At 38.6% G+C, this 288,358-nt stretch overlaps 4 protein-coding genes across 6 annotated transcripts; 2 read left to right on the top strand and 2 right to left on the bottom strand.

Annotated features, from left to right (window-relative positions):
* Positions 1 to 3,116: 3,116 nt before the first annotated feature.
* msna (moesin a) lies at positions 3,117 to 60,384 on the bottom strand. Its single transcript, XM_028815485.2, has 13 exons — positions 60,093 to 60,384; positions 49,691 to 49,774; positions 40,175 to 40,270; positions 39,383 to 39,657; positions 26,461 to 26,544; positions 24,077 to 24,223; positions 23,630 to 23,726; positions 13,420 to 13,583; positions 13,121 to 13,251; positions 12,460 to 12,620; positions 11,879 to 11,971; positions 4,917 to 5,147; positions 3,117 to 4,633 (listed from the first exon to the last, which is right to left on the bottom strand). The coding sequence occupies exons 1-13, from the start codon at positions 60,102 to 60,104 to the stop codon at positions 4,469 to 4,471; spliced, it is 1,740 nt and encodes a 579-aa protein (XP_028671318.1). The 5' UTR covers positions 60,105 to 60,384; the 3' UTR covers positions 3,117 to 4,468.
* A 25,961-nt stretch (positions 60,385 to 86,345) lies between these two features.
* On the top strand, positions 86,346 to 159,715 carry las1l (LAS1 like ribosome biogenesis factor). The gene is made up of 13 exons (XM_051934505.1): positions 86,346 to 86,608; positions 89,091 to 89,216; positions 97,906 to 97,975; positions 106,707 to 106,788; positions 106,894 to 107,055; positions 112,257 to 112,303; positions 126,844 to 126,947; positions 136,079 to 136,164; positions 136,250 to 136,459; positions 137,765 to 137,912; positions 145,171 to 145,505; positions 146,951 to 147,101; positions 159,304 to 159,715. The coding sequence occupies exons 1-13, from the start codon at positions 86,361 to 86,363 to the stop codon at positions 159,392 to 159,394; spliced, it is 1,860 nt and encodes a 619-aa protein (XP_051790465.1). The 5' UTR covers positions 86,346 to 86,360; the 3' UTR covers positions 159,395 to 159,715.
* Positions 159,716 to 166,750: 7,035 nt separating this feature from the next.
* On the bottom strand, positions 166,751 to 239,564 carry zc3h12b (zinc finger CCCH-type containing 12B). Of its 3 annotated transcripts, none has more exons than XM_028815479.2 (6): positions 239,109 to 239,564; positions 186,943 to 187,685; positions 177,574 to 177,713; positions 176,747 to 176,981; positions 172,314 to 172,420; positions 166,751 to 169,774 (listed from the first exon to the last, which is right to left on the bottom strand). In XM_028815479.2, the coding sequence occupies exons 1-6, from the start codon at positions 239,280 to 239,282 to the stop codon at positions 168,336 to 168,338; spliced, it is 2,838 nt and encodes a 945-aa protein (XP_028671312.2). In that variant the 5' UTR covers positions 239,283 to 239,564; the 3' UTR covers positions 166,751 to 168,335. The 3 variants fall into 3 exon arrangements, with proteins under 3 accessions (XP_028671312.2, XP_051790458.1, XP_051790457.1); XM_051934498.1 differs by lacking the exon at positions 239,109 to 239,564 and adding an exon at positions 189,093 to 189,141; XM_051934497.1 differs by lacking the exon at positions 239,109 to 239,564 and adding an exon at positions 188,172 to 188,465.
* A 6,835-nt stretch (positions 239,565 to 246,399) lies between these two features.
* zc4h2 (zinc finger, C4H2 domain containing) lies at positions 246,400 to 262,837 on the top strand. Its single transcript, XM_028815478.2, has 5 exons — positions 246,400 to 246,547; positions 254,051 to 254,222; positions 257,984 to 258,156; positions 259,632 to 259,794; positions 260,482 to 262,837. The coding sequence occupies exons 1-5, from the start codon at positions 246,495 to 246,497 to the stop codon at positions 260,593 to 260,595; spliced, it is 675 nt and encodes a 224-aa protein (XP_028671311.1). The 5' UTR covers positions 246,400 to 246,494; the 3' UTR covers positions 260,596 to 262,837.
* Positions 262,838 to 288,358: the final 25,521 nt, after the last annotated feature.

The following is a 288,358-nucleotide window of genomic DNA, read 5'->3' as shown; positions in this document are numbered from 1 at the left end:
AAAAGGCCCATCTCCAAAGTGAGTTGGAATTGTCTAAAATGCCTTTGTATGTTTTGTAGCATTAACAATACCCTTCACTGTTTTCAAGGGGCCTAACCCAAACCCTGAAAAACAGCTCCAGAACATTGCACCAAAATTTACAGTAGACACTATGGAGTCTGGAAGGTTGTGTTCTCAAGGCATCCACCAATTCCAAATTTTTCCATCAGACTGCCAAATAATGTAGCGTGAGTCATCTTTCCAGACAGCACATTTCCACTGCTGCAGAGTCCAATGGTGCCGTGTTTTACACACTCCAGCCAGCACTCGTTGTTACTCATAGTTATCTTAGACTTGTGTGCAGCTGCTCGACCATAGACACATTTTCCACGAAGCTCCCTACACACAGTTCTTGTGCTGATGCTGCTTCCAGAGGCAGTTTGGAACTCTGGGGTGAGTGATGCCACAGAGGGTTCTGCGCTATGTGCTTCAGCACTCGACAGCCCCGCTCTGAGTTTGCATGGTCTACCACTTCATGATTGAGCTGTTGTTGCTCCTTTTACACTTCCACTTTGCAATAACAGCACTTACATTTGACCTAGGCAGGTCTACCACAGCAGAAATGTACTGAATTGTGGCGAAAGTGGCATCCTATGACAGTGCCACGTTTAAAGTAACTTAGCTCTTCAGTATGACCCATTCTACAGTACTGCCAGCATTTGTCAATGGAGACTGTATGGCCGCATGTTGAATTTATGCACCTGTGAACAATGGGTGAGACCGAAACTTCTGAACTCAAGTCATTTGGAGGGCTGTCCACATATGTCTGGCCATATAGTGCAGTTATCTGAAAAGTAGTGTAGATGACAGTTGGAAAGCTTGCATTTCAGCCAACAATGACAAAACATTTAAAATACACATATTTGCTTGTTTACGTTTAACCCATTATACAAATATACCTAGACCATAGCATGTTCTTCAGCTAGTACAAAACAACATACTCTTACCATCATTTGTTTCAGTTTTCTCCCCTTGCACTCCACAGTTTATGCCTCCAGCTGCATTATTCATAGGTAATACCACTGGCAATCATCTTGGCCACAGTGACTTCATCCTTTAGCCCCCTGCCAGAAGCATGTTTCAGATGAACTCGGCTCTTAATGTGATGATTATTGGCTTCATTGAAATGTGAACTGATGTAACTCAATCTTGACATGGCTTTAAGTTATCTCCATGTGAGTTACACATTAGCTATAACTGACTGATATTTTTAAAGAATTATTTTATTAATGGCATTACAGCATACATGGAGAATGGAATTTGGTGATGTAGATAATCTGTCTAAACATAAATTTGATTCTCCGCAATTTTCATAATAAAAAATTCATTTGAGATGGACTTTCACAACTTTTAACCAGAAACTTGGATAGATAACAGAATTAGTGCACTCTGAACTTCAGTGTGTGGCTACTCATGATGGTCAACACGTGCAACATAAAAACATATTTTATTTACCTTAGCCAAATGAATTGCTCAATATTGGATAATTCAACTTTTGGACACTGAACCTGTTTAATAATTAAGAAGGTGTGTTGAAACTGTTAGGGAGTCAAATGTTTTGTCAAGACCAGGACATGAACTGCTTGAATGCGTTAATTCATCATAATTTTGACAGTGAAAGAGTATGAATTAGACAAGGCCCTACTTTTTTTAGTTACATTCACATTCCATTACATTAAGTTACATTCACATTCCATTTCCAACAAGCAATTGAATCGTGGCCATTGTTGGAAACTTAATCCAAGAAATCTGTCAGTTCAGCCCCCATCTGTGACTCACTGAGTGAGCCTGAGCAAGCTACTTATATATATATATATATATATATATATATATATATATATATATATATATATATATATATATATATATGGTAGCTATTGTGGCTGCGTCAAGGCCTCAAGGAGCCAAGTTCAATTCATGGCCAAGCCACAGTTGTGCATTAGCACATTTTTCCATGCCTATGTGCTCTGATATCCTTCCAAATGCCAAGCGACATGCAAGTTAATTGACTGCCCATTATAAGTGAATGTGGACGAGTGCAGCTTTGAATGTGCACCGAGGCTGATTGGCATGCTGTCCGAGTTTGCTTTATGCTTTGCAATATGCTGACAGGATACATTTAGGTTTCCTGCCAGTACCTGTTCTTTCTTGGTCAGGGTGGTAGGGAACCTAAGGCTGTTACAGCAGTAACCAGCACAAGACAGCAACCAGATGTGGATGAGACTCAAGTTTATCACAGAGAACACACATACGCACTTCAAAACTGGGCTAGTTAAACTCAATATTAAACTTATAAAGATGTTCTCAAGACTGTATGAGAAACACTATCAAGACATGGAAAGAAGGCCACACATCTGGATAGTGAACAGAAGTCCAGGTGCTGCGCAGCCACATCACAATTTCTCTTCCGATAAGCTCAGGTCAGTGGGCAGACCGGTTTGTGCATCTATTTCACTTGCATTTACATAATTTGCCCTAGCTGGATGACAGATTGAGTCAATAAAGGGACTAACAAAGAAAATAACTGTGAAGCAACAGGTCAGCTCTTGCGAGTGTTGAATTTCAAATTCATGGTCAGATTTAATAAGCATTACATTTTACTTTCTTGTTGAAAAGGTTTAAATCAAACAATGATAATTTCTCACAAGTATCACAGATAAGCCTGAAACTGTCAAGATTATTAATCTGACCGAGGGTCCCTGAACAACGTCTAGCAAGTAGTGGCTTCAACTCGAAACCTCTGTTTCCTCTGTGACATGGTTGAGCAATTTTGACTGTAAAGCATATACTGTATTACTAGACAAACATTTGGTTGAATTGCAGTTTAATATACGATTCCCACTATAACAGTCCAGCATTACTCATGATGTAGTTAAAAACTGAGAAATTAATTCTTTTAATAGCAAATGATATCTGACAAGTTGGGATGGGAAAAATTAGTTGTATTTATCGCAGAATTTCCTGCAAAATGGGGTAAAATGATTTAGAACCAATACTGATGCTTGGGCTGGAAGGGAAGATTCATTTCAACAGCACAAAAGGACCCCTAGAGGGCAGTAGTACACTTCACAGCCAGCTTTACATGTTCAATCTTTATTAACAGTTTGATAATAACAGCTTTGCAAGCAGCAGGTGTTTCAAAACCAAGGTGCCTTTGGCTTCTGCCATTTCAGAGCAGTAATGATATGAACAATCTTCAAATACCAGGCACATAATTTAACAAACAATTTTAGAAAATAAACTAACAGGAAATTGGCATAACATTAGTTACAAAATACTCTTTTACAAAAAAACAAAACAAAACAAAAAAAAAACAAAACCAAAAAAAAAACAAAACCAAAAAAAAAAAAAAAAAAATCAAAAGTTGATTTGTTATTTACTTTAATGAAAAATCAAAACTCTACAGTGTTTTACATTCAAGCTGCATACATTAAATCTTTTGCAAAAATGGTGCTTTTAATATACAATAGTTTGCAAAATGTTATAAAAACTAATATTTACTACTATTCCTAACCTGTAAATGTAATTATATTAGATACACTGGTAATATTCAATGATTATTTGTATCAATGCAAAACTATTATCTGGATTGTTTGATTCTTTGAAAATATTTCTAACACTGAACATTTTTAAATAATACTGCCAAGTATCTGCTTTCCAATACAGTTACACAGCAAAAATGTGCCGTTTAAAGAATAATGGAACCTTACAAAAGTTACTCTTATAAGCCTAAATTATAAAAAAGAAAAACAAAACATAAAAATAAAACAGTCTCGGCAATATTCTCCATAACAGAAATTTCTAATGACCAAGAAGAGGCGGCACTCCAGAGCCATCCTACGGTCACTACAAAGCTGCTTTTTTCAAGGTGCTATAGTAAGTGCATACAGCACCCTCCCAATAAATTTAACATATGCTGAATAGCACACTGTTCCCATAAAAAGATCACTAATTGGTTCCTTATAATAAGATGTTAATCTATATAACGCATATAACACTCAATAAGCCTCCCTCGGTACAGAGTGCTGCACAGAACTGGCCTTTAGTCCATATGCCAAGAGCTTCAAATGTTTAACACAACAGTGTATATACTGCAAGAAGTAAGTGAGATAATGAGATACAGCTGTAGGCTTTTTCAGGGTGTCTCCACATTGTCTCTTCATAACTGGGCAATAAGCAGACAGCCACAGGGTACATAATCAATCAGCAAGTAAACCCACAGGCTCTAGGCTTTGGCACTAAGTTTGCGATATGTAAGGCCAAAAAGGTAAGGCAGGTGAGAGGGTGGAGGGCAGAGAGCTGGGATATTAGAATCAAATTGCTATGTATCATTTGTCTTTGCAGACATATTTTCAAAGTCACTTAAAGGCAGATTTGTAGTAAACAGAAGGTGCTGAAGGGCAGCTCCTCCACAGCTGTAGGTGTCAGATCACATGGACTCAAACTCATCAATGCGCTGTTTTGTGTTCCCTTGCCGGATTTGACGCAGAGTCTTGTATTTGTCACGCCCTGCTCGCACATTCTCTGCATGGATCATATCGTTCTGTGTTTTCTTAGTCTCATCTCTGGCATTGGCAAGCTCTGAGCTCAAAAGCTATGAAATGGGGGAAAGAAAAGCAGCAGGTGATGAGTGAGCAAACCAACCTAAAAACTGACAGTGAGAAATCAAAGTTAAAGAAACCTAAATGCATAAAAAGTTAATGAAAGGCACAGTTGGGGACACTACATAACCAGGAAAACCCAAAACAGATTAGAGTATGTAGGAGAACTGAGAAAATCTTAGGAAACGAGAAAATGACACCTGAATGACATAATCAGAATGATAAATAAAGAAAGAAAATATTAAACAAATGAGATTTAGGCAGAGATTATTTTACCTTCAGATGTTTCTGTACACGTTCATTCTTTTCTGCCTCAGTCATGCGTTCCTCCTCACTGCGGTCCTTAATTGTGCCCTCTGAAGTCAGCTCAGCACTGGCTTCAGCACTGTTTTCATCATTCTCATCATGCTCATTTTCCGCATGCAAAGGTTCTTGAACATGGGTCACTATCATCTTCTTCTGAAGCTCCTCTTTGGTTTTTTCTAAGTCTTCCTGGACATGCACTGCCTATGGAAATAAAACAGAGTCTAGGGTTAATTTATAGGTACAAGACAATCATAGTCAGATCTATTATATAAAAAAAGGAGGAATAGAGCCTCTCGCCTGGTCTTGGTAAGTCCCAAGGTTCTTCTGTGGACCCTTTCTTAATTTGTGTATATAACAACTGCAAACCTTGTATGAACTGATCTGACATCCTTATTAAAAATATTTATAACAAAGAGAAGGCAAGTCCAGGGTTGGCTTCTCCCACATGCAAAATTTCTATAAAAAAAAACACCATGAAATGGCTGAAAAATGGATAGATGGTTGGAAATTCATAGCATTAATAAAAACTTGACAAAAAATAGAATATTCACTTAATCATCAATGATTTTAAAAATCAAGGCTGAATGGTTAGCTTTCATATTTTATATTTCAGGATTTCTCCAATTCCTCTGACAACTGATTCAATATGATGGCTACAAACACCCTTTTGTATGAAAGGCGAGTTTTTCTCAGCGTTACAGTTAGGGATGGTAATTTTCAGGCTAAATTCTTCAGACAATAATATACAGAATAGTTTCAACCAAAAATGTCACATGTTCAGGATAAATTAGTTTGAGCAAGATTTTAAATAGTTTCCATTGATAGCCAGCCACTTTGCCTTATTTCCTAGAAAATGCTACAGTGAAGTTCTACACATGCATGTGCATTTTGCTATGATATACGGTTTAACACAAAGAAAAAAATCACTTTTCTGCAATTAACCTTACGTCTATACATATAAGTACATATAATGGGCATTCAACTCTTTCCTTAAAATTCATACGCTGGCAAGCTCAAAAGTAGATGCAAACAGCACTATATTAGCCGGCATATTACTCCAAAGGTAAGCGAAGCTGGATGGGAGATTGAAAACAGAATGTCATACAGGTATGCTGAGCTTTGCATTCCTTAGACCCCTAGGGTATTCATGTTACTCTTTACAAGCCCAGGAAGGCTCAAGAAGACAGACAGAGACTCCTAGGATATTAGATCAGAAGAGCCTTGAAAATGAAACGGTGGGATCACAGAGAGGGACACGGCACACAACTCTGGGAGACAACTGGGAAACTGGAAGAGTGAATGTGACTTATAGTTGTGATTATTCCAAAACAGTTACTTCAACAGGCACTTCCTGTGACCATAACATCGGGAAGGTGATCCTTCTGAAAGTAAGGCTGTGGATCATTCATTGTTAAATAAACATGCCTGTTATGGGGCTTAACTCGTATTTGGCGAGTCTGTCTTGGTCTTGCTATCTCAGTGCCTATTACTATACTATTCTTGATATTGTTACGATCAAGTGGCAACAATTACATTCACCTTAGTGCAGTATCCTACCCTTATTATGCTTTCCTTCTTCTTCTCCTACTACTACTTTGAATAGTGTTATTATCATCATCATCTTTTTGGTGAAGCCTTGGCATTAGTACCAGAAAAATGCAAAACATCATCAATATGCAATATGTGGGAAAGGGTGCCATAAAATCACGACAACATTCTTTTTCAGATGTGGCCTCCTACCCCTCACTGGGAGTAGGTGTAGGAAGCTTTATAAATACTTCTCATGTCCTGCTGTGAGGTAGGACAATTTCTTATCATGGGTCATATTTTTAGAGCAATTCCTAAGAGTAATTCTGAGATAAATTCAGGCTCAGATCACCAGTCTTAAATTTTTAGTGCAACTGTAAAGAAAAAAAGTATTACTCTGTTTAATTTACATATCATCTAGAAGCAGAAGACATTGCAATTATATAGCATTTTTAAGACACTCAAAGGGCTTTACATAGGGATTGGGGGAGCCACTTTAACACCAATATGCAGCATTCATCTGGATCATGCAATGGCAGTCATTTTGCACCAGTACGCTCACCACACATTAGCTACGAAGGTGGTGAAGGGATGAGACAGACAGCCAGTTAGGGACAGGGAACGATTAGGAGGCCGGAATGATTAGGCTGTGATGGGAAATTTAGCCAGGACATCAGGAAGCATCCTATTCTTCACGAAAGATGCCTAGGGATCTTTCATGACAACAGAGAGTCAAGATCTTGATTTTACATCTCATTTGAAGGACAGCACCATTTGTACAGCACAACATCCCCATCACTGCATTGGGATCCACACTCAAGACCACAGGGTAAGCGCCTCCTGTTGGCCTCAACAATAACTCTTCCAGCAGCAACCCAAGCCTATCTTTAAATATGCCATAAATATTTTTTCATTATTAAGTAGTTAATTATACTTTGGAAAACAATACATACGATTTTTGACCTTACACAAATCAAATGCCAGGTTCAGAGCTTTCATGAACAAAGTGACTCAGAAATACTCATGTTAAGATCTACTACAATTTCACAGAATTTACTGAGTTGAGTTATATGTGAATAAAGGCTGAAAATTGCTGGGAAAAAAATAAATGTCATGGCATCCTCAAATACCTATGCTGACTTTTATTTGAGCAAACCTATCGCAACAGACTTGAGTAAACAGCTTAATCACTTTAACTTACAGCTGCTTATTTTTAAGAACAGCTTTTTCAAAGTGTCTGGCTATGGAAACTGAACAGACTTCGAAATAATGAAGTGTCTCTCCATTCAACCAAACAAAGAAATTACTTATGCTATTTACTGCCAGATGTGGCCATCTTCATAAGGGTAATTTTCAAACAGTAATATGAGTTGTCCACTTGTGCAACTGTGTAGTAGGGAGGTATATGGAGCTCATATGGTAGAAAATGAAGTTCACAGAACTTGCCAAAATTGGAGAATGAAGCATCATGCATGTTTGAATCCTTGCTACTTCATATTTGGGTGATGTTTTGCAGTTTCCTATTCAGTGTGTTAGTTGTATCTTTAAATCTTCTTTGAGATTTGAATACATTGTACAAAATAACAGTTACATTAAATAGCAAGTTAAAGTCAACAAATACAGAAACTGAACCATCACTGCTTACCAGTATATTCTCCTTAGACATAGCCCCTTTCGGAATCCCCACCCACACTGCCTGTGAATTTTGCATGTGCACTTTATCAACTCTGAAAACTGCTCAACTGTTAACTGGAAAATTTCTGGAGAAAATTAACCTGAGAACAATCTATTAAGAACGCTGAGTAGTGAACTTGGGAGTTATATTGATAACATACCTTATGACAGCTACAGTCACATAACAGTTTTATTTCAGTTAGTGAGACATCCATAACTATATCAGTATGCATATATCTCATTAGAAGCAGATTATAATAAAGAAATTAATGTTGCACAAGGTGTGATAAATTATTTTAAAACATTTTTAGAAGCAGGAGACCAAAATGGTCACATTGTAGAGTTCTAATATGAACAAGCAGTTCTTTCTAGATATTTAAGTGTAAAGTATAAAGGTTGATAATTCAAACTCCTCAAAACACAAAAACAAAAAATTAACTTTTTATTGCTCACACTGTAGAAAAAATACTGAAATTTACTGACTTTTAAGTTACATTGATATATGTTTTCAGTGATAAATACAGTATATGCTTTCTCCTGAGGCATAAGATACGGTATATTGTTGTCACTGTTTCTTCCACATATATTTTAGATACTTTGAATTTAAATCCAGAGCTTATTTTAGCTGTCTAATAGCACAAAAGGTCTCATGCACATTAATCAAGTGATAAGACAGAGAGTCATGTGTTTTTTTTTTTGTTTGGTATTACATCCATCCATTTTCCAACCCTCTGAATCCGAACACAGGGTCACGGGGGTCTGCCGGAGCCAATCCCAGCCAACACAGGGCACAAGGCAGGAACCAATCCTGGGCAGGGTGCCAACCCATCGCAGGACACACACAAACACACCCACACTAGGGCCAATTTAGAATCGCCAATCCACCTAACCTGCATGTCTTTGGACTGTGGGAGGAAACCGGAGTGCCCGGAGGAAACCAACGCAGACATGGGGAGAACATGCAAACTCCATGCAGGGAGGACCCAGGAAGCGAACCCAGGTCTCCCAACTGCGAGGCAGCAGCGCTACCCACTGCGCCACCGTGCCGCCCTTGGTATTACATTCTATGTGAAAATACTGTAGACTTCATAATTTTGGAATACTGAATTATATTAAAAAAAAGAATCCACCCACAACCAGATTTTAAACGCCATATTTCAAAGTGAAATTCAACTTTGTAACCCAGTAAGGCACAGCCATGTCCAGAGTAAAGCCATGTATACAGAAGAAGGTGTGGCTAGTTCAGAAAGCATTTTAAGAAATTTCACTAGACATTGTAGTAACATGTGATATATTCAAAGACTAAAACACCTTACAAGGGCTTCCACTGACTAAAGGCAGTCACTCTGCCCGCCTGTTTATTTTAGTAACACAATAACAGGACATTTGGGAATTGCCAATTATAATTATGTTTTTGAAAAACCCGAAAGTATGGAAAATATCACAATGGGGCATCAAACATCCTTTCAAGCAAACAGGATTTTCCTGCCGTAGAGAAAATAAGCCCACCCAGCACAGACGTCCTCCTCCCACCTTTGCACAGGTTAAAGGTCACCTGCAGTTAAAATACTAGCTGTATTATAAAGTATCAAAAAAAGACTACAGCATCCAACCTCTTGTGCTAAGACTGTCTGTATATATTCACTACTCTTACATCTGTGTAAACTTCCACATTGTTGCAAAGAGAAAAAAAAAGGACAAGAAAAGTGCATAAAAGTATGCAAGCGACTAACTGAAAATTTGCTTAAGGGATGGATGTAATGTTTAGATATCTTTACCAAGTATTTTTTATTTTATAATAAATCCCATCAAAATTCACGAGTCTCAGTTTTCTTGTATTTTCTAGTAACTACATTATCATTAATGTTTGCTGAAATTCAGGTCTGCTAACACAACAAGCACAATAATATACAGGTTGAGTATCCCTAATTCAAAAATGTCTGGGACTGGAAGTATTTCAGATATTTTTGGAATTTGGCAATATTTGCATATATACTTAATGAAATATCATGGGGACATCTAGTGCACAAAGGCAGCCAAACCAGCTAAATATGACTCAAGCGTATAATTATTCATATAATTTTTATTGTAGTGATTTCTTAATGGGTAAAGGAAAGGAAGGCATGTGAAAGAATGTGGTTAAAAAAAAGTGTTTATTAGGTTGGGAGATTCAAAACAAGGGAGGCTAAGTGTGAGGGACAAAACTGGTTCAGTAGAAATAGCAAACTGAACTATGTACATTCTTCAACACCCAGCTATGCTACTACGCTTGTTGCTTTCAGTTTGTCACACTATTCCTTCTCTCTCTCTCTCTCTCTCTCTATCATCTCTCTCTGGGTGCGTCTGGTAACTCTGTACTCATATACTTGGAGTCTGACATTAGTCTGAGCCACCCTGCCCATCGCTCCAGCTTGTGCCATCACACTCTTTTACCTTGTCACAGCATTGAGCTGCAGCATGTGTGGTAGTTCTAGCAGAGTCACTACATTATAATATACGTTGACATGGCAAGCATATTAAAACTGAAAAGTGATGAATACAAGATATAGACTATATTTTAGTTCCCTTTTAAGAGGGTCAATGTTGTGTATTTGCACTGACTGACCAATAGGTCAGGAATATTTCAGCCCACTTTCACTCTACCATGCCGACTGTTCTGGAAGCCATTAACCACCTGACCAAGGTGCAGCATTTAGTTTTTGCATGATATGGGGTTACATGCATAAAACAGAACATGCTTCTCCCAAAATAAAAAGGCAATTGGCAGCAGTGTCTGGTTTTACTGATGAAATTGGTGCAATTTATTGAACGCCTATTGCAATAATGGCACCTACCAAGAATAAAGCTGCTGTTGTTAACTGTAAAAAGTGACATTATAATAATTCCCAAAATGTAGAGGAGAGGCACTACAATTTATATTCCCTTGAGTTATGCAGCTACGTACGGGTGAATCAATTTTAATGGTGCCACACATCACTTTTGAACTGCCATACAACTTTTATTGAGTCACTACACAGGGGACAAAGCTTTAATTGCTTAGTGGTGCCTGATTATTCTCAGTGATCTCCAATACTGCCACAAACAGCCCTGTCGTTAATCTTGTGTTATTTTTTGCAGCACTCAATTTTTTACAAGATACCCCAAACGGTCAATAGTGTGTCTTAGCGTCACAGGGGACACATTATTAAGATTACTGTGATTTATAAAGGTAAATTGTGTAGAAATGTGTGCATGCCTGGTTTTGTATATGTGCTTTTATTTGGAATACACATTTTCATGGTTTTTGCTCTATACATTTTCACACTTGATTCCAAGCAAAGCTTTACAAAAGCTACTTTTAAATTTTCCACAGCAATCAAAAAGCTTCAGATTTTGTAGAATTTCAAATTCTGGAATTTTCAAATTGAGGATACTTAACCTGTACTTAAAGTACAAGAGAAAAGGAAAAAATACTTGGAAATAAAAAAAAGTGTAATCAAGATGGGATTAGATCTTGAACCTACTTGCACAGCAAGTAGCTAGACAAGATGTTGAATCTGGCCTACGAGCATAGCACAGATAACTTGTCAGGGCAAATGAATAATGCCTTGTTGTGTAAAAAGGATAACATTGTCAAAGCTCAAACATACTTTACAAACTGTCAAGATTATTCAAAATTTAGCAAAGCTAGAAGGAAGGACTGTGTGTCTTAAAGGCAGGACTGCTGTTAGAACAGGTATAAAGTGTCTCACCTTCTCTTGCCACTCTCTAGCCTCATCCTCCTTCTTTTTCTTTGCATCTTCTAATAGTGAAATTTGTGAAGTCAGTTCTGCAAGTTCTGTGGCCTGAAAGGGGAGATTGTTAAAGACAATAATTACAGATAGCCGGAGTAACAGCAAAGCAGTAAAGCCTCAAAGTCCACAAAAGCAACCTACTGGAGCACATAATGGTGAGCTAATAAGTGTATAGTCTAACAGGTAACTGAATGCATATTCTTCATCATCCTCTCATTACACTGAGCTAATACGCTGAAAAGCATTGGAAGAAAGACCAGTTGTTGCTCTTTTCCTAAACTTCATATAACTTTTAAGTTATACTGTGTGCAATCACCCAGTCCAAAATTTGTGTTGTCAGCCAGAACTTTAATAAAAAATGATTTTTCCTTTTCCATGGCTTAAATATACATGTGAGAGAACAGTTTTTCAAGATTTTTATTTTTAACAAACCATTCCTACTTAATGACAAGTGATACTTTAATTTTAACAGTTCTCCAGTTAGTGATAACATCATCACTGAATCAGTGCCATAACAAACGCATAGTGTGTTTACTTACCAAGTGCTCTTGGTTTTTCATCTGGCTCTCAGCTTGCTGCAGAAGTGCAGTCTTCGCCTCTTCAGCAAGCCTGCGTTCTTTATCCAATCTCTCAGCATCCTCTTGGGCTCTTTTTCTCTCCAATTCTAAATCCAGTGCTCGTTGTGTCTGCTGCTCCAATTCTGAGGAAAAAAAAAAAGATTACCTCCTTCAAAGAAGAGCGAATACAAATGCACCTAGGAGTGGACTCACTAAAATAGGATACTTTCTTTTGGGACTGATAAGTTTTTATATGGAAGTAATTTTTTGCATTTTAACAGCATGATAGAAATTATCTTCAGTTATTTAGGCTGGCATCCTCCAAACTATAATCAAATCCACTTAAAAAAACAATTCAGGGTGACACTAAATCAAAGCCTCATCTGGATGGAGTGGGCGCAATGCAGAAATTTATGATAGAAGAAATGCCATTGCATCTCACAATTCCCTAAAACCAGACGGTTACATGTTGACATTTCTTTCAAGTGCTATATATAAAATTCATCATAAAACACTTACCAATTGATATATCAAGAGTCAAATGCACTTGAACTACACTGCCAATTCTCAGGAATCAGCTCAATTGTTAACTTAGAACAGCCGAAGCTATGAAATAGCACCAAAAATTAGCAATATAAACCACCTTGCTGGGCTTTCCTCGTCTGCTCTTCAATCTGCTTTAGCCTCTCCATCAGCTCCTCCTTCTCACGTTCTATTTTTTCTTTCTCCTTCTCAGCAAGTTCTCTCTTCTTCTTTTCATTTTCAAGTAAAGCTCTGTAAATGAAACAAACTTTATTCAGACTGGGCAATCCATAGTAAAGCTTTACAATCATAGCATTCTGTTAATGTAGTTGAAACAACCAGTACTAGCAGAATGTTGATCAGCACAATGCAGTGAAAAATTGATGGCTTCTTCTCCCTGGAGTTTGTGATTGCACTTACCTTTCCATCTGTTTCTGATGCTTCTCCTCACGAGCTTGGGCTTTCATCTGCTGCACCTCAATGGTATCAGGCTTGCGACGGCGCATATACAGCTCATGATTTCCCATGCACAATGCAAGAATGCGCTTATTGATCCGTAGGCGAGGTGCATAAAACACAAAGTCCTAATGTACAGGTGAAGACAAGATGTCAGTTCCCTCCCTCTTGCATTAATGGAAGGCTATTTGGCCAACACACGTTTAAAAAAATTCTTCACAGATATGCCAAAACCTGAAGACTAAACAGTCCTAACTGTTATGTACTCCTTCTTATTCTTCTTCTTACATACTACTTTCTTTGAAAATGTGGACAGAATTTTCATTTTCCTCTTGAATAAAAATTCTTTAGAGAAGAAGGTACTGGTATTTATATACCAACATTATAAACAATGTACAAAAGCTTGTGGATAGTAATAACAGTCACAGCATTGCAACTGTACAACTACAGTATTAATAGTTTATAGTGAGTTCCAATCATGTAAATTAACCAGGAAAGCCAGTAATTGCAAATTTAAAAAAATGAACAAACTGATTAAAATTACAGAATTCCTACAAGTAAAAAAATTAATTATTATGTTGGTTATTGCCACTCTACTCTTTAGTGTAATCAAGCATAATCATAAATTGTTATGATTTAGCCAAGGTTCTATCTCTGGCTTTGATTTTGTTAATTATTATTATTCACTTTAAATTGGATTTTGTCACAATTTAAACGAGAACCAGTTTGGTTGAATTCTTGCACATTTTTTTCCTCACTTTTAAAAGTCAAGTTTTCTTGTTAAAAGTTGTTGAAATTATTTTTTGCTGTCAAAGGTTCTCCTCCAGTTTAGCAGATATTTAGCACTTGTCTATCAGTTTATTTTCTCTGACTTTTTTTTTTTAGTTTAGTTTCTCAGGTTAAGTTAATTTATTCTGAATTGTAATAAGCACACTGAGTTTAATTCTTTTCCAGGGCTGCTTGGTTTGCTAACTTCTCATTTTTGTGGCTAATTTAATTACTCTCAGCGGTCTGTCATTAGTAATTATTAGTTATTAATGACATCTCTTTATATCATTACATGTATACTAGTGGATAAGCCAAGAATTTGAAGATCCAAAACACACATAAAATATTTGGGTCGCCATGTAATCTCTGTATAGAAAAAAAAAGACAATGAGAGGTACACATCAGATTAATATCTGAAGCATAATTCTCTTACTCTTTTAACAATTAACATAGATTATATACAAGGGTTGCTATTTCATTATGCATCCATCCATCCATCCATTTTCCAACCCGCTGAATCCGAACACAGGGTCACGGGGGTCTGCTGGAGCCAATCCCAGCCAACACAGGGCACAAGGCAGGGACCAATCCCGGGCAGGGTGCCAACCCACCGCAGGACACACACAAACACACCCACACACCAAGCACACACTAGGGCCAATGTAGAATCGCCAATCCACCTAACCTGCATGTCTTTGGACTGTGGGAGGAAACCGGAGCGCCCGGAGGAAACCCACGCAGACACGGGGAGAACATGCAAACTCCACGCAGGGAGGACCCGGGAATCGAACCCAGGTCCCCAGGTCTCCCAACTGCGAGGCAGCAGCGCTACCCACTGCGCCACCGTGCCGCCCCATTATGCATCCAGCTTTCCCTAATAAATGACTAAATCCAGCAGTCAACAAAGTGTATGAAACACCAAGTTGAAGTCTAGACAATATTGGTAAAGAATAGTAGGGCAACTTTTACAGTTGAGAACAAGCTCAATATCGCGAGAGACTTCATATCAGATCTGGGGGACATCCACAAAGATAACTCCAGGCACTTCGAAAAAATGCAACTTGGAGCATTTTCATTGCACACTTCTGAACCAGCAGCCGGGCTATTTCTTCATTAAGGACATTGAATCTGCACCTTTTAACTGAGGAGCAAGATTTTACATGAGGCAGCACACATTAGACAAAAAGGAAGAAAGCTAGTATACTGTACATGTTTTATTGGCAGTAAATGATTGCGTGTCTGCATTTTCCGCTCCGATTTCCAAGCTGTCTGATCTAATTTAAGTATATCATAGTGACTGAAACTCTGAAGCAGAACCCCACACCCCAAACTCAACTCGCCCCGCTATATTAAGAAATCATGTAACATTTGCCAAGTATCAGAATTAGAACCAAGAAGATGACAAACAATACTGCCACTTATTTGTTTCCACTTCAGGCACTGCTGAAGATTAATGGTTAAATGCATGCTGATCCATATTTTTCAATTTCTTAAATTCTGTAAAACAAGTATGTCCAAACATGTCCATCTCAAAAAATTAGAATATTTTCGAATAGTTAATTTTTTTCAGTAATTCAATTCAAAAAGTTAAACTCATATAGATTAATTACAACACAGAATGATATATTTCAAGCATTTATTTATTTTCATTTTGCTGATTATGGCTTACAGGTAATGAAACTGAGATGCACCTATACATTGAGATGCACCTGTACATTGCTGGTCTTTTCTACGGCATTGAGTTAAATAAATTTTATTCAGTATCATGCTATATTTCAGTCCGAATACAAACGTAAACACTGTTTCCTCTAATTTTTAAAAGCACAAAAGTACTTTTTCATGTTGGTAACAATCTATCTGATGTGTGCATAATTGATTTGTAATATTAATCTCCATACTATGTTTGTTAAACCTTCTCACAAGGTGGTCTAAGTTAGTATGCAACATTGTTCCCCTTCTCACACAAATACAAACTAAGGCCAGATTAGCATGGGCTAATAGTGCAATGCAACTGACCCAAACTGTTTTTTCTTGTTCTGCATGAAAACTACATGGACTAAGTAACTCCAAGTTCACATAAATCAGAACAGTTTATAAACAATGCAAAAATACTAGAGACTCAATTTATAAATGATGCTAACCAGACAACTGTGGAGCTAACAGGAAGGACCATCAGCCATAAGAATATTTTTACATAAAGGCGAAACTGGCAAAATATATGCTTGTTTCATTCGAGTAATGGTTCTGTGACCATACTCAAAAGTAAGAGAAAGTATTAAAGCCTGTGATATCTCAACAGTGACTATATTACAGTAATCCCTCCTCCATCGCGGGGGTTGCGTTCCAGAGCCACCCACGAAATAAGAAAATCCGCGAAGTAGAAACCATATGTTTATATGGTTATTTTTATATTGTCATGCTTGGGTCACAGATTTGCGCAGAAACACAGGAGGTTGTAGAGAGACAGGAACGTTATTCAAACACTGCAAACAAACATTTGTCTCTTTTTCAAAAGTTTAAACTGTGCTCCATGACAAGACAGAGATGACAGTTCCGTCTCACAATTAAAAGAATGCAAACATATCTTCCTTTTCAAAGGAGTGCGTGTCAGGAGCACAGAATGTCACATAGATAGAGAAAACAATCTCTGGCAAACAAATCAATAGGGCTGTTTGGCTTAAGTATGCGAAGCACCGCGGCACAAAGCTGTTGAAGGCGGCAGCTCACACCCCCTCCGTCACAAGCAGACAAAGAGAGAGAGAGAGAGACACAGAGTTTGTTTTTCAAGCAAAAATCAATACGTGCCCTTCGAGCTTTTAAGTATGCGAAGCACCGGGCAGCTGCACAAAAGATAGCAACGTGAAGATAATCTTTCAGCATTTTTAGACTAGCGTCCGTATCGTCTAGGTCAGGGGTAGGCAACGTCGGTCCTGGTGAGCCGCAGTGGCTACAGGTTTTCATTCCAACCCAATTGCTTAATTAGAAACCAATCATTGCCAATCTCAGACCTTATTTAATTTTATGGCTTGTTAGTCTGTGCAATGTAAGGCTCTTATATCGTAGATTTTTTTTCCTTTCCAAAGATATCATCCAAATGATATGAAGCCTAAAACAGATCATTTTCAGTCTGTCACATTTTTCTATTAAGTGTTTTATTAAATCAAACAGTGCATGATGAACACACACAGATGTAATTGGAAAAAAGCTAGCTGGAGAACTGCTGGCTGCTTTGTCTTTTACATCTTATTGCTAATAAGGAGCAATTAAAACACTGAATGCAGCAGTTTAAGATTGAAATAAGCAATTAAGGTTGGAGAACCTTAACAAGCGAGACCACTAAAATGAAGCATCAAAATGTCACTTAAGCAATATGTGCTTCATCAGCAATAATTGAGTTCTCGTTAAGGAACTGGGTTGGAACAAAAACCTGCACATACTGCGGCTCACCAGGACCGACGTTGCCTACCCCTGGTCTAGGTGTGCGAACAGCCCCCCTGCTCAATCCCCCTACGTCAGGATCACAGAAAGTCAGCGCAAGAGAAAGAGAAAAGTAAGCTGGGTAGCTTCTCAGCCATCTGCCAATAGCGTCCCTTGTATGAAATCAACTGGGCAAACCAACTGAGGAAGCATGTACCAGAAATTAAAAGACCCATTGTCCGCAGAAACCCGCGAAGCAGCGAAAAATCCGCGATATATATTTAAATATGCTTACATATAAAATCCGCGATGGAGTGAAGCCGCAAAAGGCGAAGCGCGATATAGCGAGGGATTACTGTATATTATATTATATTATATATAGTGATGGACGGCCGGCGTTTCAGTCCGGCCGGGACGTCTCTCAAATGAAGAAACCAGCCTGTTCAGGGCACTACACCCCAATGGGACGCTAGATGGCAGCTTCCTTGGACGGAAATGGTTTCCCGAATTCCCGCAGGGCAGCATGGGACATGGAGTCCACTTCTTCAGCCATGCTGGGTACCGTGGGTGCCGCCAGGGGGAGCTCAACAAGAACCCGGGGAATATTACTGTGACACTAACCCGGAAGTACTTCAGAGTCACGAGGACAGAAACCCGCAGTACTTCCGGGATATTTGAAGAAGGTGTTTGACCCGGAGAAGGAATACTTCCAGGTCATGGACTTTAAAATGATTGTGGGAAACCCCAGGAGGAGAGCCGGAGTTGAGTGGTAGAGGAACGGAGCTGCTGGGAGTGGAGGATTGTTTATTGATTTAAAGAATCTTCTTGGTGCTTTTAAAGTGTGTCTTGGATGTCTGTCTGGTGGGTTCAACGGGGCAACAGTGCCTCTAGCATCCACATATATATAGAGATAGAGATAGATATAGAGATAGATATAGAGATAGATATAGAGATAGATAGAGAGAGAGAGAGAGAGAGAGAGAGAGAGAGAGAGAGAGAGAGAGAGAGAGAGAGAGAGAGAGAGAGAGAGAGAGAGAGAGAGAGAGAGAGAGAGAGAGAGAGAGAGAGAGAGAGAGAGAGATAGATAGATAGATAGATAGATAGATAGATAGATAGATAGATAGATAGATAGATAGATAGATAGATAGATAGATAGATAGATAGATAGATAGATAGATAGATAGATAGATAGATAGATAGTTTCTGCTACTGGATTGCATGCAGCACACTTTTTTTGCTTGGTTAAGTGACTGTGCCCAAAGGAATGGCATACCACATTTGCTTCTTGCCTTACACTAACTATTGTTGCAATAATCACTGGCTCCCTGTTACTCTAAATCAGGCAGATTAAAATTTACCCCTCAGCGCATGCAGGATTAATTGTATACCAATAACTTTGATGCAATTCTTTTCACTTGTCTGTGTGCTACACATGTAGTTAACTTCTTTCTCACTAGCTCTCACCAAACGGCATGTGCACAATGCTACACAGACAGCAGCAGTCAACGTCATAATAAGGTAATACTTGTGCAAAATTCTGCAGCAATTATTTTTCTTTTAAGTGATAGGAATAAGCTTCCATAGTAATGCAGTAACACATTTTTTAAGGTATTTATACTTCAGTAAAAATTATTGTGCTAGGTTACCCATTACTATAAAAAATAATGTTACATTTTTCATAACCAACTTCATTCTGAATTATCACATACAGCTTATCTGTGGGTGACCTGTTTTATATTGTATTTTGGTTACAAATTCAAGGGCTGGTGCATCCACAGATTAGCTTATCCAAAAGTATCTACAGTAATTTTTAATGTTGGGTATGTTCTTTCACTGCTTCAGTTAGACTCGCATCATAAAAGCAATACAACAGGAGCATGAATATCTCTGAAGAGAATCCACAGACCATTCTATGGACCATATTACCACCCACGCACTACATTATGAAAATCAGTCGCAACTTGACAAGAGTCTAAACATCTTGAACTGTTCTTTCTAGTAATCTGTCACTGGAATATGGAAAAAGATTAAAAAACAAAGTTACTACTGGGTGTAGCAGGATTACGCATAACAGGTCTCACCTATCCATAATTTTATACACTCTTGAGTATCAGGTTGATATCCTTTTCTGTTGGCTAGTCAGATTATAATGTCTTACTCTTCATGTCCAAATAGACTCGGTTATTACTTGCATAAAGGGTAAGGCATTAATATGGAGAACACATAAAAAAAGCCTGTTTTGATACAACGTATGGAAATATGGTTAAACATGCACACTATGACCTTAATGAGCTTACTAACACTGATATTTTTCCTTTTTTTTGTAATGGGATGTGCAACTCCTAATTTGTCTGTGTATATAAAAACAAGTAGCTCTGGTTCAATAGGTAAATACAATTATGTGGAAAAAGGAAAACGGGGCTTTCAAACAACAGAATTGGGCTATTGTGAAAGAAAATATAGGTTTCAGCACAGTAATGAAGAATGAAACTGAAAATAGGATTAAATTAGTGAATAAAAAAAACACCCAGTGACAGCTTAAATGTCTGGGAAGGCCTTCAGTTGATAATGTACTAGGAAGTGGAAAATACTGGGCTGGCTAACAATACTCTCAGACTAAATGAATTCTACTGCAGGAATGATGCACAAAATAACTTGAAGTAGACTGCACTGGAGCAAGCAGAGAGATTTCCCCATTTGATCCTTACCATTCAGAGTATGATGTATTGTAACTCTTTGGAACCATTTATGCCTGGCCTTGTTTCAAATAGGAAAATACCATTTGCTAAACAGCCTGCTCAGTTTTTATCAAGTATTTTTAGCCTCTCACCTTAAGCAGGCTAAATATCCACACAGCTTTAAGATGTTTCAGAGACTACAAATCTCTTGCCATATTATCTATATTAATAAAGGTATCCGAGAAGGTCAAAGTTAACCTTCTGTCCTTGCACACTGACACATACTAGAATGTCTATGGAGCAAACAGACTAGAAGTAGATGCAGTGTTGCTGGAGTTTCATGAAACAGAAATCTAACCTGGCTGGCCTAAACACGTATCTTTGTCACTGATTTGCATTTGGAGCGATGCAATACACTTTTAATATGTTCAGTTTGCCCTTTATCTTCATGATAAAATTCACTTTTAATTGTTTATCTGAAGAGCCAAGTAAGAAGTCAACAGTGAACTTGTATTTCTCCTAAAAATTTAAATAGAAACCTGTGTGAATGAACTGAATGAAGTCGGAGAGTGAAACGTCACAGTTGGAGGTGCAAAAATTCTGATAGCACATGAACACAGCATAAACTCTTACCAGAACCAACAGTGAAAAAATGTTAGGCCCAAGGGATTTTTTTTTTTTAATTGCAGGAACTGATTTGGAAAAAATTGATAATATCACAGGTTCTATTTCAGGTAGAAGTCTTTTCAAAAAAGCCTTTTTACCTATTTGCCAAGACTTGGGAACCTGGAGCCTCATGTATAACGCCGTGCATAGAATTCACACTATAACATGGCATATGGACAAAAGCGGAAATGTGCTTACGCACAAAAAAAAAAAAATTCAGATGCATAAATCTGTGCGTACGCCAACTTCCATGTTCTTCCGCTACATAAATCCCTGTCAGCGTGAAAAGTAACACACGTGCATGCACCTGCTGTCCCGCCCCAACTCCTCCTAGCACTACGCCTCTTTGAATATGCAAATCAATATAAATAGCCCTTAAGCAGCCTTCTGTGAAAAAAGACAATGGCAAAAGCATGAGGGAAAATAGAAGAATTTCAGCGAATACCAAGTGGAGGCAAGGAAAAACTTAATATTTGTTAGTTTAAACAGTGATATAATCAACAAAAGGAAACTGATCGCGTGACATAGCGTGTCGAAGAAACTCAAAAGCTCACAAAGTTCACAAAGTCGCACAGTGCCTGAAATAAAAAGTTCTCACATATCAAAGTCACCGTGAAAAGACGAGTCGTATCCCACCGTCTGAGTGTCATATGAAAGCTTATTAGGGTACAGAGAAAAAAAAAGGCACACGGTAAGAAAAAAGCATGAAATGTCAACTTTAATCTCAAAACTTCCACTTTAATCACGTAGTTTATTTTGTCAATAAAGTAGATCATAAATTTCATCTTAAAATCATTTATAATTTACTAGTTTCTCAAATCCCATCGTAACTAAAGTAGCACATTAAATGCTTTGTTTTGTATTTGATCTTCTATGTGCTCTGTGTGTGTGAATCACTACGTGCTTCTGGGCTTTCTCTTCCTCTGACAGGACACAGAATCTATTACATTCGTAATATTACAGCTCTCCGAACAATTAAAATACTGAGATGTATACGTGATATCATTTTCATGATGATAGGAATTAAAGCATGTTATTAAACATGGGAACACAGTGGCGCAATGATTGTTCATGTCTCATGCAAGATGCTTGCTGCGCCGTGCACGACCTTCGATGATATACTTTATTGTAGCAGTTCTCTTTCAAAAGTAATAACCCCTAATTCCTGTCCTTACTTTTCTTTCTCCAAATACCCAATCGCCACACAATCAGCTCTGTAATAGACGTTAAGCCATCTGTAAGCTTAGAACGCCGATTCTTCAAAACTTTTAAGGAACAGCGCGAGGCAGGAAAAATCCGTGAACGGAGCGCCAGATCCTTGCTAGCGCATCGACACTGTGTCCTCACATGTTTAATTATTAACAATATAGATTATTTAAATGAAGTTAAAGTTTTATCTGTATAATAACATATTTTGCTACATTTCATCTTAAAAATTATATCATCATCATCATACGTAATTACGCGCTTTATAAAGTGTCTCAGGTTGTGCAATATTATAACTGTATCGCAAGTTTACAGTCAGATAATTGTACTTATAAGTACAAACAGTTCTACAAGGAGCACTTAATGGACTGATTGAGTGCGTTTATAGTTCTTGGGATTAAACTGTTTTTGAACCGCGAGGTCCGTACAGGAAAGGCTTTGAAGTGTTTGCCATGTGAGAGAAGTTCAATAGGCAGCATGGCTGAGGCAGCGTGTGCTTGATGCTGTATACCGATAATTCTCTGCTGTAGAGCTGTGACTCCCCACTCAGATATAGTGATATAAATACTACGAGTGGTGCAGTGAGAGTAATATGGAAAAAGATGATCTGCTGCTGGGAACCCCTAACGGGAGCAGCTGAAAGAAGAAAAAGAAGGTGCAGTGAGAGTAACAATGCTAAAGCAGCTATGGTATTTGGAATACTTTGGCTATTCCCTGGACCATTATATTGTTACAGGTTAATTACAATCAAATGCATTAAACTAATAAACAATATGCAGTTAGTTTCAGTGTATATGATAAAGCCGCGTCAGGGATGTGGATCTAAAAAAGAAAGGGTAACCACACAGGAACAGTAGCACTGTTTTGACACCAGTCTGCAAAACCAAGCGGAGAACTTGCGTATGCCAGGGTATGAGCTACCGTGGAAATATGCGCAGCTTTACGCCAAGTTTAGGTTTTATACATCACGATTTCAGCGTGGAAACGTTCGTACGTAACATTTTTATGCGTACGTACTGTTTATACATGAGGCCCCTGGAAACTAAACCAAATTTTAAGTCACAGAGCATTTTTATGGATTTCATTTTCTCTACTAGCTTTTTTTTTTTTTTTAACCCAAAATTTTAATACAATTTCACCTTCCTCTAAAAAAACATTAGACAAGGTTGTCATGTGGCATTTGTGCATATAAAAAAAATATCCACCTTGACAGCATACACAAACACTCATGTGAGTGGTGGGCTTGGCTAGCATTAGATTACTGCTGGTATAGAAACACATCAACAACATTTGAAAACCTTAGAAATAAAAATGTTTACTTTGCAGTAAGTGTTAAGAAAAATAATGCATAAAAAGAATTAAATAAAATGACACAAAATCAATGTATGTACAATATTTATAATACAGGCATGCCTAATTTAGTTTTCAAAACAACTCACTGGAGCCTTCTTGTCAATTGGCTTGATTACAAACTTCTTGTCATTAAAGGAAATATTTCTGATTTCACTCCATGGGAACCCGATTTTAGGTGTCATCCTACAGAAGCAATAAAAAAAAGTTAAAATGCAAAAGTTAAAATTAAAGCAGTTGATGCTGTTTCAGTAAATTCTGAAAAGATGAAGAAAGGCTTTAAAATATGCAAAAGTCCAGGCACAATGCCTATTCTAAAAGATTTTTAAGAATAATGCCTATATATTGGAAGGATTAAAGAAAACCATTCAAACCATTCCTGCACATATTATTGGAAAGAAATATGAAAAATACCATACCTCATCCATTGATCTATTTTGTGAAAGCTGAATAATAAAACTAAGCTTGATGATTGCATACTACATTTGGTTAAGACAGACATTCTAGAAGCACAAGTGTAACAGAGGAGAGCTTACTTGTCATTATGTTCATAGATATTAAGTCCAAGGGCATCAACACCTAGCCATAGTTCTGATCCCTTCTTGTTCTTGATGCTGAAGTAATTAACACCATACATTTCCAGATCCTGAGCAATCTTGAGATACTCCATCATGGAGTCCTCCCTGTCCAAACAAACAACAAGTAAACATTCATTATTATAAGAGAGTTTTACAGTTTCCTGCATATGTTCTTATGATCAACAGTGCCTAATTTGGAGATAAAATAATAAATGTAAATCTCCAACTTCCTGACATTTCCCTATTTGATCATGTTTCTGGCAGGAATCAATGCAGGTAAAGCTCCTTTTGTATGGAAAATGCTGTAAGGGAGCCCTACCTATCACATATTTCTTGTTTGCAACTGGGAATGCTAAACAGCACCAATAATTTCACTGCAAGACAAGATTTTTGTACTAAGCATTGTAATTTCTGTTTTGATATTAAATCCATTCCATATGACAAATTTCATATTTCCACATGTTCACTAGTTTAATGTGGACAGGAATTTACACACTTAACACAAAAGTGAATGTATGAACAAAATATAAAGAAATATGTAAAGCATGATCAAAAAGTTCTGTCTTAGACAAAGTAATTCATAAATTACATTTTGATTTTTACTCAGTCACAATTGTACCAATTTGACAACAGGGTGTTTCTCACTTTAGCGCAATTTCTGGTAAGCATCTTTACTGAGATTGAATAAATTGTCTATGCTTATGAAATCCCTGAGTATTCAATTAAACAACTCCCTTTGAAGTATTCTGTCACTAGGTACTATACAGAAAAAATGTAGTTTTCTGTTGTTTTGTGAAACAATCTTCACCTGAAAGATTAAAGTGTATGTAGAATGCAAGTGAGTTAACAACTGGAAAGAGGCTGCTAGTTTCCAGGGAAAAGGCATGTTAACATAAGACAATGAGGATTTTCAGGCACAATAAAACTACAACGGCAGATGAAAGGTCCTACATACTGTATACTAGTGTAGAAACACAGGGGCCACTATGCTGTGAATACATGTTGAGTGCCCTAGAATGGTATCAGTATTAGCATGAGAGAAAGAGAGAGAGAGAATGAGAATATATGCAATTTATATAATATATGGACGATTAAAAAACACATAATATACCAGCCAGAAGTCTCTGACCAGGAAAATACAGTGTAGCAAATTTATAGCTCATTTAACACTATAATCTCAGCTTTAACCTGGTGACTAAAAAACAAGTCATTAGTAAGTCAATATACTGTCTTGGATCTAATTCATAACAAAATTAATACCACAATTGAGAACTCTTGCTGAATTGAAATGTGGTTTTATTAGCAACCTTCATGACTGAAAATGAAGTTTTGTGTCTTCAGGCCAAATTACCACGTTAAATAAATGAAAGCATAAGTTAATACACTCAACTTCACGTTAAAGGAAAAATTGTCATCCCTTTTCCACTATTTATGTGCAGAACCACCTCTATCCAATATTATCAAATTATGTATAATATGGGCATCATATTTATAATCATCTTTATCATCACTTATTTTTGAAGATGTCATGAAAGACAGTGGTCAATAATTAACTGTTTTTATATGATAACTTTAGTAAGAAAGTCAACACATATGGTAATTGTAAGATGTTAATGAGTGGAAAAAAGATAAGCATATTACTATTACATGCAGACTTATGTAGTGTATAGTGATATTTAGATTCTATTATTTATTCTTTTTTACAATTACTTACAATGCAAATTTTTTCCAAACATATTATCATTTTATATAAGTGCAATGGTAGCAAGTCATACAATGTTAATACAGAAAAAATAGTTTGTTTGATTTTTGAATTTACAATATACAGTATGTTAATCCATCAATTCCAACTTAAAGTTGGAGTACCCTTGTATTAACCTGTACATGAGAAGGAAGAATACTAGGATATAAAAAGCATAAGCAAAAGTAAAATGTAGGTTAAATATTTGATAAGCCATTTAACTTACTAAAAATACAACTAAACCTTTTAAGTATGGTCTAATAAAGCAAATTAATTTTTATTAATCCTTTTAGACAAAGGGAGTCTTTCTGTTATATGTGTTAGTTTTATTTAATCCATAAATAGACAAACATACAGCATAGGCAGTTGTGTGAATATTTAAACACAAAAGTAAAAAAAAAAGGGAATTCCAAACTGAGGTGCCTACAATATACTAAAACATATTTAGTGCCTTTTGCTATGGCAAGAATCTGTTTACAATGAAACCACCTCTCCAGAACAAAGATCCACAGGCATGTACAAACAATATTTATCAAAAAAAACCTGTCAGGCGTATTGACTGTTACAGAGGTCAACATAGCCTAGCTAGAACATAGCATACCGTAGCATCCCTCGGTGCTCCTCGTGCCAAACTTGAATGCGCTCCTCCCACTGCTCCTTGTTTAATTTATGCTGTTCTAGCACCCTGTAAAACAGAAAAAAAAGGTTTGTATCTAAAACACTAACCCTGCTTACTGGGTACTGCTGAGTAGCAGAGATTCTTTTCTGAATCATCCTGCTAAAATACAGTGAGGTAATGTATATGGTATACTGTATATCCAAGATAGTAACAGCGTAGATGAACGACTTATCTACTGAAATATAAATCAATGACTTATTTTCTGGAAGTAGAAAAGCTAGGTAAGAGATGTACAATTAAAAATTCCCACATTACAAGGACATGACAGAAAAGTTTTGGTTTATCAGCAGCTGAAACACTTAAAAATAAGTAACCCCTGAAAATGTTGAAATGGCTACTTTCTTTGGTTAAGACAATTGTACAGTAAGTAAATGACTTCTCAGCTCATGGGCAGTTGTTTTCCAATCTTTGTAGTGGAATTCATGGTCACGGTTCAATTGTGGATAGGCCCTTACTTGAACATCATTGCAGATTTATTAAATGCAAAGCCTCAGAACCTGCACCCATACAACAAACCGCAGCTTTCTGTACTAGAAATAAAAGTAAAAAACTACAGGAGCAACATAGTTCAACATTTTCACAACACTGGAAATTAAACTGAATTTTGTTTTTCATTTATACATTTGGGCGGCATGGTGACGTAGTGGGTAGCGCTGCTGCCTCGAAGTTGGGAGGCCTGGGTTCACTTCCCGGGTCCTCTCTGCGTGGAGTTTGCATGTTCTCCCCGTGTCTGCGTGGGTTTCCTCCGGGCGCTCCGTTTTCCTCCCACAGTCCAAAGACATGCAGGTTAGGTGGATTGGCGATTCTAAATTGGCCCTAGCGTGTGCTTGGTGTGTGGGTGTGTTTGTGTGTGTCCTGCGGTGGGTTGGCACCCTGCCCGGGATTGGTTCCTGCCTTGTGCCCTGTGTTGGCTTGGATTGGCTCCAGCAGACCCCCGTGACCCTGTGTTCGGATTCAGCGGGTTGGATAATGGATGGATGGATTTGTTCTTCATATGTTAGTAATACCACATTATCACATATGCCTATAAAAAAGCCAAACACACGACAAATCTCTCAGATAAACAACAGCAGTTATGTCAGAGAGAAATATAGCTGTAGCTATTAGCAAATCTCTTGACAAAGAAGTCTTGACGGTGAATTACTGTCCCTCTATAAATCCTCATTAAACTGGATTGTTGGTAGTTCTGAACTTGAACTAACTGTGTTGATTCGAGTTCCACTTTTAAAATTATCTTTTATATCTGTATTATTTTCAACTGTCATTGTAGTTTAGGTCTAGTTTATGAATTTTTGACATTTTCTATTTTAGTTTTTTTATTTTTGGTAACTTATCTCAATTAGTTCTTATTTTCAGAAAATCAACAGCAGTTATGTCAGAGAAAAATATAGCTGTAGCTATTAGCAAATCTCTTGACAAAGAAGTCTTGACGGTGAATTACTGTCCCTCTGTAAATCCTCATTAAACTGGATTGTTGGTAGTTCTGAACTTGAACTAACTGTGTTGATTCGAGTTCCACTTTTAAAATTATCTTTTATATCTGTATTATTTTCAACTGTCATTGTAGTTTAGGTCTAGTTTATGAATTTTTGACATTTTCTATTTTTAGTTTTTTTATTTTTGGTAACTTATCTCAATTAGTTCTTATTTTCAGAAAATCATTGATGTGTATTTTTCATTTAACTTAAAAATTGCTATTCAATAAAGATTAAGAAATGTAGTTTCATACAAAGCAAAGGAACTAATATAAAATGTAGATTTGACCATAAAATAAACAGGATCCCAATTTTTTGATCCACCTATCTTACACAGAAAGGTATCTTCTAAATGTTTCATAATGTGTTGTCTATCTGTTCATGGAACAGGCTGGTTACTTTGGCAATGTTGAGCATTCTACAGTTCAATTCAAGCACTTCGCAGTAGGTTATGAAGGCAGGTCATTTATACAATGTTCTAGATGTTCAATATGTAGCTGTATTAGTGCATTTTCTGTCTTTTTGTGTTAGATCAACTGAGAAGATCAAATAACAGCTTTCTACACAGGCAAGTTGGTGTTTTGATAAAAGAAGCATTTCATTTTCATTTTTTTTTATATGCGTGTGGTTTTTGTCAGCATGTCCCAGTCCTCAGCCTCTTAATTAACTTCTTTATGAAAGCAGTCTTAAGAGTTTTTTAAATTCATTGGCTGCTTTCCTTTTAATTGAGTTCTACTAATCTAACCTGGGTCATTAATTATGCACTCTCTCGTTATTAACAGTGCCATACTCAAAGTACTTCCAGAGAGAAACTTCTCATTTGCAAAAAATTCTTTGCTGTATCCCTTGTTCAAAAACATGCTCTGTCTAGGAGCCATTTATCTTTCGCAGCCTCAAGCATTTGCAGTTTTATTAGTAATCTTCATTTTTACTTTTCGCATTGGTAACCACACACTTTTGCCAGCTTTTTAGTTATAAGCAGTAGAGGAAAAAAATGATTGGTGCGATGTGCGGAATCTGGGTGAGCAGCTAATATTCTACTAGGTGCTTCAGTGGTCTAGATCACCCTATTGCTGCAGAGTAAATAGCTCCCTATGCATTTGTTGGATATTTCTATTGTTTTTCCTAAAAAAATCAAGTTTTATGTTGCCATTTTGCCCCCAAAGTGTGCAAGGTGTTAGATAAACTTCATTCCAGAATGTTGGCAGCTGCTGACACCCAGTTTGGTATTAACAAATTTACAATTCCTTACAACCACAAAATGGAGTAAAGTAAAGGCTAGCTAGAGACATCAACCCATCATCAATCGCAGCCTCAAGGTTAAATATTAATTCACCTCAGTCTAGTTACATGTGTGCACCTCATGTGGAAAACTGATCAACAGTAGGCTATTAAAAATGCTTTCTTTAAAAGTAAAAGAAACAATAGATTACCATTTCCACCATTTTTTATTTAAGTACTAGAGGGCTTTGCCCCCTGCTCACTTCGCTTGCCAACCCCTGGGCCTGCACTACACGCTAGCGTCTTTGCGGTTCTGCCGCTCATGTATGGGGATGCGGATGTACAATTTATTGTTACTGTTATTTTCATGGGAATTGATACATATGCATCAACACAACGTATAACTGCCCATGATTGAATTTTGTTTGTTTCTCTCTATTAAATTTGTTAACTGTCTTTGCAAAAGCTTTTCTAACGGGAAACTTTTAACGTTTTAATATGAATGGCATATCAACATCTCCTTTGTTGTCTAATGTTATTCGCAAAAGATGTACTACATTACCTTTCTCGGATAAATCCTTTTTTATTCAGTAATAGGTGCGGTGGAAGACCAGACGGTGTTAACAGTTGTAGATATTCTTCAGGATATCGTAAGTTGTTGTTTTCATCTTCCGCACTATCACCACCAACTGTTTCAACAGTCTATTGATACGCATTTAACCAATTTGCCATGTAACCGATAAACATTTTTGGCATTAATTTGTTTGACTTTCTCGTTTCTCGGTGCTAGGATTGCCCGTGTACTCATTTTTTCTGTTGATAACCCTTCGTGATGAAATTCTTCAATAAAATCTGGACATAATATGTCTTCTTTAATTGGGAACTTAAAAATGAGGAAAACAGCTGAGAGTGCAGGAGGTGTGTCTGACAAAAGCATTGACACGAATGAGGGGTGAGAGTACCGTGTGCAGGTTGTGACTTTAAAAAATCTCAAGGCAAAAGTCTAGTCTAGCGGGACTTGAAAAAATCTCTTCCAAAAAGTCTCATCTCAAAGGATTTTTTAAAATAATAGATACAATTTTAATTTATTTTCATTTCATTTCACTTTAGCTTTAATTTTTCACTAAGCTTTTAGTTTTGTTTTAATTTTGTTTAATTAAATTCTTTTTTAGTCATTTTAGTTACAGTTTTCGATCACAATCTATGCTGCTATATAATTCTATGATACAGGTTAACTGACAGTTCCATACCCTTTAAAGTACTGTGCTTGCTCATACAGGTAAACTACTGTATACTCTATCTAGAAAGCATGTAAAATAAATAAAGTAACCATAAATGGGCTGCATTCACATTTCAGGGTGATCTCATAAAAATACTTGATGAAACTGTATTTTCATACTGGACCAGAGAGTACTTCCTGTGCAACAGTACTGCCTTCAGGAAGCACTTCCAGGTCAGACCGAACTTCCACAGAACAGGGGAGTCTCCTGATCACAACCCCCAGCAGCTCCCAGTACCAGCCCTATAGGAGTCCATATAGGAGATCAGTGAAATAGATGCTGCAACCCAGTGAACTACGGAAACATATGGCCAAGGGAGGGAGTCTCCTACTTCTCTTCTTTTATTTAAGCCTCTCAATAGCACCTCATGGTGCTGTTAAAGTCTTCCATTTATCTCATTTTCTTAATACACAAACTATAGGTACTTCTTAGTAGACAGTAGAACCTGTGACCTGGTTTAAAAAAAAAATAGATAATAAAATTGCCATTAATGACAATATTTCTTTAACTCTCTGCAAGTAAGATGGCCATATAAACATATAATGCAGTAATATATTGATAAATACCATCTTCCTTTTGTACACAGGAAAAAAAAAACAAACCTGCAGGACTGCTGATGGGCCTAATGAAACAATTTTTGAGATTTTTAAAATAGTATTGTATATATTCAGGGAAAGGTGCCCATGATAAAATGTCTATGACACAATCATAATCCTTATGAGAGATTATCTTTATATATAATATGCTACCGTGGCTGTTTGTTTGTCCAGGATTTTAAACCACCTGTAGCTCGAAAACCGTTTGAACTATTGACCTGACGTTTGGTATATATATGTATATATATACTAAGTGACGTCTACTATCCGCTTTCGGGGTGATGATTGACGTCCAAGGTTATTCCTCTTTTTATTTTTATTTTATTGTAGAATCAACTCTCGGCAGCTGTCAGCAGCGTGGCCGTGCGGCATATGCTTATGGGCGCCGTTCTCATCCCTATCACTTTCACTTCTCCTACCTCTTCAGATCTTAAATATTCTTGAGGCAGATTGAAGACTTAAGTGCCAGCTTAAGTGAAAAATCAAAGAGAACATACTAAGTAATTGTAACACAAACACTGACTTAATTTTAACGCAAAAAGATGCAGATGAAAGAAGAGAAGAAGCGGGCTGCTAGGGTGGAGAAAAGAAGAGATGCTCAGGAAGTAGCAAGGCACATCAACCTCTGAGCAAACGAATGCTAAACGTACACAGAAAAGAGTATGAAAACTAGGAATGCTCAAGTCAAGTGTATTCACTGCACGTAATCGTGCAGTGCACCGTTACTGGTATACATATATTTGATGTACTGCATTTAACAGATATTTAAAAAAATGTTTTAAACAATTAGCTACCCAAAATTCAATCTCATTATTAAAAAATGTTAATTTGTGGGTTGTGTAACCAACAGGAATACCAAAAGGTACTGGAAGACACAAAGCCTGAACAATTGAGACCAAAAAAAAAGATTTTATTGTAAATGCAGATTCACAAACTGGAGATCGATAAGGGGAGTAAAAAATGTCAAAAACCTATTGCCTATGGAGATACCATTTATTGAAAGTACTTGAGGCCTGAAGCTCAAAAGAACTTAATTAATAGTGAGAGAACATAGTATATAATTAAGCCGATAAAGTTCTCTGCAGTACTGGAGTAAATAAAAGCAAAGGAGATTTACAGGCAAATCTAAAATTCTTCTATTTTTGTACATATCAGAACATAATGGTTACAGGAAACACTAAACAATTTTCAGCTAGGGTTTGAATGCAACTGTCCATTCCACCAACTGTAACATAGGGTGGGTGCTCTATTTTTCCAGTAATTTTGGACAGGAAAAAACTATGTGACGTGAAACCTTGCTTAAAAGGAATATGTCTTTGAGGTCCTTTTATGTGAATAGTTATTTTTCATAATTGCATAATGTAAAGAGTGTCTTTGGAATCAGTGGGGACACTTGAGGAGTGGAACTTATAGATTTGTGTGCCAGTCTCCTGGCAACCTGGTGCCTAATGATAAAAGATGACATTTATTATCCGCCACATGTATTGTCAGTATTTACGATGGTGGCACGGTGGTTAGCTAAAATTCAAGTTCTTCAAAAATTTGTTTAAAAAACAAAAATGGACTCTTCTGTTCCACATCTACAGCAACGGTTATAAAAGTCACAGTGTAGTAATTAATAGATTGTTTTCCTTATACTTCAGCAGCCTTTTAATGGCTACACCTCTCCTGAACAGGCTGACCAAGAACAGCTTTGATTAAAAAAAAAAAAAAAAGCTAAATGAACAACATAGAGGCTTAACATCTAACAAGGAGACTATAAAAGCAACTTGAGAAAGATCTGTAGGATATGCCTGGGGTTACTGGACAAATACCAGACATGACTGCTTTAAAAATATTCTCCATTTCTTTAAATTTCAAAATAAAGTAACAGTGGGACAGTTTAATGGCTTCCTATCCACACTACCAGTCTGAGGAATGTTGTTAGACAAAGCATCCATCACCTGTTGAAGGGCACAAATTTAAAAAATGATCTGCTGGACACAGGCCATTATATCATTACATTGATTTTTGCAGAGCTCTTATAAATTTATGAATTAGCTTTATTGAAGCAAAAACAATCTTCATCTTAGGCCAGAGTTATACTTCACGTGACGCGACGCATGCTGCAGCGGACGCTCCTGCTACGCAAGTGTTGTAGTGTTTATACTTGCGCGCGTACTTTACGTAAATCTGGAGGAATCCGCCAGGTGGCAGTGCGAGATATTATCACGGTGAGAACATGTTCGGCTTCTCTGTGTTGTGAATTGCCTAGAACACCCATTAAATTCCGATGACACCTTACCGCAATATCTCTGAAAAGGATGTTAATTGATTAAATCCAGGGATGTGTCCATTCCAGCAAGCATTGGGCACGAGTGAGAAACAATCCCTGGACGATGCCTCGGCTCATCGCAAGGTGAATACAAGCACACACATACACTAGCGTCATTTTAGCAGCACCAAATCACCAAATCTGCATATCTTTGGAAGGAAACTGGAGCACACTGAGGAGACCCAGCTGGAAAACGTGTAAACTCCAGGCAGGGAATATCAGCGACGTGACTCCCTGCAAGACAGCAGCGCTAACGCTCCGCCACTGTGTCACCCCATGTGTGTAATTAACAGTATTCATTATTTAAATTAAATTACCGATTTATCTGTAAAATGTAATATTCATACTTTAATGCATTTCATCATGAAAGTGATATCAAGTATAAATCTAAGGATTCTAAATGTGCAGAGAGTTGGAATATCATACATTTAATGTGGTCAGTGTGGCGATCTATTGCTGGCAATTCACTGCTGTCAGGAACAGAGGAAGCCCTACAAAAAAAGATGGCACAGTATGTGAGAATTTTAAAACATATCTTGTCATTACGATCGGGAATATGCGACACTTGAATATAAAAGCACCATGAATACATCTGTATGTCGGCATTTTGCTTCACCACATCGAACCATTTATCAAATATCGAAGCGCGCACACCGATCTCGTAGGATCCGCAAAGTGGCTTTCTGTCACATGTAGATAGTAAACAGAGACTCTGACGTCACATTCCAACTTTTAGCACACTGCGCCCCCCGACTTTTTGCTGGTACTGCAACTCATTTCTGAGGACCTGCTCAGAGGACGCATCAAATGAACGCTCAGAACGCGTGGTGGCCATGATGCGGGCGCATACACGTTCTGAGCGTGAAGTATAAATGAGCCCTTAGGGTCACTCATTTTAATCAGGACCAAATTTATGTTTTGCCAGTACAGGTAGAGCAATTAAAGGACAGGACCAAGAGATCCATCCATCCATTTTCCAACCCGCTGAATCCGAACACAGGGTCACAGGGTTCTGCTGGAGCCAATCCCAGCCAACACAGGGCACAAGGCAGGAAGCAATCCCGGGCAGGGTGCCAACAGGACCAAGAGATGAGAGGAAAAAAATAGTAACTTTAAATGGAAGAGGTCAAAGCCAAAAGACTCTTAAGACTGACAAATTGCCAAATTATAATACTGTATAATACTGTACATTAAAAAAAAATCTAAGTCAAAGAAGCCATGCAAAAGTTAAAATATCCTGAATCAAAAGAATACCTACCTAATCACGTGTGAATCTTTAAAAAAAATTATACAGAAATTTGCATGCTGGGAAGAGGGCCCCACCATATTTCATACATTTAACACAATGGTGTTACAAGTCCCATTTCTGGAAACCAAATGATAGCAAGCAGGTCAGTTGCCAACAAGAAAATAAACAAAATGGTGGTATGGCAATCAAAAACCAACATACCAGCAAAAAAAGTACACAAAACCCAAAAATACAGCACAGTCAGACCGAGTGTGTGGATATGGACTTTAAAAAATTTCAAAGATGCACCATTAATCTGACTGGACCCGAGGAGGAATGTTTCCTTTAAAATGTTTAATGGGTTTAAACCCACTTTGCTCCCCAAAGATACAGTGTCGGCTTCTATTCCAAGCTTAACTGATTAAAGACAAGTTAACACTGGTTCAGGAGAATCTATTGATAGCAGAAACCTCTGATTAACTTTATTTCAATATAAAGAGAGAGGTTGCCTCAGAGTTTAAAGCTGTACAGAAGTTGTGGCTCATTTTGCAAGACATCCAATTGAGGGCTTTGTCCCAAAAATTGGCTCCACATTATATTAAGCTGTACACTTTTGTAAAGAAAGTTGGACCAGTATCCTATATACTACTACCATTATGAGTTAGCTCTACTTAAAGATTTCAGGCTTCGTCCAACACAACATGATTCAGATTTAGTTGAACGGTTTCACCTCCACCACCAGTTCATGTTGATGGGTGTCATGAAACAAGTATAGGGTGTTAATGATTTTAATTGTAAATACTTTTTAGTAGCATCACATCACATTTTTAGCTGTGTTGATACAGGAAGCACACATGCCGGTACAAGAGTGCAGCAATCAATTGGCACCAGATGAGCGCTATTTTAGAATAAAAGGGAGCGGGGTTACTGCAATAGGGAGAAAACAGTATGAAAAAGGAAGAAGAAACTGGGAAAGAAAGTAAACACTGTTTGTGGGAGAGTTAAACGGAGAAGGACAAGCTGAATAGCATCCTGATTGCTGAGAAGTTTATGGAAAGTAGAACAGAGGGTTGGGTTAGCTCCGAGAGATAGTTGTACTCTTGACAGCTGACAGGCTGAAATAAGAAGCTAGCTACAGGGAGAAAGAGGTCACAGAAGCAGATGGAATGATGGGGCACTGACATAGAGGCATCTGGGAAAGTAGACGGTGGGAGTTGTGGTGATAGACAGAACTGATGGCTCGGAGTCCCAAGGTACGGGCTGGGGTGGCTGATCAATTGGATGTTGTGTTCGTGGGATACCAATGGGTCCCGACGAGGACAGAGGAAGAGTTTGAGGGAATGTTAAGGATTTTACCTCTTCAACTTGGATTTTAACTTTTATGAAATCATACATTTTAAAACGCCCTGAAACACTTTTTTGATTTTATGGCACAGTGTTATGGATTATTTTTGAAACTATTTATTTATTGCCCTGTTTTGCAGATCACTTTATAATTTCTTAATTTTGAACTAACAGTTATTCTTTTCACTAGTAAGTCTTGCGTTTGTTTACTCCATCGCCCTTGTCCACCTTCGGTCATGATTATCAATGCCCTGGGAAGTGGGAAATGTCAAGGCTGCAGGCACACAAGGCATCACAATGGGCATCAGAAATATGAAATACAAAAAATAGATTTAGGAGAAAATATTTTAATGTACTGTATCTGGTGCACTCTAAAAAGGTACAGACATGAATATCACTCATGGGCACCTGATAAAGACATTAAAAGTCTTTTACAACAGTTTCACTTGTGACACCATAGTACGCCAGATTGTCACGTTCAGAGCCAGCGACTTGGGAGCGGGGATCTTTTACATATATTAAATTTGTTCACTCAATATCTCAAATTTTTTTCATTTTGGTTATGTATTTCTTGAACTATTATTTTTTATTGTTTTATTAGTGATAGCATAGCAGTGCTACTTTTTTGGGGTTGCTTTTAGCTGCTACCATTTTGTATTTTAATTTCATGACCATAACCATATTCTATATAGCAACAATATTTATCATCAGTCACATGTATTGTTAGTATTTGATAGTGGCATGGTATTACTGATGTCTTTGATTTAGTAATTTAGTTTTTAAGAGAAAGGTTATTTAGGTAACTAGGGATCTTTACTAGGGATGCTCTGATCAGGATTTTTGAGGCCGATACAGATCAACGATTTCATGTTACCTGATCAGCTGACTGCAATACCAATTCCAATTGTTTTTTCCTTTATCCCTTAAAACATTTTTCACACTAATCTCCTAGATAACCAGACAAATAAAAGCCTTATGTCCTGTATTAAAGTCAGTCAGTCATATATCCTAACACAGGGTCATGGGGGTCTGCTGGAGCCAATCCCAGCCAGCACAGGGTGCAAGGCAGGAACAAATCCCAAGCAGGGCACCAGCCTTCTGCAGGGCACACACACACACACACACACACACACACACACACACACACCCCAAGCACACACTAGGGACAATTTAGGATCGCCAATGCACATAACCTGCATATCTTTGGATTGTGGGAGGAAACCCACGCAGACACGGGGAGAACGTGCAAGCAAACTCCACGCAGGAAGGACCTGGGAAGCGAACCCAGGTCTCCTTACTGCGAGTCAGTATAAAATATGTACAGGAATATTTATCTATAATAAATATGACATAAAAGAAAAAAAAATACTTCTCACAATTATAAGCTGTCATATTGTTTAATCCAGCATCTGTCTGTCCGCTTTTCTCGAGAAAACTACTTAACTAATTTACATCAGGTTTTTTCTATAATTTGCTTTAACATTCCAGTTGATTTTGCGCATTCACTCATCGGACTAAGTATCATAATTTCGCTTGCAGGGGCGATATGTTCACGCTAATCCAAGACAGAGGCTGTGGACCGAGGGGAGGGGGAAGCGTGACGTCAGGAGTGGCGAGCCAGGCAGGGCCCTCCTCACTCAAGTGCCAGCCTCCATTCAAATCAGTTTACCTCTGGCCACGTCTTGGACTGTACCTTGCCTCCGCTTAGCTAGCGATACCTGTTTTTTTATTGATTTTTGAAGTTTGTCCTGACACACACACACAGACACACATTGTATCTTCCTGAATTCCTTATAGTAGCTTTTCTTTCCATTTGTCTAACTGCACAACGACTTCTCTGATTCCTTTTTCAGTTTATTACTCCACTTTCTTTAATGTAAAGGCTAATATCCAAATCGCCTCTTGCTCAAGCATCCACTTGTTGCTCTCTGTTTACACTGCAGGAAGTTTGCTGCAAAAGAAAAAAAGATGGGCTTTGGCTCAACTACTGTAATACTTTGCATAAAGGAGCACTGCAACTAAATTATGGTAAAGCTTAGAAAAGCAGGGGCTTTTAACTGACCTTTTTAGTCAAAATCTGCCTATTTAGACCAGCAGCCAATCGATCAGAGAATCCTTAAATTCTTTACTTTATTGTTTGACCTGCTGAACAGCATTCTTGACTTTCTTGTATTCAACCTTCGTAAACTACCTTATTTTCACAATCAACAGTTATTATCTCTCATGTTTGGATGAAGTTTCCATTTAAATAGTACATTTACATTTATTTATTTGGCAGACACTTTTACCAAACGCAACTTGCAACATTTGAAATAAAAATGGTTACATTTCTTTTGTTTTTTTCTCTAATTGGAGCACAGTCAGAAGAAGTGACTTGCTCAGAGTCAGTGGTGGGATTCAAACACACAACCTCATGGTTTGAAGTCCAAAGCCTTAACCACTGCCTGTAACATTGTGCACTACCATGAAGCATAACCTTTCCGTTAATCTCCTTTCTATTCCACTTTTTGGTCCTTGTAAATCCACAAATCCCTGCATTTTACTTCTACCATGGAGGTTTAATATAACTAGCTGCACTGCAGGAATCCAGTCAAATCCAAGCTCCCAATGCAAATGGCTGCAAGTTAAACAGCACAAACTGATTCCACCATCTGAGACGGCAGAATTATGCCTCCACAAAGCTACCCGCTCTTATGATACAGAGGCAAAATATAAAAACTTTTAAGCATTTAAATTATATTCTTCTTGTTGTACAGCATGCACAATCTGGAAAATTAAAAAGACAAAAAAATTGTGTTTCTGCATACAGGACTGTACGTCAGGATACACCATTACAGCTACTTATGGCAAAAAGAAAAACTTGGTATTGTAACTGACAGCCATTTTTCAGTAAATTGTGTACATTTCTTAAGGAGGCATTTGGTTAACTTTTAAATATCTTTATATGAATAGAAGTATACAAAATATTCATCCACCAATGAAACTACCTAACCCAGTATTGGTTTGGGGGCTGAAGCTTCTCTCAATAATAGTGTTAATGGCAGGATCCAACATTGGATGGCAGCACTAGTACATCATGTATTTGCATCTACACAATCAAGGTTTTCATCTGGTTCAAAATAATAAAAGATACAGCAAATATGAATATAATAAGCAAAGCAAGCTGGTCAGAAGAGAAGAAAAAAAGAAAAAAGTGTACAAAAAGAGTCCAAAGGAAATACTCAACTGTTATTAAGATAAAGAAAGTCAAAATGATGTCACACTAAATATCTAGATGCTTCTTGAACATCCTTTACACAATTTGCTGAAAAGTGTCTTTTTTGATGATATCCCCATCACACATCTAACATTAGTGTTTCAGATATAAACTCTGATTCATTGCTTACCTTTGTGGAAGCAGCTTGTCATTGGAAAGGTAGCCAGCCTTGTGAACATCTTTGTTGAAGTCACCGTATTTTGCCTGAACGGCATAGGATGCAAGCAGAACAGCTGTCTCAGGGGGGCAATAGATATCATCATTAAGAATACCCTCCTTGACTTGAAGAAAAAACAGGCGTTGGGTGATATCCTGAATGAGCTCTTCAGAAACATCTTCAGGGTAGAACTTAGCCCTGAATTTGAACAGAAGAGGACTTTCCTTACGAACGTCTTGAGCTGTTACCTGATATTAAACAGATAAAAAAATAGATACTAGTAAGTTTCCTGATAATGAAGCAGCATAGGAATTTACTTTGGTATTGGAGATATGTCCTCAAATGTTTTCTAACACTTCTGTTAAGACTAAGATTCATAAAGTAATTTAACACCTCATCTAGCAGGTTTCACGTTACTTAACATAAGCTATCCTCTTGCAATTTCCATGTGGTATTATTTACTCTAATTTAATTTATGTACAATAGTAAAATTTTGTACCAGTGTTTTCAAAAAAGTATGTCAGCCTTCTCTTTATAAACTGCTTTCAGCAGTAAAGCTGGACAGGATGTTGCTTCAGTAACAACAAGTGAAATGCATCTGTTATTTTCTATGATATATATCCAATCTAATAATAAATAAAGACCACCACATTATGTAATGAATCCAAAATTGTTTCCCTGATGAGAAGACGACCATATTAGAATTAATGTTTTTTTACTCTCTGCTAAAATTATCTAAACACATCACAAAAAAGCATACCTTACCTTTTTATTCAGTTTTAGCCATGTAGATAAATTCTTGGTGTCTTGATACTGAAGCCCAAAAAACCAGACTTCTCGTAACCCAATAGTTTTGACAACCTGAAAACAATACACAGGGGATATAGCGTCAGCACAACTCAGTGCTAATAGAATTAACATTCTAAAGATGCTTAAACCCTCAGATCTACAGAAATTGAACACAACAGCACTGCACTATTTTTATTGTACATGTGCAGGTCCAAAATCATTCAAGACAAAGAAAGAATAAAATACACATTTGTGGAAAAAAAAAAAAAAAGATCAGAAAAAATGTTTTGAGAATATTCATGGTTTCTACATGAATAACTCCTAAAATGTTATTATGAAACATTTATGAAGAGTTGTTCCAAGTTTATAAAATTGAAATAGGCTACAAAAAAGTTCTAAAGACATGGGACTCCATCACTCCACAGTTAGGTCTAAGAACTGCCACTGCTCGTCTCCATAGAAATATTCATCCTGCAAAGAGCACTACAAAGGCACACCATACAGTGATCAAGGAGTTGACAGAGAAGACCAGAGTAGCAGTAGAGGGTCTGCAGTTGCATTTGACAAGATCTGTGTCCATAAGCTACCAATAAAAAAAAAAAGACACTGTGTGGAAGGGCAGGTCCACGGCTTAAGAAGCAGGGGCCCATGTTTTTGAACAGATAAATAAAGGACATGCGAACACTGGGGAGTGGAACAGGTGCGAGCAATCTGCAGAGATGGCAGCTTGTCTCAGAGTTGTTGCAAGGTGGTTGGCTGACTGTGCATTGCCTGGCTAACACATATGGGCAGTCAGATTGTCTAATTATCATCCTGGGGTGGCCACTGGGCAATTGCACCTGCAACTCACCCCAGCATATAAAAAGGAAGAAGAAATATAGTGAAGGGAGCAACAGAGCAGAGGTTAAGGAGGAGGAAAAAGAAGCAGGCAGGAAGATAGGAAAGAGAGGTGGTGCAGGTGTAAGCAAGAGAGAGAGAGAGAGAGAGAGAGAAAAAACAAGGAGGTAGGCAGCTGGGAGGAGAGTGTGTCAAGGGAGGGGCTGTGGAGGTGGATCACTCCATGTGAGAGATTCAGAGAACTGGAGTGACCAAGAGGCATGCTGCTCACCGCAGAAGTCCAGGAAAGCAGTGGGGGTTGGCGAGGCTCGGACTTGGGAGTCCCATTACGAGCGCCATGGCCTTTGGGGACCCGAACCTTCGGTCTGGATTGGGGTGCCATGTTGTAGCCACGGAGCGGCAGGGACCCGAACCCGTAGAAGGATGGTAGTGCCTATAGGATAGATGTGTCCTAAGGAAAGCATCCTGCACTTTTAATGGATTTATTTATTGGAACTTTTAACCTTTACCAGCACCTTTTTATCCATCCATCCATTATCCAACCCGCTATATCCTAACTACAGGGTCACGGGGGTCTGCTGGAGCCAATCTCAGCCAACACAGGGAGCAAGGCAGGAAACAAACCCCAGGCAGGGCGCCAGCCCACCACAGGGCGCGCACACACACACCCACACAGCAAGCACACACTAGGGACAATTTAGAATCACCAATGCACCTAACCTACATGTCTTTGGACTGTGGGAGGAAGCCAGAGTACCCGGAGGAAACCCACTCAGACATGGGGAGAACATGCAAACTCCACGAAGGGAGGACCCAGGAAGCGAACCCGGGTGTCCTAACTGCGAGGCAGCAGCGCTACCCACTGCACCTTTTTATTTTATGGATTATTTATTTGATGAAGAGCATTTTGTACTACACTGTTTTGAATTGCTGTTTACAAATGCACTGGAGCACTTATACATCTTCCCTTTGAATTGTGTGTTGTGTCCTCATCCGCTGACTCATCCCTCGGGTACGTTATCAGCAGTGGCAGAAAGGCTCCTTGAGGGAACATGTATGTAATGTATATAACATTATGAGGACAACATTCTGTGGAAAGATCAAAATGTTGAATAATTTGGTGAATGTGTTTAGCGCTAATCAGAAATCCAAGATGTTAAAGAAAACACAAGAGACTACCTGTGCATCTGTTAGACCTCAATCCTATAGAAATACAAGATATTCCAAAAAATAAATTAAGTGTCACAGATCTGGAAAAAAGGATAGTCCAAAATACCTTGTCACATTCTGGGCTCATCAGAGGTAAGCACTACCACCCCAGGACACGACGGGGCACTGTTGCTGATGGTATTGTCTCCTTTTCCACCCACAGCTCCATGATGATGCCCAGTGAGGGCAACTACTTTATTCCTTTCACTCTGAGGCCTACAAGACTGAGGTGCTCCTAGAAGGTGATGTCTCATTTGGGAAACAACACACTTCAGGACAGAGCTCCTGTCTGGACCTTGACCGCTCTTCAGAGCTACCAAAGCTTTTGTTTGGAGGTCATACAGCCCAATATATTTTTTGCTCTTGTTTGTTTCATACTGTATATATGCTTCATGGGACTGATCATCAGTCAGAGGAATTGGGAACATTTAACACTCTGCCCTTTCCTGACGATACCACTATTAAGTCACCATGATTTTGGTGATGTATTTGATCCAGGTCAACCCTAAACCGCCCTTGGACCCCTTCCTCCGATATTGATATTAAATAATATCAACAAAATGACAAAGAGCAACAAAGATACAAATGTATTAAATCAATTATATAAAAAAAAACACAAACATAAATGGCAACAATTGAACCTGTAAACAACCCAACCAACAAACACACATCTACAGTACACAAATAACATGAAAGGAAAAACTCTTTGACCACGCAATTCTGTCACTTCTTAAATTAAATGGAGTCCTTTAACCTCTTTCTCTTTTTTGCAGAGTCTCCAAAATGTTCTATCCCAGAAAAATAAAGATTGCTTTCAGTTCAACCAACCTAAGCCCTCAACCGTCCCGTTCACTTCTATTCTAGTGTGCATCGGCTGATGAAGTCTTCATGATGGCCACCTCCAAATTGTAAAGGGCTTAGACCCCTCCTGTCTGGCCACGGACAGACTACATTTGTATTCTCCACCACAAACACTGCTCAGTCTTGTGTCCCCTTCTCCTGCCTTTTTGCGCATCTTTTCAACTATAAATTGTGTGGCGTCCATTTACTATAGCAAACCCCCTGTAAATTACTGCAACACACCATACCACACAAAAATCCTCCTTATGGCCGTCTGTCCAATGTGTCTGTTTTTTTCCCCTCTACTTTACTACTGGTGCTTGGGCGGCGACAGTGTTCACATTGAGGATGACACAGAGAGACAAAAGACAAACCAAAGAATACATTACATGGTCATGCTACAAATGTAGTGGAACCTGCTGTTAAGGAATATTCCACTATTTCCTAATTCTATGCATTCACATACTATTTCCATTCTAAGCCTTTAATAAATATACAGTAAGTTATATTTGTATAACACACAGTATATCAAATGACAATGTGTAAATCTCTGGGTGCTACTTTTTCAATCACTGTCATTATGCATTATTATGACTTACATGAACATCAGATCACATGTTAGCTTTCATTCATGCAGGAATCAAAAATATTCCAAATGGTTCTCTAATGTTTTTTTTCTTTAATATTAAGTATGACCCTCATCTGGGGCGGCACGGTGGCGCAGTGGGTAGCGCTGCTGCCTCGCAGTTAGGAGACCCAGGTTTGCTTCCTGGGTCCTCCCTGCGTGGAGTTTGCATGTTCTCCCTGTGTCTGCGTGGGTTTCCTCCGGGTGCTCCGGTTTCCTCCCACAGTCCAAAGACATGCAGGTTAGGTGGATTGGCGATTTTAAATTGTCCCTAGTGTGTGCCCTGCGGTGGGCTGGCGCCCTGCCTGGGGTTTGTTTCCTGCCTTGCACCCTGTGTTGGCTGGGATTGGTTCCAGCAGAGCCCCGTGACCCTGTAGTTAGGATATAGCGGGTTGGAGGATGGAACCTCATCTGGATGTACTAGGAAAACCTTTACATTTTCTTTCTAAGACAACACAAACAAAATAAAAGCAAAGGAAACCACACAACAAACATTATCTCTTTATTATTTTTACATAAAATGAATGTGCATTTGTGAAAAGTAGCTTGGATACATCATGATAAGGAGATGGATATTCTGATTACAGATAACATGGTTTCAAATATCTACATTTGACTGAAAGCAGGAATGGGAAACTTTGGAAATCTCCTCATAAGGAAACTATTTATACTAATAGCAATATAGCAGTCATCAATATAAACTGGTCTAGACCACAAACTGTTATCATCAAAATGCCAACTTTCTTCTTGCAAACAGCTCAAACACTAATTGACAATGTTTTATTTAGAGAAGAACGATTGTTCACAGTGGGGCAGTGGTATCCTGAGGAAGCAGATTAATCCTTTCCCATACACCTTCCAATACAAACAATTCTTGCACTGGACATTCATAAACCCCACATGCAGATGCATCTAGTCCACCCTTCTTGGTGAAGAGCAATTCATTAGTTTTCAAGACAGGACTTCAGATATGGAGGCACTGATCTCCATCATAACCACATCTTGCTTGGCTAAAACTACTCCAATGAATGCCGACAGTTAGAGGGGGATAATTCAAAGTACACTTACAATGAACAGATATGCACACCTCAATACTCCCTACAAATCCCGGCTGTGTCTTGATATTCTGTTCATAAAAATTACTAAAGTCCTAACACCTGCTGTTACCAAATTCAACTCTAGGTATGCAAACACATCTCTACCCATACATTTTGTACAATCACTAATTTTATACATTTGCTTAATTCTAAATATAAAATTTATGTTCTAACTCTAAAAGGTTCCTGGTAGGACTGTAAGAATATTTACTGTCACAAAATTTTGTGATTCAAAAATATGACGATATGGTTCGTGGACGTGGAATCTGTTTCTCTAACCGCAAATAAAAAGTTACGCATGCGTACTTAAAAAAAAAAAAAAAAGCATTTAACAGCAGATGGTGCCAGTCAGTGTCATACATACATTAACAAAGCCCCTTCCTTAGTTTGAGTGTGTATGGTTAAGCACAGAGTATCCTAAATAATAACAGAGTCAGGCAAAGTAGAAATTGAGGATGCCCCGTTGTCTTTTAAGTCTGCTGACTAGCATTTTGTATTTACGGTTAAAAGAGAAAATGGCAAAAAAAACATAATAAGACAATGACCATTTGCAAGCAATGCAATAGAGTTTTGGAATGTGTTACAGCAAACACTACCAACATCCTGAATCATGCACGTCATCACATCCAAGGGCCAAAGAAATAACAAGATGGATTGGTGTTTTAATTGTGAAGGACATGGGGCTATTTTCAGCCTTTGAGAACGAGGTGTTTCAGCTACTCATGAACACACTACAGCTGAAGTACAGAATTCCCTCACACCTACACTTTAGCTACACTGTATTGCCAGCCCGTTGGCCCTCTACAACGAGGCGAAGATGACCGTGAAGGAATACTCAAAGAATACAGACAGCATCACAATAACTACAGACAGCTGGTCCTCCAGGGCTAAACAAAGTTATATCAAAATCACAGCCAATGTTATCACCAGCAACTGGGAAATGGCGAGTTTTGCGCTTCAAACTCTGCCCCTTTTTGAAATCCATTCTGGATGTAACAATATTTATTTAAAAAGTGTTCTTTTTGACCCGCTATACCACACCCAACAGTCCTGCACGGCTATTCTGACCCAAATGAAAAGCAACTGTGCAGGATGGCTGAAGTTTTTAATAATGATGTTTGTCTATTAAGGCAGTAAGTGCTGTATATGATCTGAACAGAATACATCTATGGGCTAGTACTGTATTCTGTGCTGCCTTCAACATCCTAAAAATGACCACCCTCTGAACAGCATCTCTTAAGAAGTAGATGTGATTACAGTCTGCCTTTTGTTGGCTTTACTGACGCTAATGGTGAGACTGATTTTCTAGCACCACTTTGTCAACAGGTTAAATGTTCTCTGTAAGGTGTCATAAATAGTAATAATAATGATCACCAACATTTTTATTTATAATTATGCATTTTATATTAATTATAATGCAGCAAATCCTGAAAAACTATGGTAATTTCCAGTCACTCTCATGACCAATTACAATGAAAAAAATAGCTGCAAGCCCTATGGTATGCAGTTTCTTTCCCAATCTAAGAAGAAAAACAATCTACATAATTAACATTTTTTTAACCACACCAGAATTCAACTGATTCATATTTAGCTGCAACTCTGAAAGTGAACCTCATGGGATTTTACTTATCATACAGTCAGCCACTACAGACTGCAACACCTTTGAATATGCAAGTCTGAATTACATTAAGTACAAACACTTTATAACCCTAAAAAAAGAATGCCTACTTGAAGTTAGCAATGGGTTAACAAGCAGCTTGTTTGAAATGCAAAGAAAAGTCAGCCAACTGGCATTCTCTGTCTGATGAAGTCATGAGATGCAGCCCTGTTTCATGGACTGTGCAAACAGAACCCTCTTTATTGGTGCTGCCTGTGATCTCACACTTAAGGGAGTATACTCTCCTCCATGTGCCAAGCTCTGCCTTGTTACATTTTGAATTTTGCCTATGACAGAGAAAATAAAAAAAAAAAAGTTTCTAAAGTCAAACCTCTGCAACTGCCACCTTAGGAGGAAATGGAGGAGGAAAAAAAAAAAAAAAAAAAACACACAACAACAACACAGGTCTGTATTAATAGAGGGCCATGTCCAATTGTACATTACTCCAGCCTCATAAAATCATTGTTTCCACATAAACGAGAAAAAAAAAGTTCAATTAAGTTTCAGTGGAACATGTTCTTATAGGGGCAGCACGGTGGCACAGGTAGTGCTGCTGCCTCGCAGTTAGGAGACCCGGGTTCGCTTCCTGGGTCCTCCCTGCGTGGGTGTGTTTGTCCTGCGATGGGTTGGCACCCTGCCTGGTGTGTTGGCTGGGATTGGCTCCAGCAGACTTCGGCTTGGAAAATGGATGGATGTTCTTATAGCTTCTTGTGTATATGCATAAGCACCCTCATGGCACCATCACAAAAAAAATGCTCTTCTGAAAACATCTCGGGGCGGCACGGTGGCGCAGGAGACCCAGGAGACCAGGGTTCGCTTCCCGGGTCCTCCCTGCGCGGAGTTTGCATGTTCTCCCCGTGTCTGTGTGGGTTTCCTCCGGGTGCTCCGGTTTCCTCCCACAGTCCAAAGACATGCAGCTTAGGTGGATTGGCGATTCTAAATTGTCCCTCGTGTGTGCTTGGTGTGTGGTTGTGTATGTGTGTGCGCCCTGCCCGGGGTTTGTTTCCTGCCTTGCGCCCTGTGTTGGCTGGGATTGGCTCCAGCAGACCCCCGTGACCCTGTAGTTAGGATATAACGGGTTGGATAATGGATGGATGAAAACATCTCTATGAAGGTCTCTAAACTTGTAGAGACTTACTAGAGTCAAAATCTCTATAGACATCCAAGTAGAAAGTCAACTCCAGGTTAAAGAGTGGCCTCAATGAAAACTAACATATTTTATATTATTAACTTCGAGTGTATATGACACCCTAAATCCTTTACACTGAAATTCAACTTAAAATAATGAAGTTGTAAATAATTAGATATTCTGTACTTTCACTTTGTGACTCTAAACAAATTAGAACCATTGAGTGAGTTTAAACCTGAGCCACATCTGGGTTTGAACTTGCAATCTTGCAATACACTGTTCAGTTCCTTATCTTAAAATTACTAACTTGGTGAAACAGAGTATGTGTAGGAACAGACGAGTATCTACAGATATACAGTAAATATGAGTGGGCTTATCAGCATTAACTTGTAGAAAACAAGTACATCCAACAACAGTCAAATGTACACACTATAAGAGACGGCTTTTTAAATTCGGAGTTTTTTTGGACAAATGCCTCATTTATTGGTGTTTAAAACACAAAAGAAAAAGTGCTTCCTTTTTTTATAAAAGGAAACAGCTAAATAACAGGAGACAAAAATAAACTGACAGTAAAAAGGAACAAGTTGAAAGAACAGGACAGGGTGAGATTTGTATTCTTCAAGTGAATACAACAGTCCTATTGTGGGTGCACAGGAAGCATGTCTAGATTAGAACAGGCGTCAGCCGATATGCTCCATCTGCTTCTACACAAACAGCGGAAAGTCATCCCTGCATGCACTGATCTTCAGCAAACCTTGATGGGTGTGGATGGAGGACTGCAGTGTCAAACTAAAGAAGACCAATAAGAGCACAATAAGTGTCTAAGGGAGGAGCAAAAGTGTAACTGATAACAGCACAGTGGAGCCCAATAAATGTGACCTCTCTCTTCATTTATCAATGGTCAGTTTTTTTTAACGAGACCATACAGTTAAAGACTTGTGCATTAAAATTAATTCATCAATACTATTGCTTCAGCAACATCACATTACAAATTAAAGAAACTGAACAGTACAACAGGTAGATACTGATTTGAACCTGTCATTGTATGGTTTTCTAACCCATTTAATCCAGACAAGGGTTGCGGGGAGTGCTGGAGCCTATCCCAGCTAGCACAGAGCACAAAGCAGGAACAAACCCTGAACGAGTTTGCCAGTCCAATGCAGGGAAGACCACACACAAACACACGCACACACTACGGCAAATTTAGCATCGCCAATTCACCTAACCTGCATGTGGAATGGGAGCACTCGCACAGACACAGTGAGAACATGCAAACTCCATGCAGGGAGAACATGAAATGCCAACCCTGGTCTCACTGCTTTGTGGCGGCAGCAGCACTACCACTACGTCCCTGAGCTAACTGTCCCACTGCTAAAATGAATATACTATAAATCACTAATATTAAAAGAAAACACCCTGCTCTTGACATGGTGAGGTAAAAAATTAATCTCACTTTAGGCCAAGTCATATTAAGCGACTTTTCCAGTGATTTTGAGTCATAGCCTTCATTCTTAGAGAGTCTAAAGCAATCTGTACACACTCACGAATGCCAGTCACATAATGATATACCAAGCAACTCACTCCAACTAGTCTGTGACTTTCTACAACAAAAATCAAACACATTTGATTTTGTCTTTAATTTGGGGGATTTGGGGCTCTGTAGCATGACAGCTGACAAACAATGAATACTCACCCAGAAATACATACAATATTATGCATAAGTGAAGAATAAGGAACACAGGTGTTTTAGAACTTAGAAGATATCAGATAGAAAAATCTCTGTTCTATTTGTGTTTTTTACGCATCACAATAGAATGGGAAAAAGAAAAAAGGACCAAGCTTACAGCTAAACTTTTCGTACCTGTTACCACTTCATTCAATGCTGACTCCATTGGGCAGCACGTTATTTGCTGACATACCCAGCAATTTTCAGCTGTGTAAACTGACATGGTCAGCAACTGCAGACTGCATGTCGGACATACCCAATAACTAGAAGTTGCGGAATGGGACATCGGCTTTGCTGAAAAGTAATTAAACCAATTATGTTGATGAATGAATAAGGGCATTGTGGGCAGAAAATGTTAAGGCTGTGGCCTACCTGATCAAAGAGTTGCTTGCCGGTTGTGTTAGGCTGGATGGCAAACTCCAGCTCTGCATCCATTGTGGTCACTCGCACACTGATCTGCAAATTAAGCAAACATGAGAAAATTAAAACATTTCACAAAAAGATCAATAACTAACAAACTTTCAAAACCAACTTACATATGTCTAGTGCAAAAGCACTAAAGTAATGTTGATTTAAAAGAATAAAAGTAGTTCAAATTGTTTAGTGAGTGTGAAATTAAAATGACTGACTTACAGACTCTGGCATTGTTGTATCTTAGCATCCAGTGCTTTTATCTAACCCAGCCATCTCTATAATCAACACCAAAGTATTAAAATCAAAAAACTTCACGAAAGTTATGGCACTGTTGAAATTATTCACTATTATAAAAATGATTAATAAACTTATAGGGCAAGCTGATACAAGTTATTCATTGGCATCACTGTTTAGCCAAATATGACCATATCAACCTACCATCCTGTTCTCTTTACTTCTCTCAATGATGTATGATTGTGGTTGGGAAAAGTGTGTTTTCTACGGTTTATGAAAATGACCCAAAAGATGTGCTCACAAATCATAATATCATAAAAGCACAGATGCAAAATATAATCAACACTTGAGTGAAAATTCATGAAGGCAATTTTATAGTGAATACTATATAAAAACAATTAGTATCACTCACCAAGGAAAAGTAAATGTGTGCAAACTATCCCAATACACTTAATGATATAATAGTCCAACTACAGTAATGGTCAACCTTTACATTAGTGAAAAGGAGGTCTGGTCTTAAAACAGAGGTAAAAATAGGAAATTCAGTATTAAAAAACATTCAAATGTCTGCTCAGATCCCAGCAATTCCATACCACAAAGAAATTTAAATTCCCTCCCAACTCCTCGAAAATTAAAATGACAAAATCATTAATACAGAAAAAATCTTTGAAAATACCTCTGATCAACTTTGCCATCACAGTTTATGATATTTATAACTACAGTTTACTTGGCTCTTCTCCACCATACCCACTTGTAATTACCATTATATTAGTTACTCCATGTTGCAGTTTTTACAACTACTACCACTTTAATAACCTCTAAGATTCAGTCTAATGAAGCATAATGGCTGCTGCCTCAACTATAAAAATTTATATGTTCTAACTTAATGTCAACTACTCAAACAAGATCATATACAGAACTCACAGACATTGCGCTACAGGTGTGACTGTCTCCGTTCAATTCTCGACTTTCTCCCACAGTCATATGAAAGTGCTTTCAGTTTTACACGGATTACACTTAATTAAACAGTCCCTTTCTTCTTTTCATTACTCTAATCCAATCAGAGCCTGGGGTCCCCACATTAAAAATGTGACAAGCTACACTGCTGTAATTAACTCTTTCAAACTTTCAGTAGTTAGATTCAAATAAAGGAAGATTGTCCTTCATTTGTGAAATACATTGCTAAAAGTGAGTTTAGATTGTACCACTAGAATGCTAAAAGACATTCAGGATTAGCAATAGAACTTGTAAGGTACTTGCAGCCCTACAGTTACATGTGTGCCAACTATGGCAGACTAAGGAACTCTTTCACTTGAGTCCTCAACAGTAAGGTCTCTGTCATGGCCTAATACAGACTTCCCAATCCCCAAGATACCTTAACAAAATTGAATCTATCAGAATTCTTTTAATCTGACACAGAAATTAACTTTTGAGAACATCTTTGGAATCTAATGGAAAAGCTTTTAAGAACTAAAACTGCAATCAACACAGAGCAAGTGGGGGTATGAAAAAAAACTAATAGTCATCTTGATGAAATGGATACCATAGACAGTCTTGAGTCAGGAAACTACTGGATAAACTAACTAATGTGATGGAATGATTGTTGATTTACTTGTACATTTTCCACGGTTCTCTCTCAAGCTATGTCAATCAACATGTATTCTAACAAAACCAATTACTGTAAAAACAGACTTCCCAAAATATGCTTAAGTTTGGGGACAGTTCTTTGTGCCACCCTAAAACAGATAAAAAAAATGCCAAATTAGACAGCACAAAATCCCCGCTGACCCACTCAAACTGCCTTTACTGGTTTTAGCATACTTTGTTATGTGGGTGGCTTCCCTACTTATCTACCTAATTTGCCATGGTTAATGGCTCTCTCTTTTTTTCTCAGGTTTGGGGGGTTGTGTTTTTTAAGTTTGACTTGATTTTATGGAATTTTATTTGGTTCAAATAAAACCAATAAAAATATAAAAATAATAATAATTTGACTCTATAAACAAAAGCACTGCCTCTTACCTTCCATTCCTTCAATATATCTGTCTATTTTTCTCCCCGAATGTGGGTGTGGCATTTGAACCCACTCCATGGTCAACTTTTGGTCTACCACCAAAATTACTTCTGGATTCATCCAACAGATCTGTGTATTTACTAAAGGACTACACCCCTGACCACTAACCTGTTCTTAAAGGACCTGTAAAAACAGCCGTTAAACTGTCTACTATTTAAATGGGCAGATGAGCTACACCTTTCAAAAGTGTCAATATGGTTAACTTGATAGAAAAGACAAGCTGCAACAGAAGTTTCTTAATAAAATCCACAGCAACGTCCTGTATTGTAACAGTGTAACAGAGGAAAGGACTCACACGTTTCATCCTTCAGTTTCCAGTAAGCAAACAAGTTGTAATTCAGAAGTGTATAATGCTCCAAATGCAAAAATTATACTAGTCTGGTAGGCCTACTTGAAGGCCAATGCATTACACTGACCTGTTAAAAATAAGTGTAAGTGCAAGTGTAGGAACCTTAAAGGATTTACGTAGACTAATCTGAGACTTGGCAATTTTTAAATGACAAGCCGTGATGTACAATACCAAATGTAATTTTTTAACACAATGACTGGAGTTAAGGTATTCCAGAAAGGCACACTTTTAATTTGATGTCCTATATACAGTCATTCAACAAAATGTTAACATTAAATATGTTATTGTACATCTGAACAAGATGACCATTTCAAAGCCTTAATGTTCTCATTCATAAAACTTCAAAAAGTAACCCAGAAGAAGAGTAGAGGAGTGGTTTCACTACACAAGACAGTTTAACTTAGTGTACATCACAAATAAACAATGTAGTCAGAATTACAGGAAACCATTCATTTCAAATATGAATAATTCTGTTATATGCTGTAAAGCAAATATGTATCAAAATCTGGAAATCATGATGTACATCACATGCAGTAATATATTATTTCTAATACCAGAAACAATTAGACAAATAAGGCTAGACCCCTGATACTTTGACAAATTTTTATTAATCTCGAAAGTGTACGAGACAGCAGATCTTTTCCTGACAGAAAAAAAAACAAAAAAAACTCAGGCCAAACACAATAGTCACCATAAAAATAAATTCCGTGCCTCAAGCTACTAGAAGCGGATTACGCCAAAGGTGCAATGCTGCAAATGTCAATACAGTTTAGAAGATGCCATGTTAAATTTAATTTATAATGCATGAAAACCTTTTAGCTTACCATACAGCAAACAAGAGAAGTCCAATAAACTTCTATCACATATTTTATTGCAACAGGACAGTAGGTTACAGGACCTTATATTTGTCAGCATTATGAAATATCCTTCTTCTACTGGTACCTGTTTCCTTGTTTGCAAGTACCAATATTTGAAGGCAGCATTTCCCAAGAGCTTTTCCCTTCATCCAGGAGTACTCAAAAGGAGAAAGTAATATGGTAATAAAAAGAAGCAGAATGTCAAAAAAGAGGAGGGATGTGTAGCAGAAAATCCTGTCCTGAAAGAAGATAAGCAATGAACTCTTATAAAGGCTATAGATCACAGTGATCACAAATGATAAAACACTGCAATTAAATATGGTGTATCTTTTAAGATACAATTATAGGAAGCTGGATTAATGACTCTAACATACTGAGGAGAAAATAAAAATGTAGAAAATTTTGAAAAGATTAAAAAATGTTAATTAAAGAAAGACAACTAATATGAGACCTAGTGAACAATCAAATAAACTGTGCAATTCAGAATAGTTGAGATATGCACAGATAGATGTCATAAAAAGGGCTAGTTAAGGCGCACTCAGATAATTTGATGTATCAGCCTTAAAAGGCCTGAACTTACTTGTCCCTATTGGTTAAAAATAGCTCCTCAGTAAAGAAGATGGTAATTAAAAATAAGAGTTTATGCCACAGGAAGGGTGGTTCCCTCTCCAAGGAGAGTTCTGTACAAGTATATGCAGAGGTGCCTGTGATGGCAGCTTCCTTCAACATGCTACGATCAGGTCACAAACTTAGCCTGTCAAACAAAATTAGCCTGTCAAACAAAATTCTGAATGGAACTACAGCACTTATGCTTCCACTTCGTGCAGTGAACTTCCCTAGGATAGGTCATATTTCAGTTTTTTTCAGTCTGTTACTGTCCATGGTAACCAAGGTTAAATATGAGCATACCTCAAATTCAGATGCTTCCATAGTATTAAGGCTCTAAACACCAAACTTCACCAGAAACGAACTGAATGAAACCACATCACAAACATTCTCCCTTACATTAACTGTATGTACTACTGTGAATTGAAAACGAATAAGGCAAAATCATATACATGAGTAGAGATAGGGTTCCCCAGTGAAACAAAAATAAGAGCCACAGAATGTATCCTCAGGGCACAGAAGTATAAGGTCTTGAATCAGTACTAATGCATAATGTAACCATAATGGTAACCATTCCCCATAATGAACATGTAGAACAGAAAACACATTCCAAAATTCTAGAAATTCCAAAAGTCATTCCTAAACGGTCATATAGATGTTCTAACAAAGCAGGTACATCAAAAAGGTCGGATAGTGTTTGTTTTTACTATATTGACATTACACAAAACATAGTGCCTCCAGGATAGAAAGAAGTTTAACCTAGAAGACTTGGTGGGACACAAACATGACCAGGAAACTACTTACTTGTCCCGGGCTAATGACTTGAGAGAGAAATTGGAAGCATGCACCGATTATCATGTTATTCACTGTATATTTTATGCATTGCCAATGTTTTACATAATCTTTCTACTTCTGGCAGTATAGGTGTGCAGATATTGAAAATATACTGTATTAGCATTAATTTCGGAAGTATTAAAAGACAGTTTAACTCTTAGTAATTCTAAAATAGTGCACATCATATCACATACTGCATAATATTACCAGTATTTGTTTTTTATTTAATTAATCAGAAGTTAATTTTGCTACAGTCACAGTAGAATAGGGAGATTACAGAAAACTGTAGATAATGGAAAACTAAATATATAAATACATTTTCTGAAATTCAATGGTGTAATACAGCAGCATAAGGACACTTGCTGTTCTTAGCCACGAAATGAATTTTAACTTGTATAGTTAAACCTTAAGCTGCATTTTCAGTAAACAAAAGTTTAAGAATACTTCAGCCAGATTCTTCCAGAACATTTATGTAGTACACTTCAGAAGTGCCCTGTTTTGACATGCACTTATAAATGTTATCCTGCCTTCCTGGTAATACTGTGACTCATAGCAACCTTACTAGCTTGATTTTCTTTTTACAAACTTTTCTATTCTCAGTTCAGCTCTGCCAAGTCTTTATTTTACTTATTTGCCTCTGCTAATGCAGAAATAACTACACTGGAGAAATGTGTCTCATTGTGTAACTATGTGAATCTAGAAGCTCTTTCTTCACATGAAATGTTTCATCCTACACAAAAGTCCACTGCTAAAATGAAACTCCCCAAACACTGTGTGCAGTGCTGGAAAACTAACCCAACTAAAAGTGCCACTACATCACAGCCATCCTCTCTCTCTCTCTCTCTCTCTCTCTATGAGCTATAATTAGACATCAACTCTTGAAATGAAACGCTGGAATTTCCCACCATGACATCATGGCTACTTAAACTTTCAAACTAAGCTCAAATGTGCGATAAAGCAATAGATGGCAAAAATAAACAGGTCATCAGCTTAACTGCCACAGCTATGATTAAACAGTGATAACAATGTGGCACTGTATGGTTCTGGTGGGAAGGCCTGCCTTTACAAACTTCCAAATAAGGCCCTTTCCAGCAATATCAAGTAACTTGGATTCAGGAAGAGACGATGAGGCTGATGCAGGCAAGGATGTCCTGACTCATAGTTTCTTGGGAAGCCCTCTGGGCTGAAGAACTTTTGTTATAAAGGGTACTGGTCTGGAAAAATCTGCCTGACACATATTTAAACCACTGATTACTGAATCAAAACAAGAACCCATGTCGTTCAGCAGCAAGAGATAAGAATGCAGGAAAGGAATGAATAAAGATTACCTTCAAAATCACTTCATGCTGTCTGGTCCAGCAAACAAAACAGTAAAATCTGACTGCCATACATTATGCAGCAGGATATGCCTAACCAAATGACAAAAGCTGGATTATGTCCCTTTATAAATTAACACAAGTTAACAAACGTTGAGCAGCAGTTCATAAGAGGATAACCAAAAGGGAACCTCTATAATTGAAGGACTGTTACAAATAAGTGATGGCCAGGAAACAATTCTACCTTTCCTATACTGTCCTTTGCAGCAAAAAGGCAAATGTAAGGTAAGGAGAGCCTACCAAAATATGCCATACAACCATAAAAAATGCACCAGCTCTAAAATACTAAGAAATACCAGAGATTGCTAGCCTGCTCCCAGTGAAACAAAGCATTAAGACATACAAAATCACCACTCCCTAACCTAAAAATTGAGGATCAAAATGCAAGATTTAACACTAAACCTCCATCATTCTCAACATGTTTTGGTGTAGGTTAAACAATAAGATATACATCCATCCATCTTGTTATACAGGGCATGGTCACAAGGCAGCAGTATCCCATCACAACAATCATTGGGCACAAGGCAGGAACAACACTCGGTCAGGGCACAAGCCCATCAGTGAATGAGGACACACGCACACGCACGCGCACACACACGCGCACGCGCACACACACACACTTTGCCAATTTAGCAACCCCAATCCACCTGACCTGTGTGTCTTTGGACTTTGGGAATGACCCAGAGCAACCTGAGGAAACCCATGAAGTCACAGGGAGAAAATATATATTCTAACAAAGCTGCACTATAAAAGGTGATCATGTCTTAGCCAGGACCAACAGTAAACTCTTCAACAGTAAAAAATCCCTCCCTCTAAATTATAAAAAGCAAGCTGGTACTCATAAAATCACTATACTGTTAACCACTACACCAGACATGCAGGACACTAAATGTTGTTCAGAATATGTAAACATGAATTTCACTGTACTCTGTATATGTGACAAGAAAGACCCAATAAACTTATTTATATCTGTGCCATCTACAATGATTTGAGAAGACCAGAAAATCCATGTAATGGGAGCATGGGTTAACCTAGGATGAAGACATACTAGTCCCTCTGCAAAATTGAACATTTTGTGACAAATCTTTAGAGATAAGTATCAGAATGCAAGAAAGAAGTAAACAAGCAAAGCACATTAAATGCTGAATAAAAAAATCACTGCAAAACGTCTCCAAATGTTGTTTTGAAACAACCCACTTCTACCTATAATGTACACATCTAATTTCTAGTTGATACTGTTTGTGCAGATACTGAAAACTCTGAAGAGAATGGCCTGTAGCGAATCACTTTGGCAATTCTCATTAGAAAAAGGGAGACATCTTTGGTAAAAGAGGTTCACATCTGACGGGTGATGGGTAAAAATAAATTATTGTAAATTTAGTAAAATGCGAAAAAAGTGGATGAAGGATAACAACTACAAAGTCTAAACACTGGGAACAGGAAATATCTGATCAGAGGTTATTCTTGTGTCACTTCTGACAATTAAAAATATTTTTATAGCTGGGATGTGTTATCCCTTAAGAGAGACACTCTATGGAAAAGCATTCATGAAATTACAACATAAAAAATATTTAACTAGCATTATTATTGGTTTTGCCATACTGTAGTATATTACTACAGAACTTCCTTTTTTAATCTGTACTTCTTCTCTAACAAATAGTGTCACTGGGACTTCACACACTCCTGCAAATAAGTATCTAAGAAGTCGTCCAGTTGACTTATAATTAACATAGCAAGGGTAAATATCACAGTCTACTGGGATGTTCCAAACAAAGTATCTTCATGATTCCGTAAGATCCTAAATTAATTTCCATAGCCTCTGCAATATCTCTCCAACTCAAATGCATATATAGACAAATTACCTTCGGAGTATTATAAATACTGCTAAAAGCAAAGAAAGGACTAGAAATCATGCAATTCCTGATTTAGGCCGTGTACTGCTCAAGGACTTTCTGCACGACCTTGAAAAATTCTCTATTCAGACTAATGCTTAATCCTGAATACTCTATGTGGTTTAGCATGTGAAGGCTTTAACACCAGGAGACTCCTCACTCAGTACCTGATTTCTTATTCGAAATGGAAAAACTGCCTTGCCCATTTTGTTTAGGCATTTGACTAAAAATGATTTGAAAAAGAACACTTCCAGTTTAACCCAACCTAAATCACTTAATTTCTGTCCTACTAGAGGTAGGCCAGAATACTGAGGAAATATGGTAGTTCGTTTTGCTGCCTCATAGCTCTAAGGAAGTGGGTTTTACTCTCATTTCAGTCACTGTACCTGTATATTCTTTAGGAAATTCTGATTACTACTAAGGTTCAAAACACAGACAGTTATGTTAAATGGAAAATTAAAAATCTGCCAACAGAGTGACACCATGGGTGCATGCACAAGTTTGACTAAATAGATCAGCATAACACCCACATTTGTTCTTTACCTTGCATGCAAAGCTGCAAGAATAGCCTTTTAATTTAAGTCATTAATTAATAGAAAAAGCAGATTTAGTAATGGGTGCATAGAGACAATTATCTTGATATCAGTACACCATCCAAAAGAGGTGTAGATAATCTTTTAAAACTACTTTGATGTCCCACCTGAAATAAGCAGCATAGTCAATATTTAACAAAAGGGAGTGCTGACCAGTTAATACTTTATGAGAACAAAATATTACATTAAAGCAAACAAGCTTTATTGACAGGACAAATATACAAAAGTGTTATCAAACTACTTTAAAAAGTTTAATAAATGAACAACTCTCTGTTTACAATATTAGAAAATGAACTAACTCCAAGAACAATGTATTAAGGTTTCAGCGTGTTTACAACCTTTGAGTACAAACAGATACATTAGTATTACTAGAGTCCAATTGCAAGCATCCATCAAGACAACTTACTTAATTCCAACAATAACAATACTTCTGAGAACTCAACATCAGCCATGTTGTGAATATAAATGATTTTTCAATTGAATTTCAAATTGCTTTGAGTCATCAGAAAAATATTCAGAAGGTAAGGACAAATGTATTGTAATGTAATCAATATAATTCACAGATCAAGATAAATTGTGCAGAATGAATTACCAGAGTTAAAAATATTTGTATTGAAATACAAACAGTACAAGAATGCCATCTTGAATAAAGTTATTAAAAGTATGTCATGTTAACGTAAGTGTACAGACTTTGCTGTGGGAATCAAATTAGAAAATGGTTGACTTACATGGGCAAGGTAGATATACAAAAGGAAATTATTCATCATTTTTACTGTAATTTAAATAATTATGCCTCTTGTGTATGTACAGCTTGGATGTGCAGCTATGATCTCTTACTACAAGGCTATCCAAACCAGTATAATGGAAAATGTAAACTTTGGCCCAACCACCAGAAGGTAAAATGGGTGGGGTGGTGAGGGAGTGGGCATGGGAACAGAAAACAGGCCTCAAGGTTTTAGGCCCCGCTGAAGTCATAGTTGATTGGCATGATACCAGACCAATCGGTGTCTCCACACATGCGGGCCCGACCAATTAAAGCCCACCCTTCTGAATAACTGTCTTTTTAGCAAATGTGCGCTCCCCGTAGATAAATGCGGCAAGTACCAAGACGTGGTGTCTCCAGCGAGTCTTCTTGCCAACAACTTCCCATAGCAGCGTCTGACTTAACTATCAGCCTCCCGTACTCCTATATCTCCTCATTGTGAATTTAAAATAGAAATTACAATAGTGGAGGAAAGCGTCTCGAACTCCGTTATTTCCGCTGACTACGATCTATGCCCGCTGAACGGAAACGCGTGCGGGGCGGCGGCCTCTCGAAAGCCGTTATGTGACTAAAGCCGTGTCCCTTAGCAGAGCCTCTAGCATCACCCCTAGCGTTTCCAGCTAGTATCGTGCCAGGTACACAGCGGGAGGGAGTTTGTCTGTCTCCCTTTAGTTTAACCGTATAACAATAACATGGGTTCATTTCAACAAACTTTACGCAAACAAAACTGTTCGACGTCAAGAGACAAAATAAAAGTAGCGCGCAAAGCGGAGTCACCAACTTACCGTTTTCGGCATCTTTTCACTCAGATTCCCCCTTCCTTAAAAACTTTTTTTTTCTTTCACAAAATATATGACGTACTAAAAAGTCCTTAGCAGAGAAAACTGATGTCCATGCGGGATGCTGGCAAATTCGAAAACTTCTCTTCAGGTCCCGTTATCTGCTGCACACAGCTCGCCGCTTCTCTTCACTTGCGTTTCCTGCTAACGGAACTCTAATGTCTCAAACCACACCCAGGAAAATGAAGAAATGAGGGCCGTAAGAGACCCCGCCCGCCTACCGCCGGCTTCTGAGGAATCAGAGCAGTCCGTCCGGCCTGCCGAAAAAAAGTGAGAGAGAAAGAGTGAGGGTGGGTGGGACGAATAACAGCAGGCAACGCGTAAATGAGGACCCTCGCGTTGGAACAGACGGGAGCAGCTGGTTTTGTACGTGCACACGCGGGGCAAGTGTCTCCCGCGCTTACATGAAGTCTTGTCGAGCACAAACAAATATTATCCAGTCGATCGCCGATTTACTGTTTGTGCGCACAAGAACACTAATACGACGAGCTGAATGGACTCTGGTTACTCGACGTGGACTCTTAACTACTCTTGACAGCTTAGACAAACAGAAAGTTGCTTGACAAACGCACACCTATGGTCGTGTCTGCTTAAGTACACGCTAACATTAACGTAAGTTGGTCGAATCCAAGTATGTAGGGTAGACTTAATACCCACTTGTGGCTACTTGCGTCTGTTGAGCGCTCACAAACACGAATGTGATTTGAACGATCCCCGCGATAACAGCGTGGAGATCACACATTCTATGCGTTCATGCATATTCTGCCACTCATGTAAACACATAGCGCAATGGCTGCATATCCGTACACGCTGTTGCTTGTGTCTGCCTGGCGCACGTAGATACCAGCAAGACGCCAGTAGCCACGAAACGGCCGCTCGGGCATTTACAAAGAAGGCAACTTTAACACGCACTACTATCACTCGTACTGGAGAAAGTTTTTCTCTTGACATATTCACATTCCGCGGCGTGGAAACTCACTCACTGGAGACATCTTAAATATCAGCAATAAAGATGGCTACTGATCCTCCCTATAGACACTATTAACATAGTAACTAAAGTGCTTAAACAGGAAGAGTTGCAATCCTAATATTAATAGGTAAAAAATAGTTGGGTGTAAAAATAGAAATATATCGAATTTGTATTTGTACCAGTCAATAAACGGGCATATAACACTGAATGATGGTAACAGTTAATGTATGTCTGAGCAACTTTAGTGGGCTGGTCCAGGTGCTGTTCCTGCCTTATGTCCGACAAGTGCTACAATAGGCTCCACTTGCCCCGGGACCCTGTCCTAGATAAGTAGGTTAGGAAAAAATATTGACATGTTGTCATATGCACTGTCTTTGCTAGCACACATTGGCCCCTTCTCAAATAGCCACAGGCTGATTTTTAGCATTTTTAAGGTCAAGTGTGGCACTGTCTCCCATCTCTTAATAACAGTAGTGTTGGACAACAGTTTTACATTTAAGAAATAATTGTTGACTTAGCGATTTAATGCAATGTTAAAATGCTCACAGCAAACTGAAATTTGTTGAAAAAAGTTGAAATTATCAAAGTTTTCCCATTTTCTTATCTAGAAAAGTATTTCATTTTGAAGTATGTGAAATTTTCTTTGTGCCTGGTTCTGTTAATGTGTTTCCAGGTTGCTTGGGCCAGACCCTTGGACCCTGCAGTGTTCTAAGAATACCTTTTCTCATATGAGTGCATGTGCAGCCTGATTATTTCAGTTCTGTCTTGGGGCTTGAAGATTAGAACCCTTTTAAGTAACCCATTTAAAGTGTGAGTGAAATTGTATATCTTGCTGTGTTGGAATAGCTGTCATCTTATCCTGAATCGCAGCAAGAATGTATGTAGAATATGATTTAGCACTTTACCCATTCAACAGAAATTGGAAATTTATACATATTCTTTTGTGTTTCTACTCTTGGTATTGAGTATTTGATGTTGACATATTTTAATTTTTATTGTATGATAAAATAATGTGTTGGTAGATCTTCATCTCTCTTTTGCTCCCACATATTACTAATCTTTGAAGCTCATTTTTTTGCATCTCAGATAATCTTTACATCTACCGTGGTCTCTGCTTTTACATTCCTGTTGCAGACTCTGTCTCATACCACTCACTTGGGGCCAGAAGCAGCGGACTCACTTTCCCCAACATCGTAAGCTGAGCTGTTCCAAGCCAGATCCTTCCCAACATAGATCCCCCAAACTATGCGACTGTTCAATTCCACCCCTTGGGGGGGATGCTAAACGTTAACATTATACAAAGTTATTGTCTGTTTTTACCTGCATTGTTATCAATCTTTAATTTAATATTGTTTTTTGTATCAGTATGCTGCTGCTGGAGTATGTGAATTTCCCCTTGGGATTAATAAAGTATCTATCTATCTATCTATCTATCTATCTATCTATCTATCTATCTATCTATCTATCTATCTATCTATCTATCTATCTATCTATCTATCTATCAGTGGCCATGCACCCAGGCCAGTGGATTTAAGAAGAGAAGCAGGTCTTGTAAGTACTGCTCTTTAAGTGCTTAATCCTCTCCCTCTGTCTGGTTCACTCTGTCACTCAAACACACACACACACATCCCTTATTGCAGCTTCTCAGGGTGACTGTACCGTTTCTGACAGTGCGACCCTCCCCTCTCTCTCAGGTCCACTTGGCCTTTCTGGAAGTTTCATTCCAAAAACACCAATGCTTGCATAAGTTACTTTCATAGACTTCTTTCAATAGCATGATTATATAAATGTCATGCACTTAGTGCAAATGACTAAACATTTGTGCGTATTTTGTTTAAAAAGAAATCATCTGTTACTTGCATGAAAATAAGTTTTCATATTTTCAAAACTTATGGTCTTCAGCTGTAGCTAGTTTTATCCAGTAGTCCTTTATTTATCCATTGTCAGCCCAGATCCTGTCACAGCAGTATTAGGCACAAGTAAGGATTCAGCTACAGCAATGCAAACACCACTTATTTTGGGCCAGTTTTGAGTTACTGATTAACTAAACACACAGTTCTTTGGGATGTGAGAGTAAAACTGGATTACTGAGAGGAAATCCTACATAGAAAGTGACCAAGGCAGGATTTGAACACAGCCTTTTGGAGCTACTGTATGAGACATCCAGGAATGCTGTTTAACAGGAATTTTTGGTTTCCTCTCCTCTGTTGTTAATTGGCCAAAGCTTTTGTTAAGTGGAAATTCTTTTAGCTTGACTTTGTGTGCATTTAAACTAAAGACGTGAGTATTAGTCATTTAGCTAGACATAAAGTATGTCCTTTGTATAGTCACGTGCTTCAATATTGACTCCTTTTTGTAAACCTGTTAACTCTGTACTTAGTATATAGGTACTGTATATATCATATTGAATTGAAGTAGTTACACTTTTGCATGCAGTTATGTTTGTCAGTACTGTGATGCTGCCTCACAGATCTTAAGTATTAATCCCACTTCTTGTTACAGTCTATGTTGAGTATGCACATTTCACCCCATGCTTTCGTAGGGTTTTTCTCCCCATTCCCAACAAAGTACATGTTGGACTAATTGACAGTTATAAATTTGCTCCTGTAAAGAGTGGGCTTGCACTCTGCCTTTAGCCACTCCTTTTGCCTGCAGATTGCTCCTAGCCCCATGTGTTAGTGTCTATGTTTAACACTAATTAGACAGCAGTTATATCATGGGAGGGGTAAGAGAAATAAAAGTGGGAGCTGAGATATTTCCTCAAGTATCGTGCCTCTGAGAAAGTGTTTAATGTATTGTAATATTTCAGAGTTTGACTTTTTTTTTCTGATTGTGACTTTTTTCTAACATTTTGGATACAGTTAACAGTGCTTCCCTGCTTTGTTTTCTGACTTCCTGCCTGTTTTGTGGTTTCTTAATTTTTATTAATATATAATAATTAAAATATAATTAATAGTTATCAATAAAAGATCTATTTACCCTGCGGTGGGTTGGCACCCTGCCCAGGATTGGTTCCTGCCTTGTGCCCTGTGTTGGCTGGGATTGGCTCCAGCAGACCCCCATGACCCTGTGTTCGGATTCAGCGGGTTGGAAAATGGATGGATGGATGGATCTATTTACCCAATTAGCCCTGTAACCTGGAGTCAGAAAAAGGTTGCAGTGTCTCTTGCCTGTCATAAAAGGCAACTAAATAAGGGTGGCATCAGGAAGGCCATAACATCTTAAACACTCTTATAAAAAGAATGGGTCTCACCCCAAGGGATGCCCAGGACCGTGGAGAGTGGAAGAAAAAGATTTGCCAACAACCAGCTAACCTTAATAAACCATGAAAATGGCTGTTAAACTAGTGATGATTTTGATGATGACAATTTCTCACCTACTTGTCATTACTCTTAAGCTTTTAATTTAATCAAGTCTGCACTTCAACAAAGGTTTGTGTTACCTGTCATGTTTTGCTGGGTGACAAACCATAGTACTCTCCTGTGGCTTGGCTTTCCTTCATTGTTTGTGATAAGCCCTTTGTGAGTGATGCCCACAATGGAATTGCACCACACAAAGGAGTGGTTCCGGCTGTGTGCCCTATGTTATTTCCCAACTTCATTTCTCTGAATGTCATTTGACAGGTATGAGAATGTTACGTATTATAATTACTTCAGTTCTTTAATGTTCATTTAAAGCTGCAGTTTAGAATATATACATTTTGGTAGCAACTGATTATATATTTTACTTTTTATCTTTATTAGCAAACTGTTTTTGAATAGTTGGTATTTCTACAACTCTGGGGATGTACAGGTGCTGGTCATAAAATTAGAATATCATGACAAAGTTGATTTATTTCAGTAATTCCATTCAAAAAGTGAAACTTGTATATTAGATTCATTCATTACACACAGACTGATGTATTTCAAATATTTATTTCTTTTAATGTTGATGATTATAACTGACAACTAATGAAAGTCCCAAATTCAGTATCTCGGAAAATTAGAATATCAATTAAGACCAATGCAAAAAAAGGATTTTTAGAAATGTTGGCCAACTGAAAGGTATGAACATGAAAAGTATGAGCATGTACAGCACTCAATATTTAGTTGGGGGTCCTTTGGCCTGGATTACTGCAGCAATGCGACGTGGCATGGAGTCGATCAGTCTGTGGCACTGCTCAGGTGTTATGAGAGCCCATGTTGCTCTGATAGTGGCCTTCAGCTCTTCTGAATTGTTGGGTCTGGCGTATTGCATCTTCCTCTTCACAATACCCCATAGATTTTCTATGGGGTTAAGGTCAGGCGAGTTTGCTGGCCAATCAAGAACAGGGATACCATGGTCCTTAAACCAGGTACTGGTAGCTTTGGCACTGTGTGCAGGTGCCAGGTCCTGTTGGAAAATGAAATCTGCATCTCCATAAAGTTCATCAGAAGCAGGAAGCATGAAGTGCTCTAAAACTTCCTGGTAGATGGCTGCATTGACCTTGGACCTCAGAAAACGCAATGGACCAACACCAGCAGATGACATGGCACCCCAAACCATCACTGACTGTGGAAACTTTACACTGGACCTCATGCAACGTGGATTCTGTGCCTCTCCTCTCTTCCTCCAGACTCTGGGACCTTGATTTCCAAAGGAAATGCAAAATTTACTTTAATCAGAGAACATAACTTTGGAACACTCAGCAGCAGTCCAAAGGCGAGACGCTTCTGACGCTGTCTCTTGTTCAAGAGTGGCTTGACACAAGGAATGCGACAGCTGAAACCCATATCTTGCATACGTCTGTGCGTGGTGGTTCTTGAAGCACTGACTCCAGCTGCAGTCCACTCTTTGTGAATCTCCCCCACATTTTTGAATAGGTTTTGTTTCACAATCCTCTCCAGGGTGCAGTTATCCCTATTGCTTGTACACTTTTTTCTACCACATCTTGTCCTTCCCTTCGCCTCTCTATTAATGTGCTTGGACGCAGAGCTCTGTGAACAGCCAGGTCTTTAGCAATGACCTTTTGTGTCTTGACCCCCTTGTGCAAGGTGTCAATGGTCGTCTTTTGGACAACTGTCAAGTCAGCAATCTTCCCCATGATTGTGTAGCCTACAGAACTAGACTGAGAGACCATTTAAAGGCTTTTGCAGGTGTTTTGAGTTAATTAGTTGATTAGAGTGTGGCACCAGGTGTCTTCAATATTGAACCTTTTCACAATATTCTAATTTTCCGAGATACTGAATTTGGGACTTTCATTAGTTGTCAGTTATAATCATCAACATTAAAACAAATAAATATTTGAAATACATCAGTCTGTGTGTAATGAATGAATCTAATATACAAGTTTCACTTTTTGAATGGAATTACTGAAATAAATCAACTTTGTCATGATATTCTAATTTTATGACCAGCACCTGTACTTTCTGATCTCTGCCACATTCTTTATATACAGTATGCACCATATTCAAGAAGTATAGCTTAGTGGTTAGGCCTTTAGAGATTACACAAGGGAGCCAGCCACAGTCACACTTTATGACCCTGAGCATGTTGTCAATCCTTGCATTGTAAAAATAAATAAGCAACTGTGGTTAAATATATAAAAAACGTTTAGATCATATCACTCAAAATAAACTTTGCTTTTGTTGTCTTGGAGGTGCAATGTTTAGGTCTGCTACTCCATGGTCCAGGTCTCCTGGATATAAATCTCATGCTTAATCTTTGCTTGTATGGAGTCTGTACGTTCTTCATATGTTTTCATGTTTTTTCTTCAGGTTGTCCAGTTTTTCTCCCATTTTCCCAAGGTTTGAGTTAGGGTTAATTGGTGATTCCAAAATAGCCATATGTGAGTCTAGCTGTGTGAGCCCTGTGAAGGACTGGCACCATGTCCAAGGTTGTTTCTTGCCCTGTGCCTCTATGTTGACAGGAAAGGCTCCTTCTCCCTGCAACCATAAAATTGATTAAATGGGTTTGAGAATTTTGTGTTGTTTGCCTTCATGAAGAACATAGTTTCTTATCAGAGGCACTAAAATATAGCCAATCTACCTACAGATGCATACAAATCTGCTTTAGTAACTTAAGTAAATTTTAATGGCATAACATTAAGTATTGCTGAAGTATTAAAATATCTACTGTGATGTATCCATCTCTTTTATGAATTTGTCATTTCTGTACTGTGAGTTGAAGCACAATTGTAATTCATTACACACAAGTCAGAATTCATGCCAAAATTCATCACCTAACGCAATGCTTACACGTGTGTCTATAACTAACACAGCCCTTATACTTGCCCACTTGCATTTACATTAACACTGGCTTATTTACTAAGAGTCACACATTTCTATCAAAATGAAACTTCTAAATTGTAGACTGCAGATGATTGTATTATATTTCAGTGTTATTTCTTTAATAGGCCTAGTCAGGTTGCCCTGTCTTTCTACATTTATTCTTATTACTTCATTTCTGCCTGCATAGACAGACTTTTTTATTAAATCCTGCACCTTTTTCCTCCACAGGGGTCCAGCTACATTGCTTTTCATTTGTTTTAATATGCTGGCTTTGTTCAGTAATGTTTTCCTTAATAGCAAGGCTTGCATTTTGGAAATTGTTCCTGTTCTGTATTCTTGCTCTCCCCCGCAGAGATTTTCCTCCTTTTAGTAATTAAGAGAGTTTCAAAATTCTTCCTGAGATGGCAGAGACTGCAATAATGAAAACTGTTTAAGCAGGCATAAGTGATTCAGAGGACTCCTACTGTGACCTGGTAGCCCTGGCACATCTTGTATTTGCCTCACACCTATTTCAACATTGCAATAGGTGAGGCCTTGACCAAATGATAATCGTTTTCATGTTTTGATTTTCTTATCTTGCTTGACATGGCCTGTGAGGCTGAATTTGTAATTATTTTTTTTTTTTACCTGTTTTGCCAACTACCTGTTCTTATCCTCTGCAATGGTTACGAAGACATTGATTTGCCTAATAGACTGTGAAGTTGTACATTTTTAAAGGCATCAAGAGTTTGTAACATCTGCTTAAGTTCTATCTAGTAGAAGAAATTACTTCTAAAATGACAAATATTGGAATCAGCTACTGAAATTAAAATGAACTAAATCAAACTATTCAAAATACAGTAAATGTAAGTATTCCATGTGACCTGTTACTCATATCACAACTATGAGACACTCCTGTCTTACCATATTGGGAATAGCATTTCATGTGCACTTGAAAAAACTAGGTTACTCATTATATACTGTACTCTATAGGTTCACCTCTTTCCTTCTGTTTGGAAAGCTAGGAGATTCACTGGGCAAGCAACCAATGCTGTATCATTTTGGATTAGTATAGTTGGACTTTGCAGATCTGACATGAGAGCTACGTTATCAGCAGAAGGCAAAGTCAAGTCGGAAGCTTTTCTATCTCAATTCCTGCTGATGAAGGTGAACAGGGTGGGGGTGGGTAAAGAAGGGAAGGAAGCTGCTGCTTAGCTGCTTTCTCAGTTCAGGAAGTCACTGACCTTCTCAGTTCATACAGAGTGAAAGAAAACATTTTACCTGCATTCCAAACAGCTGAATTTTGTCTTTCTGTCAGGCTGCTTTGCCTATCTAATTTGGATTGTTTAGAACATCTTTTTCCTTGGAATGCATGGTGGAGGCGTCAAAAAGTATGGGCCAAAATTGTAAAAAGATTAACTAGATTTAGCAGAACATAATCAGTTCTTAAGACTAAATTTTAATTTCAAAACTGCAACTGAAACTAAACATAAGAGATTAAAGCATCTAATGGAATTACTGAAAAAATATCAAGATTATTAAAGCACAGTAGTACACATGAGGTAGCACACCAAACTGAATCTTTTTCTATGAGAGAAGATGACATAAATAAGAAAAACTTATCTAGCCTTTGCAAGCAATCACCATGATCAAGCACAATGTTTATATTATAAAGACGTCTTCCATGGAGAACACTATTTCAAAGAATTTTAAGCACAGTATACTTTTAAAAAGCTACATAGGCAAGTTCTTAAAAGAATACATCATACATTAACAGCAAGGATTGAAACAACTTTACTAGACCAGTTTCTCAGCTGGGTCATTACCTTTTAAAACATTACAATATGGGAGTAGCTGGTATTGCATACTAGGATTGCAAATTTGACTAAAATGTGTGTATGTTAGTTCTGTTACACAACAGTGTCTGAAAACTCAATTAAAATGAGCTGGATTTTACAGCAGTTTGTTCTTAGGATGTTTTGTTTACTTGTAGGGAGTAACTTTTCACCCTGAACACTGCCCTCCTTTCTAATGCTGCAAGGCATTCATGCAGCTAATGATAAAATGTTAATAGATAGTGGATAAGGAAGACTGAGCATTCAGAAATGTGGAACATTTCCTGAGTTCTCACAGACTGATTAGCCACTCTTGTTATGAGTGGAGATCACTAAGTGATATAAAGTTTACGTCATGAAATGCTCACTGGTAAAGGTTACATGGTAATTGTTAGAAGGATATATGGTACATGCTGATATGGACACACGCTTATTATCAAAGGTATTAACTAAATTATGAACTGGATATTTATATTCACAACTACCATCAAATTGGCAAATCAGGAATTGGCATTCAATCATTGACAGTGGTTCTGGTTTTATTATTACAGTACAAATAACCAGTTATACAGTATATGATTAGCACTTATTATTCGAATCAGAAATTTTTTGATTAAGTTTCAATACACAAGCATTATAGTAATTTTTCCACTGATTTTTTTATATGCTGTTGTTATTAAATGGCAATATTCTTGAATAAAGACAATCTAACATTCTCAAACCTGCTTAACTCAGATAAAGATCATGGAGGCCAGAGCCTTTCTTTGCAGCACTTAGCATAAGGCAGGAACCCATTCTGAATGGGATGCAGTATATTGCATGGCCATGTCTTGTGCACACCCACTTGGTGCCAGTTTAGAATCACTAATTATTATGCATATCTTTGGGTTATGGGAGAAAACTAACAGAGTACACAGAGACAAATACCCACATACACATTGCTAGAACATGTAAACTCCACACAGACAAGCTATTTGAGGCCACAATTAATTATTTTAGATGACGATTCTGCCCCCAGTTACTGTATTTGAAGAGCACATTGAGTGATTTATAATCTGCACTTCTTGTTAGATGAGCATGTAGTCCAGTCAGTTATAAAATGGGAACATTCATTGAAAAGTAGTTTGCACTTATTATTCAGTAAGGGTAACTACATAACCACTCCTTTATTAGTGGGTACATTCTCAGATGAGGTGGCACAGTCGTAGTACTACTGCCTCGCAGTAAGGAGATTAGGGTTCACATCCTTGGTCCTCCTTGCATGGAGTGTGCTTGTTCTAGAATCTTAACTAGGAAAAGAAAATCCATGCACATCTCTCCAGTTTTGATGTCACTATATTGGTTACCTGTGTCATTTAGAATTGACTTTAAAATCCTGCTTATAGTTTACAAAGCCTTAAATAATCTCGCTCCATCTTATATTTCAGTATGTCTTACACTTTACACTCCAAATCGTAACCTTAGATCTTCAAATGAGTGTCTGCTTAGAATTCCAAGAGCTAAACTTAAAAGAAGTGGTGAGGCGGCCTTCTGCTGTTATGCACCTAAAATCTGGAATAGCTTGCCAATAGGAATTCGCCAGGCTATTACAGTGGAGCACTTTAAAAAAAACTGCTGAAAACACATTACTTTAACATTGGTTTCTCATAGCTTCATCTTAGTTTAATCCTGATGCTCTGTATATTCAATTAATTATCATTATTATTCATGGTATTCATATTCAAAATCCGTACTAACCCCTACTTTCTCTTCTGTTCTTTTTCCAGTTTTCTGGGGTGGCGACCTGCGCCACCACTACCTGATCAAAGCACCATGATGTCCCTGCACTGATGGATTACAAGGCCCAAAGTCCACATGACCGTCATCATCAAGTTGAATACAATGAGGACTGATCATTTATGTTAGGTAGAATGCCTAAAGGGGGCTGGGCAGTCTCATGGCCTGGAACCCCTGCAGAATTTTTGTTTTCTCCAGCCGTCTGGAGTTTTTTTGTTTTTTCTGTCCTCCCTGGCCATCAGACCTTACTTTTATTCTATGTTAATTAGTGTACCCTTATTTTAATTCTTATTTATTTTGTCTTTTTTCTCATTCTTCATCATGTAAAGGCACTTTGATCTGCATTATTTGTATGAAAATGTGCTATATAAATAAATGTTGTTGTTGTTCTACCTGTGTCTGCATGGGTTTCCTCCCTCAGTCCAAGACATAGGTGAATTGGCAATACTAAATTGGCCCTAGTGTGTGGTTGGGGTGTATATATGTGCGTTTGCCATGTGATGGACTGACGTTGTGTCCACTGTTCGTTTCTGATGATATTTGCCCAAATAAGCAGGATTTTATTAAAATAGCAAGGAACAGGCCAAAATACATTTTAAGGGTTGTTTAGAATTGGTAGGTGTTTAAATGTGCAGGTATTCTTTAAAAGAAAGATCAAAATAAATCAACAACTAAGTCAAAATTCAGAGTCAAAGAGAAGAAGATCAAGAGATTCTGACTGTAACTAAATTGTGTTCCTCTAACTAATATCATTGTGTGAGTCTTTGTTGTTTCACAATTCAAAAGCTTGGATACCACATGTGTGGTGCCATCTCCTATATGTGTGCAATGGCATCACATGTTAGTTGGCATCCAAGCACTTGACTGGCAAAGGAACATTGTTACTATCATCAAAATGATTGTGATAATCAAAATACAGCCTAAAATGGTGTCACAATTATATAAATCAAGCAATAAATAATAAATAATGAAATAATCACACCCTAATATACTGTATACTAAATTAAGGAAAATTATTCCCAACCACTATAGAACATTTATGACACATTCACTAAATGAATATCACTTTTAGATGGGGATATCCATTAATCAAAGCTGTACATCCAACTATTAAATATGGACTTCAAACAATTTATTACATACATTGCCTATAAGATGGATATGTTCGCCATTTTTCTGTGCCCATTTGTTAAAGAAACAACTGAGATCAAGCAAATAAATTGGTTTCTCAGACCTCAAGGAATGCAGATTTGCTATCTAGAATGGCTACTGTCTGTGAAAAGTTTTCACATTCTATCCAGCTCTGCATGTATTTTTCTCAAGGCTTTGTAGTTTTTCTTCCACATTCAACAGGTATGCACATTAGAGTAATTGGTGATGCAGTTCCCAACAACTGTGTAACTGAATTGACCAAGTTCCGTTTTTCACAACTCTAGCTGAATGACAACCAGTTTACATCCATATAGTACTATATTTCATCCTGCTGCTGGCTATGCATGTTTTTATACACTACTTGCTGATGATAAAATTTCATTAGCATAACTCTCCCATACACTCAGCAGTACTCAAAGTCCTTCTGTTCACCAACTCTCCCAGTTACTATTGATTGCACCGTGACACTCTAGTATTGTCTTGTACTGTTTATTATAACACAGGTCTGCTTACTTGCTGTAGTGCCAATGAGGATCAGAATGAAAGGAAGCTGATAAAAGCCGGGAAGTTAAAAATCTCTCTGACAGATTCTGCCAGAGTAAAGACTGCAAGATTTCCTGTTATTGAAGCCTAAAATGTACCATGACATCACCTGCTCCTTACTCTTAAGACTAAGAACTCTAAAGACAGGCAAGCTGTTCCTGTTTTCCCTTGCACCCTGAGCCAGACTGTTATCTGTGTTCCTCAATGGTGACCATGTGCCTGTGTTGAATGCACTAGACAAGGGAGTTTGGGTTATCTCATATAGTGGCTATTAGAGATGGATCCTCAAATGGCTCTGCCTGTCTTCTTGTACTGCCCTGCTTTAATTTCTACTGCTGGCACTTCATAGCAGGAGGAGTCCACACACACATACACAGGTTGACACACAGGGTGACAGTTAAATGCTGTAAAGTTCAATTATTTCTGTACTGGCTAGGAAAAAATGTAATTTGCTGGATACCCTATCTAGAGAGCCTGATTGGTAACCAGAGAAGAAGTTCTCATTCCTATAGAAGAAAGTCTAAGGAGAAAAAAGCGATACAGAGGGAACTCGGGTCAATGAAAAATGAGCTTCCCTAGTTCCATGACTAGGGTTCTGAATTTAAATGCAATTGTTTAAATAAGACCTTGGAATAGGCCCTGGGTGAGAGGTCATCCAACAGCAAAAGAACAAAGAACAGGAAGTAGAAGCAGGAAGAACAGTGGCCAGAAAACTATAACTGCATGTGAAAGGGAGTGGTTACATTTCAGGGTTGGGAAACCATCTGACTTTAGGGCCAAAAGGAAAGCGAGAGACTAAGCTAATTAAACTCAAGCACAGTAGTTGAATTTTATAGATTTATTGTGAATTTCTACATTTCTGTGCCTTTTTTGTTTCTGCTTGCATTTGTAGTATGCACCAGTGTGTTAGGACTAGGAGTGGCACCAAGCGGCAATTGAAATTGTTAGTTATCTCAGCTATGAAACACAGTGGTATAGCAGTGGTCTCCAGTTTGATTTGTACATGGGGTGTCTTTCATTAAGTCTTGACATGTAAACCAGCTCTCTGGTGATAATAGGGTTTAATAAGAAATTCATTTTCTGTGTAAGAAAGGACAGAACCGGTTATACTTCCTTAGAAGGCTGGCATCCTTCAACATCTGCAATAAGATGCTGCAGATGTTCTACCAGACGGTTGTGGCGAGCGCCCTCTTCTACGCGGTGGTGTGCTGGAGAGGCAGCATTAAGAAGGACGCCTCACGCCTGGACAAACTGGTGAGGAAGGCAGGCTCTATTGTTGGCATGGAGCTGGACAGCTTGAAATCTGTGGCAGAGCTCAGCAGGCTCCTATCAATTATGGAGAATCCACTGCATCCACTAAACAGTATCATCTCCAGACAGAAGAGCAGCTTCAGCAACAGACTGCTGTCACTGTCCTGCTCCACTGACAGACTGAGAAGATCGTTCCTCCCCCAAACTATGCGACTCTTCAATTCCACCTGGGGGGGTAAACGTTAACATTATACAAAGTTATTGTCTGTTTTTACCTGCATTGTTATCAATCTTTAATTTAATATTGTTTTTTTTGTATCAGTATGCTGCTGCTGGAGTATGTGAATTTCCCCTTGGGATTAATAAAGTATCTATCTATCTATCTGTCTAAAGTAGGAACACATACCAGATGTTTAATACAGGACCTGGCCTAATATCATGGTATGTAGTGGATTTGGCTCATGATGAGGGTTCTGGCTGTTCTAGGCCAGTTCTAAGGGAGATAACCCCACCTTAACATTTTTGTGGATTTCCTCTGGTGATTTCTGTTTCCTTTTATGGTCTAAAGACATCATATTAATTGGTGACTTTAAATTGGCCAAGGATATAATTTTTTGCATTTATATAGCACCTTTCTCACTACTCAAAGCGCTCAGCAATTACAGTTTAAGGGCCTTGCTCAAGGGCCCAACAGAGCAGAGTCCCTTTTGGCATCTTACGGGATTCGAACTGGCAACCTTCTGATTGCCAGTGCAGATCCCTAGCCTCAGAGCCACCACTATTGGATTTTGTTGTAATCAGTGATGTACTACCCCTGCCTGCTTCCTACTATATAATACATTTCCTCACAACATTGGCCTTGCAAAAAAAGAAAAAAAAGACTTTGTGAAAATACATCAACTGAAAGACTTTTTGCAGCTTCTAACATAGCCCCTATTTCTCAATGACTGAGTTTAGTTATGGGAGAAACAAGCCAAAATAAAACCTGTAGCTCATTATACTGAGGAATTGTAACTAAGTAGATAATAACCCCAAAACTACAGAGAGACCTGGAAATTATTAAGGCTTACCTGGTCATTATGCAAGACACCCCTGCCCTCTAGGCATGAATCTTTTACGCTCCCCTTCCTGCCTAAAACATAAGGGGCACAGGTGGGGTACATTTCACCAGAAAAAGCTTTTAGCACTTCTTGCCAGAGCATTAACTATTTCAGAAGGTCACTAGAGGTCACTTCCTCCTGAATACCAGGCTTGGCCAAGACAAAATGTGCGTGAGTAATTTCCAGATTGGTGGCTTCATTTCTTAGTAAGCAAGTGAGGAAAAGGCACTAATCTGGGCGGTTGCTGTATTCATAACTCATACTTCACCCAGGCTGCTTGCTTCATGCTTTGTGAACGATACTGGGTGGTGCATCACTGCAGCTGCTAAATTTAGTCTACCGGGTCTGGGCAGCCACCACTGTTCCTTTAAATAAAATTCTAATACCAGCATTGAAACAACTAACTAAGCTGGGAGGGAAAAGTATAAATCACAGTGCTTTACTGTTTTGTAGAAGGGCTGTACCTGGACTGAAAAGCACTTTAGAAAAATAAATCACCATAACATGTTTCCCGTTTTTGTGTCTTAAACAAGCTAAGAAGTACTGAGTTAAAAAGAAGAAATGCCTTATATGGTGCTGATGCTTCCAAATGACAAACTATTCTGCTTTCACCCTTAGATTTGTTACTTTCTTGTCAGTCCTTTTCTTACCAAAGAACTGCCTTTCTCTGAGCTGGTTTGCATTTGGTGGGTTTTTATTACTCCATCATGCTAATATGACCTGAAATCATGTATATCTAAAAATAACCTCCACCTTCTCTCTATCCCTGACTGTATATTATCATTTTCCAAGAAACACTTTTTCCATTTCTTTATTTTTATTTTTAACCTTGCCTACTTCAGTAAATCCGGGCTTCTCATATTTATCATCTGCTGACTTTATCATTAATTAAAAAAAATCCCATCATGCATAGAACTGGAGCTGAATTTATTCCTGAATACATTGATTCCTGATTAATCAGTTTATTAATCCTGTAAACATGCAAGCAAACAATCAATATTGCTTACTTTATATAACACCTTTAACAGCATGCTCTATCAAAAGCAATTTCACAAGGCAGGAAAAGATATCCATTCATTTATTATTGAAACTACTTAGTTAAATACAGCTTTGCAGGGACAGCACAAGATACCATGGTGAAAAGTTTTCCAAATACACAGTAAATCCTAGGGTCATTGGGAGATACCTGAAAGAGCATCCAAATGTGCACATGACCAGTGACATTATTCTAGTCTTGATATATAAGATGTACGTTTGCATCAAATAGTGTTTGGCTTTTAATTTATTAAAGATACATCTAGTGAAAAACATTCTCTAGCAGGTAAACAATTATAAGAAGGAATTTGGTTTCATCTAATTTTCATTTTAATAGGAGTTTGGTCTAGCCTTATGAACTTTGATTTTTAAATTGCTTATACTTAGACTAGGGTTTTGACATTAATTTGTAAAATTCCTAAAAAAAGACATAATTTGATGTCTACTACTCACATAAAAACAATATTCATCTGATAGGATTCAAAATTTATCTTATTTGAACATTATAGCCTGTAGCTTTTACTTCAATAAACCCAAAGTTCTGGGGTAAAATCAATCAATAGAAGTACAGCACCACCAGGCCATATAATAATTGAATAAGCACAAATACCTTTACAACGTGTTACTCTGTCTGTCCAATGGGACAATGGCATTGCCCACCTCTCGAGTCCCACATTTAGCACCCCTTTTTGCCTTCTGTCACTCTTTTTCTTATGCTCAAAATCTTGGCCAAACTACAGCTGAGATTTTATCCAGGCGTCCCTCCCAAATTTAGACTCAAATGTTTCTGTCCTGAAGTGGCTGTAAATCTCCAGTTGGTAATATTTCTACTAGCACCTCCTTTTTTGATAACAGGGACACCAAGCTAAAAGACACTCTACTCAATTTTGGTGTCTATGCAGTCCTGAACTCTAGAGCAGTACCTCCTCAGGTACCCATTCTTTTACAGGGGCAATACTGACAGGACTGAGCTGACAAAATATACAGTATATATAATGTGTTGCTTAGCTTATGTTATGTTACAGCTGGGATTGCTTTCCACTTTATTGTTATTTTTGAATGATTTTTTTTTGTGTAATTTGTGTTAAAACTGTTAGGTTGGTTTATAATTTAACCAGTAACGGCACACTACATGATAATATGCAATGAATACACTTGAATTGAGCATTCATAGTTTTCATATACTCTTTCTATGTACATTTAGCATTAGTTTGCTCAGAGGTTGATGCGCTTTCTGCTTCCTGAGCAGCTCTTCTTTTCTCCACCCTAGCGGCCCTCTTCTTCTCTTCTTTCATCGGCATCTTTTCGCGTTAAAACTGATTAAGTTAGTGTTTGTGTTGCAATTACTTAGTACGTTTTCTTTAATTTTTCATTTAAGCTGGCACTTAAGTCTTCAATTTGCCTCAAGAATGATTCAAGATATGAAGAAGTAGGGGAATTGACGGCAAAGGTGGTAGAGATGAGAACGGCGCTCGTACACATGTGCAGCACAGCCTCCCTGCTGGCCACTGCCAACAGTTGATTCTACAATAAAATAAAAAGAGGAATAACCTTGGAGGTCAATCATCACCCCAAAAGTGGATAGTAGACGTCACGTAGTATATGTGTACCAAATTTCAGGTCAATAGGTCAAACGGTTTGCAAGCTACATGTGATTTAAAATCCTGGACAGACAAATGAACAGCCATAGTAACGTATTATACTGTATATAAAGATACATAGGTATTTTGTATTTAAGTTGTTTGATTATGTTCCTTGTACTTTGTGTTTGAAACCCATACATGCCACCATGACATCACTTCTTAAGGACCACTGTCTCCCCTTATATTCAGATGAGATGGATTACTTCAGATTGTTATTGGAGTTTGTGGATTGCATTTTTCATGAGTATTATTCTTATTTTATGGTTTTGTGAAGATTTTAATTGGTTTTCTCTTGCCTTAATGGATGTTTTTTTAAGTATTTGAGACATTTAAAGGTGTTATTTGAACTTTATAAGCCATTCCCACCATTTTGGGCCTATGCCTATGTGTAGTTTGGAGGCTGGCTTCCTCGATGAATCCATCTATAGGCAGGTTAAAGCACTCAAAGCAGCACATGACACACCTTCACCAGGATCTGGAGAACATCACAAAGGTGGCATTTTTATTAACCCTTATATAAAAATCAAGAAAGCAGTTTTCACGCCTTCTATGAGAAAATGGCCACTGTGAATTTACATGCCAGTATATTTACTTGTGTCCAGTGCTTCCATGAGAAACAGCCATTTCATAGGCATTACAACAATGAAGACATACTTTAAACCTGGAGGATGGCAAGAAATCATAGACATTATCACATTCAACATGTGTAGAACATTACTAACAAACATGGTTCCAATCCTTGCAATTACAAGCTATGTTCAAGGTTTTTTAAACAGTTGTTTTTATACAGAAAATTAGCCTTCTCAGTGATCTAAATAGACAAGAATAAAAGCACATAGAGATAACAGAGACATTTATATAATTTAAAAGTATGCTTTTGGTAACTATTTCTAATAATTTGACAGTAGTCACTTACCTGTACTTTCACCACACATAAGAACGCACACAGCTAACATTTCTTTATTTCTGATATTTTTTGTTAAAAAGCAATATGACAATGAAAGAAAAAAATTCTTGAGCATGGAACTTTATAGTGATTATCATTCCTGATTTGCTACAGGTATGTGGCACATGTAATGGTTGTGTAACCCTCAGTGGTGGTGCAGGAGAATACTTGCTTTTTCCTTGTTTTTTGGAGGAATCTACAGTATATACGTGAGCTTTCCCACATACTTTTTGCTACTATTATCTGGAAGGGGCCTCTATAGTCCATGTTGTTTTGCAACACCCACCTTTACCCCACTGAAGAGTTGATTACAATCAGATGGTAAATGGGATTGCCTCCTCATTGTTCTGGCATTAGTACAGCCCATCTCCTCTAATCACCATCCTTAAGGTGATCCTCCTACCAAAATCACATTATTAATAAGAGTTGTGCCACTTTGCAGCTTTCACCCCTCAGGTATCAGTCACTCACTGGGATTTTGTCTACTAGGTCAAGGATACCACCTTTTCCTTCATTTTATGTAGTTAGTTATTTATGGAAAAAAGACATGGATTGGCCATATTTAAAAGGGAGCAACACAAATGAGAGGAGAATATCTCCAGAAATTAACATGCATCACAAGAAGAGACAGAATTTTCTTAAAGAATTGGTATGCATTGTCATTTATAAGATCCTTTACAAAACTGTTTACTGACAAAATGCTATATTTGATACAAACTAAAATCAGCAGTCCCTCCCAAACTACATATTCCTTCCACAATCAAACACACCTTACAGCTAATAAAACTGACAAACACTGAAACATTACTATTAGATATTAGTTTGAGTTTTATTGCTGGTTTAACTTCTTGAAACACACAGCTGTCAAGGCATTGGAAAGCAGCACATGTTCAGAATAAAAGTCTGTAGCCCAGGATGGTAAGTCACTCTCCTCTCAGTCTGCTCCTTTCCAGACATTCCAAGCTCTTTCCAGGTGTCTTGGCTCAAGAGGAAAGGTCCAAAGCTTGAATGGCATTATTAACAAACTTTGACACCAGTTGTATATTAACCCATAGCTGTGAAAGACAAGTATGGTAGCTACTCTTTTTATTATTTAATTCAAATACCATTTGCAAAATGAGTCCAAACAAATGTACTTACAGTATAGCCTGCTTCTGTGTCTCTTACATGGAACATTCTAGATTTTTTTTAACTGTGATATAAAAGAAACTCGTACCACACTTTCAGCTTTGTTTGTTTTCCCTCAAAAATGAAACTGTATGCATATAATAAGTCCTGATAATACACAAATTTCCTTTCTTAGGTAGAATCCATAGTAAGCACATTGATACATGCATAACATAACATTATCATACCCACTTAATCTGTTTCAAAGTGACAGGGACCAATGCAAGCTGCAAAGGACACAAAGGACGGACATGCAGATGTATGATGTATTTAGGGCGGAGTGGTGGATCTGAGGCTAAGGATCTGAGCTGGTATCCAGAAGGTTGCCGGTTTGAATCCCCATCACTGCCAAAAGAGATCCTACTCTGCTGGGCCCTTGAGAAAGACCCTTAACCTGTAATTGCTCAATTGTACAACGGCTGACTCTGCACTGTGACCCCAAGGGGTATGCGAAAACTAACAAATTCCTAATAAGGCGAAATAAAGAACAAAAACAAAAAAAAGAACATGCAAGCTCCACATGAACAATAACCCTTGACACTAGATCTATGAGGAAGCAGATCTTAGGCCACTACACTACCATTTCTCCCATGTGAATATAGAGAAAAGCCAAGCAAAATGACACCTTTTATTGGCTAACTAGAAAGATTACAATATGCAAGCTTTCGAGGCAACTCAGGCCCCTTCTTCAGGCAAGATGAATATAAATGTATACTAAATGTGGACACTTTACTGGATTCTTTGAGGCATGGATTCTACATTGAGATCTGGTGGCTGTGTAGGCCATTGCAATAAACTGCAGTCACTGCCTACCATCTTTGTAGAGCCAGCATGAGACAACAGTGTGGTGTGACTTTCTTGGGCCATGTAAATGAGGTTTATAACTGTAACGCTAATGACTGATAACTTCGTGGTGGGCAATAGATAGTGAAAATAACTCATAGCACACATCGGGAAACCAAAGGCCTGACATAAATAGGCTAGAGTTACTAAACTAGGCCAATGTAGTAGAAACCACCACTGCATTTTACAAAACACTACTAGACTATAAGAGTTGTCAGTTCAACAAGTACTGCTGAGGGGAAATGGTGAAATGGGGTGGGCTCTATCTGGGAATAAAGGGATCAAGTGTGTATTATTATACCAGAGCAAATGGACACTTACATTTCAACCCATCATAGATGAGTAGCACAGCTAGTACACTGTTTACATTTTTCATGCCATTTACTTGAGGTGTAGCAATGAGGTGTGATTAACCTATGGTGACATATACAGCTCTACAAACAGGACAGGGGGATGCATGCTTCAGAAGGTGGTGGTCACTTAAAAAAAATCACAGTTGATCTTTGATCTGACTGATCCTAGCACAATTTAACAGAGAATAGCTACTAATGGTCAATCCAGACATAACTTGTAAGTCTATGTGATATGCCAAAGAAATTAAAGTTTGCTGGTGTTAAAGATTTCAGTGAGACTGAAACTGATCGACTTAAGAAAAACATGCATAGGCCAAAATCTGATCAACTGACAAGCCTCACCTCCTTTTAATTAGTACTGTGAAGGGTCAGAATAACAAACACCAAATATATTTTTTCCACAGAGTAGTAGCAGATGATTAACTTAAAAAAGTGACAAATGAAAGATGATTACTCAGTTCATGGAGTCCATGTAGCTGGCTAATATTTACAATGTGTTTGTATCTTACCCAGCCAAATTCTAAAGGCTGTCAAGGCACCCAGTCCAACTACATAATTCAGCAGTGTGTTTGTGTAGCTTCCCTTTTGAATGCAATTTTTCTTAATTTTCAAAGATGTCCATGAGAAAATGTTTTACCATTTGATTGGAGGAAGTCAGTTAGATCAACATTATTGGTGCCTTTAATGCCGCCCCCCACCCCCACCCCATTGCTTCCATATTCAAGACTTATGTGTCTTAATTCACTTTGCCTGTCAAAGGCCTTTAGTTCAATGAGGTGCTTGGTAATTGGAGTATTATGGTTATGTTTATAACATTTGTTATATGACAGAAAATGTGATGAGCTGTTATATAGTGCTTCCTTCTGCTTATTGTCTTCAGAATGATATTATATCAGTCCAGAGTTGATTCATTTCTTGTATTTGGTAATGCTGTAATATGCAGTGAACTTCCACCATCCTGCAATAACTTTGAGAATGCTATAGCATAAAATACAATATAACAAAATGCGCCCTTATCTTTAGTTGTTTTTAATGGGGCTATTAAAGCTTCTAATTATTATAGTAATATTGAACAAGAATATGCAATAAAAAAGTTAAGCCAGCTGGCAACCGAGAAGAAAGCAACATTCCCGTTTATTGAGACTACAAACAAAATAAAGACGGGGGAATCATGGTCATTAGGAACATGCAAGTCAAGTTTATTTGATGTTGGTCAAATAGCTAGTCCACCTTTCTCTGGGCCACATACAATGTACTGTATTATACAAACACTAATGTTCAAAGCTGTGGCAGGATACTGTGAAGATTTCTGGGTGATGCAAATGACCTTCCCTCATTTTGTATTTTTTAATAGGTTAAGTCTTAATCCTTTTTTCTGCTTGCAGCATTTTACACTTTTCTGGGTTAAATGTACTGTAATTCTGCAGCAGTCTACCTAGTTTTAAATATAAATGCAGATTATAAATTGGAAAAGCACTGTTAAGTCAGTCAGTCATTATCCAGTTTGGTTTCCGCACTGGTCATAGTACAGAAACAGCACTAAAGCGGGTTGTAAACGACATTCTGATATCCTCTGATGAAGGAAACTCCACTGTAATTATGTTGTTAGACTTAAGTGCAGCATTTGACACCACTGACCATTCTATTTTACTGCACAGGCTAGAAAATGATGTTGGGGTTACAGGCACTGTGCTCGCTTGGTTTAGTTCTTATTTATCAAATCGATTCCAATATTTACAGAAATGTGCTGACAGTACTCCATCATTATACACAGAACTGAGATATGGCGTCCCGCAGGGCTCAGTACTGGGACCTTTACTATTCTCAGTTTACATGCTTCCACTGGGATCTATTATTAGGAAACATAATGTTAATTTTCACCCGTATGCAGAAGACACCCAGTTATACCTTTCATTTAGATCAAATGAAGTTTCTCCGATGTTGTCTTTAATTAGTTGTGTTAGTGAATTAAAGGAGTGGATGGGTGAGAACTACTTGTCTTTAAACACAGATAAAACAGAGATGTTAATTGTTGGAGGGAATGACGCTGATCACAACAATATTCTGTCATCATTTAACTCAGCTGGAATCACAATTAATTTTACTGAATCAGTCCACAATCTAGGGGTTATCTTTGACTCTAGCATGTCATTTAAAGCGCATATTACAAAGTTGTCCAAATCATGTTTCTTTCATCTTAAAAATGTTGGGAAATCAAGGTGCTTTCTAAATAAACAGGATTCTGAGAAATTAATTCATACATTTATTTCTAGTAGGATTGACTACTGCAATGCGGTGTTCACTGGATGTTCAAACTGTTCTTTATACAGCCTCCATTTAATCCAGAATGCTGCTGCAAGAATTATTACAAGAACAAGAAAATACGAACACATACTGTAACTCCAGTTCTTAAATCCTTACACTGGCTCCCGGTTATGTTTAGGGCAGATTTCAAAATCCTCCTTTTAACATATAAAGCATTAAATGGCCAAGGTCCGGCTTACTTGCCCGAACTTATCATGACTTACAAACCTGAGCACACATTAAGATCTCAAGATGCCGGTCTGCTTATGATTCCAAGAATTAATAAAATAATGGTGGGAGGTCGAGCTTTTAGTTACAGGGCCCTTAAACTGTGGAATGGCCTGCTACTATAAGAGATGCCCCTTCGGTCTCAGCTTTTAAATCCCGGCCGAAGACTCACTACTTCAGTTTAGCATATCCTGACTAGAGCTGCTGATTAACTGTACAGACTGCATCTCTGTTGTTAGTCATTAGCACTAAAACATAAGTAACATGATAGTTATAATTTGATACTAACCCTCACCTATTCTGTTTCTGTTCTTGGTACTCAAATGTGGCACTTGGTGCCATGGCCCACCTGCCAAGTTGTTTTGCCTGCCTAAGGTAAAGTCATCCCTGATGGAGGATCGCAGGAATCATGGGAAAGAGGGGTCCTTTCATCGGATTAGTGCTATTTCAGCTAAGAAATGGCCAAATGGGGGAGACAGCTTGATGAATGAGGTCTCCAGGACTCTAAACAAATCCAAATCATATTATGTGATATCATCTACTGTACTCCGTACTTCTAAAAGTTTTATTTTTATACTGTATTGAGGATTTGTTCTGTTCTGTGTATTGTACTGTATTGTATTGTATTGACCCCCTTCTTTATGACACCCACTGCACGCCCAACCTACCTGGAAAGGGGTCTCTCTTTGAACTGCCTTTCCCAAGGTTTCTTCCATTTTTTTCCCTACAAGGGTTGTTTTGGGAGTTTTTTCTTGTCTTCTTAGAGATTCAAGGCAGGGGGGCTGTCAAGAGGCAGGGCCTGTTAAAGCCCATTGCGGCACTTCTTGTGTGATTTTGGGCTATACAAAAAACAAATTGTATTGTATTGTATCCAACCCGCTATATCCTAACACAGGGTCACGGGGTCTGCTGGAGTCAATCCCTGCCAGCACAGGGCACAAGGCAGGAACAACCCCCGGGCAGGGCACCAGCTCACCGCAGGCACTGTTAAGTTCCCCTTTCAAATACAAGACACTTTTCTGGCTGAATGAAGAAAGCACTTCAGCAGATGATACAGTTATGTGAAATGGTAAGTACACCCCATGGAAATTGTTGACTTTTTCAACATATTCGAATAAAAAAAATGAGATCTTCACCCATACTGTGCCTATAGATAAAGGTGATATACAAATTAACACAAATTCACCTGGTGTATTAATTCCAATAATTTGACCAAAGTGCATATTTATCACATGGAAAAAATAAATACACCTCTACATGAATCACCATTTCAAATCCATAAAATTGTAATCAGTTGTTTCAGATTAGGTGTCGATGATTAAAAACTCATTGGGGAGAATGCAGGTTTGTTGGATTTAAACTGCTGATATCAAGGGTCTGGTGTTCTCTTTGCTGTTGACGTTTGTAGTGTCATCATGCCAAGATCAAAAGAGCTCTCTAAGGCCCTCAGAACGAAGACTGTGGATACATGTGGCATAAAATAAAATTATTTTAAATAATTTATTCCAATGGAAAGAAAATTATTAAGAAGTGGCATGGATTTCAAACGACTGTTAATTTGTCCATGACTGGCCAGCCCAGCAAATTCAGCCCAAAGGCTGACCATTTGACACTAAACAAAAACTCTAAGAACCCCAAAATTTCTTAGTGGAATCTGCAGGTACCACTTGCAAAAGTTGGTGTCAAATGTACACATTTACAATCAGAAAGATATTGGAAACATTTGACGTGCATGCGAGTTGTGCAAGGATAAACCAATGGTATCCATAAAGAACATTAGAGCAAGACTCCAGTTTGCCACATATATTCAAAAACCAGGTTTTCTGAAATAATTTGCTCTGGACACATAACTCAAAAATATCAGTTTTTTAATCACAGAGTTGAAACTGTACCGGAAATGGAAATGGTGCTTTTAGCACTATAATGATCTGAAGCACACTAGAAAATCAATTGAGAAATTCCTTAAAAAGAAGAAATGGGTGCTTATGGACTGGCCTAGTCAAAGCCCTGATTTGAAACCTATTGAAATGTTGTGGGGGATTTGAAATGGGCAGTACATGCAAGAAAACCCACAAGTATCTTGCAACTGAAGGAGTTTTGCATGGAGGACAGGTCAAAAATTCACAGAGTTGATATCAGAGATTGGCAAGCAGTTATGCAAAACATGTACAAGTAATTTTTGCTAAAGAGGCCAATACCAGCTTCTGGGTGCACTTACTTCCCCAGTAGACTATTACATTTGCCGATATTTTTGTTGAATAAATGATTGAAAATGCAAAATTCCTTGTGCTTTAATTCAAGTAAATGACCTTTATCTGTAGGCACTGTTTCCCATAAACATATAGTTTGCCTGTTGAAATATGTGGAAAAATCAGCAATTCTGATGGGCCGTACGTACTTTTTCACATGACAGCGTCTTATGGTCTTCGGCCAGATCACTAGGAGGTAAAATGACATAATCAAAGGATGGAACTAAGGATACTGTAGAGGAGTTACTGCAAATTCATTCCATCTTTGAAATCTAGACGCGGTGTCTACTAAGGATGTTAAAAACTATAACAAGTTCGGCCTTATGCTGTAAAATAGTAAAGTATATTATATCTAATGATTAAAAAAATATCAAATCTGGCAAAATTAAAATAAAAAATACTTTCCATGTATAATAAAAAATATAATTTACATCACAACGTAAATTTTAAGCGTCTGTCAAATTTCCACTATCGTTGCTTCTTTGCTTTCTCTACAACGGAACTACAATCCTGCGAATAATACGGCGAACCATAATTTGTAACCCTCAGTCGACGTGCCTCTAGTCTGTCGAAAACGTCATTAGTAAACTACATGCTCATTCGTCAACTGCGCTGGAGGCGGGACTTGGCGGTTGGCGTACCTGTGTACCCTGGTAATTTGTCCGTGTTGCTTTTGATGAATCGAGTGAAAATGTTGCGCAAGTTATCGTCTCCAGCGGCATTTCATGTTGTAGCGTGGATCAACAAGGGGGAATGGGACCAGGTGCTAGAGTATTTATATTGCCAAGACTGCAATCTGCAGAAGTACGCATTGGAGAGGATTTCCGCTTGGAAGGGCAGGTAAGATTGGCCCCGTTGTAACTCCCGCGTTTTGTGAGACATGCTGAAGTAAGTTCTGCACGCCGCAGTATGCATTGTCCATTCTTGTTATATTCTTCATTCCTGTTTAAGGCAGCTGTGTTCTTTTCTTTGCTATTATCAAGTGTCTGTTCAAGTATCGTCGGGAAGTAATTTCTTGTGTCATTGTTAACATTGTTTAAACTAATTTGTGGATTGAATAGAATTATCATTGGTTTTCAGCGTTTTACAAAACGTTATCCGACAGCCACTTGTCACCAGTAGCTCGTTTTATTTATATAGTAATATCAAGAGCTGAGACCTTATGACTTACTGAGGTAACCACTAGTTCTGTTAGGATTCTAATGTAGCTATGCTGTTAAATTAATGTGCAAGTCTGAAAAGAAAGGTCGTACGACTTCACTCATTAGGAACAGCTGTACACCTGCTTATCTATGCAATTCCCTAATCACAGCAAAGCATAACATGAGGCAGAGACAGGTCAGGAGTTTCAATTATGTCAGCAGCGTCCTCATCAGGCACTGAAATATGGAGAAGAATGTCACCTCCGTGATTTCGACCAAGGCATAGACAGGGTGATTTGAGTATTTATGTGCCGATCTCCTGGGATTTTTACGCACAACAGTCACTCGAGTTTACTCAGAATATTGTGAAGAACAAAAAAAAAATCTAGCCGCTGTTCTGGGGAGGGAAACTCTTTGTTGATTAGAGGGTTTAGAGGAGAATAGTCGGACTGGTTCAAGCTGACAGAAAGACAACAGTAACTCAAATAATCGCTCTGTACAACTTTGGTGAGCAGAAAGCATCTCGGAACAAACCTCTGTTTAAGCAGGCTGGCGCGGTCACCCTCAGCCGCAAAGAAGGCACTCGAGTCTCAGGACAGGCAGCAGAATCAAGATTTATTGTACGGCGCACGTTACAGACTCACTTAAAATGGAAAAAGCGAGCAGCCATGGGCGGCTGTACATTTATTACAGTTTTTACCGCACAAGTCATTATTCATCCTCATCTGACTCCTAACATTCCCCTGCTCTATTTCTGTCCCTAATTAATTCCACCATTATTTCTCAGCTGAGGGGTTGTCAAACCCCTCTCTGTCCATCATGTCTGTCTGACAAGGCCTATCCATGCTCCCTACTAGCTCAGTGCTTGCTACCATTACTTACAGCCAAAGAGTGCACATTCCTTCTCTATGCGAGGGGCCCATCGTTTTCCAGCTCTCCTGTACAGGTATGTCTAACCTTTGGGTTATGAACTATTTGAGGTTTCTAACTCGCACAGAATAATAAAAAATATGCAGGCACACGTCTTTTTAATCCTAACTCTTGAATCTTAATGCTTAGTGAAATATAGTATTTACTTTTCTCATATGCTTATAATACATTTGTAATATGTAGAGATTACCAATTTCAAGAATACATTTTTCTATACAACACATCGAATGTTGAGGTGGATTGGCCACAACAGCTGAAGACCATATAGGGTTCAAGTCCTGTCAACCAGGAACAAAAAGCTGTGGCTGCACAGGTGTATCAAACCTAGGCAGATGAAAACTGGAAAACATAGCCTGATTTGGTGGATCTCAATTTCTGCTGAGGCACAAGACTAGGGTTAGAATTAGACACCAGCAGCATGAATCCATGCACCCAACCTTTCTTGTGTCAACAGTCCAGGCTGGTGGTGTAATAATGGTGTGTGGAATATTTTTTGGCACATTTTGGGCCAGTTTATACCAATAAATCATCGCTTGAACTCCACAGCCTATTTGAGTATTGTCACTGACCATGTGCATCCCTTCATGGCCACAATTTAACCATCTTTTAATAGCTATTTCCAGCATCATAATGCACCATGTCACAATGCAAATGTCCTCCCAAACTGGTTCATGAACATGACTATGAGTTTAGTGCTCTTCAGTGGCCTTCCCAGTCACTGGACCTGAATCCAACAGAACATGTTTGAGGTGTTGTAGAATGGGAGATTCACAGCATGAAAGTGCATCTGAAAAGTCTGTATAAACTGCATGATCCGATCATGTCAGTATGAACCAGAATCTCAAGCAAATTTTTCCAACATCTTGTGGAATCTATGCCACAAACAACTGAGGGAATTTTGAGAGCAAAAGGAGCCCCTACTCAGTGTTAATGTAGTATTTCTGATCATTTTTTCAGTGAGTGTAAATGGTGGTCAAATGTAAATCTAGAAATTAAATGATTAACTGGCCTGTCTCCTCTTAAGTTCTAATTGCATTTTCTTGTTCAAATATTCAACTTCTTTGAATAGGATACTTCTTACTCAGGCATATTTATCACTTCTGTTTGAGTATGTGTAGGTTAATTGCTAAAAAAAAATGGCGAGGAATACATCTTGCAGATTTGGTTTGTTTTATATGCACATTTTAGCTGATTTAATTGTCATCTTATGGTGTCACTAATAACAATTTGAATTCTCTGGTTTTCAACAGGTATGGGAGCAGCACCCCAATAGCTGTGGAGAGTACAGCAGATCTAGTTCGCTGTCAGGTCATTGACTCCTGTGGACAGGTTGCACCTGAGGAGTTGGTACTTCTGTATGGTATGGCATTAGTTAGGTAAGATGTTTGATGATTTGAAGCGTAATATAATACTATTTCACAGAGCAATCTCGGTTGAACTGTATTATAAGTCATGCCAAACACAATAAATGGAAGAATAGAAGGCTAGGTTTAACTTAACAAGAGATGCAGTTGAAACATTAAGGACTACTAGTTTTTAAAAGTAATGATGTATTTGAGTATCACATGTAATAAAAAGGCTTCATTGTCTGGTAGAAGGGCTTCATTGTGAGCTTTGAGTTTTTTTAAAGGTCTAGGCTGAAGTGGTACCCAACTAAGTACAGTATAGCATATGAAGTACCAGTAGAGCCATTTGGATTTTAAAAACACTTCTGCCTGATAGATCCAGCATCCTGCATTCAAACCTAGTTCCCCATCAGTGCCTACTTGGGAGTTTTCGTGTATGTGAGTGGTTGCTTCCACATCCCAAAGACTTGCTAGTTTGTCTAATTGTTAACTGGTGTTACTATATATGACCTGTGATGGACAGGTGCCCTGTCCAGGGTTAGTTCAAACCAACATCCCCCACCCCCCTTTGTGCCCACTGTTGCTGGGATAGGTTATGGTCCATATTATCAACCAAGTGTTTATGTGTAAGAATATAAACAGTCATGTGAAAAGTAAGTACACCATCATTTTTTTTTTCAGCAGGCAGTGGGCATATCATAATTTTATCTTCATCTAAGCAATGTCTTTAAGTAAAGATGAAATAATTGGGCAGGGGTCAATGAAAAGTTGACTTTGTAATAATTTATTCATCAAAAATTGAACAGGTATGCCATTTTTGGGTGTAGAATAAGTACACCCTTGGCTTTAATAGCTGGTATTGCCCATTTTGGCAAAACAACCTTCGTTACTTTAGATGTTTTGTATAACTGTATACTAGTTTCTAACAGAGTGGGAGAAATCCCAGAAAACAAAACACAATCTCCTCAGAAAAAAGGGTCATTGATATATTGTAAGGTCTACATTCGGCTGAGCATCAGACAACTGACAGATGGTATCACATTATCCTCAAGAACTCTTTGATATAATGGAGAATTCATAGTGGATACTATGATGGTGAGCTGCCCAGACCTAGATGCAGGAAAGCAGCCCCAGACATTTCCACCACAATGCTTTACTGTTGGTATCAAGTTCTTATGGTCAAATGTTCTCGGTTGTTTTCAACAAACATACTTTCTGGTAGTGTGGCCAAGCCTTATCTTTGCTTTGTCTGTCCAGAACACACTGTTCTGGAAGACCTGGTCTTGCCTAGGTGTTCATGGGCAGACTGTAGTCTTGCCCTGGTGTTCTTTCTGAACAGTAAAGATTTCCTCCTGAAACACCTACCATGTTGATCTAATTTGTGTGACCTCTTTCTAATGGTAGATTCATGCACTTCAACTTCAGAGAGCTCATTTGATCAAGGCATGGTAATAACACACACTTCAACAATAAAGAACAAACCAAACTAAATGTCTGAGGTTTAATAAGACAAGTTTCCTCCAAGATCCTCTCTAATGATAGTCTGATCATTTGTACTTGATTCTAATTTTTAGGTATTTGAGCTACTGACAAATATAGGAGTGTGCTCAACTTTCTTAATGCTAAACTTACATAAAATACAAAGTGCAAATGTTGCTTGTTTATTATATCATCTTTATGTATAGATTCTGTTTAAATGAAGATCAAATCTTGATATATTTACATTTGTTCTTTCTTTTGGGTGTGGGTTGAATTTTAGTTTTAAGTTTGATTTGTTTGTATGGATTGTTATTTGCTTTTAATTTAAATTAATCAAAATAAAAAAATTTTTTTGGAGGATACTTACATTTTCACATGACTGCATATACACGTACTGTATCTGTATATAAATCTGCATGTCCCTGATTTGACTTGATAACTGACTGACTGACAAAAATTCTCAGTTCTTTGCTCACAATTTATACATTTCAGTAATGGATCAATCTTATGACCCTGAGGCCCTGAAAAATCTAAATTTGCCAAAATGTTATATCAACCATGACAAAATCAGAGAAAAGGTGATGTTTTTTTTCACATTTGATAATTGAGATAATCTTCATGAGTTTACATGTCCGACTTCCTACACAATTATTTAGCTGGGAGTTTAAAATTATAACTCCAGTTATAAGTAAGTACAGTTAGGTCCATAAATATTTGGACAGAGACAACTTTTTTCTAATTTTGGTTCTGTACATTACCACAATGAATTTTAAATGAAACAACTCAGATGCAGTTGAAGTGCAGACTTTCAGCTTTAATTCAGTGGGGTGAACAAAACGATTGCATAAAAATGTGAGGCAACTAAAGCATTTTTTTAACACAATCCCTTCATTTCAGGGGCTCAAAAGTAATTGGACAAATTAAATAACTGGAAATAAAATGTTCATTTCTAATACTTGGTTAAAAACCCTTTGCTGGCAATGACAGCCTGAAGTCTTGAACTCATGGACATCACCAGATGCTGGGTTTCCTCCTTTTTAATGCTCTGCCAGGCCTTTACTGCAGCGGCTTTCAGTTGCTGTTTGTTTGTGGGCCTTTCTGTCTGAAGTTTAGTCTTCAACAAATGAAATGCATGCACAATTGGGTTAAGATCAGGTGACTGACTTGGCCATTCAAGAATTTTCCACTTCTTTGCTTTAATAAACTCCTGAGTTGCTTTGGCTGTATGTTTTGGGTCATTGTCCATCTGTATCATGAAACACCGCCCAATCAATTTGACTGCATTTAGCTGGATTTGAGCAGACAGTATGTCTCTGAACACCTCAGAATTCATTCGGCTGCTTGTGTCCTGTGTCACATCATCAATAAACACTAGTGTCCCAGTGCCACAGGCAGCCATGCATGCCTAAGCCATCACACTGCCTCCACCGTGTTTTACAGATGATGTGGTATGCTTTGGATAATGAGCTGTTCCACGCCTTCTCCATACATTTTTCTTGCCATCATTCTTGATAGAGGTTGATCTTTGTTTCATTTGTCCAAAGAATGTTTTTCCAGAACTGTGCTGGCTTTTTTAGATGTTCTTTAACAAAGTCCAATCTAGCCTTTCTATTCTTGAGGCTTATGAGTGGCTTGCACCTTGCAGTGCACCCTCTGTATTTACTTTCATGCAGTCTTCTCTTTATGGTAGACTTGGATATCGATGCGCCTACCCCTTGGAGAGTGTTGTTCACTTGGTTGGCTGTTGTGAAGGGGTTTCTTTTCACCATGAAAATGATTCTGCGATCATCCACCACTGTTGTCTTCCATGAATGTCCAAGTCTTTTTGCGTTGCTGAGTTCACCAGTGCTTGCTTTCTTTCTTAGGATGTACCAAACTGTAGATTTGCCACTCGTAATATTGTAGCAATTTCTAGGATGAGTTTTTTCTGTTTTCGCAGCTTAAGGATGGCTTCTCTTACCTGCATGGAGAGCTCCTTTGACCGCATGTTGTCTGTTCACAGCAAAATCTTCCACATGCAAGCATCACACCTCAAATCAACTCCAGGCCTTTTATCTGCTTAATTGATAATGACATAACAACGGACTTGCCCACACCTGCCCATGAAATAGCCTTTGAGTCAATTGTCCCATTACTTTTGAGCCCCTGAAATGAAGGGATTGTGTTACAAAAATGCTTTAGTTGCCTCACATTTTTTATGCAATCGTTTTGTTCGCCCTACTGAATTAAAGCTGAAAGTCTGCACTTCAACTGCATCTGAGTTGTTTCATTTAAAATTCATTGTGGTAATGTACAGAACCAAAATTAGAAAAAAAGTTGTCTCTGTCCAAATATTTATGGACCTTACTGTACATCATTAGTATTATATAAATGTTTGTGTTCTTACTTGTGTATATATAAAGATAACTGTCATCCATTTTGTCCTTAATTGCTATCTTTATATATATATGTGTGTGTGTGTGTGTGTGTGTGTGTGTGTGTGTGTGTGTGTGTGTGTGTGTGTGTGTGTGTGTGTGTGTAATATAAAACTCTGCAAAGGTTTTGGGCACTTGTGAAGAAATACTGTAATGCCATGAATAGATACATACAGTGTGTGTATGTATATAATACAAGTTAGAGGTATATACATTATATTAGTGCAAAGTGGACTCACACACTCATCAACAAAAACACCATTTAGTAAAAAAAAAACAAAAAAAAACTGAAATTTCTCAAGATGATTCATCAAGGGCACTGTGTTTTTCCTTTTAAAGGACATTTTGATATATCAGTATTTCTGGATAATAAACTCACAATAAAAAAACTAAATAACAAAAAATCTCAAAAATGCCTTTATGGATTTAATTGAAATTTGGATTTAAAAAAAATTAGCAAGCTGACAACTTTTTTTATTTGTTGATATTTGTCATTAATAATGCGCTAGCAAGTGGGACATTCTAATGCACTGTGTCCCCACAGCACTGACTGCAATCGCATGGGGAAATAGGGTATGCCGCCTTATACAAATGAAGGCTGTCAAGAAGCGAAGAGAGAATAGGAAAGTTTGGTGAAGCTTAAGAAGAGATTCATTTACTAAGTGTGCTATGTGATTTTTGGCAGGCACTGTGGCTGTGAGCATAGTTAGTTTTGGGCATCTGATGCAGTTAAAAAAAAAAAAAGGAGTTAATGTGAAAACTTATCTGCAACCTTGTGGATTGTGAGCTTCATGTCCCAATTTGCCACATCAGGCAGTGCAGTGTTCCAGACAATGTCATTAGCACTCAAACTTTAAATACAAGCAGTGGCAAATGTTTTAGGAACTGCTGTTTTTTTTTTTTTTTTAATATAAACGATGCCAATGTTATTGTTTCATTGGATTACAGTGTTTTATGTTAGAGTCCATCTTTTCGTCTCCTCTTGCATTGCGTTTAGTCATGTTGTATTCACTTTTCCCCATTTATTTCAATCTGCTCCCTTTTCTATGAAGTATTTTGGTATTTCATGTGTATGTGTTCTAATGAAAACTCGGCTGTTTTGCTTATCAGTACTTATTGTGATGTTATATTTGACATAGTGTACGAAACAAGATTGTGGCACCTGGACAGTTGCAGCATGGTGCACTTGGCCAAGTGTGCATTTCATTTATTGTGTATGCCATGTGTGACAATAATTTTGAGATAAACTGAACATTGAAAAAGCGAACACTGCTGTCCACCTGCATATCAACCTTAATTTTACAATGCCAATCAACAATCAGCATCAAGCACTTTTTGAAGTTAAAAAATAATAAAATTGTGATAAAGGAAAAAAAAACCAATAACCAGCAGTGCCAGGCCAAGATGGAACAGAATTAAACAAAAATTGTTTTGTAACTGCCGATTTAGACTGTGTTTTTCAGAATGCAATAGAAGGAGGTTGGTGCTTTTGAGTGAGTAAAAGTAATTTGTAACTTTTGGTTTGGATGTTACACATTTTTGGAGATTACTTTGAAATTTATTAGGAGAGGTTCTTTGTACACAAGTGAGGCTAGGTGACTTTTTTAAAATAAAATTTTATGACTTCTTTTTCTTCATACTAATGTTAATAACGGAAGTAGTGTAAAGTTTTCAAAATGTGATCTGCTTTCTAATGTGCAAAAAGTATCTTTAGGATCAGTAAGCCTCTTAATTTCTTGCTGGTATTAAATGAGCTGGCTAATTTGAAGGAGACTGTTTAGGAATTTTCACAAAAATAACACGAACAGCAGACAGTAGCATAATTTGATAGCTTGTATAATATACAATCGGTGTTTGACTCCTCAATGTGACAGCCAAGTAAACTGCACAAATTTGTTTTCAGATGGGCCGCAGCTACCTGGAAACTAATCTGTTTGCTTTATAATGCCACACCAAGTTATTCAAGATCAGCTGCCTGTACTGCTACATTTAAAAGCCATATTCTATCTACTAAAGCTATCCATCTCCAACTTGTACACTGATGATCAAGACATGGTACACTTTCATTTTATACTGATTCTCATTTCTTTTCCACTTATTTATTTTTTTGACTTCAGAAAGTAAGCGTTTTCAAACCACATTGTAACAATAAGGTAATGTTTCTATACAGTAATCCCTCGCTATATCGCGCTTCGCCTTTCGCGGCTTCACTCCAGCGCGGATTTTATATGTAAGCATATTTAAATATATATCGCGGATTTTTTGCTGGTTCGCGGATTTCTGCGGACAATGGGTCTTTTAATTTCTGGTACATGCTTCCTCAGTTGGTTTGCCCAGTTGATTTCATACAAGGGACGCTATTGGCAGATGGCTGAGAAGCTACCCAACTTACTTTCTCTCTCTCTCTCTCTCTCTCGCGCTGACTTTCTCTGATCCTGACGTAGGGGGATTGAGCAGGGGGGCTGTTCGCACACCTAGACGATACGGACGCTCGTCTAAAAATGCTGAAAGATTATCTTCACGTTGCTATCTTTTGTGCAGCTGCTTCCTGAAACGACATGCTGCACGGTGCTTCGCATACTTAAAAGCTCGAAGGGCACGTATTGATTTTTGATTGAAAAACAAACTCTGTCTCTCTCTCCCTATTCCTGACGGAGGGGGTGTGAGCTGCCGCCTTCAACAGCTTTGTGCCGGCGGTGCTTCGCATACTTAAAAGCCAAACAGCCCTATTGATTTGTTTGCTTTTCTCTATCTCTGTGACATTCGGTGCTCCTGATGCGCACTCCTTTGAAGAGGAAGATATGTTTGCATTCTTTTAATTGTGAGACGGAACTGTCATCTCTGACTTGTCATGGAGCACAGTTTAAACTTTTGAAAAAGAGACAAATGTTTGTTTGCAGTGTTTGAATAACGTTCCTGTCTCTCTACAACCTCCTGTGTTTCTGCGCAAATCTGTGACCCAAGCATGACAATATAAAAATAACCATATAAACATATGGATTCTACTTCGCAGATTTTCTTATTTTGCGGGTGGCTCTGGAACGCAACCCCCACGATGGAGGAGGGATTACGGTATACAGTATTGTATATAACTTGCAAGGTAACAATTGCAAAGGTGATAAAATTAATAAAATCCAGTTTTCAAGTGAAAAATGTGTTTGCTTAAAGCAACATTGAGATGAAAATAATTTGAATTGCACAGAGACAAGATTTCATTACTGCATCTTTTTCTTTTAGTATGTCTTAAACTAAACCTGCTTGAGCTCTGCATCAGCATTTTTCTTGACCTTGGCGTACAGTTTTTTGATGGCATTTCTTTTGTCTGATGTGTGTGCATCCTTGAAGCATTCTTTGCATTTTTTTAATTGAAGACTAAACCTTAGGTGAAGTGGTAGTATTATTTTTCTATGATATGCTTTCCTATATGTTTAATTGACTGCATGACACACAAGATAATGTAACCTGTTTTTTTTTTTTTTTTTTTTAAGTGATTGTGGTGAGATTTGCGCTATCACATGGTTGATACTTGATACATTAATGTGGGGCTGTATTGGAGGTGTCATTGACAGGCCTAACAGCATGAGGAACATAATTGTTTATTTTATTTGGTCAAGTAATCCTGCTGGTCTATATACACTTCTGTGAAAATCACGTGTGACTAACTTTGTACACAGTATATATTTTGCAATATGGAAGGTGGTAACATTTATAATTTATTTCCTTGTGCCTACCTCATTTTTTGTTGTAAGGTTTTACACACACAAATACATCATAAATTTATAATTATTAAAGATGGCACTGGCCTGGGGTATATTTTTTTTCCAAATGTCCTTATTCTCAAAGCATTGTTCATGCTAACAGTATTCAGTGGTGCTGTTGTAAATGCTGGAAAAATGTATTATGTTGCTGTAAGGACGCATTACTCCTATTTTATGGATATTTTATGTTTTAATGTTTAAATTGTCATATCACCAACCATGGTTTTCTTTACCATCAAATCTTTCTTTACAGTGCCTTTCTGCTTTTCCTGAAAACCTTTTCTTATTCATAAAAAATGTACTTTCTACCTTTCTAAATAAAGCTTCTCCAGTCATGATGGGCATAGTATGGGGTTTCAAATATTTTCTCAGAATACAGCAGATATGTTAGTATGTAAGTAAAATAAAGTCAAAATTAAAGAATTTGAAAATGAAATTGTATACCTGATGATAATGAAATTTCAATTTCTGATGCATTTAAAGCACCCTGCAATATTATTTCATGACTAAACTTTGCACAGTATTTGAAAAGAGAGACCAAATTTTTCTTTTCTGGAAAAAAAAAGTTATTTTTTTTTTCTATTAATCAGAGGCTTTATCTTCTTGAAAATTAGATATGCTTATTTTGCATATTATATAAAGTATGCAGTGTCTCTGAAATGAATGCTGAAAATCACATAACGACATACCTTTTTAACAACATGGCAAATCTGTTGTACATTTTTAAAACTGTAGAGAATGTCACTGTATTTGTACGTAAGCACTGAATAAAGTGACCCCTTTCTGTCTCTGAATGTGTTAGAAAAACCATAGCCTGTCTCTTGTGGCTCTGTGCCCAGTTACCTCTTCTTGTGCTTGGTGCACTTCTGAGGCCTATTAAGGTGTGACATTTAGTGTTTATTTCATTTTTGTGAAAGGATATGAATTTACGTCTGTTTTTGAAGATCTAAAACAAATACTCTAACTTTTGTAATAACCCTGTGTTTGTGTGTTAGGATTCGTGTATTATGTTTACTTTATTTTTTTTTTTTTTTTTTTACATTGAGTAACTTAAATATTTTTCTGCAGGTTTGTTAATTTAATTACAGAACCAAAACAGAAGATGGTGACTATCCCACTGCGACGGTTGGCACGTGAGGTTAGTATAGATCCCAATTTCTGCCAGGCAGTTTTGTTTGAAAATGTTATTTCTAAGCAAAATTTCAGAACACTTAGTTATCCTGATGATGGGTCTGTTTTTACTAGTGCTATCTGTATGTTATTACAAATGTGTGCATTTTGTGTTAAATGGAGCATAATTTCATCTAACTTTATGCCACTCTCTTATTTCTGTCACTTTTAATTACATCTGCCTTTGGCTGTACAACATACAGTAGTTACTCAGTTTAGAACAGTATGCTTCAGTTCTGTTTCTGGCAATCCACTGTTTTTTATTTTGCAATTTGACTGTTGCACATTAATCACTTGCCTAATGGGAAGGTGCAGCTGGGAGTGTTAAGTGTGACCTTATTGGGTGAAGTTGGGCAGGAAGGAAATTAGGCTATAAGGTCAACGGAAGGCCTTACTCTAGCACATGCAGTATTTGCAACATGAATGAAGCCACACTGCCCTGAACCAAATAATGGCTGCAAGTCAAAACTGATATTGGTGTAAGTGTTGGTGGTAAAACTGCTTGCACTTATTGTGTGGTTTCTGAGCACTGCAAGAAATATTTTTAAGGGGTAATTGTAGCCCTCACTGACTCAAATCTGAGGGCATTTTATAAACAAATTTGAGCATTTTGCACAGAATAACATTACTTATTTAAAGTGACTTGACTATTTTTTTCAGTAGTAAAAAATACACTCTAGCAGTGTATAGGTTCAGTTTCCTTTATTTTATATTAAAAATTGTGAAGTAATATGAAATCTGAAATATGTTGATCCGTTTAAAAGAAATAACATTTCATATAATCTGTGTTTTAAGCAGTGGACCAACTTTCTAAATTCAAAGGTGTGGCTAGATTTAAAATGCTGCATATTTATGTTATTTGTATGAAAAATTAAAAAAAAAAAAAATCAAATCAGCATTGCCGGATTTGCATTTCAAAGCCCAATGTTTCAGCCAGTGATCCATAATAACCCCTGAACCATGAAAATAGCATAACAGCGGGCAGCCTGACAGCATTGAAACAGCAGAAGCAGCACACACCACCTGTCCACATAGAGTTAAAACATTGGTCTGTGCAGAGATGACCTCTGCAAGCGGACACAACTGTGAGTTTGAAAGGAGAACAGTGCAGACATCAACACCATTAAGACTGTTTTTGAAGGTATGTTGAGAAAGAGTGACATTGAAGTAGACATTGTTGCTATCCATAAGGAAGTGAGAATTGTGTGCCCCATGTTGGCTCTTTTAGAAAAGTCCTAGACCCATTCCTCATGGACCGAAGTTCATTTAGTGGCACCAGTGTCTGTCCCAACCTGATGGTTACAAACTAAATACAGTATATAGTTATGTATAAAATGGGCCGATGTAGCCGAGTACTTTAATAACTTTGGTATGATATGATGACTGTGACCTTCCAGACCAGATGGCTAAACTTATGGACCACAGGTGGTCACTTTGAGAATGATTGATACAAGTTTCCAGCATGGTTTGCTAATGTAAACATTTAACTAACATTAACTAGCCTGTTAGTTACCTGAAATAACCCACCCTACATGAATAACTATCCTTCATGAAATCAGCTATAGCATTGGTGCTACCGTGAGGGGAGACTGCAGTAAGCCTTGTAGTACATTATTGTAGTACATTCAAGATGTTTTATGAACACACATTTTTCTTGTGAGCCGATCTGGTTTTCACATTGCATTGGTTGTGTGTCATGTTTTAATAGTGTTATGCCTTTAATGGGGTTGTTATCCTTTGTGTATTATATAGTAGAGCAACCCAGTCTATGAACAATAACATTTACAGGGTCAGCTTATCAAGACAATGAGAGGGAGAAGCCATAAAAAAAAAATAAGTAAAGTGATGACTTTGTCAATCATAGAAATTGTAATATTGATATGTACAAGTTTAATTTTATTTGATGTACTTTATTAGTCTTTTTTCACATGGCCTTTAGAGATTAGAGTGCAGGGTCTACCATTGTACAGCACCCCTGAACAATTTTTTTCAGGTTTAAAGGCCTTACTCAATAACCCAACGGAGTAGGATCCCTTCTGGCAGTAACAGGTTTTGAAGAGACCAGCACTGATCCTTATCCTCAGAGCCGCCACTTTGCCTATTTCGCATGCTATTTATGCTTTTTATTTATTTATTTTATTTTTTCTTACTGTGTTTTGGTCAACTGTTCTGAGGAGACTTGAAAGTAAAAATTTTGTTGTACTATGTACACAAAATAATAATAAGAAAGTCGGACTGTCAAAGTCTGCATTAAATTTGCCAACTTGAGCATGGGAACGGTGCTATATAAATAATGTTTTTATTATTATTAATATTATGAATAATAATTTGGACATTTACCACATAATCCTTATATGTTGAGGAGCAAAATTGTTTAATTTGGGAGTATTTTGCCCTTTGTCCCTGATTATTTCTGATACTGTTTCCATTACAAGATGTTATTGCATCATATCACTATGAAATAATTTTTTTCAGTTTGTTAAAAAAAGTCAAATCTACACTTGCATTTCTTATTTAAACACTAAACTAAAACTAAAAATAGGTAAAGCAAAGTGGAAATATGGGCATTCTCATTGTGTTAACTGTAAAATCAGTCATTGGTGAAAAGGAATATTGATGAAATTCCCCTACTGATGACTCAGTATCCACTCCCATCTTGACATTGTTTAGCTGTTCATAAATTGTGAGTGGAGGAAGTTTTGAAATTGATCATTCAGCAATAAGTGGAGGTTTTGACCTTCTTGCCTTCTGTGATAATTAAATGACAAATTTACCCTTTCGTTCATTTTTATCACGCTGCTCTAATTTTCCCTGTTTGCATACAGTTAATTTTGTCCTCTTTTGAATTAAAGTGCTTTGTTTCCTCTCGGAAGTTTTTAGTTGGTGATTTTTAGGGGACCCCTCATAGGGAGGTGGCATTGATAAATAATTAAATGAAGGGAATAAATAATATTAAAAAATAAATAAACAGGTACCATAGACCAGGGATGCCCAGATGTTTTAAGCCAAGACTCCCCACTAATATATAGTGGGTATAGAAAGTAATCACCCCCTTCAAAATATTCACATTTTGTTGCTTTATTGCTGCCTTAAATGAAGACACTCACACACACACACGCAATATATTTCTCCAGCTGTATTTACTCAATGCAACTTAATAACTGTCAAGTGAAAGATATAATAGCAGCAGTTCGTAAAAAAACAGAAACGCTGAGATTGTTAAAGGATTTCCCCACCTCTGCCCCACACCTCAAATGTCAGTTCCCCCCCCCCCCCCCCCCCTCCCCATTCTCCCTGTATGTATACTTTGTCAAACCACCTTTTGCTTTGATTATAGCCATGAGTGTGTTGGGATACTTCTCTACCAACTTTGCATATCTTTTTCTTCTACTTTCGGCTGCTTCCATTGGGGATCGCCTGAGCGGATCATCTATTTCCATATTTTCTTGTCCTCTGCATCTTGGTCTGTTACACCCACCACCTTCATGTCCTCTCTCAGAACATCTGTAAACCTCCTCTTTTCCTCTTACCTGGCAGCTCCATCCTTAGCATCCTTTTCCCAATATACCCAACGTCTGTCCTCGGCACATTTCCAAATCAATGCAATCTCACCTCTCTGACTTTGTCTCCAAACCGTTCAACCTGAGCAGACACTAATGTACTCCTTTCAAATCCTGTCCATCCTTTTCACACCAAATGCAACCCTAAACATCTTTAAATCTGCCACCTTCAGCTTTGTCTCTTGTTTTTTGGTCAGTGCCACCATCTGAAACCCATATAGCATAGCTGGTCTCACTACCGTCTTCTAGACCTTTCCTTTCACCCTTGCTGGTACCCATCTGTTACAAATCACTCCTGCCACTCTTCTCCACTGTCTCCACCCTGCCTGTATTCTCTTTTTCACCTCTTCCACACTCCTTGTTACTCTGTACTGATGATCCCAAGTATTTAAACTTCTCCACCTTCACCAACTCTACTCCTAGCATCCTCACTATTCCTCTGACCTCCCTCTCATTCACACACACACACTCTGTCTTGTTCCTACTGATCTTCATTCCTCTCCTCTCTAAAACATAGCTTTACCTTTCCAGGGTCTCCTCGACTTGCCCCGTACTCTCAGATCACAATGTTATCAGCAAACATCATAGTCCACAGGGACTCCTGTCTAATCTTGCCTATCAATCTGTCCATGACCACTGCAAATAAGAAAGGGCTCAGAGCTGATCTCTGATGTAATCCCACCACTACCTTGAATGCATCTGTCACTCCTACCACAAACCTAACCACTGTCTCACTTCCCTTGTACATATCCTGTACCACTGTTACATATTGCTCTGCCACTCCTAATTCCCTCTTACAATATCGTAACTCCTCTCTAGACACTCTGTCATATGCTTTCCCTGAGTCCATAAAGACACAATGCAACTGCTTCTGCCCTTCTCTATACTTCTCCATCAACACCCTCAGAGTAAACATTGCATCTGTAGTGCTTTTTCCCAGCATAAAACCATACTGGTGCTTGCTAATCATCACCTTCCTTCTTAACCTAGCTCCCACTACTCTTTCCCATAACTTCATGCTATGGCTCATCTGTTTTATGCCTCTGTAGTTAACTACAGCTCTACATATCCCTTTCATTGTTAAAAATCATTACTAGTACATTTCTTCTCTACTCCTTAGGCATCCTCTCATTTTCCAAGGGTGCACTAAAAATCTGATTAAAAACTCCAGTACCTTCTCTATTAAACACCTCCTGCTTCCACAGGTATGTCATCTGGACTAACCGCCTTCCCATTCTTCATAGATGTCCTTACTTCCTCCTTGCTAATCCACTGCACTTCCTGATTCACTATCCCCCCATTATTTAACCTTCTCTCTCTCTCTCTCTGCATTCATCAGCCATTCAAAGTACTGTTTCCATCTACTCAATACACTTTCCTCGCTTGTGTGTACATTTCCATCTTTATCCTTTATAAAACTTAGCTGCTGAACATCTTTCCCAGCTCGGTCCTTTTCTTTAGAGAACCAGTACAGGTCCTTTTCTCCCTCCTTAGTGTCTAGCCTCTCATACAACTCATCATACACCTTTTCTTTATACTTTGCCACCTCTCTCTTCACTTTACGTCTTATCCCCTTGTACTCCTGTCTACTTTCTGCATTTCTTTGACTATCCCACTTCTTTTTCGCCAACCTCTTCCTCTTTATACTCTGCTGTACTTCCCCATTCCACAGCCAGGTTTCTTTGTCCTCCTTCCTCTGTCCAGATGTCACACTAAGCACCCTTGTAGCTGTCTCACTTTCCACTTCTGTTGTAGTTGCCCAGTTATTTGGTAACTGTTCACTACCACTCATTGCCTGTCTTACCTTCTCCCTGAACTCCACCTCACAGTCTTCCTTTATCAACTTCCATCATTTGATCCTTGGCTCTGTCCTCACTCTCCACCTCTTCTTGATCTCCAACGTCATCCTATGCTACCTAACAATGTTTTCCCCTGCTACCACTTACCAGTCTACAATCTCCTTCAGACTGACCCTTCTGCATAGGATATAATCTACCTGTGTACATCTTCCTTCATTCTAGTAAGTCACCCTGTGTTCCTCCCTCTTCTTAAAATACATATTCACCACAGCCATGCCCATCTTTTTCGCAAAATCCAGTATCATCTGACCTTCTTCATTCCTCTCCTTGACACCATACCTACTCATCACCTCCTCATTCTCTCTGTTCCCCTCACCAACGTGTCCATTGAAATCCGCTCCAATCACCAGTCTCTATCCCTTGGGTACACTGTCCATCACTTCATCCAACTAACTCCAGAAATCACACACCCAACTTGCAGAGCATATGCACTCATCACACCTTCAATTTCCACCTAATCATCACTCGGTCTGACACTCTTTTTACCTCCAAAACACTCTTGACATGCTGTTCCTTCAGGATAACCCCTACCTCATTTTTCCTCCCATCCACACCATGGTAGAACAATTTGAACCTGAATCTGATACACCTCCTCTTACTCCCCTTTCATCTGGTCTCTTTTATACACACACACACACACACACACACACACACAATATATCACAACCTTCCTTCTCTCCATCATATCCACAAACTCTCTCCTTTTACCAGTCATACTGCCAACTTTCAAAGTTCCTAACCTTGCTTCCACTCTCTTTACCTTCTTTTTCTCCCCTTCTCCGGACAAGCTCCTCCCTTCTTCTTCTTCGGCCAACAGTAACCCAATTTCTGCCAGCACCCTGTTGGCTAACAGTACTGGTGGCAGCCATTGTCATCCTGGGCCTTAACTGATCCGGTATGGAAATCTGTATTGTTGTCCGCATATTGATCTGACAAAATTTTATACCGGATGCCCTTCCTGACATAACCCTCCCCATTTATCTGGGCTGGGACCAGCACGAAGAAACCCAGTGGTTTGTGAATCCCATGTGGCTGATTACCAACTTTGCAGATCTAGACTGCAATATTTGCTCTCTCTTCTGTACAGATTTTCAACAAGGTTTAAGTCTGGACTCTGACTAGTTGTGTTGGAAGGTCAACCTTCTTCCCATTCACAACTTTCTGGCAGAGGGCAGCAGGTTTTCCTTGAGAATTGATGGTGTAACCCCAAACCAAATCCATTTTTCCCCCTGTCTTGGCAAGTGCCCCAGTCTGCGCTGCAGAGAAACACCCCCACAACAGGATGCCACCACCTCCATGTGTATACATATGGAGTTCTTTGGATGGTAGCTATATTGGCTTTCCACCAGTCATACCATTTGGCATTGAGGCCAAATAGTTCAACTTTGGTCTCATCTGACCGTAACGCATTTTTGCACTCGACCTCCGAATTTTCAAGGTGCGTTTTGGCAAAGCTCAATCGAGACTTGATGTGGCTTTTTAGGAGGAGGGGCTTTTTTTCTTGCAACCCTCCCATACAAGCCAGATTTGTTTAGCATTTGTGATATTGTTGTCACATGCACATAATGACCACTCTTTGCCAAAAATTCTTGCAACTGCTTCAAAGTTGTCATAGGCCTCTTGGTAGCTTCTCTGACCACTTTCCTCCACATCTTCCGTTCATTTTCGAGGGATGGGTTGATCCAGGAAGGGTCCTAGCAGTACCCAACACTTTCCACTTTGTTATTATGGACAATACTGTGCTACCAAGGGATTGGTAAAGCCTTCAGATTTTTTTGTATCCATCTCCTGACTTGTGTCTGTCCACAACTTTATCCCTGAGATCTTTTGACAGTGCCTTGCCACCCATAGTTGATTTTTTGCTTTCAGATGCACTTCCGAGCCCTGGGATGCTCTAGGAATAGCTGTTTTTCTATGCTGAACTTATCAGAATGATTACAATTGATCTCATGTGGAAGCCAATTAGCTTGGTGTGCAATGGAGAAGATGATTATTTACACCTTATTGAGTTTACAAGTATTTTTTTAGGAGGGGATGACCCTATAACCATGTTAGTGATTTTTTTTTTTTGTATTTTATTTTTTTCTGAGCTTTTGCTGTTATATCTTTCACTTGACTGTTATAAGTAGTATTGAGTAAATATAGCTGGAAAAATATTTTTTGTGTGTGTCTTCATTTTAGACTGCAAAGCAACAAAACGTGAATATTTTGAAGGGGGATGATTCTTTTCTATACCCACTGTAAATCTAATACTGTGAAGTGGTGTATAAAGCTAGATCTTGGTTACTGCTAACAGTAGTCACACAGCATAAGTTTGGATAATAATACACCTATTAATCAAAGCAAAGTGTGCTATTGTCATATATGTGATCCGGTGTCATATGGTGTCTCTGGGCTAGGGGCTCTCAACCTCTTTTCCTGGTGGGAATTGAGGTTTTTTTTTTTTTTTTTAAATAACACCTTTTTTGTATGTGTGAAATCTTACAAAGCAAAACTAAAGGTGACATTTCTTTAACCCCAGTGACTTCATCCCCCAATAGTATTACATTTGGAGATTTTAACAAGGCATTTTCAGTCTTTTAAGTTTTCTTATGTACACCCAAATGATTTTTAATATTAGCAATGTAAGGACAGTGGTGTGGCTTGATGTTAAAGAAAAACATTACACTTAAATGTTCATTCTTTTAATTTATAATATAACTATAACACATGGAGACTCCGGTTTGGCTGTTGTGTAACCAGTGATTGTTTTAAAGGTCAGTTATATATTTATTTATTTAATTAGTTAGTTCCCTCGTTTGCCACCTGACAGCTGCTTATGTACCACATAGGATGAGAATCACAGCTCTAGTCCATGATTACATTGATATAGTGTTAATTTTATGCAAATATTGAATATTTGTGTTATGTTCATTTAAAAACTGTGAGAAAATTTAAAAACAATAATTAAAACTGGAGCATTATTATTATTATTATTATTATTAATAAAAGAATGTCAGACTCGCCAGGACTGCTGTCCTCCCGCAAGCTTAGCCTGGCAGCCCCCAGTTTAAAACTATTTCCATAGACCAATCAATTCAGTTCACTTCAAGATTGGATACTGCCATACTTTTACTCATTGGGAGTTTGTACCTTTTACTGTTAGACGGAACACTATGGTTTGAAGAAGTACTGCTTATTTTTGTATTGCCTATGCCACTTAGGAGGGTTATAAGTACACTGGCCAGTCTGCTTTAAATTATCACACCTTTTAAACTGAGTACTTTTTGTTTTTGTTCAGATGAACATCCCAGAATGGATTGTAAATCTACGGCACCAACTCACACATGGAAGGCTTCCAACACTGAACTGGTGCAGAAAAGGTAACTTAAACATCCCTCTATAAATCCAATAATGAGTCAACAGTGCTTTTAAACCATGTTTATTAAGGACTCTCGTCTAAATGACAACTTCTGTTCATTGCTCAGGTTGTGAATTTGTCCTTGACTGGCTGCGGAAAGAGTACTGGTCTCGACAGCTGGGCAGCATTCCAAGTGAATATTGTGAGTTAGGGTCTGATGAAGCAGATGTGAAAGAAGAAGAAGAAGAGATGGCAGAAACAAATGAAGAAGAAAACAAAGAGAAGTTTGGTAGGAGGATGACGTATTTTCTCAGTCGTTGTACAGAAATATTCACCCTTATCAGTAATGGTTTATGTGGCCTTGTGTTGCAGAGGTTTCAGGCTACATATGTAGAAATTGAATGTTCATATATTTTTTTTTTTTTTTTTTCAGTTTTCATTTGGCTTTTCATTTTGTTTGCTGTTTCTTCGTTAAGTTACTGTGTGTGTATTCTCTGTCAAGCTCTTGAGAAATGTTTAATATGTGGAGGTTTCCTAGTATCTTTGTATGAATCCCATGTGATTCAATCATTCAGATCCAGGCTAGTGATCTTCCTTTCGATCCTGCTTTGCTTCCTGTTCGCAATCTAGTACATTTTAAGATTTCACATATTTTGAAGTCATATATAATATATATACAGTGATCCCTCACTATATCGCGCTTCGCCTTTCGCGGCTTCACTCCATCGTGGATTTTATATGTAAGCATATTTAAATATATATCGCGGATTTTTTTGCTGGTTCGCGGATTTCTGCGGACAATGGGTCTTTTAATTTCTGGTACATGCTTCCTCAGTTGGTTTGCCCAGTTGATTTCATACAAGGGACGCTATTGGCAGATGGCTGAGAAGCTAGATTGCTTACTTTTCTCTTTCTCTTGCGCTGACTTTATCTGATCCTGACGTATGGGGATTGAGCAGGGGGGCTGTTCGCACACCTAGACGATACGGACGCTTGTCTAAAAATGCTGAAAGATTATCTTCACGTTGCTATCTTTTGTGCAGCTGCTTCCTGAAACGACATGCTGCACGGTGCTTCGCATACTTAAAAGCTCGAAGGGCACGTATTGATTTTTGACTGAAAAACAAACTCTGTCTCTCTCTATCTCTCTCTCTCTCTCTCCCTGCTCCTGACGGAGGGGGTGTGAGCTGCCGCCTTCAACAGCTTTGTGCCGGCGGTGCTTCGCATACTTAAAAGCCAAACAGCCCTATTGATTTGTTTGTTAGAGATTGTTTTCTCTATCTGTGACATTCTGTGCTCCTGACAAGCACTCCTTTGAAGAGGAAGATATGTTTTGCATTCTTTTAATTGTGAGACAGAACTGTCATCTCTGTCTTGTCATGGAGCACAGTTTAAACTTTTGAAAAAGAGACAAATGTTTGTTTGCAGTGTTTGAATAACGTTCCTGTCTCTCTATAACCTCCTGTGTTTCTGCGCAAATCTGTGACCCAAGCATGACAATATAAAAATAACCATATAAACATATGGTTTCTACTTCGCGGATTTTCTTATTTTGCGGGTGGCTCTGGAACGCAACCCCCGCGATGGAGGAGGGATTACTGTATATAATATATATTTTAGCATACAGGCACATTGAGTGCATTCAGATACTCTTTAATAACCCAGCTATTCTCAGAAATAGGGTTTAAAAAAAATGCCATGTACACCCTCATTCTATCTAGAGAAGCGTAGGCTAACATAGATTTCTTTGCGAGTAACCTGGATATTTGGTCATGTAAATCCTTAATTGGGTTACATTTAAAGATTGCACTGTTCGCGTTTTTTTCTTCACACATGCATCCAGCAGCTATGGGTAGAAAATTATCCACAAAGATAAATTTCCTAAGGCAAGTGCTCAGATGATCACAGTATTCCTTCTCCTGGTTGAAATAATCTGTCTCAGTGTTTCAGAATTCCCTAAATTTATGATGATAACCTGAATGTACAGTGCTAAGCTCCACAGCACAATCTCTGGAGCAGTGTTGGGGATGTTACGATAAAACAACAACATTTATTTATATAGTACATTTTCTTACAAAAGATCTAACTCAAAGTGCTTTACAGGATGAAGAAAGAGAAAAAATACAAAATACAGAAATAAAATTAGGCAATACTAGTGGATTGGTGATTCTAAATTGGCCCTAGTGTGTGCTTGGTGTGTGGGTGTGCTTGTGTGTGTCCTGCGGTGGGTTGGCACCCTGCCCGGGATTGGTTCCCTGCCTTGTGCCCTGTGTTGGCTGGGATTGGCTCCAGCAGACCCCCGTGACCCTGTGTTTGGATTCAGCGGGTTGGAAAATGGATGGATGGATGATAAAAGTAAGGTCAGATGGCCAGGGAGGGCAGAAAAAACAAAACAAAAAACTACAGATGGCTGGAGAAAAAAAGCAAAATCTGTAGGGGTTCCAGGCCACGAGACCACCCAGCCCTCTCCAGGTATTCTACCTAACATAAATGATCTGAACCAGTCCTCATGGTTTTCAGGCTTCACATGGAAGAATTTGACAATGATAGTCTTGTGGACCTTTAGCCTTCAATCCATTAATGTAGGGACTGCACTGTGCTTTGATCGGGTGGTGGCGGCACAGATCGCCACCAAAGAAAACCGGAAAAAGAGCAGCAGAGAAAGTAGGGGTTAGTACAGATTTCGGAGCCACCAAGAATAATAATGATGTTTAAATGCATATACAGAATATCAGGGTTAAACTAAAATGAAGCTATGAGAAAGCCGTGTTAAAATAATTAGTTTTAGCAGTATTTTAAAGTGCTCCACCGTATTAGCCTGGCAAATTTCTGTTGGTAAGATGTTCCATAGTTTAGGTGCATAACAGCAGAAGGCTGCCTCACCACTTCTTTTAAGTTTCGCTCTTGGAATTATAAGCAGACACTCCTTTTTTTTTTTTTAAAAAAAAAAAAAAAAAAAAATTCTAAAGTTACGATTTGGAGTGTAAGGTGAGATGCATTCTGAAATATAGGATGGAGCGAGATTATTTAAGGCTTTGTAAACCATAAGCAGTATTTTAAAGTCAATTGAATAACCAATGTAGTGACATCAGAACTGGAGAGATGTGCTCGGATTTTCTTTTCCTAGTTAAGATTCTAGCAGCTGTACTGTGCACTTATTGCAATTGATTGATGTCTTTTTTTTTTTTTGGTAGTCCTGAGAGAAGTACGTTACAGTAATTTAGCCGACTGAAAACAAAAACTAATTTCTCAGCATCTTGCAGAGTTTGAGATCTAACTTTTGCTATATTCCTTAATTGAAAAAATGTTGTACTAGTAATCTGATTAATATGTGATTTAAAATTTAGGTCAGAGTCCATAATTACCCCAGACAACTTAAACACGTTAAAGTAATGAGTAAGTTAACACAATGCATATTTTATTTAAGTAAAAATACCAGCGTTGTTATTATCCAAGCAGCAACAGATTAAGACAAGAAGCTAAAGTACTGGTGCGCCACTCCTTTGCAGGACTCGGTTGCAGAAAAGAGTGTGCTACATGCAGTCCAGTAACAGAAACATTGATAAGTTGTCAATTTAGCTTTAATCCAATTATTTGCTCTAGATACAGGTGTATATTGAAACAGTGTGATCTGATGGCACAGCGGATAATACTGGCAGCTATTGGTGATGTTTAATACTTTTTTTTTTTTCTTTTTTAAATTGCAAATTTTTATGAACAACAGAGCATTTTTCCAGGGCAAACTCCGTAAGTGGATTTGCATATGTAAATGGGAGGTTTTAAGAAGCAGGATTTCTACCTTAACCAAGTTACTCACCTTATCCTGGTTCTGTGTGTGTATGTAAACACACTCAAAGAAAGCAAGAAAACATTGTTCCATTAAAAATGTCAGTGAGTTGTCACTGGTAACTACAGGCCTGTTTGGTAATCCTGCATTGCAAATAAATCAATAAAAGTGTTTAGAAAGACAAGGTTGAAAAGCATGTTTTGTATGGAAATTTAATCCAATGCTTATTGTCTATTAAAACAGTGGAGATCGTGTTTTTATTGAGATTTACTTACTGTAAAGAAAGTATTTTTTTTTTTTATAAAATTTAATAAAAAAAACATGTCAAAGGAAAACTAGCAAAGCACACCATATAATGTGAGGAGAACTCTTTACACATATGGAGAGCAAACATAAACCATGCAAATCAAAGTGGAACTGCATTGTGCGCCACAAACAAAACTGGCAAAATTTAAATGTAACGTCGGGGAAAAACACTACAACCATACGGAGAGAAAACATGAAAGTGCATAAATTAAAGAGCAACCTTGCTATGCTATTTATAGTGCCACATTGTTTGCAATGCTCTACAGAAAATCGAAATTGTATAACAGTACAGATATCGTGAAATCTGAAGCTTTGAAGGTAAAGTAGCCAAAAGCTCATCAAAACCTGTCGGCATATCATTATAAGACACAAAACGTCAATCTTATAGCATTTATTGTGCAGGTGGACATCTTTCTTTGTAAGTGTGCAATAAATTAAAATTCTTGCATTTTTTTCTACATTGGCTAATAAAGATGTAAAATGTAACTTACTAGCTGCATGTATTTTTCCTGAACTCATTTGTCCCCAGGCACTTTTTCCCAGTCCTTTTGATGAACCAATCAAGAGGTTTGGATAATCTTTATAATGCATTTATGTGTTCACATGTTGTTTGTAGTCCTCTTATAATCTAAAGCATATACTGGCTCTGGAAAGGGTTGAAAAAAGGCATACAAAACTAATTCCAAAACTACAGGACATGAGCTATGAGGAAAAATTGAAGGAGCCAAAACTTTGTTAGTTAAGTAAATGGGCCAGACATTATTAAAATTTTGAAGTGAGTATGTATGGTGAACCAACACCATACTTATGGATCCAAATGGAAACCGGTTTAATTTCTCACAAATTGTAGAACTTACTTCCTCATGCAGAAGACTGCAGGTACAAGGTATAATTTACCAAGTAATGTAGTTTAGAGTGGTTCTTTGGGAACTTAAAAATGTTAGCCTTATTTTACATACTGTATGAATGGTAAATGACAAGCTATATTGGACTAAGTGGTCTTTTATGTCAATATTATTCCTATGTTTTTATGCTTAAGGCATATACTTTTCTTATGCAGTCTATTTCTTTTTATTTAAAACTACAGAATGTTTGTTTTGTATTGTATTTGCAGTTTACATTTATGCTGTGTTGCAGAGATCTCACTATACAATTGTTTAGTTTACTTTTTCTTTATTGCATTGGTGTTCATGTTTAATTGTATGAATATGTATGTTTTTTTCTGCACTCCTTGAGTGTTTCTTTTGTTTCTAGAAATATGTATGTTTACATTTCTTTCTGTATTAGGCATATATGTGTACTAGTGTGTCAAAAATGCTGTGTATTTGCATGCGTGACTCTGTAGTTATAATACAGCTTGTTACAGTTCATTTTATTTATTCATTTTCACCCAACAGTGAGAGCACAGGAGTTGCTGGTTTCTTATGAACGAGAGCGGTTTCAGGTAAATGAGTTGTGTTTTCTTTGTTAATTTTACTTCACACATTATTCACTTCATGTCAGCATTTTTGTCAATTATTACTATAACCAGAAAAAAAGTTTCTGTTTTAGTTATGTGTTCAATATTACTTGCCTCCCATTTCCTGTCATTCTGTCATCCTACATTTGCCAAGATCATTATACGGAACACATGTGAAATGTATGTGTTCCAAATTATAATTATTAATGATTAATATTTTTTTGGCTAATATTGGATTAAGCTAGCTTAGTAAATGAGTAAATGAAAGCAGAAAATGATGTGAAATGTAACAGAAGATATTAAATGAATTATTAAAATGTAAATTTAAACCAGTATGGTGCAGGTTTTAATTTAAACACAGTACACATTTTTACATATTCTGTAACTGATCTGGTAGAAGGGGATTAACTCTTGTTTCTGAATTTATGCTTAATAGCTTTAGACTTCCGGTATTTATTATTTAAATTTAGTAATGTGGATATGAATAGTGTTAATGGTTCTGCCTTAATTAATTTTAAGACTAAGTAAACTTGCATTTCTTAATAGTTTAAATATGATAAGGTTCTCTTTGTTTGTTTGCAGTGGTCTACTCTTGTGGTGAAAAGTGAAAGTGATTCTTATAAAATGTACTCACCTAACTAGAAAAACACGTGTATCTAGCTTCCTTCTCAACTCCCCATCGGACCACTCCCTCTAAGAAAAAAAAAAATGTTGCTCAGAAATATTTTGCCTATGCTAGTTACATGTTTTGTTACTACTGAGGAAAAAAGTTATGTCTTGAGACACCTACCTTGAAACTGAACCAGTCTTGTGTAAAGGTTGCGCCTCTTTGGGCACTTTTTCATTTGTCTTCATCTTGTCTAACAGTTTGTTAAATGCTTTTCTAACTTTCATTGCCATAGTTTTTCATGGTTTAATTAAAAATGAGAAAGTACAACATACTGGCCACAAGATGGCGTTTTCAGGCTTCTCATGGAAAGTAACCAACACTCATTTGAAACAAATGACATCAGTATCTGTAAACAATTACTGCAGTTTTCATTTTAGCTTTTCTCTTAAATATGAATCTAATTCATTTTTCATTAAACTGAGTTTTGATTAGTTTTTTATACTTGGTAACTTGTGTTTTATAATTTGCATAAGGTGTGCATGTCCTTCCAAGCTCATAGTTATTTTGCTAATGTATTTTGCTAAATGGGATGCTGACAAACAGGTACTAAAAAGTGTCCTACGCTTAAATTAATGTACAGTTACACATACCTGAGATTACATTTTTTGAAGCCATATAAAGTGAAAGTCTTATTGTAGCCTTTTATAGTAAAGTTCATATTAGCAGGATATAATCTTTGGTCTGCTTCAGTCAGTAGGCTATTAAGTAGATTTTTTAACAACATTCAAAAACAGGAACATGTGCTATTTTAGGCAGTAATTTTTCACTAAATTGATGAAAGTTTAATGTGTTACTTAAAGAGGACCAACTAAGGCCAGATTGAAATTTCCCATTGTCATTGGTGGGAATTCTCAATGTGGTCTGTACAGAACTGGGACAACAGTTTTACAGCAGTAGCTTTCTGGGCATTTAAATACTTCCACGTTGATGCAGGCAGTACCTCCTACTCTGGTTCAAGTTGCAAAGCTTGACTGGTTATACATTTTCCAAACAGGAAAAAAAGGAGCTGATTTCAGCATTGTCTGTATTGTGGTGTTCAACGTTTTTGTCTGAAGGGTTTTATACATGGTTTCCATGGATTGTATTTCACACTTGCTAAGCAGATTTGTGCTTTACACCATATAATGTTGAGGCTTATCATCCTATTTGCTTCACTGTCCGTAATCAGTTGGCCCACAATGCAGTTCAGTGACTTTTGACAGAGAACAGTAGGTCTTTTCAGTTTATTTTGACTTCTTTAGCTGTGGTTGTCGTCATGTGACATAAGCTGGCCCTGGGATTTTACACCCTCATGAGAGTTCAGTATCAAACATTATTTTACAGTGTTCATTCTCATATGGACAGTAAAAAAATTGGCTTTTAAAATGATTTTATGAGCTTTTTGCTACTCAGAGATGTGAATAATTTTCACTTTATTATTCTGCATTTTGTTTGGGTGCATTGTACTCTCTCTACCCTTCCTAAGTTTTGATTTCAGTCAGAAAGGCACAATTCTAAAAAGCAGTAGTAATAAATACTAAGGTCTGTACTTTAGGATGAAATTATCCTTTATTATTAGGGTCCAAAGGGGTGATGGCTATGAGACAATGACAACATGAAGAGAAAGTGAGTTGTGCAGTGATGCACTTGTTAAACAATTTGTTATTAAAGTCAAATTTAATATCTACCTACTGTGACATTTCCATGTCTGTTTATTTATTTTGCTTACTTAACATTGTGTGTGTATGTATACAGTTTGTGTGTTTATATATAATGTGGAGAGGGAAAAAAGTGTGTGTGTATATGTATGTATGTATGTGTATCATCCATTTTCTATACGCAGTTATAAAGAGCAGGTGTAATATAATATATATAATTTGAATGTTTTATGTGTTCCATGCAAAATTGGCTCAATGGAAACATCTCTCTCCTAATGTGAGCTCAAAGAGGCCATACGTGTCTAATGCAGAAAAACAGGGTAGGACTGTTAGATTTTTCAATATGAATAGAAAATATAAAACAAGGGATCCAACATGAACAAACTTTTACCCCTTCTGAGTTTATAGCAGAACATATTCTGTTTAGACACTGTGCAAGAAGACACTGCTGTGCATGTGGAATTGATAACAACACACAGAAACCCTCAGCAATGGCCAGTTGCTCATACAATCTGATCTTTTTGGCTTTGCTAGTCGTGGGTGTTGCTAAATATTAGTTGCATAATTAAAGCAATTTTTTTTTTCTCAACCTACTTCTTATGAAAAACAAAGAGCTCAGTTGTTTGTGAAAGAACTCAGTCGGGAAGTGATGTCATAGGTGCTGTGTGATGTCTGGAATGATTCTACTGTTTGACCTTAACTGTGGTTAACTTTATAAATCTTCATGCTTAAAGAACGTAATCTTGGAGGCCGTACTTCTGTAAAACATTTTTTGTACACTTTGCCCTGGCATTTTGTCTATTTTCAAATGCTTCATTTAGTCACTAGGACCTGATTTATGGGGAACCTCCCTGTCTTCTGTTAAATTACTAGTAATGAGCCTTTGTGGAAAGGGAACTTCTGGTGACCTCTTGCTTTGTGTAATGTGTTGCCTGATTCACAAAACTAACAGATGTGAACAAGCTATTTTAGCCCAAGTTAAGTAAGTAATTCATTGATATTGACACTTTCTTGCCAAAGCAGCACTGGAACTCAAAGGATCTTATCCTTTTTTTTAGTCAGTCAACTTTATTTAAATAAACGGTGCTGTGAAAAACTAAGCACACCCTGTGGTGTCTTGCTTCCTTTAGAACATGGTAATATATGAAAATCTAAAACCAAAAAAATAAAACTACACTTCACAATTATAATAGCAATGTCTGCCTGTCTATGCAAGATTACTCACTCGTCAACAAAAACACTATTTCCCATTTAGCTAAAAAGCTGAATTTTGACAGGTTGGTACACCTAGTGCAGTGGGAATCCAATAAGACAGGACATTTTGATATTTAAGGGTAAAAATCCCCTCACCATAGAAAAAGTACATGCCCCAAAATCTCAAAAATGTCTGCACGGATTAATTGAATTTTGGTGACAATGTAGAGAAAACAAAATTAGCCAACAAAGTTTTTGTTGATATTTGTCAGTAATCAAGCTGTAGTGAGTGGGACATTCTGAAGCACAACACCTCTGTTTCGCCACAGTCATCATCTTCTTTCGGCTACTCCCGTTAGGGGTTGTCACAGTGGATCATCTTGTTCCATAATTTCCTGTCCTCTAAAGTCTTGTTCTATCACACCCATCGTCTGCATGTCCTCTCTCACCACATTCATAAACCTTCTCTTAAGGCTTCCTCTTTTCCTCTTAGATGGCAGCTCTATCCTTAGCCATCCTTTTCCCAATATACCCGGTATCTCTCCTCTGCACATTTCCAAACCAACACAATCTCACCTCTCTGACTTTGTCTCCAAACTGTCCAACCTGAGCTGACCCTCCAATGTACTAATTTCTAATCCTGTCCAACCTCATCACACCCAATGCAAATCTTAACATTTTAACTCTGCAACTCTGTTACCATTACCTTATCAAATACATCACATTGCCTAAATTTTGTATATTGAAATCAGATAATCAGCTACAGCCACCAGTAACATTGAATAGATCTCGATTCTTCCATTATTCTAAACATTGCTTCATTAATAGGGGTGTCCTGTGGGTTTTCCCATTGATCTCATCACCACTTCATAATAGGGGTGTTTGGGCTTTCTCACTAGTTTGTTCTCACTTTTTAAGGGGGTGTTTATCATTCATTTACTTCATTTTAAACGTTTAGCAACTATCTTGGTGGCTTCTCTAGATGAGGCAAAAGCCCCACATGCTCAAGCTTTAAGCCACATTTAGTTAACCGTTTAGTTACCTTCAGTCCTCTTCCTTATGCTATTAATAATCCATTGATACAACTTAATTTAAATATACTGTATACTTGTATTAAATTGTAAAAATTACCAGAAATGATTGAACGTTAAGTATTTAATGTACATCAGTCAGTTTCATTGGCTAGTATGAGTCTTAAAGCATTTAATCATTGCAGTAGTCCTGTATGCATAAAGTCCCCTTTAGTATTTTAATATGATTTCTTTCTGTACTTTGACATTACAAAGCCCTCCATTATTTTTTTTTTTTTTTTGGGCCATTGTGTTATGTATATCTTCCTTTTGATTATTAGTCTACTATTCCTTTGAAATTCTTTGCAGCCTCTTCAATGTAAATAATCATGTAGATTTTTTGTTCAAAGGGACTTTGCCAGCCATATTGATTCTGTCATGATTTATTAACAGCCCATCCATTTGGTGATCAGAACGCATTTATCATCTTGATGCAAAGGTTGTTCTTTCAGCTACACACTAATAAAAGGCAAAGGAGAGTGGTGACAAGTTGCATGTTGATTACCATGTTCATGTGGCAATAATGGGCTTATAGGCCCATAATGGTTTGGTTGTTATTTGAACTTAGTTTGGTGCCCCGATTCATATTGTAGTCAAATTAGGATTTTTTGTTTACTAAATAATTTACAAGTGCAGTTGAGGCAATGCTGGTGCAAGGTTTCCAAAAATTCTGCAGCTTCAGCTTATTTTGTGGAACAATTCAGGCAATAAGTGAAACATGTATGTAAATGAGTTCACAGTCCAAGAATCTTAATTTCAAAAGTTTTAATAAAATTTAAAGCTAAAACAGTTCATACAAAAATAAAGAGAAAAATTGATATATTAAAAATGGAAATGTTCTAGTGTAAAACATTTAAGCCTTGGGTATCTTATTACATTTGTTTAAGTTCCTATCCTACACCTCCTGCATGACATAGGTCAGGGCATATATTCAGAAAACAGTATGCCATTGTTCTATTTGTAAGCCATTCTAACAGTCCATGCTTATGGCAGACAGACCAAGTTCCTAACTGTCTTTAATAATGTTCTTTTATTACAGAAATAGCTGTAAAAATTCCATTACAGCCTATAGCTTTTAGGAAGTAAAAGATTATACCATTATCTATGTAACTATGTGAAACTTGTACTCTGTTTAAATTAAGAAAACACTTCAAACATTTCAACATTAACATTATCCTTCTAAGATTGACTGTTACAGCAGTCCTTCAGAGCCTGTAATGGACTGACGAACTATCTTGGTCTGGTTCTGGTTCGTACCTTGCAGTCGATGCCACTGGAATAGGCTCTGTTCCCCCTGCCCAACAGCACTAATTTGGATTAAGAGTACTAGAAGATGTTATAGTTGGTCATGCTGATTGTTTAGAGCAATTTCTTAGGTCTTTCATTTATTGATCACAATAAAATGAATGTCATATGTCTATGTGATTCACATATTTAAAAAAAAATGTGACACTTCCCTGGAGGTGTTTTTGCCATTTATAGTTGCAGAATGCTTTATAAAAGCAGATCATAATATTTCATCAATCAATTTTATGTACTGTAAATTTCAAAGGGAAAACTGCTGCTCAAACAGTTTATATTTACCAGTTAACCTAGTAGGAAAATGTGAAAGCCATCCAGAGTTTCCAGAGAAAATCTGTGTAGACACCTAGCTATCATTCAGACTGCCTAGAGAATCCACTCTGGTTCTTGGAACCGTCATGCAGTAGCCTAAATCGCATACTTTAATGGCTAGATTTGTCTTCTCTGGTCTGAAACAATTGGAACGGCTTATCCTTGGTTAAGAAGCTATCCTAAAAAATGTGTGTGTAAATGCTCAAAGTATCCAAGATGAGTACTTCATAGACGGACATTCTGTAACTTTGTTGTGGTTATTTTCGTCAAACTAATTGTGACATAGTGTAAGTTTAGATTAGAGGTCTTTATTGTCATATACAGTTAGGTCCATAAATATATGGACAGACAACTTTTTTTCTAATTTTGGTTCTGTACATTACACAGTGAATTTTAAATGAAACCACTCAGATGCAGTTGAAGTGTAGACTTTCAGCTTTAATTCAGTGGGGTGAACAAAACGATTACATAAAATGTGAGGCAACTAAAGCATTTTTTGAACACAGTCCCTTCATTTCAGGGGTTCAAAAGTAATTGGAAAATTGACTCAAAGGCTATTTCATGGGCAGGTGTGGGCAAGTCCATCGTTATGTCATTATCAATTAAGCAGATAAAAGGCCTGGAGTTGATTTGAGGTGTGGTGCTTGCATGTGGAAGATTTTGCTGTGAACAGACAACATGCAGTCAAAGGAGCTCTCCATGCAGGTGAAAGAAGCCATCCTTAAGCTGCGAAAACAGAAAAAACCCATCTGAGAAATTGCTACAATATTACAAGTGGCAAAATCTACAGTTTGGTACATCCTGAGAAAGAAAGCAAGCACTGGTGAACTCAGCAACGCAAAAAGACCTGGATGTCCACGGAAGACAACAGTGGTAGAAATGATCGCAGAATCATTTCCATGGTGAAAAGAAACCCCTTCACAACAGCCAACCAAGTGAACAACACTCTCCAAGGGGTAGGCGTATCGCTATCCAAGTCTACCATAAAGAGAACACTGCATGAAAGTAAATACAGAGGGTGCACTGCAAGGTGCAAGCCACTCATAAGCCTCAAGAATAGAAAGGCTAGATTGGACTTCGCTAAAGAACATCTAAAAAAGCCAGCACAGTTCTGGAAAAACATTCTTTGGACAGATGAAACCAAAATCAACCTCTACCAGAATGATGGCAAGAAAAAAGTATGGCGAAGGCGTGGAACAGCTCATTATCCAAAGCATACCGCATCAACTGAAAAACACTGTGGAGGCAGTGTGATGGCTTGGACGTGCATGGCTGCCAATGGCACTGGGACACTAGTGTTTATTGATGATGTGACACAGGACAGAAGCAGCCGAATGAATTCTGAGGTGTTCAGAAACATACTGTCTGCTCAAATCCAGTTAAATGCAGTCAAATTGATTGGGCGGCGTTTCATGATACAGATGGACAATGACCCAAAACATACAGCCAAAGCAACCCAGGAGTTTATTAAAGCAAAGAAGTGGAAAATTCTTGAATGGCCAAGTCAGTCACCTGATCTTAACCCAATTGTGCATGCATTTCATTTGTTGAAGACTAAACTTCAGACAGAAAGGCCCACAAACAAACAGCAACTGAAAGCCGCTGCAGTAAAGGCCTGGCAGAGCATTAAAAAGGAGGAAACCCAGCATCTGGTGATGTCCATGAGTTCAAGACTTCAGGCTGTCATTGCCAGCAAAGGGGTTTTCAACCAAGTATTAGAAATGAACATTTTATTTCCAGTTATTTAATTTGTCCAATTACTTTTGAGCCCCTCAAATGAAGGGATTGTGTTAAAAAATGCTTTAGCTGCCTCACATTTTTATGCAATCGTTTTGTTCACCCCACTGAATTAAAGCTGAAAGTCTGCACTTCAACTGCATCTGAGTTGTTTCATTTCAAGTTCATTGTGGTAATGTACAGAACCAAAATTAGAAAAAAGTTGTCTCTGTCCAAATATTTATGGACCTGACTGTACACTGCAAAAGCTTAGTGAAATTCTTGTGCCACATAGATTAATAAATAAATACAGTAAATAAGACTTTAAAAAAAGTAACCTACAGTACAATTACACAAACTAGCAGGAGTAGGATCAGGTTACTGAAAGTTCAGTAACCTTATGACCTGGGAAGAAACTGTTCCTGAAGCAGGTGGAGCGAGTCTATAGCCTTTCTCAAAACAAAGTAGTGAAAACTGGGAGTGACATGGATGGCTGCCATCAGAGGTAATGGATTCTATTCTTCTCAGACATATGGTAGAAGTAGATGGTATAAAACTGTTGAAACTCCCCCCCAATGATTTTAGAAGCTGTGCAGACAGTCTTTTGGAGGAGTTTGCGATCCTGTCAAGTCAAGTTACCAAAGCACACTGTGATGCATCCAGTTGAGGATACTTTTCATTAGTGGAGTGGTGAAAGTTCACTAGTGTTTTGGTCACACCCCAAAGCTCTTTTGTCTGTTTATGCCTCCTCATATAAAAACCCATCTACCCAAAGAAAATCAGTAGAGCATTTGAGTAAAACCTGTTGGCAAAGACAGATTGAGACAGAGAAGCACTATCTCTAAACATGTCTCAAAAAAGCTGAAATTTAATTCATATTTACTAATCGAGGTACTCTACCTCCAAATCCCAAATATATGCATGTTCAGTTGCTTGAAATTTCTAAATTGTCCTCATCTGGATGTGTGCATGAGTGGGCCCCCTGTTAAGTGGATTTAGAAATGTTGTGTTACAAAATTGGTGTTCTTGTATCTGCCACAAACTATGACACCCCAAACCATCTCTCCACTGAAAACTGTCTCTAAATGCCTTATTAATTGGTTAGATAAAAGTATGATTATGTTTACTGTAATTTCAATTTGAGTTTGGCTGATAAAGTGGAATAACTCTTTGGATTTGCAAGAAGGTTAATTTCAGGTAATCAAAATGGGAGCAAAGTCTTATAGTAACCTCTTTGATGTGTAGCTTGACTATAAATGAAGGTTTTGCTGAACTCCCTTTCCGTTTGTCCTCCTTCAGTGATTTTCTAAGAATGAGGTCTTGTAGTGAAATAAGGAGATTATTAAGGTTTCATTATCAGGGTAAAAGGCTTTATAGAAATCAACCTTAAGTACAGGGCCCCACAGGATTGTTGCCTTGGCACAGCGGTCTCCCATTCTTACAAATACTGTATTATATGTCAATCAATCAGAAGTTAATTCTAGTATTATTAAAGTGTTTTCATCTATATATATTTAACCAGTAGCTATAGGAATTTTTAGTATTTGAAGTTTTTTTGTTTTTGTGTTAGGACTTTTGACACAGTTTATTAAATTTACAAAACAGTCATTGAACCTGTGTGTTCAACAAATTCAGAGTATTGTGGAGAATAAGTTGCTTCAATCTGGACACAAAGGGCATGTGTTTATATTAAAAAGAACATTTTCTCAGGTTGAGAAATTCTTTAACATAAAAATTAGTGTAACATGTCAATATAGGGAACTTCTCTCATTTGTCTGTTTGCATTATAAGTAGAAAGAGCAAAGAAAGCCCTTTAAATAGCACCACCCTTGCAGAAGGCTGCCTTCATCCAGAAGATTATTTATACATTCATTTTTTTCCTTTTTTTTTTCAAATTTTTTTTAAATAAATCCGCCAAGCACATGACGCCACAGTAATGTGTAGGAAGGGAGAGGGGGCGACTAGATACTGCACGGCAGAATCTTTCAGAAAAAACATTGAGATCTCGCCGAGCCTGAGAAATGGCCAGGGGCCTGCATGTGTTTCTCGATAGCATTGGCTCACCAAGCCACTTCTTTCTTTTGTTGATTAGATTCTGATTGAATATAACAGATACAAGATGTGAAACAATTACGACTATTTTTAAAACAAAATAAAGCAATACCCAACACACTCTCTCCATTTCTGCTTTTTTGCCTGTAAGTCACTCTCCCCATTTCCTGCTTCTTTACGTCTAAGTCATTTCTTAACATGAAGAGAATTATTTCAAGCCAATAAAGGATGTAATGTTTATCAAAAAAGAAAAGAACTGCTTCTTCCATATGTCATACCTCGTTAAGAAATAAATAGAAATGGAAATTTTATTCCAGTACTGTGCAGTAGCATATAACATCAGCGTATAGATAAACCATATAACATTCAAATATGTGTACAGTGCATCCGGAAAGTATTCACAGCGCATCACTTTTTCCACATTTTGTTATGTTACAGCCTTATTCCAAAATGGATTCAATTCATTTTTTTTCCTCAGAATTCTACACACAACACCCCATACAACGTGAAAAAAGTTTACTTGAGGTTTTTGCAAATTTATTAAAAATAAAAAAACTGAGAATCACATGTACATAAGTATTCACAGCCTTTGCTCAATACTTTGTCGATGCACCTTTGGCAGCAATTACAGCCTCAAGTCTTGTTGAATATGATGCCACAAGCTTGGCAGACCTATCCTTGGCCAGTTTCGCCCATTCCTCTTTGCAGCACCTCTCAAGCTCCATCAGGTTGGATGGGAAGCGTCGGGTGCACAGCCATTTTAAGATCTCTCCAGAGGATGTTCAATCGGATTCAAGTCTGGGCTCTGGCTGGGCCACTCAAGGACATTCACAGAGTTGTCCTGAAGCCACTCCTTTGATATCTTGGCTGTGTGCATAGGGTCGTTGTCCTGCTGAAAGATGAACCATCGCCCCAGTCTGAGGTCAAGAGCGCTCTGGAGCAGGTTTTCATCCAGGATGTCTGTGTACATTGCTGCAGTCCTCTTTCCCTTTATCCTGACTACCGTAGTCTCCCAGTTCCTGCCGCTGAAAAATATCCCCACAGCATGATGCTGCCACCACCATGCTTCACTGTAGGGATGGTATTGGCCTGGTGATGAGCAGTGCCTGGTTTCCTCCAAACGTGACGCCTGGCATTCACACCAAAGAGTTCAATTTTGTCTCATCAGACCAGAAAATTTTCTTTCTCATGGTCTGAGAGTCCTTCAGGTGCCTTTTGGCAAACTCCAGGCGGGCTGCCATGTGCCTTTTACTAAGGAGTGGCTTCCGTCTGGCCACTCTACCATACAGGCCTGATTGGTGGATTGCTGCAGAGATGGTTGTCCTTCTGGAAGGTTCTCCTCTTTCCACAGAGGACCTCTGGAGCTCTGACAGTGACCATCGGGTTCTTGGTCACCTCCCTTCTCCCCCGATCGCTCAGTTTAGATGGCCAGCCAGCTCTAGGAACAGTCCTGGTTGTTTCGAACTTCTTCCACTTACGGATGATGGAGGCCACTGTGCTCATTGGGACTTTCAAAGCAGCATAAATTTTTCTGTAACCTTCCCCAGATTTGTGCCTCGAGACAATCCTGTCCTCGGAGGTCTACAGACAATTCCTTTGACTTCATGCTTGGCTTGTGCTCCGACATGAACTGTCAACTGTGGGATCTTATATAGACAGGTGTGTGCCTTTCCAAATCATGTCCAATCAACTGAATTTACCACAGGTGGACTCCAATTAAGCTGCAGAAACATCTCAAGGATGATCAGGGGAAAACAGGATGCACCTGAGCTCAATTTTGAGCTTCATAGCAAAGGCTGTGAATACTTATGTACATGTGCTTTCTCAATTTTTTTTATTTTTAGTAAATTTGCAGCAATCTCAAGTAAACTTTTTTCACGTCATTATGGGGTGTTGTGTGTAGAATTCTGAGGAAAAAAATGAATTTAATCCATTTTGGAATAAGGCTGTAACATAACAAAATGTGGAAAAAGTGATGCGCTGTGAATACTTTCCAGATGCACTGTATCAGTGGGCAGTTTGTAATGTATAGGTTATGATTAGCTTGAAAGTTAAGATTGTTTCTAAACTAGCTGGTCTAAGTTTTAATGTTTAATCATTGTTTGTTAGTGTGTAAGGAGAAAATAGTTCTTTGGGACATTTGGTGTAGATCTCTGTGCTTTTTGATTAGATCTTATAATGTTTTTATGGAGATATTAAAAAAACTCTGAATGGTCATTGTGCTGCCACACACTAATATCACAATTCAGAACACTGCCTGTGGTAAAGCAGTACAAGTGTTAAAATTTTCCATTTACAGTGTTCATCAGAATCCTGAGAAAATGTGCAATTTTCTGTATTTCCTTGCATCCTAGTTCAGGGCTTCTTTGTATGCATTTAGAGCCAGGTGGTTGTTCTGGTACCACATTGTCATATCTGCCACTTCTTTACGGTATGTAGTGTTATGGTTTTTTTTCTCTTATTATTCTAGTTGCCTCATTGTAATGAGCGAAATATTTACAGTTGCTACCATATTTGGGTATATAAGTCAGTCATTGAAAATCACTATGTTGGGGCTTGTATGTAAACCATGGGAATGGTTTATTTTTTTAACATATTTGAATGGGCAAACTTGAGACCTTTGTGCAAACAGTGCCTGCAGATGTGATATACTTAAACAAATAACACATAAAATTGACATGGTGTGTTCATTCTCATAATCTAAATGAATAAAAATGTGGATTTGTCACATGTAAAAAGTAAACAGTACCCTACATTTATCACCACTTCAAAAACATAAAATTAGAATCAGGTATTCCAGATTAGGTGTCAATAATCAGAACCTGGTTAGAGAGTGTGTAGATGAAACCTGTCTTATTTAAACCACAGATATCGAGGGTCTGGTGTTCTCTTTGTTATTGACATGTGTGGTGTCCCTCAAAAAAGACGTTGTGGATGCCTATAAGTATGGCAAGGATTTAAATAGTTTGCTAAATTATTTGAAATCAATCATTCCACTGTTAAAATGACTGCCAGTTTGTCTAGGGCTGGCAAATTATCCCAAGAGCTGACTTCTTGTTACTAAAAGAAGTCTCCAAGAACCTGAAGGTTTGATTGCGGGATCTACATGTAACTTTTGTAGCAATTGGTGTCAAAGTGAATAAATCTACAATCAGAAAGAGAATGGACAAATTTGATTTGCATGCCCGGTGCAAAAGTTTAAAAAAAAAAAAAAAAAAAGCCTTTGCTGCCTAAAAAGAACAGTAAAGCTACAGTTTGCCATTAGACATATACGTAAGGCCTGGTCTTTCTACATCTTGTGCTCTGGACAGAATCAGTAGAAATGCTTTGCGCATTTAAGGAGAAGACCATCATACCAACAGTAAAGCATGGTGGTGGTTTGGGGTTTTTTGCTTTCTCAGGGCCTGTGCAGCTTGCAGTTATCAAGTTAAGTATGAATTCTGCATTGTATCAAAGTGTGTGAGGCCACCAGTCTGAAAGTTGAAGCTCATCTGGAAATGGAACTTTCAACATGATAATGATCCAAAGAATACTAACAAACCCAATAAAGAATGGCTCTAAAAGAAAAATGGAGGGTTATTAACAGTCCTTGTTAAAGCTCTGATTTGAATCCCAGCAAAATGTTGTGGGGGAATCTGAAACCGGGAGTACATGCAAGAAAACCCACAAACATCTTAACTGAAGGAATATTGCATGGAGGGACTGGTCAAAAATTTCACTGAGTTAATGTCCGAGACTGGTAGGCAGTTATGCAAAACCCCTACTGGAAGTTAGTTCTGCTGAAGGAGACAAATGCCAGCTTCTGAGGCCAAGGGTGGACTTGTGTTTTCCCAAATAGACTATTGCATTTTATTTTTCTTGAATAAATGATTGAAAAGCAAAGTTTCCTTGTGTTTTTATTCAAGTGTACTGTTGGTGTGAAGATCTACTGTTTGCCTGTTCAAATATTTGGAAAAAGTCAACAATTTCCATGTACTTACTTTTTCAAATGACTATGGATTTTAATGTTTAATGTTATATCTAGTGGCCTCGCTCTTTGTAATGTTGTAACTCAAATTACATAAACCCTAATACAAAGTTTTAAGACCAGCTTAGATGAAACAGTTTGCATTAAATGCAACCTTGGGTTCAGTAAATTGCATCCTAACTTTGGTAATATTTTCATTGGTAGCATGTTCAAGGACAAAGTATAGAAAGAAAGAGATGGTGTCCTCCAATGACCTGTTCATTTTTATACATAAATTGAAGCCCAGTATGTCAGGGGACCCCAGAATAGTGCAGTGAATATGAGACATTACTGGTCATTACAGACATTCCATAATCCCCGAAATGAATGCCACTGAGTGTCATGCAGATGCAGCAAGCAGAGACAGTGAGAGGTTAAAAATGTCAGTGGTTGATAGGAGGCTGTGACAGATGCATTCTGACCCTGCTACTCATAGTATTGTAACATAAACCTCCCTCGGTTTACTTCATATCATGATAATATGATGGTGTGATAGAATTGATAATATGATGGTGTGATAGAGTTAAACCTGTTTAGTCTTGAGCAGAATGTTTCTTATTTTATAGGTCCTTGAAGAACAACAGAAGACAAACAAGACTAAAAATAATGGGGCATCATCTGAACTGGAATGGACTATGATGCAAATCAAGTACTTTGCAGCCGAGGACAGGTATGAACAAGTCTTTAGATCAATAATTAGGGGCCTAAAAAATCCCATAACACCAAGGGAACATTTACCCCTAAACACAGGCAAGCAATGTCTGTTTTGTATGTACATGTAAGATTTTTTTGGCTGCAAGTAAACTAAACCATGTGCTTTTTTAAAAGGCAGTTATGGTCAATATGTGCTATTCCTCTTCATGCATAAAGTGTATGCTCATACATCTCATACTGATAGATATGTTATTTTTAAATTCCAACAAGAGGATCTATTGCTAACTAATTAGTTAAATAGTTTGACCAGAAGCATGAAGAATGAAGTCTGTGTCTTAAAACTTCCCCATACATTTAGCAACTCCTTCGGCAAGTCACATAAATAGTATATGTAGACCTTTTATACAATATTAATAGTTTATTAATCATTCCAAATTCCAAATCTCCTTATTTCACCACAAAGTCTTGGATAGCCAACTCTTCTCTTGAAATACCAGTCAATCACAGCGCATTGCTGAACAAACTTTTAGCAGACAGTATTATATATCCAATCTACTGCCTGTGTGAGAACATAAAAACTCCACACAAGCAGTGAATGATCCACGATTCAAACCTCGGGGCCCAGGAGTCTATACACACCTCACCAGCTAATTCAACCCAAACTGTACAGTTTAGTAAAATAAGAGAAATGTTTTACAAAAACCTTTTAGTGATAATTTTTAGATTAGTCAAGCTAGTCTCTGGCACTAAAGATTCATTCTGAAACTACAAGCTGTAAGCATCATATGTAACCTACAAAACTGGATCTCTAGTTAGTTAACCGGCAGGAGCCAAAAAATACAGATAAGAGGAAAATGTTGTACATGGAGCAAGGTTATCAATGAAGTCCCTCAGGCATCTGTCCTTGGACCGTTACTTTTTCTGATTTACATTAATGACATTGATTCTGGTATAGTTAGTAAAGTAATCTCTGAAAAGGATTTAGGGGTTTATGTTGACCCAACATTTTCATAGAATAAGCAATTCACAAAAGCAATTAACAAGACAAGTAAAATGTTCGGTAATATAAAAACTGTTATTCTTAAACTATTTAATGCACTCATAAGACCACATATGGAGTATTGTGTGTAGTTCTGGTCACCATGGTATGAGAAAGACATAGCAGCACTTGAAGCTGTGCAGAAGAGAGCAACCAAGTGCATCCGAGGACTTAGACATGACCTATTTAGACAAATTCAGAAAATTAAACCTGTTGAGTCTCAAGCAGAGGAGACAGCATGGGAACCTAATCCAAGTATTTGAAATTCTCAAAGGCATTGATAAAGTAGATCCAGCAAAATTCTTTCACTTTAAGGGTGAATCGTGTACTCAAGGACATCAGTGGAAATTAAGGAAAAGTGCATTTATGACAGAAGCCAGGAAGTACTTCTTTATGGAAAGAGTTGTGGGATGCTGGAAAAAACTAAGGAGACATGCAATTGAAGCAGAAACCTTGACCACCTTTAAGAAGAATCTGGATGAGATACTGGGACAGCTTAGCTATTAGCTAAACAAATGGGCTTGATGGACTGAATGGTCTCCTCTCGTTTTGACAAATTTATGTTGTTAGTACTTTTCACATTTATCCAGAAGTTTAATGTGGAGTCTTTTTAGCAACATTGTTTACTGTTACTGGTTTTATTCAATTTCCTGAATGTGTTTTGTCAATTGTGCTTGTTCTAACACTTTCCATCCATTTTTATGAATTACTTATTATAAAAATACATTTTGCTCTTTGTTTTGATAATCTTCTTCAGTCAGTTGTGCAAGCAACTTTTATTTATATTACACTTTTGTACACCATTCCAGGGCACTTTGTCAGTGTATTACAGGTAGTATGAAGGTCATAACTGGGCCAGAGACGATGATTGAACCAGTAGCCTTGGGGTTTAATGTGCAGAACCTTAACCTTTAGACCACACTACCTGCTTTAGAGAAAAAAATACTCATTGTCGACCATAACACTAATGAAAATGTCTTGTTTAACTAGAAAGCAGAGCCAACATGATTACACACCAACTGTAATAATAATAATAATTCTTTACATTTTATATAACGCTTTTTGTCACTACTCAAACTGCTTTTACATAGTAAGTGCGGAGCCACTTCAACCACCACTAGCATCTACTTGGATGATGCAACAGGAACCATGTTTGGCACTAATACGATTTCCACACATCAGCTTTTTGGTGGTGAAAGAGTGAGAAATAGTTATCCAATTAGAGATGGGGCATGATTAGGGGCCAGAATGACTATACCATGGAAGGCAATTTAGCCAGGACATTGAGATACACTAAGCTCTTTGCGAATGATGTCTTGAGATTTTTTTATGATCACAGAGAGTGTGGACCTCAGTTTTACATGTCATCCAAAGGACCGCGCAATTTATACAGCACAGTGTCACTGCACTGGGGCATTGGGATCTACATTCAAACCACAGGGTAAGCACCCCCTGCTGGCCTCACTGACACCTCTTCCAGCAGGAACCCAAGCTTTTCCTGGTTGGTCACCCATCCAAGTAATGGCTGGGCCCAAACATGCTTAGCTTCAGGTGGAAAACCTGTTCTGAACAGTGTGGACTGAATGTAAACTACTGGTGAGGTGTGTGTAGACAGGCTTGACCTCTGTAGATGTGTATTGTGATGATTTATAGTAAATGTAGAGTGTTAATTGTTTATACTTGTGCTTTACTCCTGAAAAAATCTGATTGATAAGTGGCATATTCTGTGTACATTAAAGGCTGCTTCTTGAATAATCCTGTCTTCATTAAATATTGACACCTTTCTAGTCGTGGCTGATAAAACTATTACTAGATCTCTTAAGTGACATTTACAGTTAAGAATATTCAAGCAGTATGCTGCTCTGAGCTTTCACTTTCTCCATTAATATTTGCAGGTGCCAGCGTAGGGGTCTGTTTTTATAAAATATACATTTGTATTTCTTTGCATATATTTGTTACTGTATTTATGCTATTTCTGTATTATGTGTTGAGGTTTAGAGCAGGTCATTTTGTATTATATTTTAATTACACTGTATTTGTCATTAGTGTAAAGAGGGCTGCATTTGTAAGTAGAATTGTGCATAATCAAAATAAACTATAAGAGTGTACTCTGCGATGGACTAGTACCCTTGTCCAGTGTTTGTTCTTGATTTATATCTACACTGAGAGGGCTGACTGAAATGAAGTACACAATAGGTTTTTAGTACTCTCCATTGAATGTTCAGCTACATATAGAGCAGTTGAGGTAGGTGACTGCACAATGCTTTTCTATATTATTTCTGCCTTTTAGTCATACTGGTTGCTGTGTCCTCGGGTTAGCTCAGGTGACAGGTGCTAATATGAGGAACAAGAAGAGCAATAAAGGAAGCAGTGTACAAAGAATTTGACACTTGTAACAATGAGCTACAGCTGTGACTAGGCTGCTTACTTTAATTTGATACGGCTCTATAGTCTTACTTTCCCCTCCAATGTGCACACTCTACGCAGCATGGGGAATCCCAACCAGGGTGCCCTTCCTAAACAGTTTCTTTCCATCCTGGCTTTGTCCTTTGCAAAAAGAGCGTTGGGGTGTTGCCTTGCAGGCGTTGAGTTACTGGGTGACGTGAGAAATCCTGCTTAGGAAACTGTGCTGTTCACAGTAGTGAGTCGCAGATATACAGGCTAGAGGCAGGGAATTTTTACTGCACTTTTGTGGTTTGTGAGGTAGCTGGCGCTCATGTGAGTGGTTTTATGTTTGAATAGAAGCAAATTTAGTTTGCTTCTGGAATAAATCTCTATTTTCCAGTGGAACATTTTTAGTTCTCCTAAAAAAGCTACTAAGGAGATTTAAGGAATCTCTGTTAGAGTGTAATATTGTAAAAACTAAAAGATCAGATACAAGTGACCAATAAAGAAAAAGTATGCAGAATTCATCCGTGACACTTGATTGCACAGTGGAGCACTATCCAGCGCAAAGCACTCCTTGGCAAAACTGAAAATCCTCAGAGATCAGGAAGCAAGTTCCCAATAGTATCAGTTGACAATAAGGTGCAGTGAAAAGCATGTTCCAGGTATGTGTCTCTGAATATATTGGCCATGGGGTTTTCTTATTTTTGCAATGATATGAGTAGCAGTAGTTCATTCTTAGGTAGTGTGGCTAGAGAATAAGTGACTGAAGGCAGCAATAATGCTTGTTTATCTGGATTGTGTCTGGTGGAGTCAATTACAATTTGATTAATTATACACTGCCTGGCCAAAAAAAAAGTCACCACCAAAAAAAAGGTCACACACTCTAATATTTCGTTGGACCGCCTTTAGCTTTGATTACGGCACGTATTCGCTGTGGTATTGTTTCGATAAGCTTCTGCAATGTCACAAGATTTAATTCCATCCAGTGTTGCATTAATTTTTCACCAAGATCTTACATTGATGATGGTAGAGTCTGACCGCTGCGCAAAGCCTTCTCCAGCACATCCCAAAGATTCTCAACTCTGGAACAGGGTAAATCTGGACTCATCAGACCACATGACCTTCTTCCATTGCTCCAGAGTCTAATCTTTATGCTCCCTAGCAAATTGAAGCCTTTTTTTCCGATTTGCCTCACTGATTAGTGGTTTTCTTACGGCTACACAGCTGTTCAGTCCCAATCCCTTGAGTTCCCTCCGCATTGTGCGTGTGGAAATGCTCTTACTTTCACTATTAAACACAGACCTGAGTTCTACTGTTGTTTTTCTTCCATTTGATTTCACCAAACGTTTAAGTGATCGCCGATCACGATCATTCAGGATTTTTTTCCAGCCACATTTCTTCCTCGAAGACGATGGGTCCCCACTATCCTTCCAGTTTTTAATAATGCGTTGGACAGTTCTTAACCCAATTTTAGTAGTTTCTGCAATCTCCATAGATGTTTTCTCTGCTTGATGCATGCCAATGATTTGACCCTTCTCAAACAGACTAACATCTTTTCCACGACCACGAGATGTGTCTTTCGACATGGTTGTTTAAGAAATGAGAAGCAACTCATTGCACCAATTGGGGTTAAATAACTTGTTGCCAGCTGAAAGATAATCGCCCATGCAGTAATTATCCAATAGGAGGCTCGTACCTATTTGCTTAGTTAAATCCAGGTGGCGACTTTGTTTTTGGCCAGGCAGTGTGTATGTGTATATATATATATATATATATATATATATATATATATATATATATATATATATATAGTACTGTGCAAAAGTTTTAGGCAGGTGTGAAAAAATGCTGTAAACAAAGAATGCTTTCAAAAATGGAAGTGTTAATCGTTTATTTTCATCAATCAACAAAATGCAGTGAATGAACAAAAGAGGAATCTAAATTAAATCAATATTTGGTGTGATCACCCTTTGCTTTCAAAACCGCGTCAATTCTTCTAGGTACAGTTGCACACAGTTTTTGAAGGAACTCGGCTGGTAGGTTGTTCCAAACATCTTGGAGAACTAACCACAGATCTTCTGTACATGTAGGCTTCCTCACCTCCTTCTGTCTCTTCATGTAATCCCAGACACACTCGATGATGTTGAGATCAGGGCTCTGTGGGGCCATACCATCACTTCCAGGACTTCTTGTTATTCTTTACGCTGAAGATAGTTCCTAATGACTTTGGCTGTATGTTTGGGGTCGTTGTCCTGCTGCAGAATAAATTTGGGGCCAATCATACGCCTCCCTGATGGTATTGCATGATGGATAAGTATCTGCCAGTATTTCTCAGCATTGAGAACACCATTAATCCTGACCAATTCTCCAACTCCATTTGCAGAAATGCAGCCCCAAACGTTCAAGGAACCTCCACCACGCTTCACTGTTGCTTGCAGACACTCATTATTGTACCGCTCTCCAGCCCTTCGACGAAAAAACTGCCTTCTGCTACAGCCAAATATTTCAAATTTTAACTCCTCAGTCCAGAGCACCTGCTGCCATTTTTCTGCACCCCAGTTCCTATGTTTTCATGCATACTCGAGTCGCTTGGCCTTATTTCCACGCTGATGACACTGCTAGACATCTTCTGATTTCGAAGGGTAATAAGCTTGATGTGTCTTTCATCTGCTGCACTAAGTTTCCTTGGCCGACCACTGCGTCTACGATCCTCAACGTTGCCCGTTTCTTTGTGCTTCTTCAAGAGAGCTTGAACAGCACATATTGAAACCCCAGACTGCTTTGAAATCTTTGTCTGGGAGAGACCTTGCGGATGCAGTATAACTACCTTGTGTCTTGTTGCTGTGCTCAATCTTGCCATGACATGAAACTGTCTTCCACAACCTCACCTTGGTAGCAGAGTTTGGCTGTTCCTCACCCAGGTTTAAGCCTCCTACACAGCGGTTTCTGTTTCAGTTAATGATTGTGTTTCAACCTACGTGTGACATTGATGATCATTAGCACCTGTTTGGTATAATTGGTTGATCATACACCTGACTATAATCCTACAAAATCCCTAACTTTGTGCAAGTGTACCTATAGGAATTGATGCTGGTTTGAAGGCAAAAGGTAGTAACACCAAATATTGACTTGATTTAGATTTTTCGTTTGTTCGCTTACTTTGCATTTTGTAAATTGATAACAATAAACAATCATTATTTATATTTTTGAAAGCATTCTTTGTTTACAGCATTTTTTCACACCTGCCTAAAACTTTTGCACAGTACTGTGTGTGTGTGTGTGTGTGTGTGTATATGTATATGTATGTGTATGTATATATATATATATATATATATATATATATATATATATATGTGTGTGTATATATATATATGTGTGTGTATATATATATATGTGTGTGTATATATATATGTGTGTATATATATATATATATGTGTGTGTATATATATATATATATGTGTGTGTATATATATATATATATGTGTGTGTATATATATATATATATGTGTGTGTATATATATATATATATGTGTGTGTATATATATATATGTGTATATATATATATATATAAAATCTTCATCTGGATCTTGATGTTTGTTTGTCCACGAATGAATTAGAAGAAGAAGCACTAGATGGCAGTAGAGAGACAGCTAAAACATAGACATCTATCTTACTAAACCACAGTTAATTTATGCACGGCGGACGCACCAAGGCGCATGCGTACTGCCACTGAGGCGCATGCGTACTGCACCGTGGCACCCGCCCCAGAGTCAAACGTGGCGGCTTCCCAGAGTCAGTAGATGGCACCCAAACAACACAACCTGTAGGGTCAAACGCAGAACGAAGGCGCCCACACAAACAAACCGGTTTAGTTCAAATAGGGTTATTCAATTAAATGGAAACTTTACCATGCCTACGACCTGAGAACTAAACCTGAGGTAAAGCGTGCACGCCAGGTTGTACAGCCGCCCGGACAATGAACGAGCGCGCCCACAACGCGCTTTTGACACAGCACAGGCAAACGAGGCATGTATCCAAATGGAGGGAGCTCAACGATTAGTAATACAAACACAAGCCCGTATGGATACAAACGATAAACGAAGGCGCCCACATAAGGAAACCGCTTTAGTTCAAATAGGGTTATTGAATTAAATGGAAACTTTACCATGCCTACAACCTGTGAACTAAACCTGAGGTGAAGCGTGCACGCCAGGTTGTACAGCCGCCCGGACTCGACTGCCCACACCACCGCATATACCCTCCATGATATTTCATCACGTAGCGGCTTCCCACTGAGGTGCATATTGTGCCGTGGCGCACGCCCCACAGTCAAACGCAGCAGCATCCCAGAGTCAGTAGGTGGCACCCAAACAACACAACCTCTTCACTACACTTGCTCTAATCCACTATGCCAGTAATATAGATCACATAACGGTCACAGACTCAGACACAGACTAACCCAGCGGCTTCCCTGACTCAGTGGCTGGCACACGAACACCACAACCTGTAAACTAAACTTGCTGTGCTCCACTCTGCCAGCAGTCGGTGTCAGCAAAGGCAACAGAATCACGTCTCCACAAAACGAAACCGCTTTAGTACAGATATGCTTATTTAATTAAATGACATTTCCCCAGACGCACCCACCCTCCATGATATGTCATCCATCCAAATATCGGACGGAACAGAAACTGATTGCCATTCTTGGATTTCCGATTCGCTAGCGAATCGTGGGCTTACTTGTTGCATTAAGAATCTCCTCCAGGCTTATAGTACTGAAGACTATAGTACTGCAGTCACACCTCAAAACACAGACATTCAAACTAAACAAATTGTTGTGCTTTAAATTAACTAATCTTTATATATAATCTTCATTTGGATCTTGATGTTTGTTTGTCCGCGAATTCATGTTCCCCTGACACTGCCTTGGTTGTTACTTTTCTTTACAGACACTGTCGATAGCACTCTTTGTGTTTAGATCTGGTGTCGACACCGTGCTTTGTGTTTAGATCTGGCATCGACACCTGCTTCGTTGTCGAGACTGGTTTTTTCTGTTTCTATCGACCGTCGTTGGCAGCACTTCGTCCAAATCGAATGTTCACCCGCTTCTTGGAGTCGGCAGTCAGAGTATATAAGTCGGACACACTTCTGTGATTTTCCATCAGAGTTCAAGAAAGAAGCATTGGTTCTTCCTTACTCTTTGGATTGCCGCAAAGCAACCTGCGAGATTGGAGAAAGGTTGACAAGAGATCGTGAGAGGAAACGACAGCGTGGTGAAAACGAGACGTACTGTGAACGGAGAGAAGCAGAAATGCTCCTCCACCACCACATAATTATTATTCGGACAGTGATTCCGAGTAGGCCGTTCCTATCGAATCAATGTCCAAGGGTTTTGTTTTATAATTTTGTTTCCCTTATAAAAAATCATAATGCTGTGTGACGAAGGGCCCAGTTCATGACTGGCAGCCGCGTTTAAACAGGGAGCCCTCCATAGACAACTTTAACACGCGCAACGTAGTTGGGCGCACATGGCTAGTATATATATGTATATATATATGTATATGTATGTATATATATGTATGTGTATAGCCATCCATCATCACAAAGCATTTCACATAATTCTCAACAAATCATACTACCTCATAGCAGAGACAGTAAAAGTGATTAAAATGTGTCAAAGTTTACTTTCTTATCTGCAAGTATTTCTTCTTTTTTTTTTTCAGATCTATTATGATTGATGTATTGTTGTCTGATGGATTTTTGATCCCTACCACTGAACAGCTGGATTCATTAGATATTGAACCTTTAGGTAAGTGCAAGCACTGTTGCGCGCTTTACAATTTTAATGTATTGAAATGCAATCTTTACTGACCATTTTTCCGTTTGACTGATAGAAAATGAATTGGGAGCAGTTCCATCAATCCCTTCTACTTTTCTACGATTTTGGCAGCCTTTGTTCAGACTTCTGCAGTCTCGGGGTTTTGTCTCTATGCTACTTCAGAAACTCTTCTGTGAACTGCAGCAGTGCTGTGAAGCCACAGAAATCAGAACGCAGTACATTGTGGGCTGGATCAATGAAATTATTATTTGCATTCAGAAGATCGGTAAGATCCCAAGAATTTCCAGAGTGACTAACAACTTATGCCCCATAATTTCTCCAGGATTTACAGTTAATATAAAATATAACACCTAATTTTGTGCAGATTTTGTCAAGTTTTTCTTTTTAATTTTCTTCCTGTTTAGTCATTCTGGTTTGTGTTCAGATCATAGTTTGTATGTATATGTATTTATAGAGCTTATGTAAAAAGCCCAGTTCCCCCCTTAGACAACAAACTCACCCTAAAGTACTGTAAAGTACATACTTCTGTATGTGTGTATTCTTGTTTGTGTCCTTTTATCACTTTGTGTTTTTACTGTTTACTTTTTAATCTGTATTTCTTTTTATTTCACCTTGAACTGCAAATAGATAGATCTGCACATACTTGTATAAAGTTTAATATTATTTCTTCTGACACACAGAACCTGTGTGTTGCACCGATAGAGTGATGCTTTTCAATAAACTCTCAGCTACAGATTATGACAACTTGCTGGTTATAATTACATGTTTTTTTTTAGTGCTTATCATTTGATTAAATTGGTCGAATTAAAAAAACATTCCTCCAACCATTTAAGTGTTGCCAGTTAACCTAACCTGCACATCTTTGGGATATGGAAATAAAGCTGGAATCCCTGGAGGAGCACATGCAAAGACATAGAGAAAATGTGAAAACTCAACACCATGTTCAGTGGGTCCATGGAATTTTATTAACCCTAGAACCTAAGAACTGTGACATGGCGTCACTTTAGCACAAACATAAGAATGATAGTATAAAAATATTCTTGAGTATGAAATTTTTTTTCCCCATAAAACTGATGAAAACAGTATAGTCTTTTTCAATATATTGAAGTGAAAAAAAATCTGAAAAGCAGTCATACAAGTATTTAACCAAACCATTTGTCATGTTTGGTCAATGTCTGCATGTGTCTTCCTCTGGGCACTCTGTTTTTCTTTCTACATCCCCAAAACTTTTCTGGATGGGATGATTAGCTATTACAAGCTGGCTGAGCAATTGTGTGTGTGTGAGAGAGAGATAGCATTGGGTTACCTTTCCAGAATTCAACACTTATTCAACACATATTTCCTAAAATTGAACTATCTTGATACATTTGAGAGGGATATGAGTAACATTAAACATCTTTATCCAGAGGACTTTAAACACCGGAAATACTAAGCATGTGACTTAGAGTTCTCTGGTATGTTGATAGCCATTTCCATGAGTCAGTTCCTTAAGGAATACTGTCAAGTTCTGTAATGAAAAAGGAGTTGTTCATTTTCCGTTGAAATGTTTTTCTTCATCTCTTTCTTATAGAACATACACCAAAGGGTACCTGCCGTGGTCAGAAGGACACAACATCAAAGAGGGATATAATAACGTGCAGATTTCGCTTAGACTGGTGGCAGCTGCTGAGAATGTGCCTTGCAGCTCCTTGCCCGGCCACACCTGTACTACTTCAGCTGTATGTATTCAGGAATAGAGGCAAGCTGTATGAAATTTTCGTTAAGGTTTATAAATGTCCTTAGTGTGTGTGTTTATACAGAGCATAGTATTCCATTAATTAGTATGTCTGACAGATTTTGTAATGAAATACAGAAAAATTTTTCCTGGCTTGGAAAAAGTATTCAGCCCTCAGAAATATTCTTACACTTTATTGTTTAAGATTCTAAACTTGCAGTACTGTATATTAAGGAATGAATGTTTCTGGCAGATCAAGGTAACAGTGTACATCATGTCAAATCAAAAGAATCATATTGAAAAAGTTTCAACATTTTGTTAAAAAGGAAAAATCAAAATTGAAATTTAGGACATATTCCTACCTTTTGTAAATATAAGGGCAACTTTGCCGATGGGCTATGTATTACCTTTACAACTCACCCATTATATAGAGGTCAAATAGTGTTGTGGAGATTTTCTACAAAGCAAACCAAAATGAAGACCAAAGAACATTCAAAGCAAGTCTGATATAATTATAGAGTAACACTGGTCTGAGCAACGGTACAAGACCAACTCAAAGGCACAATGAAATTCAGTGCAGAGCGTCATATGGAAGTGGAAATAATATGAAACTACAGCCATACTGCCTAGGTCAAACCACCATTCTAATCTAACAAGAATGGCACTTCTCAAAGAGGCTACTGTGACAACGTTTGTAGAATATTTGGAGAGGAATGTTTTATAATCTCCAAGGCATGACATTCAAAGGGCTTTTATTCAAGAGAAGCAAGGAAGAAGACCACTGCCAGAACAAAAGTGGAGTGGCATAAAGAAAGAAGAAGAATGTCTTTGAGTGGCCCAGCCAGAGTCCAAACCTTAACCCTATTGAACAACTGTCATGACACCTAAAAAGTACTGGCTACATCTGCTCCCCAACTAACCAGGCACAGCTTGAACAATTTTGGAATGGGGAGTGGACAAAGGTTACTCCATCACATTGTGTAAAATGAATAGAGAGCTAGCCAAAATGGACACTTGATGTAGTAGCTGAGAAAGGTGGGTCAACCAAGTAATTTTTTGGAATTATTTAGAAACTTTTGACTTTTCAGGTTTTGGAATTTTCTTCCTTCCTTGGGTAGCACTATGAAAAAGTGATTTGTTTTACAAATAAAAAATCCCAAGTTATCATTTATATGAGAAAAGGGTTAGGGGCTGAAAACATTTTTTAAAACCTTATGCGTTGAGCAGTTCAGTCTTGGGGGACCTCAGTGACTACAGATTTTATTCCAGCCCATTTCACAATCAGTGCACCATTCTTTCTTTTACTGGATCACATTATTTAATCATCTGTCCTACAAAAATATTCTTAGAAATTCAGAAATATTTGTGTTGTCATAGCTTTAAATGCTTATATTTCTTTTTGCCATTTTCTTTTGAATTTATTATTTTTTAGACTGTTTTGTGTGGAGAGCACTTAGAGTAGTGAGAAAGCACTATATAAATGTATTATTATTAGTTTTATCCAAATACTGACAGCATTGAATCCACCCATGAATGCCTTTGTTCCTCATTGCTACATTACACATGCATTGTTAGTGTCAGGTGAGTGCTCATTGGTTGCCAGCTCTTGTGCATACAAAACCCAACGCTAGATACAACTTTATTTGTCCAAAGGGAGGTTTTGGTATTTTATATAAGCTCTTTAAATATATATAAATAATTTTTATATATACATAGGTACACACACAAAATGATCTCAAAACACAGTAGAATGACTAAAAAAAGAAAGAAAATTAAAAGAAAAACTTTTGACTTGGCAGTCTCAGTCACAGTGAGGCACTATGCAGATATATTGCTGTTGGTATAAAGGAGCAACGTTCCAGACTTCTGCTGAACAATTCATTGGCTGAAAGTCCCAAGTGTTAGTGCATCAAAGAGAGGATATGCAGCATTGTTCATAATGGCACTCAATTGTGTTTTAATTCTCTCCTTCAGTGCTTACTCCGGGGTGTCTAGAGTGTTTCCCATAACTTGAGTCTGCCCTTTTAATTAGCTTGTTGATTCAGTTGTCCTTTGAAGCGATGTTCCCAGTCTAGCACACCATAGCATAGAACAATCACACTGTCCATCACAGAGTTGTAGAAGATGTGAAGAATGTTGCTTCCCACATTAAAGGAAAGAGCCTACTCTGCCCTTTCTTGTATAGTTCCTCTGTGTTACGAGACCAATCCGGCCTATCAATAATGTGGACCCCCAAGTACTTGTCGCAGTGCATCTAATCTACATTCATTGAATAATGACCAGACATAGAGGTTGTTTGGTGCAGCGAAAGTCAATATCCAGTTCTTTGGTTTTGCTGATGTTAAGTTGCAGACAATTCTTTCTGCATCTCTTAATGACTTAAGACAAAACTAGCAAATCATGCTTGCGAAAATTTCGCAAGAATAATAGTGTTAATGAAATGATGACGAGGGAGAGAAGAACATCACACGTTACAGTAAGAACGGAGATTATTTTAATGAGTAGTGACTTGTGAGAGGGCTCAATATTAGAATAGTAATTAGTATGGGATGTTATTATAGTCACTTATAACAGCATGAATATTTACAATACAAAGTGTAACATGAACAGGTTAGCAGAACATATTGGATAAGAAGGGAAATGCAGGGCACATGTAAGTCAGTATGTGTGAAGTGTGGCTGTCAGGTAATGTAGTATACTGATGTCTATAATAATTGTAATTTGTTGCATAAACATTATTGTCAGCCAAAATATTCCCCTGTGTGTAACTCGCAAGTACCTACCTGTACGTTTAACCTGGGTTTCAATGCAACTCTGGAAAATGTAGTGTACAACTGGCCGTGGGTAAAAAACAGGGCCTGGCAAATCAACTCTGTTGTGATGTTTCTTGTTATCTGGCAGTTTGCTGCTGCTCTTCAGAAGGGTTGTGTGTGTAATTCATATTTCGTTCACTATCTAGATGCAAGACTTGCTGCTGCTGATATTCGAATAATGTTAGTCATACATTGTCTTTGTTGTTCTAAGGCATCTTGCCTTTGCTGGTTGGTGTGGCGTGATGTAGATGTTTCTGCTTCCGTGCGTTAGTTTGAGTATGTTTCTGTTGTTCGCAGCTTGGCTGTATGTGCCTTTTCGTTTTATCAGGTGGCTTACGTTGAAGTGAAGGAAAAAGGAGGTGTAAAATGGTAGTTTCATAATGCAGTTTCGGTGAGTAGCAAAGGCTGGAAGCTTACCTTGAAGTGAAGGAAAGAGGAGGTGTAAAATGGTAGTGTCATAATGCAGTTTCAATCAGTAACAAAGTATGTACCGAATAAACAGTCAAATACAACAGTCGATAAATGGTCACATTGAAGACTTGAAGATAAACCTAAGACCAAAACTATACAAGGAACATGGATTCCTTGCTATTGTTGTGGAGAGATATAGTAGTTATGGCAACCGTTGTTTATATCAAGCACGGACCGACACAAACGAAATAATAGAAGGATTGGGGCGAGTCACAGACTGGTTGGACTGAGTTGCTGGGTATGTCAGAATACACGATGGTAAGCCAACCTCCACCACTGCCAATGACTCACTCAGATTATGAAAATGAAGTCCACAACAGAAAAGTAATGTAATATGGCCTTAAGCTAACTGGAACTAGAGAGCCGTGTATTGAAGCTAGACAGGTGCCTAACACTACTTCCTGCATTTGCATACACATGGAAATTTCATTGCAGGGAAAGCTTTTGTTAGAATGTTTGAATAATGAAAAAGCAAAGTGTTACTGTAACCACAAGGTTGTGGTCTCTTGACTTCATGCTGATAACCTTTATATATTTTTGAAAGTATAAATCACTGCTCCAGGCGTATTCTGCGCTTTGTACTTTAATCAAGCTACTGTTTAAGACATTGCAGTTTTCATTTCTTTTTAAATATGTGATTCAGAAGCAGATTTAGTTTTTGTTATATTCTGTTTATTTATAGCAGTTTAGGAGTTAATCCTAGGTTGCCATGTGAGTCAACTTGGACTTCTATGTTCTTACATTGGCTGCTTTGCCTAGATTTTATGTAAAAGCTGCTTTGTGGCTAAAGCAAGCCACCTCCGTTTGTTATTAGTTCCATCTAACCCCATTTTAAAGAGCATACAAACATAAAGTTCCATAAAAAGTTCAGATACTCCTGGCCAAATGACATATTTTGTCAACATTTCAAATGAAAAATAGTAAATATAACTTTAGCAGCAAATACAGTGGTACCTCTGCTCATGACCGTAATTCGTTCCAAAACTCTGGACGTGACCCGAACGAAATTTCCCCATAAGACTATATAAATACAATTAATCCGTTCCAGACCGTACAAACTGCATGTAAATATATATATTTTTTAAGCACAAAAATAGTTAATTATACAATAGAATGCACAGTGTAATAGTAAACTAAATGTAAAAACATTGAATAACACTGAGAAAACCTTGAACAGAGAAAACTAACATTGTAAGAGTTCACGCAGACCCTTGCAAACCGCTCGCTGTCAACATTTTTTTTATGAGTTTTAAGCACAGGGGAAAAAAATTAAATGCCACTTCTCTTGCAAAACTTTTCAAACCATCCTCTCCTGGTTTTAAATTCCTTACCTTCGCCACTCGAAGAAGGATTTTTTTTCAGCAAATCGCCATGAATCTTCCTGGCTTTCTCGCATATGATCGGCTCGCTTACGCTATCCCCTGCAAGCTGCTTCTCGTTCAACCACACTAGCAACAGTTTTTCCACCTCTTCCAGCACTTGAGGCCTCTGCTTGGTTAACATTATAACTCCTTTTGCAACATCAGCTGCTTTGTTAGGCCCTGTATACACAAACAAAAGAAAATGGGAAACGGAGAATGGCAATTCATTGGCGCGTACGAACCGGAAGGGAAACTGGCCGCCAGTGTTTTTGTTCGCCACCAGAGCGTGTGGTCGTGAACAGATGCAAAATTTTGGCAAACTTTTTGATTGTCACCCGATTTGTAAGTGTTCGGAAACGTTCGTGACCAGAGGTTCTACTGTACACTAAAACACAACCGCATTTTATGAAAATGTTAATGTACACTTGAGATTTATTTGATGAACTGAAAAAAAATGTAAGGTCTCAGTTTTAAGGTGTCAGAACTTGTTCAGTCATTAGTCTGGTTTGGCATAGCTCATTTGGTGTTATTCTAGTCGACAGTTGCCATTAGGAAACAAACATCAGGTGATGACATTTCCAGAGCCTATTAAATTCTTTGATTCTTCAATTGTTATACACAATTAATAGGCTTTTCAGAGGATGTGAAAATTTAAACTAATCTATGCCTACCAAGCAAGGGGAAGCATTGAAAAGATATTAAAGTGCTTCAAGCTGACAGTTTCCACATTCCAAAGTGTCAGTTACACATGGCAGTTAAGGGGAATCGTGGAGTTCAAGACAGGACCTGGAAGACCAAGTAAACTGACAGATAGCACATCTCTTGTACTGTGCAGGAAGGCAAAGCAAAACCCTGCACATGACTGCAAAGGACTTGCAGGCAGGTTTAGCCGAGAAAGGAGTGGTGGTGTATAGCGTTACCTAAACAGATGTGGTCTTCATGGAAGAGCCATCAGAAGGAAGTGTTACCTGTGATCTCCACAAAACAAAACCACATCATAAGTAAACAAGCCAACATCTGCATAAGACAAAGGCATTTTGGATCCAAGTGCTGTGGACAACTGAAGTTAAAATCAAACACTTTGGCCACAACCACAAAAGGTTTGTTTGGAGATAAAAGGAGCAGCACTTGAGAAAAAGAAAACCTTGTTAACTGTTAAATTCTGGATTTGAACCTGTTATACTCTCAAGGTTGTGTGGCATCTGATGGTACATTTGTGTGAGTACAGAGAAGATTTGATTCCAATAAATAGCAGCAAGTTCTTGCGAAGAATGTCAAGAGAGTAAGTCAGGAAACTAAAGCTGAAATAAGGATGGGTTCTACAAAAAGACAACAATCCAAAACACACTTCAAAGTCTCAAAAAGTGCATCAAAAAACAAGGTTTTGGAATAGACGATGCAGTCCCCACATTTAAACACTAATTGTGCTACCCATCTAAGATGGATTGAAACCTAAGTAATCATTGTAGACCCCAGCATTAACATTTTTAGTACACCGTACAATGCATATGTCTCTGTTATATGCCATTTGGTATGGGAATCATAAATGTGATTTGCATGCAAGATCCAAGAATATCTCATGCCTAGAAGAGATCTGTAAGAAAGAATGGGTGAAAAATTGCAAAACAACAGTACAAAGACTCCTAGCTGGCTACAAAAATGTTTACAAACTATGATTTTTGCCAGAGTTTGTTACTAAGTACTGACTTAAGACGGTGCTGAAACCTTTGCCATATTTACTCTTGTTTATATGTTTGTTCATTTTTACATATTTTCAAATCTTCTACTAAATTGTAATTTACATTAACATTTTCATAAAAATGCTGTTTTAGACTGTATGTTGTCAAAGTCAAATGTAAACAAAATGTGTCCTTTGGCCAAGGGTGTCTGTACTTTAGCATATAAATATTGCACTGGTGCTCCATCCATGTTGCATTCTTTTTTTATGGGCTCTAACTCTCCACAACAAGTTGCATCCATGAATGAATAACTGGCTAATTGGAGATGGAAATAAGAAAATGCATGAAGAGTTTTTAATATCTTATTTAATCCAGTGGTGATTCCTGACTGCACTAGAGTTCTGAATTCAAATCTGGGCGCGTGCACTGTTGTGTGTTTGGTTTTTTTTTTTTTTGCCTTGTTCTTCCATGCTTGTGTGGGTTTTTCTCCATTTCTACCTTCCCCACCATCCCAAAAGACATGCATGTTAGTTTGAAGTTTAAAGGGTGGCAATAAATTTGACCCTGTGTCAATGCATGAGTGTGAGGGTGTGTACATGCTTGGCATCCTGTACCAGGTTGGTCCTTGTCTGCCAACCTCATGTGATCTTGTATTAGAATAATTGTTTGACTAATTGTGGATGATGAATTAAATCCCTGTGTGTGATTTAGGCCAACAGATTAATATATTTTAATTGATAGACTAATATTAGGTTAGTTAGCTGATTATACAGTACATACTCTGAACTGGTGGCAGTGTGACCTTTCACTCAATTCATTTTAGTATTACTCTGCTTAGTGTTTTACAGTTAAGGTCAGCAGAACAGCTAGGAAAAGGAAAGAAACTCTACTGGATTTTCACCTCACCAACAGCACTATAATCTTGTCCTTTTTTGCAGAATCCTTACAGAGATCAAAGATCCATTACCATTGGACACAAAGCAAAAGCTTATCCACCTCTGCTCAATCTACACTCAGACTGGAGACAGTGGCATGTGTTCTCCTTCCGACAGCGATGATCAGGAGGAGTGCATCTACACCCTGGAGAGCCTTCAGAGGTCCATGAAACAAGAGCTACCGCATGCTGATGACAACCTGGAAGCTGAGCAATCTGACCAGGAAAGCTGGTTCAGTTCAACACAGCCACAAGCATCCGTTTCAGAAAGGCTGACTCCAGAGGTTGTTGCTGAGCGGATGAACGCTCTTAAGGGCTCACCATGGCAGATATGCACAGGTATCTGTACTGATAATATATCTTTGAGGCAATGGGATTACATCAGAGGTTTTTAAACTGTTTAATCTGTGGAACCAAATAAGAAAAATAGTATCTGAAGAAGAGGATTATTACCATAAAGACAGCAGACTCATTCATACAGTAGATAAATAACAATAGCCATATTATTAAAAAAAAAAAACTGAAAGTTTTTGTTTCCCTTCCAAGTATATTTGTCACATGAATTTTACTAAAAGAGAAAACCGAAACACAGACATATAATTACTGTTTTATTAACAATATCATTCAACACAGGGGGCAGATTTCTGATATTCATCACTACCAGTGCAGATGCTTATTTTTAGGTTTAGTAAAGCTAACAAAAATAAGTACCTATTTATAAGGAATATGATGCAAGGATAATCTGATATTTGAGAGGATAGTATGAATGGTCACTTAACTTAGATAAGGGATAAAGCAATTAAGAAATAATTAATCGATGCAGTTTCTTTGTTCTAGAATAACTGGAATAACGTACTTTGTAGTGAGTTGTTCTGTGTGTCTGATTTTCATGCAGTAGTTGGGTATAAAATGTTTAGTCACGTAGCTAAAGTATTCCTAAAAAAAACTATGCACAGTTTGTATTTTATACGGATGATGGGATGAATCCTGATGAAGAATTCAGCAAACAGGCCAGGCTGAAGTGTGTTAGTGCTGCTGAATGATGCCGTGCTGAAAGTCTGCTCTCCAGTCTCTCCCACCCTTTTGATATTTGCTGGTGTTCTTACAGTTCTCAGTGGTTCAACAAACACATACTACTTGCTACCAGTAGACGGAAATTTATCAAACCACTTTAAAATGGTGTGAAGAGTAGGAATTCATCATCACTGAGCTTTATGCTTAACACAAAATCATCTTTGCTCGTCAGTTTTGATTCAGTGTATGCCATATTGATAAACATACAATGAAGCACTGACCAGTTGTACGTGACCACACAAACTGCATTTAGCTTAAAACACTTCCACAGCACTACACGATACCCCTGCCATACTGATTCAACCCCAGTCCTCCAAACAAAATACCCATCACATCCCTGTCATTACCTCCTCTCTCCCATTTACCTTTACTTATCTTTGCTTGTCAGGATCCTTAGTTTGACTCTTTCACAGGGTGGTGTTTGGAGAATATTAATTACATTTTATGCCATAGAAGTAAAGGCTCTCTGTGATGCAGCAACAGCATTGTTCACAGGCTGTCAGATCGCATACTACTGCAGTAAAAAGTGCTCTAAATGGGAAGGTCTGTCATTCACCATAGAATTTGTGATTGGACAGACTTGGTTAATTTTATTGCACAATCATGTGGCGACCCATCACAAACATGTCCGCAACCCCCATAGTTTAAGAAACCCTAGTTTAGATTAAAGGGGGGTGATTACTATTAAGATGTTAATCTTTTTCCTTCAGACTCTGTGAAGTGGGAAGAATATCCATTAGGGAAAATACCTGGACAATCTGATGACCCTAGCTGCCTAATGGTGGACAGTTATTCTACAATGTCAGTGATGGACCAGTCATTGGACCTAGGCAGAATAGCCTCGCACAGTACAGGCATGGGGTAAGTATGACGTTTAAATTTACCTGTTGGCACTCACTAATGTTACCACACAAGTAGCCGCTTTTGAAGCACATCTAAAATTTGGACAAAATCTGCCTTAACAAATATTTAACCAGCAGAGGAAAGCAGACCAAAGTAAAATCAGTAAATCGGCTTAGCATGCCTAGAAAATGGAGGGAAAAAAAAATCAGTTTGGAGGAAAAATTTAAAGTAGAATTGAAATGTAATTGAGTATTGTAATTCTTGTAAAAATGGTGTTCGCAGAAGTTAGGAAGGCTGTCAGATAAAAGTCTTTAAAATTTAATAAAAAGAAAAAAAAGGATAGTGGACCGTCCATATCTTCTGCATTTATACCAATAATGTCTATCAACAGAAACAAATTGCTATCAATATAAACCAAGCAGACGTTCATTTTTGTTTTTATCAGTTTGTGGGTGCAAGTTCTAGGTGGAGTTATACAAAGTACTACGTGTGACTGCGTTTGGTATCTCCCAGAGAATGAAGTCACATGTGTGTCGTTCCGCTTGACTTGTTGTTTTCTCCCTTCATGATGCTTCATTGAAGTAAAGAAACTAAGAAAGAGGAAGCTGAGGTCCAGCTGCATCCTGTACTTATCATGTGAAGGTTCCTCCTTTTGAGCCTTTATGAATCGGGTTTGCTGAGCATGTTCTAACAACAGCTGGTATTATCATAAACTCCTCATTGAGTTCAGCAGCATGGTGACGGTAACAAATCTATTATCATATACAGCATATTGACTAAAACCTTTATCTGAGGCGATTTACAAGATCAGAGTAAAGTACAAATGTCTACATGCGTTTCTACAGTTGAAGCACAGGTGTGGACTCAGTGACATAGTGAGGCAGAGGCAGCGGCTGTCCAGTCAGCTTTGGGAGTTTCCGTAAATTCTTTTATTTATTGAACTTAAGTATGCTAGAGTAATCGTAGCAAGATGTCAGCAAACTGATCTCTACCTTGGGCCCCACATTGAGCAAAGAGGACAGGGTTGCATCGTTAACTGTAAAACCCACTTAACATCATTAAAGAAAGGATTAAGGAGAATTCAGAAGGTGGTGGTGCATTATGTTTATGAAAAAAAATGAGGCTGGCTATCTATCCTATCATAGAGCAGCACTTCAGGATTTACTCGCTGCCCCAGCATTCATCCTGCCCAAGGCATTAATGAAATTCCTAATTTAGGCTATGTCCACAGTACTACACAGTGCACACTACTACTTTTTCATTTTAAAATGGCCTTTTTTAAATAAGAATGATCTCCTTCCACACTAGTCTTTTCAGATCATTTACAGAAGTATCTCCACCGACACTAAATTGACTAAAAACGCATATGACATAGCTGTTTGCCAACACTGAGCATGCCTTCGTCAGCCGTAACAGGAAGAGGAAGCTTCCCCCTTGAATGGATGGTAATGCCGTTGGCCACAGGATTTTTCACAGATCTGTAGTGACCAGTAAATTATTTGCCATTTGCACATGTATATAGCATTCAAACTGTAAAAAAGGCAGTTCAGATAAGCAACACAATAAGCGCCTTGGGAAAGCAGCTCCTCTGTTTCTACAATGTTGGAATAAGGTTTTCTTCCAGGAAGGGTGACCAATCCGAATTGGATGTTGTAATTTCCCAAACCAATCGGAGTGCAATTAGAGTCTCCATTTTCATCCATCCACACTGCAACACCGAGTCTGTATTTTCAGATATATGCAACTCTGGGGGCATTTTCAGAAGTCTCTGTTTTCACGGGTTTATAATGCTTGGGGTGGTGTGCACGGAAGGCAGAAAAGGAGTCTAATGTCTGTGTTTTTAAATGAAAATGTAGCGGTGTGGATGTAGCCTTATATCAATTGAATGAACTGGCCCTTTAAGATCAAGAAAAATTCATCTTTCATATGAAGGGCACTTCATACACCTGTTTACAGACTACTCAGGTTGACTAGGGCTGCAAGGGAGGAAAACGCAACCTGTTATTAACAAGGCACTGCACTGCTGGCCTGTCTTGAACTGACTGATGCTTCAGGGATCATCACCTCTGATCACCTTAATCAGGCCATTGCAGCTACTGACAACTTTCAACTTACTGGAACTTTCCGTTTGCGAACCATGCCATGCCTGTCTTCATTACATCATTCATTGCTCTTCAGACATTTTCCTTCCCTCAGGCATCCCACATAGACAAAGAGGGGGTCTCGCATGCTTTCACTTTGTTGGACAGCACTGCATTGTATCTGCAAAGCTTCAAGCTATTTAGTTTGTGACCTTCACATTAACTTTCTTACTAAATTAACACAATGTGGATGTTTTATACTTCCTTTATCCCAAATCCATTGTACTCAAGTGCTTCTGCCCTTTTTTTCCGGCCTGTTTCGTTCTCATCAGTGTTATTTAAGATAATGCATTTAAATAATATCTATCGAATTTGTATAATTTTGGCATGGGGGATTTACAGTGCATCTGGAAAGTATTCACAGCGCATCACTTTTTCCACATTTTGTTATGTTACAGCCTTATTCCAAAATGGATTAAATTCTTTTTTTTCCCTCAGAATTCTACACACAACACCCCATAATGACAACGTGAAAAAAGTTTACTTGAGATTGCTGCAAATTTACTAAAGATAAAAAAATTGAGAAAGCACATGTACATAAGTATTCACAGCCTTTGCCATGAAGCTCAAAATTGAGCTCAGGTGCATCCTGTTTCCCCTGATCATCCTTGAGATGTTTCTGCAGCTTAATTGGAGTCCACCTGTGGTAAATTCAGTTGATCGGACATGATTTGGAAAGGCACACACCTGTCTATATAAGGTCCTACAGTTGACAGTTCATGTCAGAGCACAAGCCAAGCATGAAGTCAAAGGAATTGTCTGTAGACCTCCGAGACAGGATTGTCTCGAGGCACAAATCTGGGGAAGGTTACAGAAAAATTTCTGCTGCTTTGAAAGTCCCAATGAGCACAGTGGCCTCCATCATCCGTAAGTGGAAGAAGTTCGAAACCACCAGGACTCTTCCTAGAGCTGGCCAGCCATCTAAACTGAGTGATCAGGGGAGAACGGCCTTAGTCAGAGAGGTGACCAAGAACCCAATGGTCACTCTGTCAGAGCTCCAGAGGTCCTCTGTGGAGAGAGGAGAACTTTCCAGAAGGACAACCATCTCTGCAGCAATCCATCAATCAGGCCTGTATGGTAGAGTGGCCAGACGGAAGCCACTCCTTAGTAAAAGGCACATGGCAGCCCACCTGGAGTTTGCCAAGAGGCACCTGAAGGACTCTCGGACCATGAGAAAGAAAATTCTCTGGTCTGATGAGACAAAGATTGAACTCTTTGGTGTGAATGCCAGGCGTCACATTTGGAGGAAACCAGGCACTGCTCATCACCAGGCCAATACCATCCCTACAGTGAAGCATGGTGGTGGCAGCATCATGCTGTGGGGATGTTTTTCAGTGGCAGGAACTGGGAGACTAGTCAGGATAAAGGGAAAGAGGACTACAGCAATGTACACAGACATCCTGGATGAAAACCAGCTCCAGAGCGCTCTTGACCTCAGACTGGGGCGACGGTTCATCTTTCAGCAGGACAACGACCCTAAGCAAACAGCTAAGATATCAAAGGAGTGGCTTCAGGACAACTCTGTGAATGTCCTTGAGTGGCCCAGCCAGAGCCCAGACTCGAATCTGATTGAACATCTCTGGAGAGATCTTAAAATGGCTGTGCACCAATGCTTCCCATCCAACCTGATGGAGCTTGAGAGGTGCTGCAAAGAGGAATGGGCGAAACTGGCCAAGGATTGGTGTGCCAAGCTTGTGGCATCATATTCAACAAAACTTGAGGCTGTAATTGCTGCCAAAGGTGCATTGACAAAGTATTGAGCAAAGGCTGTGAATACTTATGTACATGTGATTTCTCAGTTTTTTTTATTTTTAATAAATTTGCAAAAACCTCAAACTTTTTTCACGTTGTCATTATGGGGTGTTGTGTGTAGAATTCTGAGGGGAAAAAAAGAATTTAATCCATTTTGGAATACGGCTGCAACATAACAAAATGAGGAAAAAGTGATGCGCTGTGAATACTTTCCAGATGTACTGTATTTATAGGTTTTTTGTTTTTCCTTTGTTTGTTTTTTGTATTAAATGTAGTTCTGGAGGGGAGGCCATTGCTGCCTTGTCATCAGCTTAGTTATCTGTAGTTCCTCCTGTCTCTGCGTATTTGTATGTTGGTTGATTTTTTTTTTTTTTGGTCTACTTGAGGCACATTGCAATGGGACCTGCTGTTTTTGCTTTTATTTCCCACTGTACCCTTCTGCTGATTATCTACTCATTCCAATGCATCAATGGATTCCATTTAAATGTAATAGTGAACAGACACAGAGGGCTGAGTGTGAGGAGAGTTGTTGGATTTGGGGTTTGGGTGGGCAGTGGTTGGTATTCCCTACTGTTTTAATATGGGCAGTAAGGTGTCCAGGGTGGTGATGCAGCTCAGTGTTTGGTGTTTTTCTCCTCTCTTTCTTTGTCCCTCCACATCTGTTTTTTTTCCTATTGCATCTCTTTTTTGTTATCTTTTCATTTATGCTTAGTAGTTTTCTCCTCAACGTTTTTCAGTGGCTAATATAACGGTGGTATCTTTGAACATTTATGACCTGGAGTCCAGTACTAGAAGATTAGATATATTAGATTATTTGTTGTGCTAGCATGTTCATATTGATTTTCCTTCAGGTTATTCTGCTACTAGATAGGGGTTATACCCCAGATTGGGATAAGGTATTATTTAATGGCAGCCTCATCCTCTGTCCAATAAAAAATTGGGGATGTCCTTCTTCTGCAGCCAAACCAATCTTAGATTTTTTTTGTAGAAGCAATTGGAATAGTTGACAAAAACAAAGCATACAACATAATTTACCTAAACCTTCAAAAAGATTAATTCTGAAACTAGAAGCTGTAGGCATCAGAGGTACCTCCAAAATTAAATCTCTAGTTTGTTAACCGGCAGGTGAAAGATCAGACGAGAATGCTCCAGGTCATCAGTGGAGTCCCTCGGGGGTCTGTCCTTGGACCATCACTTTTACTGATTTATATTAATGACATTGATTCTGGTATAGTTAATAAACTTCGCAGATAACACCAAATTTGAAGGGATGGCAGACACTGAGGAGGTGTCAAAAAAGAATTCAAAATGATCTGGACAACCATCAGAGCTGGGTGAACACCTGGAAGATTCAGTGTAATGTAGAAAAGTGCAAAGTACTACATATTGGCAAAAGGAACATAAATTCTAAATACAAAATAAAAGACCCTGTCATACAGGAAGCAACCTCTGAACATGATTTAGGGTTTTTGTTGGGCAACCATCTTCATAGGTAAAGCAATGTACAGAAGCAGTTAAAAAGGCAAGTAAAATGTTAGGTTATATCATAAAAACTGTTGAATCAATGTCAAGGGACATTATGCTGAAACTGTTTAATGCACTCGTGAGACCACATCTGGAGCACCGTGTGCAGTTCTGGTCACATGAAGCTGTGCAGAGGAAAACAACCAAGTGCATCTCAGGACTTAAGGACAAGGCCTACATGGACAGATTCAGAGAATTAAACCTGTTGAGTCTCGAGCAGAGAAGACCGCATGGGGACCTCATCCAGGTATTGAAAATCCTCAAAGGCAGTGATAAAGCTGATAAATGGTGAATCACGTACTTGAATCAGTGGAAGTTACGGGGAAGTGTATTTAGGACTGAAGCCAGGAAGCACTTCTTTACAGAAAGAGTTGTGGGACTCTGGAACAAACTACCAAGACATGGAGTTAAGGCAGAAACCTTGAGAACCTTTTAGAAGAGTCTGGATGTGATATTGCTAAAGAAATGGGCTTGATGAGCTGAATGGTCTTCTCTCGTTTGTCAAATTTCTTATGTTCCTGTGCAGTGTAACCTCCCAATCAAATTTTTAGCTTGGCACACAGCACCATCTCCACTTTCTTCAGCATCCATTATTCAGGGTCATCATCATGAGTTTTCTGAGCAGCTGCATCACTGTCTGGTTTGGAAACTGCTGCGTGTCTGACTGTAAGGGCCTACAACAGATAGTGCGCTTAGCAGAAATGATCATTGGGACCTCTCTTCCCTCCATTAAAGACATCCTCATAAACTGTTATATCTGCAAAGCCTATAACATTAAGAAGGACTTCTCCCATCCCCTCTAATGGTCTCTTTGACTCTCTTCCAAATGGCAGAAGGAACTGTAGCATCCAAAACAGTTCTGCCAGGTTCTACAACAGCTTCTGCCACTGGGCTATCAGGACTCTGAACGCTGTGCAGCTCCCCTGTCCTCCAATCTAGTAGTTTTATTTGCAGTATAGCAGGACATTTATTACACTTGATACAACTGTTTTATTATTATGGGTTGTTGTTGTTATTTTATTTATTGTTATATTTTTCCTTACCTTTCATTTATTTATAGTATAGTTCTTTACTTGTCTTACTTATTCTGTATTTATGTATATGTTGCACTGTGGTCCTAGTGAACGGTATTTCATGCCACTGTATGCTGTCATGCAGTAAATGGATGACAATAAAGCCACTTGACCGACCGATTTCTTAAACTTGGTGGAAAGAAAGGTGTGCTCTGTGCCTCTTATGCTCCCACCCCATACCAATCTTCCTTCTTTACTGTCTAATCAGTTTTTCAAATTTTGATGTCTATTAACTTATTCTTGTTACTGAGGCATATGCAAATATGAGCCTTCTATTAGACCAATCGCCCTCCCATCTATATCGGAGTACCTACCCTTCCATCTGATCCCTCTGCAAATTTACATCTCTGCCAAAGACTTTTTTTCTGTTTTTCCATGCCAGTCACCACTTCCATTCCAGATTAGACTATATCTTAATTTTGTGGTCGCTTGTGCCATCCCTGTGTTGAGTCATCTTTACTTTCCAATGTGTAGTCTCTCCTAGTTTTATTTCTCTTCAGCTCTGTTCATGCAGCCCATTTGGGAATTTAATTCATTATTACTTCACGATCCAGCATACAGTCAGAAATGCTTTGGATGAGTTCATGAATGTCAACCATGTCTCAATGGAGGGCTCAGATTTTGTCTACCTAGCATTTTAGGGGTCATTTCTGATTTTTCTATTAGCTATGCTTCCAGACTGACATGGTTCCACAAACAGAAAAATCTCGGACTTGGGATCTCGGCTTACTGCTCTGGAGAATGACCTGATTGATTAATCAGGCTTGATTATGAGTCTCTAGTTTCCAGCTTAAGAACACAGTTGAATTCTGCTTTCATACAGGAAGCAGAATTTGACATCCATCAATATTATGTTATTGATATTATGTTATAGTGGTCAAGCCCAGGAAATGATTAGCTTTTAGGCTGTGTAAACGTGAAGCGTCTGCTACTAGTATTTTCTATCTGAAATAAGGTGGGGCACCTTACTAATAATGTGACTGAGGTCACTAGGCAATTGTTTGAACTCCCTTCTCAATTATTTTCTTCTCATTCCATTTCCAATCCAAGCTGAAATTCACTCCTCTTTATCTAATCTGATGCTAAAGAAGCCCTTGAATGATGAAACCTCTACTATCAATCCCACTACTACTCTTCAGATTAAAGAGGCTTTAGTGTCTTTGCAATCTGGGAAGTCACCAGAGCCAGATGGATTACCACCTGAATTTTATTTGAAGGTTTTGAAAGCGGTCTCCTTATACTCTGCTATCTGCTCTACATGGATGAACGATTCTGTTACCTTTTGTGATCAGTGGGCTGTTTACAGTTACTCAAGGTACCATCCCATCTCTTTGAATTCTGATGCAAAAATACTTACTAGGTTTTAGTGTCTGCCTTCAGCTTGTAATTTCCATGTTAATTCACCCCAACCAGAATGTTTGCTTATACTCGCCTGGAGATGGACAACATGAGATGTCTTCTCCATAGTTTCGAAGCTGCGCCCAACCTTCCTCAGGCACCCTCTTTGCTGTCCTTAGATGCTGAATAGGCATTCAGTCAAAATGAACTTGTCTTTACTCTGCCAGGTCTTGATATCAGATGGGATTTGGGGAGGTCTACATCAGTATGGTCAGGACACTTTATTCATCTGTCTCCGCTATTACTCTCGCTAACTCAATTATATTGCAACATTTTTGGATTTCTTAAGAAGCCATACAGTGCTTCCCACGTTCCCCTTTTCTCATCAGTCTCTCTCTCTCTCTCGGACGTTTAGCTATTCCTATCCATTAGTCAAGTTAATCCCCCCTCTATAACCTAGCAGGGCACTCACCACATAGTCACACTTTATGCCACTGCTATCATCTGTTTTTTCTCCATGATGTAGCTTTGGACGTGTCATATGTTCTTATTGTATTTCCTTTTTTTATGTTTGTATCCGGTTACATAATAAAGATTCCAACTCTTCTCCTTGATGTGTCCAGCAGTGTGCTGGACCATTTCTGGGGTCCACAGCAGGTTTGAGCAAGTGCAGGCTGTACAACTTACAAAGTCAAATACTGGATATCATGTCACCCCATTAAATTATAAGTGCATCTGCAAAAGTGCCCAGGATCCTCCGTCCCCCATCCCATCCTTTTATTAAAATGAATATTGTCCCTCTGTTTAATTTGTTATCTCAAGGACCCACACCTCCATCCAGTTAAATTCTGGTCTAAAGTTAGAAGTTAGATCTCCTTTGTCCCAATTCCTCTGTAATGCTAAAAAAAATGCACATTTAATGTTTTATATTGATCTGAGATAGGTTGAGTGGGAAGTGTTTCCTTGCCAGATCTTGAAATGTAGCAATGGGCGTTTACACTTAGATCAAGTTTGAGCATCCCCCATTGATATTCCTCTTTCTTGGCTCTCAGATGAAAGTAGATTTGTGCTTCCTACTGTACATCTCTTGGTTACCTTTTACTTCTCAGGGATTTCACTTAAATTGGGCTCACTAGTTACATATGCACTTCCTATAAGGTGCAATGTGGAGAAGCAAACCTACATTTACTTACTTCCGTCTTTAATAATGCAGCCTTGCTTCTTGGCGGCATTTCAGTCCCCACGTCTGGATGCAGTGTGGTATCACCAAGCGTTCAAACACTAAACACTGCTCTGTTATCAGTCTGTTTTTGAGTCTCAGAGTTTTTGTCTTTTCTCTCTGCTGGCCCTAAATTCAGGCTGTTATCTCCTAAAACAAAGCCTTTGTCTGTATTATATGTGAGATGCCTCTCCTAGGTCTCGACAAGTCCCCTGGGTTTAGGAGTGTCAGTTTTTTTTTTTAAAGTATTACTTTAGCATCTTTGAACCCTGACACCAATATACACAAGTTAAATTTGTGCATTGCTTGTGTTTGCCTCACTTACCTTTTAGCTCTCTTTGTCCTCACCATCCCCAGCTACCTTCTCACACACATTCTGGGAATGCCCCAAGGTTAGGGTTTTCTGATGTAATTTCTCAAAGGTTCTGTCATCGATTCTTTCTTATAAAATTCCGTTCTCACCTCAAATGTCCCTTCTCGTGGACCTTAATGCCGTGGTTCTGTGTGTCTTCCAGCATAAGCTATTCTTTCTAGGCACCATTGCTATTGAATTGGCCTTAGCCTCCTGCTAAAAATCGTCCAGTTTGCTATCCTTTAGTTTCTGAGACGCCTCCTTTTTAAATCTTCCATTAGAATTATGTGCAGCTTTGATGAATGGCGCATTGAGTTGTAGTGTTTCAGCTTGGCAGGCCTTCATCTGTAGCCATTTAGAGGGGAGCTGTGATGCAGTGTCCACCATTCCTGCTCTTCTCCTCCCTTTCATATTGTTGCATCTTCCCCTTCTTGTCTATCTTTGTTCATACAAGGCAGGGTGGGTCGGTGGGTATCTGACTGGCCTAATACAAGATTTGTTTGTGACAATTTCTGTATTGCACAGCGGTGAAGATATTTAAAAGTTTCAGTTGAAAATATTGAAACTAATTTACATTTGAATATATTTGATATTTGAAAGTGAATGTCACAGTCCTGCTACACGTCTCACTTGTCTTTCTTGGTCTTCATTACAGGACAATCATTGGCTTTCAGCAGGGGTGTAATCTGTTGCTAGTGGACGACTTATTTGGCTTGGATTTTAATTGACTTGGCTCTTAAGACACAGAATCCTTCCTCCTTTGTTTCCTTAACCAGTAGCCAAACAATAATGAGATGAAAAGTGATGAGCAGCTAACTTGGGTGTCTCAAACTTCAGAGTTTCTTAATTAGAAGCCAGTTGAAACCATTATGTCATTTTATGGCTTATTGATGCTCTCATTCTGCCCCACCAAGTGTTCTGTGGATGACAACGGATTTCATTTTGCATGAAATGGGATCAAGTTATCTTTCGGCACACTTTGCATCGCATTATTTTTTGACTGTTGGTGGAGGAAAACCAGGAACAACGAAAGATTCAGAGTCCTACGTAAGACAATTAAAGCAAAGGAAGTCTGTCCCGCTAGCAATGTTGGTAATTAAGAAAGTGGATGGAACAAAAACCCTGACACCAGTGCAGCCCTGCAGGGTCTGAGTTTGACCCTTCTGACTTATATTCTAGAATAAAAGTGTTAGAAGAGTGTCCTCCTCCTCCTCCTCATCTGAATGCACTTTCTTATGCAACACATTATAGATTCAGATGTTCACACAGAGCTGATCTGCTCTGCTGTAGCACTCCATTAGCAGTGAGACCCTCCGAGTCCGGGGCCTCCAACTCGAATTCCGGAGGGCTAGCATGGCTGTAGGTTTTCCTGCTGAATCTTTTCTTAACCTCCTTAGACTTGGACCGCAGCATCACTCGGGCTGTGGAAATAGTGCTAAAAGAGTTAGGCCTGAGAGACACTCGGGCAGCTGTATATATAGAGACACGTCTCGCGTAAGACCCCAGGTTTACTCGGGCTGTAAAAGTGGCAAACGTCACTTGGGCAAAAGTACAAGCAAGACTTGTGTAAGCGTCAGGCCTGAGTGTTACCCCAGGAATGGTGCAGACGCGTCTTCTCCTAGCCTCGTAAGGGCAGTGATGATGAGGTGAATCTGTCATCAGGCAGTGAAATTGAAATGGTCAGCGAAACCACAAGTGACACTCGTGTCACTCGCACATGTGCTGTTGATATTGCATCATTATTGTATTTTCTACACTTCTGACTTTATACTTTTAGGTGTCTTGCATGTTTTACAGTAAGATGAGATTTAATAAAAATACCAAAAAAATGCAATGCTTTTTAAGTTTTTTTGAGAAAACGTGTAACACTAAGGAGGTTAATTAGTAAGCAGTTATTGCTGCTAATTAATTCTTCTGTCTTTGTTTGAAATGACTTCCTAAGACTCAGACCCTTAATTGTTTCTCTTCTTTTTAATTAGCAGCCAAAGAATAAATAATGAGATACAAAACGAGACGACTCATGACCAGCCAAGCCTGTGTCCATCATACAGTAGCGGAAAGTAAAGAAAGGTGAAGGTCTCAGTGACAGTGCTGATTTACTCCACAAAACGTCTCGATGGTTTTCATAGAAAAAGGAAAATCAACAGTTTTGGAAATGTCTGCCATGACAGAGAGAGAGAGAGCAGCAACAAGTCATTGAATTAAATAGCAGAATTAATTAACAAGAAGAGTCGGTTTCTAATGGACAGACTGGTTGGACTTACAGTAGAAGCCCTGACTTAGCTGGTCATCTGTTGGCTTGCATCACATCTCATTTCTGTTTGGGTGCCATTTAAAGGGGAAATGAAGCAATTCAGAGGACTGAATCTTAAAAAAACAAGGCAATTAAAGTGAAGGGAAAAAGAAGACAATTAGCAGCAAAAACGGGTCACGATTTAAGGAGAAGGTTAGAGTGAAAACCTGCAGCCACAGTAACACTCCAGGACTGGAGTTGGAGACCCCTGAAGCCTGTAATTTCCACTGGGTACCCTTTAAAGACCACCACCTCCTATGACCAAACATTTCTTAGAGTAGTGATGGGCTGTTGCCGTGTCCTCCGTGCTGCCAAGATAATAGAGGTGTGCCGGACTCAATTCCCCATCATTGCAGGACAGCGTAGTGTCCCATTTCAGAACATCCCAAACTGATTATATTTGTTTGTTTTTTGCGTTTATTTATTATATAATACCAATTATAAAAGAATGAAATAATTTGGGCTTGTTAGTTGCTAGCAGTTGTGCCATTAATTCTAGTGTTTTAACTGTTTGTCCCCCAATTACAGGAACTCGATACAGAAGAGTGCCACACCTGAGGGACTGCGCTGGACACAAAGTGACTTGCACAGACTTAAATCCAGCTTGCAGCTTTTCTAATAACGTCGTGCAAGACTGTGAGAAAAGGGCTGCCCAGGTGAACATCCTTGTAGGGAGAAGCTTCTCTGCACGTCCTGTGTTGGACTTCATCTTTGTTCTGTACCCCATTAAAGGGTCGAGCTGGTGCCTCTCACACACCCCTGCGCAGTGTTACTTTACAAATGTGAAATCCCTGGTTGGACTCGTACAAGCACATGAAGTCTGTCATGGCCGCTGCATCACTTCCGAGTGGCTGTTTCTCAATCTGCTCATCACTACATGAGGTCAAACCTTTTTTTTTTTTTATCACATGCATTGAAATAAAATAATTTTAGAACGTTGTGTCTCAATGTTGGTTTTTGTGTTTAATTTCAAAAGAAACTTCTGTAAGTTAAAGCACCCTGTAGACCAGAACAGTAAGCCGCTGACCATTTGTGGCTAATTGTGGAACCAAAGGATCAGTGAATGTGCCAGCTGACAAAAAGTCTGGACTCGCAAAAATTGAGACAAAACAAGTTTATTTTAGTCATAAACAGACTAGCAGTGCAAAACCACAACTCAATGACCAGCATGTCAATTTCAATATGACGTCTTCAGCAACAAAATAAAAAAGTATTTTACTGCAGTCATCACTTTTACACAGAAATGAACAATAAAGCATTGTAGCACTGCATTACTTGCAGTGTTTTCACGAAGCAGTGATGCTGGCTGGCAGTGCGTGCAATGATACTGGCAAAGCTTCTCTTGTAAGGCAAATGTTATTTTAACTGACTATGTGTCTGCATTTTTAGAAGTTTCTTTTTTAAACAGCCTGTTGTTATTTCCACAACTAATACACATCTTCAGAAATCCCTTTTGGCCTTTTACTGCAGTCCATAACTGACTGGCCGGCTTCACTTTATAGACGAGCCACCTTTCACTTCACGGTGCTCTCTGGATATACAACAGGCCTCACTTTACTTTGTACAAGGACTCCTTTGCCCTTTTTGAAATGTTATATAAATTGTTCTGTGTACTTAAAGCTTATGTTGGGTTACTTATCCCTTCAGTTATTAGTTAACCACATTCAAATTTATAATAGAGGGTGAGCCAAAATGAAGTACCACATTTCTTAAGGTCATTGCGCGAGGACCAGGGGGCCGAGGGGGTCCTTTGATAGGCGATCCCTTGTAGTTTTCAGGTCTGATGCGCACTGCTTTTGCTGTCAAAGCGTTCTTCAAAAGCAACAAATCCATCATCACTACATAGCGAGCATTCCTCCTAATGGTGACGTCCCAAATCAGAAAACAGTTCTTCAGTGGGTGGCTACATTTTGACAGACGGGTACAACATTGAACAGAACATCTCCAGGCCGTCCTCAGACTGTACAAACGCCTGAAAACATCCAAGCTGTAAGGGCATCAATTTTGCAGTCTCCTAGACATTAAGCATGCAAACATGCTTCTACCGTCGGCATTTCCAACTTTACATGAGGACCTTAATTTCCATCCATAGTACAGGAACTCCCTGAGAGAGACTGGGAGAGCCGTAGAGCGTTGGGTGCGGACATTCTGCAAACCATTCATGGAAATGCCATCGTCATATGCGGCGACAAGACACGTTTCCATTTGAATGGCCGTATAAAAACCTTTGCTACTGGGATGAAACCAACCCTCGTGAACTTCATCAGAGACCCCTGCACAGTGAGTGTGTTACAGTTTGGTGTGCTGTTGTAGAATTTGCCACTGTAGGCCCTTACTTTTCTGAGGAGGGGGTGCAACGGTCACCATCACTTCAGAACATTACATTGAAATGAGGCCACAACTGGAAGAAATGGTTGCGGTGGATGCCTGGCTTCAACAGGATGGAGCCACGGCTCAATACGGCCTTTTGGGGAAGCTGATCTCCCTGCCCAGAGATGTCGGGTGGCCTTCACGTTCGCCTGATCTCGCTCAGTGCGATTTCTTCTTGTGGGGCTATCTCAAGTCGAAGGTGTACACACACCAACCTTGAAGCCCTCAAGGACGCTATTCACCTCCAAATCATCACTATTTCCCCTTGAAATGGCCGAACGAGTCATGTGAGCGTTCAGAAATCGTCTCAAAGAGTGTATTGCTAACGACGGCCATCACCTTGAAGACATTTTTAAAACACAGTGAAACAAATCTATTTTGTATACCTTTTCTTCTGTCGTAATAAATTTTATCTTGTAACGTTTGAAGTGTGGCACTTCTTTTTGGCTCACCCCGTATTTAATAAACAAACCAAGTTTGGACTGGGATAAAAAACAACAGCGGCGTCTGTTTTTCAGCAGAAGCCATGTCACTGTGTCTCAATTGCTGTATCTGTACAAGCGAGCCCACCTTAGCCAAAGATGAAACCTCTTCTGAGATTTACACCTTTCATCTGCACTTGTGGGTAATCAACTGGGGGCTCTCTGCAGTCATTAAGACCCGATTCTAAGCACATTTGGATACAGAAAACACCACGAATTGCTTTGAAAATATCCCAACAATTATTTACAGGTTTGAAAAATGAAAATGGCTCACCACTTAGCCAGCTGCTCCTAAAGCACTGCTGTAAAAGCTCACTCAGCGTTTTAGCGTCTGGATGATCAGGATCTGCTGTAGCTTTGTCTTGGTCACGTGTGCTGACCGGAACAGCTAATTATTAAGAGACATTTAATACAGCATACTGAGAAAGAAAGAAAGACCCATATTGATCTATTAAAATGGATATTTACACGCATTTTGGCACAGTTCACACAAACATGGCTTACTGTACAAACACCACACGTATGCTTATTATAAGAACACACACACTTTGTCATTAAGACTTACATTTTGTTTGGGTCAACAGGCCCAAAGAGTTTATAAAGGTTTTCATAGATTTTCTTCAGAAAAAGCAACAAATAAAACAAGTTGTTCAGTATGACACAGAATCCCCCCCTCACTGCTCACTCGTGTGTCCCTTTTTGTGGCTATAAAGCCGAACATTTAAAACAAGTCTACACTTTGTTCCCGTACCCTCTTGCAGAGGGACATTCCAGTATCAGAGCAGGAAATTATAAAATGCATACAGGAAAGAGGCAGCGGCAGCCTCCACGTGAGGAAGAGTTACTAAAGTGAAATACTCCCGGAGTTATTAATGCAATTTGTAAGACTGGTTGAGAGGACAAAATGATAAAACTGTTCCACTATATACAGTGATAATGCAACTCCATTCAAAGCCTTTGTACAATTAAGGGAAAGGTGTCACTTAAAAAGTGACTTTAAAAAAATGGAGTTGCAGTAACTACACTGATTTGCCATTTTACAGCAAAGCAGTAGATTCAAGTCAGGCGATAAATAAATAAATAAATAAGATGGTTAAATAAATATTAATGCTCTAAGCAGCATTGCGTTGTTTTTCACAATAACACAAGCCCCAGGAGAGCAGATAACCTTTCAAATAAAGTCCACGCCACAGTAAAGTGCGGTGCGGTGTGACGTGTCCCAGATGACACGATGCCAAATGCATCATAGGACAGGCCTACACCTCAGCAGCGCTGAAATGCTAGTTGAAGCGTGGGGACTTCGTACGGCATGCATTTCAAGGGACACACACACACATGTCATACAAACCCAAGAAACAAAACTGTGTCTTGCCCCACCAACTTGATAGACACAAGTAGAACAGTAATATACAGGAGTATATCGATACTGTATTTTACAGTTTTAGCTAATAAATATGCAGCGATGGTAGTGCCAGAAACTGGAACCAAGTCGAGTGACATACTTCATTTTTAAAAGGTTCCTATACTGTACAGGTGCCCGCCTACTAGGAAGCCGTGCACACCTATGGGCTACTCCAGGTGACACACAGTGTCACAAACATGGTGGCAAAAAAAAAGAACAAAAGTTTAAAATAAACAAAAAGACTCCCTATTAAAGCTATTCTATTCATGTTACTGTACATTTCATAAATATTTAATACACTGAAAAAATAGATACAATTTGTATCAACAAACAAAGGTCATTTCTGGACATTTGAGGCATTGCAATGTTGCTGCAATTACACAAATACAATGAGCAAAACATATGTTTTCAAATATTTAAAAAAATTACCAAGAGCTGAGTGGGCTTACATATGCGCATGCTTGTCGTCCACATAGATGGCTACCATGCCTGACCTGTAAGGTTTGGCAGAGGGGGGTAACAACGAGCATATCATACAAATTTCAGCATGCAAGTACACAATTTGTACCCTTTGCCATCTGAATCCCATAGAAAAAAACAAAAAGAACTCTATATGTGAACAAAACAATCCGTGCCATGCAATGCACCGTAACAGAAACAGTTTGCAAAGTTCTTCACAACAACCACTTATAGTCAAAGTAAAAGATGTTTAAAATGAAGATTATTATTAACTTAAAAGCTCATGCCACTCGGGATTAATAAATTACTCTTACTGCCCAAAGTGGCTCGCAATACCCAACGGCTCAGACACACAGGTCTCACCAAGTGGACTGCTCCAAAAATCAGGCTGAGTTTAGTTCTTGTCCACAAAGTCCCATATGTGGTCCTCTGCTAATTAGGTGCTTACTACAAAGAAATATAGTAGGTCACTATGACCTACAAGGCTCATACATAGACCCCTGTCCCGACAAGGGTCCATGTGACATTTTATCAAGTTCCTGCGAGCAGCTCTCTAGATAGAGTCGCAGTCTGCCCCATCAGAAAGCAAGCTCATGCAAACAAAAGTCAGTTCTGCTCTCGGTACTGACACCTTCAGGATTGTCCATACCAAGTTTCATCACAGCTGGATGAAGTATTTTTAAGAATGCTAAACACACACACACACACACACACACGCACGCACGCACAATGAGACAGAGACACACACTGACAGACAACCAGGCGCCTGCGCATTCCCCCATCTCAAAGAGACACATCCCCCACAGGGGGATAATCATCACACCTTCATATGAAGGGAAATTTATTCTCAAACATTTGAAGAAAATCCTTTCGGTCTTCCAGAGGAATTGTAGTAATAAGAGGATTTAATGAAAAATGGGGAATTCAAAAAAAAAAGATGAAGCAAGGCCCCAAGTTGGTGAAATTTTCATCAGATCTTCATCAAAACCTAATGATTGCATCCTTAGATAAAGCACAAAAAAAAAAAAAGCAGGCAGCCTCTGAGTCGGCCGCAGCGTTGGAAAGGAAGTGCATACAACCCACTAGTGTTTCAAAAAAATAATAATTAGTGCAACCAGGAAATCCCAGAGACTGAATCAAGCCACCAAAACCAACAGGAATGATCACGAGCCACTGGCACGGATGCTCAATAATTCCCAAATGGTGCTGAAGAATTCAATTGCAGCTATAAAATGGGATTCCCAAAAACATGACATACCCACTCGCTCCAAAGCTCTATTCTACTGTTCAAAATTCCTACAAAATGCTGCTTCGATGTAGGTGAAGAAGCACTATAAAAATGGCCCTGGACAAATTAGCGTCGGGTAAAATACCATATTTTTAGAATAGCTATTGCACATTTCTTGCTGGTACTGCTCAGCCTGCTAGACGTGTCCAGCACAAACTGAGAAAATGTATATATATATATATATACACCCAGACACAAAGGGTGTCCCAAAAAATGTATACAAACTCTGAATGACGTTTATTTGAACTTGCTGCAAGTATCCGTCACGTCACACGTTCAAGAGAAGTTTGGGGATGAGGACCAGTTTTATTTCCAGCAGGATGGAGCTACCATCACTTAATGAAACTGCCAAACAAAAGAGGTAACCCTCATCTTCACCAGACCTCAGGGGATTGATCTTTTTTTTTTTTTATAAATGGGCTCACGTCAAAGATGAGGTTTATCTCACAAAACCACAACAATTGAAAAATTGAAAAGTCAATAACAGAGAATGTGCACAAATACCAAATGAAAAGATTTGTGATATTTGCAAATCCAGTGGTCCGAGTTATCAGCAGTGCCTGGAACTGAGCAGCCAGTGACTTGTGATAACTGATTCGACATTTGTCTTTAATTTGAATTATAAAAATTTAGATGCATCTTAATAAACCCTTTATAATCATTCAAAGTGGGTATACATTTTTGGGACACCCAGGGTAGGGCTGCCAACTCTCTTTCTCTGGAAATGAGGACATTTGGGTCAAAAAATGAGGACTTTTGAGGACGCCGTTCCCTATGATACCATAATATGCCTTTCTACTGTCTTATGTTTTTTTTTTAAATGATATAAACCTTCAGTAGTAGTTTATCACTATAATTATGATATGATGGCCACAATCACAGTCACTGCCAAACTAATAACCCATTAGATATTTTGAATATGTCAAGCCTCTCAAATGAACAGACTTCATTCCTTCCATTCATATTTGGATAGCTTAACTGTCGTAAACCTGTAAAAATTTTACACAGGATAAATTCACTTCTAGTAAAATAAAAATAATTTTACTCTTTTAGTAAATTAGTTTATTTGCATTTATCTACATTCTTCTGTATTTTTCCAATGAAGCTATTGTTCTCAATAAGTCCGAGTTCTTGGATAAATATGAATAGAAACCTTTACATAGCACGCTACTGAAATTGACTCTTGTGAGCATTAGCCCCTCAACTGAACCTGTTCTGCCCTTTTGAAAACAAGGAGATTTGTTGTTCAAGTAGTCTGTGAAATTGCACTTTTATGACATAAATGGTATTCCTGAATTTATGTAAATGAAAGAATTATGAAAATATTATTAAATTACTTGAAGTGGCTTACTTGATTATCTGATAACTAAAAAGATATTGCATTTATATGACAGAATAAATGTGTGATTTTTTTTTAATTAAATGAAACTTTAATAGTTGACTCATTCATTTACAATTATAAATCAATCTTGGAATAACGGATGGTGATAACAATATTTTCCATTAAAATATTACAAAGCAGTACTTACTCGCACTTAAATATAATGGACTGTACCTGGATGTAGGAAATTTCTTGTTTAACCAAGCTGCTGACAGAAGAACCAAAAATAAGATCTTGCATAGAAAACGTGAAATTGTAACTTCAATTTTGAATAAATTCACTTAGCAACAGTGAATAAGGATTACAAATAATTAAGGAACAACATTTATAATGACAAAAACATAAAGCTGAATTCAAACGCCAAGTTGGACAGTTATCGACTGTTCTCGTCAATATTTGAGTTATTTACTACCAGAATGGAAGTGAAGATTCTGGGGAAAAAAAAGTGTGCACACTACTTCCGCAAATGCTGATTGGTGTACGGCTTTCGATTTTTACAAATGATATGGATATGGAGATTTTCAAATTTTAGAAGCCAAAATTCCAGGCAATTCCAAATTTTTATAAATTCCTCCTATACAGTCCATGGTGCGTTAAAAATGAGGACAGTTGGCAGCCCTAACCCGGGTTGTATATACCGTAAATATTATTATTATATTTACACACACAACCTCTATGTACAGTATGTGTATTTTATATATGCTGGGTACACACATTTTCATCACTACTGCTTTCCTCAAATCTCAATGTTTTCTAATTACTGTGACATGCACTGAACAGCTGCCACTAGTTATTTTTGAATATAATAAGTACCTTGGTGAAAATATGTCTCACTATTCTTCACTATTTTCATTTTTACCTAGGAGAGTTGTCATTTGAAATGTGTGCAATAGCTCACCAAATACCAATACCTATTTCTAGTGGCATTAGTACTGTATTTATTTATAAAATTGGCCTCAGCAGTGATAAAATGTTCTGTTTTTTATGGGTACTTAATTAAAAAAAGACTCCTTTTTTTAAGAAGAAAAAAATGTAAAACAGCAGCATGCAAGCCATTAGCAAAATGCCAGAAATAACCCAGACTACAGCCTTGCGCTCAAGAGTGTTTCAAAGTATGAAACATTTAGGCAGTGTCAAACCTTCTCATGAATAAACAAGAGGCCTGACCAGGCCTGCTCGGCGTTCATGAAAAACTAGAAATCAACATATTTTGCTCAAATTGGATTGAGCAAAAGACATTCAGCTATTTTTTTCTTTTGCCCCAGCTACAGGGGTGGTCAAGTCCTGTCTTTGCAGCAATTCAAAAGACGAAAAATGCCCTCTAAGGTGCATCAAATTTGCTGCAAAAGAAAACTGGCCAACCCCCAATCCCCTCCTAATTTCCCTACCCCTCTCCACACCCCATTAAAAGCTAGAATTACAAATTTAAGCTCCACAAAGTTCCCTCCTAAGAAGTCTTGGTTCAAACACGTCTCAGGAAAGAGAAGACAGAGGCTCAACAATTTTCAAATGTTCAAATAAGGAAGTTAACCTCTTCAAAAAACCCCAATTGGAAAATAAATATGAGTGAATAACTTTGTCAGGTGCAAAGTGAATCACATTCATTTCAATAACCACAACTGACAGTTTCAGTCTTGCACTATTAAACCAAAACTGGCAAAAGAAACCACGTTACAGTAAGGCATTATGCCCAGCCAATACCATAGCATCACTTGGGAGTGTGATTACCCATCTCCACCTGTTCAGGATTACAGCGAATCATGACCCAAAAATGCACAATTCAGAAACATATTGTTACACTGTCATCCTTCATGTTCTTAGGTAAAATTTTCAATTAGCATTTGTTAATTTACCAAGCCCACTCATTTCACTTTCTTCAGCAGCGTTGACTTTAACATGTGAATGTCCCTTAATACTTTGCCGGGACAGATTTGAGGTCTCCTGAATTTAAGGCAACTGAAATTGTAATTCATGTGAGGTATTCACTTCCTTAGTATTTAAAACATTTGAAAAGGACTTGCTTTTTTATCAAATCACAAAATAAATGGAGTGTAGTGCCAGAATTCACAAAGTTCTTTTTATATGTACAGTACATACAGTATAGTATGTGGCATGATATCCTTTTGTTTTGATTCATAAAAAATATACGAAACTACATTTTGTCTTCCAAGTGATATTTTAACGCCCAGATCGTAATTCTGTAACTATGACAGCTGCAAGCTGTTGTGGGTCTGTTAAATGAGGATTCTTCTCCATAACGGAATGAACAATATAAGCAGGGAAAATGTTGCAGAGGTTACGGTAAGTCTGATACTGATGCTCCGGAATGACATACCGTTCCTGAGGTTCTGCTGCAGACACTCCCCCTTCCCAAGGTGATCTCCAGATCTGCTCCATTTTCTCTGGCATGCTTCGCACCATGACACGCTCATAGCAAGGCTGCATGAGGCTGTTGCTTAAGGGGTATGAAGTATGATATCCATACGAGTCCGAACCACCACAAGGAAGCGGGTCCCAGCTGGCATGTTGTTCTCTACAGAGTGGAGGCCTCCTCTGTCTCATTGGATTGCTTTCGTAGAGCCTGGAGTCTGAAATGCTGTCCATCCTGGTCATTCCCAGAGCCCTGCCAGGCTGTGATGATGCAGAAGGGTGAATGTTTTGAGGTATAGGATAATCTCCTGGACAGCTTGACCGGGCACCTACCACTGGATGCTGTACATGAGGTGCAAGATGGGAAACAGACTGCTTTCGAGGGGTCTGTTTAGGTTCTTCAGGCCCATAGCTCTGAACTCGAGTTAAAGCTTCATGGAAACTATGAGCAAAAGGCTGAAGTCTGTTCTGAGAGGATGAAGAAGTGTTCTTTGCGCCATCTTCAGCAGCCGAGTCTACTGAGCTCAAGTAAAGGTCACTATAGGATGAGTAAGGCTCACTGCTTGAATGCCCAGCACAAGCATCTGGACAAGGACTTGGATTTCGAGAGTATAATCCCAGTTCATGCTCCATGCTGTAGAAATTGTCTGTGTTGTGCATGCTGTTTAGACTAAGATTTGAGAATTCATTAAGCATGGAGTAGTAACCATGGTCAGCTCCAGGATCATATTTGGGATATTGTTCACTATAGCTGATGGATGTGCCATGGCTGTTTGTGACAAGGATGGGTGGGTATTGCACACTAGACATGTGCTCCAATGAGGAGCCTTGGTGAGAGAATTGTGAAGAGCCAGGCACTGGGCTACTGGCAGAGCGTGTGTTTAATGCCCCAGCAGCATGACTCTTGGAAGGCTGCATGGTAGGGACACTTAGAGCAGTGACCAAGGAAGGCACAGAGTTTGCCTCAGACTTCCGAGCCACTGACAACCTCTCCTCGAGGTCACATGCAACAGAACGAATGCTGGGGTCAGACTGACGTTTAGGAGCAATGCGCTTCACTTCTGAGCTTGAGTCACCCTTGGTGGTGATAGGCCCACTGCCGCACTTGGCCAGAGCACCTTCACTCATTGTTTTCACAGCAGAAAGCTTGGCAAATGCTCGCAGCTCATCTGCAACCGATCTCTGTGGCTGATTGGCACGCTCAGGATGGTAATACTTGCATTTGTGCCCATAAGTGCACTTTTTTCCTGCAAAACAAAAGTCATAATCCAGACTTGAAATGTTTTTTTCTGTATTCATTTTGTTATAGTGATTAAACAGACAGAACTTTATTTCTCCCCAGGGAGAAGTTTGACTTTTTACAGAAGCGCTTTAAATAAATAAATAGGTAGATTAGTAAATAAATAAATACACACACTTTGGTATGAAAACACACCAGAATTATTATAAAGCAAGAAAATTTAAAAGAAAGGAAAGTTCTAACTTGGCTGTCACAGTCACAGTGAAGTATTATGTAAATGTACTGCTGTTGGTATAAAGGAGACCCAGTAGCGTTTCTTGACACACCTCTCAGTTATTCGTTGGCTGAAAGTCCTCAGTGTTAGAGTATCAAAGAGATGATGTGCAGCATTGTTCAAAATGGTACTCAGTTTTATTTTAATTCTCTCCTCTCTTCGCTACTATCTCCAGGAAGACGAGAGGCCATTGTATAACTGAGCGTGCCCTTTCACTTACCTTGTTGATTTGATGGGCCCCACTCGAAGTGATGTCACCAGCCCAACATACCACAGCATACAAAATCACAATGGCCATCACAGAGTTAGTTATAGAAGATGTGAAGAATGTCACTTCCCAGATTAAAGGAACACTGGAAAAGGAGCTTGCTCTGTCCTTTGTTATAGAGATCCTCTGTGTTCTGAGATCAGTCCAACCTGTCATTAATGTGAACTCCCAAGTACCTGTAGGAGTGGACCATCTCCACATTCACCTCTTGAATAGTTATTGTACATAGAGGCTCTTTGGTGTGGCAAAAGTCAATAACCAGTTTCTTGGTTTTGTTAATATTAAGATGCAGACAATTCTCTTTCACCAAGAAACAAATTTCTCCGCCTGACTCCTATACTCTCATCCCCTTTATTAATACACTCCATATGTGCAGAATCGTCTGAGAATTTATGCAAGTGACATGACCTGGTGTTTGTTATATTTATAGTCTGAGGTGTACAGAGTGAAGACAAAATGAGATAGGATTGTTCTTTGTGGTGCTCCAGTGTTACTCACATCTACAGTATATCAGTCCTTGAGCCTCATAAACAGGACACAATAGGCTCCTCCACCTGTATATCTCTGAGTTTACCCCTTAACAGGGATGGGTGGATGGAATACAAGATGCTGCACTGCTGCCAGCTTTGTTCAGGTGAGAGTAAGCCTTGTGGAGCAGATAGATAATTACATCTATCACTCCATACTTTGTCCAGTTGGCAAACTGCAGTGGGTCCAGGTGGTCTACCACAACAGAACCAGTCTCTCAAAGGTCTTCATGATGGGCTTTTTTCTATTTTAGCTATGTACGCCTCCTTTCCTTCACTCTGCTTTTTGTTTAGCACACGTTGTACAACCTTCAGAGTCTCTTTAAATCAGGTTGTGGTCAGATTTGCCTAAAGGAGACAGTAAAATACACTTAAAGGCATCTTTAACATTTGAATACAGCAGGTCCAGCTTGTTATTTCCTTGCATGGAACCAGTCACAAATTGGTAGATATTTGTCCTCATTCCTTCCAAAGTCACATGGTTGAAGTCACCACATATTATAACTGTAGGGTCCAGGTGAGTCATCATTAAAGTTGTGGTGACAGAATGAATAATTTCTGTAGATAGTTCCTTCCTCTGCAAATGAGGACCTAAGGATGATGTAATTCATCTCCATGGAAAAGTAACGTGAACAAATTGCAACAGACAGAATTTCAATATCTAAATTACAAACTGTAGTTTGAACTGTAATATGCTCCCTTTTATACCATTCCTCATTCACATAAATGACAAGTCCCTTCCTGTCTTCTTTCCACACCACACTGGGTCTGATCGAATAAGATGAAATCCATCCAGCATGAAAATAGTGTCAGGTATGTCTGGTAGCTTGCAGTACATAAAGCACAAAACGCCACTGTATTTGTATTCTCCATAGCCCACTATAAGCACAGACAGTTTATCTATCTTATTTGACAGAGATCGAACATTGCCCATGACCACAGATGGTAGACCAGGTCTAAAGGTTTTTCGCCATGCTTTTACTCTCACTCCTCTACATTGTCTTCATGGTTTGTGGACAAACAGCTCCTGTGGTAAAGTAAAGCTGAGCTGTTTAGGTGCTTGTGATCACAGTGCAAGTAGCTGATTACGGGAGTTATGTAATACACCCCGTTTTCATTTTCTCAGTGTCTCTTACTATTTCAGGTGTTGTAAATATAAGGTAGCCTTTGGATCCTCTTTGAGACTCCATCCAAGTTCGCAGCTCATCTTTAGTGCAGTCAAGATAAGCCAGCATCTGGGTAGGCACACAATGCTATTCATCGGTAAATCTGAGATCCATTTATCAGTGACAAGCCAGGAGCCATATCAATTCTAATTTAAAATAAAACTAGTAACTAATAAATCATTTCAGAAACTAAATGAAAATCAGTGACAAATATTGCGCTTCTGTAAAAAGGATGCTGCTTAAAACAGCTAACTAGTTAATAATAAATTATCTGACTTGATTTAATATGCTTTGGGAAAAAAATATTTTACCATATGGGCATGGTTGTTTCTTGTGCTCTGGAATAACAGGGCGTTTCCTGAGGAAATTCTCTAGACTAGGTCCGTGTCGTCCTAAAGGATCATCTGGTGGCATAAACCTGTAAAAGTAAAGTTAAATTACTATATTGCCATGCACTCAGCTGTTGTTTATTAATTGAGACTTTTCTTTATAATTGACAGCATAAGACACAATTCCTAAATGATCAACTATTCCACTATGTCTGTCAAAGCCTACAAACAGGTACAAAAATCTAACCAAATTTCCATCTTAAGTATTGAAAAGTAAGAAGTAGGGATGCTCTGATCAACTGGCCACCAATCTAAATCAGCCGATTTTCAATAAAAAAGGCTGATCACAAAAAATATATATATTTTCAGCCCCTGCTTTTCTAAGCTTTACTGTCATTTAGTTGCAGTGCTCCTTTATGCAAGGTATTAATTACTGTGGTTGAGACACAACTGTTATGTTAATAATAATTCTTTGTATTTATATAGCGCTTTTCTCACTACTCAAAGCGCTCAGCAATTGCAGGTTAAGGGCCTTGCTCAAGGGCCCAACAGAGCAGAGTCCCTATTGGCATTTACGGGATTCGAACCGGCAACCTTTCGATTGCCAGTGCAGATCCCTAGCCTCAGAGCCACCACTCTGCCAGAAAATGGAGTAATCTTCTTCTTTTGGCCGCTTCCATTATGGGTTTCCATGTCTTTCTGTTCTCTGCATCTTGCTCTGTTACACCCATCACCTGCATGTCCCCTCTCATCACATCCATAAACCTTCTCTTAGGCCTTTCTCTTGCCTGGCAGCTCTATCTAAACCAATACAATCTCGCCTCTCTGACTTTGTCTCCAAACCATCCAAAATGAGCTGACCCTCTAATGTACATTTCCCTAATCCTATCCATCTTCGTTACACCAAGTGCAAATCTTAGCATCTTTAACTCTGCCACCTCCAGCTCTGTCAGTGCCACTGTCTCCAACCCATATAACATAGCTGGTCTCACTACTGTTCTGTAGACCTTCTCTTTCACTCTTGCTGATACCCGACTGTCACAAATCATTCCTCTCCACCCATTCCACCCAGCCTGCACTCTTTTTCACAGCTCTTCTGTATTGTTGATTCCAAGTATTTAAACTCATCCACCTGTGCCAACATTACTCCCTGCATCCTCACTATTCCTCTGACCTCCCTAAAAAAAGATTTAACCGGAGAAGACGTCCTGTGCCATTAGACAAATGTCAAGAGAAGGTACGTTAAGGAATTCAGACCTTTTTATTTTTGTCCTTTAAATTAAAACAGACACTGCTTTAGTTTGAACAGAGAGCTCGTTTAAAATGCAGCTGCTTACACTTTTAATTGGAAAAAGAAAAGATAAACACAAACTTGAAATTGCTGCTAAGTTAACAATAGGCTTTTTTAAAAGATTTTTATTGTGTTTATTATTTGCTGCTGTTTATAATACAGCATATATTTTGGTAAGAAACAAATACTACATAATTAAAATGGTAATCCATATTTTATAATTACACCTCAAGAATTATGGATATCTAGCTGATACACTGAAGAAAAAAACACACCTGTATAAATATAGTAAATGCATATTTTATCAGCAAAAAGCTGCAGTGCAATTAATGATTTAAAATGATTAAAACCTGTAAGTAGATAGATAGATAGATAGATAGATAGATAGATAGATAGATAGATAGATAGATAGATAGATAGATAGATAGATAGATAGATAGATAGATAGATAGATAGATAGATAGATTCCCAAGGGGAAATTCACAAAAGTGAATGTATATTTAAATTTAAGTAGTGTTTAATTGCCAATATCAATTAATTGTGTGAGAATACATATATATCATTTTTTTTATTATTAGAAAAATGGTGAAAATTACTTTTTTTAATTAAGCCTTTTTTCAGATAGGTATATTACAGAAAGAATTAAACAATATGACAGGTTGTATTCAATGAGAAGCATTTTATTTTCTTTTATTCTTTTATGTGGCTGTCTGTCTGTCCAGGATTTTATATCACCTGTATCTCGCAAACCGTTTGACCTATTGACCTGAAATTTGGTACACATAGGTCACGTCTACTATCCGCTTTTGGGGTGATGATTGACCTCCAAGGTTATTCCTCTTTTTATTTTTATTTTATTGTAGAATCAACTCTCAGCAGTGGCCAGATGGGTGGCCATGTGGTGCATGTGCATGAGCGCCGTTCTCATTCCCTACCACCTTTGAATTCACTTCCCCTACCTCTCCATATCTTAAATCATTCTTGAGGCAGATTGAAGACTTAAGTGCCAGCTTAAGTGAAAAATTAAGGAAAACATACTAAGTAATTGCAACACAAAAACGGACAATCAGTTTTAACGCAAAAAGATGCCAACGAAAGAAGAGAAGCGGGCCGCTAGGGTGCAGAAAAGAAGAGCTGCTCAGGAAGCAGCAAGCACATCAAAATCTGAGCAAATAAATGCTAAATGTACAGAGAAACAGTATGAAAACTATGAATGCTCAAGCCAAGTGTATTCACTGCGCCATTCCTGGTGGATAAATATTTTGTACGTATTTTATTAAAGTATGTATTTTAAGGAAATTTTATTAAGTTAATATTTTATTTAGATTAATAAATAAATAAGTGGCCGGCTTGATCTCAATGGGTGTGCAGGTTCGCACGGCTGTGTGGGGTTGGTGGAGTGATCGAAAAGGGGTACACCCGCATGTGAGGGTGTTTTCTGTCTTGATTGCTTCATTGTGTAGTCTGCGTTAGTCACTGCACCCACTGATGTATGTTTGGGGGAATCGGACGAAAAAGGGGGCAAAAGAACAAAGAGAATCAAAAGAACCAGAGGGCAAATAGATGAAGCCCGAAAGAGCAGGTGAAGGCATTATCTGGTCAGCCCGTATTGAGGAGTGCAGGCAAGCATCAGGGGCCCCACGAAAGAACAAGTAATCAACATTCTTGGGGTGGATCAGTTCCCCACTGAATAGTTATTGTGTAGCAGGGGATGACTGAAGGTTTCCCTTGGGATCTGGCAAGTGCCATTTGTTTGTATGAAGAAGATGGGAGAAGGCGGCTTGGTTAGTCACAGCAGATGCGCCGAAGGAGACAATCATGGATTAGCTGTGTTTGGAAGGGACCGTGGTTGCTGACGTCTCTGCCGACTGCAAGACCTGGAAGGGTGAGTCGGCGAGACACTAAAGACAGATGTGCTGGACTGAAGGAGAGAAGAAAAGAATGGAAGTAAAGCATGGTGAGAGACGCAAAAGGATGGTTGCTGCAGCAGAGGAGAGTGAGATGCAGCATGGATACCTTATGACTGGGGATTATTAAAAAGGTAAATCCTAACTTTGTTTTATCTTCCTTTTTTTTTAAACTTATTAATTGCATTGTTTTTTTATGAATTTCACCATGAACACAGGAATTATTTATTGGATTGTTTATTATGGGGATATGCACTGTTGCATTATTTTCTTTGGATTGTCTTTAAATAACATTCATGGAATAAAAGCACTTGCACATTTATACCCAACAGCTGCAGTCAGTGTGTGTCCTCACTTGTCAAGGTTCAAGAGGCTCCCATTACGGTTTTGGGAGAGTGTAGTCAACCTGCACCATTACAGTCATTGAATAATAAGCCTACATAATTTAATTTTGCTAATAAAAAATGGAAAGTTAACACCTGTGGTCTATAGCTTAATTATAAAAATACACTGTAATATATGACATAAGGCTTCTATTTGTCAGGATATGCAGGGGATTAATGTTAAAAGTTTTTTAAGGGGATAAAGAAAAAAGAAAGAAAAAAAACTGGATCGGAATCAGACCATCAAGTAGCATTAGATCGGTGATCAGTATAAGCCTCAAAAAACCTGACTGGAACATCCATAGTAACAAGCAAACCTATACTAAAATTACAGGAATCTAAAAATGCTTTTATTATTACATATCAAATACAGCTATTGCTTCATGTACACTCATTGTCACCTTGCAGCAACAGTAACTTACTTCAAACTAAGGTTGGATTCCTATTATTGACAAAGTGATGATTATTCAAGGTCTTCTGCTTTGAATTCTAATTAACAAGCCAAATAACTGCTCCACACTGACACTTTTGAAATGCACAAGCTTTGCACTCATGGTTACATAGTTGGTATCTTTTGACCAGCTAGGATTTCAAATGTTGCGTTTCATCAGTTAGTTTGTTTTAAAGGGTGCATGACATATGCTGCATTGCCATTTATTTCCTCAATAAAATACTATTACATGAAGATTTTTTTTCAATTTAATGACATACTGCTAAACAAAAGGTCAATGATTCGATTTTAAAAGAAAAGTTCAGGAAATTCCTCTGTTTCTAGCATAAGGGAGAAAAAAGAAAAGTATATAGAGAATACTTTCTTCTCCAGATGTAACTTACTTGTCATTCACAAAAGAGTACATCAAAAGTCGTTCCTCAATAAACTTCTTCCACTCTGGTTTTTCATTTTGCAGATCTCTGTAATTATCATTGGATACAATAATGCCATCAGAGTCATATGCCAGCTTCACAATGAAACGGTCATCATAGCATACCACTCTCCGACCCTGGACTCTACGTGAAGGGGTGAACACCAAGATTTTCTCTTTTTCCAGCTTCCGCAGGATCTCTTGATCTGTTCAAGCCAAGGGTGAATAATTTAAAAATAAGAATGAAGATTACTGTGAAAAATTACATTTAAGAATTACTCCACTACAGAGGCACTAAAATATTTTTAAGCAATCAGAAGGAAATATTTGGATTGAAATAATAGTCAGAAACAAATATGTGCATTATTAAAATGGTAAATCAAGGGTGTTCCAAATAATATTAAACAGTACACTAATTAAATATTTCATTTTAAAATAATATTTTCACAGGAAAACATAAGAAGTGTAATGCTGACGGACAATGTAAGGATTTACATAGGACGTTCTAAGGTTTATCCAGCTCCACTGACTTAATGTATGACAAAAACCAAGTCACTTTGTTATTTAACCTTCATACCATATAAATATGACTAATTCCTGTTTGCACCAGATGCTTTCATGATAATCCTTGACCTGCTATGCTTCTGTACTGAAATACGAGGGGTTCAGAAAACAAATGAATGTATAAGCATGAATCTCTCCCAATATTCTTTTGCTTTTACCAGGTGCCATATAAATAAAATTTATTATTATTATTATTATAAACATAATATAATAAACAAAGAACTGACATAATACCTGTAATAGGTGCATCAGGTCTAGACTGCTCTTTCCTCCAGGCTGGTACAAACACAGTGATATCCTTGTGTCCTTTTTCCAAAAACCAGTCCACAGCAAGCTGGATTCCACGACAAGAAAACACTTCCTTGTTTCCATGACTAGAAAATACAAAGCAGCTCAATAAACGAGTGTTCCAAAATAATTCTCAATTAATGGAAAGAAAAGAAGGATTAAGACGAATAACTAGAAGTTGTCTAAAATGAAGCTGTACTTTAGCTTCTGGTTCTAGGCAAGCTGCTTTAAGTAACAAAGCTTTATTATCTTTTCCAACCCGCTGAATCCGAACACAGGGTCACGGGGGTCTGCTGGAGCCAATCCCAGCCAACACAGGGCACAAGGCAGGAACCAATCCAGGGCAGGGTGCCAACCCACCGCAAAGCTTTATTATTCTACAAAAATTATAGTATTATCAAAATAATGGCAGGAAAGTGGTGTTTAAATTTGGATTAACAACCTGAGCAAGTCACCCAACCACTGCATGTTCCACATTTGACAGGAAGATATGTGTTGCAGTGGTGAAAGTTTATTACACAAGGAAGTTCTCACCTTTAATCCATGTTAAATCAAGATACATCATTATTTCTATCTATCTATCTATCTATCTAATATTCTGCCCAATAAGAAAATTAGCACAAAAGCAGACTTACTTAAGGAAGTGGTTTAAAAATAAAATATGCATTCAAACCTTGCCCAGACATTTTTCTTATTCATGTGATCAAACTACAAAGTGGAAGGCATTTCAGCATCTCAGGTTTTTAAGGAGATAAACTGTCTTCAGCATTATTTTTATACTTAGCCCAGACACGACCTTAGGTGTATACAAGTAAGCAAAATTATTAAAACGATATTTGTACAAGGGAAAAATAAGTGAGAATGTTCATGTCAAATATATGGTTGGACTTGTGAGGGCTTGTGCCAGAGCCTATCCCAGCATCAAAGAGCATAAGACAAGAAATAGTCCTAGACAGGGTGCCAGGCCATTCCAGGCCCACTCACATGCACTCATAGTGGAGCCAATTTGGAATCTCCAGTGAACTTAATCTGCATGACTTTGATGATGTGGAAGGAAAACTAAAGTGCTCAAAGGAAACCTCAAACAGAAACAGGAAAATGTGCAAAATCCACAAAAACAAAACCAGTGCACAAGACCCAAACCCAGCACACTGGATCAATGTAGCAGCAGCAATAATCAATGCAATATCATACTATCCTCTGAGAAAACTGTGATGGTTTAATTTGTGAAATAATGGGTCATTGTTTATCTTTAAAAATTAGATTAACACAACTTGCTGACTTTTTCAAACACACGCTAGAAGCAGAGATACAATGCCACCACAAAGCTTACACCAATATTTTACAGCATGTTTTAAAAACTCATCGCATGGAATCTTAACAAACTGGACATTTCTAGTAAGGGCATAATGCTGACAACCTTGTTGTCACCATAAAGACATAAAGGCGGTTTTAACCCACAATCTCAGAAGAAAAGTAAAATACAAAGAACCTCTGGAGTAGGCTAAAATGGAAAAATAGACATTGGCTGCTGGGTTGCGCTCACTTTGGTAAAAACATCCTTCAATAAAGTTTTATTGTTACATATTCTATATTTATATAGATTATTATATTTACATATATAAAAAGCACAACATTACTAGACTAAAGGATACCCGTCTAAACTAGTTGCAGAAAATTCTTTTCCAAATCTCAAATAATGCAAGAGTATGATCAAGGTCACTCAGTAAATTAAGGATCAGAATATATAGAATTTAACATAAGCCTAAAAAGCAAACAACGTTATGAATTTTGCAAACAGTTTTCATATTAATTAAATGCTTTTGAAAAATAATACATTTAATATATACAAAAATGATTATTGACAAATAATGAATACTATACACCAGCATTTTACAGTAATTTCTCTGAGATAGCTCAATGAGCATGACTGACTCACTAAGATGACATCACAGTAACAGTGGCTTCTTTCTCTTCAGGAGGAAGTCTTCAATTACCTATTACAACACCACTTGTTTCATTTATAATCCACCAAGTATGAGCAGGATGGGTAGGCATATGTACTGTATGTGTGCCATAAGGGTACTATATATTGAAACATGGGCAGAAACAACATTTTTGATTTCATGGTTGTGCAATAGCATTACAACTAGTGACGGGCCAGCAACTGGAACGAAATTAAATTAGCAGCAAGGAAGAAAGTTGGTTAGTTTCTCTCTGTTAATTCTGCATACATATGCCTGTAACTCGCTGTTTAAATTTTTTAGGGTTTAAATGTAGTGGAGGGCGGCATGGTGGCGCAGTGGGTAGCGCTGCTGCCTCGCAGTTGGGAGATCTGGGGACCTGGGTTCGATTCCCGGGTCCTCCCTGCGTGGAGTTTGCATGTTCTCCCCGTGTCTGCGTGGGTTTCCTCCGGGCGCTCCGGTTTCCTCCCACATTCCAAAGACATGCAGGTTAGGTGGATTGGCGATTCTAAATTGGCCCTAGTGTGTGCTTGTGTGTGTCCTGCGGTGGGTTGGCACCCTGCCCAGGATTGGTTCCTGCCTTGTGCCCTGTGTTGGCTGGGATTGGCTCCAGCAGACCCCCGTGACCCTGTGTTCGGATTCAGCGGGTTGGAAAATGGATGGATGGATGTAGTGGATTTTCCAGTGGAGAAAATGCAGCAATATGCATGATAGTGTGTTTTGGTGCTTCTTTACATTTAAAAAAAATATACAGTGTACTCTTCCACAATGATGTGAATGAAAGCCAAAAAATATAACTGATTTTACTAGTGTGCTACGGATTACCAGTGTTACACAGCTGTGAAAACATGCAGGTAAATGCACAGGTGTGAATGATTCTTTAGGCTGGGATATTTGTTGTTTTCAATTAAAAGAAAAACTTTATTAACTCCAAAAAAAACGTTTTGGCGACTTTTATAATTTTCATTTGTAAAACTGCATAAAAAACGAATTTTACCGTCAATTTTGTGAAACCATACACAACACAAAACTCATCGGTTTTGCTCATCACTGTAAGTTTATCCTTGTGTCCCTGCTGTACCCTGCCTAACAGTAACAAAATCTCTTTTCCACTTCCGGCGTACTACTCTCTCTACTCATGTAGCATTTCCCCTAGCTTCCTGATGTACAGTGCATCTGGAAAGTATTCACAGTGCATCACTTTTTCCACATTTTGTTATGTTACAGCCTTATTCCAAAATGGATTAAATTCATTTTTTTCCTCAGAATTCTACACACAACACCCCATAATGACAATGTGAAAAAAGTTTACTTGAGAGTTTTGCAAATTTATTAAAAATAAAAAAATTGAGAAAGCACATGTACATAAGTATTCACAGCCTTTGCCATGAAGCTCAAAATTGAGCTCAGGTGCATCCTGTTTCCCCTGAATATCATTGAGATGTTTCTGCAGCTTCATTGGAATCCACCTGTGGTAAATTCAGTTGATTGGACATGATTTGGAAAGGCAGACACCTGTCTATATAAGGTCCCACAGTTGACAGTTCATGTCAGAGCACAAACCAAGCATGAAGTCAAAGGAATTGTCTGTAGACCTCCGAGACAGGATTGTCTCGAGGCACAAATCTGGGGAAGGTTACAGAAAAATTTCTGCTGCTTTGAAGGTCCCAATGAGCACAGTGGCCTCCATCATCCATAAGTGGAAGAAGTTCAAAACCACCAGGACTCTTCCTTGAGCTGGCCGGCCATCTAAACTAAGCGATCGGGGGAGAAGGGCCTTAGTCAGGGAGGTAACCAAGAACCCAATGGTCACTCTGTCAGAGCTCCAGAGGTCCTCTGTGGAGAGAGGAGAACCTTCCAGAAGGACAACCATCTCTGCAGCAATCCACCAATCAGGCCTGTATGGTAGAGTGGCCAGACGGAAGCCACTCCTTAGTAAAAGGCACATGGCAGCCCGCCTGGAGTTTGCCAAAAGGCACCTGAAGGACTCTCAGACCATGAGAAAGAAAATTCTCTGGTCTGATGAGACAAAGATTGAACTCTTTGGTGTGAATGCCAGGCGACACGTTTGGAGGAAACCAGGCACCGCTCATCACCAGGCCAATACCATCCCTACAGTGAAGCATGGTGGTGGCAGCATCATGCTGTGGGGATGTTTTTCAGCGGCAGGGACTGGGAGACTAGTCAGGATAAAGAGAAAGATGACTGCAGCAATGTACAGAGACATCCTGGATGAAAACCTGCTCCAGAGCGCTCTTGACCACAGACTGGAGCGACGGTTCATCTTTCAGCAGGACAACAACCCTAAGCACACAGCCAAGATATCAAAGGAGTGGCTTCAGGACAACTCTGTGAATGTCCTTGAGTGGCCCAGCCAGAGCCCAGACATGAATCCGATTGAACATCTCTGGAGAGATCTTAAAATGGCTGTGCACCGACGCTTCCCATCCAACCTGATGGAGCTTGAGAGGTGCTGCAAAGAGGAACTGGCGAAACTGGCCAAGGATTGGTGTGCCAAGCTTGTGGCATCATATTCAACAAGACTTGAGGCTGTAATTGCTGCCAAAGGTGCATCAACAAAGTATTGAGCAAAGGCTGTGAATACTTATGTACATGTGATTTCTCAGTTTTTTTATTTTTAATAAATTTGCAAAAACCTCAAGTAAACTTTTTTCACGTTGTCATTATGGGGTGTTGTGTGTAGAATTCTGAGGAAAAAAATTAATTCAATCCATTTTGGAATAAGGCTGTAACATAACAAAATGTGGAAAAAGTGATGCGCTGTGAATACTTTCTGGATGCACTGTATGTACGCTATTATGACAGATCATTTACAACTACTGTGTATATTTTTACTGATCTATTCTTTCCACTCTCTAAAGATGAGAAAAATATTAAATTAAAAACAGACAAAATACTAATTGAAATGTAACAATCTTTAAAATAAAAAATTAAATGAATTGTATTGTTGAAATTGAGGGAATGTTACCTGCAGTTTTGCTGCCATATGCCTTAGTGTATTCAGAGGAAGCAGATTATGTGTACTGTATGTACAGAATAACAATACAAAAAAAAATAAAAACACAGAAAATATTTTTCCTGTGAAAAAAAAAATCAAACCACTATTTTCTTGCTATTCCCTTTATTATGGACATTGATAAGTCAGTATTATAATGAACACATGATGCAATGAAACAGAAAGGAAACTGTTCTTATTTTATCTAATTATATAGGTGTAAATCATTTTTGCACGACTTTACATGCTTTCTGTGAGATAACTTACCCTAGTGAGGTTACTGTTTCAAGTACTTTTTGCAAATGTGCACTCATACAGTATGAACAAGGAAGAAAAGTAATGAGTGTAAGTTTTCACAACAAAACAACAGAAAAACACGTATATTTAAACATCTTTGACCTTCTTTAACATTTTTTTTTACTGATTGCTAGTTTCAAAATTTTGGCTATCCATGTATGACAGATAAGAAAATTTAAGACATGATGACATGCAAACAATACTCCAAATGCCAACAACATGTAGTTACAGTACTTTATCGTATGTTGCAGCACCTAAATGGAGCAGCAGGGTCAGCAAAGGTAGACTGCACAAGGCCAGTGGCAAAGAACCAAGGTGAAAATACCAAGCAAATGGCTACCATTTTTAACACAATCAATGTTATGTATACAATTTATTCTTTTTATAGATTTTTTATTCTTCTCGAGAAAATATAACACTTGTCAGAGTGTGTATAAATTTATTTTCCTGTGTATAGATAAAAGTCATATGTATACAGTATTTGACTTTATAAGTGAATGCAGTATCTATTTACACAACTACAATAGAAAAACAGAAAGCTCAAATCATAAATACTATACATGTATAAGGCAACAATGCAACAAGTAGTAGCATTTCAAACACTACCCCTTATAATGTAAATGATTGAAACTGTTAAGGCCATTACTGTAGTAACTTGTAAGTACAATGTACCATGGTATCCAACAGCTGACATTAGCTGTAAGTAATTTTTTCTAGTAATCTTGTATGTATATATGTTGTACTTCCTAGTTTTATAATTTCACAAGAAGTTGTTCACAGGAGTCATATTAATTTAATGCCTTTGCAATATATCATATGAAAAAAATATTTGTATAATAATATAGCTATCTTTGACAAACATGTTCTATATATACTGAGACAATAGGTTTTCAGCTACCACAAAGGCTAATAAATCAGATAGGGACAGGATAGGGGCAGTCAGCGAATGCGCAAGAATTAAACACGCAACAAGCTTGCACCTTACTCTCGGATTTTAAAATGCTGTGTATATGAACAGCTTCATTAGATAACAACCTCAGTTTACCAGACTGCGACAGAAGACTTCAGCAGCAGAAGACGGCGATTTGTGAGTAGGGGTTCTACAAAGTGAAGCAACCTGTGACTACATTCTTGTAACTAGTCAGTAGCATTTTATATGAAGACTGGTTGTTTCAAATAGATAGCTTATGATACTCTTCTTTTTGAACTTTTATCATCAATACAAATGCAGTGAAAAAGGCTGTGCAATTTATCAGCTGAAGCAAGATGAGTAAGTGGAAGTAGAGTTAAGTAACAGCGATACTTTCAAACATCACCCCTTTATGCTACTCAAGCAAACGATTTTAATGTTTACATTTTCACCACTCAATTACAAATAGAGCATATGATAATCAATTCTTGAGTACAGTCTTTCTAAATAAGTCCAAAACATACTGAGTAAGACCAAATACGTTGCATGCATACACGTGTGTATCACTGCTAGGATGTCCACAGCACCTTGTTTCAGCGTGTAGCTGAATTGCAGACGGTTTGACAGTAAGATGTATTTATAGTGTCATAGAATAAAAAGAAAACCTCTGTCTAGTATGGGAATAAAACACAAGAAAATGGACACCACCATTTCTTTTACTTTAAATGTATAACATTGGCTCTAATTAACTGCTTAATTGTAAAAAGACATCTTTTGCTACCTTGATACAGGGAATTAGTGAAAGAAACAGCAAAAACAAAATATTTGAGAACAACATGAGTTCTATCTGTTTGTCTCTAAAATACAAAATGCACTACACCTAATTTTTGCCCTCCTTTCTGAGATGCTTGTTTACAAGACACTTGTCTATAGTGGTCGATTTTTACCACACAATGTTTAATCATATAAAACGCTCTGTGTTTTAAATCCACATCTAATTAAAATAAACTATTTTACAGTATGTGATTATATGAAAATATAATGTGTTATCTCAGTGTCAAAGAACAGAAATATGACATTGTACTTCTCTGAGATTAGGGAATTACTAATCCTAAAGATAATGTACTCAGAATTAAAGAATTGACACCACCTGAAGACAAGTATTTTCCAGTAATCTTGTGCCTAGTACTGAAAGATGATTTTTAAATATATAATCTGAAAAAAAACACAAACTCCTTTGATGCACTGATTTTAGAAACGTAATGTTAAGAGAGAAAAAAGAAAACATGGAACTCTGAATATAAATGCCAATACCCCTGCTCCTTGTGCTATAGCATCTTTGCAGACTTCAGTTTATATGAGGCATACAAACCAATTACAATCACAAACACAGGATTATATGAAAAGCCAAAGAAAATGCAACAGCTTGTCACTCCATATGCTAAAATGTGAATGTTATCCAAGAAAAACAAAGAAACAGTTAAAAGTGTTTCTTCATCTATTAATTAGCCTACCTCTGGATTTTATTAACTCTGAAGTCTGAAGATGAAAGTACCGGCCACCTAGACAGAGATAAATTTAAAGGCTGGTTTAGGACAGAACATCTAGGAAGTTATAACTAATTATGACAAGTTACCATATGCCTTTAAAAAGCATGAGAGCAACTGCCCTTAAACTAAATGTAATATGTAACAATAATTCATCCCAAAATAATTTTTTTTTTTTTTTTCAAATTTATATACATTGCACGGGACCAACAGGTGTCCCTGCCAGGATGAGTCCTGCTCCCTTACTTGGCCAGAAGACAGAAGGACAGCTGAGGAGCAGCGATATTCATCTGCCATGCCAGGATATGTATGCAAGAAGACGCTGCAACAGCAGCTACACCCGGGTTGGAGTCCCAGCAAACTTGGAAGGACACGCTGAATGTGCTTCTGAACCGGTAAGGTCGGGGCAGTGGGTGACTGCCTGCTATGGACAGAGTGTTCCCCCATGCAGTGGGTTGCAGCATATTATCTGCAGAGCCCCAGTATGGAAACCCACAGGGCTTCATGGGAGTTGTGGTCCCAGGGGCCTGTCCTGCTGGGCTCTGTGGGGGCAGTCAGGGGAAACTCTTGGATACTAACTGCACAAGGACCACTGGGGTCTCGCAAGACCCAGAAGTGCTTCTGGGGGGTAACAGATTAAGCACAAAAAGTACTCCCAGGTCTGGAGCTAAAAGCGAGCCCTCCACTCGACATGGGGTGAGAACAGAGAAAAGTTATTGTTGAAAGTAAAAATAGTTTAACTTGGGCTGTTGTGGTGCAATTGTGTTTGAGATTTTGGGGTGTTGATACACTCCCTAGTGTCCACAACACATAAAAAAATTATACTTCTAAAAAGATTTTTAAAAACTGTGTGATATGTTTTCCTTGATGCAACATATACATCATGTTTTATTAAAACATATGAGCATCACTGAAGTAAACAATTATTTAGCAAGAAAGCACAACTCAAATGGATATTATTTCAGCTTTTGTTGTTGCAAATTAAGAAAAATCACTGGTTCACAAAACACTTCAAGGCAGACAGCTCTATGAAACAACTCCTAAAAATCGAACTGCTTATTTTATAATGCACACTAGAATCAAAGAAGTTCCATCAGGTACCACTCTCTGCATTTACAGAGAATGACAACAGGCACAAATGTAGAATCAAAACAAACTAGATAAGCACTGGGCCTAAATAAACACCCCATAGCACCATCACCATTTAATTTCAAAACTGGCGCTCTATTAATTGCACACTTAAGATCCCCCCCAAAAAAACACTTGGCAGCTAGCACTGCAGGCAACATACATGGGATTATTTAAAGGGGCTGAAAGAAAATCACTGTCTATTTACAGGAAAACAGAAAAATTAGCAAGAACCAGGAAGTGCAAGGAAATATTTAGAAATGGTGGAAAATAATAAGCTTAATTTTAAAAGCTACTATTTGGCTCCAATCAACTTGTCAAGTTTAAAGGCAACAGCTGTAATTGCATAGATGCAGTCACATTTTAAAGATAGTGAAAGGGGAAAAAAAGCACAGGAGACATGTAGTAAAAAACAGAGTATCTGCAGCCTTTAGAGGGAAGCACACTCCTTACCTCATGGCCACGTTAGAGCCATCGATGACAATTGGCCGCAGGTTGTCAAGGTTGTCCATGGCCTCCTCCTCTAATGATGCTTCAGGACTTGTAATTTCCTTGGTGCATGGTACACGTGCCACTAGGGTACTGGTACCTGAACCTGTACTGGAGGGTGTGTCCACATCACCTTTATTACCTAGCCTCACAAGCTCAGCAAGAATGTCATTGATTAGTGCACTTGGCCCCAGCTTGTTTAGTACAGTCTGAATTTGTTCCATGGAGTAGCCCAGCTTCAGTGCAAAGTCCATTTTGACCTGGTAATCTTTATCCAGGCTGGTAACCTGGGTGTCCTGAAGGATGCTGCTCTGAGAGAAGCTTGGGCGATCCAAACAAGGCGAGCGGCAGAGCTGACGGTGTGGCTTGTTGCTTATCTGTGGTTCTGTACTGTGGCTGGCAGCCTGCTCAGTTTCACTCTCTGAGCTGCTGCCGTCCTCTGACTCACCGCTGCAGTCTGCAACCTCTTGCAGGATGCTCCCCTCTCCTCTAGAGGCCTTCTCCATTTTCAGCTTTTCCACCATGGACCACGCCGTCATTACGTTGTGCTCCCCACCTGAAATCTCCACAGTGTTTTCCTTTATTTCCACCACAGCCTGCGAGTCATACTCAATAAGTGACTTCAGGGACAGCAGCCGTCTGCGCAAGAAAAGTGTCAAGTGCTCCTTTCTCTTGTGTTCCGGGGAGATGAGGGATGTAATATAATCCTTGAAGGAAGGAAGTAAAGCAAAAAAAAAAAAACATTAGACAGTGGAACAAATTCAGCATTTATATGCTAGTCACTTTTTAAAAGATAATATATAAAGTACAGAACTGAATAGAATATACTTTGACATATGCTCTCAAAAATAAAAACTAAATGTTCTGTCAAACACTTTTCCTAAAGGTTCTATAATTATCTGAGGCATACATTGACTGCCAAGATCTACCCAAGCTCAGTATTAATATCCCAGTAAAAACCCTGGATCAGAATTCCCAAATGAGACCAATAATACTAGTAAAACTGTCATCCAACTGGATTCTCAACAAAAATTGTAACAAACATTAACACATTTCTAGCTGCATTTTTGTATCTTAATATTTATTAACGTTATATATCAGAAAAAAACTGTCCTACAGGTAAAGTCATAATTAGTTGCTTTATATATTAAAACAAGTAGGTAATAAAATTTCGTTTTAGGTGCAGGCTATACCTGGTAGCGTATACCTCACGGTCAAAATTTAGAGAACACTTCCAAATGGCTTTAAGTGCAAGTCTTGTGTGCGGATCATGTAAGCCCGGCGCAGCACATGCCAGTCCCAGAGGAAAAGGCCAGTTCCCAAAGCCGGCTGTCGTCTTATCAGCTCTGTAGATGAGCTGCACGCTCTCGTGACATCAGCTGGCTATGTTGTCAGCAGAGTTTCCCAAAAGGAAGCGACAGCAGCCTACCTTGTCATTTCCCCTTTCTCGCTTCAGTAATGCCGGATCAGGCAAACACAACTCTTCGTGCTTCTTTTTCACAGACTGAACCCGGGGGCTCTAGTAGCGCACATAACTCTGTGCCGACTTGTCGTTTCTTTTTCATTATTATTTTACAGGTGTTGTGCACGTTGAACCGTTTATTCCCATTATTTTGTTCCTGTCACGAATCAATAGAGGCGCCGAATCGATTACTGTACTGTGGTAAAGCAAATGCGCATGCGCTAATCCCCTGTCGCTCCCCGCGCCTTTTTCTTGCAGATAAACTTTTACTTTATTTGAGCGGCCGTCACATAAGAAAACAAGTGAACTCTAACAGCGCTATATGACTGTATAGATTTTGTTCCCCAGCAACCCGACCTGTCCTCATTTTCCCCAAGGTATAGTACGACTGGCATACTTGGATGCAGTCGGGTAGGTAATCATGCACACACCAGTATATTCTGCACCTGCCGTATGTACGCCATCCATCCGTTTACCCATTTACTTCAGCACATTTAGTCAGAGAGAACTAATTAAGTTATTAATAGACGTTAACTCAATCGGGTGGGTCACGAGGTCTTCTCGTTCTGTGTCCGACATTACAGCAACATGTTTTTTTTTGTATCTATGCAAAACAGATGCTTAAAGCACTCCTACCAGGGAAGCTACTCACCGCTAAAGGACCCCAGCGTGTGTGCCTGCCCGCCCGCCTCCATCCGTAGTTGCCGCCCATCGCAGCCAACCCAGCGCTAAGGAGTAGGGCGCCTTTTTCAGTCTGACCACGCCCCTTCTGCATGACGCAATCAGAGAGATGCTTTCTCTCCCTGCGCAGCGTGCTTCGCGGTTTGACAAGAACGTACTGCAGACAAACTTCAGTTACGGGGTATTAAATGCTTTCAAGCAGGGTTTCTTCAACTTTTTTTCCGACTCAGTCTTTCCATTTTTAGTGTCTTCGAGACCCATGACGATCTACAAGGGGTTTAGGCAGGTGGTCCCTTGGTGAATCACCGACAACCGCCAGAGCGCAGCAAATGGACTGCTTAAACAAACCGCGGGGACCCACAGAGGCACAATTCGCAAACCGTATCCTATTCACTCACATTAAATACAACAGTGACTTGCAACTTTATGAGACCCCAAAGCGACACTCTGCTTTGATGAACAAAACGTGCGGACTGTCTTTGTCTAAATACATTGGAGGAGTTGTGTGATTTCTGCTCACATCTCTTTTAAAAACTCCAGTGTTAACCGTAGGGAGTGTGACAGCGTGAGGGCAACCATTTAGAAGGATATTAGGGAAGGTAAAAGGCAGTTATAAAGAAATATTGCAAATAATGTGAAATATTCTTTCAGTGTTTAGTAGTAAAAGAGCGTTAAAGGGTGTCAGGAATAGTAAGAAATTGAAGTAGGCAGAGAGTGAAATGGCAATGCTCTAAACTTGCATTTTTCTTAAAAGTTTTCACATGTAAGGATGTGGATAACTGTTCAACAGTAACAGGGACTACTAATGGGTTAAGAGGGAGAAGTACTGCTTAGTTTGAATAAGATGAAATATAACATCACGAAAGGACTAGATAACATTTAATCTTGAATGCTTAAGGAGTTAAGTGAGTACGGATATTTTAAGAAGTCACTGCACACTGGTGAAATGACAAATATTATCCCATTATATGCAGCACGGTGGCGCAGTGGGTAGCACTGCTGCCTCGCAGTTAGGAGACCCGGGTTCGCTTCCCAGGTCCTCCCTGCGTTGCATGTTCTTCCCGTGTCTGCGTGGGTTTCCTCCCACAGTCCAAAGACATGCAGGTTAGGTGCTTCTAAATTCTAAATTGTCCCTAGTGTGTGCTTGGTGTGTGTGTGTGTGCCCTGCCCAGGGTTTGTTTCCTGCCTTGCGCCCTGTGTTGGCTGGGATTGGCTATAGCGGGTTGGATAATGGATGGATCCCATTATGTAAAGCACATTGGAACAACTCTCCCCTCAACTAATGCATGGTGTTCTTTCCCAGCACCATGTTTCATGCCAGTTCAGTGATAGGAGAATTTAGGAGAAAAAGGACAGTGTAAAAGTAGGGAGTCAGCAGACAATAAGCAGGAGTGCCTGTGACATAGAAAAAGACTGAACGTGAGTGGCAGGTGATAATTATTGGTAGGAAAAGCTTTCTTTTATTGTTCTGTAACCCAGATAACAGAGTATAAGACAGGGCACTGTTTGTTACAGAACAAAGACTCCTAGTAAAATGTAGAAAACTCCAGTACCTCTGAGTTGTATTTGCTTATTACACTGGTCATTACAATGTTATATAAATTAATTAATATTGTTAATACTATATTATATTTTGTTAATATAGTTTTTGTTTCTGTAAATAAATATGACTATTTGCTAAACTAATCTACTATATATAATTTTTAAAGTAGCTTTTCTGTTGTTCATCTTTTCCCTTATCTGTCATGGCCTTGGTCTCAACCCCTGACAGATAATCAAGGTTTTACTGTACTGTAAGGAATTACACACTAGAAGTAAATGTTAGTTTTGAACATATAATGGGAGGTCTGAAAATTGAAAGTACTGCTTTTGAGAAGGATTTAGGAGTCACAGTGGAATTGTCACTATTAACTTCCAAGCAGGGTTCAGAAGCCATGAGGAAGGGTAACAGAATGTTAGGTTATATAATGCCTTGATGTGTAGAGTACAAGTCAAAGGAGTTTATGCTTAAGCTTTATAATGCACTGAAGAGGCCTAATCTGGAGTACTGTGTACAGTTTTGGTCACCATGGTAAAAAAAAAGACATAGCAGTGCTAGGAAAAATCCAGAGATGAGCAATGAGGCTTATTCCAGGACTGCAGGAGATGAGTTATGAGGAAGGATTAAAGGAACTGGACCTTTTAAGTTTAAGCAAAAGAAGATCAAGCGGTGACTTGATTGAAGTGGGGCGACATGGTGCAGCCCTGCTGCCTCATAGTACAGAGACAGTTCATGTACCAGTCTTCCTTGCTTGGAGTTTGCATGTTCTCCCTTTGTCTCCATGGGTTTCCTCCAGGTGCTGTTTTCCTCCCACTGTCCAGAGACATGCCGGTCAAATGGCAACACTAAATTGGCCCTAGTGCATGTTTGGTATGTGGGAGTGTGTTCGTATTCACCCTGCGATAGACTGGAGCCGTGTCCAGGGTTTGTTCCTGCCTTGTATCCTGTGCTAGCTGGGATAAAGTCCTGGATTAAGCAAGTTACAAAATGACATTGAAGTGCTTAAAAGTTTAGCACAGTGAATCAAGACGAGTTCAACAAGAACACAGGGACACGGCTGGAAACTTGTTAAGGGTAAATGTTGCATAAACATTAGGAATAGGGATGCCAGACATCTGGCCACCTCATGGCCTCTGCTAGACTATTCTGTTATTCTATCTATCTATTAGTGTGCTAGACAGTAGGACTCTAGGCACCTTCAAAACTTAACTCGATCTTATTTTGGAGGAATTAAATGTATAGGATGCAGAGCTCTGTTGGGCTGAATGGTCTGTTATCCTCAACATTTTTGTAATGTTCTTATTAACATAGATACATACCCTCACACATAAGACTGAACCTCTAAAGACTTTTTTCCTGGGATATCCTCTTGCAGGCCTGTGAGTGCCTCTGTAAATGTCTGCTGTTAGTACAGATTTCAGTCTGTCATCTGATTTGCCTCATCTAATTAATTTTGTCCAGAGAACAGCTAAGGGTACAAATTCAGTAACCCCTCCTTGATAGAAGATTAGTTTATCAAAGGTTTTGATGAAATCTGTACAATGATTTATACTGCTTCCACACAACTCCAAAAAATTGAGTTCAAGTCCTAGACCATTCACCACCTCAGGTGAAACTGCACACTCGCCAGATCTGCATGAGTTTCTTCTCACATCCCAAAAATGTGCATGCTAATTGCAGAGCATGAAAGTATTCAGCAATGGACTTGACTTGTGTTTGACACTGCTAAGATTGGCAATAGGCTATGACAACCTTGTCATAAAAAAGAAGAAAATTCATGCAGTACTAGTCACTCAACCTAGCACCCTCAACATAGGTGAACTACAATATCTACAATAATGTCAAATCAAGATCTGAATAAGTTACTGTAATTAATAGAACTAGCTAACTCATTCCATGTATTTGCATTTCTCAGCATGAAAAAATACTTTTAAACAATTGTAAGTTAATCAAAAGCTATGTAGAAATGGTCATATTTGGGCAATTCAGACTTGTTAATTAAAAGGATCCCAACGAGGGAGGAAATCAATGTTGAATATGCATATTCAGCATAGGAAGCATCCCAACTAAGGATGACTAAGATGTATCAAATATTGTGCTGCCAGACATACATATTAGTGGTATTTGTTTTCTGCACAGAATTAGTACTCAATTCTGACATCATATGTTACATAAGCCAGCACAACACTACATTAGATGTCAAACCCATCAGCACAAAATGAGCTCAGGTTTGCAGGACAGAGTAGTGCATAGAATGCAATAACATTAAACAATCAATTTCTTTTCATGATCCACTTATTTTAATTCTGAGTTGAGGAGTTGCAGCCTATCCTCAGAATGCTAGGCACAATGTAAGCACCAAATAAAAACTGTACTTGAACACCCACCCACACTCATTCATACCCAGTCAATTAAGAGTCATCCCTGAAATGTTGCAAAGGGCAAGAAACTAAGCATGAAGCATGATGCTTTGTTGAAAAAGAGCACATATCAGAGGGCAGTAACTGAAAACATTCTGGACCACGCAACAGAGATAAAGTGCATTTGGCACTTCAGTCTTTAAGTTAAAGTTTATTTTATTGCATTCTTATTATCATCTTGCTTTGAAATATATTAATATTTTGCACTTCATAACTCATAAGTCACTTCCTCCACAGTGACCCTGAACACATGCACTTCACAGGGTAGTATGCTGAGCCCTCTTCTCTACATCTTGTTCACCTATGACTGCATGCCCAAACACAGCTCCAACTGCATCATTAAATTTGCTAATAATACTACAATCATAGGCCCGATCACCAACAATTTTGAAATTCCTTACAGAGAAGAAGTCTACCTGCTGACTTAGTAGTGTCAGGACAGCAATCTCACTCTTCATGTCAGCAAAACCAAGGAGCTGCTCACACACTTCTGAAAACAGACCACACTTTAATTGAAGGAGAGAAAACTGAAGGGCTTTGACTGGTTGTGCAGGAATAGTTGGCATTCGCAGTAGCATGATGATTAAAACACTTGGAGAGTAGAATTATCAAGACTTTAATATGAAGTTATACACATACATGTGTGGTATTCTTTGTTTGATGTACAACATTCATAAGGAGCTCTGTAACAATTTGAACTGCTTAAGGGGAAAACTAATACTTTAAACCGACACTGAGAACGTTTTTTTCTCTTTTCTTTCCTGCTACCCAGAATGCTCCACTCCACTGAAGGCAGCATCTAAGTCCGTCTTCCTGACAATTAACTCCGCCTTTCAGACATCCATCTGCATTGAAGGAGATGCTGTTGAGAGGGTGAGCAACTTTCAGATTTATTGGAGTGTCAATCACTGATGGATGAAAATGGTTACAACAAATTTTGCTTATTGTTAAGACACCTTTACTTTCTCAGACATCTAAGGGAAACTTGGATTTCTTCATCTGTTCTCACTAACCTATACTGACAGACAATGCAGTCTGTGTTTTGTATGTCATCTGATTGGCTTAAGATTGTAAAGCCTTGCAGAAGGTAGTGAAGGTGGCTTCGAATATTACCAGCCAAACTACCATATCAACCTATGCACTATACTTTTGTACTACATAAGGGTCTGGATCTTGCTCCTTATGTTACATTTGAAATTATTACTTGAACAGGGGGACAAGTGCAGCAACCAAAAGAAAGATCATCCTCTCCTTCCTTGATTTCAGTGCATGAGTGGAGATGTGGATCTTGACCTCATCTTACAAAATTATATCCATTGGAAAGGTTGGGTTGATTTTGCCTTCATCTCACCAAAATACAGTAATCCCTCCTCCATCGCGGGGGTTGCGTTCCAGAGCCACCCGCGAAGTAGGAAAATCCGCGAAGTAGAAACCATATGTTTATATGGTTATTTTTAGAATGTCATGCTTGGGTCACAGATTTGCGCAGAAACACAGGAGGTTGTAGAGAGACAGGAACGTTATTCAAACACTGCAAACAAACATTTGTCTCTTTTTCAAAAGTTTAAACTGTGCTCCATGACAAGACAGAGATGACAGTTCTGTCTCACAATTAAAAGAATGCAAACATATCTTCCTTTTCAAAGGAGTGCAAAGCAAGCAGTCAAAAAAAAAATCAATACGGCTTTTAAGTATGCGAAGCACCGCCGGTACAAAGCTGTTGAAGGCGGCAGCTCACACCCCCTCTGTCAGGAGCAGGAAGAGAGAGAGATAGCGAGAGACAGATAAAAAAAATCAATACGTGCCCTTTGAGCTTTTAAGTATGCGAAGCTCCGTGCAGCCTGTCCTTCAGGAAGCAGCTGCACACAGCCCCCCTGCTCACACCCCCCTACGTCAGCGCAAGAGAGAGAGAGAGAGAGACAAAGTAAGTTGGATAGCTTTTCAGCCATCTGCCAATAGCGTCCCTTGTATGAAATCAACTGGGCAAACCAACTGAGGAAGCATGTACCAGAAATTAAAAGACCTATTGTCCGCAGAAACCCGCGAAGCAGCGAAAAATCCGCGATATATATTTAAATATGCTTACATATAAAATCCGCGATGGAGTGAAGCCGCGAAAGGCGAAGCGCGATATAGCGAGGGATCACTGTAGATCTGTTCTTTCAATTTTATATCTACAGTGGAATGACAGACCATCTTCACATTTTCCTCAAATGCCCTCCTGTATGTCTGTACTTGATTCCCTGAATGTTTGCTATTATTACAGATTTCAGTCTTTTATCAGATTATTTTATTATCATTCCACTTATCTTGAGTGCCACAGATGCACACACTGAGCTGGCAAGCTTATTTTCTGCCATGTCTTCCAACACTTCCTGGAGAATTTGCAGATGGTCCCAGACTAGCTGAGACATTTAATATACAGTGATCCCTCACTATATCGCGCTTCGCCTTTCGCGGCTTCACTCCATCGCGGATTTTATATGTAAGCATATTTAAATATATATCGCGGATTTTTTGCTGGTTCGCGGATTTCTGCGGACAATGGGTCTTTTAATTTCTGGTACATGCTTCCTCAGTTGGTTTGCCCAGTTGATTTCATACAAGAGACGCTATTGGCAGATGGCTGAGAAGCTAGATTGCTTACTTTTCTCTCTCTCTCTTGCGCTGACTATCTGTGATCCTGACGTATGGGGATTGAGCAGGGGGGCTGTTCGCACACCTAGACGATACGGACGCTCGTCTAAAAATGCTGAAAGATTATCTTCACGTTGCTATCTTTTGTGCAGCTGCTTCCTGAAACGACATGCTGCACAGTGCTTCGCATACTTAAAAGCTCGAAGGGCACGTATTGATTTTTGACTGAAAAACACACTCTCTCTCTCTCTCTCTCTCCCTGCTCCTGACGGAGGGGGTGTGAGCTGCCGCCTTCAACAGCTTTGTGCCGCGGTGCTTCGCATACTTAAAACCCAAACAGCCCTATTGATTTGTTTGCTAGAGATTGTTTTCTCTATCTATGTGACATTCTGTGCTCCTGACACGCACTCCTTTGAAGAGGAAGATATGTTTGCATTCTTTTAATTGTGAGACAGAACTGTCATCTCTGTCTTGTCATGGAGCACAGTTTAAACTTTTGAAAAAGAGACAAATGTTTGTTTGCAGTGTTTGAATAACGTTCCTGTCTCTCTACAACCTCCTGTGTTTCTGCGCAAATCTGTGACCCAAGCATGACAATATAAAAATAACCATATAAACATATGGTTTCTACTTCGCGGATTTTCTTATTTTGCGGGTGGCTCTGGAATGCAACCCCCGCGATGGAGGAGGGATTACTGTATTACTTAAAGCTTGTCCTGAATCCCCCGTTGGGTATCCTCACATCAGTCCATACTTTGTACAACGACCATAGAAGGCACCAAAGAGGCATTCTAATTACGTCATCAAAGCATTTCAACATTCATAAAACTGCTGCTGCTCCGGCACTAACTCATTGGTCAATCTCACAATCACCTATTCCCTCACTTGTGAGCAAGACCCTGAGGTAATTGAAATCTTCCACTTGTGGTAGCTACTCTCACTTTACCCAAAGACAACAAGCAACTCTTTTCTCGAGGTGCAGATTCTCATTGCAACCACAATACATCAAGCTGAAAATCATCCATGTGCATGCAGATGCTTTGATCTGATCTGGTAAATCAAAGTAATTTTGTAAAGTAGTAGCAATGAATTTAAAACAGTAATTTCTCCTTGATGGTATACTACATAACCAAATTTTTGAAAAAACTGGACATTCAGCAGTGACTACCACTGCTTCCTCATAACTCCAAAAGTCAGGGTTTAGTTCCTGGCTCATTCATAATCTACAGTGAATTTGCACATTATCTTCATGTCTACATTGGTTTCTCACAACATCCCTAAAACATTAATCCCTTGCTCATTCAATTTAAATGCCCAATTAGAGAAAAATGAAGATTCTTACTTGCATGTCTACCAAAGACTAGTGACAACAGTATAATACTATCAAACAATGAGCACAGACATACACTTTGAATACAACATCAGACAATAGGTAGACATAAGAACACAGAACAGGTCTAGCTTTTGAGTAGCCTTATGGCCAGTCCCTGGACCTAGTGGTGCCAGTGGTAATGGTCCTGAGCTGTTTGGCAAAACACAAAAGATAGAACAGTGACAGCAGGATGGCTAAGGTGTCGAATGATACTGTTCATCTTCCTAAGCAGTACGTGTTACATTTATTCTCAACACAATGGAGTTGTGTACCAGTAGTATTCTGTGCCACCCAGAAAACACTGTGCCTGCAGTTTTAACAACACTCACAGAATTTCAAAAGATATCTGGTCTTAGAATTAATCTGAATAAAAGTATACTCTTTCCAGTGAATTCAGTATTCTGTGCCACCTTCACCAGCCGCCAGACAGCTTTTTGGTCCAGAGCTGAGCTGGTGCAATACAAACATCTAATACAATCAGCAATGACAGACTCCACTGTGGATCTATTAAAGTTGGTGAATGTAACAACAGGCATATGGATGAGTGGGGGACTGGGGCAGAGCCAGCCTGAATTCTCGCTGATAGAAGTGTGCCATTGCAGTTTAAAAGCTGTCATGGAGTGGACAGAGGTCTCTCTTTAGTTCTTCTTTGTAATCTGAAGGCCTCAGGTTTGTAGCCAGCACTGAGCACTGCAAGAGTACAGAGCAAAATGATCAGCAGAAACAAATTTATGCCATGACTGGGACTCTTTCAGAAAGGGGACAAAAGTGGAAAGCTGAAAGAATTTGAAACTGCATATGATGGTACTGCATGCAAAGTAAGAAGCCTTTGTGGTAAAAGCCCTGGAGGAGTTCTCCTGTATGACTCAGCCGTCTAAGATTGTATTTGCTGACCTGGATGCCCATGTTTACATCCCAGCAATGCCAGGATAGCCTATGGAAGCAGTAGTGACACACTGAATGTATTCCTGAGCACAGACAGTGAGTAAAGATAGAGATATTCTGACACTCCTCAGATGTCTGAAAAAGCAGTGACACTGGTGAGCTTCTTGACAATAGGCAGGATGTGTTTATTCATTTAGGGTCATCTGTGATGGTGATTTCAAAATATGCTATAAAGGCCCAGAACATAGCCTTTATTTATTACTCAATTCTTGATATGACAGGTCATTCACACATACAGGGGACACTTTCTCCTTTATACAGGGCTCTAGTTGCTATGGAAAGAAAAAAAAACTTTGATCGGCTCCCCAGTTTGTGTGTGGGCAGTTGATTTTTAAAGATAATACACAAGAAACTACCAAAATAAACAATAATGAAATTAATTATTGAACATTTCACTAATGTCTTTAATGTTATTTTTGAGTGCATTTAATTAAATTCTGACTACTAAAAACAGATTTCACACAGTTTAAATTTTAATGCAAATTGATTTTTGGCTCTAGAACGCACACAAAAAAGTACTTTCACTATGTGTGAAACACTCCATTCAAGTCAAACAAGTTCTCAGGTGTTTCAGATGTTTAAGATCGCTGCCAGGAGCATAGCTAACATCAGAGACACAAGAGGTGATGAGTTATTTATCACCGCAAAACTGAACTGCAACATGCATTGTGGTACTTGCCAGCAAGGATATGGATTACTTCTAACTAACCAAATCAGGTGATACAAAAGAGTTCGAGTAGCTATTGGAGTATTTGTGACTGTTTTGGAGATCTCAAGTGTTTGGTTAAATGAGTAATTATCCATTATAGGTTCATCCATTTTCTAACTTGTTTATCCATTTTGAGCATGTGGAGAACACATGTTGCATGGCTGAAATCCGACTTATTTTGGCAGTCCAGGGCACACTCTTTCATACCTGATCAGTCTAATATCACCATTACACCTAAGAGTTGTGAGATTAAATCTGGTGTACCTGGAGTGAAAATCCATGTAAATTCGAACAGTTAAACAAGAATCTGCAGAAAACTGAATTGTAAACAGGAGTTCATCTTGCTCAGCACTGCCATAGATGTGTTTGTTAGGCTAAAAGGCCACATATACAGTAAGTGAATATTTGCAGGCGCATGAGTTTGCCCTAAGATGGCTTGGCATCCCATCTAGGACTGATTTCTATCTTGGATCCAATGCTCTTTGTATATGCTCAGGATTCCTGCAACCCTGTCTTGGAATGGTAGGTTCAGAAAATGGTGAATGGATAGAAGTGTAAATTGAAAGTAAACAGATCATAATAAAACACCAATATTGATATTTCAACTGAGTTCTTAATTACAGAGTCATTTCTTTTGTTAACATTTTGTGTGAGTTTACTCAAAAATAAATATCTACAGATATATATATATATATATATATATATATATATATATATATATACTGTATATATATATATATATATATATATATATATATATATAAATATCTACATATATATATATATATCTACATATATATATATATATATATATATATATATATACATATATATATATATATAATATATATATATATATATATATATATATATATATATATATATCTATCTACATATATATATATATATATATATATATATATATATATATATATATATATATATATATATATATATATATATATATATTTATGTTTGAATTGCAATCTAATTATTTGGGTGGTTACCTACCAAGTAACGCTTGTGGTTAGTCGGCCAGTTGGCAAACATCCGCCACATCCTCTCAGTTGCGAGAAGCAGTTCATGGATATGTTATACTGTATCTACCAAATAATACGAAGAGTACATGACACATGTTTCACTCTTATTGAGGCTTGTCACAGGGATCAAACTTCGGACATCAGGCAAAGCGTCTGATGTTGCGCCATAGCAGCTGGTTTGCTTATTTGACAGGGTGAAGATCGCAGCATTACATTCTTCAGTCTGAATTGCATTCTGATGAATTGGGTGGTTACCTACTAGGTAATGCTTGTGGTTGGTCAGCCTGGCAGCAAACATCAGCCTTGTCCTCTCAGTTGCGAGAAGCAGATCAAAGGATTTGTTTTATACACATATATATATATATATATATATATATATATATATATATATATATATATATATATATATATATATATATATATATATATAATGTATATATATATGATGTAAAGGACTGTGTGGACAGATGGGCATCCCAGTCAGGTTGGTTAACAGTGTCTTTCCCGGTCAGGAGATCATTGGAGTGAAAGAACAAAGGGAGACTGCCTCACAAGGACAAGTATTCCTCCAACACGCTGGGTGGCCGCATGCCCCTGATATGTCTCCCAGCTGGACTCCTGAGGGCCTGCATAGGAATTGTAGTTGTGGTGGGAAGCCCTGTTGAGGCCCGCTATTGGGAGCAAACAGGGACAGGTCCCCTGTCAGGGAGAGGTTCCACCTAGCCCAGAAGTGCTTCCAGGGTACAATCTTGTTGCACTGGAAGTACACCTGGGTCCAGGTTAAAAAAGAAGAGCTTCACCTTCCCCAGGTGAATCAACGCTAGGAGAGGAGTCAAGCAAAGCTAACCTGGGAGGCATGGAGGAGTTAACGAGAAGAAATGAAAAAGAAAAGAATCTCTGTTAAGTTTATGGAAGGGGAATACGTCATTAAAGAAGCTTTGTAATTGAGTAATTTGTTTCATAAGGCTTTATTTTAACCAGGGATTGCAGCTGTTAGCAGTTGTGTCAAGGGTTAGGGGTGCCCCCCTAGTGGCCACAACATGGCTTTTCACATTTACCTGGAGGGTTAGGAGGACTGTTTATCCTCTTTTTAAAGAAGAAGAGTCCTTTTACCTTAACTGGCTCCTCAGCACTTCTCTATGACCACTTCCTCACTATTGTGTTCTCATTAATTTTATGTCCAGTGCACCTACAGAGTATACAGAAGTCTGAAAACACAATGGCTTAGTAGTTTAGTACTGCTGCCTGACAGCCCAATAGTGCTAAGTTTGAATTCTGTGGCCAGGCCCAGTCTGTGTCAGGTTTGCATTTTCTTCCTGTGTCTACAACATTCCAAAGACATGCATGTATATGGTTAACTGGAAGCTGTAAATTGGCCTTGTATTCATGAGTGTGGGTGTGTAAGTTAAGTTAAGTTACCCCTTCCAAGATTGACTTATGCCTTATTCCCAGTACTGACTGGGTGGACATAGCCTCTTTATGATCATGTACTGTGTAAATGGGTAAAAAAGTAGATGGATGAATATTTTGTAATGGTGTGAACAACATACATAGTTAACTGTGAGTTTTGTGGCCCATACTTTAAGACTTTTGAAAAAAAATATTTTACAAACTTAAGGGACAACAAAGGTCAGATGAATAATCAGAAAGCTGAAGTTGTGAATATTTACTATTACGCAATTAATGACCTGCAGGATTGCAAAATTACTATGCAATAGCATATAAATGGAAATGCCCATTTAGCAAAAGCCAGCATAATCATTTCACACTGTGCATGCTGCATGATACATCTGAAATGAGTGTACAAACCTCTTAAGAAGTAAGTCCTGGAGTTCACCAAACATGATAACTGGACCAAAGAGTTTCTGAGGCTTCACACTCTAGTTGCAGGTGTTTCACATTTAAGATCTTTTATTTATCTAACAGCAGCACCAATCACCCTTCAGAAATCAGCACACACGTAGGAACAGAACTGGCCAAAAAGTCACTGGTAAAACTATGAAGGGTACACCCAAGTTGCTGGAGAAAGCAAATGTCAGTTTGAAAATTATGGTTAAGCTGCACAGTTATGACCTACAATTACTGTTCATCCATCGACCTTCTATATCCAGTTTTTCAGGGTCAGGACTGAAAGCTTATCCAGGCAGCAGCACATTTAGAGATTAATCCTGGATGACCACCCATTGCTGAACATACTAACAAGCTTTAGGTCAGCCTGGAATTTTCAGCCAATCTGCGTGCAGAGGGTCACTAAATCAAACATGGAGAAAATATCCAGTCTTAGCATAACTTAGCATAAAAGTCATTCCAGCAGGAAAATGAAGTAGAGCGTAAGTGCTTTAAGTCAGAAATGCTGCTCATTTCACACTAGTCTGCCTTCATCTTCAACCAGGGAATACAGGAAGAAATGACGACAAACTTTCCTCAGTATGTGTCATGTTCCATTCTTGGACACAATAAACTGGCTCTGCTATATTTTTCCTAAGCTTCTGTAAAGTTTTATCATTCCCTTGGGGATAAATATCTATCTATCTATCTATCTAGGGGATATCTATCTATCTATCTATCTATCTATCTATCTATCTATCTATCTATCTATCTATCTATCTATCTATCTATCTATCTATCTATCTATCTATCTATCTATCTATCTATCTATCTATCTAAAACCATTTCCAAGCACTTGTATATTTAACTGCAGAAATGGTTTCTGATTCACGTAAAATGAAAACTGTACCTGCTTGTGCTCCTATAGCAGCAATGCATATTTCTGGAAAATTCTCAAAGATGGAGCTGATCATGAATCATCAAAAGTATCACTGCAAAAGATTTTGGGGGTAGCCCCAGCAGCCTAGAGAAAAAGTAGGAGTATGAATCCAAATGATGTGCAAAAGATAACTGTCTTAATTGCAAGTCAAAACACATGAGGGATGAATCAAAAAAGTAACTCAAAATGTGAATGTAAACAAAGATAGAAATACTGCCCTTTCAATGAGGTTGGACATTGTCACACATGTGCATCTGGGGATCATCTGCCTGGCTCCTCTAAGGTAAAAGATACCACTCAAGGACAAGAGGGGGCGCTGTTGCTAAGTGTGTTATCTCTTTAACTCGCAACTCCAAGAAGCCACCCAGTGAGTGCACCTAACCCTGCCATTGCCTCCCAACAGACAGAAGAACAGAGTGATGCATCTTGAACTCCTTCCTGATGGAGTATTTTTTTTTTTTGGTTTGTTTACAGCCATCATTTACATTATGCCATGTTACGTTTGTTTTCTGTTTTCCTTAAGCGGGGTTTTGCCCTTTTGGTGCTCCAATACTCAACTGTGGATCCTTGTGTTTTATCCTCTAGGTCACAATGCCTTTTCACATTCTTAAACACCATGCCTGTTCTCTTTCACAGATTCTATTATTTTCTGGCCACCCCTTCCTGCACACCAGTTAAGCCAAACACATCTCCTCACTTAAGAAACATTAAAACACTAGGCTGGGAGTTGTCTTTAAACCCGATCTGGGGTTTTGTTCACAACTACACCCAGAATCACTTCTGGATCAATCGCTTACAAAGTCTCCTGTTATCCTTCAGCCACGAGCAGCTTCAAGATGCCCGCTCCCTTCATTGTGTATCAGGATCCAGGTTTTACTAGGTGGCACATTATAATCGCCACCTTCTGACTTCTCACCAAACTGTCATGGCTATTCACTTCCCTTGGAAGGCTTCCATCAGACACAGCAGATTCCCTTCATTATGTACTCAGCAAGCTTTTTGGCAGACTACTCTATTACACAGTTTACTTCCAATGCACCTACAGAACACACAGAAGGCCTCTTGTCTACCAACACTGACATACAGAGGTGCTCTGCTCCACATCTGTCTCATGCCATTTCTATACCATCTTTGCTCCCAATCCATCCTCTAGAATATATTGTCCAAAAATGTCTTTTAAACAGATGGATTACATTGCATAAAAAGAGCATTGGCAGTTCACAGGATTCACTTTTGGTCACTTAGTAAGCCAATGGTGGGGCGGACATGTTTGCCTTAAGATTCATGGTCCAGTGCTTTAACCATTCCAGACTGGAATTAGGCACTGTGATCCAGAGACTAGGACCCTGGATTTTAGCCCACGTTTGCCAAATTAATCTCTGTGCTGGACTCAATGGAAGACTTGAACTCATATGTCCTGCCTGTGCTACATTTGTAAAAATGTCTGTGAAAAGTCAAGCAAAATGACACCTTTTATTGGCTAACTAAAAAGATTACAATATGCAAGCTTTTGAGGCAACTCAGGCCCCTTCTTCAGGCACGATGTAATTTGATTACATCGTGACTGAAGAAGGGGCCTGAGTTGCCTTGAACGCTTGCATATTGTAATCTTTTTAGTTAGCCAATAAAAGGTGTCATTTTGCTTGACTTTTCACTACATTCATAATGGCTAACACGGTACAACACCCTAGTACTATAAAAATATCTGTAAACTATTGTAACGTATCCTGAACTTGTTAGTTGCCTTGAGTAAAACAGTCTGCCAAATAACCAATAATAAAGATAATTCTGTCTAATGCTTTAGATGTGTTGGCAGTAAAAACGGGCCATGGAATCAGTGAACACAATAGAGCTTCTCGCAAAAGATAAAACCTGACTGAACTCAATGAGGCACCACAATGGCTGTGCAGGTAAGAAACAGTAGCTAGTGTTGCTGAATCATACTGTGTCAGCACCTTAAATAATACAAGTGGCATATTATGCACAGCTTAATTGGCTTTGAAGATCAAATCCAAGAAAAGTAAAAAGGGGAAAAAACACAGGATGCTTTCATCTTGTACTTCCTATTTTACAGTAATTCTTTAAATTGAAAAAACGTGTTAGTCTCACAAAATGAAAAATAAAGCTCTATAGCTAGCATTCAACACATAGAAAGGTGAACCATTCTGTAATTCCAGATTTTCAGTATATACCTAAATGATCAGAAATTCAAATGTTTATTTAGTGGGTCAGATTTTTTGCCATAGTAAACAAATTTATTACCCATTCACAACTTACTTAATCAAGTTTATGGCTGCAGTGAGCTGGAGCCCATTTAGAGTGTATTAGGTGTCATTTCATTACAGTGTGGCAAAATGCATTTGGTGTGCATGAGTTTTTTTAAATCAGTGCGCTCAGGCTCCAAGTGGGTGTAGGTGCACATGGTGTGCTGATGAGAGAATTGGCAAAGCAGATACATGCGGTTCGGTTGATTTCCTAATTAATGCTTTGCTGTTCATAATTAAGGCACCTGTGCCTGCTGAAGTATATAAGGAGCCTGAGTAAGAGAGAAGACAAGCAAGAACAAGAGAAGGAAGGAGGGAGGGAAGGAAGGAAGGAAGGAAGGAAGGAAGGAAGGAGGGAGAGAGAGAGAGAGAGAGAGAGAGAGAGAGAGAGAGGCAAGATCATGGCTGAGCTGGTGCAATAGCAAGGAAGCAGGCAGCTGGGAATGTTGCCCCAAGCTGAGCAGTGGCACTTCGGTTGCTCCTTGGGCACTTAGCACCATGCCAAGTGGGCTCTCACTGAAGGCTGAGAGAAATAAGCAGGGCTTGTGGAGTCCTCACGGATGCCAAAGGATGGCGGCGAGGACACAAGTGAGATAAAAAGGGTTGACTTCGCCTATTGGAGGACTTCCTCTTTTGCTGAGGAGACCAAAAACGGCAAGCAGAAAAGACATCAGTTTTAGATGGATGCACCAAGATTCAAGACTGGATTTTAAAGATACATATCCTGGCTAGGGTGGCACGGTGGCGCAGTGGGTAGCGCTGCTGCCTCGCAGTTGGGAGACCTGGGGACCTGGGTTCGCTTCCCGGGTCCTCCCTGCGTGGAGTTTGCATGTTCTCCCCGTGTCTGCATGGGTTTCCTCCCACAGTCCAAAGACATGCTGGTTAGGTGGATTGGCGATTCTAAATTGGCCCTAGTGTGTGCTTGGTGTGTTGGTGTGTGTCCTGCGGTGGGTTGGCACCCTGCCTGGGATTGGTTCCTGCCTTGTGCCCTGTGTTGGCTGGGACTGGCTCCAGCAGACCCCCGTGACCCTGTGTTCGGATTCAGCGGGTTGGAGAATGGATGGATGGATATCCTGGCTATGTTTCAAACTGAGGATTTTAACTGTTGGATTATTTATTAACTGATTTTAACACTGTTTTTATCCAGAAATATTTGTTTATTTATTTAAAGACTTGCACTGTATGTTATTGTTTTGAACAGTTTGCTTGAAATAAAAGCACTATGCACTTTACACTAGCCCTTGTCTGTCATGTGTCCTCAGTGCCCAGTCCATTCTTGGTTTCATGACTATCGATGTTCTGGGTTCAAGGAAGAGTATGCCAGCTGTGGGACAACTGGGCATCACATTCAGGGCATATACACATACATACTCACACTCATTCACACTGGGCAGTTTAGGGTCATTAATCTATCTAACTTATATGCTCATGGGGTGTGAAAGAAAACCCCGAGAATCCATAGAAAACACCACATAGATACAGGTAGAACATGCAAACTTCACTAAGACGATAACTGGACCAGGATATGGCCACCCCGTCCCCTGGAGGTAACAGTACTAACAACTGTACCAATGTGCTTCATACCAAATTGCAATACTTCAAGTCATTAGCTCACTGTTTCCATTTTAGGAAATGTTCCTACACCAGCACACCAAAAAATATGACAGGCAACAACATTGTAAATCCTGTAACAGTTTTGTCTGCCACTCAGTCTTTCCATTGAAAACTTAAACTGCAGCAAGTTACTCGGACATCAGAAAAGACTAAACTTGGAACTGCAATCCAGTGAGGCACTGGACTATAAGAATCAATCAAGACAATGTCACCGCACATTATTTAATAGATAGTGAACCTCTTTATTCCACAAAAGTACCACTCGATTGTCATTGAAGGGAAGGAAGTTAAATGGGGCACTCAACAAATCACGGCTGACACCTTTATCCAAAGCAGCTTACAATATTTAAGAGATACAACTGGTAACATTTCATTTTTGTTTTTCCATTATCAACACAGGTGGGTGAAGTGACTTGCTGCTTGTCAGGCAGTGTCAATAGTGGGATCTGAACCCAAAACCTCAGAGTTTGAAGTACAAACCCTTAAGCACTATGCCACACTGCCTGCATAAAAGATAGTAGGTAGCAGGTAACCAGTATAAAAGGCAGGAGGTAAATTCCCAAAACCTCTAGAGCAGGGGTCTCCAACTCTGATCCTAAGAGTGCTACAGCAACCTGCAGCTTTTCACCCTGGCCCAGGGGTCCTCAATCACGGTCCTGGAGGGCCGCAGTGGCTGCAGGTTTTTGCTCCAACCCAAATGCTTAATCAGAAGCACTTATTGCTCAATTAACACTTCTGTTTCATTTTCGTTGCCTCACTCATTAAGATTTTGAACCCTTATTGCTTATTTTAGTCTTAAACAGCTGTATTCTTGGTTTTTTAATTGCTCCTAATTAGCAATAACATGCAAATAACAAAATAGACCAGCATTTCTCAATTTAGCTTGTTACCATTTACACCTGTGTCTATTTATCATGCACTATTTGGTTTAATTAAATAAATGGAAGGAAAGTGAAGATAAAAAAGTGAAGGACTGAGAATTACTCCTCTGTTTCCAAATCATTTGGATGATATCCTTAGAAAGGGGAAGAAAATCTAAGATATGAGAATTACCTGACATAGCAGAGTTAAAGCACTAACAAGCCAAGAAATTAAATTATTGGCAAGAATTGCTTTCTAATTAAGTAACTGGGTTAGAACAAAAACCTGCAACCACTGCAGCCCTCCACGACTGTGACTGAGGACCCCTGCCCTAGCCCTTTTCTTAATTAGTGACCAGTTTTGCTGTTAATGAACTTATTTTTCCCTAATATTAACTGATGTGTTATTTAAGATACAGACACCCTTAATTATTTCTTTTTTTATTAATTAGCTGCCAAACAATAATGAGATACAAAATGAGCCAACACATGACAAGCTAACCTGTGTCCATCATACAATATCTGAAAAGAAAGAAAGGTACTCAGGTGCACAAAACATTTTGACGGTGCTCTTAGAAAAAAGAAAATCAGCAGTTTTGAAAATGTCTGATGTGGAAGAGCGCCAACAAGCCATGGAATGAAATAAATACTTTAATTAACAACAAGAATCAACTTCTAATTAAGAAACTGGTTGGAGTGAAATTGGATGGCATTTGAGGCCCTGACTTAATTTTTCAGCTGGTGGCTCACTTAATATTTCATTTCTTTTTTGGTGCCACTTAAGAAAAAAATGAAGCAATTGAGAGGACTGAATCTTTAAAACAAGGCAATTAAAATGAAGGGAAAAGAAGTCATTTAAGACTATAAATTAGTCATTGATTAAGAAAAGGGTTAGAATGAAAACCTCTGCAGTGGGTTGGCACCCTGCCCAGGATTGGTTCCTGCCTTGTGCCCTGTGTTGGCTGGGATTGGCTCCAGCAGACCCCCGTGACCCTGTGTTCGGATTCAGCGGGTTGGAAAATGGATGGATGGATAAAAACCTGCAGCCACAGTAGCACTCCAAGACTGAGTTGGAGACCTCTTCGTTCCCATGTTCAGTCCAGGAGGGTCACAGTGGCTTTAAGTTTTTGTTCAAACCCTATTTTTTAATTAGAAGACAGTTATTGCTGGTGAAGTACTTCATGTTCAAGGGACATTTTTGGGCTTTATTAAAGTTTTCACCTCTTAATGGCCTCTTTTAGTCATTATAAGTTCTATTCACTGTTTTTGATGGCATCATCATTTCCTAATCAGCTGCTAGTTAACAATGAGATGCAAATGACAAAGAAGTAAGCAGCTCACCATCTAACCTGCTCTCATTTACACTTGTGCATGTTCATCATGAAGTACCTGTTTAAATAAAAAATTTGGAAACAAATAAAAGAGAAAAAGTGAAGGGCAGAGAATGATCTGCTCTTGGACACAAGTCATCTGGATGAAATTCTCAGAAAGGAAAGATCTACAATATAAGAATAATCTGCTGTGTGAGAATGAAGACACTAAGAAGCCATAAAATTAGACAACAACCTCCGTGATCAGCAAGGATCAACTGCTAATTAAGTGATTAGGTTGGAACAAAACCAAATGCTGCCCTCTCTAGCAGTGAACTTTGGGAACCCCTGTTTTAGAATTAGCCACTCTGTGGTAGCAAGTCCCATTATACTTCAGCCATGGCAGTCTTTGTTATCTGTGCCAGTTACTTATCCTAATGTCATGGCCATATAGAACCCTGTCACTGTGACACAGTGCACCCTATTGGCGTCAGGCCTGGTTCTGGTTTCTAAACTGGTTTGGTACAAATTAGCCCGGATGTGCATACGAGTATATGCTAAAACTGAACTTACACCACATCAAGGCTTGGAATCCTCCGTGTAACACACACCTCTGGCTCTGACAGCAGTTGAAGTTGCAATACTGCAAATGACTTTAGAAAACAGAGGAAAGAACTGGCAGGTTTTAACAAATCACATTGATTTAGTGTATGCTAATGAGTCATGTTATCTTAAAATTCACACACACACCCCACTCGAAGCTGCTTTCAGCCTCTGGTCCTCTTTAAATGTTTACCCACTAAATGTTTACTAAGCCTGAAGTGAAGCATAACTACCTCTAAGTAGAATTTAGCTCCATCACCTTAATCTCTTGGCCACACCAGAAAGTACAATCTTCAAAAGGCTTTAGAGGCAGCACTAGTGCTACATTAAAAGAAGCCATAAGGCATATCTGGAATATGCACACATCCAAGAACAAACATACAAGAAATTTAAACTCCTTATGCCTCTTTTCTCATGCCCTGCTCGCCTGAGCACAACCAGCATTTCAAATCACTTCACGTGCTGCCACACACCTGCACTCCGGCGTGTTGAACGGCAGGATGTGACATTTCTCCCACAACTGTGATTAGTGTCACATTAGTGTTAAGCATCAAATAGTAAGTCTTATTATTTTTGTTTTGTAAATGTAACAGCCCCCATCTGTCTAACCCAAAAACAGTAAGCGCGGGAGGTGTTAGTGGAAAAAAAAGAACTTTGTGCTTCAAAGAATTGCTCATACCCGAATATAAAACATCTTACTACTACTGATAAACAAACCCACTTAGGCTTATTCTGGGGGAGGAGGAGGAAGTCGAAGCCTTGCAGGGATGTGCACAGCAGACACACACACACACACACACACACAAAACTGTGCCTTTGGCAAACAGCTACACATACACACACACACAACATTCCCTTCCCAATGACAGGATGCCTGAGAGAGGCTCAAGCGTGTGACGTGTGTTGCCAGGCAACCATGCTCTGTCATCCACAAACAGCTTTTGAGTGGAGTCACGACTAACGGGCAGCACAGGGATGAACTGCTCAAAAACACCATCTACAAGACTTGTTATTTACTTAGGGGGCTGGGGTGGGGGCTTGTGCGCTGTATGGTTGACAAGTGGAAGTAAGCAAGGAATGGGCACAGCAGATCCCCCAAAACACCGGCTTGTCTTGAGGGGCACAAGACTCATTTTTTGCTTGCGTCTTTTTTTTTTTTGCTCTAGTAAAGGACTCATCCATTTTTTATCACTTTTATCTGTCTATCCTCTGAATGTGTCATGTGTCTCAGTAGCTTGCCATGTTTTATGCAAACAGGCATAAATATGACTAACAGCACTTTCTACTGCCCCAAGACTGTCCTCTGAACTTATCATTTTCCTCCACCTTTTATACAGTCACATTTTATTCTGTAAGTGCCTTGAGCATGGGAAAGGCGCTATATAAATAAAATGTATTATTATTATTATTAATCAAAAATTGTCAGTGCATTGTCAATACATTGAACTCAGAGCCCATTTATTGTAGACATTATACGCCTGGAAGGCAAACCACTTGGGAATGGTGGCCTAATTTTCTGGTGGTGTGAATAACTCCTGTGAGACAGGTAAAAGACTCGGTGGACTTTGCTGCCAATCAGAAGACATAAGGTAAGGTAGACTGGACATTTTTGTAAAAGAGGATGACACACCTCATAAAATTTTGGCTTAAAATTTAGACAAAATCAGCAGCAAATGATTAACCTCACATTGAGGGAAAATTGGTCCACTGTTTAATCTAACTCAGTGCAAATGTCTTCATACCTTTAATGGCACTAGTGAGGAATAGGGTGATAAACTGCATTTTGGTTTATACCTTACATAAGAACATAAGAAATTTTACAAACGAAAGGAGACCATCCAGACCATCAAATTAATTTATTTAGCTACATAATAGGCAAGCTGTCCCAGTATGTCATCTAGTTTCTTAAAGGTTGTCAGGACATCTGTTTCAACTATATGTCTTGGTAGTTTGTTCCAGAATCCCACTATCCTTTGTATAAATAAGTACTTCCTGGCTTCAATCCTAAAAGCACTTCCTCTTAATTTACATGGTTGTCCTTGAGTAGAGCTCTGACGGCTGGATCTGCTTTATCAGTGCCTTTGAGAAGTTTGAAGACCTGGATTCGGTCCCCACACAGTCGGCCCCAACTCAAGACTAAGCAGGTTTAATTCTCTAAATCTGTTAGAGTAGGACATGTCCTTAAGTCCTGGGATACACTTGGCTGCCCTCCTCTGCACAGCTTTAAGTGCTGCTATGTCTTTATTGTAGCATGGTGACTAGAACTGCACACAATATTCCAGATGACATCTCACTGGTGCATTATATAGTCTGAACAAACAGCCTCTTGATTTATTTTCAAAATCTTTTACAATATAGCCTAATATTTGCCTTTTTAACTGCTTCTGTGCATTACTTAAGATGATGAAAATGTTGTGTCAACATAACCACTAGAGAACACACACATCTCCATTTATCATGACCCAAAAGTTATACTTTGCTGCTGGGCCTTTTTCTGGCATTAGTAAGCAAATTGACTCCTTGGGGCCCAATGGCCAGTAGGGTGTGGGCCCAACCTACCTAGAAAAGAAAGGTGAAGCAGAGTGGGGCCATAAAATAGACTACTTAATGCTCCAAAATACTACACTGCTATACTGTCACAAAATCTTCTCCGGCGTGTGTACAAATGAGCATGGAAAATAAGATGTTTAGCAAATGCGATGAGCCCACTCCATTCAAGGTGATTTCATTAGCTACAGCTAAGTTGTCCCAACATCTCATACAGAAACTTTTTAAAACTTGTCAAGAGGTAGCATACGCCTTTTAAGGGCATTTTTTTAAATACTAAGCAACACAACTTATGTGGCTTATTTCTCAACTGTCTTTCAATAGATGCCCCCTACTTAGAGTAATCTTGAAACCGCTGAACAGTCAATAGGGTCCTCTTTCTCATTAAGAGACCGCTGTAATTCTTCTTAACTAAACCCAGGCCTCACTGTGACCTCCCACCCTCAATAGTTTCCATAACCCATGCCTACTAACTTTAGAGGGCCAGATTTATCCAGTCAGTCTCTAAAATGCTTGGCGTGGTGACAACAGAATCAACAGTTCTCAGAGGCTATTCAGAAGCTGGCACCATTATCTTACAGTTTCATTAATGACAGCAGAATCCATAGGGAAAGAGAAATTTTATAGAGGCACTAGTAGTGGATGTTCTTTATCATGTTCTGATATAATTTGATCAGCCCTCAAAATGCTTCCAAAATGTGTTTCCAATGCAGCTTTCACCATCATGAGAGTACAGATAATAAGACAAATAAGGGTGATTTCAATTTCTGGTCCTGTCACCATCTGTGGTCCCTGTGTATATGTGAGGGAGCTCTCCAACTACTCTTCTTTCCTTCCATATCTCAAATATGTTCAGGCTAGAATCAGTGGTGCCCCCCCCCCCCCTTGTATATGTGGGCATGTTCTCCATCTACTCCCAAACCCCCCCCCCCCCCCCAGTCTCAAAGGTGTGCAGGATAAAATCAATGGTGAGTTTAAATGGTCTCTGTATGATGTAATGTGTATGGGAGGACAAGTCTGCCTTGCAAGAAACTGGAAACCTGTCCAGGGTCAGTTCTCACCTTGCCCTTTGAGACTTCAGCTTCTCACTGCCATGAAACAGAACAAGTGATCTCAGAAAATAAAAAGACAGATAGATAATATAAGTAATATATTTCAATCTATCTATGTAATGGGCACTGGAGAAAGCAAACAAAAGATGGGTCAAAGTGATAAGTCAAACCGAGGTCAAATGAGAAGGACAAGATGAATACTAATAAAACCCAAAAAGTGACCCATAAATTGTAGTCATCAAAATAGAACAGAATTAGTTGCTAAAATTAATCACACACCCAAGAAATTTAAACTAACTTTGTTATGGTATTATCCACAAACTTGGATGACATGGATATTGAACTTCTGGCTGTCACATTAAACATTTTTATGGATGTTGTCACACATGTGCATATAGGGGACAGTTTAAGGGCTTGGATAATTGTAATCTTCCTCCAGAAAGCCAGAGGGACTAATGCCTTTTCTCATTCTTTCTCTGCAGACCCGAAGATAGACAACCATGACACCTATGACATCACTTCCAGTTTCCATCCACCTGGACTCGCCTCTTCTTGCCATGCAACGCCACCTTAGTCAGTCTACAGTATCTTTGAGACTTGTGTCATCACGATGTTTCTTTTCTTTTTCAATGCACTATACCTCACATTTTATTTGAATATACCGGTGCCCCAAAGATTTATCATCTCTATTTTTTTCTCATTATTACAATGTATTTTGATTTTTTTTTGTTTTTTTTTTTTGTTAAAGGGAGAATTCATTACGAAGGCTTTTTGATATTCATTTGTCTTGACAAAGTTTATTTTTATTTTTTTGTTTCGCTCCATTCTTTGTTGACACAACGCTAGTATTGCATCAAATGACTGCGGAGGTTACCTTTGTGACATTGCTGGAACTGTTAGTGTTCGATAAACAGAGTTAACAACTGCTTAATGTTAATTTCTTCTTAAAAGTGTCAGCTATCATTTTTAGTTTTTGAATTCTCTTTCATCTTTGACTTTGCTCCCTATTTGCCTTCCTGATGGTCTTTCTGGCTCTGACCCAGCTTTTGTTTTTTGACTATAATCTTTGCATTACTTTGCCATCTCCTTGTCAGTTCAGGCATTCACAGTTCCTTTCAAAAATGGGTTATAAAGCACTGCGTGGGTGACGTCACATCATGCGACCTCTGGGAACATGCCCCCCTGCAAAACGCCAAGGCACTTGTTGTGATGGATGTTATTCATTGATGTTTTATATGTTTTCTGCATCTTGTGGAAATAAAGTATACATCACTTCTTTACCTCAGAGAATCAGTTTGTGATATTAGCTTTTTTGTTTAAAGCCTTTTAGGAAAAGTTAAAACTTTAATTCGTTATTTTACTGTGCTAAATTGAATGCTGTCATTTTTTATTAAGTGTTGTAGTTTCCATGGGAATTTCACCCAGAAGGTACAGGGAGACGTGCTGTGTGTGGCATCACTGGAGCAACTAGCATGCACATCCCTTAAGTATCTGAGTTATTTCTTATGGGGTAATTATGTTGGTAAAATCCTTTGGTTTAAGGATTTTAATTTTTGGATCAGCATTTGGTATGTATTTGAAAGATCATTTTGACTTATGGTGGCACAGTGGCGCAGTGGTAGCGCTGCTGCCTCGCGGTTAGGAGATCTGGGTTCGCTTCCCGGGTCCTCCCTGCGTGGAGTTTGTATGTTCTCCCCGTGTCTGCGTGGGTTTCCTCCGGGTGCTCCGGTTTCCTCCCACAGTCCAAAGACATGCAGGTTAGGTGGATTGGCGATTCTAACTTGGCCCTAGTGTGTGCTTGGTGTGTGGGTGTGTGTCCTGCAGTGGGTTGGCACCCTGCCCGGGATTGTTTCCTGCCTTGTGCCCTGTGTTGGCTGGGATTGGCTCCAGCAGACCCCTGTGTTCAGATTCAGCGGGTTGGATAATGGATGGATGGATTTTGACTTACTGGTTAGGAACATGGCACATTTTCTTACCATGTCTCTTCTCCCAGTCCTTATCATTAAAAGCCCCTCTGTCTCCAAGCTGAGAGAAGAGTGAGTGGCCTTGATGTTGGACACAGAGAATAGCGGTGGCCACAAAAAAAAAGCAAAATGACATCGCAGAACAACATGACCAGTTAATTCCCTAGTATTTTTTAGAACAAGGATTAGTTTTACAAAATTCAAAGCAAACCATAGATCATGATAATTCTAATGTAGCACACATCACGCTAACAAGCTAAAATTAAACTCAATTTAAAAGACAAAACTCCATACAATAAGTACACAGTAATATGGTGTCTTTCAAAATATCTGGACTTTGTAAAAGCCCTAAAATCACCAGCATCACCCTATCACTTAAAGACGCTCTGCCAAGCCTTCTTTAATTTGTTTGTTTTGTGTGTGTTTAAGTAGGGGGTTCTGACTTCACTCAAGCATGTGAAGTGCACGCTTTATTGGAATTAACTTGAGGAGAATGAGTTGGCCAGCTTAAGACTTTTCACGCTTTCCCTCTGCCGAGTGCTTTGCTTGCTTGGCAGTGTGCTTTGAGTCATTGTTTTGCTGCATGGTGACGTGCTAGACAATGGTTCTGAAGGCATTTGTCTTGTACATATGTTTTTCTGAGATATTTTGGTGCACTTCTGAAGTCTTTCTGTTGCTAAAGTAACTCGTTATATCTTGGGGCAGCCATGCTTGCCTATGCCATCACTATAACTCAATGATGAAGTGGTATACATTGGGTCATTTACAGTTTTTTTCTTTTTCCACAGTTCCGTCTTTACCATCACTGTGTTGAAGATTTATCTGTGCCCTAACACTTTGTTCCTGAACATCTCATCTCAGTACATTTCTGGAAAATCAGATCTATAATTTAAAGTTTTAGTTCTAATTAAAGATATACATCTTTGGTGGACATGGCCTGAAGTTTTCTTGGAACAAGAGACTGTGATACTAGCCATGTCCTGTGGAGACTGCTGGGAATTTCAAGTGCTACTTGTATTCAAGTACTTCTAAGAAACTCATCATTTTGTACTTGGCTAAGTGGGCCATGACAGTTTACAAAGTACATCAGGAGTTTTTATATTAATCATATATTACAAATTTGCATTCTGCTATGTCCCATTTATGTTATATTGGTTCTTTCTTCCTGTGCTCAAATTGCTTGGCTATTTTTATGGACAGTTCTTGAGTCTTCATTTTTGTTTAGTTTTATGTACTCCAAAGAGAACAGCAAAGATTGAATTTGATGATAGACAGTCCCAGCTCTTTTGTTTGTGCATAATCAATACAACAGAAAACACCCAGTCAATAAGAAGCACTTGGCAGGCAATCATCTCAGTACTTACAGGGGGATAAAACACCCATATGGGAGAATTTAATAAATGTTAACTTAAATATGGGTAAAATAAGCTAAATTATAGGTGAGATTCCCATATTTATTTTTTATCTCAAATTCAGATTGCTTCAGTGTTCAGAAAAATGCCAATCATTACAGATCCCGCTTAATATAAGGCTTGTAGTAAGTAAAGAGAAGTATTTAGGCTCTGTATAGTAACTCCAGTTAGCAGACATTTAAAAAGCCATAATAAACCATTAAGCATCTAGTCCATCAATAGTCCATCTACTGTGGCTAAATCATCTTGCACCATGAGCAAACAATGGACATTTTACAGGTGAATGGATGTATAAAGCTGTATTGCATTTTTAAAAGAAGGCAGGTTGGAATAGCAAGGAGTGCTGCCCCCAGTGTCCTAAGTGTTAGGATTGACACTTTGCCCAGAACTGTTTCGTGTTTGCATCCAGTGTTAGCAGGATAAGTTTTGGTCCCCCACAACCCTGAACTGGTTTAAGAATATCAAATTTTGTTTTGTTTTGTTTTTTGTTTCTTTCATCTAACCTTGAACTTTGCTGTTCTGTTGCATTGCAAATCATTAAATAAATGCATGGTGCCTCTACAGGCCGTAACTCCAGGTTGGGAACAATTGTGGTGCATGCAAGGGATATCCAAATAGGATATCTCAAAGCCACATAATGCAAACTTTTTAACTTTCATGAATAATCATACAGTTTCATTCTGAGTGAAACATACAATTGCTGCCTGTAAACAGAGGGAACATATCTCTAAGAGGTGTTGAAAGGCACTGGAAAGTGTTCATTGTAAAATCTAAATAATGGTTATTTAGAATGTGTGCCATGAACATATACCTATTCAGTGTGTCTTCAGTACTGCTTTAGTAACGGTTTTAACTACAGTACCTCACTTTTAGTAAAACATAGTGTGAAACGGAACACCTATTGTGTTAAAATAACAGGGTGGTTGATTTCTAGTGTAAAACAGTCTGAAGAATTAGTATTAAAGGAATTTACAGCACATGGCTAATATTCTTGTGTCCATTTCTTGAATTAGGCCACTCAAATGGAAATGGAAAGTTTGGAGAAGGAGGAATGTACAGTAACTGAGGAAACCCCACTTTATCCTATTATTTCTGCGATAAATATCCAATCACGGTTTTACAGATAACTTTCAAAACATTACTTATATTACAGTTACCTTAAAAGAAACGCTAAGACCAAATAAACACAGTGAATGGGTTTTTAAATTTCAAACGTTCTGCATTGCAAAGTTCAAACACATACAGATACTGTACCTGAATAATGGTTACAAGTAGCAGATTAAATCAGAAATTGGCAAATCGAGTCACAGTGGAATAACAGGTGCCTCTGACACAGTTTGTAATGCCCTTTGTTCACAATAGGAAAGAACACCAAAGAATGTCTACAGATATCAGAGCAGTATGTTTTTATGTGACTTTCATGCACATGACTTAAACTGCAATGAAGTAAAACTGCAATCCAGAAGAAAGAAAAATAAGAAATGTAGCACAGCATGTGTAGCCAGGAGCAAACCCATAACCTATTTATCAGGCTGGTGTGTCAGTTCAGCACAGTGAAGTATAATGAGACCTTAAATATTTACACTACTTTTTTGTATTAAAAATAGTCAACTCAATGACCAAAAATGTGGGAACACCCTCATGGTTTTGATTTGAACTGTTTGGTAATTTGCTGTACCTGAACAATAACAAATTCACTTATGGTGCAGGAACCTGTTATTGAAACACAGGGTTATAAACTTTCAGAATCACTAAATGTCACCTCACTATAACAAGCAAAGCATTGTCTCATCCTCCGCTCTCCATGCAGAAAGTTTAGGAAAACTATTTGGAATTAGGTCACAATAAGAAAGAGAGTTTGCTACTTGAAAAAACAACACTGCTCTTTGAAAATTTCCTAGCCTGCTGTCCACCAATAATGTGTGCAGTTATGGGACCAATGGATCAACAGACATAATTTCTTATGGGATATACAAATTTACAGACATTCCATCAGGAGATTCAAAACCTTATAAAACACCCTGCAATATTTACAGCATCTAGAAATGTACACCACCGCATCCCTCTGTGCTGCTTTCAGAGCAAGCAAGAGGTACCTCTTGGCTGGCTGCTCCGAATGTGTCAGCAGATCGTTTTAGATCATCCTGAGTGCAGAAGCCAGTCTAATCTAAAGTTAGAAAATGGTACCACTGTATGGGAGACTTTAATGCTGTGATACAGTATTAAAGTTACAGGCACCCTTACAAAACAATCATACTGTACAATCCACCATCCCTAAAATAAACAATATTAAATGTACAGTATGCTTTGCAATAGGACACTTAGAGATTTGTATTTTGACAATATTCTTTATTTGTCTCATTTGAAAAACTGTGCTTTAAAAAGACAATTAGCAAAAACAATAAAACATAAGAACATAAGAAATTTAACGACACAAGACCATTTAGTCCAAGTGCATTTGTTTAGCTAAGCTGCCCCAGTATCTCATCCAGATTCTTCTTAAAGGTTGTCAAGGTTTCTGTTTCAGCTACATGTCTCTGTAGTTTGTTCCAGAGTCCCACAGCTCTTTGTGTAAAGAAATGCTTCCTGTCGTCAGTCTTACATGCACTTCCCCTTAATTTCTTTTCATGGCCTTGAGTGTGTGATTCACCATTAAGTAGAAAGAATTTTGCTGGATCTACTTTATCAATGCCTTTGAGGATTTTAAATATCTGGATTAGGTCTTCATACAGTCTCCTCTGCTTGAGACTCAACAAGTTTAATTCTTGGAGTCTGTCAGAGTAGGACATGTCCTTAAGTCCTGGGATGCACTTGGTTGCATCCACATGTGGTCTTATGAGTGCATTATATAGTTTGAGCATAATGTCCCTTGACTTAAATCCAACAGTTTTTATGATATAACCTAACATTTTATTTGCCTTTTTAATTGCTTCTGTGTATTGACTAGTCAATGAAAATGTTGCACCAACATAAACTCCTAAATCCTTTTTGGAGGTTGCTTTCTGTATGACAGTGTCTCCCATTTTGTATTTATTATTTATGTTCCTTTTGCCAATGTGTAACAATTTTTCCACATTACACGGCATTCTCCAGGTGTTCGTCCAGTTCTGAAGGTTGTTAAGGTCTCTTTGAATTCTTTTTAGCCACCTCCTCATTGTGTGCCATCCCTCCAATTTTAATGCCATCTGCAGACTTGACAAGTTTACTATCTATGCCAGAATCAATGTAATTAATATAAATCAGTAAAAGTGATGGTCCAAGGACAGAACCCTGTGGGACCCCACTGATGACCATGCTCCATGTGGAGCATTCTCCTCTTACCTATACTCTTTCTCTCCTGTGGGAATGTGGGACTGTATCAATGGCTTTTTGAAAGTTTAGGCAAATTATGTTACATGCTTTGTTCTTGTCAACTATTCCAGTTGCTTCTTCAAAAAAATCTAAAAGTTTCATTTGACAGAACCTTCCTATCATAAGACCATGCTGGCTACCATTTAGAATATTATTTTCATTTAGGTAATTTTCTCATTTATTTCTGATTATAGTTTCCATAATTTTGCATGGCACAGAAGTAAGACTAATTGGTCTGTAATTACTAGGATCCATTTTGTCTCCCTTCTTGAAGACTAGAGTCACAATCCACTTTCCAATCCATTAGCTTTACCACATGCAGGTTAGAAATCTGAACAACTTTCCTATTTTTTCCCCTTCTTATTTTCTTTAGAAATTATACTTTCAGGCCTCAACAAAGATAAAGGTGATGTTTCAAAACTATAATATGTAGTGTTAGGAATGAAATGGGCATAAGCTCACTTCATCAGTCTGTGTGAAGCCTGTCTTAATTCAGCTCAAATCTCTACATCACTCTTGGCTTAGGGCTATCCAAAATGTACCCCAGTCAAGACCCTAATTATGTACACAGTGCTTCACTGGATCACATGATTTGGGAATGTCCCCTGCTCAAATTTTATTGGAATTAAATTAGCCCTTATTGTCAGACAATATTGCATTCATAATAATCTTAAACACTTTAACAACACTGTTTTGGTAACTTGTGATGGGATATTACTGTTTAATGAAAAGTTTAGTGTAGTAATTTATACAATGTTGCTAGCACATTCTCTTTTTCTTTACTCTGTGATGGCCTGAGTGATTTTTTACACTGTGGTGTGCTGGGTCGGTAACACCACCTCAAAGGACACCCACCGATTTAACAAGTTGATTAAGGAAGCAGGCTCAGTTATGAGATGCACTCTCTGCACTGGAAAGAGACGGAAGACAAAACTGATGGCCATTATGAACAATTCTGCATATCCTTACTATGACACATTAGCACTGAGGACTTTTAGTCAACTAATCATTCAACAGAAGCATATGAAGAAATGCAACATTAATGGTAATATGCCTTTATAATGCCTCACTTGGACTGGGACTGCTCCCTTTATATTTAGCCAAGTCAGAGGTTCTCTATCATTTTAGTAATTCTCATGTGTATTTGAGGGGGAATGGTTGTTGTTTGTTATAATATTTAATTATTCCCTTATTAAACGTTTACAAAAAGCTACATTTCTCCCTTGGGAACAGTGCTATCTATCTATCTATCTATTGTGGCAGACGGCCAAGGGTTATGTCCGGCCGGGAAGTCTGGAAGGACCAGGAGAGGCACTACACCTCCCCTGGACCACGAGATGGCAGCCGCCATGGTCTGTATGGGGGCCACGGGAACCAAGCATGGAAGCTCAATCCTATTGGGGCCCGTGGCCACCACAAGGGGGCACCTGGCGGATTGATGACCCCTGGATGTCAGCACTTCTGCCACACCCAGAACTGCTGCCGGAAGAATACCAGGAACACCCAGAGTACTTCCGGGTGCTCATGCAGCACTTCCGCCACACCAGGAAGTGCCGCTGGAAGGCCGTCACAGAGCACCTGGAGCACACTCGGGTGATTATAACAGAGGCCGCCTCCCTGGAGCAAGAGAGCCGAGTAGGGAGGAAGAAGGCAACGCTCGGGAGGAGAGGTGGAAAGGCGGGAGGAGAAGTCCGGAGAGGAGAGAAAAAGACTAATATAAAGGCGTTTGGTGCAAGAGCACTGTGTTGTGTGCCAGACTTTGATAATTAAACTGTGTGTGTTTGGAACATTTGGTGTCTGTCTGTGTCCGGGGCTGGCTTACCACACTAGCTATCTATATATCTATCTATCTATAACAGGGTTGGAAAATGATTCACATTAGAAGAAACTTTCCAACAGTTTATTAAAATTTGACAGGCATTTACAGTATAATGTTCTGCTCAATTAATTTAACACACTAAACCTCTGCTAACCATTTGGATGCCGCAATATCTTTGAGTAATTATTTTATATTAAATCTTCTTCCTTTGTACTTCTCTAAATTGGTAGGAGAGGGGATACAATATATGATTTGAATACAATGTAATTCTGTGAGTCTGATTACTTGTAACTTACTCACAATAATGTAATATATTAAAAATCAGTACAAGTTATTTCGTACATTAAAAAATGTTAAGGAAAAATTAAGCACATAAGATTACAATTATTATGTAGAATGGATCTGCGCGACAGAGTGAAGAGAAGCTAATGCAGATTTGAAATTTTAATTAAAAGCTTTGGGCAAACAAATAAAAAAATTGCAAAATGAACTTTAGATACAAAGTGTAGGATGCACTGTATTATCCAGGAACTGAAGCTGGTTGTCCTCTGCTCTCTAGTGGCTTAGTAGGGACATTGCTCTACCAAATTTCTTCTTACCTGTCTTAGGAAATCATGATCATTGTAACCACAAAATCAAGCAGTTTAGTAAAGAGGTGCACTAATCTTTAATATGTGTTTAAGTTTGCATTAGAAGTTCCATCTGAAATGTTAAATTCTGCAATACAGACAGTATTATATATGGAAATGACTCCTTCATCTATATCAGGGGTAAACAACTTGGAGGTCTGCAGTGGTACCAGGTTTTTGATTTAACCAAATGTTTAATTAGAACCCAAAAGCACTATGTTTTTTTTACTTAGTTTTAGTTAGTGCATATGTTAAACAGCTGCATTTAAGTTTTTAATTCTTGCTTGTTTTCTTATACAGCCATCAGTTAATAATGAGGTGCAAATAAAAAGGAGCCACCAGCTCTACAGCTAACATACTTCTATTTAAACCCATGTACATGCATCACAAAGTATCTGTGTTAATACGGTGTTCTGAAATAAATGAGAGAGAAGTGAAGGACCAAGTGGTACAAATCTGTTCCGGATGCCAAAACATATGGATAACGCTGTCAGAAAACAAAAAATCTACAATATGATAAAGATTTGTCTTGGAAAAATGAACACACCAACAAGCCACATAATTAAATAGCAAGTCTCATTATCTGTTAGACCTGATTATAATTACGAAATGGGTTGGAATGAAAACTTGCACCTACTGTGGACACTAGTATGGGAACACTTAAGCGACTTGCTTGGAGATCAGAAATGAATTCAGAGGTGGAGACTGACTCAGGAACTTTTTGCTTTAATATCCAGTATTTTAGCCACTATGGCATAATGTCCGTCTTACAATAACTTGCTGTAAAATCTGTTTTTTAGATGTATCCTACTACAGCATGCTATAAAATCTGTTTTTTAGATGTATCTTAAAATAATTTGCTGTAAAATCTGTTTTTAGAAGCTTCCAAATTTCATGAAAACATTAAACAGCAACAGAAATAACTATCATATTCTGATATAAAATTAAGTTCTGTTTTTAATACATTATTATTTACCACGGAAGAAGAGAGTAGAGATGTGTTGCATGTTAGAATTTCCCTGTACTCTGTATGCATAACAACACTACTACTAGTTTGTTACCAATTGGTCTGATGTTTTACACTTTAGTGGTAAGAAAACATTCTGATGAAAACAACACACACTAAAGCTTGGGAAATGCATGCTGTTCATATTTCATTCATGCGCAGTCTCTTGATGATTTACACAACCGTAAGTTATTCATGATTTGGCTAACAAACTGTAAAAGACAGTATCTCTACAGTTATTTGTTTTCACTTTAATGAGCATAACTCACTGATAATAAGAGTTAAAAGATTATATGGCTTTATGTAATGTGAAATATTCTTTATAAGCAGAGCTCATTTCCCATAAACATATACAAAACTGAACCTCTTTTTTTCTACAATTTCAAAAATTCTTAAAAGACAATGTAGCGCACAGAGACACATAATTTAACATCGACTATTTACATGTAATTGGCAATTCTAAACTGATACCTGTTTGATGGTGAGCAAGCTCAAGTGGCCCCTTGTCCTGGGCTGGTTTCTGCTTTGCACTTTTTGGCTGCCAGAACAAACCCTGGACCCCTGCAAACCTGAATTGGATTAAGTGAGTTATTTAAAAATGTGGAATTTAAAAAGCAATACATTTAAATTTAAAAAACAATCTATATTTTTAGCTAATGTCCCTTCAATTTGGAATTTTCAATAGTCCCTGACATTTAATGCCAGTGTATTGTGGCTATCACATTTTGTTCTCTCTTTTGTTGTACTGTTCAAATGTCATATCTGATAATATCTTTAAACTTGTTGTCCTATAATGAGCCTAATGAATAAAAAAAATAAGTAAGGCTGTCAACTCAAAATTGCCAGTTACAATGGCGTATGCCTTGTAATGAAGTGGTGATCCCCCAAGGGTTTGTTCCCACTTTGCTGAGATATTCGTTTTTTTCTGGCCTTTGTGCTTCCTCCTTCAAATCCCAAAGAGAAGCAGGTTACATTGTCTAGGATGAATGAGTGTAGGAATGTGCATGCAAGTGATTTCTGCCATGTGCCCAAAGATTTTAAAGCAAGAAAACAAAAAAAAAGTTAGAGAAATGGGAGCATATTTTTTCATTTTTCTAGTTGAACCACTATAGCAGAAAAGCAAAAAGAGCATGACTGACCTTGTTTAATGTTGTTGATGTCGCCATGTGACCTGACTGCTCTTCCTAAACCACACTAGCACTGGCACTTTCACTTTTTTATCCAGGCTACTCCTAGACGTTTCTCCCAACATTGTAGGTATAATTACCACAGAAGCATGTTCTGACACGAAGTGTTAGTGTAACACACAAATTGCCTTTACATCTGATTTACTGTTGTACGTTTTGTAAATACACAGCCTCCCAAACAAGGCCACAATTAACTTTAATCACATACTGAGAATTCAGCATGCAGCCTCATGTGCAATTTACCCAACCAGTCTGTTTATGACATACTGTAACTGCAGCAAAATGTTCTCCGTGGCAACAGGGGATGTAAAGAATTCTCATACACAGTCAAGTTTATCAAACTGCCTCAGACTGGTGCTGAAAGCAGGAATGGCACAGCAAGCATTCTACTGGTTCATTACACCTCTGTAACCTCTAGCCACTACTGTGGCTTTTTTTGTAGCTAAAAGACCCATACAATGCAGGCTGAGACTACTCCAAGGTTTCTCTCGGTCTGCTGAACCACCAAGAAAGCAGCAAATTACTGATGAGCAGCCAGCGGTGTGAGTAACAATCTATTACAAAGACCGTCATTGCAATGTTTCCTATGCCTTTTAGGAAATAAGTAAAGCTGGTCAAAACCAACCAAAGCTGAAAAACAATATAAACCCAACCATTTATTTACCTGCAGAGCCTATCCTGGTAGCACACTGTATGGGGCACCCATTTCTCACAGGGCACATTCGCATAAGAACTGTACCAATTTAGAGTCTCCAATTACTTGAAAACTAGTATACCTGGAGAAAAAACATCCAGCATGTAGTTGTAGTAGTTGCTGTAGGATGTATGATTTACTTTCATTTTTTAACATCTGATTCTGTATATAATTAGCTACCCATTTCTTCTAAAGAAAAGCTTTCATATTCCCAAACACTATCACCTCAGGGGTTGTCTTTTCAACTTAACACAAAGACTGAGAAAGTAAATAACAGTTGGTAAACACGGACAAAGAATAACAGATCAAGAAATCAAGAAAGATTTGGCATCAGTTTATTACTGGTGGCCACACAAACCTTCCTGGAAATACATGGCAGTTAACCAGAACAAGTCGTAACACACAGAAGGACTACCTCATGGAAAGAATAATTGCATATTAATTAAATAATGTAATGCTTTTGGTTTGTTTGTGAAATTTGCATGAATACATAGGTCTTAGTAAATAAAAACTTATTTTTCCAAAAATGTATTTTGTGAATTTATTTTGTCCTTTATAGGGATACTTATCAAAGACATCAATCAGTTGTAATTAGTTCAGAATGCAGCAGCAAGAATCTTAACCAGAAAATGAAAATCTGAGCACATCTTACAGTTTTAGCATCGTTTCGTTTGTTACCTGTGTTCAGTAGAACTCATTATATTATACTATCATGACATTGGTTACCAGTGTCCTTTAGAACTGACTTTATAATATTACAAATGGTATCTAAAGCTATAAATAATATTGTTCCTTCCATTATTCTGGAGTGCTAAATCTTCTAATAGTGGTCTGCTTAATAATCCAAAAGCCAAGCATAAAAGAAGGGGTAAGGCAACCTTTTGCTGTTATGTACCAAAAATCTGGAATACTTTACCAAAAGAGATAGGCCAGACTAACACTGTTGATCATTTAAAAAAAAAAAAACTCCTACAAAAACAAATTTTTTATTTGTCTCTTTTGCAGCTACATTTTAGTTGTATTCCTAATAGACTATACATGCATAGAATTATATTCTTTATCGATTCACAATTGTTACTAATCTCTACTGTTTTCTGCTTTCTTTTCCATTTCTTCTGTGGTGGCGTTTTGTACAACCCTAACCACCTCATCGTAGCACTGTGCTGCCACTTCTGATGGTCAAATGAAGTCAGGTGCCCCTGTTGTCCATGAGATCTAATGTGTTGAATCCTCTGGAACGAAGTGTGGAAACAATCTAGATTTACACACACACACACACACCAACCACTTGTGTATGAAAATGTACTATAGAAATAAATGTTGTTGTTGATACAGGAGCTCCAAGACTGTCTGAAGGTGTGAGATGGAAACTAACCATAGGTGAGGCATTCCTTTGCATGGCACATACACATGGATAAACACACTCACATCTAGCAAAATTTGCCCCTCCACTTAAAAATAAATTAAAGCCCCTCCACTTAACAGTAAGTTAAGCTTGAACCTAATGAGCATAACTTTAGAATCTGAAAGGAATCTACAGTACCCAAAGAAAACTACAATGGACACGAAAAAGAAAAAAAACATGTAAATTCTATACACAATGAATAGCATCTCTGTCTCATAGCACCACAGTGCTGGGCTTAAATCCTGACCCCAGCATTATCTGTGTGGAGTGTGTATCCATGCAGCTTTATTCCTGGGTATACCAATTCACATTCCAACTGTTACAAGGTGTAATGACTCCATAGTTCACCTAGTAAAAGGGGGTATGTACACAAGTGTACTGTTTTGAACTGCAATCTGTCTAGGTGCTGGTTCGGTTCAAAACCCTCATTCTGTTTTATTTTTATCAGACAGAACAAAATAACTCAGGTTGTTATGAGATGGACAGTTAGGGATAAGAAACACTTCACTTTAAAATAAATGTGGAAAAATATATTCATTTGTAAGTTCAATGAGTTTTTATGTAGAGGCCTGCAGATTTTCATTTTTTCCACAAATGCAACTAGATGGCAAGTCTCAAATTTAACTGAGCTGTGCATTCAATTAGTCCACATTTCACATCTGAAAATACAACCCAGGGTGTGAATGACTTTTAAGGCAACTCTATGTAAACATGCAGATACTCTTAAAAAGGCGAGAATTAATAAAATTCATGGGTTGGGTAGAGTAGAAGATGTGAAAGAAGTATAAGGCGGTCTGTGTTTTTCTCAGTTTAGTTTGCTTGTTTGATGAAAGTGCCATTTCCATAAATGTATCAAATAACAATAAGCAGATCAACAGACAAATAAGAACACAGAGTGAGGGGTAGCAGTTTGTTTAATGCCAGAGGCACTTGTCCATGTTCATTAGATCAAGTTAACAAAGTCATAAGAGCAAAATATTAATTGGAATTTTAAAGACAACCCCAACACTTCTGTTTTCTTTTCTCTGTATTTTTACTTAATTATTACTATGTAGCAGGGTGCTGAAGTGGTCACCTCTTTTGTCTCATGGATCCCACATCCTGGGTTGAAATCTCACATTAGATCAATATCTGGAGTTTGCATGTTTGTCCCATGCCTATCAAGTTTTTCCTTTTAAAACTTCAGAGCATTTCAGCATTCAGGTTATTCAACGACTCTAGTTTGGCCAGCTATGAGTGAGGGTGTGTATGTGGGTGGGACCAGCAATTGATTGGTGGTCAAAAAAAAACAAGCTTTTGCTATGCACTCAGTGAATCCCACCTCATGCAGGACCCAGAACTGGATTGATCACATCTGGACATTTATGTCACATTTACTTTGATTGTATTTTTATCCAAAGCAATTTATAAATTATAAATGGTTACTGGAATTCCATCCTTGTTGCAACAGTCAAAGCACAAGCACGGAAAATTAAGTTTTCTTATGCTCATATATGTGGTTCCACTTTAAAAAAAAAAAAGGTTAATCTCCTCAGGACAGTCCAAATATGAAAAAAAGCAAACAAAAACAAGCTGTCCAATACCACAAGAACATTTGAAAACTGGAATTGTCATTTAATTGCAAGAGTGGCTGAAACGCAAACATGTAATCGCACAGTCTAACAGCAGAACAAGTTAACAACAGTAGGGTAATGGATAAGAAAAAAAAGCACAAAGGCTGTAGGGTAAAGTCTTACACAATCACCAACCTAAGCAAATCATTATCAAGCAGGCTCTAATATTGCATGATATTGATACTGGTATTGATTAAGTCATCATATTAAACAATGATTCAACAAATATACAGACATAAATTATATTTTTTGGAAAGTAGTTAATTTTAGTGGAAAAATGAAGTCTGACATGGCCCAGAGATCACTTTCTGGATGCTGAATGTTATATCTTGTTTTACTCATTACATTAATCAACTGTGTCCAGAGATGACCCATATCAAGTTTAAGGAATAGAGAATATCAGAAAATCTATACACAGACAAAATGTCCAATATATTCATGCAATAAAGATGTAGAGAAAACACTGTGATGACTTTTCAAGAAAATTTGACTAGGTGTAAATTTAAAAGTAGCTATTTTCAGGCAAAATGTGAATTCTGGCCTTGAATGTTGATTTTTATGAAGATTTTTGTATACAATTAGCTTTTTGATTTACTTTAATAGTATAATTCTTAAATGGAAATAATTAAATAATGTTGTCGTCAACGAGTTTGCGAGTCACCAACAATCAAAAAATGTTTTGATCGACATTCTTAGTTGTGTATTTAAAAACAATGCAACATGAGCTGTTACTCAGTTAAACTTCAGCCGCTAGCATTTCACATTCACATTAAACATGGTAACACACTTGACAATTAAAATAAAAGTATTTTGATATTTTGTTGTGTATGTGGCAACTGCGCAATCTAAAAAAAAATAGTAAACAAGTATTACTGACAGCATGGTGGCACAGTTTTAGCACTGTTTTCTCATGGCTCCTAAGTCCTGGATTTGAACCCTGTCTTGGTCAGTGTCAATTCAAACCTTGGTCTGTGATTTTCCTCTTGACATTCTGGTTTTTATCTTATATCTCAGAGTCTTATGTAATATTTTCTGAATTTACAGCCCGAAATTTAGATAATACCATACCATACCACATTCTAAACCCACTTAATCCTGAGTATGTTCATGGGTGGCAGGAGCCTATCCCAGCAAGCACAAGGCAACAACAATTCCTGGACAGGGTGCCAGTTCATCACAGGTGATTTAGATATTGTTAAGCCAAAGAAATGAAAGTATGTAACCCTGTTCTAGGGTATTACATACTTCGTGAGCTATGAGACAAGGTCCATTCTGAAAAGCAAACCTCCTGGGACAAACTGCAAAACAATGCAGAGCTGAAGGTCAAGTACAACATCTACTACATAACCAAGAACTTGTGGGAATGTTCTGGTTACTGACAGACAGAAAGTAAAGAATGTGTGTGCAGTATATGGGATTACTGTGTATTGCTAATTTGATACATTTTTGTAAATAATAATTGAATTATGTGATAAATATTCACTGCTTGTTTTTACTGGTTGTCTGTCTGTCACAATATACAGGGTGAGTCAAAATTATGTTAACATTTGAATGGTGGAAACAATTTATTCACAAAATATACTTCATATGTGCAAGATGCTTTACAGGAATATCTCAACCTCTTCGCCATCATGTTCAACACATGGACTGTATGTGGCACATAAATTGACCATAAAAATTGTATATACATGGCAGTACCATTAGTGTTAACATAATTTTGACTCACCTTGTACTTTAACACCCTAGTGCTGTCTTATTGCAATTCAAGCTATCCAGCCATTGAAACTTTTCTTTAAACCAAGCCACCCTAACACACCTAATCAGCAAAATTCAAAACTCAGGTAACAAACTCACCCCTGATTCTCTTGTACCAGAGACTCTTATTCTAATGATGTGCTGCCTTCCTGTTCCTTAAGTTTTTTTTTTTCTTCAAAACATTAAAGCTACATTAAATGCCTAGCTAAGCAATATTTTCCTTAAAATTTGAAGTGTTTTTCCTTTACGGCCTGTTTCAAGGTGCATGTCTTTTTTGGGTTAGCATTTAGCTCTGAAATTAATTAATCTATTTTTAGGGCAATTGTGCCCTCTAGAAAATACAGATGCTTAATTGCACAACTACAAATATGAATAGAGCAAAAAACAGAACTCGAATTTCTAGCACACAACATGTCAGAAACCACTTTGACTGAAGTGCAAAGGCCTTAAAATCCTACCACCAAGTTAACACATAAACCACTAAAGACAATGTTTAAATTTGAACCACCCAAAAAAGCACCAGTTCTTACCTCTCAGTCCTTCTCAGGATACACTGTACTGTAAATGTAAGTTTTCTAATATGTACCAACATACCTAATATCATACTACACCTAGGAATATAATTGCATGAGCAGTGTGCTAGCCAGAACTTATAAAGACAAAAGAGCAAACACTGTGCACATGCAACTAATATAACAGTCGCTGTCTGAAATGATGAAAAAGCAAGCCAGCTATTATTTGTCAAGTAAGTGAACACTGACATACTGTAAGACTGAATGTGCTTAATGTAACTGGCTAAAGGTATGGTAAATAGTGTGACCGACCACTCCTGTCATTTTCTAGTTTCATGGCAAATGCAACTGATTTATTTTAAACTACTTTTATGTTGTCTACATTCTTACTTTTTGTTTATTAACAGGCACTTTTATTTTAGGTTTCTGTTTATATTTTGCATAAGTAAAACCTTCAAAAAAAAATAGAAAGATAATAACTAAGTCAACATCAATATATCCCCCACTATGTGACGTGATCGTTCATATTTTGTTAATTTAAAAATTTTTTTGGTACAGAGTTAAAATGTGAAACACTCAACAGAGAACTTTAAAACACTAAACTCAGGATATATTTGTTTGTATGATGTGTACTTAATATTTTTGGTTGATTATTATTTACTCCATTGTAAAACTTTTTTTACATCTTTGTATAACTTAATTAATCTTTTTATTTATGTTTATACTTAATAGGCTGCTCTTGATATTTTTTTTTCCAGCTGTGGAGTTGGAGTTGAAGTCAGAGCCATGCAGTTGAAAGCAATTATTGGGTTACTGGAGTAGGAGTTGGCAAAAAATGTACCAACTCTGAGTAAATGTAAATTGTAATATACTGTGTTACATTTTACCAATTTCACAAATACAATTTCAATTAAACTATATTTTTTCTTCTAGCCTTTCGGTAAAAATATAGCCTCTTTTGTCATTTTGTAAGTATGATTTAATAAATCTTATAAATAGCATTAACAGCATTAATGTACTGCAGTCTTTAAACCCAAACTTTAAAACCTTAGGATGCTAAAAAGTAGCCTGATGATGTATGATGGCAGTCATGAAATGCCTTGTATCTTGTATGTTGTGCGGTTTTAATCAACATAATAAATATATTAGCCTAATTACAAATAGAGGAGTCAGAGTCCAAGCCAGTGGTACAAAAAACTGAGAAACTGGAGTAGGTGGTACCATAAATTGAGGAGTTCAGAGTTAAAGATTTTGTGTACCAACTCCACAGACCAGGTTTTTCCAGTATGACATATATTTGCTTTTTTCTTTTTATAGTATACTTGTTTTATGTATTTACATTTTTCGCTTCCATTTTTGTCTGTATTGCTGTTTAAATAATAGTTTCACATTGTCAACTGGTATAGTTATGTATGATACAAATATCCCTGCATTATTTCCTATCATTGTTTTACTTACTATTACTACTATATATTGGTGTGTAAGACAGTAATTACACTATATGTATTATTATTTACAGTTATGAAGATGTTGATATTTCTCTCTATATATGCATTACAGTTTGCTATACATAGTAGTGTATGATACAATAATGTGTTTATTTTATAGTCTTCTAACTGCTTACTGGTTATTGGTTTCTACTTATCACTATTTCATTACTTTTTAGTTCCCCCAACAAGAGTGATATAGTCTCTTCCCTTATTTTTTGCAATAATATATATAATTTATTAGTATTAATTTGTCTCCTGCTCTGTTGTATAAAATCATATCTCCCTGCAAGATTCCATATAATTATACATATTGAATGTTTTTCTTATTATTTCAGAGATACTTTTTCCAAAAAAAAAATAACAGTTGCTGTTCAGCCTTTGGGTGGCACAGTGGTAGAGCTGCTGCCTCACAGTTAGGAGACCTGGGTTCGCTTCCCGGGTCCTCCCTGCGTGGAGTTTGCATGTTCTCCCCGTGTCTACATGGGTTTCCTCCGGGTGCTCCGGTTTCCTCCCACAGTCCAAAGACATGCAGGTTAGGTGGATTGGCGATTCTAAATTGGCCCTAGTGTGTGCTTGGTATGTGTTTGTGTGTGTGTGTGTCCTGCGGTGGGTTGGCGCCCTGCCTGGGATTGGTTCCTGCCTTGCGCCCTGTGTTGGCTGGGATTCGCTCCAGCAGATCCCCGTGACTCTGTGTTAGGATATAGCGGGTTGGAAAATGGATGGATGGATGGATATTCAACCTTTGTCTCGTCTCCAGCCTATTTGGAAAATTTTACTCTAGTTAGAAATCACAGGATATGTCGATGTTTAATACCTATGAATAAAACATACAAGCTGAACATGACAGGACATTCTACTGCCAAAAACTTACCAAACTAAAAAAAGAAAAAAAGAAAGAGAAAACTGTGAATCAATTAACAAGGCAAAATTCACCTGGCATAATCTTACATTTCAATTGCCCAAATAAACATGATTTAACTCAACAGAAAGTTTGTAATAGGAACTCATAACCTATTTTTCAAGTGTGCTTGAAAATATGTGGCTCTTATACTGTATAGTACATTTTACAAATGTACTATGATTTACATCTTCAGTTTACCTACTGATGCATTTAGGTCAGGGTGGAAGAACTATGACCTGTGAACAAGATCTAGTCTCAGAGTAGTTTAAACTGGTCGTTGAGATCAAAGATAAATTAGTGAATATTCACAATACTCCACCTTGTCTGGTATCATTTTTTTCTTACAGTTCATTATTCTTGCCATTAGATGGTGCACAAATGCTACACCAGTTTGATTTACCTGGTAGAGTGGATCCACCACACTGAGAAGGAATCTATACCCAAATGAGCAGAGTGAAGAAGCGGAGGTTTGACAGCAAATGCAAAGTGTTCAAAGAAGAAAAAAATGAAATATACTTTTTGATTTTGATTCAAATTCAGTCAGCATTATTTTTTAACTAAAAATGTTAACTATGCTAGCAGTCTGTCGTGAAGGAGTGGCCTAAGAACTTCCAAACTACCAGCTAGTTTACAGGCTCAGTTAAATGTATTTTTCTGCCCTTTTACTATACAAAAATACAGCAGAAAGCCAATCTACTGTTCTTGAAAGAAGTGCTCAGTCACTTGTCTGCACTGTTTCCAACTCTTGATAACAAACCTTGAACTAATAAACAAATGTACAGTATGTGGTTAATATTATTGGCATCCTTGCATTTCAGCTATATCCTGTACAATATCTGCTGAAAAATTGAGCAGTGAACAGCTTTGATCTGTGTACACTTACAGCAGCACTGGATCAAACAACAACAATTAAAAAAGTGAAAATGATATACTGAATACTGAATACTGTATAAACTGAAAAGTTGTCATGCACCAAATATCGGCATCCTTTTAAATGATTCAAATCAATTTGATACTCTTTGCTGTGAAAATCGATTAACCTGTAATACATTGCTAGTACTCACTTGACTAGAATTAACCAACAAATTATGGTTTTAATGTGTAGAAAAGTCTGTTTCATTCTCTGTTTCTTATTGACTATAAGGAAATGTAAAATGGTACAATGCCATCTCTAAAGATCTTGGCATTCCCGCATCCATAGTCCACAATCTTATTAAGATGTCTGCTGCTCACTTAACTGTCAAAAACACCGTAAGACATGGTGGGAGGAAGAAAATTGATCAAAGAAGTCTTTAAAGGTCAGTGTGAACTGTTGAAAGCGCACCGAGTAACCCACACCATATACTCACAACTAAACCGAGCAGGGCTTTATGGGCCAAGACCAAAGAGAACCCCACATTTTTTAAAAACAAACATGACTAACCTCTGCCCAAACCTACCAAGAGAAACCAAAATCAAGCTCTTTGGCAATGAAGACCAGCAATTCCTGCCTTGCAACCTCATTATGACATTCCCATAAACAGAAAATGTTGTCAGACCATAACCCACTGTTTATGTGTTGAAGCCATTCTGCACATACTGTACAAGCACAAGGCACTCTTAATCCCCGACAATATTAAACATTACGGTGCTATTAAATTACTTTCTTGCTCTCACATAAAAGTGCAGCATAGTAGGGAAATATAACTTATGTGACAAAATTCAAAGCCAGTGATTTCCAATTTTCAATATACACTGCAATGATGACTACTCCGCTTGTTGGTAATTGTCCAATACAACTAAATGAGCAAATTCCACAGAAAAAAAGTGAATTAAAGGTAAGAACTACTCTAACAAAAATATGAATATTTTTACATTTCGTATGAATGCAAATCTCACAATTGTTTTCTAAATGAAGAATAAAAGAAGAAATAAAATACTGTCTAACCAAACGATAAAATAAATTAGAGATAAAATTACCATAGATTATGAAACTGGATAAAAAATCTCACTGCCATTACTTTATATACAAGTCTAACTGTATATAAACTGGATTTTGTTTAATTTTAGATTTCATCCATGACATTACAAAAAGAAATGAATCATATAAACCATCTAAACTATTTTGAACCTTATAGAAATCAAAATGTACCTGCAAATGTACCACAAGTTCCTGACCACTTTTAATTTGAACCCCTCATTTTCCCCTAAGTTGACGCAGGTGTGAGGTAGTTCAGACTTTCTTACACAGATTTAAATTTCCTCCACATTTTTCTCAATGTAGACAATAATGGCCTTCTAAGCTCCATATCAAAACTTAGGCAGACATTTTTTTCATGAATACTTAAGACAATGAATCTACACTGACAGCAGTCAAAAGGAGTAACTGTAACTTGACAGAAATGGCTATTACCTCCATTGATGGATAAATCTAAAACCAGATCAATTTACCTGGACTTCTCAAAAGTATCAGAGGCACCATCATTGTGCAAGTTGAAAATAAATGTCAAAATTCTATCATGCACCCAAAAAACTGATTATTTTCAGCACATAATGTGATAGTAACATCTCCAGGAATTAAAATATTGACTTTTTTTATCTCCATCTCCTGGCACAATCTGTAGAAGGAGTTGCACTATGAAGAGCCTGCTGTTTTCACTTCATAAATATGGGGAGCTAGAACTTTTGGTAAAGCACCAGTCCACCACATCACTTACTCACAAGCACCCACTCACAAACAAATGCTGGGAAAATTTAGGGGTGCCAATTGATGGCACTCAAACACTGATAGAACATGTAAACTCTGGAATGTAACCCACTCTCCCACAGTCAGCATAGACACACTAAAAACACAGAAACAGAAGAAATTGGTATAGAATGGGTCATATGGTCCTACGGTGGGTTGGCACCCTGCCCAGGATTGGTTCCTGCCTTGTGCCCTGTGTTGGCTGGGATTGGCTCCAGCAGACCCCCGTGACCCTGTGTTCGGATTCAGCGGGTTGGAAACTGGATGGATGGATGGGTCATATGGAACTTCCAAATAAACTTCACTTTAGTGATACTTCAGGAAATCACTCTTTTGAAGATTTTACAAAATAGTACAATTAATTGTACTATGCAATGAAAACCATCAAGTACATCAACTTATATAATGTTTATTATGTACTGAAATAAATGTAAAGTAAAACAAACAGGACATTGAATGAAATGAGCAACAAAAATAATATTTTACTGAAACTAAACACATTGGGTCACTTGAAGTAAACAAGCTGTACAGACAGACAGATTGGTACGGGGTAGCCTAAAGCCTCAGTCCATGACAACCTTTACAGATCTATTATGGTGTGCGTTCATTTCTTTTACTTCATCATTTAGCATGTGCTCTGGTAGATTAAAAAAGCTCTCAGCTATCTTCACTTATAAATTTCTTTGAGTGTGTGCCTATGTGCACTTACATGTGCCTACATTTGTGCATACATATACTGTATAATTAAATAAACTGTGTATGTATCCCAAAAACCATCTGTGTAAACATTTTGCAAATCAATGGGTCCAGTCCCATTACTAATCTGAGCAGACTGAAAAATTCACATTCAGGGCAGATATCACAGAAACTGCTCATTCTAAAATGACATCATTCAGGAGCTCTACACAATACTAAAAATGCACAGTTTTACATACACACATAAAGACGCCATGATAGAATCAACTTTTCTCGATGTTTTGAACATTCAGAACTTGAACTTAACTTGGTAGTAATTTTTTGATTCCATAACCAAACTTGGATTTACATGAAAATAATAAGCAAATACAACAATTTTACAAAAAAAAATCAACTGCCACAACATAATTGCCCAAACATCTGAAGAAAGTTAGAACAAGCATTGTGCAATGTGCATGGTGTAAACCAGGGGTAGGCAACGTCGGTCCTGGAGTGCCACAGTATGTGCAGGTTTTTGTTCCAACCCAGTTCCTTAACGAGAACTCAATTATTGCTGATGAAGCACATATTGCTTAAGTGACATTTTAATGCTTCATTTTAGTGGTCTCGCTTGTTAAGGTTCTCCAACCTTAATTTCTTATTTCAATCTTAAACTGCTGCATTCAGTGTTTTAATTGCTCCTTATTAGCAATAAGATGTAAAAGACAAAAGCAGCCAGCAGTTCTCCAGCTAGCTTTTTTCCAATTACATCTGTGTGTGTTCATCATGCACGGTTTGATTTAATAAAACACTTAATAGAAAAATGTGACAGACTGAAAATGATCTGTTTTAGGCTTCAAATCATTTGGATGATATCCTTGGAAAGGAAAAAAATCTACGATATAAAAGCCTTACATTGCACAGACTAACAAGCCATAAAATTAAATAAGGTCTGAGATTGGCAATGATTGGTTTCTAATTAAGCAATTGGGTTGAATGAAAACCTGTAGCCACTGCGGCTCACCAGGACCGACATTGCCTACCCCTGTTTTACATCTTATTGCTAATAAGGAGCAATTAAAACACTGAATGCAGCAGTTTAAGATTGAAATAAGCAATTAAGGTTGGAGAACCTTAACAAGCGAGACCACTAAAATGAAGCATTAAAATGTCACTTAAGCAATATGTGCTTCATCAGCAATAATTGAGTTCTCATTAAGGAACTGGGTTGGAACAAAAACCTGCACATACTGTGGCACTCCAGGACCGACGTTGCCTACCCCTGGTGTAAACCATTGATGGTTGTCACCTCTTAACACCTATTATGATGGCCATAATACTTAAAAAAAAAAAAAATCATTATGAAAGTAAACCCAACTACACTCTCTAACAAGTATGCCACATAAATCAGCAGTCCAAGCAGCTTTTGCCAACATTACTGTCACTCATGTTGTTTCACTTGTTGGATGATTAATCAAATCCCATCAATTAAAGACTTCAAATTCCCAAATGAAAATCAGCATATCCCATATTGTGATTTCTGATTAACATGAGGAGGAGGAGCAAACGTATGCAAAGCTCTCAAGACATGATGCAGTCCAAGTAAGTGCTACATGGAGGTGGCTTCCAGCATACAAAACCAACCAGACCACTTGTGCAAAAAGAAAATAAATCCCAAATAATACCGTATAAGGCACCTTTCATTAATTATCAGGCTTGAAAGTTTTAAAGTAAAACATATCTATAAAGTACCAGTGCAATCTATCATTAAACATCTTTGAAGTAGAACATTCATGCATGCATAATATAAAAGACGTCAAGTAGAAGAAGTCACTACCCCCATTATCATGTACGGTAATATTTTATATTGTAAAGTGGCTCGTAGTAAAAGGGCAAGAACGGTCCTTAGGGGTTCTCATCTTAATTAACATGAAGGTCAATTGGCCCCTCATACTTAACCACCCCAGGCTTACACACAAAACCATCTTCTCTCAATTCTTAATCAACAGTACACTTTAGTGATTTGTAACAGTGTCTTGTCATAAATCTGAATGTCAAAATACACTTTATAAAAGCATTCCTGAAACATTCCTCCCTCACCCTCTTACCCACAAGGAAGGTGTAATCTAATGCACTTTCATCAATACAATTAATATTACATAGTGCTTTTTAAAACAAGCCTAAGATTTAAGTGACTAGAACAGAAGAAGCATTTTACATTGTACAAACAGCTTCTAACAACTGTCATTTAACAATGTCTTTATTCAATCTACTTTTATAATACATCAATGACAAAACAAATTTGTAAAGCCACCTAAAATCCACCTAAAACCACTTTCCTCTATCACATTATCCACGAAGAGGGTCTCATTTAATGACTGCCAGCTAAAGAAGTCCCACATATAGTCCAATAGCAGCCTTCGGTACTCATTCAGGTCTAACTCGTATTAATTGAATGAAATATGCATATAATACAGTTAAATGGATAATCTGAAAACATTAAACTGAAATCAGGTTTGAAAATCCACATAACCTCTCAAAAGGGTCATTCATTAGAAGTAGGTATTCCTGCAAGAAGCCTGAGCTAACAGAACACCAGCCTATTAAACTGACCATGCAACCAAGTAACAGATGTGAAGGAGCTGCCATTTATACAAGGTCAACTTGTGAAAACAGCCAGGACTGTCCAATTGAAGATGCTCAGCATTTTATATAGTGTCCTACATTACGAAAATGGCTTCCAAAGTTAAACCAAGATCTCTTTGAAAGAAGCTCCGTTTGACATGCCCAACGATAAGGCCGTCAATAACGGTGGACAATAGATGGCACTAAGCGATGCAACCTCCTTTATAGCGCCTTGCATTACTTAATATATGGAGGGCACCTATTTGGGCCTTAACACTGTGCCCATTATAAAGCGCCTTTCAGCTCGCCGTACAGCACGAGTGGAACGGTAGCACGGCAGCGTCACATCACTAACAAATGGACAGCCCCGGCGTGCCACCGCCCGAACCCGAACTCGCGCACGACTGCAGCTCCTGCATGAGTCACTCGTGCAGCGGCCGCCATTCCTCGCGAGGCCCTGCAGCCCCGAGGAGCGCGCCGCCGCCACCACCACATGCCCTTGCCGACACGCCTCGAGCTGACCCGACGGCAATGTAACGCTTACTCTGGCCCGGCTGCGGTCGCCCTCGTCGCCTTCCCGCACGCTCACCGCGATGCCCCCGCCGCCTGGCTCCGCGGGGCCCTGGCCCACTCGCACCCGGAACACTCGTTCGATGTGCGGGATGGAGCGCTGCAGCAGGGGGCCTGCACTCGCCGGCGCCCACAGCTCCACCACCATCGAGCGCTCGCTCGCTCCAGCTGACACGCAGAATCAATTCGCAGCGAAGATCCGGATGCAAAGCTGCTCCTGCATCCCTTCCTCCATCATCCTACCTCCCACAGACCGTCGCCTAGCAACACGTCTGCCGCCCCCTACCGGCGACCGTGGAGACTACGGGCGCGAGCACGTGCAGGACGCAGACGCGACCACGCAGTTGTTGCCAGAGCGAGAGCTGAAGCGGGCGGGCGGCTCAAATTGTGATCCCCGGTGACTCACAGGTTCATCCTGTGTCTCCCTGTCATTAGCGAAGGGGTGCGAGGTTTCCCCGGCCCATGTGTCGTTCAGTGTTAACTGTCAGAAACAAGTAAGGAAGCAGCACACACGTTCAGCTTTTAGGGAGATCTTAAGTAGTCGTAGTGCAATGACTCCCAGGGAGTTGTTCTGCGTTTTTAGTCTCACAGTGGCAATCACGTGACTTTTAACCAACGATCTAATAAAACAGTGGTTCTCAATGTGTGGTCCACGGGCCACTGGTGCCATGTGGCGCATGAGGTGAAATGGTCATCTTTCTTAGAAGAACTTTCTTGCTGATAAAGCCCAAGGAAATGCCAATAACACATTGACCTCGGAGCACATTTTCTGAATTCCCTGCAGAAGATAATATATTTTACTTCTACACCCATTCTTCCCCCTCCAGTTCTATACTTAGTCTTCATGGAAGCTCATAGAGTTGCAATATGAGAATTAGCCTGCAACATAGAAAGAGTCTGAGGAGTAGCGTAGGTGCCAAAGAGTTCTGTTCATCCTGGACTTTTGCTGTCTTTTTATTGCACTTCCCTAAGGTAGAACAACAGGAGTAACATGAGTACTTAAGGTTTAACTTTTTAAAAAACAGCTGTGCTCAGACTTACTCAGTTTGTTTGCCAACTCTTCTTCTTTGAACCTTGTTACAGTATTTTTCACCACTACATGCAGACAACAGAATGTGAAAATTGTTATGCGCAGAATTTACAGTGATGAGCAGCTGTTGGCCATACTATAGGTGGTCCTCTATATCTTTGACTTTTCAAAGTGGTTCTCAGTCCAGAACGCTTTGAGAACTGCTGATCTAAAACGTGATGTGTTTCAATTAATACACTGACTTCTTCTGTCTCTCTGAGCCAGGTAAGCCAGTATCTTTTAGTGGAGTCTAGGAGGCTTATTGGTCATTGGAGATGAAATCAGAAATCACCTCAGTCAACCTTTTTTTAAAGGTGCCATTAGTAGTATGTTTCATTACAGAGCCACTTAGATGGATAGAACTTTATTTGTTCCAAGGAAAATTTTCATACAGAAGCTCTTTACATACATACACACACACACACACACACACACATATATGTATATATATATATATATATATATATATATATATATATATATATATATATATATATACAATATATCCACAAAGGGAGAAGATGAGTCAGATATCCTAAAATATTCCTAAGCTTTCAACCCCTACCAGGAGTCATCATTAGTGGAAAATTATTAGACATACAGGAATCAGAGGCAGTGCATAGCAAGTGAGAGAATTGAAAAATAGAGGCTGGGTTCAGAGGGTGTTTGCCATAAAGTCTTATTTAATATGCAGATGTTGTTCTTTTTAAGCCTGCATATGCTGGGTTCATGTCCAAGTGTCTATTGATGGCATTTAAATTTGATAGCCATGATTCAGCCAGCTTTCTGGCACTTTTAGTATTATCCTTGAATTTTACTTGCACCGTTAAACATGTGTCCAGTTGAATTAGTATGAGCATATGACAGAGACCGTGGGTCCTTCCTTCTGACAGCTTTGTGATGCTCTTGGATACGTATTGCAAAAACTATTTTAAGATACATGACTCATCATCTCCTTTTGTGGATTTCTAGCTACAAATATGCAAACCATATCACAGCTCTTCACTTATGTATGTATGTATATATATATACACCAGAATAACTAAAAAGGACGAAAATTAAAAAGAAATACATCTGACTTGGTAGTTACAGTGCAAGTGAGGCACCATGCAGGCATTTTACTCTTGGTATAAAGGAGTCCCAGTAGGGTTTCTTGACACACTTCTGCTCATTAATTCATTGGCTGGTAGTCCTCAGTGTTAGTGTCAGAGAAAGGATATGCACCATTGTTCCTATTGGCATTCAGTTTTGCTTTAATTCTCTTCTTCGTTGCTACCTTCAGGGGGTCCTGAGTGTGTCGCATACCTGAGCCTGTTCTTTTATTCAGCTTGTTGATACAGTGAGCCTCTCTTGAAGTGATGTTACCAGACCAGAAACAATACATCATTGAAAATCACACTCGCCAACAGAGTTGTAGAAGATGTGAAGGATGTTGCTACCCTCATTGAAAAGAACAGCTTGCTCTGCCTTTTCTGTGTTACAAGACCAGTCCAACCTGTCATTGAGGTGGACCCCCAAGTACTAGTAGGAGTCCACCACATCTAACACCCATTCCTTGAACTGTGACTAAATATAGTGACTCTGGTGAGGGGAAACTCAATAATCAGTTTCCTTGGTTTTGCTGATGTTTAGTTGCAAACAATTCCTTCTGCACCAGGAAACAAAGTTCTGAATTTGACTCCTATGCTCTGTCTCATTCACCTTATCAATACACCCTATAAGTCATCTGAGAATTTCTGCAAGTGACATGAGCTGGTGTTAAATTTATATTGTGAGATGTACAGAGTAAAGAGAACATGAGACAGGACTGTTCATTGTGGTGTTCCAGTGCTGCTGACAACTGTATCAAGGACACAGTCCTTGCGCCTCACAAACTGTGGTCTGATCCATTATCCAGGACACCATAGGCTCATCCACCTGTATATCTCTGAAATGACCCCTTTACATGGTTGGCTAAATGATACTGAAGGCAGTGGAAAAATCAAAAAACAAAATCCTCACAGTGCTTCTAGCTTTGTCCAGGTGAGAATTACCCTTGTAGAGCAGATATATAATATTATTACTAAGATATTAAATTAATAATATTACAATATACAAAGTGTTCATTTATTTTCCAAACCCACTTACCCAGAGCATGGTCATAGGGTTGTTGGAGCCTATCTCGCAAGCATCGAACAGGATCAGGATGCCAGTCTATCACAGGATGAACTCACATACATCTGGGGTGACTTTAGCATAGTCAATCCACATAAAGTGCCTAACTTTGGACTATGGCAGAAAACCAGAGCAAACTCCACACAGGAAGCAACCAGGACGTGAACAATGGTCTAGTTATTGCAAGGCAGCAGCACTACCACTGTGCTACTCAAATGTACAAACTGATGGGAGTTTAAAAAATTACATCAAAAAGAAATAAAATAAAAATGCTACCAGTAGGAACTAGAAGGTAAAGTATACCTGCCAATTTTTTCTAGCATCAAAAGGACCATTGCAGCTTGCTTCCATATGCCATTCAGAAGAGAAAACATTATCCAGTGACTAATGTGCTGGAAATCATCCAGCTCTCATTTGAAATCTCAGCTAACTCATAGGTTGCCAGTATTTTATTCCATCACCATATTATTTTAGTGTTTCAGATTAGCTGGCAGACCTGCTAGACCCAGGAATTGGAAGCAGCAACCTGATTGTTCAGATGGTGTTCTGTGTCTCCCAGTCCTTCACATACGGGTGCTCCCCACTGAATCCCAGAGCTTACTTAAATTTAATCGCTTTGAATCCATAACTACTTTAAATGTAAAACCCTGAGGTCCAGTGAATAAAAGACTTCATTTTAAGTCTCAGCTACTGTAAGTCACTGACTCCCAATATATTCTACAGATTGTCCTGTGACCTTCAGAGACCACCGGGTGAGCTAGTGGCTAAAGTTTTCAAAACCACAAAGCTTCCACCTCATATTCTTCCTTGTGTGTGTGTGTGTGTGTGTGTGTGTGTGTGTTTAAAGCGGTTTATCGAAACAACAATTAATTTTGTGTTCTTCAGGTAAGGCATGATGAAAACTACACTTGTTCAAACAAATATAACCAACAATGCAGAGTTTGTTTTTAAGTCACTTTCTATTATTAACTCAAGAGTTTGGAACAGCATCTACCAACTTTCATCATCTTTATGTTCATGAAGAGTTGCTGTCAATACTGAAGTGCTCATTTGGCAGGATATAAAATCCAGCACATTGGTATATTGTCCAAACCTTGTTTAAAATATTTTTAATAATTTAAATGTCTTAATTTATTTACCTGTCAGTTTTATCCAGAACAACTTACAGTATAAATCACAAGCAATGATGTCCTTATTTCTGCAATAGGGCTATGACTTACAGATAAAGTTAACCTGTGGTGAGGACTTTTGTCCCACTGCTGACACGGTGTGACCATGATTGAGTCACTTCATCTGCCTGTACTTCAATTGAAGAAGAAATATAAACAATTGTGTAAGCTGTCTTGGATAAAACTGTCAGCCAAATAAGAAAGGCTCCTCAACTAATAAATATAATAATATTTATCCTCAGGTTCTTAAAGAGGCTAGTGAGTACATATATAAACCCTTGACACATATTTTTAGGAAGTCACTGCGCACTGGAGAGATCCTGAAGGACTGGAAAATGGCAAATATAATCCCATTATATAAAAAGGGTGACAGGGCAGATCCAAGCAACTATAGGCCAGTAAGCTTAACATGCATCACAGGCAAATTAATGGAAGGAATTATTAAGGATAAGATTGAAAAACACCTGGCAAGGACAGGAGTTATTCTGAACAGTCAGCATGGGTTCAGACGAGGGAGGTCGTGTTTTACTAACATGCTGGAATTCTATGAGGAATAAAAGAATACAATCAAAGTGGAGCATATGATGTTATTTATCTTGACTTTCAGAAAGCATTTGATAAGGTGCCACATGAGAGGTTGGGCATCAAATTAAAAGAAGTGGGAGTTCAGGGTGATGTTTTCAGATGGGTGCAGAATTGGCACAGACACAGGAAGCAGAGGGTGATGGTGTGGGATGAACCTCTTCAGAACTGGCTGATGTTAAGAGTGGTGTTCCACAGGGGTCAGTGCTAGTGCCGCTGCTATTTTTAATACACAGTATATAAATGATTTAGATAGAAATATAAGTAACAAGCTGGTTAAGTTTGCAGATTATACCGAGATAGGTGGATTAGCAGATAATTTGGAATCCATTATATCATTACAGAAGGACTTGGATAGCATACAGGCTTGGGTAGATTTGGGGCAGATGAAATTTAATGTCAGTAAATGTAAAGTGTTACAAATAGGGAATAAAAATGTTAGGTTTGAATATACAATGGGCGGTCGGAAAATCGAGAGTACACCTTATGAGAAGGATTTAGGAGTCATAGTGGACTATCGACTTCCCGACAGTATTCAGAAACCATTAAGAAGGCTAACAGAATGTTAGGTTATATAGCGCCTTGATGTGTGGCGTACAAGTCCAAGGAGGTTCTGGTCAATCTTAATAACACACTGGTGATGCCTCATCTGGAGTACTGTGTGCAGTTTTGGTCTCCAGGCTACAAAAAGGACATAGCAGCACTAGAAAAGGTCCAGAGAAGAGCGACTAGGCTGATTCCAGGGCTACAGGGGTTGAATTATGAGGAAAGATTAAAAGAGCTGAGCCAATACAGTTTAAGCAAAAGAAGATTAAGAGGTGACATGATTGAAGTGTTTAAAATTATGAAAGGAATCAGTACAGTGGATCGAGACTGTTATTTTAAAATGAGTTCATCAAGAACACGGGGAAACAATTGGAAACTTGTTAAGCGTAAATTACGCAGAAACATTAGGAAGTTTTTCTTTACACAAAGAACGATAGACACTTGGAATAAGCTACCAAGTACTGTGGTAGACAGTAAGACTTTAGGGACTTTCAAAACTCGACTTGATGTTTTTTTGGAAGAAGTAAGTTTATAGGACTAGCGAGCTTTGTTGGGCTGAATGGCCTGTTCTCGTCTAGAGTGTTCTAATGTTCTAATAACTATAGTAACCTTGCCATTTACAAATTAAAACTTTATTCACTTAGCCACATTAATAATTTTCAATTTAAATAATCTCATAAATTTATTTAAACACAATTCAGTTCTGTCCATGTCAAGATGAAAGGTGCATTAATAATGGTGGAACATAGAATAGAACTGGTGCTACCCTAGATTAAGAATAGCCAGCTGAGATGGTTTGGGCATGTAGTTAGGACACCATCTGGGCACCTCAATTAAAAAGTTATAACCCAATAAGAGAACATCAAAGGGAAGAACCAGGACATTCCTGGAGCCATTACATCTCCTTACTGAGAATTCCTTAGGAGTGACTAAATGATGTTGCTGGGATTAGGTGGCTGGGATAGTCCAGTTTAGCATATTGCCTCTGTGATCCTCACCACCAAAAATAAAATGAAAATGATGATGATGATGATATTTGAGGCACTTTTATAAATGTGTCACCTCTCCCTTCATGATGAAATGCTTTATGATTAAATCAATATGAACACCAGAGTGACAATACATGAAGAAGACTGGCTCTCAGTTCAAATCCATGTGAATCCCTGAATTCCAAGCCACCTACACTCATTGTGTCCTTTGGTGTAAGATGAGGGGTCAGCTGAGTTAAAAGGTTGAAATCAAGAAAACTGTAGTTTGAGAATGTTACTCAGTATGTGAATCAAAAATATTTTGCTTCATCGTCATGGTAGAATTTTGTAGAGTGCTAGCTGTGTTAACACTGCCTTCTAGAGGTAAAAATACAGTCAATGATCACTGCCTCCCCCCCTACCATCTCCTGGTTGAATTCATTGTAGTGGTAAATTGCACTAGGAAGCACATATCAGCAGGGGGTTAACACGGAGAAGATTTCACTAACAATTAGCAACAAATACACAATTAGTGCACAATTCCAAAACAGGATATGGGGGCTGGGAAAACAGAATAGGCCAGAATCACTTCTATTACTGCAATTTACTAAGAGGTTTTCTATGAACCGTGTTCGATATAAAACATATATTATAACTTTAAAAAATAAATTCTTCTTTTATTTAAATGCATATCGTAGTGGGTCCCATAATACGTACTTCGCTCTCTTTTTTTGTAAAATCCAGGACTACAATTCCCAGAAAACCTCGTGGCGCGCATGCCCTGAGCTTACAGCCTGGCTGCTTTTACACCTATTGTTTTGCTGCCGTTGTGGAAGAATCTCCACAGTGGTTTAGGATCGGCGGGACGCGCAATGGCCGACGAGCAGGAAATCATGTGCAAACTGGAAAATATTAAGGAAATCAGGTGAGGTTCCGTGGTTTGATCATTGTTAGATTTGGGCGGTAAATGCATTTTAAAATGTACATACAATCGCCGCGACAAGTTTTATTTATTTTTTTCCCCCCATGGGGTACAAGAGTACGATATATATATGAAATAGGAGGGTTGCTAAGATGAAAGAGGTACATAAGTGAAGGGAGAGATTAAGGAGTAGCATCCGAATAAGAAGTCATCTTTGCCTGGTCCCATTGTATAGCCAACTTCCTGTGGGCCCATTCTGTCTGGCACTTGAGGCTCTCCGCCTGTCCCTTTAAGGGGGTTCTGAGGGCTCAGTCGATGGCTAGATTCCTTCAGACTTCCACGCGTTATTGTCAGATTTCAAAGCTTCCCTTTGCTTAGCATCCCTCAGGAAATGTTCGGTTTTTGAAATTTGCCAAAACTGGCCATTCCCGTTATATATATCAGTGCTCGTCCACTCTTAATCCAACATTGCAGGGCCCACAATGCTGGAATCTTAGGGCAGGCACATACCCATGTAGTTACTATGAATTATTTATTGTGATTTACGCTAAGATTTATTTGCATAGCAGATGCTTTTATTCAAAGCGACTTTCAACTCTTAAAGGGACAATATAAAATAAAACTGAAATATGCTCCCTTTAATGGAGCTGCACCTCATCTTTAAGACGGATACTAATCAAGCAAAATATTTGAACCTTTGCAATGCTCCAGTGGTCCTTGCATCAATTCAAAATTCAAAGACTTGTCCCTCTCTCAGTATTCAAAACCTGGCGTTTTAATTTGTATTTGTTTTTACGGTGTTCATTTTTAGTGTGTCAGTCATTGGAGCTACTCTGATGATTTTTTTTTTGTGTTTGAAGCATTCATTTGCATGCTGTTTTTCTTTAAGTGCTTTATAAAAAGTATTTAAGCAAGTGTTAATTTGGAAAGACACTACTTAACATGGTGAACTGATATAATATTAAGTATTTTGGATACTTAACTCAGTGAAGCAAAATTATAGTAGAAAAATATTGTAAAGCAGTACAGAATGTAAAAACAATCCTAAATAAATATCAAGCAATACTAACAAAACAGAAAGAGGAACAATAATAGGCAGCAAAATGATTCTTTGTTGTCATTCAGGGCCCAACTAGAACTTATATCAGTCCCTAACTGATCAATAGAATGACTTGGCTACTTAAGCCTCCAGATTTGTTTCTTTTCTTTTGATGCACCCAAACTCACTTAAACTCCACCTCAGCTTTATGTTTGATGCCAACCCCAGAATCTTTTCTTGAGCTGGAAATTCTGAACAGTGAATACATTAAAACTGCCAGGGGCAGCATTGAAACATTGGATCTAGTACTGAAGTTAAAGACCAGACATTCATTGACTAATTTTGGTTGCTTAACTCCATGGATGATTTGTAAAGTTTTATGTTTCCTTACTGGACTTTTGGTGTGGCATGCAGTGGCTTGGGGGATATCAACAGACAGACTCTCAGTTCTCATGGAACCACTCTTAATGTATGACATGGGAGAATTTTAACTTGCTGATATGATATGTCTTGTGTTGGTTTACCTTTGACATGGCTTTTCTCCATTCCCAGCAATTTGTTAGGCATTTTGAGAACTGTTCTATTTGGAATACAAATCAAAAATTAATTTAATTTAATTTTGATAAAGAACCACAAGCAGCTATTTTGGTAGCAGGAGATTGGAAATTAAAGTGGCATTTTTCAAAAAGATGCTGGCCAGTAGAGGTCTGTATGAGACTGATGCATTCAGTACTCACCTACATACAATAACATAATAACATAAAATAACAGGCCAAATATATCATTACACTTAATTCCATGAAACAGAAACATATATTATACAATAAATAATTAATATGTAATCAGTCTTTCAGGTTGTAGAACATTTATGCTCCCTTATTATGTAATGTTAATGTTGATTGGCACTTGGCATTGGGATATTTGAAACTCTAAATGAGAAATGGTTGAATCAAAACTTGACTAATTAACTGCCATTAGTGTTATAATAATTGTTTTTTTGTCACCTGCAATGTTTTCAAGATAATAATAACTGAAAGAAGGGGCAACCAGGATAAGTGTGACCTTAAACTGTTTCCTCATTTCTTAATGTTGGAGGTCTTGCATAAAGTGGAATTTCAAAAAACCTATTTCAGTTTATATTTTGAGTAAGCAGGTGATGCCAAATAGGGATGTGCGTTGTGAATAATTTTGATGTTTGAGTATCTGTCTGGTTTAACAAATGGATTTTCAATTAACCGCAAAGAAAAGTATAGTTAGACTTTTAGGCAAGCATCATACATACTTCTCTTACAAAATTAGTACCATGTAAATATTCATATTTCCTATGTAAGATGATCATAGCAACTCCCACTTTAATAAAATTAACAACAACTGAGACCTTATATTTCAGTTTTTATACTTTTAAAGAACATTGGCATTTTCTCATTTATTAACTTAAACAGTGAATGAACAGTAAATAAAATGTGTGCTCTTTCATAATCCTGCACCGAAATTGTAGCCCTGGTAAGGTAAAGCAAACCATGGGTGTAATACTGTCAACAGGGGTTTTACTTTTAAATTAGTGAGCTTTCTTTCTGAATATCTTTATTTGGACCAATGAAATTAAGCCGGGCACCCATTTTATAGGGCATCTCTAAATTGTTGTTTGGAGCTTCATTTTGTGCAGCTTCAGTATTTCTTGATGTTGCTGTTCTCCCAATTTAGTAATGGCTTTCTGGAAGGGGACTTTATACCCTCTGGCTCGACACAGCTCATTAGTTCTCTAAAGCCCTTGCCTTCCATGAAGCTGAGGGGGCAGCATGTCCTTTGCTGACATTTTTGTGGTCAGTTCTGATATTTTTTTCCTGCTCTGATTAGATCACCCTTTTGAGCTGGTGTAATACATGAAGTTATTGAAGTTTGCTTGTGTTCTTGTGCCGCTTGGTCAAGAGATTTTGCAGAATGCTTCAGTCTCATGATTCAACATTGAGTTTGTTGAACTTTTGTATGCCAGTTTGGTATTGCAGATTTTGACCATGAAAGCAGCTTTGCTTTCTCTGTCAAAATATTGCCGGAATCGACTGTTCTTTTTTGCTGTGAGTTTTTCTCACATGTTGCAATACATAAATAGAATCACCAAATAATATTTTCAGTATTTGTGTACTGGCCAAATGGTTATCCACACCTGTGCACTCTCAAAACCAAACCAAGAAGTCATGAAGTAAGTTGGAATGCTTTCAGAAAGTGCCCTAAACAACTGGACCAGCAGTCATTGGGAGTGTAAGGTGCAAGTAACCTGGGATATCACAGTATTTTGGGTCACCCAGGTTTGTTCCTGCCTTGCACCCTGTGTTGGCTGGGATCGACTCCAGCAGACCCCCATGACCCTGTGTTAGATAGATAGATAGATACTTTATTAATCCCAAGGGGAAATTCACATACTCCAGCAGCAGCATACTGGTATAAAAAAACAATATTAAATTAAAGAGTAATAAAAATGCAGGTAAAAACAGACAATAACTTTGAATAATGTTAACGTTTAACCCCAGGTGGAATTGAAGAGTCGCATAGTTTGGGGGAGGAACGATCTCCTCTGTCTGTCAGTGGAGCAGGACAGTGACAGCAGTCTGTCGCTGAAGCTGCTCCACTGTCTGGAGATGATACTGTTTAGTGGATGCAGTAGATTCTCCATAATTGATACTGTAGGAGCCTGCTGAGCGCCCGTCGCTCCGCCACAGATGCCAAACTGTCCAGCTTCATGCCTACAATAGAGCCTGCCTTCCTCACCAGTTTGTCCAGGAGTGAGGTGTCCTTCTTTTTTATGCTGCCTCCCCAGCACACCACCACATTGAAGAGGGCACTCACCAAAACCGTCTGATAGAACATCTGCAGCATCTTATTGCAGATGTTGAAGGACGCCAGTCTTCTAAGGAAGTATAGCCGGCTCTGTCTTCTCTTGCACAGAGCATCAGTATTGGCAGTCCAGTCCAATTTCTCATCCAGCTGCACTCCCAGGTATTTATAGGTCTGTACCCTCTGCACACAGTCACCTCTGACGATCACGGGGTCCATGAGGGGTTTGGGCCTCCTAAAATCCACCACCAGCTCCTTGGTTTTGCTGGTGTTCAGGTGTGGGTGGTTTGAGTCGCACCATTTAACAAAGTCCTTGATGAGGTTCCTATACTCCTCCTCCTGCCCACTCCTGATGCAGCCTAAGATAGATAGATAGATAGATAGATACTTTATTAATCCCAAGGGGAAATTCACATACTCCAGCAGCAGCATCCTGATAAAGAAAATATTAAATTAAAGAGTGATAACAATGCAGGTGTACAGCCAGACAATAACTTTGAATAATATTAACGTTTACCCCCCCGGGTGGAATTGAAGAGTCGCATAGTGTGGGTTAGGAACGATCTCCTCAGTCTGTCAGTGGAGCAGGAAAGTGACAGCAGTCTGTCGCTGAAGCTGCTCCTCTGTGTGGAGACAATACTGTTCAGTGGATGCAGTGAATTCTCCATGATTGACAGGAGCCTGCTCAGTGCTCATCGCTCTGCCATGGATGTCAAGCTGTCCAGCTCTGTGCCTACAATAGAACCTGCCTTCCTCACCAGTTTGTCCAGCATCTTATTGCAGATGTTGAAGGACGCCAGCCATCTAAGGAAGTATAGTTGGCTCTATCTTTTCTTACACAGAGCATCAGTATTGGCAGTCCAGTCCAATTTATCATCCAACTGCACTCCCAGGTATTTATAGGTCTGCACCCTCTGCACACAGTCACCTCTGATGATCATGGGGTCCATGAGGGGCCTGGTCCTCCTAAAATCCACCACCAGCTCCTTGGTTTTGCTGGTGTTCAGGTGTAGGTGAGTTGAGTCGCACCATTTAACAAAGTCCTTGATGAGGTTCCTATACTCCCCCTCCTGCCCACTCCTGATGCAGCCCACGATAGCAGTGTCGTCAGCGAACTTTTGCACGTGGCAGGACTCCGAGTTGTATTGGAAGTCCGATGTATATAGGCTGAACAGGACCAGATAAAGTACAGTCCCCTGCGGCTGTCCTGTGTTGCTGACCACAATGTCAGACCTGCAGTTCCCGAGATGCACATACTGAGGTCTGTCTTTAAGATTGTCCACGATCCATGCCACTAGATGTGAATCTACTCCCATCTCTGTCAGCTTGTCCCTAAGGAGCAGAGGTTGGATGGTGTTGAAGGCGCTAGAGAAGTCTAGAAACATAATTCTTACAGCACCACTGCCTCTGTCCAAGTGGGAGAGTGATCGGTGTAGCATATAGATGATGGAATCCTCCGCTCCCACCTTCTCCTGGTATGCGAACTGCAGAGGGTCGAGGGCGTGTTGGACCTGTGGCCTCAGGTGGTGAAGCAGCGGCCTCTCCATGGTCTTCATCACATGTGACGTCAGAGCGACAGGCCGAAAGTCGTTCAGCTCACTAGGACGTGATACCTTTGGGACTTAGGACTTAGGATATAGTGGGTTGGACAATGACTGACTGACTGACTGTGATAATACTATTATTTTCATGCTTGGTACATGTAAAATATACTGTTTGAGTCTATATTATATTAAGACTGTTCTTTCCTTTTATTATTTAACAAGTAAAAATTAATATTGTGCCCCTATGGGCAAGCACAGTATGCGTCAATTCATTACATCTAGTATGAAACAGTCATGAGTCGGTTTATCCCACATAATTTCGTTTTATCAATGGAAATGGACTTTAACTTTGCAGTTTGTACAGGAGAACTGGGAATGCTTAATTACATTCCACACATATTTTAATGTGGTTGGAGTTCTTGATATTTAATGTAACAATTTTTGCAAACTTCATCTTTCATGCCAAGCATTCACTTCCCCAAAACACAGTAAAAACCAGGACAAATGTATAGATGCTCATTTTGCACTGGAATCTCAACAGCAATGCATTACCTTAGCTGTAGCCTTTGAACTCTTATGCTAGTTCTGAGTGATCAAAGAAAGAGATCAGTATTCCATCTGAGAATAAATAATTCATAACCTTATAAATAATAATAGTACATTTTATTTATATAGCACCTTTCCTATGCTCAAGCTGCTTAAATGTTATATTGCTTTTAAAATCTTTTCATCAGTATGTGGATGCAGTATTGTGGAAAAAAATGTTATAAGGTTATTTATGTAAATAATGGATATTTCTGTCCCATTTCATTCAGACTGCTTGGCAATTTTACGGTTCTTTTTGTAGTGAATTAGTTTCTAGTTTGTTGTTTAAGGCAATGGGCAGTATCTTCCAAAGCCACAACCATTTAAACTGTTTTCATCAGAGTGGTGTCATCAGTGTGGTAGAAATTTAACATCTTATTAAAGAAAGAAACTTCCTCTGACAGGACAATTCAGTAATCAGGCAGGAGAAAAGCTGTTCATTGTATCTTTTAATTACTCCTCAGTAAAATGCCTTGGAGGGAGCATTCTTCAAAAGCTATCTGTTTCAGAATGGTTATCGAAACAAAGAATAGAGGTTCATTTTATAAACTACTAAATTTACATACAGTGTCAATCAGTGCATACATTTTACTCTGATTGGTTCATTGGCTTACACCCAAATGATTTATTTAAAATAAAAGTCTGTTATATTATATTCTAGTTCTTGTACTTTTTGAGTTGCGCCACCACCCTTGAAATTTCTGTGCATATAACTGTCCATTCTTGTTTATAGGACATCTGCTGACTTCTTAGTCATCTCTTAGTCATCCTTCAGTACATTTTGCATATTACATCAACCTTTCTTTTGGTTCATTATTTATTAGACCATCTCAGTATTTTTCCTAAGCCAATTCTTATATTTTAGTGTACATTTTGTTGTTCACTTGACCTTTATCTGATTTCCTGGTGTGCCTGAACAGGTTTCTGACATGTATTAAGCCTTTATGCTATTTCTTTAAGATAAATGCTATGTTTCCCTAAAATTATTCTTCCATGTTAGCAAGCTTCAGCAGTTTACTGACTGGTTACTGTAGGCATGGTCATTAGTGTATCATTAGGGCACAATAGAAAACATGCCTGATAGGATGCTGGGATAAGGTTCAGGGACCATCACTATGACTGTGCAGTTGCAACATGAGGTTTGTTTCTCAGAAAGTAAGAAATGCAGTTTCATTATCTAGTAGAAAACAGAGAAACACAGCAATGAAATTTCATTGATGGTAGAAAAAGAGGCAGCTTTAATCAGAAATGACTAGAAAGAAAGAGACGGTTTAGTCTAAACATTTGGCCATAAACCTATATTTGTTGTTAATGTAATTATCTGAGATTGTCCTCCTGTGAGTTATTTTATACTGTGCATGTAAAGAGCTTTGTAATGTAATTTAATAATGCAATTTAATCACGAAGAGAACCTATCAGATGTCTTCTCCTTCCAAATTTATTCATGATTAGCAATTTATAAGCAGTGATTTAAAATTGTAATGTACATCTCCCATTTCTTCATAGAAATAAAACTATACAGATGGAGAAGATTAAGTCCCGGCTCAAGGCTGAATTTGAAGCCCTGGAGTCTGAGGAGAAGCATTTGAAGGAGTATAAGCAGGAGATGGACCTGCTTCTTCAGGAGAAGATGGCACATGTCGAGGAGCTGCGCTTGATTCATGCCGACATCAATGTGGTGGGTACAGTCCACAGAGCTTTTGTGATCTGTGTGGTCAGGGTTTGGTGATGCAGCAAACTTATGATCATTAAGTTATGGCTTAAACATGCAGCACACTTAGGTGATTAGGGCAGGTTTTAGAGCTACATAATACTGAGATTATTAGAACTGCAGCAGACCAAGGTCATTAAGTTAAGGTGTACAGTAATGGAGACCTGAGAGCATTAGATAGATAGATAGATAGATAGATAGATAGATAGATAGATAGATAGATAGATACTTTATTAAATTAAATTCAGAATGTAGAATTTCCCTAGAACCTAGTGACTTTAAGCCAGGTTTTGGAATTTTAACATACTGAGGGCACTAAACCAGGGTTTACAGTTGCTACAGACAAATGTCATCAAGTCAAGGTTTGGAGTTGCAAGTTACTGAGGTTATTAGGCCAGGGATTAGAACTACAGCAACTTGTAGTCATTGACCAAAGGTTTAGGGCTGTGGCAGGCAAAGGTCATTAAGCTTGACTTTAGAGTTGCAGCTTATTGAGATTACAGTGTTTCCCCGAAAATAAGACTGGGTACTCCAAAAGATGCACTAGGGCTTATTTTCAGGGGATATCTTATATTTATTCATGTACAACAATGTACATTTATCCAAATAGTTATGTCATCTTCTTCTGGAATATCGTCATAACTCTCCACATTCAAACCCTGAATTCTAGTATTTGCTACTCCAGCCTCTTTTAGGATCCTCCAGGATTGATGTGCGTACTTTGATGTTTGATGAATGGTTCGATGTGGTGAAGCAAAATGCCAACATACAAATGTATTCATGTTGCTTTTATATTCAAGCATCACATATTCCCCAAAGTAACGACACGATACATTTTAAAAGTCTCACATACCATCTTCTGTGCAATCTATTTTTTTTTTTTTTTTTTGCTCCTTTATAATACCATCAGAATGTACAGTGGCGTATTTGAGCCACAAAGAAAAAAAAAATAAGGACATAATGAATATGTCTATTTTGTGATTAATTTGGAAATTTTGGCTTTAAACTCGAAACGTCCACTTTAACCTCGTAGTTTACTAATACCATCAGAATGTATGGCGGCGTATGTGAGCCACAAAGAAAAAAAAAATAAGGACATGATGAATATGTCTATTTTGTGATTAAATTGGAAATTTTGGCTTTAACCTCGAAACGTCCACTTTAACCTCGTAATTTACTTTTATCATTAAAGCAGACCGTCGTAAACGTCATCTTAAAACCACTTCTGGGGCTTCCTCCTGACCTGACAACAGCGATCGCCACACAGTACACATTAAATTTATGATATTCCAGCTCTCTGCCCATTTAGAATTCTTAGATTTACTGTATACTTCATATCACTTTCATGATGAAATGCATTAAATTATGTATATTACATTTTACAGATAAATGTTTAACTTTGTTTAAATAATGAATGCTGTTAATAGTTACACATATGGGGTGGCACGATGGCAGAGTGGTAGTGCTGCTGTCTCGCAGGGAGTCACGTCCCTTGCGATCCCTGCCTGGAGTTTGCATGTTTTCCTGGTGGGTTTCCACAGTGTGCTCAGTTTTCCATCCAAAGACATGAAGGTTTGGGGATTTGGTGAAGCTACAATGACGTTAGTGTATGTGTGTGCTTGTGTTCACCTTGCGATGAGCTGATGTACTATCCAGAGATTTTGTTTCTGTCTTGTGCCGATGCTGCTAGAATGGGCGCATCCCCGAATTGATGGATGTAATTAGGGCTGCACGATTAATCTTTTTTTTCTCATGATAGCGATATTTATGACCCACGATCAGTTAATAAATATCGTCGCGATTTTACAGTATAAAGACCAAACTGTTTTTTATGGGCTGAGTTTACGGATTGGACTGCGTCACTATGACGTTACTGCGTCTAGATTGCAAGCGCTTTCTGAAGCAGTAGAAGTCAATAGCAGCAATAACAGTCAGTCAGAATAAACATATGATGGCGGAGCAACATGAGGAAGGTGCAGAGGTGCGATCGTTAGTTCCTAAAAAGGGGTCATACTCAGTTGTCTGGAACTATTTCGATTTCGAGGAATGTGATGTTGATCAGGTACGAGTCTTGTGCAAACTTTGCTCCTGTTCCGTCCAAACGTCCCAAGGTAACACAACAAACCTCATCAACCACCTTAAAAGCCACCACAAAGTACACTATCAAGAATTTCAACGACTGAAGGCACAAACAGCAACAACAAAAAATTACCAGCCATCCACAACACAGACAACAATATCAGGGACATTGTTCAATGCAATACCATATCTGCCTAGCTCGCAAAGACACCGGGAAATAACAGAGGCGATCACGTACCATATAGCCAAGGATATGTGTCAAAGAACCACCGTGAGCAGTGAGGGGTTTAACAAAATGATCGCAACACTTGATAAAAGATATAGCATTCCCTCACGCAACCATTTTTCCAATGTTGCGCTGCCCTCGCTGTATGCGAAATGCCGAAAAGAAATAGAAAGAGAAATTCTCAGGCTCAGCCTTGAATATTTTGCTGCCACGACCGACTTATGGTCAAGCAGAACTGTGGAACCGTATTTGAGCTTGACAGTTCATTTTATTGACAGCGAGTTTGAGATGAAAAGCAAGCTTTTGCAAACTTCGTTTTTCCCACAAGACCATACAGCGGAGTTTATTGCAGTGGGCCTCAAAGAAGCGATGTCCGCTTGGGGCTTGGTGGAAGAAAGACTTGTGTGCATCACAATGGACAACGCAGCTAATATGATTAGGACAGCATCTGTGAATAACTGGCCGAGGCTACACTGCTTTGGTCACAGACTTCATTTACCAAAGGAATAATCGTCATTATTAATCGTGATAAAAATTTTGAGCAAAATAATCGTGATAATCATTTTTTCTGTTATCGTGCAGCCCTAGATGTAATCATTAAACATCCTTTCCAGAGATATTGTGGCAAGGCGTCCTCTGAATGGATGTTTCGGGCACATGCGTCGCATCGTGTGAAGTATAAACCTGGCTTTAGGCGCCTTACTTTTCAGCTGACAATCTTCACTAGGGCTTTTTTTGGGGGTAGGGCTTATATTACAGAGGAACCTGAAAATCATGCTAGGGCTTATTTTCGGAGTAGGTCTTATTTTCAGGGAAACACGGTATTAGGCTAGGGTTTGGCACTGCAACAGACTGAAGCCATTGGCCAAAGTTTATACCTACAGCAGATTTTAAGTCATAGGGTCAGTTTTTAGAGTTGTGGCCAACCTGAGACCATTAGGCCCAGGTCCGGAGTTATAATTGCAGCGGTTGTATTGAATGCAGCTTTTGACTAGTTTGGTATTTGCCTGCATATTGACCCTAGAAAATTATTCAAAAAGGTAGATGTTAACACTGTGTTCTTCACCTTGTGTTCTTCACATTTCTTGATGCAGTGACACTGTGTCAGGAAAGCCCCCTTTCTTTAATGGTGTTTTACGTTTGAAGCATTAGAGATATTTTAAAGCCTCACTGTAATCTGTCATAATGATGAATTTTTGTAGTGGTGACTAGACAGTGGGTTATGTATGGATAGACTAGTTAGCAAGGGTTCAGAGGATTGAAAGCCATGATGCTGCAATGCTAAAAGACAATACTTTAATTCATGACAGAGGCCGGCACTTACCTTGAGGTTGTGATTATTAAATACAGTATGTCTCTTAGAGGGATGGCTGCTTGTAGAAATGAAATTTTTTATTTTTTTTTAAATTACTGCCACCCATAGATGGAAAACACAATCAAGCAGTCAGAGAATGACCTCAACAAGCTGCTGGAGTCGACGAGACGCCTTCATGAGGAGTACAAGCCGCTCAAAGAACATGTGGACGCTCTGCGAATGACATTGGGCCTGCAGAGGCTACCAGACCTATGCGAGGAGGAGGAAAAGCTTTCTCTTGAGTAAGTGCCTTTATACAGGTGGAAGCGATTAATCTTCATTTGGTCCCACAAGCAAAGACATTCTTCATCTTGGGCAGATTGATTTTGTGCCCGTTGCGTGGAGCATAGGATTGGAGGAAAGCAGGCTTTTCTGTCATTCTTAAGATAGGATGTAATTCAGAACCATTAGCCTTTCATTTTGTCGCCAGAATTAAAAGGATTGAACAATATGTGGACATTGTTCAGAGCAGAGTTAAAGTTTTGCAGGGGGACTAAAAAAATGTGAAAGGAAATCTAAGTAATGGCTAGAAAATATTTTTAAATTATTTTTAAAATTATTTAAATTATTTGTTTTTTAAAGCACACCAGTTTTGTTTTTTTTTCTGTTTTAAATTTGTTTTTTAAATTTTTGATAAATGAGCATTATAGCCTGGTGTCTTCCTTCTCAATTTCATATTGATCTTCCATTTCTTTTCAATTGGAGATGAGTTTTTTCTAATTGATATTGCCATGTCACAGCCATCTGTCAGCAGCCCAGTCTGAATAACTCCACTATACTATACACTATAAAGAAACTTCTTTTTGTTGCAGTGTCACCTTTCTATTTCTAATTACTTATCCTAATGGGCTGCTTGCTCTCACTTTCTCTGCCACTCATTATTTATTTCAAATAGTGTAATTTCACAAAGCAGGGTGCCACATCATAATTAAGAATACAAAAATTAAAAATCTGAGCTGTACAAGATAATTGAAATAATGAAACATGTTAATCCCTGTCTGTCTTCATAATATCCAGGAATATCTAGTGGCTCCTTCCAAAGTTGTTGCTCCACAGTTACTTTAAGGGTGAATGAAGCTACAAAATCTCTTCACAGGTTTAATAAAGATGTAGTTTTTTCCACTACCCACTAGGTGGCACTGATTTCTTAATGGAATACATTTGAAGAGACGTTAATTAGAATATTAGACTGAGAGTAAGTACATTGACATGACATTTGAATGACTAGAATAAATGCAAGGAACTCTTCAGTTCAGAGTAGAAGCAAAAATCCTTTTGGTAACAAAAATATAAACATGGGAAACTGTGTTGCACCCCATTAAAGAAACAACTGATTATAATAATAATAATAATTCATTACATTTATATAAGTGATGTCCCCTTGACAGTGTCATAGAAAATGTAAAAGTCTGGCAAGGTGTGGCATACATAGCAAGGGTATGAAGATTGTATTTGTCTGCACACCTTCTGTTATCTGCAAGTGAAGATCACAAGCAGTTGGTAGCTTTTGTGACAGGCAGGTGTTAGCCCACAGAACAAATGTACTGATTGATGGAATGCAATGACTTGAACTCATTTTAATTGCCTAATTAATATAGAAATATCATGGGGTGACACATTTGCTATTTAAACTAAACTCATATTTAATTATTTTAAAGTGATATAGATGTATGAAACCGTTTCACTCTGTCATGCTTTCCTCCTGTCATTGATGTAGCTATTTTGAGAAGCAGAAAGCTGAATGGCAGACAGAACCACAGGAGCCTCCCATCCCAGAGTCCTTAGCAGCAGCTGCTGCAGCTGCTCAACAGCTACAAGTTGCCCGAAAGCAGGACACACGGCAGACGGCCACATTCCGACAACAGCCACCTCCCATGAAGGTGAGTATTATATGTCTGGTCACATTATCAATCCATCCATTTTCCAACCCGCTGAATCCGAGCACAGGGTCACGGGGGTCTGCTGGAGCCAATCCCAGCCAACACAGGGCGCAAGGCAGGAAACAATCCAGGGCAGGGTGCCAACCCACCGCAGGACGCACACACCTCTACACCCACCCTCCAAGCACACACTAGGGCCAATTTAGAATCGCCAGTCCACCTAACCTGCATGTGTTTGGACTGTGGGAGGAAACTGGATCACCCGGAGGAAATCCATGCAGACTCCGTACTGCGAGGCAGCAGTGCTACCACTGCGCTACCGTGCTGCCCCCTGGTCACATTATACACCTGAAATAGAAGTAGAGTATTGTCAAGCTAAAGGGTGAATGGGCTACAGCAGGTCAATGTCATTAAAAAAATTATTTGACCATATGGATGACACACTGAGGCAGGAAGAAAACACTTTGTTTACACCCTTCGATAGAGTAGGGCTGAATTTAGATGTGGAAGTGACCCCAGATATGGATAGCTGAAGAATGAATATAAAGCTAGGGACCTTTCTGAAGTGCCTTTCAGTTTGAGCTTAGTTTCAGATCTGTTCTAGAGTCAGTCACCCAAGTAGATGCAGACGGCCAGGTGTGTATGACTATTTTGTATCCTTTACTGTGTCTGTTTTCCTCTTGCTAGGCTTGCCTGTCATGTCACCAGCAGATCCACAGGAATGCCCCAATCTGCCCACTGTGCAAAGCCAAAAGCCGCTCACGCAATCCCAAGAAGCCAAAGCGTAAGCAAGATGAGTGAAAGGGGTCCTCAGAAATATCCCAAGATGACTGGGACTGAACCACAGGCAATACTGATCATTGGGAACTGACAGAACTGGCAGTTGCTTTGTTTACTATTTAAGTGTGATGTAAGCACGACTGTGTTTTTCCTTTTTAAGAAGAAAGTGTTTATGGTGCCGTTGAGTATTAATTGTTTTTAATTGATGTCATGTTAATGGATGGATTTCAGACCCCTGTGTTGACACGTGCATTTTTTTTTTTTTACCACGGGAGTGGAGCAAAGGATGCCAGCTTACAGCACACGACTGACAAGTGAAGATAATGATAATGGAATTATTTGGGAAGCATTTTTTATATTCATTTTAAATGAGAAACTTGCAGATGAGTGTCACAGTAAACGAGTGCCAAAAGCTGGCATAATCTGAAGAAAAATGAGATTTTATTTGCTAAATTGGATGGGAAAAGGAATTCACATGACTCCTTAAGTGCCCTGTCGAGCCGTATTTAATCTTCTTAATCTGACCGGACAGTCTTTAGCATGTGCTGGTTGAGAAGGTTTATCTCTGCTCATTGCAGCCCTCATTTTCAATTCTGCTTTCCACCAGCAAGTGGTGCTAGATCTTCTTCAGATGAAAAGAAATGCAAGAAAATCCAAGGTGCTACACTACAATCGGCTCCCTCTAGGCTACCAGACAAGTTTAGGTCCTAGAGATGTTTCCAAGAGACTGACTGTTGGGCACATTGTTCTAAAACAGCTGAATCATGGTGGGAGGAAAGAAAAGTATTACTTGAAAACAGTCAAAACCACACTGCATGTACTAAAGGTGGCACATTAATGTGCAACTTTCCTTGTACAAACATTGTGGTCTGGTATGTTTTACTAGGCAGCTAGATTGTGTGCCTAAATAAGCTGCATCTTACCTCCCTTATGAACCATCTTTATTTTTTTAGGGTTCCCAAATTTGAAATCCAAAAATAATTATTTCTTTTATCCGATTTCTTTGTAATTAGTTAAGCAGTGTTTAGAAGTGGTTCTAAAGCAGAGTAACTTAATAAACCCGGTTCGTGCCAATGCTATAATGTCTTTGAGTTGAGGGCAGTTTGATTGAAAAAATATAGCGCCCTAATAAATGCGGTTAAGAGCTCGGGTTCAAGAATCCTTGAGGATTTATTCTCCAACTACTTAATCTAACCTACTACCAGTCCCAGAGGTATCTGAACATAAAAAGAAAGTATGTTACACTGATAGAGTAAATGTGTTGTACAAAAAATTGCATGCACATCACCTAATGAAATTTGAGAAACAGTGTGGATGTGAGTGGGTCTAATGATGGATTAATGCCCTGTTCATAGATGGCTCCTGCCCTTATCCTGATGCTGGCAGGATAGACTTTGACTTCCTCAACCATAAGTTTGAGTAACTGGGTTTGAGAATTTTATGGTAAGTAAGCTAACGTATTCTTTCTATGTTCACACATTATACTCTTATGATCATTGTACGGAGAGCTCTGGAAGTGGACACCAAGTGCAGGGTGCTCAGAAGCCTTGTATTATAGTACCTTCCAACACATGAATGTTCAGCGTTGCTTGCTTGCCTGGTTTTCAAAATGATTTCTACTTGAGTCATTCTTTTCATTTAAACCCAGAAGATGTGAACAAAAATTCTTTCTGCTTTTAGGAAGACCCAATAAATTATGGTACTCAGCGAACACTTAATATATTGCCTTTCTCAACTAATGCAGTTTTCTTCTGCTGCATTCGAAATTTATAAATTGTTATTTGTAGCTTCGTATTAGTTTATTTTATCCAATATGTCATGCTAGTGGCCAGCATATTAATACTGTACTAACAGCCTGTATCTTACCCTATATTTTGTATACTGCATATCGCGGTAAGGGGTTGCCTTGGCAACAAGACCAGTATGACAGACCAGATTTCCTTTCCCTAACAATACGTTCTTGCATCTCTTGTTAAATGTCTAGACCAGATGTAAGATATAGTACTGTCCTCAGGCTGCCTTCCTGTCATCCAGTCCAATGAAATCCCAACTCCATCAACTGGCTCTTCTCCACCCAAATGAATATTGCCTCTCATCAGAGGTTCTCCCAGCCCCCCAAGACTGTCATGCTTTACCTGAGTAAGCCTAGCAGTATTGTTTTATTAAAAAAAATTGAGTGCTTCAACACAAAATTATATGTTTTGAGCACTCCTTGTAGCTTATTAATAAAATGAGGATAGTAATAAACATTTATTACTTAAGAGTTTCATCTAAAGTCTTGGTTTTTGCTTTACCCCAATGAGCCCAGTTTGTGACAACCCCGTCTCTCTTCCCTCCTGAACTGCAGTTAAAATGGTAAATGCTGTAAATGATATACAGTAGCTAATACACAGAGTAATGTATAAAGCTTGCATAACATTCTCATCCCAGCCTAGAACAGTTCAGCATGGTAGGGGGCTGCGGACTTCCTTGGCAGCACTGGACAAGATTGTGGGTAATAAACCTCTCAACTAGAGCCGGCTCTGTTATAGTATTAAGAGACAGACAGCCAATCTGTGCATCTTAAAGGGAAGTTGAGATGTTCTAGTGGCCCCCACAAATGAACAACCATTTACACGAAACCATGATCAACTCCTAAAGAGTCCAGGTGAATACATTTTTCCATGATCTATTTAAAATGGATTAACTATTATTTAACCACAGCATATAACAAAGTCAGATGGCAGCTAGTAATTATGACTTCTCATTGAGCTCACTAGAGTGCTGTGGTACGTTGTAAAGGTCATCCACAGGTTGACCAAGGTGTCATGCAGAAGGTGTGTGGCATTGTTCATGTTAGCCAATATCTCGGCTAGCCTCCTTCTCTCTGGTACTGCTTCAAGTTCAAGCTAGTGCCCAGAACTGAGACAGCCTTCCTGGTTAACTTATTTGGTCTGTGTGCATCTTCTGTCCTCATGCTACAACACTGTTTTACCCACAGACTGACTGACCATATTCAGAAATGTTTTGGCAACCTTACAGAACATGAGCGTCCTTAGCAAATACAGTCCTTTCTGAGTGAGGTATCTGAAAATATCAACATCCATATTACTAACCGAGAATGGTAAACTGGATATGGACGCAGGTACATGCCCATGGACGCAGAAGACACAAAAACGAGGAATCAGCCCCCCGCCCCAGAGTGAAATGGGAGAGACTACGAACGACACAGCCACACAAATAAGAGGAGTCAGCGCCCCGCCCCAGAGTGAAACGGGACAGACTACGGAGTCCACAAAGGTTCACAAATCAAACCTGAGATAGTACGGAAAGCGGTAACGACACAGCCACACACAAAAGAGGATACAGCCCCCCACCCCAGAGTAAAACGGGACAGACTACAGAGTCCACAAAAGTCCACAACACACAGCATAATCAAACCCGAGATGGTACGGAAAGCACAGGCGCCTACAACGCACTATACACCGCCAACAACGAAGGAGCTCAACTAACAGAAATAAGAAATAAAGCAACAAGCCCAGAGAATACGAAACCCTAAACGTCCACACCACACAGCAGAGGCAAACCTGACATAGTATGGAAGGTGCAGGTGCCTACATCGCGCGTCGGAAGGCGCGGGAAAGTACGAAAGGCAAAGGCGCCTACACAGCATAGTGAAACCTGACATAGTACGGAAGACGCAGGCGTCACCGCCATATTGTGAGTGGCACTTCGGAGTGAAGGCTCAGGCGTCACTGCCATATTGTGAGTGGCACTACTGTGGAGTGAAGTTAGGAATAATGTGCTGCTTGGGATTGTACAAACCGCTGAACGCTTTACACCAAATTCAAACACAATACAACTCAACGATACAAACACGAGCCCACCTGGATAAGATCAATGAACGCAGGCGCCTACAACGCGCGTCTGAAACTGCGGAAGCAAAGCAGGCACGGGTTCAAAACGAACGAGCTCAACTGACTGATATACAAACACGAGCCCGCCTGGATAAACTCAGTGAACGCAGGCACCTACAACGCGTGTCTGAAATGCCGCGGGCAAAGCGGGCACGGCTCCAAAACGAACGAGCTCGACTAATGTATTTCAGGATACCCAACGCCGGGGGGTAGGCGAGCGAAGCCATATGCTTTATGAGTCACTCTCAAGTATAGAGTATATCAGTGACCAAATTCAGATAAGGCAACAAGGGTAACATAACTTGATAGTCTACATCTTCATGATTGTGGAAGTCATAAAGACAGTTTAAAAAAAAACAATTTTTTAGTTCAAAAAGCTCAAATTTACATGTGGCCACTGCTTTGGACTCCAAAAATATGGACATAGACAATGAGCTCTCTCATCCACTCATATCCATTCATATCCACTCCTGCAATCTTTCCCAAACTGAGTTTTTGGATCTGAGCTCAGCTAATTATCTATCTATCTATCTATCTATCTATCTATCTATCTATCTATCTATCTATCTATCTATCTATCTATTAAATAAAACAGTTAAGCATTTTAATACATTCTTGTTTTCTTTGGAGCTTACTGCATGTTGGTTGGACATGCAAATAAAAATCTCACTATGCTATTTACCTGTAAAAATACTAATTGTATCTACTCTGTATCTGTCTCTCATTTTCTTCTTTCATATCTATTCCTATTTTTATATGGGGTCATTGCTATTTATCTGTCTAAATTGCCCAAAGAAAATCATTGTCATGTCCTTTACAGTATGTTCTATTTAACAGACTATCTTTTTACATGGCTGCACTAATTTCTTCCCACACAGCTACAATTGCAGCTGTTTGGTCAACTGGAACACCCCAAGCAGATTTGCAGATCTATTAGCTGACTTGACTCTGAGGTTTCCTTCTTTGGCTTGATGATATTATGAAAACAAGCTACAGTGTTACATTTCATGCAATTTTGTAAAGAAAAGTGTAAGAGATCATAAGAAATTGGAACGCAAAATATTTTTAAAAATCATCATAGAAGATATTTTGTTTTTGCATTATTTCACCACTGAGCTCAACTTACTAGTAATGGTAATGCAAAAGTCAATCCTAGAAGGTTCTTTCAAACTTTAGCACCAAAATAACAGTTGATGAGGAGAAACAGTCTGCGGTAAAATATTTAATGCTGTAAATTATGGTCCTGGCGGGCTGCAGTATCCACAGGTTTCATTCCCACCAGTTTCCTAGCACATGATGCCACTTACTATTTATCTATATGACCTGTTAGTGTTTTCGTTCTTCCAAGACAAATCTTTCTGAGAACATTATCCCCATCATGTTTTGTGGTCTGGAATAGATTGTTCCTCTTGGTCCTTCCCTTTTCTCTCATATTTTGATATAGACACTTCATGTTTCTTATCTACAAGTTTAAATGGAAGAAGGTTAGCTGGAGAGCAGGGGCCTCATGTATAACGCCATGCGTAGAACTCACACTATAACATGGCGTAAGCACAAAAGCGGGATTGTGCGTACGCACAGAAAAATCCAGATGCAGGAATCTGTGCGCACGCATACTTTCACGTTCTTCCACTACATAAATCCCGATTTGCGTGAAAAGTAACGCACGTGCACGCGCCTTCTGTCCCGCCCCAACTCCTCCCAGAATTACGCCTCTTTGAATATGCAAATCAATATAAATAGCCTTCTGTGAAAAGACAATGGGAAAAGCACAGGGGAAAATATAAGAATTTCAGCGAATACCAAGTGGAGGCAAAGGAAAAACGTACTATTTGTTGGTTTAAACAGTGGTATAATCAACAAAAGGAAGTTGATCGAGTGACAGAGTGTCGGAAAAACTCGAAAGATCAAATTCACAAAGTCGCACAGTGCCCGAAATAAAAAAGAAATCACATATCAAAGTCACCGTGAAAAGGCAAGTCGTAGCCCACCGTCTGAGTGTCATATGAAAGCGTATTAGGGTACAAACAAAAAACATAGGCACACAGTGGGAAAAAAGCACGAAATGTCAACTTTAATCTCGAAATTTCCACTTTAATCACGTAGTTTATTTTGCCATTAAAGTAGAACATCATAAACTTCATCTTGAAATCGTTTATTTTACTAGTTTCTCAAGTAGCACGTTTAATGCTTTTTTCTGTGTTTGATCTTCTATTTGCTCTATGTGTGTGAATCACTACGTGCTTCCGTTCTTTCTCTTTCTCCGACAGGACACAGAATGCATTACATTTGAGATACTACAGCTCTCTGAATAATTAAAATACAGAGATGTATACGTGATATCATTTTCATGATGATCGGAATGAAAACATGTTATTAAACATGGGAACACGGTGGCGCAGTGATTGTTCATATCTCACGCAAGAGGCTTGCTGCACCATGTGTGACCTTCGATTAAATAATTTATTACAGAAGTACTGTCTCTTTCAAACGTACTAACCTCCAATTCCTGTCCTTACTTTTCTTTCTCCAATCGCCACACAATCAGCTGTGTAATAGACGTTAAGCCATATGTAAGCTTAGAACGCCGATTCTTCAAAACTTTTAAGGAACATTGAAATATCTTCGTAGTACATGTTTCATTATTCTATTCGTCTATCCTTCCAGTGTCGCGTCAGCACCAGCAAGAATACAGCGCAAGGCAGGAGCTATCCTTGAACTAGCTATACGCTGCGGCACCGTGTCCTCACATGTTTAATTATTAGCAATACAGATTATTTAAATGAAGTTAAAGTTTTATCTGTATACTATAAGCAACATATTTTGCTGCATTTCATCTTAAAAATGATATTGTCATCATGCGCGCTTTATAAAGTAGCGCAGGTTGTGCAATATTATAACTGTAGTGTGAGTTTACAGTGAGGTGATTGTACTTATAAGTACAAACAGTTCTACAAGGAGCACTTGATGGACTGATTGAGTGCGTTTATAGTTCTTAGGATGAAACTGTTTCTGAAACGCGAGGTCCGTACAGGAAAGGCTTTGACGCTTTTTGCCGTGGTTGAGGTAGTGTGTACTTGAAACTGTATACTGATAATTCTCTTTCCGATCATCTGCTGCTGTGATTCACACTCAGATACAGTGATATAAATACTCCGAGTGGTGCAGTGAGAGTAATATGGAAAAAGATGATCCGCAGTGGCAACCCTTAATGGGAGCAGCAAAAAGAAGAACAAGATGCAGTGAGCGTAACAACGCTAAAGCAGTTCTGGTATTTGGAATACTATGGCTATTCCCTGGACCATTATATTGCAGCAGGTTAATTACAATCAGATGCATTACACTAATAAACAATATGCAGTTAATTTCAGTGTATTTATAAAGTCGCGTCAGGAATGTGGAGCTAAGAAAGAAAGGATGAGCACACAGGAACAGTAGTTTGACCATTCTGTGGACCATTATATTGTTACAGGTTAATTACAATCAGATGCATTAAATTTATGAACGATATGCGGTTAATTTCAGTGTATTTGATAAAGCCGCCGCCGTGGATGTGGATCTAAGAAAGAGTAACCACATAGGAACAGTAGCACTGCTTTGACGCTAGGTGCCGCCAGTCTGCAAAACCGGGCGGATAAATTGCGTACGCCAAGGAATGAGTTACCGTGGAAATGTGCGTGGCTTTACGTCAAGTTTAGGTTTTATACATCGCGATTTGAGCGTGGAAAGGTTCGTACGCAACATTTCTGTGCGTACGCACCGTTTATACATGAGGCCCCAGGTGTTTTCTATATCATTTGTAGCTCCTTTCTATTTGGTCGCTTGTTACGAAAAACAGGAAACAGTTAAACCCTAAATACAGCTGCTTAAAACTAAAATAGGCAATTAGGAGTTCTGAATAATAACAAAAGAATGAACTAAATCTTGGCCCCAAATAAATCATATTGTTTTTGTAGTAAACAAAAAAGTTCTAATTAACAATTTAGTTAAAGCGAAAATTTGCAGTCACTGTAGACCTTCAGGATGTAAACTGAGTAGCCCTACAAAGGAAATTGCTAATATGGAGAGTAATGCATCCATTTCAGGCTGGAAAAATAAAAAGACCATGGACAAATCACCAGAACCAGACAGCATTTCAAAAAAGCTAATGATGATGTTCCTCTTGAAACAAGATTCAGACCATAACTGAGTATGAGGCTCACTTGGAAATAAGAGGGTAGTCATAGACGCACAAGCACACAGTATACAGGGTCTGAATACTTGTGTCAATGTAGTATTTCAGTTTTTTATTTTTAAGAAATTTGTAAAAAAAAAAAATAAAAATCTTGAAATCCTGTTTATGCTTTGTCATTTTGGAGTAATGAGTGTTGGTTGATTAGGGAAAAAATGAATTTAAACGATTTTAGCACAAGACAGCAATGTCACAAAAGGTGAAGTAACACTTTCTAAAGAACTCTGTGTGTGTGTGTGTGTGTGTATATATATATACTGTATATATATATATATATATATATATATATATATATAATCATAAAAAGTTTAGCAGAATTGTGCAACATTTTCATGTGAAGTTTTGATGCAATGCTCATTTTTCTTCAAAAAAGTATGTCATATTAGATCATTTATTTATTTATAAATGCACATTTAAAAGAAGAGAGGTTGCTCTAAAGTTCTGTACAATAGTATACATCTATATATAAATTTTTTCAAATACAGTAATGATACTGTCATGTCAATACAACCATTTTAAACGCACATTCATCAAACAAAATACCTTATACACATCCACACTGCTAAGAACAGCAGTAGTACAGTTGAGTGTTAGCAGTTGACAAAGTTGATATAGCTATAAATAAATCTCAGGGTCAGAGTTTTGACCATGTTGGAATATACCTGTGGACCGATAGTGAGCATAGTAAGATGTGTTTTCATATATATATACTGGTCAAAAAAATTAAAGGAACACATTCAAAGACACCCCGAAAATCAAAGTGAGAAAATGATGTAGCAGGCTAGTCCATTTTGCTGAAATTTCATTGCAGCAAATCCAAATCGTACTCCGTAGTTTGTATGGCCACCATGTGCTTGTATGCATGGCTGACAAAGTCAGGGGGGCATGCTCCTAATGAGACAACAGATGGTGCCCTGGGGGATTTCCTCCCAGATCTGGACCAGGGCATCACTGAGCTCCTGGACAGTCTGAGGTGCAACCTGGCAGCATTGGATGGACCGAAACATAATGTCCCAGAGGTGTTCTGTTGGATTTAGGTCAGGTGAGTGTGAGGGCCAGTCAATGGTATTAAATCCTTCATCCTCCAGAACTGCCTGCATACTCTCGCCACACTAGGCCGGGCATTGTCGTGCACCAGGAGAAACCCAGGACCCACTGCACCAGCATAGGGTCTGACAATGGGTCTAAGGATTTCATCCCGATACCTAATGGCAGTCAAGGTGCCGTTGTCTAGCCCAGGGGTAGGCAACGTCGGTCCTGGAGTGCCACAGTATGTGCAGGTTTTTGTTCCAACCCAGTTCCTTAACGACAACTCAATTATTGCTGATGAAGCACATATTGCTTAAGTAACATTTTGATGCTTCATTTTAGTGGTCTCGCTTGTTAAGGTTCTCCAACCTTAATTGCTTATTTCAATCTTAAACTGCTGCATTCAGTGTTTTAATTGCTCCTTATTAGCAATAAGATGTAAAAGACAAAGCAGCCAGCAGTTCTCCAGCTAGCTTTTTTCCAATTACATCTGTGTGTGTTCATCATGCACGGTTTGATTTAATAAAACACTTAATAGAAAAATGTGACAGACTGAAAATGATCTGTTTTAGGCTTCAAATCATTTGGATGATATCCTTGGAAAGGAAAAAAATCTACGATATAAGAGCCTTACATTGCACAGACTAACAAGCCATAAAATTAAATAAGGTCTGAGATTGGCAATGATTGGTTTCTAATTAAGCAATTGGGTTGGAATGAAAACCTGTAGCCACTGCGGCTCACCAGGACCGACATTGCCTACCCCTGTTTTACATCTTATTGCTAATAAGGAGCAATTAAAACACTGAATGCAGCAGTTTAAGATTGAAATAAGCAATTAAGGTTGGAGAACCTTAACAAGCGAGACCACTAAAATGAAGCATTAAAATGTCACTTAAGCAATATGTGCTTCATCAGCAATAATTGAGTTCTCGTTAAGGAACTGGGTTGGAACAAAAACCTGCACATACTGTGGCACTCCAGGACCGACGTTGCCTACCCCTGGTCTAGCCTGTAGAGGTCTGTGCATCCCTCCATGAATATGCCTCCCCAGACCGTCACTGACACAACACCAAACCGGTCATGCTAAACGATGTTACAGGCAGACAGTTTCACGTCTGTGACATGTGCTAAGGGTGGACCTGCACTCATTTGTGAAAAGCCCAGGGCGTCAGTGGTGGACCTGCCAATTCTAGTATTCTATAGCAAATGCCAGTCGAGCTGCACGGTGCTAGGAAGTGAGCACAGGGCCCACTAGAGGATGTTGGGACCTCAGGCCACCCTAATGAAGTCTGTTTCTGATTGTTTGGTCAGAGACATTCACACCAGTGGCCTGCTGGAGGTCATTTTGTAGGGCTCTGGCAGTGCTCCTCCTGTTCCTCCTTGCCCAAAAGAGCAGATACTGGTCTTGCTGATGGGTTAAGAACCTTCTGTGGCCCTGTCCAGCTCTCCTAGAATAACTGCCTGTCTCCTGGAATCTCCTCCATGTACGTGAGAATGTGCTGGGAGACACCACAAACCTTCTAGCAATGGCACGTATTGATAATAATAATAATTCATTACATTTATATAGCGCTTTTTGCAGTACTCAAAGCGCTATCCACACAGGGAGGAAAAGGGAAGCGAACCCACAATCTTCTACAGTCTCCTTACTGTGCCATCCTGGAGAAATTGGACTACCTGTGCAAGCTCTGTAGGGTCCAGGTATCGCCTCATGGTACCAGTAGTGACACTGACCATAGTCAAATGCAAAACTAGTGAAAAAAAGAGTCAGAAAAGATGAGGAGGGAAAAATGTCAGTGGCCTCCACCTGTTAAACCATTCCTGTTTTGGGGGTCGTCTCATTGTTGTCCCTGTAGTGCACCTGTTGTTAATTTCATTAACACCAAAGCAGCTGAAACTGATTAACAACCCCCACTGCTACTTAACTGACCAGATGAATAGCCCAGAATTTTCACTGACTTGATGCTATACTCTGATTAACAAGTGTTCCTTTAATTTTTTTGAGCACATATATATACAGTACTGTGCAAAAGTTTTAGGCAGGTGTGAAAAAATGCTGTAAACAAAGAATGCTTTGAGAAATATAAATAATGATTGTTTATTGTTATCAATTTACAAAATGCAAAGTGAACGAACAAACGAAAAATCTAAATCAAATCAATATTTGGTGTTACTACCTTTTGCCTTCAAACCAGCATCAATTCTTATAGGTACACTTGCACAAAGTCAGGGATTTTGTAGGATTATAGTCAGGTGTCTGATCAACCAGTTACACCAAACAAGTGCTAATGATCATCAATGTCACACGTAGGCTGAAACACAGTCATTAACTGAAACAGAAACAGCTGTGTAGGAGGCTTAAAACTGGGTGAGGAACAGCCAAACTCTGCTACCAAGGTGAGGTTGTGGAAGACAGTTTCATGTCATGGCAAGATTGAGAACAGCAGCAAGACACAAGGTAGTTATACTGCATCAGCAAGGTCTCTCCCAGACAAAGATTTCAAAGCAGACTGAGGTTTCAAGATGTGCTGTTCAAGCTCTTTTGAAGAAGCACAAAGAAATGGGCAACGCTGAGGATCATAGACGCAGTGGTTGGCCAAGGAAACTTAGTGCAGCAGATGAAAGACACATCAAGCTTATTACCCTTCGAAATCTGAAGATGTCCAGCAGTGCCATCAGCTCAGAACTGGCAGAAACCAGTGGGACCCAGGTACACCCATCTACTGTCCGGAGAAGTCTGGCCAGAAATGGTCTTCATGGAAGAGTTGCAGCCAAAAAGCCATACCTCCGACGTGGAAACAAGGCCAAGCAACTCAAGTATGCATGAAAACATAGGAACTGGGGTGCAGAAAAATGTCAGCAGGTGCTCTGGACTGATGAGTCAAAATTTGAAATATTTGGCTGTAGCAGAAGGCAGTTTGTTCATCGAAGGGCTGGAGAGCGGTACAATAATGAGTGTCTGCAGGCAACAGTGAAGCATGGTGGAGGTTCCCTGAACATTTGGGGCTGCATTTCTACAAATGGAATTGGAGATTTGGTCAGGATTAATGGTGTTCTCAATGCTGAGAAATACAGGCAGATACTTATCCATCATGCAATACCATCAGGGAGGCGTATGATTGGCCCCAAATTTATTCTGCAGCAGGACAACGACCCCAAACCTAAAGCCAAAGTCATTAAGAACTATCTTTAGTGTAAAGAAGAACAAGAAGTCCTGGAAGTGATGGTATGGCCCCCACAGAGCCCTGATCTCAACATCATCGAGTGTGTCAGGTATTACATGAAGAGACAGAAGGATGTGAGGAAGCCTACATCCACAGAAGATCTGTGGTTAGTTCTCCAAGATGTTTGGAACAACCTACCAGCCGAGTTCCTTCAAAAACTGTGTGCAAGTGTACCTAGAAGAATTGATGCTGTTTTGAAGGCAAAGGGTGGTCACACCAAATATTGATTTGATTTAGATTTCTCTTTTGTTCATTCACTGCATTTTGTTGATTGATGAAAATAAATGATTAACACTTCCATTTTTGAAAGCATTCTTTGTTTACAGCATTTTTTCACACCTGCCTAAAACTTTTGCACAATACTGTATATAATTTTTTTTTCTAATGTCTACGCTTTATAAGTTACTAGAAACCACAGAAATGTTTTCCCATTACATAAAAAAATGATGGAGTAGAACTGTAATTTTAGGTATTATAGAAAGTCGCATTTTCAGTATAGGTGTGTTGGCCGTCAAGTCAGCATAGGCTTAAGTGAAAAAAATCCCATTTTCCTGATATTACATGTCTTTTGACAGCAGTAGAGGGGAGAGTAGATGATATTTTTGAGCATGACTTTTCAGTACAGTGTCTAATTAGAGGCTAACTATTAAACTACTGCCACCTGAATGTGGTGTGAGATGTGCATAAATGACTTAAACACAGAAAGCAATGTATTATGGCAAGAAGTAGTTCTTGTAAGTTACAGAATAAGAAAATATCATATTTGTGAATCCCACAATGATTAGTGATGGGCTGCTACTGTTTTAAAATTAAGCAATAAATTATGTAAATTAAAATATAACTAACAACTTAAAGTTACAAATGAGGCCTATTCAGGTTGATTAGCAAATATCGCAGAATCAATCAGGAACACTACATATTCCACATTTGCAAGGATACAGGTATGTGGTGAATAACGATGAATGTAAATACACATTAAATTGAACAGAGAGAGAGAGAAAAAAATATATAATTGGACAATATGTGTATGTGTGTACATAGAGAAAGATCCTTGATGCTTAAACGTGTTCATTGCTTGTTGTTGTGCACATCCAGATTGACAGGTAATGCTTTACTTGTCCCAAGTGATGGAGGGTGAATGTTGTATAGTTTTTTACAGAAACTCAACAGACAAATAAGTAAATACATAAATATTATAATATAAAATGAGCCCCCCTCAAAAATGCATCAGTATTAATAAAGAGAAAGAAAACTTCTGACATAGCTAAAGATAAAAAGAGCCGTCACAGTGAGGCATTATGCAGACATATTGCTGTTGGTATAAAGGAGCCCCCAGCAGCGTTTCTTGACACGCTTCTGCTGAACAATTCATTAGCTGAAAGTCCTCAGTGTTAGTGAGGATGTGCAGCATTGCTCATAACTGCTCATAACTGCACTCAGTTTTGTTTAAATTCTCTCCTTCACTACTACCTCCAGGAGGTCCGGAGTGTACCCCATAACTGAACCTGCCCTTTTCATTAGCTTGTTGTTTTGTGGTTCTCTTTTGAAGTGATGGTACCAGTCCAGCATACCACAGTGGAGAAAATTGCACTGGCCATCACAGAGTTGCATAAGTTGTGAAACATGTCACTTCCCACACTAAAGGAGTACCATCTCCTAAGAAAACATAGAGATTTATATAGTTCCTCTGTGTTCTGAGGCCAGTCCAACCTGTCATTAATGTGGACCAACGAGTACTTATAGGAGTGGACCACCTCTACATCAACTCCCTAAATAGTGACTGGATATAGAGACTCTTCTTCAGACAATTCTCCTCCTAAACTCTGTCTCATCCCCTTTATCAATACACAGCATAAGTGGAGAATCATTGGAGAATTTCTGCAAGTGACATGACCTGGTGTTATATATTTATAGCCTAAGGTGTGCAGGCTAAAGAGAAGAATGTTAAAAATGTTTACAAGTAAAAAAATGTAATAAGATGGATGCCACCTGGTATGGTACTCCACAAAGTATTTTAGATATATGGACCAATTTAATTTTGAACACATTTGATAAATATGAAATGACTAGCTATACAAGCTAAATAGCAAATTCTCATCAAAGTATGTTTCATGTCATTACACAGCCATTCTGGGAATGGGAAGTAATAATTTTAGACGTTAATTCCCTGCCCATCATGCTAAGATGAAATCATTCATGGGGCTCACACCATCTTTGTAAAATGTCTGACCTCCTGCATGTGCCATGAGACTATCTTTACAGTATGTGGATTGCTCTCCTAAGTGACAGAAAGAAAGCGTGCTTCTTTAAGCACTAAACTCTAACTAGGCCGGTCGTTGGCACCTTTGGGTTTAGTGGGCATTTCATATGCACATGTTTGTTTTTCTTTTCCCCAGTGACAGCTTTCAGACCTGCAAGCAGAGGCTGCAGACAGGAGGCAGTGACCCAGAATGGGAAGAGCGGTCATCTTCAGACAAGTGCTTCTGCTGAAATCACTTTTATTTGGGGAGTTTTCTAGACTATGCTTATTCAGGACTACATTGTCCAGGCATCATTACATTTACATTCATAAGGGGTCTTGCAAAAAAGACCCTTATTATTCACTTGGCATATCTACAGAATGGGTCCCACACCACACTAATATCATTTGTCATGTTTATAACAAATGATTTTGGTATTCAGACAGCCTGTCCATAAACATAAAAAAAAACATGTTAGAAAATGTATGCATGGCAGAACATCCAGGAGCAACTGTTGACTGCTTTGAAAGTTTGAGCATTTTTCTTTTTGGTTTATTTAATTAATCAAATAATTAATATGAATTAATTACCTTTGTATTTCACTTTTCTCAACGTGCTTTACATAGATAGAAGGGTTCAGCCACCACCAATGTGTGGAACCCACATGGATGATGCAATGGTAGCCATTTTGCGTCAGAATGCTCACCACGCATTAACTATTTGGTGGTGAAGGGGTGAGAGATAGTTAGCCAATCAGAAACAGGGGATGATTAGGAGATAGTTAGCCAATCAGAAACAGGGGATGATTAGGGACCAGAATGGACAAGCCTGTGATGAGCAATTTAGCCAGGACATTGGGAAACACACCACTCTTTTCAAAAGATGCCCATTGGATCTTTAATGACCACAGACGGTGCCATATTTACAGCATAGTATGCCTGTCACTGCACTGGGGCATTGGGATCCACCCACAGACTCCAGGGTAAGCTCCCCTGCTGGTCTCACCAACACATCCAGCAGCAACCCATACTTTTTCCTGATAGTCTTCAATCCAAGTACAGGCCGGGCTTGAACAATGCTTATTCAAAGACAGAGATATCACATTTTTGTTAATTAAAAGTAATTTTGAAACAATGAGTCAAATGAAAAACAACAGTGGTAGTAGAATGTAATTAGTGGAGTACATAAAATTCTTGTTTTTATTAGTATTTTACAAACTCATACAGTTAACAACTAAGTCAAACAGACTTGTGATGGCTCAAAGGCCTTCATTGACCTCAGAGTTCAATTCAAGTGATGTAAAAATTGCATACATTGATTTACTATTTTTAGTTGTTACCCATGCATAGTCCATGGCTAATGGTAGTTCAAAATTCTTAAACACAAAGAAGTACCCAATAGAGTAGAAAAATCTATGTTGAAGTCAGCCCGTGCCATGCACGCAGTTGACAAGATGGAGTATTTTTGGCTGCATTGGGGACTTGCTTTGTCAGAAGTGGCTATCAGGTCCCTGATGACATTGTTCAGTATTAGGTTCTTGGCCTGAGTACATTTAAGATTAGGGTTTCTTAAACATCAATACTCAATACCCCTTAATGACAAAGCATTTTGGAAGTTTTTGCAAATTTATTAAAAATAAAACACTCAAACATCACATTGACACAACTATTCAGACTATGACACTTGAAATTTAGCTCAGGAGCATCCCATTCTCTTAATCATCATTGAGATGTTTCTAGACCTTGTTTAGAGTCCACCTCTGGTAAATTCAATTATTGTACATGCTTAATAAAGGCATACATCTGTCTTTAGATGGTCTCACAGCTGACAATATGCATCAGAGGAAAAACCAAGCCATGAGGTCAAAGAAATTGCTTACAGAGCTTAGAGACAGGATTGTGTTGAGGCACAGATCTGGCCATGGCTTCACATTAAAAAATCCTGCAATAGTGAAAGGTTCACAAGAGCCTACTGGCCTCCATAATTTTTAAAGAAGTTTGGAGCAACCTTTACTCTTCAAGGAATTGGCCACCTGACCAAACTGAGCAATTTTAGAAGAAAGGCCACGGTAACCATGAACCTGATTGTCATTCTGGCTGAGCGCCATAGACCCACCATAGGGATAGGAGAAACTTAAAGAAGGGCAACCATGATTTCAACACTCTACCGATATGGACTTTATGACAGAGTGAACCAAGAGAAATCTCCCCCGAGTAAAAGACACATGGCAGGCTGCTGGAACAGGCACCTAAAGGACTCTTAGACTGTGAGAAACAAGATTCCCTGGAGTGATAAAAAAACAAAATTAGCTCCGTGTCTGGAGGAAATCAGGCATCATTCATTATCTGTACAATAATATAACAGCGAGGCATGGTGGTGGAAGCAACATGCTGTGAGGTTGTTTTTCAGCGGCAGTTACTGGCAGAGTAGTCAGGTTTGAGGAAAGCTGCATAGAGCAAAAGGCAGAGGCCTCCTTAATAAAATCCTGCTCCAGAGCACTATGGACCTCAGACTGAGCTGAAGGTTCACTTTCCAACAGGACAGTGACCCTAAATACAAAGCAAAGGTAACAGAGAAGTGGCATAGGGACAACTCTGGGAATGTGCTTGAATTATCCAGCCAGGCATATGACTTGAACCTAAACATCTCTGGAGAGATACGGAAATAGCTGTGCACTGATGTTGTCCAAATAACCTGATATAAACTTGAAAGGATTTCTGGAACATAATGGAACAGAAAATCTCCAAATCCAGGTGTGTGAAGCTTGTTACATGAACATTAAGGAGACTCCAGGCTGTAATCACTGCCAGACGTACTGTGGAAAGGATCTGAATACAGCCCTTATATAACAATACGCACTAGGCTCTCACAGGTCCTGAAGTAGGTGCTAGTGAGGAGAAGATAGTATAGAGCAGATAAAATGAGAGTGGGCAGGACAAGGGAACATTCAAGGGTTTTAGGTTGGATAAATGTTGGAGATGAAATAAGAAGGAAGAAGTAGGAATATTAAAGCATAATCTCAAAGCCTGGAACATTCAAAGCCCATTTTGTCAAAAATGGCCCCTAGCATCCACAAGCTCTGTTGTGCCCATTTGTAAAAAATATAGGCTTGCCACCAATATAAAGGGCCCAATTATTGAAGTTTGGAGTGATTGAACACCACTTTGGAGATCATGACTGATTTCTATTCTTTATCTGAAATTGTAACTGAACATCCTCTTCCCTAGTGGTACCTCTTTCTCACTGTCCATCATTCATTCATGTATTATCCTTACTAGCTTTGTCCAGGTCAGGTCTGCGAAGCCATTAGCCTGCTGAGGTACACATAAAGATGCTTTTCCAGTCAGAAGGTGCAGTCTACATGCAGTTTGTCTGCAATTCATATCTGATGTGGTGTCCTGGAGCTGTCCTGGATATACCATACTGCCAGGCAACAGCTGCTGTACAGATATCAGAAGATATCAGATCTTTAAATACAAATAATCCTGCTAGCTCTTTGGAGGTCCTTAAGAACTGCTTTGTATTTCTCTGTATATAACCAGCTCTCTATAACCCAAAAGCAAACTGTGCTAACTGGAGTAAGAATTCCAAGAGGACCACACTTAAATGAGAGCTGACTATACACACTCTGGTTTTGCATTTTGGAGATTCAGCTTTAGTTGTAAAATGAGGTTTTATCAAGTGGGTAAAAAGTACACAAACATGTGGCATACAGTATATTAATTTAACAGGACGTGGTCTTGTCTGGCTTGCTCTTTTCTCATGTTTGAATATGTGGCCCAGGTTAATTTTGTACGCCATGATTCTCAGAGCACCACACCTCACGTCTAAGCTGCTCTGCACTGCAATTATGCCAGAGGCCTAACATCTCGATTTTTAGCAGGGTTTTCTTCATTTTGATCTTAACAAGAGCATTAGCACAGTGGGGCTCCGAGTGAACTGTATGCCTTGGAGCTGGAGGCGGAATTTATCTGATCTGCTCGCTGCTGGCTCACAATGTGTAATCATAGCAGGCGTAGATGGTGAATGTACTGTGGAGCTGACATACAAGTAAAATATAGTGTGATCCTTCTATTAAGGCACAACGACTGTAGCCACTTACGCAAAGAGGCTGAAAGGGCAGGTATCTGCTTACACTGCAGTTAGGCAGGTAATTGTAGTGTAAGTACGCTGTAAAAAGAGACAGTTTGTAGTTTAACTGCGGACCAACATGGAGCCGGAGACTCAAGGAATGAGTGCAGTGTGCAGCAGATATGATTGCTAACTGGCATTTAATTTAATAATAGAACTGGTTTTCATGATTAAAGTTGTTATGCAGGTATAAAAGGATTTGCAGTAGTATTCAGATCCCTGACCAAATATCTAATTTTAGTAATTCTTCACTAACATCTGTTCTCTAAAGGATCAAAGCTCAGAGGGATCTTTTCAAAGTATTCTTGTTGTGTAGCAGAAAGAAGTCTTAAGAAGTACAAAAAAAAAGAAATACTGTTGCATAAGTATTTAGTTGCTACACTTTCAATATTTTTTAGGACCACCTTTTGCTTCAGCTTTGAGATTTTTGGGATAAGTAAAGCATGGTCCAGCACTGCACACTATTTGACAGTAAATTTCTCCCATTTGTCCCGGCAGATTGGCTCCAGATTGTTCAGGTTAGTTGGATGACACCTTTTGCACCACAATTTTCATGTAGTGCCATAGATTCTTATTTTTTGGTCTTTTTACTCTGCTGCCTTTTTGACGTCCCATATTCTATCTTTCAAAACAACATGAAATTATTGGCCGCAAAGTAGATCTTGTGGTTGAAATCAAACATATTAATAAAGGAAAGAAACTTATCCTCCAACAAGACATGTCTGATAACCTTTAGTCACTAATCAGACAGGAGAAAAGCTTGTCCATCTGCGTCATTTATTACTCATCAGCTAATGCTAGAACAGGGAGCGTTTTCTCACAGCATCATCAGAATGGTGAGAAAAACAAAGAATACAGGCTTATTTTATAAACTATGGAATTTATATAACTGTCAATCAATGCATACATTTACTCTGGGGGGTTCATTGCTTTACACCCAAATGATCTCTCTATTATAAAAAAAATCTTGGAAGGAGACAAGATGTGATTTTCTCGGAGAGACACTTATACGTCCCATGAGACGAGTCTTTGTGCCAAGAGATTTAACCACAGTCACAAAGAGCAGATGACAAAATAGAACGTCGTAAAGAATTAAAAAACTTTGGCGCGGTACACATGCAGAGCAGGTTAGAGATAATGGAAGTACGAAAATTTGAAAGTCTCAAAAAAAGGATAGTAAAGATTGCATTAGTGCAAACAAATGGAAATTATTACTCGGTGAAATAACGGAACTGCAAAAAGAGATCAAATATATTGTTCGGATTTAAACTTTAAGTCAGAGACTTGTAGATCGTCTAATTCGTGTTGTGTTCAAGGAAAAATAGTGTTTCTTCCCAATGAAGAGACCTATCTGTGAGAATTAAAAGTTTTGTTGTTTGGTGAAAGTGAAATCCACATACGTGAGCGACAGAGATACGAAATTGCTGGCACAAAGCGCAGGCTGGGGGGAGGGGGGATGGGGGGGTTTGGCGAGCAAAACAAGTCTATCTATATATATAATTCACTAAGCAGCCTACCATGGCATGCAAGACACAAGACAGAGCCACGCCCGCCAACTCACAGAGCCCCGCCCACCAACAATTCACTAAGCAGCTGACCATGGCATGCAAGACAGAGACCATAGGATACGCACGACAGAGCCTCACCCGCCAACTCTAATCCTCCTCCCGCGTCCACCCTCGCTCTCGAGGAATGCACACTGTCTGCTCATGTGCCACCTCACCAAACACCCCCTCAGTCGTTTTCGTCTCTGCTACAGTCCACATGCACCTCTGAGTCACGTTGACTTTTCATTGTTCTTTTCGGTTCCGGCTGGTTTTCTATATATAATCCACCAAGTCGCCCGACCATGGGATATGCACGCACGCAAGACAGAGCCCCGCCCACCAACTTTAACCCTCCTCCCGGAACACTACGACAAACTCAACACAGAACAGAAGCACGCTGTTGTGTTTTTGTAGACAAAGGTTTTCCCTGTTCCTGCAGGACCATCTAAGAAGAAGAATGTTTGTCGTGGAAGGGAATTGCTGTATGCAGCGTGTAAAACAGTTTGCGAGGGTGGACGCGGTCGTGCGTATCCCATGACACGGGAGGAGGGTTAGAGTTGGCGGGTGGGGCTCTGTCGTGCGTATCCCATGGTCTCTGTCTTGCGTGCCATGGTCGGCTGCTTAGTGAATTATAATAATTTAATAATTAATAATAATAATTTTTTGCATTTATATAGCGCTTTTCTCACTACTCAAAGCGCTTAGCAATTGCAGGTTAAGGGCCTTGCTTAAGGGCCCAACAGAGCAGAGTCCATATTGGCATTTACGGGATTCGAACTGGCAACCTTCCGATTGCCAGTGCAGCTCCCTAGCCTCAGAGCCATAATAATTCTGATAATTCTGGTTCTTCTTATGTATATTCTTCGGGTTGAGCAACCACCCATGAAATTTCTGTGTAAATAACAGCTGTCTAATCTTGTTGAATACAGGTTATCTTTGCAGTACATTTTGTTATTACATTTTTGTCTCTGTTGTTCACTTGACCTTTATCTGGTTTCCTGGTGTGCCTGAATAGATTTCTGACAAAAGGTATTAACCCTTTATGCTATTTCTTTAAGATGAACGCTGTGTTACCCTAAAATTATTTTACCACAATCTCCACCTCCTTTGTCCCTCAAAGAACAATTTTGAAAAGTTGTGAGATATCCCACTACACAGCATTTCAGATGGACTGATGCTGTTCTGAAGGCAGAGGTTGGATCTATTCTCTATTAGGTGCTTGCTTTTCAATATGTAAAAGTTTAATTTTTTCGCCCCATTTAAATCCTAGACTAAACCAAAATGCTTTTACAAACTGTACATCTGACATGGTGCTAGAGCATCAAACAATGCCAGTGCTTCAGTTTTATTTCCTCTTCCCATCTTGTCACACAACTGATGGGCAGGCAACTAAGGCAAATGGAGTGAGATTAGTGGCAAATGGCACATGAAAGGAGAGATAAGTGGCAGAGCCGTACACTCTGTAGCTTCTTATCATTGTTGAGAGATCCTGTAATGAAAGATACATGAAATGTCTGTGTTCTGCAGACTCATCCAGTTGCAAAATAACCCTGTCATGTAAAGGACCTACAGCATACTGGGTTTTAACAATCCCATAGCTTCACTAGATCAGCCATACAACCATCGTCTTTACAAACTCTAAACAGACATTAACTGGGATTTGAACTGAGTCTTTTGGAGCTATGAGAGAACAGTGCCACCCTCTTATCCACCATGACATCTCCAACTTAATAGTATTAAGTTATAGTTAATCCCCTAAATTGCTGGCAGGACATGACCAGTGAAACATGGCTGTCAAAGTTTCTTTCAGTCCAGACGCTATTGTTATGAATATTCTTATTTTCAGTTTTCAGTTATACTGAGTAATGTCTATCCATGCACTCAGCCTCTTAATCAAGTGGCAGTTAAATTCATTAAGTGCCACCTTATCACTTAGCAGAGCCCCTCCATCATGGCTGTTTTTTCATGGTGGGGTTCTTTAGTGACCTTATTCTCCCCTTTATACTCTTTATTATGTAGACCTGACCAAAATACCCCCAAATTCCTGCTATAGTCCACATATGTTGAACTGCCTTTTATATCTATGAGCTCAGGCAATATAAGCAAACCAAAAATAAATAAATAAATATACAAATGAGTGTTGGTTAAAATAATACAACTTTATAAAAAGTCTGAATTAGTGTAAGGTGCTCTAATTGAAGGGATTCATAAGAAATGCAATGATTTACTTCAGGAGGTAGAAGTGCAAAATAAACAAGAATGGTTGCATCACATATTGAAATGTTAAAATATGCGCTTCCATTTAAGTGTTTAAAGTTTAAATATTTCTAATTGTAATAAAGAAATTATAATTTTTTGACCTCTGTTACAGGTCCATAGATGGCTGCTGACTCCGGTCTAATTACTATTCTCATCCTCCTTGATCTGAGTGTGGCCTTTGATACTATTTGTCATACCACTCTCCTTAATAGAGATTGGCATTACTCACACTCCACTTGACTGGTTTAGATCCTACCTCTCAGGCCGCACTCAGTTCATACAGCTTAACACCTTCACATCCCAACTCGCCGCTGTTACTTCTGGTGTGTCCCAGGGCTCTGTCCTGGGGCCTCTTCTTTTTATTATTTACCTTCTTCCCCTTGGCAATATTTTTCATAAATATAACATTAATTTTCACTGTTATGCTGATGACACCCAGCTCTACCTTGCTAGTAAACCCACCTCCTCTTTTCCACCACCTTCGCTTATTGACTGCATTGCTGAAATTAAATCCTGGTTTTCTTCGAGTTTTCTTAAACTAAACAGTGGCAAAACTGAGGTTCTCCTCATTGGTTCAAAATCCTCATTATCCAAAACCAATAATCTTTCTCTTATTATTGATAACTCTGTTGTTTCCCCCATCATCTCAGGTCAAGAGCCTGGGTGTCATCCTCGACAGTACTCTATCTTTCCAATCTCACATTAATAACATCACCCGGTCTGCTTACTTCCACCTACGTAATATTAATTGCATTTGCCATTCCCTCACTCCTCATACCACTGCCATTCTTGTTCATAGTCTTGTCACTTCTCGGCTGGACTACTGCAATTCACTCCTCTTTGGTCTCCCTAATAATCCAGAATTCTGCAGCACGCATCATTACTCGAACCCCATCTATTCACCATATTACTCCGGTCTTGCAGCAGCTTCATTGGCTCCCGATTAAGTTTCGAACTGATTTTAAGATTCTGCTATTAACATTTAAGGCCATTCATAGCCTCACCCCTCCATATCTGTCTGACCTTCTTCATGTTGCCATTCCCTCCCGTAACCTTAGATCCTCTTCCTCCACCCATCTGACCGTCCCTCCCGCCCGTCTAACCACCATGGGGAGCAGAGCTTTCAGCTGTTCTGCTCCCAAGCTCTGGAATTCATTACCTGCGGAGCTCAGAAACATCAAATCATATTCATCCTTCAAATGCAAACTTAAAACGCATCTGTTTAAAATGGCTTTTCTTTTTCCTTATGATTACAGTGGTTTTGTTTGGTTTTAATTTTTAGATTTTCTGATGTTTTAAGTTGTTTATAATTGTGTCTTTTATTTATTTATTTATTTATTTATTGTTTGTTCAGTGTCCTTGATTTCTCTGAAAGGCGCCTTGTATAAATAAAATGTATTATTATTATTATTATTATTATTATTATTATTATTATTATTATTATTATAGATAGGATTTGAGAAAGAGGGTAGAGACTTTCAGAGAAAAAATAAACATAGGAAACCAACACAGGCATTACTGTTTGTCTTGGTCCAGTGGTGTAAAATGAAGAAGTACAAGTACCTGGTTACTGTACTGAAATATATTTCTCAGCTTTTTTAACTTTACTTGACAAAATTTCATTTAGGGCTACTTTTACTTTTACCTCAATACGTTTTAGGTCATATGGCATGCTTTTTACTTCATTGTTGTGTCCAGCATGTCTTCATTTTTCATTAGGTAGACTAATCTATCATAAGTTCATAAAAGAGACCAATCAGCTGTGTTCACAACTTATATTATACTTCAGCATTGCCCAGACACACTTCTGATACCCACATATGTGTCATGCTTCAGTCAGCATTTCTCCCCCTGTAGTATCGTGGGTGTATTTTGTCTAACTTTATTTAATTTATTTGTATTAATATCTATTTTAAGTATTATGTAAGTTTTTTTGTTTGTATGTTGGAAAAGGATAATGGCTTTAGTTATGTCCCTTGTGATTTGTGGCTGGTTCCACAAGGGGTGGGACCACCTTCTCATCACTGCCAGGAACGGCCCTCCACCCTATTTAAAAGAGGGTCTCCCATAGTTCCTGACAGTAACATTGAACATGCTAGAGTAGAGAGTGTTTTGGTGAGTTACTGTGCTATTGCTTTACTTCGTGTTTTTTGAATTATTGACCCAGTGTTTTGTTTTTGACTTTGCCTCATGGATTCTGGTTTGGAACTGTGCTTCCTGATTTTTTAAACCTCTGCTCTGTCTTGACTTCAATATCTGGATTTTGAATTGGGACTGTGTTATTTGATATATTTTTGAACCTCTGCTCTGTTTCAACCCTTGCCTTTGGATGTTGTATTGGGACTTGGTTTGCCACTACAGGCATCAACTGGTTCACATCATACCTGTCTGGCAGAACTGAGCATGTCGCCTTGGGCAGCGCAAAATCTCTCACTCACAACGTCACCTGTGGTGTCCCACAGGGCTCTGTGCTAGGCCCCATCCTTTTCACCAATTTGGGTGTTAAAATGGACTCACAACTCACCTTTGACACCCACATCAAACACCTCTGTAAGTCATCTTTTTACCACCTCAAGAACATTGCCAAACTACGCCCAACACTCACCCTGGTAGATGCAGAGAAGCTCGTCCATGCCTTTGTCTCTTCCAGGCTGGATTACTGTAATGTGCTCCTCATCAGGATTCCCGGTAAGAGTATCCAGAGACTTCAGTATATTCAGAACAGCGCTGCCAGGATCCTGATGAGGGTGCGAAAGCACAATCACATCGCCCCCATCCTGAAAACTCTTCATTGGCGCCCTGTCCAGCTCAGAATAGAGTACAAGGTCTCCCTTCTCACCCATCAGTGCATTTATGGACATGCCCCTCTTTACCTACAGGAACTTCTCACTCCTTATACTTCCTCACGTACCCTCCACTCTGTACACATAAACACCCTCCAAGTCCCCAGAACTAAGCTCAGCAGCATGGGTGATAGGGCTTTTTCGTCTGTGGCGCCGAAGCTTTGGAATGCCCTCCCTGATTACCTGAGAGCCCCACAGTCGACTGATGTTTTTAAACGAAACCTAAAAACTCATCTCTTTAGAAAGACTTTTTGTTAAAGAATTTTTATAGACTCTTATTTTTTGACTCTGTAGCACTTTGAGATTGCTAAAATATAAAGTGCAATACAAATAAAATTTATTATTATTATTATTATTATTATTACTATCTCCTTGTGCTCTCCTTGTGCTCTTCACAGCTTTGTGCTTGCACTGCCATTTTTGGGAAAATAAACCTTTGATTTATTCAAGATTCATCTTGGCCCTTTTGTTTCTAATCGGGGTATTATGATGCTGTTTCCCCCTCTAGTCGGCAACCTTTGAATTGTTTTTGTAGCTGTGCTTGTTTTGAACTCAGGCAACGTCATGACAATATGTAGCTACCACAATCATGGTATTCTTCTAAGCAAACACTAAACACGGGGGAAGATTTCTCAAAATGCTCTACACAAATTTCATAGCACAATGCAAAAATGAAATTGCAAACAATTTCAGGTAAGTAAATTGTCAAAAACAAGAGCTCCTACTCCTTCTTAAAAGCAATTTGTCCATTTAATCTGGCAGCCTGTGTTGCTTAAATGGCTATCCAATAGCTAATTGTGTTATTTAAATTGAGACAGATTAGAAATGGCAGGCTTATAATTATGAAATATGAGGCATGGTACCTCACATAACCTGAGGTGAGCCACGTGTGCATTCTGAATTTCATGTTTGTGTGAGTGACCCCAGGGGTACAGTAGGTGTAGATCATCACCCTGCACTCCTGCTCATAGTAGCACAGCTTCATTGCAATTGCATTTTCTTCACAGCTGAGGAAATTTTCACAGAGCCTTAGTGCAGAATGCAAAGCAGTGACAGTTTAATATCAGTGTACGCACTGGCGTGGAAAAAAATGAGCGGCTTAAAATAGAAACATCTCAAATACAAGTGTAGAAACATTGGGAGCTAGAACTGAGAACAATTAAATGTGTGTCCTTTTTATCCATTTTGACACTTTAAGGCCGCTCAAATTGGTCACTCTTTGCTAAAATCTGTAGTTACCAACAGCATTTGATGCAAATTCAACCACTGTCAATGTGTAAAATTAAAAAAAAAAAAAACACACATCTCTGAATAAAACTAGGAGGCTTTTTTTACTGCCTGATCGGGTGCTCATGCAGCATAACAAAAATGAAAGTCATCCAATAAGTAATTTATTCTACTCTAGTTGGTCCTTGAAAGTCAAAGGATTCCGGACTCTCTAGGAGAAAAAGAGTAGTCAGATTGTTGAATGGCTAAAAATGTCAACAGTTTGACACAAAGACATTGTTTCCAGTGGAACATGGACTTCATAAATACGACAAGTACAGACAAGCTATTCCAAAAGAAATTCAGAAGATGTAGACTCAAATCGTGGATCCAGAAAGTATGCAGACCCTTTCACATTCTGCACACTTTATTGTGCTGTAGATTTAGTTTTAAATGGATACATTTTCCAGTCTTGCCTATCAATCTGCACTCAATAACCCACAATGACAACGTGAAAGTGTGTTTTCAGAAAAGTTTATAGATATATTACAAATGTACAGAAAGTGAAGGGGTCTGAATACTTTTTGAATCCACTGTAAGGGCAAGACTGCATATTCCTTTAATGGTGCAAAGTCTTTAGGGATATTCTGATAAAGAGCCAAGTAGTGGATGGGTACATTTAAAAACAGCTTGGTAAGCCAGAGAAATTACAGGAGAAGAAAAGACAAAAAGACAAAGCTCAACATGTTTTTAAAAGCCCCCCAAACACGCTGGAAGAAATAACATTTCTAGAAAACATGCAAACACATTTTCATTAAGGAGAAACCACGATTTACCTAAATTTCCAATAAACAAGATGGTATTTGGATGAAGCTACTAGACTGGATAGTTCAACACCCCACCAGAATATTTTTAAGATCAGCCTGAGCAGAATAATTTATTTTTGGCTATTTACCATTGCACGGCACGGTGGCGCAGTGGTAGTGCTGCTGCCGCGCAGTTAGGAGACCCGGGTTTGCTTCTCGGGTCCTCCCTGCGTGGAGTTTGCATGTTCTCCCCATGTCTGTGTGGGTTTCATCCGGGTGCTTTGGTTTCCTCCCACAGTTCAAAGACATGCAGATTAGGTGCATTGGTGATCCTAAATTGTCACTAGTGTGTGTGTGTGTGTGTGTGTG

Source organism: Erpetoichthys calabaricus, chromosome 12 (genome assembly GCF_900747795.2).
Source record: "Erpetoichthys calabaricus chromosome 12, fErpCal1.3, whole genome shotgun sequence".
Classification (NCBI taxonomy): Eukaryota; Metazoa; Chordata; class Cladistia; order Polypteriformes; family Polypteridae; genus Erpetoichthys; species Erpetoichthys calabaricus.
This window is presented reverse-complemented; position numbering and strand designations above follow the sequence as displayed.

Excerpts from the sequence above, each read along its gene's own strand:
- msna (XM_028815485.2), bottom strand. Across the intron at positions 13,252-13,419 it reads CATCAGAAACAGATGGAAAG|AGCTTTACTTGAAAATGAAA; the intron begins GTAAGTGCAATC and ends TTTCATTTACAG. Across the intron at positions 12,621-13,120 it reads GACGAGGAAAGCCCAGCAAG|AATTGGAGCAGCAGACACAA; the intron begins GTGGTTTATATT and ends TTTTTTCCTCAG.
- las1l (XM_051934505.1), top strand. The coding sequence starts at position 86,361 with ATGCTCATTCGTCAACTGCGCTGGAGGCGGGACTTGGCGGTTGGCGTA. Across the intron at positions 97,976-106,706 it reads TGCGACGGTTGGCACGTGAG|ATGAACATCCCAGAATGGAT; the intron begins GTTAGTATAGAT and ends GTTTTTGTTCAG. Across the intron at positions 136,165-136,249 it reads ATTAGATATTGAACCTTTAG|AAAATGAATTGGGAGCAGTT; the intron begins GTAAGTGCAAGC and ends TTTGACTGATAG.
- zc3h12b (XM_028815479.2), bottom strand. The coding sequence starts at position 239,282 with ATGGTGGTGGAGCTGTGGGCGCCGGCGAGTGCAGGCCCCCTGCTGCAG. Across the intron at positions 176,982-177,573 it reads ACCTGATGCACCTATTACAG|ATCAAGAGATCCTGCGGAAG; the intron begins GTATTATGTCAG and ends TGGCTTGAACAG. Across the intron at positions 169,775-172,313 it reads GAAACAACCATGCCCATATG|GAAAAAAGTGCACTTATGGG; the intron begins GTAAAATATTTT and ends TTTGTTTTGCAG.
- zc4h2 (XM_028815478.2), top strand. The coding sequence starts at position 246,495 with ATGGCCGACGAGCAGGAAATCATGTGCAAACTGGAAAATATTAAGGAA. Across the intron at positions 254,223-257,983 it reads TTCATGCCGACATCAATGTG|ATGGAAAACACAATCAAGCA; the intron begins GTGGGTACAGTC and ends TGCCACCCATAG. Across the intron at positions 258,157-259,631 it reads GAGGAAAAGCTTTCTCTTGA|CTATTTTGAGAAGCAGAAAG; the intron begins GTAAGTGCCTTT and ends TCATTGATGTAG.